Below are 259,027 nucleotides of genomic sequence, written 5' to 3'. Positions count from 1 at the left end.
CACGTGCAGACCGAGTAGGAAGATTTTGATAGTTTTAGAAACACTTCTTTGTTTCGTTGATAACTGAACTATAGATTCGACTTGTGTTTGAATTAAAACCATCTTTAAAATTTATAGTTAATATCAACGAATAATAGTTTGATTTTATGTAATTGTAGTTATTTAATAGTATATGTGTCGAGGAAGCAATCGTTCGATGGAATGATTACAACTAAGTAATAGTCATTCGAGTAAGCAGGCTTCATTACGTATTTACCAACCATTTTAATCAACTTTAAGCTGTCGCAAATTTTAATATTCAAACCTTTTAAGGGACGCTTGTTAGTAATTATAATTGAAAATTCACAATATCACTGTTCAGTAAAAGCTATATAAATATGTAACAAAATTTATTAATTAAACTTTTATTTTATTTTAATCTGCCCTTTTTGCATAATTTTTTAAAGTTTTTATATCAAATCATATGAAATGTATATAAAGTTAACGGTTTTTGCATTTTATTTTCTTTTATAGCTAACATTTTCGGTTATAATTTATTTTTAAAAACTGATTTTAATGGTATCCTAAAACCCACACTTAAACGTGTGACCTGGTAAGGAACGAAGATTTGATTTCTTAGAAATTAATGAGATTAAAATTAATTTAAAATTTAAAAGGTTTAATTGATAGATATAAATTCTTTACAAATTATAAAAAAAAATTCATTCTTAGATGTTGTGTTCAATCATTTAACCAAAAAATCGGTCAAGACAATTCTTTTCAATCGTTGCAGTAGATATTTTGCATTCTGCTTTTACAGATTATAAGTTAAACGGTGAGAGGTTCAGTACACATGGAACGCAGCATTCTAAAAAAAAGCGAAAGAAAAATTCAAAAGCAAATTAATAAAAAAGACGAAGAAACAAAATAATATATTTTATAAAAGGGACCTTAAGGTTCTAGATGACTTTCCCTGACCAGAGTATTTTAATAAGATGGGGTAAGGGTACCGAAAAAACTTGCTATAATTGCGGGAATAACTGCTAAGCATTTGCTGGTGGGTTGTATGGTACTTCTGGATAGCGATTAATACTCGAGTCGCTACGATAGGGTTTTAGAAATTATACTGAAGCAGTTAGTCTTTCGGTCGCCAGAGCTTAAAAAGAAATAGTGACAAACGATAACGATCCCATAAATCAATAGGTTTTGTGAGAGAAAGCACTAGGGCTATAAAATCAAACGTCAAGCCTTACTCTTCTTAAAGCGGCTATGGATTGGACCATAATGATGGATACATATGATAAACAATACACAATCCCAGGGGATATTTTTGCGTCGGTCTCCAGACCAGACATATTAATGTATTCCCGAATTTTAAAGCGCATTGTGTTAATAGAGCCTAGGATTCCTTAGGAAAACAAAGTCCCCAAAGATCTTGCCATCAAGGTCAATAACTATTACGAGCTCTCTAAGAAGAGGTTCGTCGTAAATTTGTACGCGGTAAAGGTGGAAGCGAGAGGTATAACAGCTAAATCCCTCTTCAGCCTACTAAGAGACACACGCCCAACGTGTCCAGAAATAACATCAATTCATTCTTATAACCTACTTCGAAGGCAGCCCTAGTAAGTTCGTTTCAAATTTGGTTACATAGAGAGAGGAGCTTGGGCAGTGGACATGAGCGTTTAATGCGCCTTAGATAGGGGCACCTTAAACATACACCTGGGTCGCAAGTCCCAGGCACTGTTGAAGTTCTTCACCCTGCGACGTGAAGGACCCGGCATTCGTACGGTGATCCATGGAATGCTGAGAGGTTTCGTCTAAACCTAATCAATATTGTTAATAAGGTATGAGAGCAGCATGCACAACACACAAACAACGGTAAACCAAACATACTCATACATCTTATTCCATGACTAGACTAGACACTCTTAAACAAAAAAACATGTAGTCTATAGTGGCAATATTAAAAGGTATTAGAAAGGTACTGCTAAAGAAACCTAAGTTACCAAAGTCAAGAAGAATAACTGGATATATCAGAATCTTCTCCTGAACTTATGTTTACGTCGGGATTATGTAGTTGTAAATTAATAAAAAAACGAGTACTAATATCCGAAAAATTTATATGAATACACGCGAAAATCTTAGATATCAATTAAGTAAAAGCCACTAAAATATCGACTACGTGATTTTCTTTAAAACAGTCACAATTTTAATATAATTGTTTTAATTGTATAAGTACGATAATATAAGTGGTGCACACACTAACTAAAGTAAGCGGCAGTGTGATGTCAACGTTGAAGAGACGCCAGACGGAAAATACAAATGGATTCAATCTGAGGAACGTCAGAGCATCTAAAATTTTATTACGTGAAAATTCACCTGTAAATAAAAAAATTAAAGTAAGTTATCACAGTATTACAATACACAAAATAATCTATTCAAAATAAGGCATACCAGAACACACGAGTAGCTGCTTCTTCAAATGTGTTTTTATTTTTGATATTTCAAATCTTATTAATTCTGCGAAGAACGACGGCACTAAAGGTAGGAGAAGTATGAATACAGCTTCAATGTAAAAAATGACTTTGATCTGTAAAAAACGTTTGTAATTATTACAAGCCATACAAATACAGTAATTTCTAGGAGTGTTATCAGGACAAAGGAATGACTGTTCTGCAGCATATGAGCAGCAGGATGGGAAGATAAACACATCTAACTTAGTGTATAGCACCTCTACTACTTTAACCGTCACAAGTTTAATTTTTCCATCCACATTGTTCCTGATGCACAAGAAAAAAATATCCGAAGATTGGTCAGAGAATACCAAAGTTAATAAATTTTTTTTTTAAATATACATATTAATTTACCAAATCTCATCTACCAAAAAATAATGGAACAAAAACGAAGTCTTGATTGTTATAAATACTTTATAAATCAAAGTAATTATTAAGATAGAAATGCATGACTGGTTAAATCTATAGATAACAGTGAAGCCGAACTCTTTTATCTGATTAATAAAAAATATATAATAATAAACACATGAAGGTAATATCGCTCTAATCCTTTTACCAAATAATTTATCCAGCCAAGGCTAAGATCAGCTTGATTTTATGTTGATTTTCCCCCAATAATGTGATGAAATTTATGAAAATAAATTTTGGAAATCGGTCACGTTCTGTACATAATATGGAGTTTGAAGACATGTCCATTATCCAGTAATGAAAAATAAGATACGGATTAATATTGTAGTAATCTTACTACCTATCTACCATCTACCATCTACCATCTGGAAGGCAGCGAAAATAATATTTTAATTTACTTATTGGGATATAATATATTTTTATCATCTTTATAATAAGTTTGCATTATGTAGTCCGATATTTTTTTAATTGAGACTGATCCTAACCTCGGCGTCCAAGAATTCATTTGTCCTCAATTATCTGTGTGGATCAAGGGAATGTCAACCCAACATTTTTTTCCCCCGTTCCACATCTTACATACTACAGGAGGTGACTAGCATTAGCGTTAGAACTGGAATTTAAAGTTTATACGTACCTCAACACTGTAAAAATCTGTCACAATATAGAAAAGATGAAACAAAAACGAGGGCCAAATTGTCAACATCTGGGAAATACAAAATCAATGTATTTAGTTTCAAAAAATTATATCAATAAAGTTTTCAAAGACTAATTCTTTTTCTGATGAATAGAAAAAAGTTTATATGAAAAAAGCCGCGAATGATTTAGAAGTAAAGATTAAATAGTAAGTAATGTATATAGAGTTATATCATTTTGGATTTATAAAACAAGACATGGTATTTACTATTAATTTTGATGATCCTCCTATATGTCGGGTATTTCTTAACAATTTATTATATATCAATAGATATTCTTGGACTTTGGAAATTACAAGCTTATGTTTCCTTTCGTCTTCATTAAAGGTGAAGTCCACATGATTCTCCATTGTCTGTCTCAATGTTCGCATACGATTCCATAACAATTCAAACATAATAGCTCGATTGAAAAACGTCAAACTTACACTCATTAATAAAAATGAGGAAAGAAGATGTTCTGTCATATTTGAATGGCCATAATGGGCGATTAACATGGAAAGTCTAATGGAGTGCCCAATTATAACTCCAATAAATAAATAAAAATAAATAATAGACACATACTTTTCTATTTTGAGATCTACTAATAGAATAGTTCCAATTTTATTCAAACTGTCATAATATTTATAAATATTTTCACCATTACTTAGGACCGATAGCAAACCGTAAGTAATGTATAGAATTATGTAACTTAGCCACATCTTACCGAAATGAAGGTCTCTTAATCTAATATAAAATATAATGTTACTAGAGGCCACAATGGAAATAGTACCAATACAGTATATTTTTGTTGCAATTGTTATCAGTTTATTATTACTGAATTTCCCATAAAAACCAAAAAACAACCGTGTCATCATTATTATACTAAAGGGCAAATTTGATTGATTTTTATGAACAATATTCATGGCAACGCTTTACACAATGTCAACTTATCGGCTTTATTTTATCTTCTGTTTAATATACGTTACAAATAATATTAGACAAAATGTTGAAATAACGTTTTATGCTTGATTAAAAATCGTACTTTTTTATATTTCATTATTAATGAAAGTACTTAATTTAATGACAAGATTGATTAGGACAGGATAAAGAATTGATGAGTAATCGACTACAGAACTTTTTAGAAATATTAAAAATTACTTATTTTAATTCCTATCCGGTTCATTCTTTCGACCTTGATTCTGATTTCAACAAAATATTCACATGCTTTTTGTCCCCTCTTTTTCAAAGACTTCATAACCTTCCACATTTTTCTTCCTGCACCTTTATTTTTTTTTACTTAATACTTAAATTGGGGAGGTATAGAAGTAATTATTTTCATCTAAAAATACATACCTTTTAATATTCTTAGAAAATCAGCGTCCCAGTACTCATAATTTGCACAGGATAATCTCATTGAAGTAGCATTCACCTGCTTAAAATAATTATGGATATTTTTAAAGGTCCTTAATAGTTGCTAATTTTAGTATGACATAATTTACTGACGTCTGGAAGCCTCTTCAGTGACCGTGGCCAGACGAGATGAAAGTGTCTTTCACTTTCAAAAATTGGTATAAGTGTTTATACTTGTTACGGTCAATTCTCATTTAACTGAACTTGTTCTTTAAAGCAGTTAATAATTACTACTATCTTATCTATTCAATTCAATAAGTCTCTTAAATCTATTCAATTATACCAGGAAACATGCCACAGTTAGAAAAATTTACTAATAAGGCTATCGTCGAAAACCCTGTTGAAGGTTTTCGAGACGTCAAGTCAAACTGCGAAGGTTTCACAATTGGTCTTAACAGCTTTTCCCTTACACCGGAAGATGTCCAGTTTACCGACTTCAATGTCGTTGCATTTTTCTTTGCGGTTGGTCTTCATGTCCCATCAGGTTGATTCGGTAGGAGTGCGAATAGACAGATTTATTTTATACCTGCAGACGTTTGAAAAGTGACTTTCGTACCATATACTTTAATAAGATAGAGACAAGCCTTCTCTTACGCCCTTTTATAGGACTTGGTAGCTTGGTTAAAATCTCTCTGTCTCAGTCAGTGAAGGGGTTAAATTATTCCTTGGCCTGACGTATCACGCTAGTCATGGTGTTCGTCCATCAAAACGGATCCCAAGTAGAAAACTAGACCTGGCGCCATGGATAGGATCCGAAAAATGTCTCATATCATCTCAATCTGTTGACTTGTACCGCCACATTCACCGTAAAGTTCTTGATCGGGCGGAGGATGCATTGGTACAGACTTAAGCAGATAATGATCACAGGTACCTAACGGACATAAGACTTATATGATGAATCTATTATCAGCAGATGGTCTAGGTAATTTTCTGTTTTGTCATCCACACTTGGTACTTTTGGTACTTTCTTTACCATCTGGGAATGACGTAGATTATACATAGAACAGGTGTGCTGAAGAATACCGAAGTTAAACTGGATAAGCAACTTCACGGAGACATTTGAGTAACCAAGTCGTCACCTGGCTACCATTATCCGCATAAAGAGCGTAGAAAATTTAAGATCTACAAAGAGGCTGATAAAACTGATAGCAGATGTCATTGCTGAAGGATACAGATATTTCAACGCTCTGGTGAAAGTTATACTCCACCGTGTAATCTGAGTATCTAAGGTTTGTAGGACATAGAAATTTCACCTCCGACGATTCGATAAAAGCGGCTTATTATGCTTGTTAGTCATAGACTGGCACGAGATGAAATTGCTTTCTTCTGATATTAACGACCAACGGGGTAAAATAGCAGGCAGCCTACTTTACGGTAGGTAGTCACTATCGTGATTGTAGCAAAGGAGGCCGCCGAGCAGGACAGGGAGTCGGCTTCATCTACAAAAAGTAGGAAGACGGAGGCGGAAGTACGCTCTCCGCTTTCTCTCCCAACTGTAGGTCTGATTTAAGGGTGGCCTCTGAGCCCTTTCACCCACTGAGACTTTTGATGTAAGGGAGTCTCGTTTCCCGGGTCGCCTCTTTAAGGGATTAATACCGCCTAATAATACCGCCTAAAAGTAATACCTAATGGTGAATGTTAAAGCGATCCCGTAATATCCCACTTTGGCGGTGAGGGTAACCGTTGGTTATTTTAGTGTGTAAATCAGCAAGTACGTGAAGAAGCATGCTTGCCGGGAGCCAAACATAGACACCCTAGTCATCAGGCCTGGATGGGGGGGTATACAGCAATGCATTTTTTCCAATGTTAAAAAAAATATAGTCAACTTCTCCCATGAATATATACAATATAAGGCATGTTGTGGATGCGTTGCCGACCTTGATTGTGGAAAAGGGAAAGGAAAGGATGGAGAACGGCAAATAGAAAGGGTCACTGGCTCTCTCATTCATTAGACGAAACGCAGACATTTGAGATTGCTCCACGGCGATCTTCTGTGATAGGATGATACTTCCCCGGTCGAGCCAGGCCATGTTCGACCTACTTTTTTATTATTTATGCTAGAACTGGTCATGTAATAGTAATATATTATGGACGAGTTTTTTCATAACCTTAAAATGACTTAGAGTTCCATTAGAAATCAATATTTTCCTTTCTTTACGCTACACGTATGATAGGACGAATTGTAAGTATATAATAATATGAAATTAGACGAAAAGTATTTTTATTTGTCTTAAAGACATTTAAATTCATTCACTTACATAAAATAAACGTATTTTTGTCGACATAGCAACAGATACATTTTTTGTTCGAAAAACAGTGGTACTCCATCTTAACTAGTTTCCCATAAAATTTTATAATTTTTATTGTGAATATTAGTTTTGGTCATATTTCCTGTTAATATAATTGTTTTAATTGTATAAGTACGATAACATAAGTGGTGCACACACTAATTAAAGTAAGCGGCAGTGTGATGTCAACGTTGAAGAGACGCCAGACGGAAAACACAAATGGATTTAATCTGAGGAACGTCAGAGCATCTAAAATTTTCTTGCGTGAAAAGTCATCTGTAAATATAAAAAAAAAAATATTTAAATTTCGTATTCATTAAAGAATTATTGAATTATATTCAGAAGTTTTACCAGAACAAACGAGAAGTTGCTTCTTTAAATGTGTTTCTATTTTTGTAATCTCAGCTCTTATCAATTCTGCAAAGAACGATGGTGCCAAGGGCAGGATAATATTTGATACAGTTTCAATTAAAAATATACCGAAGATCTAAAAATATTGGTTTTTATTACTAAGTAATAATTTCGATGCTAGTCGTCCATTAATTTCGAACAAGACATAGATTTTGTAGCAGTCATTATGTAAACAAGAGTTGCGACAAGGCACAGAAATGTGTATTGAATTAATATTTTTGTTTTTAGTATCTTTGTTTATACATACTTGTACGTTGAAAAAATCTATCACAATATAGTAAATCTGAAAGAAATAAAACGGCCAAATGGCGATCATCTGGGGAAAAAGAAATGAATGAATGTTGAGTGTTAAGTTTTCAATATTTCTTTCTTATTAAATATATTTAAATGTGAAAAGACGGATATGTTTCAAAAAATGTTAGTTATTGAGTGATTAATAAAAAACAAATGGTATTCACGATAAATTTGGATGCTGCTCCTATGATTCCGGTAACTTCCAATAATTCACTGTATATGAAAAGATATTCTTGAGCTTTTAAAATTGCCAGTTTATTTTTCTCTTCGCCTTTACACAAGCTAAAATCTATATTCTTTTGCATCGTATGTCTGAGTGTTCGCATACGGTTCCATAACAATTCAAACATAATAGCTCGATTGAAAAATGTCAAGCTTGTAGCGAATAATAAAACCGAACCCAGCAATATCTCATGTACATTCAAGAAACCAAACTCTGTTAACAAAATTACAAATCTGACAGCTTGCGTTATAACTACTCCAACAAATAAATAAAAATAAATAAAAGAAACGCATTTTTTCATGTTCACATCTACTAATAAGACGGATCCAATTTTATTCAAACTGGAATAATATTCAGAAATATTTTCGCCATCACTAATTAGTGATACGACACCGTAAGCAGTGTATAGAATTAAATTAATGAAAAGAATTTTATTGTAATGACTGTCGACGTATGTCAGGTACAATAAAATAATATAGTACATAACAGAGAGAATGGCACAAATGCAATAAAATTTTGCTGCAATTATGATTAATTTATTTTCACTGAATTTCGAGTAAAAACCACAAAACAATTGAGTTTTCATTATTATATTAATAGGCAAATTTAATTGTTTTTCATGTGTAATATTCATTGTAATGTTTTACAAAATGTCGACTTATAAGCTTTCTCTTACTTTATATTTTATAAATGTTGGAAACAATATGTAAATAGCCTTCTAATAAATAGCCTCCTTAATGTTATATTCCATTATGGACGAAATAGTTACTTTAGCTAATGTATAAAATTTTAAATCCGTTTTCCTAAATTAGTTTGGACATATTTTAATATTGATAACTGTAAAAAAAAATTAAATGAAATTGTTTTGAATTAATACATATTATAAAACAAAGTCAATCGCCGCGTCTGTCTGTCTGTCTGTTCGCGATAAACGGAAAAACTACTGCACCGATTATTACCAAACAGTTATCACCAATCGATAGAGTGTTTCTCGAGGAAGGTTTTAGTATATAATTTGTAAAATTTTTGTATTTACTTGTGTGCACATTAACGATATTTGTTGAAGATGTCGGAAAAACATGAGCCGTCTGAGAGCTTTTAACGAAAACGCTGCCTAAAGTCTTTGAGATATAACAAAATAATATATGGTGGAATTGTGTCTCTTTTATAGGTCTACAGAAAAGTCCGCGGTGGCATGTCCCCCTAAAGGATAACATACTATATATACTATACAATAACATACAATTAATTAACATGTAATATACGATTGGTATTTCTATAGCGTTTATTGGAAAGCTATTTACATAAATTCGGTATTAAGTCTTATCAAAATAAATAAATATAATAGGCTATTTAATATTTTTTGTAAAGAGCCCGTGCGGAGCCGGGGCTGGTATCTAGTTGTAATATAATATTATTATGTTATTGGGAGGTACTGTTTTGTTATTGTTATAGGCAATCAATCGAACAGCTGACGATCAAGTAATGAGAAGAAGAGGGGTGTAGAATAATACTAATAGAATAAATATGAGAGTTGAGTTTTAAAAAAAACTGAATTCTAGTAACTGACAATTGAATTTAAATTGTCAGATACTAGAATTGTAATTTCAATCATTTTGTACAGCTAATTTTCTACTTATATAAAATCCAGAAGTTGAAGTACCGCAGAACTACATACACCGTCTGAAATCATGTAACATCCCAAGAACAGTGACTCGGACACCGAAAGTCTAATCTATACCTAAATCTATACTTAAATAAGGGGTTCCCTAACTTTTTTTGCCTATGGTCCACTTTAAGAAAAAAATCTTTTTTGGCGGCCCCCTTTTTCATTTACTGAAATAGCACTTTAACTTATCCTGAATGAATGAAATTACAAATCAACCCTCTGGCCTCCACAACACAGCCCCTTATTTTTTTGGGTCTTTTACACACACGGAGGAGGGATCCTGTCAGTATCATATAAAATACTTGTATGCACTTTGACATTAAAGTCACCCATTGTAAATGGGTTTTGGTAGGAGACCCGGCTTTCATCATTTCTGCTTACATCGTTTTTATGTCTAAGGTGAGCAATTGGGGGGGGGGGGGTTACATTTCTATAATCTCTGGTACACTTATTCTGCCGACAAACTGCAAACCTCTAAGATATTATCTTTGTGCTATTTGTGTATAAAAAGCCATTTTAGGAGGATTAGTGCATCTCACAGAAGTAGAGTAAGTAGCCAGCAACTAGTTTTATTATATCTTCACTCAGTTTTCGGATTTCAGAAATGTCCCCTATCCAGTAGTGACTCAAATGTTTTTTTATTCAGTAAAAGTGTTTTCATTCAGCCCCAAAGAGATAGCACCTTATACACTGGGACATGTAATCTAAGTACATGTCCCAGTGTATAACTAGTTACAAAGAACGTATTGTTTCTTAGTTGTAGAGTGCTATTTAAAATCCAGGAGATTATAGTAGTTATATTTATTTAACATTAATGAATTGTATTTTTAACCAGATAACTCTATACTTCTACCTATACTCTATAGACCAATAACGCTATAAACCAGCACGTCTCTCCACATCTAGTCATACTCGTTTTTGATATATATGTGTGTAAGACCCGTTCTGAACATAGTTTTAACTGAACCGTCCAAATGGTTAAACCAAAATTTTAAACCAGAAAACGGACGATTGGCAACAAATTTTAGTTCTGTGATTGGATTTGTACTATGGCTGAAACTCAGACAGAGAATTGAATATAATAATATTATATTAATTCTTGTCTTCTGCTTCTCCTCTCTTCTATGTAGTCATGACCATATTTCATATATTTCAAATAAATATACTAATATATCTCCAATAAAGAGACTTTCAATCTTGATGGTTTTGAAGTTTGATAGAATGTGATAAAATAGAACATGTTATTATATTAATATATTACTAAAGTAAGTACCTGCGATTGGTTTACGTAAATAATAATATTAATGTAACTTTAACCTCGTGTTGCTTATGAAAATGTAACCCAGAAAGATAACGATTCGTCATTTAATGTCACAGTTTTGTTGATAGTAGTTCGATTACATGATGTTCTTAAATTAATGCCTTTCCAACAAATTTCAATATTGAGTAAAAAGTTTTAAGGTTTCAGATATGAATCCTGGAATAGGAATTCAAATATCAATGAGATATGAAAATTTCAAAATTTCAAAAATTTTCAAATTCATATTTATTACGTTTCTTACCATATTTATGTTGGATTTTGGTTACAAATTTAAAAATACAAATATTAATGTAGCGTTAAAATATGCCTATATTATTGTGTTTTCTCTCGGTGTTTTTTTCGTATTGGTTGCAGTGATTCTTGATATACATATGTTCCAATTTTCCTATTCTTACTTGTATATCATTCAATACACGCTAGCCATCTTTATTCTCTTGTGCTGTGATCAGGATAGATCATTATATTCTGTTTTAGAACATCTCTATTTCATTGATTATGAGTTATATTTTCAAAATACGTACAAAATAGAAATTGTAGTTTTCTGTTCAATGTTTTTGACATTAATAACAAACATTTGTCTGCGTGTTCTAGAGTGTAATTTTATTTCATGCCAAAATTTATTTGGTGAATATTTGTTAATTTCCATAATGACACTCGGTTTAAACTATTCCTTATTGTTTAACTTTTTATTATTTTATTCGGTTTATTTCCGTTTAAAAAAATTAAGATATCTAGTGGAAAATAATTGTAGTGAGATTGTTTCATATCAATTCTTGTATAAATTCCTAATTGATTCTACCGAGAAGGCAAAAGAAGTATTTGATTACTTCGTGAGTTCATTAAAGTTTAGTTACCTGATAGCTTGTTTTTTCATAATGATATCTGAACCTATCCCTAGTATACTTTTAATAAAACTTTGATTTTCGCAAATGCCTGTCAGTTAGTTTAGTTATTTTTTGTCACCTACAGCCAACTCTCTAGGCCATTCTGGATGCACGCAGATGCATTCATGTGTCTCCATCAATAATTTAATCATGACCTTATCTTTTTCAGCTCTTATTAACCATATGCATACAAATCCCAGAACTGATGTACCATTTTTATAAAATATTAATAGCTGAAGACAGGTTTACTTCAGTAAGACTTTTTATGTATTAAGTTAACTAAGGGCTGATGCTGTCTTCAAAATCGATGTATTATGCTTGTATTTTCCTCAAGAACTAATTATACTAGCATGGAGATATTATTGATATATTTATAATTAAAAGTCAATGTTATTTCAGTAATCAATTTACATTATAAATCATTTGAATCAAGTTTTAATTTCAGAAAAGAATCCTCCACGACACAGTATTCTGTCTATACACAGTACTATACATGACACTCATATTTCTGCCTGCTTTCTTTTCAAGCATGCTAGCTAAGGAAGCTTGTAAACTAAAGGTTATTCTTCTGGAAGTGCTTCTCAATGAAAGTGGTAAGGGGTTGGTGTTGATGGATAGTGTGGAATAAGCGATTTTTTTTCTGGAATGAAACATACGAGTATCATTCGTACAATAAAAAATATAACCAAAGTTGCGATTGTAAAAATCGTGCCTTGTACAGTTTCAGAATCTGTCCATATACGGGAAGTTCAAAGATTTGCTGAATACATCGACGCCAGACCGTTTCAGTTATATGTGTTGCATCTCATTCCTTTAGATTACAAATTTCCTTTTATTTTTATGAATATTTATGTGACCTATACTGTTGTTATAGCTCAATTTGCCCATAGAGCCTGATTATTTTAGTTTATTTGAGATGTTAATAAAAAAATATTTTTATTTTGAAAATCAACAATGTGCATACAACACTAGAGTTATTCTGTTTTAATGAAAATAAATACAAGTAATTCAAAAGAAAACAATGCTTCATGATTAGTTTGAAGTTTTATTTATTTGTTTCGACATACTTGAAAATCCAAAGATTTTTTGAGTTTTGCTGTGAAAATGATAACATGTTAATATCATTTCTTGTTATTTTAGTTTTACAATAATTACATAAAATAAATAACATAATATAGTAGGCTTATTATTTTTTTGGTAAATGCTCTGACACAAGCCATAGTATGATGTCCCTAACTTCAAAACAACTAAAATTAAATTTTATGAAAACGTAATATTTTTGTATGCATACATGTGTGCATATTTAAAAAAATAATAATACTAAATCAAAGTCAGTTTACTGCCTAGGGTATAGAACAGTACCTCGAAGGAAAGGTCAACTGTACTTGTGCAACCAAAAAGGAGCAGCATTTAAATAACGCGAGTGCAAAATACTGAGTAAATATTGTAAAATTTGAAAAAAAGCTAAAATGGAACAGCAAACCTTAAAGTATTCAACAGCATATCCAGTAAAAAAAAGTCGGGAGGCCTTACTGAGGTCTACTTATTGGTAAAATTAAAGGCTGCAAAATCAGAAGTAATAATTGTACAGAGAATAAAATGATATGGGGAGAAATACAAAAGCAGCAGATAAGAGATGGGACTGAAAAACTACAAACAGAAATGCAGAAGAAATAACAGGAGACACCAAAATAATTAATGTTTGAATGATTAATGCAGACGGCATCTGGGGGTATTATTGCCTCATCAGGTTCTTAGAAGAAAGCAATTGACCTAGCGAAATTTGAATACAAGGCGAATTTTCGAGACCTTCTTTCCGATTCCTACTAGAAAGTAAGATACATTACTGTAACCAAAACGCATTGGCAGCCTTATACTAAATTACATTATACCTATAAAGAAGAAGCACTAATTAAGAACAGATAACAAATAGGTGGCAGCAAACAATAGCGCTTATCAACATATCGAACAAAATTCTGGTATAATGCTCGAATTGCTGAATATTGAAATGTATTTCAATATATGAGATGTAACTTCTCAGCATTCTATGGATTCACCATGTGGATGCCGGATCCATCGCGTCGTAATGAACTTAAACAGAGCCTAGGACTTGCCAACCAGGTGTAGGTTTAAGGGGCCTATCTAAGTCGCGTTAACTTCCACTAACCAAGCTCCTCTCTCTACATACCTCACCAAATTTTTCACGAATCTACTAGGGCTGCCTTCGAAGAACGTTCTAAGAATGAATTAACTACGGAGAGATTTAGCTGATATACCTCTCGCTTCCACTTTTACCGCGTACAAATATAATAATTTTGTGTTTTGTTTTGATCGCAAAATAGCTGGATATGATCGTCATTTATTTATTTAAAAACTTTTTGTAACAGATTATAAATTTTTCATTACGGATATTATATAGAGATTAAAATTCATTCAAGAAAGAAAGATGTCATAAAAAGGTAAATATATTCTCAGCCTCGTCCAGGTCAGATGTAAGGGGTTAACCCTCTCGCGATTAAGTAAGCCCGCCAGGCGGGGGGATGCTCCTTGTCACGTGCAGTGAGCCCTCGGAGGAGGTGGCCGTTCGCGGCCTGCCGCCGGATCCTCGCGGATGCATGCCTTGAGCGATTCCCTCGTCGATCCACCAGGCGGTGAGGAGAGTGACCGCTGGTGTTTTAGTGGGTAGCATGAGCCCTTCTGGCCCGTGAATCCCACATAAGATCCTCCGTCTCGCCTAGACGGAGGGGTAGGTATAAAACCTTTCACCGCGTTAACAAAAAAAAAGGGTAACACATTTTAAGAAGAAGATTGTTTACTGCAATACATTTTTATATACGATGTTTTTCGTTTTCCTTCCTTGGCCAGAAAAGTAATTTTTCCCATGGGAATGCGTTGTTTTCCTTCTTAAGTCTCAAACTATATCCTTACCAAATTTCATTTAAATCTGTTCAGTAGTTTAGGCGTACAAGCGATCGGCCCACCTGATTTTTTCCATGGGAATGCGTCATTTTGCCGGGCTAAAAAGTAGCCTACATCCTTTCTCGGGTATCAAAATAACTCCATACCAAATTTCGTGCAAATGGGTTCAGTAGTTTAGGCGTAACAGACAGACGGACAGAGTTACTTTGGCATTTATAATATCAGTATGGATGTTAACTGTTAAAAAAAAAACAATTAATTTTGTGGATTAATTTATTAAATAACAACACGCAATAAAACATTCCATTTCATAATTAATTTGTAAGCGAGAACTGTGCAATAACTATAGTGTAAGTGACATATACATTTATAATAATCAGCGAATACTTGTAATCTAAAGGTATGAGATTACAAATACGCAATCTGAATGGTCTTGCGTCGACGTAGTCAATGAATCTTTTTATATCATGAGTGTGTACCGACCCTAAAATTAAATAAATAAATTATTACAAAGACATAAACAGCGAACACTGCAACAATATTTACTGTTAGGACAAAGCATAAGAAAACGAAGGGTTGAAATTCTACAATATACAGCTCATAGTCGATAAACATCGCGGTTGTTGAGTAATGTGGAAATTACTTTTATAAATTAATGTAATGCAATCGATTTGTATTTCAGACTGTCATTTATGTTCACAAACTAATGAGCCCGTTGCCATATAGTCTTTTATTTGTGAGTTCTGTACTTCTGTAGACTTGTTCGTACCTCTCTCATCGAGGAGCATGTCGTGTAGAACTATTTTCAGCTTATGAGCTTCATTTGTAAGCATCGTAGCGAACAAGGCAGGAAGGAATATTACTATCATATACTGTAAAGCGTATATACACACCAATATATCATATATATTCATAATATCCGCCTAAAATTAAATTGCTATATAGAATTACACACTTCATTTACAAACACTGATCATCATTTTATATGAAATTATATTAATATATCAAACTTTTTACCAATGTAAATTTGAGTTCTTTTACTATGTTATATAAAAGTTGCATCATTTCTGGCATTTGAACAATTAATATCATGATGAGCTGAAAATTATAAACAATAAGGTTAAATTGTTAAATAGCATTTGTGTGTTATTTTATTATATATATTTTTTATAAGAAATTACATAAAATTGTGTGTTGATTTGATGAAAAGAATTGAGAAGTATAATTGAAAAGGATCATTTATACCTTGTTTTTTTTTACAGCTGTTGTTTTGAATTGATTACCTAAAAATGTGAAAAGCAGAATAAACGAGAGAAACTTACCAAGTAGTTGAATATTTCCTGACATCTTTCCGTGGAATCAATGAGAAATTTATAGATGTATTGGAATGAGACGATGTTCGAATAATTGGAGTTAACATTTATTCTAAGCGTTTTCAAACGGCAATAGACGGAATAGACTAAGAAAAAATTAAGAAATAATGAAAACCACAATGAGAATGCAATTATAAAAAATACAATGGCCTCAACCATGGAATTAGCCCAAATGATGTTATCCAAAAATAAAAATGAAATCGTTGTAATTAATATATTAATAAGAAGTATGAAAACTACGTAAATTATTAACGTCAATTCTATTTTTTGAGTTTTCTGAAAATTTATATTACAGTCAATAAAAGAAAGACTTTCCATTGTGGCGTATAAAGTTTTCTTACGATCACATAATAACAGAATGAACACATTCAATAAGTATTGAATTAAATATATATAATAATAAAATGAAGTAAATTTATGAAGGCCAAAGATAATGACAATTAACAAAAGAAGGGCACAAAGAGAGGACACAAGTAGAATATAGCGTTTAAGCGCTTTATTAGTTTTGCTGGATTTAGTTTTGAAACCAAAGTCCAACATGAGACACACGAGTAATATAATAAAAAATATCTTAAGTGTTTTTGAAATTTTTGTTGATTCAGGTCTTGAATATTGAATTCGAATTCTAGACGTCATATTTAGAAAAGGAATTTAAACACAGAAACATGTAGCCACTGTGAGCATTACAGGAGTAATAAAAAGAAAATTTTACCTTCTATGAAGTACGTGTAAAGATAGTTTAAGTAATTGAATTGACTTCAATTAACGAGCTCTTATAAATATGTACTAAACATACGTACTATATTGGCATGCCTCATATTATATTCTTGCTTAAAATGTTAATGAAAACATTTGCTAGGAATTAATAATATCACTTTGATGAATTAAAAATAGTTTATAATGTGTATAGTTTATAACTACCATTAGACTAATTAATTAATCACACAAGCCGTATGTATAGAACTAATCAGTGATTTTGTTTCACAGAAATTATTTATCAATCTTTAAGGATTTAATTTTGACTGATTGAGGAATAAACACGGGACTGCTTGACTTCAAATAAAGGTCTATGAAGTCTCATCTCACATGTTATTAATCTCAGACAATATACAAAACATTTAATAAAATTTTTAAAAATTCATAAGTTGGAGACTAAAGTGCAAAAGTAACGTATGAAGATCCACAGACTTAAAACATGGAACGGAGTTATTGGTCTTTGTCAATGTTGATTGATGTTAGAAAAATAAATGTGACAAAAAAATATCTATTTATTAGCATAGATTAAAATAATAGATTTTTTTTGACATAAATGTGATCAGTTGCAATATCTTTTACATAAAATATTAGATTTTTTTTGTTATTTTTCTATTATTATGTTTTTCCTACAAAAGACATTGGTGTTTGAAAATGTAAAAAACTTTGTAAAGTTTTTAATTCTTTTTTTGTTTTTTTTTTTGTCATATAGATATGTCGGCTCGCGATTGGAGTATGGGCGAGCTATGTGGCTCTGAAGTCTCACGGTTGAGAGAATTATCCTCCATTTTATAGTACTTATTAAAATAAGTAGATGATTCAGGCGGATCCCTTGACCACAATTATGAGTTGTGAACAGGACGGCTGCCGAACCACCACTGGCTCATCGACGATTAGCCCTGCTTATATAGGAGCCGTCCCCTCCCTTCACAACTCACCTGATTCACTGATTGGTGGATGAAGTCTAAGTCGTTTTACTTCTAAATAAAACTCAAATTATTATTTACAATCAAAAGTTATTTAACGAAACCAACAAATCAATTGAGTAATAATTAGTATTATTTTAATTATTACATATTTATCATTAACGCCGACACGGCCATTCTGCACAAAGGTCGCCCTCGACCTATTAAAAAATCTATTCAACAAAATTTGGAGGTTCCTCTGCTCAACTGCTCAACTTTGCTTCTAAAATCTTGAAACCGGCTGTCCTCAGTAAAATTTATTTAAGTCATATTTTTGGAGGTCCCTGTCCTCAAAAAATCTATTGAACCCATAATTTTGGAGGCCCCTGTCCTCAACGAAATTTATACAACCCATGATTTAAATTTATACAACCCATGATTTTGGAGGCCCCTGTCCTCAACAAAATCTATACAAAACATTTATTTTGGAGGCCCCTGTCCTCAACGAAATTTATACAACCCATGATTTTGGAGGCCCCTGTCCTCAACAAAATTTATACAACCCATGATTTAAATTTATACAACCCATGATTTTGGAGGCCCCTGTCCTCAACAAAATCTATACAAAACATTATTTTGGAGGCCCCTGTCCTCAACAAAATCTATACTCAACAAAATCTATACAAAACATTATTTTGGAGGCCCCTGTCCTCAACAAAATCTATACAACCCATTATTTTGGAGGCCCCTGTCCTCAACAAAATCTATACAACTCATGATTTTGGAGGACCCTGTCCTCAACAAAATTTAAAAGCGTAAAACTGCAAACTTTTAATCTTTTGATGAATTGACAGAATTAGTATTTTGTGTGAAACTTTGATCACCAACTTCTACGCAACTTCTACTCGAGTTAAGCTTGATCCAACAACTGACAAACCTTCCAACGCCGACACGGAACCCTGTAATTATCGCACTTTCATCTGGTATTGGAGCTAACCGTAGTTGTTCGTGAGAAACCCCTTTTTTTTCCTATTCCAACTATCTCAATTTGATATCGATCGTTAGGCAATATATTTTTATTTTGATTTCATATGCATCAGGGTATTTAAGATCTAATCCAATTTCACCCTTTTCCAATCTTATAACTTTAACCTTTCCTTTACTTTAGCCTTTCCTTTGTCCAACCTTAATTTATCTTGAGTTCTCCTAACGTTAATTTTCTTCTTAATGTAATCATCGAGTTGACTTCAATTTGCTATCCTTTCATCTTCGTAAGTAGTTCTACAGGTACTGCGCACTGTCTTCCAGTTAAAGCTTTTATAGGACATACATTCGTAGTTTTGTGCTTAGTGCAATTAATTGCTAGTAATTGCTAGTTCGAGAGAATTCAAACCTTTCTTCCAATCCTTAGTTCCGTAGTTTCGTATAATCGTTAACCCATTTTTGATTACTGCCATTACACGATCAATTTGTCCATTATTGCGACTTACGCCAGGAGCTATGTAATGTTGATAAATACCATGAAATTTACAAAATTCAAATTCGACTTTAAAAGCTGTATCTTGATCACTAATTATTTGTCTAGGTGTCCCAAATAACGAAACCACGTGTTCCAGTGCACAAAGCAAAATGGTTGCTGTCTTATTAGTTGCATAAGTCAAGCATCGATTATTACGATCACATATTCATTATTATTATGTTTCTTAGTTAGGCGCCCCGTCGCATCTATGTGAATCGTATCAAATGGGATAGATTTCTTCTCAATAGGATACATTTGTATCTGTTTGGCTCCTGATCATCTTTGGTCGTTTTGCAAATGGCACAATTATCAATAAATCGCCTTACGGTTGTGGACATTTCAAGAAACCAATAAATTTCACGAATTTTTGGCAAGAGTTTTCTCCTACCCGAAGTGTTCCAGAGCAGTATGATAGCAATTAATAATGCTCCACTGATATTATTTGGGAACTACTTGCTTCCATCTTTTGGATCCTGGTTCTTCATTCTGGTATTTACGCTCCAAAACAAGGTCATGAAGATGTTAAGCGGTCATCGTGTCGCCACTTCGAAATTTTTTTAATTAACACGGCAAGATCAGCATCACGTCGCTGTTCGACCTTAAGCCATGGATCTATGTTTTGATTTAAGTTAATACACATAATACGATTTCTGCTGAAAAATCTTGTCAATATTCAATTTTGAAATTGTAATGTTTTAAAAATAACCACCACCTGTGAATTCTTCGTAAAAGTTCATGAGATAAAGATTTTATGGTATTACAGTCAGTGACTATACTAAAATATCTTCCATAAAGGTACTGTCTGAAGTGTTTTACGGCGTGTACTATTGCAAGAGCTTCTAATTCATAAGCATGGTAGTGACTTTCTGGAATCGTTATTCTCATACTCGTATATGCTATTTGATGTTGCTTACCCTCGTTTATTTGGGTAAGGATAGCGCCAAGACCTGTACTGCTTGCATCCTTATATAGTTCGTTTAGTCAATCTTCCTTAAAAATGGTTAGTATTGGTGCCGAGGTTAGACGTCGAACTACATCAAGTCTGGTATTTCCACATTTAGCTGTCATTTCGAATTTATCATCCTTCTTGGTCAAATTATAAAGTGGTAATACACGTTCGGAAAATGATGGTATAAAACGTATAAAGTAACCTGCTAATCCACAAAATTGACGTACTTACCTAACACGGGCTGGCACAGGAGACCTCTAGAGCGCTTCGACCCCTCTCGGACCCGGGCGCAGAGCACCATTTGATATCAGGTCACCGAGACAATTAATTGCTGTTCTAAAGAAGGAACACCTTCCCGCGTTTTTTTTTTTTTTTTTGAAAATCCAGCCTCTGTCAAAGCAGCCAAAACCCCTTCGAGAGCTTGCAAACCCTCTAACATTTTATCAAGACATCATCCATATAGACCAAAATATTATCCAGTAACAACCGCAGAGCAGTCATGACTGCCCGTTGGAACACTTCCGGAGCGCCAGTTAATCCAAAAGGCATTCGTAGAGTCCATCCGGGGCAATGAAAGCTTGATAGAAATAGTGTTTACATTAAGTTCACGGTTACCCGTGCACATCCTATCCTCGCCACTCCCCTTCTTAACGAGAACCACAGGACTTGCGAAATTAGAAGCACTTTCACGAATCACACCACTGGCAATTAAATCTTCAATAATAGTTTCAACCCTCCTTCGCTCCATTGGTGTCATCCTATAAGGTCGTCTTGAAACCACTCCAAGTGGGTCCCTGAGTTGTATGTGTAAACCTCCTGACCCCACTTTGGCTTTTGGTATTCCGGTAGCAAATGTAGCACAGTATTTGGCCAAAAGACCCTACAACTTCCTAATCTCCGCCTCGTTGGCCAAATCGGTGTCAATATCTGGAAAGGGTATTTCAAAAGTTAACACTGTATCAATAGTAGAATGTCTTACCACAGCAGCACCCTCCTCCGTAATGAGCACAGTCAGTCCTGTTCCTCCAACCAAATCTGCACCAACAAAACGTCACAAAGAGTTTCATGATCTTAAACAATTGCACAAAGTCTTGACCCGTTGACACGACAATATTGGAACGCTCCCCCTGCCCACCCCTTGAACATCAATAGACATTACTCTCGTTTTCATGGAAAGGAAGAGCCCAGCGACCGTCTTACCAAAAACCGGGAAGCACCGCTGTCGTAGAATGTCACGCAGTTAAAGTTGCCCACGCTTATATTCATTGGAGTCAACATTCCGCTATGTTCCCTCAATAAGTCGACCTTGTTTGAAACTTCACTAACCTTTTCCGAAACATGTAGATTCTACATACCCAATTTTGCCACGGTAACTGCACGTGGTTTTGGATCCTTCCGATCTGTCGAAACTAGAACTTGAACTCAACAATGGTTGAGAGTCACTCACAATATCGGTTATTTTGTTACAGTTTGTCTAAATATGCCCAGCTTTTTCACACTTGACAAAAGACGAAGCCGCAAGTATTCATTATCTACACAGCCAATTACCGCTTCGACAGCATCCTTCTCCTTATCGCTGTTTATTACACGTTTCCAGATCTGCCACGCCTTTGTTATGGGTTTAACTGGATGCTGGATGCGCTGTGTCCAACCTGAAATTCTAAGTTTTAATATGTCATTAGAGTATCTCGCTTCAGGTTCAAATGTTTGTATTAAAGCTTTTCGCGTGTCCTTCGACGCTGATGACTTGACAGGCCATGTATCCCCAATGGTTTTAGCTCAGCCTTCTAACAATCCAGCTATTTTGGTACAAATTTCAGAGTCACTTATATTCCAGTGATTTTTTGCAACATGGAGCACCAGTCCCTTATAGGCACGTTCCCGTCTGGTTTAAACGATGCGATATAGATGTCACTTAACCTTGGCCTTTCTTGAAATCAAATTGAAAAGTAAACCTGAAAGGAAATCGTCATTTGTTTGCATACTGGCCTGTTGTTGTTTAGATAATGTTTCCAGAAAGCTGATCAGTGCCCGAAGGGTATCCGAGTTCTTTGGCACATTTCCTCCTTTTGCGTGAGAGGATGGACCTGCTGGATCCATCCCACTTCTGATGTCGGCTCGCGATTGGAGTATGGGCGAGCTATGTGGCTCTGAAGTCTCACGGTTGAGAGAATTATCCTCCATTTTATAGTACTTATTAAAATAAGTAGATGATTCAGGCGGATCCCTTGACCACAATTATGAGTTGTGAACAGGACGGCTGCCGAACCACCACTGGCTCATCGACGATTAGCCCTGCTTATATAGGAGCCGTCCCCTCCCTTCACAACTCACCTGATTCACTGATTGGTGGATGAAGTCTAAGTCGTTTTACTTCTAAATAAAACTCAAATTATTATTTACAATCAAAAGTTATTTAACGAAACCAACAAATCAATTGAGTAATAATTAGTATTATTTTAATTATTACATATTTATCATTAACGCCGACAGATACTTATTCCATCATTTTGTGCTATTTTTGAATTCAAGGGAATGTGAAGGAAAAAATAAAATTCGATATAGTTTTCATTGCGTTGTCTTAGACAAAGGAGTTCAAAATAATACAGGTTACAAAATGCAGAAAATAGGACAGTTTTTAGCGATTTTATGGTGCAAAAGTGGTAATTACAAAATGATATAGCATTATGTGTTTACTTTACATTTTTCACGTGCAATGCATTTGGAACTTCGGTCTTTGTTCTTATGTACAAACCACCTTATTTTTACAAATGAATTTTACTTTAAGTATCCAAATCTGAATTATTATTAATTACGTTTGAAAATTGTGCTAGAATTGTTAAAAAATTTACATAAAAATTCACAATAACAAAAGGGAATTTATAGTCTATGGGAATAAGATGACAAACATATAACTTGAACGGTCTTGCATTTATGTATTTGATAAACCTTTTGATATCTTTATTGTGAGCACAATCTGTAAAAATTATTAATAAATTTCACTTATTACTTAATGCTTTCTAATTAGAGTTATTTATGTTTTCTATCAAATTAAATAAAAATTTAAATCCATGTTTGAACACACCATCAGAGCCATCCAACAGTCTGTCGTTTAGATGTTTGTTTATCTTACGGGCTTCAGAGGTAAGCATTGTCGCAAAAAATACGGGAAGAAATATTATGATGATAAATTTTAATGTGTAAACAATAGCCAAGATCTTATATATGAAATTCATCTGTAATTATGAATTATATGAACGTTAAAAAATATATTACGTTGTGTCCTTAAAACTATATTTGAATTAGAAAATCTTTGCAGACATAATATAATTCTTACCTCGGGTATCTTTAATAAATAAAATATTATTCGTAAAATGTCTGGTATGAACAAAACCAGAACAGAAATAGCTGAAAAGGTAAACTCATATTAACAAGGGTACAGAAGTAAAATAATACAATCAAAGTATGTATTATATGACAGCATACTAAATAATCAATTGCTTCTTTTGATTTCTCGATAAAATCAATGAGGAACTTATAAATGTGTTGGAATAAAACTATATTCGAATAATTATTTTCTACGAACTCTCTAAGTCTTTTTAAGCGACAGTAAACCGAACAAAGCAACAATAATAAAAAAAAGAAAGGAAAATGTGCTCCATATGATATATTAGATTTTATCAAAATTTCAAAAATGCCATATTTAGTATAATTGTATGCCATTATTGTGAGAATCAAGTTGACAGTAAATGAAAAGACTATAGAGAATAGGAAAATGTATTCTGTTTTGTAAATGTTTTCACAATTCAATTCGTAATCAATAATATATAAGTTTTCTAGCGACTGATATACACTTTTTTGATGACGAGAAACTAAAAGAATGAAGATAATTGCGAAGTAAAGTGCTAAATAAACATAACTATAAGTGTCGCTAAATCTATGAATGTTAAACACTATTGTAACCACTGACACAACAGCACAGAGGGAAGTCATAACTAAGACATAATATTTTAGAGCGTTGTCCACTTTCTTTGATTTGGATTTAAAACCAAAATCCAGAAGAAATGTTATCAGTAATATTAAAAAAAAATATTTTGAGTGGTTTTGGTACTTCAGCTCTTTTCTGTCGCATTGAAAATTGAATTTCTCGATATTGTCTAACCATTTTGTAAAGATATATTTTTAATTAAATTATGCTTGTGTTTATGTTTGTCAAGAAAAAAATAATGTCCGAAGTAATTTCTATTATGTGCAAAGGGAAATATAAAAAACTGTATGATTACGTTTCGTGTACAAAACATTACAATATGGGTGAATCTGAGTGATTGAGTTGTGTATAATATAATGAAGGGAAGATCCATTATAATTATTATTTAATTATTTGTTACTTTCACCTACTCTATAATCTATATAAACAATGTTTATTTTGGAATACAAGACTCTTTTGCGGAGAAACTTTTTTACTAAAAAATGTTGTCCATCAACATATATACATATAAGTATTAAAGATAATAAGCGAAAAGCAGAATCCTTTTGCATCTTTCTTTCAATAGAAAAGCAGACTATTAAAAGAAAGATTCAAAAAGTAGGAGTCGTTTTTTGTTGGTAATGAGTTGGTATTTTGTAAGATTCTGTAAACGGCTCGTGCCTGATTTCGTTTACTAAATTATTTCTATGTACAGACAGAAAATGTGGCTACTGTTTTATTTAACTTTATTGATTTAATTGATGATATTCATTTTATTCATTGTTTACTACAACATAGAAAGCAGTTATTACGATTATGACTAAGTAAGTAGTTCGAACATATTTCCAATAACACAAAGCTGTTTTCTTGTCATCCATTTAATCATTAGTAGTATTAAAAATATTTATTTTGATGATGTTTTACGGAATGCTTTTTGTTTTTATGATAAAAAAATATTGATACACTTTTCAGGTAGCCTAGTTGTATAATTTAACTAAAATTCAAATTGCTATTGTCAGAAAAAGTGCCAGTTAATACACCCAAAGTGTTCTGCATTCCTAAAGATGACTGAGGAAATCGGTCTGGTTTGGCTCTTGATCTTACCTGAACGGTTCTGTATATAGGGCATAAAGTTATAATGCATCTTTCAATTTCCGAAATCCTTGTTATAGCCAGAGACCGGATCGTATTTCCGCCATTTGACATAAGACATGTGCTCCTGACTTAACATTGCTTAAAGTGGTTAAGGACCATCCTACTAGCAAAAACTAGTAACACTAGTTCATTCAATTACAGGCCTATAGAAACTAATTCTTGGTTCTCGACGGTTATGGAGCATACGTATGTTTTGGTTTATCAAGAAGACAACCTTTTTATTTAAAACTGAGGGTATGGTTTTGTCAAGATGAAAGTACTGATGAACTAGAATTCCTCGTTTACTGATGGACTGAATCTGTTGAATATAAGGCGAAGATATGACATTTAATCAAGATACCGTAAAAGCTATTCCATCAGATCCGAAGTAGGGCATTTCTGTTGACACATCCCTTGTAGCTGGAGTGCCGCGATGTGTACTCATTGAATACCATATATACGCTTCGTACATATGCCTGATAGTTATACTTTTCTATACGTCAGACTGACAAAGAGGAGCATCGGTATAAGGGTAAAAGAACTAATTAGTTAAAAATAGGCTCGTGTTGAAGGCAGCAGCATGTAAACACACAATGGACAAACCAGGTAACTACATTAGGTTAGATAAACCATGTCCGTGACCACACTGCGAGGTTTCAAGACACATTAATCGCATTCTGCAAGCATCGAGAGCCGTATGCTAGGAATTTAAGAAATCGTTGGCAGTAGATAACAAATGACAAGACCAACTGTTATTTACATATTTTCTATCCGTAATAATTTTTGCTGAAAAAGTAACCGAAACGTAGGGAGTATGTAGTATTAAAATAATAAAAAAAAGTAGTATACCCAAAAATATTAGTTTTATTTTAATGAAAACTCGTGAAAGTCATAAGATATCATTATGATATACCTATCGAAGAACACCTTCTTATGGATGAAGTAGAAGGGGATTAAGAGGAAACTTATGTTTGAAATTAAAACTTCCTTTCATATGTCTCACAACAGAAAGTAGGATTCCTTTCATTGATGGCAACCCCAGCGGACAAACATTTTTCGCCTTTACACTAGAATTTCCAGATTAAGCTAGCTTCAAAATTTAGGATTTTCCCCTAAAAGTGAAAGGAGTTGATGGGACCTTGGGCTCAATAAATCGGGAGGGGTTTTATTTCGGAATGATTTGAAAATAAAACTGTATGTAAGACAGGACATCTATCTTACTTGTCTAAGGGCGGATTCGTCTCTACATGGGCTGGTATTATTATCAGTATTATTATTAAAATCAGGTACATCCACTTGACTCTGCAGAGCTCTTTACTATTCGAATTGTAAACAATCGGAATTTTACAGATTGAGTGCCCTTTTCTGACAGAATATAGAAAGTGTCTTTGCTTAATTTGGCATTACCTATCAGAGAGTAGGAACGCCTTTCAAGTCACCAGAGTTGTTATAAAAAAACAAATATAGATAAAAATAATAACATTTTATTTCCGACCAACAACACGACACTAAGCACACAATTTATAATTATACATGTCACTAAATTTATTTCAGCATTAGTAAATAACAATAAACTGCGAATAACAAAACAGATTATGGAATTTCACCAATATGAAACAGTAATCTAAATATTGGTATGTACCAATCTATAATAAATAGTATTTCAATTAGAAAAATAGATAAATAATGGAAAATTAAGAAAAGTAATCATATGAGAGAATCAGAAATATCGCAGCAAAGTAGACTTATATTTACCTTTACAACATAATTATATATAATATATGGTATGAATCGTTTAAAACATTAAAGGATCCGGTTTAGTATCAGGAGAAAGTACCAGGAAAAATGAAAAATCTAGTTGGACATACGACTGCAAGACACTTCCAAAGTCAAAGTCACCTCATTGCTTCTGTCGTGTTAGTAATCTTAGAGTTCATATCAGGAGTTGTTTGTCCCTCAGTTTTAGCAGTTTCACTCGTAATACGATATTTTATCTCAATTTTTATCTGTATTTGAAAACTGAGCAAGTGCTATTGCATACGAAACATAAATATTTATTAGAATAAGTGGAAATTTATAATCCAAAGGTATGAGTCTACAAACATACAACCGGAATGGCCTTGCGTCGATATATGCAACAAAACGCTTTATGTCCTCTCTAACTGACGAAACTGCAGTTTAAATATCGTTTAGGCAGAGTTAAATAAGTTATTTGTTATTTTATTTTATTTCAATAAACTTACCCCTTTCAATAAGTAATCTGTCGTGCAATAAAAGCTTCAAATTGTGAGCTTCGGTCGTCAGCATCGTAGCAAATATGGTAGGAATAGATACAACCATTAGATTTTGTATTATATATAACAATACTATGGCGTCATGAAAAATTTCCACCTGAAAAAGAAACAAAAATATGTTTATTTGAATCGCTAATTACATATTCATTATTTTTCCGTTTCAAAGAAAGTGTCAAGTGTGAATTAAGTTTATTCTGATTCTAATGATTTCTTATTTAAAATTCAACATATTTTTTATGAAACATCAACGATTTATTTTCAATATGGCCTAAAAGTTGTTAAGTCAGGTATGTGTGGGACAAAAGGAAACTAAAATGATAAATTATAAAACCATTTTTGTGCCAAAATACGAATGAGCAAATTTTATACAATTTTAGCAACAGTAACATTGATCTGATAACAGAATAGACTTATACGATTTTGTTAATTACCATTGTAAATGTCAGCGTTGTTATCGCATTGTAAGCTGTATGCACCATTTCAGGGACTTTTATTATCAAGGTCAACAGAAGCTAAAAGAAGAATTGATGTTATTACCACTTCTGACAAAATACAATGATTTTGCTGTCATAATATTGACATAAATCATATTTGTATGGGTAACCAAAGTAACGACCACTGAACATCAATATTACGATGTTAATAATTGATTCCAAGTCATCTGGTTTCACTCAACATCAACGTATAAATAACTTGTATGTAGACGTAATTATTTACCAAATAGTCCAAAGCTTCCGTAGATCTCTCGGTATAATCAATAAGAAATTTGTAAATAAATTGAATTGACACAATATTACGATTATTACTCACAAGTTTTTTAAGATATTTAAGACGAATGTAGACAGAATAAAGCAAGAAAAAGTAAAGTATTATTGATAAATGTAGAGCAAAGGATATCAAGAAAAGCATCACATGTTGTATAATGGAAGTTTGGCAAGTTACATCTACTTTTATACACGAGGCCAACCAAAGAAACATCTTAAGGATGAACAGAGACACCGTATATATAATAACAACCAATTCAATCTTATTTGATTTTTGTGATTTTATTTCGGAGTCGGTAATTGACATGTTTTCTAAGAACGCATATAACGTTTTTTTAGGATCGCAATACGATAAAATAAAAACACTGAAGAAGTATTGTATACAATAAGCGTAATAAAAAATATACGAAAATCTATATATATTAAATACTACTAAAATAAGTAAGATCAAAACGCTGATGGAACATCTTATAATAGTAAGAATTTTGAGTCTCCTGTAAGTCTTATTTGAACTACATCTATAACCGAAATCCAACATAAATATCACGTGCAGACCGAGTAGGAAGATTTTAATAGTTTTAGAAACACTTCTTTGTTTCGTTGATAACTGAACTATAGATTCGACTTGTGTTTGAATTAAAACCATCTTTAAAATGTATAGTTAATATTAACGAATAATAGTTTGATTTTATGTAATTGTAGTTATTTAATAGTATATGTGTCGAGGAAGCAATCGTTCGATGTAATGATTACAACTAAGTAATAGTCATTCGAGTAAGCAGGCTTCATTACGTATTTACCAACCATTTTAATCAACTTTAAGCTGTCGCAAATTTTAATATTCAAACCTTTTAAGGGACGCTTGTTAGTAATTATAATGTAAAATTCACAATACCACTATTCAGTAATAGCTATATAAATATGTAACAAAATTTATTAATTAAACTTTTATTTTATTTTTAATCTGCTCTTTTTGCATAATTTTTTAAAGGTTTTATATCAAATCATATGAAATGTATATAAAGTTAACGGTTTTTGCGTTTTATTTTCTTTTATAGCTAACAACTAACTAACTAACGAGAGGTATAACAGCAAAATCTCTCTTCAGTCTACTAAGAGACTTGTCCAGAATGAACATCAATTCATTCTTATAACCTACTTCGAAGGCAGCCCTAGTAAGTTCGTTTCAAATTTGGTTACATAGAGAGAGGAGCTTGGGCAGTGGACGTGAGCGTTTAATGCGCCTTAGATAGGGGCACCATAAACATATACCTGGGTCGCAAGTCCCAGGCACTGTTGAAGTTCTTCACCCTGCGACGTGAAGGACCCGGCATTATTCCATGATTAGACTAGACACTCTTAAACAAAAAAACATGTAGTCTATAGTGGCAATATTAAAAGGTATTAGAAAGGTACTGCTAAGAAAGCCTAAGGTACCAAAGTCAAGAAGAATAACTGGATATATCAGAATCTTCTCCTGAACTTATGTTTACGTCGGGGTTATGTAGTTATAAATTAATAAAAAAAACGAGTATTAATATCCGAAAAATTTATATGAATACACGCGAAAATCTTAGATATTAATTTAGTAAAAGCCACTAAAATATCGACTACGTGATTTTCTTTAAAACAGTCACAATTTTAATATAATTGTTTTAATTGTATAAGTACGATAATATAAGTGGTGCACACACTAACTAAAGTAAGCGGCAGTGTGATGTCAACGTTGAAGAGACGCCAGACGGAAAACACAAATGGATTTAATCTGAGGAACGTCAGAGCATCTAAAATTTTATTACGTGAAAATTCACCTGTAAATAAAAAAAATTAAGTAAGTTATCACAGTATTACAATACACAAAATAATCTATTCAAAATAAGGCATACCAGAACACACGAGTAGCTGCTTCTTCAAATGTGTTTTTATTTTTGATATTTCAAATCTTATTAATTCTGCGAAGAACGACGGCACTAAAGGTAGGAGAAGTATGAATACAGCTTCAATGTAAAAAATGACTTTGATCTGTAAAAAACGTTTGTAATTATTACAAGCCATACAAATACAGTAATTTCTAGGAGTGTTATCAGGACAAAGGAATGACTGTTCTGCAGCAAATAAGCAGAAGGATGGGAAGATAAACACATCTAACTTAGTGTATAGCACCTCTACTACCTTAACCGTCACAAGTTTAATTTTTCCAGCCACATTGTTCCTGATGCACAAGAAAATAATATCCGAAGATTGGTCAGACAATACCAAAGTTAATAAAAAAAAATATTTAAAATTTACATATTAATTTACCAAATCTCACCTACCAAAAAATAAGGGAACAAAAACGAAGTCTTGATTGTTATAAATACTTTATAAATGGAAGTAATTATTAAGATAGAAATGCATGACTGGTTTAATCAATAGATAACAGTGAAGCCGAACTCTTTTATCTGATTTATAAAAATTATAATAGTCATAAACACATGAAGGTAATATCGTTCTCGTCCTTTTACCAAATAATTTCCATAAATAATTTATCCAGCCAAGGCTAAGATCAGCTTGATTTTATGTTGATTTTCCCCCAATAATGTGATGAAATTTATGAAAATAAATCCTGGAAATCGGTCACGTTCTGTACATAATATGGAGTTTGAAGACATGTCCATTATCCAGTAATGAAAAATAAGATAAGGATTAATATTGTAGTAAGAGGGTAGGCAGCAAAAATAATATTTTAATTTACTTATTGGGATATAATATATTTTTATCATCTTTATAATAAGTTTGCATTATGTAGTCCGATATTTTTTTAATTGAGACGGATCCTAACCTCGGCGTCCAAGAATTCATTTGTCCTCAAATATCTCGTGTGGATCAAGGGAATGTCAACCCAACATTTTTCTCCCCCGTTTCACATCTTACATACTACAGGAGGTGACTAGCATTAGCGTTAGACCTGGAATTTAAAGTTTATACGTACCTCAACACTGTAAAAACCTGTCACAATATAGAAAAGATGAAACAAAAACGAGGGCCAAATTGTCAACATCTGGGAAATACAAAATCAATGTATTTAGTTTCAAAAAATTATATCAATAAAGTTTTCAAAGACTAATTCTTTTTCTGATGAATAGAAAAAAGTTAATATGAAAAAAGCCGCGAATGATTTAGAAGTAAAGATTAAATAGTAAGTAATGTATATAGAGTTATATCATTTTGGATTTATAAAACAAGACATGGTATTTACTATTAATTTTGATGATCCTCCTATATGTCGGGTATTTCTTAACAATTTATTATATATCAATAGATATTCTTGGACTTTGGAAATTACAAGCTTATGTTTCCTTTCGTCTTCATTAAAGGTGAAGTCCACATGATTCTCCATTGTCTGTCTCAATGTTCGCATACGATTCCATAACAATTCAAACATAATGGCTCGATTGAAAAACGTCAAACTTACACTCATTAATAAAAATGAGGAAAGAAGATGTTCTGTCATATTTGAATGGCCATAATGTGCGATTAACATGGAAAGTCTAATGGAGTGCCCAATTATAACTCCAATAAATAAATAAAAATAAATAATAGACACATACTTTTCTATTTTGAGATCTACTAATAGAATAGTTCCAATTTTATTCAAACTGTCATAATATTTATAAATATTTTCACCATTACTTAGGACCGATAGCAAACCGTAAGTAATGTATAGAATTATGTAACTTAGCCACATCTTACCGAAATGAAGGTCTCTAAATCTAATATAAAATATAATGTTACTAGAGGCCACAATGGAAATAGTACCAATACAGTATATTTTTGTTGCAATTGTTATCAGTTTATTATTACTGAATTTCCCATAAAAACCAAAAAACAACCGTGTCATCATTATTATACTAAAGGGCAAATTTGATTGATTTTTATGAACAATATTCATGGTAACGCTTTACACAATGTCAACTTATCGGCTTTATTTTATCTTCTGTTTAATATACATTACAAATAATATTAGACAAAATGTTGAAATAACGTTTTATGCTTGATTAAAAATCGTACTTTTTTATATTTCATTATTAATGAAAGTACTTAATTTAATGACAAGATTGATTAGGACAGGATAAAGAATTGATGAGTTATCGACTATAGAACTTTTTAGAAATATTAAAATTACAAATTTTAATTCCTATCCGGTTCATTCTTTCGACCTTGATTCTGATTTCAACAAAATATTCACATGCTTTTTGTCCCCTCTTCTTCAAAGACTTCATAACCTTCCACATTTTTCTTCCTGCACCTTTATTTTTTTTACTTAATACTTAAATTATGGAAGTATAGAAGTAATTATTTTCATCTAAAAATACATATCTTTTAATATTCTTAGAAAATCAGCGTCCCAGTACTCATAATTTGCACAGGATAATCTCATTGAAGTAGCATTCAGCTGCTTAAAATATTTATGGATATTTTTAAAGGTCCTTAATAGTTGCTAATTTTAGTATGACATATTTTAATGACGTCTGGAAGCCTCTTCAGTGACTTTCGTACCATATACTTTAATAAGATAGAGACAAGCCTTCTCTTACGCCCTTTTATAGGACTTGGTAGCTTGGTTAAAATCTGTGTCTCTGTCAGTGAAGGGGTTAAATTATTCCTTGGCCTGACGTATCACGCCAGTCATGGTGTTCGCCCATCCAAACGGATCCCAAGTAGAAAATTAGAAGTAAATTAGTAGTAAATTAGTCATAGACTGGCACGAGATGAAATTGCTTTCCTCTGATGTTAACGGGGTAAACAAGCAGGCGGCCTACTTAATGGTAGGTACTCACCATCGTGATTGTAGCAAAGGAGGCCGCGAAGCAGGACAGGGAGTCGGCTTCCAAAGTAGGAAGACGGAGGCGGAAGTACGCTTGTCGCTTCCTCTCCCAACTGTAGGTCTGATTTAAGGGTGGCCTCTGAGCCCATTCACCCACTGAGACTTAGGATGTAAGGGAGTCTCGTTTCCCGGGTCGCCTCTATAAGGTATTAATTCCGCCGATGCATCTTGGTGAATGTGAAAGCGATCCCGTTATATCCCACTTTGGCGGTGAGGGTAACCGTTGGTTATTTTAGTGTGTAAATCTGCAAGTATGTGAAGAAGCATACTTGCTGGGAGCCAAACATAGACACTCTAGTCATCAGGCCTATATGGGGTGTATATAGCAATGCATTTTTTCCAACGTTAAAAAAATATAGTCAACTTCTCCCATGAACATATACAACTTAAGGAATGTTGCGGATGCGTTGCCGACCTTGATTGTGGAAGAGGGAGAGGAAAGGATGGAGAAAGGCAAATAGAAAGGGCCACTGGCTCTCTCACTCATTAGACGAAACGCAGACCTTTGAGATTGCTCCACGGCGATCTTCTGTGATAGGATGATACTTCCCCGGTCGAGCCAGGCCACGTTCGGCCTACTTTTTTATTATTTATGCTAGAACTGGTCATGTAATAGTAATATATTATGGACGAGATTGGTTTGATTGGAATGGACGAGTTTTTTCATAACCTTAAAATGACTTAGAGTTCCATTAGAAATCAATATTTTCCTTTCTTTACGCTACACGTATGATAGGACGAATTGTAAGTATATAATAATATGAAATAAGACGAAAAGTATTTTTATTTGTTTTAAAGACATTCAATTACATGAAATAAACGTATTTTTGTCGACATAGCAACCGATACATTTTTTGTTCGAAAAACAGCGGGACTCCATCTTAACTAGTTTCCCATAAAATTTTATAATTTTTTCTTGTGAATATTAGTTTTGTTCATATTTCCTGTTAATATAATTGTTTTAATTGTATAAGTACGATAATATAAGTGGTGCACACACTAATTAAAGTAAGCGGCAGTGTGATGTCAACGTTGAAGAGACGCCAGACGGAAAACACAAATGGATTTAATCTGAGGAACGTCAGAGCATCTAAAATTTTCTTGCGTGAAAACTCATCTGTAAATATAAAAAAAAATATTTAAATTTCGTATTCATTAAAGAATTATTGAATTATATTCAGAAGTTTTACCAGAACAAACGAGAAGTTGTTTCTTTAAATGTGTTTCTATTTTTGTAATCTCAGCTCTTATCAATTCTGCAAAGAACGATGGTGCCAAGGGCAGGATAATGTTTGATACAGTTTCAATTAAAAATATACTGAAGATCTAAAAATATTGGTTTTTATTACTAAGTAATGATTTCGATACTAGTCGTCCATTAATTTCGAACAAGACATAGATTTTGTAGCAGTCATTATGTAAACAAGAGTTGCGACAAGGCTCAGAAATGTGTATTGAATTAATATTTTTGTTTTTAGTATCTTTGTTTATACATACTTGTACGTTGAAAAAGTCTATCACAATATAGTAAATTTGAAAGAAATAAAACGGCCAAATGGCGATCATCTGGGGAAAAAGAAATGAATGAATGTTGAGTGTTAAGTTTTCAATATTTCTTTCTTTTTAAATATATTTAAATGTGGAAAGACGGATATGATTCAAAAAATGTTAGTTATTGAGTGATTAATAAAAAACAAATGGTATTCACGATAAATTTGGATGCTGCTCCTATGATTCCGGTAACTTCCAATAATTCACTGTATATGAAAAGATATTCTTGAGCTTTTAAAATTGCCAGTTTATTTTTCTCTTCGCCTTTACACAAGCTAAAATCTATATTCTTTTGCATCGTATGTCTGAGTGTTCGCATACGATTCCATAACAATTCAAACATAATAGCTCGATTGAAAAATGTCAAGCTTGTAGCGAATAATAAAACCGAACTCAGCAATATCTCATGTACATTCAAGAAACCAAACTCTGTTAACAAAATTACAAATCTGACAGCTTGCGTCATAACTACTCCAACAAATAAATAAAAATAAATAAAAGAAACGCATTTTTTGCATGTTCACATCTACTAATAAGACGGATCCAATTTTATTCAAACTGGAATAATATTCAGAAATATTTTCGCCATCACTATTTAGTGATACGACACCGTAAGCAGTGTATAGAATTAAATTAATGAAAAGAATTTTATTGTAATGACTGTCGACGTATGTCAGGTACAATAAAATAATATAGTACATAACAGAGAAAATGGCACAAATGCAATAAAATTTTGCTGCAATTATGATTAATTTATTTTCACTGAATTTCGAGTAAAAACCACAAAACAATTGAGTTTTCATTATTATATTAATAGGCAAATTTAATTGTTTTTCATGTGTAATATTCATGGTAATGTTTTACACAATGTCGACTTATAAGCTTTCTCTTACTTTATATTTTATAAATGTTGGAAACAATATGTAAATAGCCTTCTAATAAATAGCCTCCTTAATGTTATATTCCATTATGGACGAAATAGTTACTTTAGCTAATGTATAAAATTTTAAATCGGTTTTCATAAATTAGTTTGGACATATTTTAATTTTGATAACTGTATAAAAAATTAAATGAAGTTGTTTTGAATTAATACATATTATAAAACAAAGTCAATCGCCGCGTCTGTCTGTCTGTCTGTTCGCGATGAACGGAAAAACTACTGCACGGATTATTACCAAACAGTTATCACCAATCGATAGCGTGTTTCTCGAGGAAGGTTTTAGTATATAATTTGTAAAATTTTTGTATTTACTTGTGTGCACATTAACGATATTTGTTGAAGACGTCGGAAAAACATGAGCCGTCTGAGAGCTTTTAACGAAAACGCTGCCTAAAGTCTTTGAGATATAACAAAATAATATATGGTGGAATTGTGTCTCTTTTATAGGTCTACAGAAAAGTCCGCGGTGGCATATGTCTCCCTTAAGGATAACATACTATATATACTATACAATAACATACAATTAATTAACATATAATATACGATTGGCAGTTCTATAGCGTTTATTGGAAAGCTATTTACATAAATTCGGTATTAAGTCTTATCAAAATAAATAAATTGAATAGGCTATTTTATATTTTTTGTAAAGAGCCCGTGCGGAGCCGGGGCTGGTAAATAGTTGTAATATAATATTATTATGTTATTGGGAGGTAGTGTTTTGTTATTGTTATAGGCAATCAATCGAACAGCTGACGATCAAGTAATGAGAAGAAGAGGGGTGTAGAATAATACTAATAGAATAAATATAATAGTTGAGTTTTAAAAAAAAACTGAATTCTAGTAACTGACAATTGAATTTAAATTGTCAGATACTAGAATTGTAATTTCAATCATTTTGTACAGCAAATTTTCTACTTATATAAAATCCAGAAGTTGAAGTACCGCAGAACTACATACACCGTCTGAAATCATGTAACATCCCAAGGACAGTGACTCGGACACCTAAAGTCTAATCTATACCTAAATGTATACTTAAATAAGGGGTTCCCTAACTTTTTTTGCCTATGGTCCACTTTAAGAAAAAAATCTTTTTTGGCGGCCCCCTTTTTCATTTACTGAAATAGCACTTTAACTTATCCTGAATGAATGAAATTACAAATCAACCCACTGACCTCCACAACACGCCCCCTTATTTTTTTGGGTCTTTTACACACACGGAGGAGCGGTCGTGTCAGTATTATATAAAATACTTGTATGCATTTTGACATCAAAGTCACCCATTGTAAATGAGTTTTGGTAGGAGACCCGGCTTTCATCATTTCTTCCTATATCGTTTTTATGTCTAAGGTGAGCAATTGGTGGGGGTGTACATTTCTATAATCTCTGGTACACTTATTCTGCTGACAAACTGCAAACCTCTAAGATATTATCTTTGTACGATTTGTGTATAAAAAGCCATTTTAGGAGGATTAGTGCATCTCACAGAAGTAGAGTAAGTAGCCAGCAACTAGTTTTATTATATCTTCACTCAGTTTTCGGATTTCAGAAATGTCCCCTATCCAGTAGTGACTCAAATGTTTTTTTTTTCAGCAAAAGTGTTTTCATTCAGCCCCAAAGAGATAGCACCTTATACACTGGGACATGTAATCTAAGTACAACTAAGAAACAATACGTTATTTGTATCTAGTTACAAAGAACGTAGTGTTTCTTAGTTGTACAGTGATATTTAAAGTCCAGGAGATTATTTTAGTTATATTTATTGAACATGAATGAATTGTATTTTAAAACAGATAACTATATACTTCTACCTATACGCTATAGACCAATAACGCTATAAACCAGCACGTCTCTCCACATATAGTCATACTCGTTTTTGATATATGTATATGTGTGTAAGACCCGTTCTGAACATAGTTTTAACTGAACCGTTCAAATGGTTAAACCAAAATTTTAAACCAGAAAACGGACAATTGGCAATAAATTTTAGTCTGTGATTGGATTTGTACTGTGGCTGAAACTCAGACAGAGAATTGAATGTAATAATATTATATTAATTCTTGTCTTCTGCTTCTCCTCTCTTCTATGTAGTCATATGACCATATTTCATACATTTCAAATAAATATACTAATATATCACCAATAAAGAGACTTTCAATCTTGATGGTTTTGAAGTTTGATAGAATATGATAAAATAGAACATGTTATTATATTAATATATTACTAAAGTAAGTACCTGCGATTGGTTTACGTAAATAATAATATTAATGTAACTTTAACCTCGTGTTGCTTATGAAAATGTTATAACCCAGAAAGATAACGATTCGTCATTTAATGTCACAGTTTTGTTGATAGTAGTTCGATTACATGATGTTCTTAAATTAATGCCTTTCCAACAAATTTCAATATTGAGTAAAAAGTTATAAGGTTTGAGATATGAATCCTGGAATAGGAATTCAAATATCAATGAGATATGAAAATTTCAAAATTTCAAAAAGTTTCAAATTCATATTTATTACGTTTCTTACCATATTTATGTTGGATTTTGGTTACAAATTTAAAAATACAAATATTAATGTAGCGTTAAAATATGCCTATATTATTGTGTTTTCTCTCGGTGTTTTTTTCATATTGGTTGCAGTGATTCTTGATATACATATGTTCCAATTTTCCTATTCTTACTTGTATATCATTCAATACTCGCTAGCCATCTTTATTCTCTTGTGTTGTGATCAGGATAGATCATTATATTCTGTTTTAGAACATCTCTATTTCATTGATTATGAGTTATATTTTCAAAATACGTACGAAATAGAAATTGTAGTTTTCTGTTCAATGTTTTTGACATTAATAACAAACATTTGTCTGCGTGTTCTAGCGTGTAATTTTATTTCATGCCAAAATTTATTTGGTGAATATTTATTAATTTCCATAATGACACTCGGTTTAAACTATTCCTTATTGTTTAACTTTTTATTATTTTATTCGGTTTATTTCCGTTTAAAGAAATTAAGATATCTAGTGGAAAATAATTGTAGTGAGATTGTTTCATATCAATTCTTGTATAAATTCCTAATTGATTCTACCGAGAAGGCAAAAGAAGTATTTGATTACTTCGTGAGTTCATTAAAGTTTAGTTACCTGATAACTTGTTTTTTCATAATGATATCTGAACCTATCCCTAGTATACTTTAATAAAACTTTGATTTTCGCAAATGTCTGTCAGTTAGTTTAGTTGTTTTTGTCACCTACAGCCAACTCTCTAGGCCATTTTGGATGCACGCAGATGCATTCATGTGTCTCCATCATTAATTTAATCATGACCTTATCTTTTTCAGCTCTTATTAACCATATGTATACAAATCCCAGAACTGATGTACCATTTTTATAAAATATTAATAGCTGAAGACAGGTTTACTTCAGTAAGACTTTTTATGTATTAAGCTAACTAAGGGCTGATGCTGTTTTCAAAATCGATGTATTATGCTTGTATTTTCCTCAATAACTAATTATACTAGCATGGAGATATTATTGATATATTTATAATTAAAAGTCAATGTTATTTAAGTAATCAATTTATATTATAAATCATTTGAATCAAGTTTTAATTTCAGAAAAGAATCCTCCACGATACAGTATTCTGTCTATACACAGTACTATACATGACACTCATATTTCTGCCTGCTTTCTTTTCAAGCATGCTAGCTAAGGAAGCTTGTAAACTAAAGGTTATTCTTCTGGAAGTGCTTCTTAATGAAAGTGGTAAGGGGTTGGTGTTGATGGATAGTGTGGAATAAGCGATTTTTTTTCTGGAATGAAACATACGAGTATCATTCGTACAATAAAAAATATAACCAAAGTTGCGATTGCAAAAATCGTGCCTTGTACAGTTTCAGATTCTGTTCATATACGGGAAGTTCAAAGATTTGCTGAATACATCGACGCCAGACCGTTTCAGTTATATGTGTTGCATCTCATTCCTTTAGATTACAAATTTCCCTTTATTTTTATGAATATTTATGTGACCTATACAGTTGTTATAGCTCAATTTGCCCATAGAGCCTGATTATTTTAGTTTACTTGAGATGTTAATAAAAAAATATTTTTATATTGAAAATCAACAATGTGCATACAACACTAGAGTTATTCTGTTTTAATGAAAATAAATACAAGTAATTCAAAAGAAAACAATGCTTCATGATTAGTTTGAAGTTTTATTTATTTGTTTCGACATACTTGAAAATCCAAAGATTTTTTGAGTTTTGCTCTGAAAATGATAACATGTTAATATCATTTCTTGATATTTTAGTTTTACAATAATTACATAAAATAAATAACATAATATAGTAGGCTTATTATTTATTTTGGTAAATTCTCTGACACAAGCCATAGTATGGTGTCCCTAAAATCAAAACAACTAAAATTAAATTTTATGAAAACGTAATATTTTTGTTTGTAGACATGTGTGTAGTATCGGATTAATGTTGGTATGAAAATAATAAGGTTTTATTATTATATAGATACTGTTGATTAAATGAAATCACAGGACAGGAACTAAGTTATAATAATATGAGCTGCATTTATTGAAAACAGAAAGAAAGAATTACATGGAAGAGAGTACCGACGTTGGTCAGCCCTCGTCAAAGACTAAAAACTAAGTACACCCTCAACGTACGCCTAAACTCATACCTGGGTTTATTACCCCGCTCGCACACTTACAATCTTTTTCTTATATTCTAGATGGCTACAGTAAATTGTAATTTCACCACTTACAACTACGTTGCCTAGATCTGGCGACCATCTGTCCGGCACATTTTGACAGTATTGCTTATCTTAATCCTTAAATTTATGACACTCAATAATAAAATAAAAATGAAATACAACATACTAAAACTAGTTCTAAAGACTATTTTTCCCGATCTCACATGTGTGCATATTTAAAAAAATAAAAATACTAAATCAAAGTCAGTTTACTGCCTAGGGGATAGAACAGTACCTCGAAGGAAAGGTTAAAAGTACTTGTGCAACCAAAAAGGAGCAGCATTTAAATAACGCGAGTGCAAAATACTGAGTCAATATTGTAAAATTTGAAAAAAAGCTAAAATGGATCAGCAAACCTCAAAGTATTCAACAGCATATCCAGTAAAAAAAAAGTCGGGAGGCCTTAGTGAGGTCTACTTATTGGTAAAATTAAAGGCTGCAAAATCAGAAGTAATAATTGTACAGAGAATAAAATGATATGGGGAGAAATACAAAAGCAGCAGATAAGAGATGGGACGGAAAACTACAAACAGAAATGCAGAAGAAATAACAGGAGACTAACAGGAGACACCAAAATAATTCATGTTTGAATGATTAATGAAGACGGCATCTGGGGGTATTATTGCCTCAACAGTTTCTTAGAAGAAAGCAATTGACCTAGCGAAATTTGAATACAAGGCGAATTTTTGAGACCTCCTTTCCGATTCCTACTAGAAAGTAAGATACATTACTGTAACCAAAACGCATTGGCAGCCTTATACTAAATTACATTATACCTATAAAGAAGAAGCAATAATTAAGAACAGATAACAAATAGGTGGCAGCAAACAATAGCGCTTATCAACATATCGAACAAAATTCTGGTTTATTGCTTGAATTGCTGAATATTGAAATGTATTTCAATATATGACATGTAACTTCTCAGCATTCTATGGATTCACCATGTGGATCCATCGCGTCGTAATGAACTTTAACAGAGCCTAGGACTTTCCAACCAGGTGTAGGTTTAAGGGGCCTATCTAAGTCGCGTTAACTTCCACTAACCAAGCTCCTCTCTCTATATACCTCACCAAATTTTTCACGAATCTACTAGGGCTGCCTTCGAAGAACGTTCTAAGAATGAATTAACTACAGAGAGATTTAGCTGGTATACCTCTCGCTTCCACTTTTACCGCGTACAAATATAATAATTTTGTGTTTTGTTTTGATCGCAAAATAGCTGGATTCGATATGTTCGTCATTTATTTATTTAAAAACTTTTTGTAACAGATTACAAATTTTTCATTACTGATATTATATAGAGATTAAAATTCATTCAAGAAAGAAAGATGTCATAAAAAGGTAAATATATTCTCAGCCTCGTCCAGGTCAGATGTAAATTCTTTTTATCTTATACTAGTTTTTGCCCGCGACTTCGTCCGCGTAAATTTCAGAATTAGTAATATATAGCTTTTGCCCGTGACTTCGTCCGCATAAGATAGTTTATTTGTATAGTAGTATAAAAAAACCTGAGCTGTACTTTTTTGTAGGTATGTTTGAATTGTGCCGAGATGGGATGAGGCCATTCTAAGTGTGATTGTCATAGGTTAGGTTAACACATTTTTTGGCGTCGGGAAGTGACGACCCCATCGCCTACCAGGTAGCCGGTGCAATCAGTTACGAGGGGGGTGTGGGGTTCGCCGCTGAATGCGGTGAACGGAAACTCGGGCCTCTTCGGAGGTCCGGGTCGCTTGATGGCCGGTCTCCACTCTGTCTGCCGTTGGACGCTTGCGCTCGGCGGTGGGCGGTTGGAGACTGGCCGCGTGGGCTTGGGTGGAAGGGGTAAGGGGCTAATCCTCTCGCGATTGAGCAAGCCCGCCAGGCGGGGGATGCCCCTTGTCACGTCGAGTGAGTCCTCGGAGGAGGTGGCCGTTCGCGGCCTGCCGCCGGATCCTCGCGGATGCATGCCTTGAGCGTTTCCCTCGTCGATCCACCAGGCGGTGAGGAGAGTGACCGCTGGTATTTTAGTGGGTAGCATGAGCCCTTCTGGCCCGTGAATCCCACATAAGATCCTCCGTCTCGCCTAGACGGAGGGGTAGGTATAAAACCTTTCACCGCGTTAACAAAAAAAAAAAAGGTTAACACATTTTAAGAAGAAGATGGGTTACTGCAATACATTTTTATATACGATGTTTTTTGTTTTTCCTTCCTTGGCCAGAAAAGTAATTTTTCCCATGGGAATGCGTTGTTTTCCTTCTTAAGTCTCAAACTATCTCCGTACCAAATTTCATTTAAATCTGTTCAGTAGTTTAGGCGTACAAGCGATCGGCCCACCTGAATTTTTCCATGGGAATGCGTCATTTTGCCGGGCTATAAAGTAGCCTACATCCTTTCTCGGGTATCAAAATATCTCCATACCAAATTTCGTGCAAATTGGTTCAGTAGTTTAGGCGTGATTGAGTAACAGACAGACAGACAGACAGACAGAGTTACTTTGGCATTTATAATATCAGTATGGATGTTAACTGTTAAAAAAAACAATTAATTTTGTGGATTAATTTATTAAATATCAACACGCAATAAAACATTCCATTTCATAATTAATTTGTAAGCGAGAACTGTGCAATAACTATAGTGTAAGTGACATATACATTTATAATAATCAGCGGATACTTGTAATCTAAAGGTATGAGATTACAAATACGCAATCTGAACGGTCTTGCATCGACGTAGTCAATGAATCTTTTTATATCATGAGTGTGTACCGATCCTAAAATTAAATAAATAAATTATTACAAAGACATAAACAGCGAACACTGCAACAATATTTACTGTTAGGACAAAGCAAAAGAAACCGAGGGGTTGAAATTCTACAATATACAGCTCATAGTCGATAAACATCGCGGTCGTTGAGTAATGTGAAAATTACTTTTATAAATTAATGTAATGCAATCGATTTATGTATTTTAGACTGTCATTTATGTTCACAAACTAATGAGCCTGTTGCAATACAGTCTTTTATTTGTGAGTTCTGTACTTCTGTAGACTTGTTCGTACCTCTCTCATCGAGGACCATGTCGTGTAGAACTATTTTCAGCTTATGAGCTTCATTTGTAAGCATCGTAGCGAACAAGGCAGGAAGGAATATTACTATCATATACTGTAAGGCATATATACACGCCAATATATCATATATATTCATAATATCCGCCTAAAATTAAATTGCTATATAGAATTACACACTTCATTTACAAACACTGATCATCATTTTATGTGAAATTATATTAATAAATCAAACATGTTACCAATGTAAATTTGAGTTCTTTTACTATGTTATATAAAAGTTGCATCATTTCTGGCATTTGAACAATTAATATCATGATGAGCTGAAAATTATAAACAATAAGGTTAAATTGTTGAATAACGTTTGTGTTTTATTTTATTATATATATTTTTTATAAGAAATTACATAAAATTGTGTGTTGATTTGATGAAAAGAATTGAGAAGTATAATTGAATAGGATCATTTATACCTTGTTTTTTTACAGATTTTGTTTTGAATTGATTACCTAAAAATGTGAAAAAGCAGAATAGACGAGAGAAACTTACCAAGTAGTTGAATATTTCCTGACATCTTTCCGTGGAATCAATGAGAAATTTATAGATGTATTGGAATGAGACGATGTTCGAATAATTGGAGTTAACATTTATTCTAAGCGTTTTCAAACGACAATAGACGGAATAGACTAAGAAAAAATTAAGAAATAATGAAAACCACAATGAGAATGCAATTATAAAAAATACAATGGCCTCAACCATGGAATTAGCCCAAATGATGTTATCCAAAAATAAAAATGAAATCGTTGTAATTAATATATTAATAAGAAGTATGAAAACTACGTATATTATTAAAGTCAATTCTATTTTATGAGTTTTCTGAAAATTTATATTACAGTCAATAAAAGAAAGACTTTCCATTGTGGCGTATAAAGTTTTCTTACGATCACATAATAACAGAATGAACACATTCAATAAGTATTGAATTAAATATATATAATAATAAAATAAAGTAAATTTATGAAGGCCATAGATAATGACAATTAACAAAAGAAGGGCACAAAGAGACGACACAAGTAGAATATAGCGTTTAAGCGCTTTATTAGTTTTGTTGGATTTAGTTTTGAAACCAAAGTCCAACATGAGACACACGAGTAATATAATAAAAAATATCTTAAGTGTTTTAGAAATTTTTGTTGATTCAGGTCTTGAATATTGAATTCGAATTCTAGACGTCATATTTAGAAAAGGAATTTAAACACAGAAACATGTAGCCACTGTGAGCATTACAGGAGTAATAAAAAGTAAATTTTACCTTCTATGAAGTACGTGTAAAGATAGTTTAAGTAATTGAATTGACTTCAATTAACGAGGTCTTATAAATATGTACTAAATGTACTAAACATACGTACTATATTGACATGCCTCATATTATATTCTTGCTTAAAATTTTAATGAAAACATTTGCTAAGAATTAATAATATTACTTTGATGTATTAAAAACAATGTATAATATGTATAGTTTATTACTATCATTAGACTAAGTCATTACTCACACAGGCCGTACATATATTTTTTTATTTTATTGTATAACATTACCCATTTAAATTTAGCACTGATCAGTGATCTTATTTCATAAAATTATTTCTCGAGCTTTAATGATTTAATTTTGATAATTATTAGAAATAAACACAGATTTAAAATATATCATCTTAAATTTCTTTAATCCAAGACAAAATACAACTTACAAAATGTTACAAAATTTTTAAAGATACAAAGGTTTGAGATAACACAGTTTATTAAGTTAAGAAGATCCATAGATTTAAAACACGTAACAGAGTTGTTTTTCGTCATTGTTGATTGATGTTAGAAAAACAAAAGTGAAATTTAACAGAAAGGTTATCTATTGCAAATTTTTTAAGACAGAGACGAAACCTCTTAGCATTCAATGGATTCACTGTGCGGATCCGGGTCCATAGTGTTGCAGGGAGAGAAGATTCAACAGGGCCTAGGACTTGCGACCCAGGTGTAGGTTTAAGGGGCCCCTATTTAACGCGCATTAAAGGCACACCTCCAGCGTTCAAGCTCCTTTCTCTACCTAACCAAATTTGAAAAAACCTACTAGGGCTGCCTTTGAAGTACGTTCCAAGAATGAATTGATATTAGTTCTGGACAGGCCCAAGTCTTTTAATAGAAAGATTTAGGAGTAATACCTCTTGCTCCTACTTCTACAGGGTACAAATCCACGTCGAACCTACATATTTCTAGTGAGTTTTTAGTGAACTCGTAATATTTATTGTCCTTGACGGTATGGGTTTTGGAAATGTTAGTTTCCCAAGTAACCGTAAGCTCTATTATCACAACGCGCTTTAAAATTCGCGAATACATAAATATGTCTGGTCTGGAGACCGACGCAAAAATATCCCCTGGGATTGTGTATTGTTTATCATATGTATCCATCATTATGGTCCAATCCATAGCTGCTTTAAGAAGAGTGAGGCTTGACGTTTGATTTTATAGCCCTAGTGCTTTCTCTCACATAACCTACTGTTCGCTCGTTTGTAGTTATTTCTCTTTGCGTTCTGACTACCGAAAGACTAACCGCTTCAGGTATGATTTCCAGAACTCTATCGTGCGGAGGCGAATATTGACCGCTATCCAGAAGTACCTTACATTCCACCAGCAAATGCTTAGCACTTCCAACTGCCTTCCCACACATAAAGCAAGTTTTTTCGGTACCTTTACCACATCTTACTAAATTACTCTACTCTGGGAGAATAATTTGGAACGCTTTGAGATAAAGTTTTAGCAATGCTGGCGACCAATCATGAATTAAGGTGCTCCATTTTAGTACTAATGGGATGCAAAAAAATTCTATGTCTAACCACTAGTTCCGCATGTCTAAACTCATTGCATTGATCTTATATTCAGCATTCTCGTCTTGCCGAATAAAAGACATCAATATATCCGTATTTTGGGCCCCCTTACTTGCTTCTAACCCTACTTTGTTACTTTGTAGTTCTATCATGCTTATATGCTGCTTATGGAATTGAAGTGTTGACTCTAGGTTTGCGGCATCTTTGTCTTTTGGGAGTGATGTAACGAAGTAATATATATATATATATATATATATAAATGCATATAAACAAATATTTACTAGTTCAATCAGTACCATTAAAGGTTTTTTGAAGTTTGATTGAACATGATAAAACAATACATTTTTGTTATTAACAATTTAAATAAGTGCCTATTATAAGTTGAAGTTAATGATTACATCAAATATAACGCGTACATTGTGTTACTCAGGTAGTAGTTATAAGATAAAAAGATAAGGGTTTGTCATTTAATATCAAAATTTTTTTGATCGTAGTGGATATAAACATTTTCCTAAGTAAATGAGTTTCCAGGAAAAGTACAATTATGACATAGAAAGAATTTATGCTGGATTTTGTTTGTTGTTTTCAGTTGCATTAATGTTTGATCTCTATATATTTAAAGAATTTTATTTTTACGTGTACACGGATCAACACATATTTACTAAAGCATTTATATCCTCGTGTATTGTAATGAAAAACTTACATGACATACCGTTTTAAAACATCTTAATATTTTTCATAATGACATTTATTATAAAAATTAAAAATCATACAAAAATATACAAAGTTTTATTGTGTACATTTTCACAAGTTTCTAGGATCTTATTCTCTTTGATTTTCTATTGATTGCTTTACTTTTAATTATTCTATGCGGTTTATTTTTGTTTGACGAATTTAAGTAAAGTTGTTGATAGTAGCCGTTCCGATATTGTTACATATTAAGATTTGTATAAATATCTCATTGATTCTACCGAGAACGCAAAAAGATTATTTGATTAATTCGTAATTTTTTTACAGCTACGACGTCTGTAACTCTATTTCTTTCATGAAATTAATAATTTATTTAATTTTTTCAGATCTTTTAAACAACATTTATTCAAAACCCAGAAATTTGCAGCATTTATAATTTATATGGAATATTATTGGATGAAAATAGTTTTTAAGATATTTTAATCTATTAATAAGGACGTTTCTGGTTCACTAAATGATTTGAAAGCGCGTGATTCTGGTGTCATTTTCGTCACGGACTGACTACATTGTATATATTATTTACATTTTTCTTAGTAGATTTTATTACTCTGGTTAAAAATACAATATATGCGTCGTGAATCAAAATGAATACAACTTTTTTTACATTTACAAGCCATTTATGTTAGCCATAAGTTTTAATTCCAGACTAGAATATTTCATCACACTAAAGAGTATTTTCTCAATATACTATCGGGTTATTATAGTTATACCATCTTTCTCTGCGACCATACTAAAGAAACTCGTATCTTGAAGCTTAGTCTTCTTGAAATTCTTAGTCGAGGCAAGAGACATCAATGCAAGATAAAGGTGCAAGGTTTTAAAGGCCTGGCTATAGTCTAGTTACTACAGCTCCAACATCGGCTGACTCCTATCTCGTACTAAATCGATAAATATTGCACTCGTCTTATTGGGGCTTCTGCTTTGAAGACCTTGAGTGAGACATGGCACCGAGTGAGATTTCATGTCGAGGACTAGTAGTTTCATCAATAACTTTAATAAAATTTTGATAATCCGTTTTTGTTACCTTTTAAAACATATTTCCCCCATTAAATTGATTCAATTTAAGAGAGAATATAAAAATAGGAAGACAGAAATGTCTGTAACATTTGTATGTGTAGGTATCTGAAAGAATAAAAAAGGATTATGTTTCTTTCAAATTGTTTTAAAACTGGGATCATACGCTTAAAAGCTTTTGGGTAGAACTGCCATAAATCTAATTACATATATTCATTACATTATATTGGTTAATAATAATAAGTGCCATTACCTTGTAATATCAAAACTTACTATTACGTTTTCATTTTTCAAATTAATTTTATAAAAAGCCGTGTATGTTTCAAAAACCACTGTTTAGAGAAAAAATAATTGTGACACAAGAACCTCAGACATATATATTTTTTTCTATCATGACTACCCGCTTTCAAGAAATAAATTTTCTATCAAAATATGAAAATTCCAGAGTTTCTAAGAATCTTAAAATATTTTTTCTGATACTTCGTACAGTATTTATGCTGGATTATGGTTACAAATTTGAATCAAACAATGTGAATATCGCAGTCAAATATTTTAGTCTGGTTGTGTCTTCTCTTTGCGCTTTCCTTTTGGTTTTCGCAAGAGTTTTTGAGCTTTACAGATTCAGCGAGCTTTATTGTTACCTCTATACGATAGAATATCTTTTAAATATTTATATTCTATTATTATGTGATCAAAAAAAATCATTCTACGCTTTCATAGAACAACTTTATATCATTGATTTTGAGTTGAATTTACAAAAATGTAACAAAACAGAGATCGCTTTGGCATGTTACGTAACTCTCATATTATTAATACATACTACTCTCAACGGTATCTATTACTATCTACAGCGTCCGAAAATGTTGGTTGAATTTGGTGTTGTTTGCGTACTCGCAGTTGGAATTTTTTTTTCTTTAGTCCTCAGCTTTTATATGTTTTATTTGGTTTATTGGCGCTTGAGGAAAATAAATGAAGTTGTTAAAAATAATTCTTCTAATATTGCTTTGTATCAACACTTATATAAATTTTTAATCGACTCTACTGAAAGTCTAAAGAAGTGTTCGATTACTTGGTAAGTTATTGATACATTTAAGATCTCGCATCCTGCATCTGTTTCATCAGACTGATGTTATATAAAATATTTCAGTTTCTATTAATTATATTTATTCAACTACCAGAAATGATGATCGAATTATATGGTACAATAATACAATCAAAAGATATTACAGCAGTAAGTACTTTTATTACTTTACTAAGTTGAAGAGCAATTTTAGAGAAGTTTATTTATAGTAATATCAGAAGTCTGAGACTAACAAAGTATATTGGTGCTACTATATGGCTTGTGTTTCTACGGTGTCTATTAGTAGTTATTGACGATATAATCTGGTTTTCACGAACTCTTGAAGGCTGTATTCTGATCTCGTAAAAGTTTTCATGCCATGGTTATATTAAAGTATGGTTTATAGTTTTTAAATATTTGATCATAATTAGATAATCGGTTTTAATTTCAGGTTACTATCTGGTACGATGTATATTTCTGTATATTCTTAGCAAGATATCTCGCACTTACACTTATTCCGGCTTTCTTTGCCAGTATGCTCACTTCAGAATCTTATAGGCTGAAGTTGACTCTTCTGGAAATTCTTCTTTGCGAAAGAGGTTTTAAAACCAATCGTTTAAATATAATTAATATTCACATTGGTTTCAAATCTCTCAGAAATTTCAGAATATATTTATTTAATTTTATAATTTCAGATTCTGGTAACACGAAGGAAATACAGAGATTTATTGAATACATCGAGGCAAGACCATTTCAGTTATATATTTTTAATATAATTCCTTTGGATTATAAATTTCCACTTATTGGTATTAATATTTATATAACATATACTATCGTTATTATTCAATTTTCACGCACGCATTTGTGATCTTATTGTAAATTAACTGATATTTTGTGTTACCCGAATTCACAAATCCTTAAAAATAACTTTATGATCTTAAGTCGATTTACCGTTATTTTAAGAGCACAATTATGCTATAATCAAGTATGTGATTAATAATTAAATAAACCTGTGTTCATTTCCGAATGGCCTTTCTATTTATCTGTAAGTGTAAGTCTTGTCATATACGCCCAAAACATCCTCAAAAGTGAAATTTATAATTTTAGCAAATATTCTAATTAAAACTGTCAAAATTAATTATAATTACAACGTCTTGATAGACTCCGTAACATTTGAAGATGGATAAGGATGTGAACGTATGTTTAGGAGAACTTCTATTGAAATTTTGGTCCTTACTTTAAACCATATATTTTCCCCCCTCGTCGGCGTCACCCAGGGACAGATTTCCGTGGTAGTCGTCGAGGAACTTGTAAGTGTCTTCTAAGCACTCCGCGGACTTGGAGCACCTGTTGCTCGTCACGTGCTGCACCATGGGCAGTATGCCCACTATGGACGACATGGGAACGTAGTCGCTCTCGCACTGAGCGTCTTTTTATCTAACTTTCAAGTCCGGGCCGCGCGGCATCAATCACCATCAGGCGCGGTATCAGCAGCAATACACAAATGTGCTTCATTACAAAGTTGCTGTACAAAAAAAAAAAACACATTTTATGTACGACAATTCGCATTCAGCCTCTCAGCATCCTTTCTTGTATAGTGTTGCAGAGCGTCCTATACAACGTTAACCTACATTTAGTTGACTCCCTAACATGTTTCGGTTCCAACGATTTTATGGGCGTCTGGAGACATCCACTTCAGTCTGGCATCTATAATCAGTAAAAGGTTCAATTTTATCTCGATATATTCATATTACTAAATTGATCATTAGTTTTGATTTCTTATCCTATTTAAATTTAATAGTAGATTGTTGAAATAAAGACTACAACCCTATTTATTAGCGCTGGTGTGACTGATAATTATTATTAGCACAATAGCAAATTCTCTCAATGTCCTCCAACCCTACACGAGCAGCTCCTAACAAATAACTCGTTGCAAATTCTGAATTAGAGGCAATGTTCGTTAACTGGATACTACGACTTTAATAGAATCTGTGGTCTTCTCCACAATATCTTAAGTTGTAAAAGGATTATAGGACTATAACCGCTCGTACCATCCCTGATGTGTATCCTATTAGAAACTTTCACGATTTTTTATACCGTATCTCTGACTGTAAGATTTTGAGTACATTCGATTTCATGGCGGTCTATAATCAAATACAAATAAAATTAAAAGTACCTTGACATCAATTTCTATACCTATTGCCATGTATAAATACATCCCACTATTCGACTTTCGGATTGGTGTATATGCACTGAGACGATTTTTTCATCTTTTCGGAAAGCGAAATCATTAATAAGATACAACACAACATCTTTTTCCTGGTTATAAATATTTCCAGGAGTTTGTTTGGGGCTTTCGAGTTAATCTTCTTGTGTTATTCTATTTCGCAGTTCAAAACAAAGACGTTGGGTAGCTTAGGAAACTTTTGGGCATGGCCAACATTCATAGGAGGATTTTAAATCATGCAGCACTTAATCTGCTATATAATTGCTACTTAACGCAATCTTTATAGTATTGGTATTAATATGTCACGGGACAAACGTCCCAATGCTTTGATAAGGTTTAAATTACCTGGAAGTCGAAATTCCTTGTATTGTGATACTGCACGCCAAATCCGAGGTGGTTTTCTCGTTGGACTTTCCCATTGCCTTGTCCGTATAAAGGTGCTCGTGGTTGACAATTTGAGTTGGCACTCCTGCAATATCTATTGAAAACCAAAGGGTGGCGACACAGACGAAAGTAGGTATATCAACTGGCATGTAATGAATACTTGACTGTTCTAACCACCATCTCATTTAACTTTGTTCTAACTTTTTACGCAACTATTTAAACTTCAAATCTTATTGTTACCATTCTCATTATTTTTACCGGACATCATTTGAAAGTCGGGCCTGATGTCTCCAATAGCGTAACTCGTAGGGCTCATAACTGAATCATTAGAACCCCTTTCTCTTTCTTTCTTTTCAACTTCATCAGCATATGATGTATTTCTTATGAACTCTTACTATTCAAATGTAAACCAGTATATTTTATTAAGAAAAGAGATCCATCAAGCAAATTTTTTCAATTCCAAAATTTGTGGATTATAAAAAGTATGTAGTTATGGATGTAAACCACGTCATCGCTTCTTTTCTTACAATTAGGTTCGTTACGTATTAATTTAACATTTTTCAAGAAGTCATCAGTATTAGCTCGGAATAGTGAGCAGGAAAGGAGTGTAATACCAATTTCGTGATTTTGAAAATGTTTAAATTTTTTGTTGTTTATTTTGGAAACAAAATCTTAAAATATTTCGGTGCGTCGCTCTAATTTTTATTTCAGTTTTATGAGTGATAAATCAGATCGAGTCGGTCCTTTCGAACAAATCGTTTGGATAAATTTCAGAGATCAATTAATTAATTTATTACTATTTTCATTATTCTGCTAATCCGTGTGTCATTTTGGTGGTTTATAACCTCATTCACAAAACTTTTAGAACATATACTATATTGGATAACTAATGTCCAAATATGTTGGGACTTTCATTGCACACTGACTTTATTACCTCCATAAAATTGATTTAACATATAACAGGTTAACTTAAGATGTCGCCAGTAGATGTATATTTTCATAGAATTATACATATAATTACTACTACATTAACATCTAGAAGAAGTTAATAAAACAGTACGTCTCGATTTCTACACTTGTATAAAAGTTGGAAGAAATCTTTAGATGACAATATTTTTTTCATGTTTTTGTTACATAAGGACAATACGATTAAATTTCCTTAATCCATTTCTGTAACAAATATTCTCAATTCAATTTAATCACACCATTTATTTAAACAGCTTAATTCGTAATGTAAAGTGGGCATTATGCTTTCTAATCAAGGTTGAAACGTTATTTGAAGGTCGATACTAATTTTTATAAAACATAATGTAAAAGAAAACCTATAAGCTAACAGTGTGGTGAGCCTCACCATGGATCTGCTATGTGAAAAACAAACTAATCTGCTCATTAATATAATAATGTTAACTCGATTATTTTTTGGTTTGTACACTAAATTCAGTAGTAACAAATTGATAACATCTGTATCAAAAATATTTTGTATCTGTACCATTTTAACTGTGGCGTATTATAATTTTAAATTTTATATTGGAATTCGAGAATATGATTTCAGTGCAATATTTTTGAGTGCCATAATTCTGTATATAATTTACGGTTTGGTATCGCTGCTCAGCGATGGTGAAAATGTTTATAAATACCTTTATAGATTAAATAAAATTGGATCTGTTTTAATTGTTGAACTTAAAATAGAGAAATGTGTGTCTTATTTCTACTTGTATTTATTTATTGGGGTTATAATAGGACACTCTGTTAAATTTATTATTTTTTTTATGTATAGTGATACTTTTAAAATATGTCATTATATTCTGACTTCGTTTTTATTCATCGCAAGAAGTTTGAGTTATTTCGAACGAGTTATAATGTTTGAAATGACATGGAATCGCATGCGATCACTCAGAGAGACAATTAGAAATAATGTGGATTTTAGTATCAGTGAAGACGAAGAGAGTAATGAAATAAAAAAAGTACAACAATATTTATTGATTTATAATAAATTATTAAATAATTATCGCTGCATAGGAAAAGCAACAAAATTAATGGTTAATATTACATAGTATTATTTTATGTTTTATTCTAATATTGAATCATTTAATCGTCACTAATTTTATCAGTCTATGTTTTTGGTTTACGATATATTTTAACATTAAAAGCCAAGATTAAACGTAATTAGTTATTAATAAAAATTATTCATATAGAAATTATAGAAATTAAATTTAATTGATATTTTTTCCCCAGACGTGTACAATTTGGCCTTCGTTTTTGCTTCATCTTTTTTATATTACGACAGATTTCAACAATTTAACAGTATGTATAAATGTAAATAGTTATCGCTTCTACTTTGGTGGTGTTTTTTGAGTGAATTGTAATTTAAGTACGCCTTAGATAGCTCAAATGATATATGATTTAAAAAAATCAATTGTTTATACAGGCGTATATTATTCATAAAGAAACATTCCAACAATACTCATACAGTCGATTTATATAATACATTTTTTACAGGTCAAAATTCTATTTTACATTGAAGCTGTATTCCATATTTTTTTGCCTTTAGTACCATCACTTTTCGCAGAATTAATAAGATTTGAAATATCAAAAATAAAAACACATTTGAAGAAGCAGCTACTCGTGTGTTCTGGTATGCCTTGTTTTGAATAGATTATTTTGTGTATTGTAATACTGTGATAACTTACTTTAATCTTTTTATTTACAGGTGACTTTTCACGTAATAAAATTTTAGATGCTCTGACGTTCCTCAGATTAAATCCATTTGTTTTTTCCGTCTGGCGTCTCTTCAACGTTGACATCACACTGCCGCTTGCTTTAATTAGTGTGTGCACCACTTACACTATTGTACTTATCCAACTGAAACAACTGTATTAATAAGAGTGTCCTTAATATAAAATTATATTTATTTGAGCGGAAATCACGGAGTCATTTTGCTTTTGAACTTCTGCTAGATTGTAGATAAGTTCATTATAATTACAATGAAATTATAACTTTAATTTATAAAGTTAATTTAGAAAATGTCATTATTCGTGTATGTCACATCGCAAGGACTGTTATGAAAATTTAGATCTTTGTGATTTGAAAAGGAAAGGCAAATGAGGATAGTTGTGAGAGAATTTCAACTTCTAGTTTTAAACAATACAAAGGTTAAATAGAAAAAACTTTTGACAATAACCTTTTCTCACCAAAGTATTTGAGATAAAAAATATATGAAATAAAAAAATATTCACAACATATGTTTTAAATTTTTATTTTCTTTTCCTTTTCGTGTCTTAAAATTTCAAAGAGAAACTATTTATTACTGTAATTTGTTTATATTCTAAGCTTTACATTAGTATAAAAATGAGGAACATAAAAATTATGAGTAATTTACACATGATTGTTCCTCTCTGTTTACTTATTACAGAGTTTTTTTTAAGGGTTGCTGGTTTAAAACCTGATTTGTATAGATTCCTTCTTTTATAATCAAAAGACCCTGCACTATATTTTAACGAACTGTGTGTGGAATTTTCTAAAGAGTGAAGCTTCTTACCATTAGTGTTGACATCCTGATTTAATGTTCTCCTTCCTCGTAGCTGACAAATCCAGTAAGAATCATTTTTCGAAGTTATATTATTAACTGTTAAACATATGAAATTAGGCATATAATTCAAAGCACTTTTTATTATGTATCCTTATGTTGTCAATTAAGCGACTCTGATGATAGAGTTACAGCCTGACAGTAGTTGATTACCTGAAATGGAACATGTGATCTAAATAAGACAAGGAAAAAAAACCTTTTTTACGGCAGAAAGCGACAGATATAACATGGACAAGTTTGAGCATGTTGATAGTTATTATTTAATCTACTGAGGTGCCATTTTGTTTTGGGCATATTTAAGTATTTTCGTGTTAAATAGCAAATAATGTCTTTAAGTTTTCGTTTCAATAATATGAACCTTGTAAGGTTTTGTTATTAATTCATAAACTACATTGCTTCTTATTTGTTTTTTTGGGGCACGAATTGATCTAGTTGTTAAATACAGGCGAATAATGTTTTCCACTCACTTCAAGTTTTTCTGTAAGTTTGTCTGTAAGGGATTGCTTATAGTAATAAGAGCGCCTTTTGCATATACTATGTATGTTTTTGGTTTTTGTATATTATTGTATTTCCTCTTTTTTTCAATACAGTATAAAGGAATAAATAAAGCGTTTCAATTAACAACACCAAGAACAGTAAAGAATTTAGAAAGAACTTACATCAAGAAAGTGTCGAAATAGAATTTAATTGGGTTTTATATTCTAGGAAATACATTTGTAATTTATAGAAAGAAAAAATATTTGAAATTTTTGAATATTTAAAACGTTTCTTCAATATCGTGGACCATAAAAAATTATCTAAAATTTATTGCGACTAAACACCTTACAAACCTGTGTTTTGACTAATCTAAACTATCTGTGGCGTTTTTTTAATTATATGTGCACTGAAAACCCTTGTGAATCGTATTTAAAAGGTTAGTGTACTATCACAAATATATTGACAATAGTAACCAAACAAAAATGTTTGTCTGAGAAGCATTAAAAAAAATCTTTGTCCATTGAGCACACCCATTCCGTTTAAACCTACCGCCCCCTCATCCCCCGCGACCGATCACCACTTAATATAAGTAACATTATAATTTTCGCGTTATCTTTTCTATGAAACGTCCGAATTGAACAACTAAAAAGTTCTCGAAAGGTATAGAATTCGTTTTGAATATGAAGTAATTCATTTTGATAAGGTACAAAATAAAGAGTTTTTGATGTGACGGCATTTTAATTATTTAAAAAATAAAAGAAAACACTTATTGTAAGATAACTACTATAGTTAAACATATGGTTACGCGACTATTTTTGTAGACAATAATATGTTCTGTAACACGGTAGTACATTGTTTTGTTCTATAATCTTTTAAAGCGCGCCCTGTAACAATTTTTCACAACTAGGCTTACATTATGGGACTTTGACTAAGGAACCCTAATTTTTTTAAAATCATTTTTCGAATTTCACCAGTGGTTCCGGAGATAAGCGTGTTCAAATAAACAATCAAACAAACTCTTCAGGTTTATAATATTAGTATAGGTGATTATTTCGGGTCCTTAGCGATGGTAGTGTTTAGCTGTGATTTAGTAACAAACAGTCGAACATGAGCTGGCTTGACCATAGAAATTTCACCCTTTCACAGAAGATTGGCGTGAAGTAGTCTTTGATGGCTGCGTTACGTCCGATCAGTGAGACAGGCGGTTCCCCTTTCCTTTTTCCCACCCTATCCTCTCCCAGGATATCGATGTGTCCAATGACCTTCTGTCCTGCATCAGCCTAAGTCTATTTTGAGGTGTTCAACGTGTTTGTTGTTTGTGTCATACCGAAATAAGATATTTGGAGATCATTAAAAAACCATAGTTGTGCTCTGTGTTGTATTTTTATTTGTAATAAAAAAGTATCACAATATAGGATATTTACCTAGTATTATACGTTAGAATTCACAGTACAAAAGGTCATTACTACTTAAGATAGGAAGTTACAACCAAACTAACAAAATAAAAGTGCATAGATACTATCCACAATACTTTTCTTTAGATTAACATTAATTACATTAAAAAAGCAATCACTCCAATGCAAAATTATATATTATTGATAAGAATATGATGTTTATTTAAAATACATTTAACCTTCACGTCACGTTATAATTCAGACATTTAATAACTTAAAAATAATTAGCCCTTGCGAGAGAACTGGGCAATGGTAATAGTGTAGGTCAAATAAATATTCATAACAAAAAAAGGAAATTTATAATCTAAAGGAATGAAATGTAAAACATATAACTGAAATGGTCTTGCTTTGATGTATTCGACAAAACGTTGTATATCCTTTTTGTACACAGAATCTGAAATAACACGTGTTTATTACAAATTTTAATGATATTTTCTTTTCTGGAAAACAAATTTCACTAATTAAAATGCTTTCATCATCGCACCTCTTTTGTTAACGAGGATTTCAAGAAGAATAAGCTTCAGCTTACGAGCTTCTTTACTTAGCATGGTTGAAAAGAATGCAGGAAGAAATATAAGTATCATGTATTGTAGTACGTAAAAACACAGTATCGCGTCGTACAAGATCTGTGTCTGGAATTAATACGTGTTTTTTTTATTAATTCCAATGTCAATAAATAAAAGACTAAAGAATAAATAGACTGAAGTGAAGTATGAATTTAGATTGATAATGTTGTACATTTTTTTTTAATCCAATCAATAAATATTTGAGATGGTATATGTATATTATAGGTAAGCAATATTTTTTATCCTAAATTAGTCAGTTCCCGAATGAAGCGAATATTGAATTAAGCGGAATAAATATCTTTTAAGAATATTCCGTTGAGCATCTTCAAAGTTTCTTATGTCAATACCAAAAAATATCTTACCGGTGTAAACCTATTTTTATCAAAGAATATTTCATAACATATAAACTGCATTATTTCCGGGATTTGAATAATTATAGTAAGGAATAGCTGAAAAAAATTGAAAATTAACTTAGCCGAGAAAAATTTGTTTAGAAGCTAACACAATCCAAAAAAAACTTACCAAGAAATCATATACTTTTTTGCCTTTTTCGGTAGAATCGATTAGAAATTTATAAAGAAATTGACATGAGACGATATTTAAACAGTTATTTTGAACTACATCTCGCAATTTCTTTAAACGACAATAAATTGAATAAAATAAAAAAAAATTAAGCAATAAAGGAAAATTTAAGCCTATTGCGAGTGTGGAAATCAATGAACATTCACCAACTGTCGTTTGGAATGAAAAATATTTACAGAATAAAACATTGACACTAATATTTGTTATAAAAGAGAAAAAAATTGCGGAGAATAAAGCTCTCTCTATTTTATATGCATTTTGAAAATATACCTGAAAATCGATGAAATAAAGATTTTCTAAAATATCATACAATGAATTTTTCTGGTCACAATACAAGAGAATATAAATGTTCAATAAGTATTGAGCCAAGTATAAATAAGAAAAAACATGATTAAATGTGTATAGATCAAGAATTGTTACAACTAATAGCATAAAAGCACCAAGAGAAGACACAACAAAAATAATATGTCTTATAGCGATGTTAATTTTTTTATATTTAAATTTGTAACCGAAATCCAACATAAAAAATGTAAGGAGCAGAATGAGAAAGTATTTGAGAGTTTTTGATATTTTCGCATTTTCATATCTATCGGACTCTTGAATTCCTCGAATTCTGTTACTCATATTAACGACCCGCATATTCAAAGTTTTTGCGAGGCTTTTAACTTATTGTATCACTTGTCTAGAAAGGACCATGATTTGAAAACATTTTTAAATCGACCACTATTAACAAAACTATGACATTGTATGTCAAACAAACAGTTATCTTTTTGGCTTATAACTACTACCTGAGTAACACAATGTACGAGTTATATTTGATGTAATCATAAACTTCAACTTATAATAGGCACTTATTTAAATTGTTAATAACAAAAATGTATTCTGTTTTATCATATTCTATCAAATAGTGAAAGATAGGTAGGTAGGATTAAATATCAGAACTCATTCATTATAGAAATATGTATTTGGAAAACCAGTCTAGACTATATAAATAAAATCTTTTTTGTGATTCAAATGTACCAACATACTTCAAATGTGCATACATACATATATAACATTTTTTGTTTCAGTAAATAGTAATTTTCATATTTTCAATTTTTAACCAACATTTCGATTACTTTGCTGGAACCGTGATCACGCACAGACAAAATCAATAGTTTTTTATGTTATGTCAGTAATTTGTTTTTTTCATCTAACGTCAATTGTTTCTTAGTTTACAAATTGGTAGAGCCTAGCTGTGGTCAAATAACTACAACACGAACATATCCTGGTTCGAACTGGGAATTACCGCCCTCCCATTGAACATCGGCATGAAGTAGTCTTTAATCGCTGCGTTTCGTTCGCTGAGTGAGAGAGCCGGTTGCCCTTTCCATCCTTTCCTGCCATCTCCTTATTCCCACTCCTCCCACTTCCTCAATAACCAACGTTATATCTATTATTAACCAAGGTAGTATCTCTTATGTTGCGGATATCTATGGTCACTACTGCCCATCAAGTAGTATATATGTATGCAAAATGTACTAACCTTGTTTGGCTGTCTGGTAGTGTGGTCACGAAGATGGGATTATGTGTATTTGGTGATTGGATACCAGGTGGTATATAATTGCCAAGTGACTTCTCAATTATAATGTCAATTGCGTCAAGCATTTGTCTGTTTTTAAGTTACTATGATATTGTAGCCAAATAAATGATGCTCTCCAAGAAGTTCTCGAAGGTTCCTCATGCCAATGGACGCAGAATGCGCTAACAGTATAATGAGTTCTTGCAGTGTGATCACGGCCATCAATTTTATATTTTTGTTAAGGGAATCCTAGGTGTTAGATAATTGCCAGCCCTCTTTTCTGTATTTCGATGGTTTGTTGTTTTTTATGCAGTACGCAAGACAATTAAGAAATTGTTGGCGGTAGATGACAAATAGCAAAACTAACTATAAACACTTTCATCTTGTCTGCTCGTAATCATGGTTGTTGTTAAGATGTCGAAATGTTGGAAAAATTTATAATTTACTATTAATCGGAGATGCATATCCGCATAACAAAGTTTAATTTTATATATGTACTCGCAAAAATTAATGAAAACAGTAATATACTCGTATATACAAGCGGTATATGTATGCAAGCTATATCACAATTGATAATATTAAATTAACCATATTTGTATGCAAAATGCAAATGAAGTCATCATTTCTGGACGTGGGTTCATTATACCGAACGGGTTGATATAGTTTGGACAGAGCTTTATGAGCATCTGAAAACTCTCATAGTTAAGTCTTGCTATTATTGTAAATTGGTAGCGTCTTCTACAACAATGTACTGATATAACTATAGTTTTGTTATGTTGACGTTTTGACTCTGATATCTGTAAGTTTAAATGATTTTTTGTATTATCTTAGCTGCATTTTTTTGGAAGAATATTCAATTTAACACTTTAAGACTTTATATATTAATATTCAATTTAAGAATTTAAGACTTCAAATAGTTCTATAAAGTAATTAGTACCTATTTATCAAAATATCTTATTTTGCTATAATTTTTTCCTAAAATATTTAAAACAATGTATAAATAAATAAATAATAATATTGTAGGGCACAGACTGCCAATAATTACGCAGTAAAACGTAGTCATTAATTGCACTATTTTGGAGAGTGAAGTATCTGAATAATCCCAGTGTGTTAATTGTTTATGATGATTTTAACAGGACCAAACGTTTTTCATGTACAGTTTTCTTTGGCAAACTATAGCATCTAATTAGCTTGACGTATTTTTTGTCACTTGTGTAAATATATTGATTTTAATCGTGAAAGTTACACTGAGTACTTCAGAATAAAGAAAAAAAAAACAAACGCAATGATTTATAGCTCCAAAAAGTGCCTAATATAAAAAAAGTAACGTTCCAAAATACATTAAGTGTGGGGTAACATAATAAAGAATTTATATGGATTATTAGTTACGTATAGGACGCTGAAATAGGAATTTCTTATCAACCACATACTAATAATGTTCATGCAAAATGTGTGGTTATTTAATAAGTAGGGAGACATTGAGGTAGTCTGATTGTTTTTCTTCAAACACTGGTACTTGTTAAAACATTTTTTAATTAACTTGTTTCTACCTACAATGAATTATTATTTCTCAACGATTGTAAGAGACAGATGCAAAGAAATAACAAAAGACTCTGCTATTGCTAAGGTTATCATCTTTTAAGTTTTTGACAATTTCATAAGCATCGCTTTAAATAAAAAGTCATTTAAAAAATTAAACCTGTATTTTCAGAAAGTGTATTCATTAATTTTTAAATCTAGAGACGAAACCTCTTAGCATTCAATGGATTCGCCGTGCGGGTGCTAGGGTTCATTGCGTTGCAGGGAGAGGACCTTCAACCGTGCCTGGGACTGGCGACCCAGGTGTAGGATTAAGGGGCCTCCTTCTAACGCGCGTTAAACTCTCACTTCCAAGCTCCTCTCTCTAGTTTTGTAATTTCAAAATTTGAAAAACCTGCTAAGGTTGCCTTCGAAGTACGTTCCAAGAATGAATTGATATTAGTTCTGGACAGGCCCAAGTCTCTTGGTAAGTTGTAGAGAGATTTAGCCTTTATACCTTTTGTTCCCACTTCTACCGCGTACAAATCCACGACGAACCTATATCGAGTTTGTTAGTGAGCTCGACCTTGATGACATGGTCTTTGGGTATGTTGGTTTTTCAAGGAACCGTAAGCTCTATCACAACGCGTATAAAAATTCGCGGTGACATAAATATCTCTGGTCTGGAGGCCAACGCACAAACATCCTCTGGGAATTTGTATTGTTTCTCCCATCATTATAGTCCAATCCGAAGCCGCTTTAAGGATAGAGTAAGGCTTGACGTTTGTTTTTATATCCCTAGTGCCTTCTCTCGCAAAACCTACTGATCAATCGTTCGTGGTTATTTCCCTTGCGCTCTGGCTACAGAAAGACTGACCACTTCACGTATGATATTAGCTCATGTAAACTAACGTAATAAATTACTGTCTTTATTTTTGACACAAGGAGTAGGTATATACGGTAACTTAGGACACGACTAGGTAAGATAAGTACATGAATATTTCAGTGAAGCGTGTCAGATCAAATTATTTGCAGATCACTTATGTCAATAGATTAGCATAATATCGTTACATGGAAACAGTCCCAGAATTATATTTAGGATATACATTTGCTTACATTCGACCTATATACATATATATTAAAGTAAGTTGTTTTCTTAACGTAAATACGTGACATTTCAAATAATTTGGTTTTCAGTATTACTATTATCTAACAGTAAGTACAGTTTTTTAGTAGTTGATTTATGTAACAGATTAACGTAATTATTATGGAATTTGCCTTAATATAAGCTAGAAAACCCTCGATATGAATACTTGAAACTCGTTAACAAATATCGAACATTAAGATTAGATTTACAGTTTAAATGCTAGAGTTTATTTAATAATACATAATTAATGTGATGAGTAAATTCAACGACATTAGGTTTATAGTATCAAAACTTTATAATATCTATACGTGGATAGAAATAGTAAAATTTTAAGGAGATATTCTCAAAAGTAGAGAAAAAAGGGAATTTTACGCACCTTCCACATTAAGATGAAATAGCTTAAGTAGAGTTAATTTTCTTTTGCACTACCGACTACAACTACGTATTAAAACTTACCTATCTGAAAAGTAATCCTTTGATTGAAAATAAAATCACTTACAATAGTTGATTAGGCATTCGACATATTTAAAGAGTACCTAGCAACATGTACTATCTACACATTACTAAACAGAACACCACACAACTGTTCTAAATACATAATTTTCACATCTGTATATTTATATGGAAAATTTTAATATACTGTCTCTTTTACAATCGGAAGTGACGGAACTCTTATACTTGAGACAAAACCGAGATGTCATTGACACAGTAACATAGAAATAATACTGCAAACAGAGGGTTCTGATGTAAAAGTGCATTGAACTTGGGGGTGCTATTGTACTAAGAGTTATTTTCCTCTGAATTTCTTTTTGTGCTCCCTCAAAAAGGATATAGTCAACTAGATGTGATATGATATTAAATATACTACAGTAAATACCCAAAATTTCATATCACCTCTGGGAATAAGTTGAATAATTATTTGTGTAAATAAAATAAGGTTTCTATGCATCACGTTTTCTTGAAATACGGTATATATTATACCACAAATACGAATAACTATTTGTTTTTAAACTTTAATAATACTTCAATGTTGGTTAACATTTTTTATTCTATTTAGTACATGTCTTCCTAACTAACACTGAGCACTCAAGATGGTAAACACTTCCATATTTTAAGGTACGTTACAAAACATGGAAAATGTTCATTGTCATAGATGAAATGTAACGTTTTAATTTTTACCGCACTGAAAGAGGCATTACATAATGTACAATCCATTTTATCTGTCTTTCCTTGATTTGTTGATGATATGTGAGCAGTGTTACATTTACTGATTATATTTTCTTGTTTCTGTGTACGTGTAAATGTGTTGGTATTTAAAACTAAGCAGGCGTTTTTCATATAAAAATATGTAAATAAAATACTCGAATTCTCAAGAAATGTTACAAACTAAATATGTATTTAAAAAATATTGAAATACATTGTTATTATAAGAGAGGATTATATAACACGAGCATCTAAACAAAAGAATGTTTGTCTTAGTGAGTCCTTTTGTTTGTTCGGCGTAATCTTAGGAATGGTTGAATTAAGTTCAATATAAGAATGTTTAAATAAAAATATTTTGTCCTTTGTTCTTTTTCATAATAAAAAATACATATAAATTTCCATTTACTTTAACAAATATTTGACTCCGTGTGGGAATTGTATTAATTTAAAACACATTTATTTTAATATATTACATGAAAATATTTACGTTCAATCAAATAAAGAATATTTTTTCGTTCAACCGCTCGTATATTCCATGCCGCCTCTAGGTTGAATAATAAGTTATTAAGTTTTTTTTAAAAACAAAAACCTTTTTCCTTTGGAATGCGTATGTATTATATGTGGTACATGTTAATATTAAGATTTTTGTCTGTTTTAGTTACAAAGATTCTTACAAAGATTCTTAACATAATATTGAGAATTTGTTTTTAAATTTACTTTTCGTTGTTCTAAATATGTTAATATTTTATATCCTTACAGTTTCATGAGAATTTTCTGCCAAATAACAAAAAAACTCATAAATCTATTTTTATATCATTTCCCTTTTATATTGTAAACGAATAAAAAGAAAAAATGTATACATTGTATTGATTAAATTTTATGTTTTAAAGGAATAGTGTTCAATTCTAATTAAAGCATGAAGTTTTAGGATGAGATGAATAATTAGCGAGGTCTGGTATCAGCTGAGAGATGCAATTAAGGTTTCAAAAGATGAGCTCTATGTTAACCATAAGGATGTTTTTAAACTCTTGAATTTCTGAAGAAGAACGCTTGTGAAGTAAATGTTTGCAAGCGGTTATTACTTCGTCTTAAATATTTATATTAAGATAATATTTATATTAAGATAATATTTGATTTTACTATTATTTTAACTACAAAGTAATGTTTATTGTAACAAACGAATGCGTATGATATATCCACTTCAATAAAATCTCTCTGATTGCAAATGTCCTCTTTCCATCTGTTTCGATGTATCTGAAAACAATGTTGTGCTTGAAATCCATTAACGCACCGCGCCAAAAGCTGTTCCCACTTTACAATCAACCAACATGCACTCAGCAATGCTGAAGAATTATACAAACAAAAATCATCTGTATCTCTTTTATAGAGGTGCTGCATTTGCCTGAACATATTAATGGTATGACGATGAATTGAATTTGCTAATTGTACGTCCATGTACAAATATGCTCTCGTGAATAGTCATTTCGCGGCAACAGACAATAGATATGCATATTGGCTTTTTAACCTGAAACAAAATGGGTAAGTTGTCAAATATAAACTATTTCATAGCATCCCTTAACCGTTTATTTCAATTTCAGTAATGTTCGTTAGTCCAATACATTATAAACGTCACAACATTGTATTGCTCGAATTTGAGATTGAAATAAATATCTTTCTGTCGGATTAAACTCGCGTTTTTGTTGTTTAAATTTTGATTCAAATCCGACGTTTTCCGACTCGATATAAGCAATGCAATAAAGCAGTCGAAAATTATTAAAATGATATGAAAACCACTCATTATTAAAATAAAAAATATATATACTGTTTGTGATATATTTGGAAGTGTTATGACATACATTTACTATGAGTTTGAGTACGAACCCTATTGATGTATTGATATGTTAAACAGTCTCTCATTCTGCAGCCACATTGAACGAGATATGCATCAATATTCTATGAATAACTGAACACTGTGAAGGTGAACGAAAATTTTATCTCGAATCAAATCTTTCTGGTATTATTATTATTATTCAAGTGTGATGTTGTTGTAGGTCATACTGTTGTTATTTTTTTTAATATGAAATAATTAATTTAATTATTTCGTGCTTTTTTATATAACTTCATTTCAATTTCTATAGAGCTTAAATAAAAAAACAGAGGAAGAAACAAATCAGCAGCATATAAATTTGAGATTTCGATTTATATTTTATATATTTGTAATGCTCGTGTGCTCTAAAGAAGTAGTGGGAAATAATAATTAAATCAGAATATAAATAAAGTATGTCGATTTCAACTTGAATTCAGTTAGATTTAATTAATTTAATTCTTAAAAAATGTCTCAAGTATTAAATTTACTTGGATATTTTTATTTTATTGCTTCTACCGATTTGAAAAAAAAAAACAAGTGTCTTTTACATATTTTTGACTTGTATATTACGTGCCTTGACCGTACATCACTTCCAAATGTTTGAAGTTATTTTCTAAATTATATTTTAACCTAAGGCTTCATTTTGTTTTATAATATCGATGATTATGTGAAAGCCTGAAAGCAATGTAACGTTTGTCTACTCAAACTCGTATTATCAATGAATCGTTTGCTATTTAGTCAAGATAAAAACATTAATGCTAAATTTAAAAATCATTACTATCAATAAGTTCATTTTATTTATAATTTAACAAATCAAAATTTTAATACATAATTCAATCACTATATAACATACAGTTTTCTTTAAAACATAATGGAAAAAACATAATATATATTGAATTGAAATTTAATTTTTTTGTCAGAACTGTGTTTTAAATGGGAATTCGGAGAGTTGTTAATTACAAAGGAGTCATGTAAATGATGTTACAGTTGTTATCCCGCCTATAACGCTCCTCTGACAAACCGATAGACAATACGCTTTTGTAACCGAGACATCAAAAGTTCTAGAGCTGACCATATTTAATTATCATATAAAAAAATATTAAATTCATTCAGAAATACTTATCCAACTCTACGGGTTTCTTGGGACAGAAATATATTGTATTGGTTGGTTTAAAAACTATATAAAAGTAGATCATAATTAAACCAATTACACGTTGGTTATTGTTAAAATATTTTTAAATTATAGAAAGTATAATGGTTTAACTGATTAGATTGATAAAATTTATTTGATGTGGCTGTTCTAAAAGTTTTTAGCACAATACCCTTTATACCCAAAACGGGCATCAATCAAACGCGTAGATTGCTTCTCTCGTCACGACAGTTTTAAAACGCAATCCCTTTATAGCTCTATATCATATCGTGATTGACTTTTGGATAAATTTAAAACGTTAGTTAAAACGAATATTCTGTTAACGACAATACTTTATTATGTTTTGAGTTTAAAACACGTAATACAGAGACAATTCTAAAATAAACGTGAAATTGAAATTATTTATTTTGGAAAATCACAATACTAATTACCGCTATTTCTGCAAACAGGCACTCAGTAAAGGTACATGTTAAATGAACACGAATTTAATATCAAAGCCTGGATATTCTGTTTCACGCACGCCCAATTAACTTATCGCAAAGCATCAGCGATCACAAACCTTTCGATTAAAATTTTCAATGCACCAAAGGTTGAGGATCAAAGGGATGACAGGTTATTCATTTGAATGGAAAATGTTTCATAGACTTTAAAATCCGGATGTAAATTTATATGAAAAGATATTTGTTTGTTAATATATTTTAAAATGTCATAAAATACATATTAATGTATTTTTTTAAATACTTATTTTACCGTAATTGTCAACAAACTTATCTTAAGCAAAGTATTTAATCTAGACATATCTAGATAAATTATATCTGTGTATTCGTTTGATTGAGTGTTTATTGAATTAGGCTTCCGCTGTGTTGTTTTAATGTCATGTGGCTTTGAGGCTTTTAAGTCCTCGGGTTAAAATAAAAAAATAATACTGTACATTGGATATTATTTGCAACATTGTAAGCACTGCTTATTATATTCTTTATATGAATTATGAATGTAAATAAAAAGATATCTTTGTATTCAACTAACATTTGTTGTGTATAGACTACACGTGTTGATGTAGTAAGTTCTCTCGATGAGAACGCTCCTATTTTAAAAATAATTCTCTGATACATACCAGATAAGACAAATAATTATTTTATTTTCGGTCATAGGATAAAATGAAATATCGCAAGAAATCAAAATATAAAAATAAATCCAAACAATTGTATGGCTAAAAGTATTTCAAAACAGTATAAAAGTTAATGGGATTATAGTGAAATTGTTTCTTGTATACTTTATTGACAAGACACTATAATTGAAAACTGATATTACCGTATATGTCAAACAATCAATGTGGGATTGTAAATATGACACCATTCAATATCGACATAGCGGAGGGAAACTTGATTATGCAGATAGGATAGTATATAAATATGTACTGAAAGCATCTGTACATAAAGACATCGTACATAGCACGTGAAGTGATAAAAGCGTGATTTTCATACTTTAGCCACCCCTCATAGTTTCAGAGGGTACAGTCAGGTGAGCCGTATTCTCAATTGTTGACACAACATAAACTATGAAGTCTTTTCATGTTGCTGGTGTTTTATTCCAAATATGTGGTATGTTTAGTGGTTTAATATATATATATTTTGTTGCATATTTATTGTATGCTCACTTAAAGCTATGTTACGTGTATATCCGAAGATGGACATAGTGTAAAATGTTTTTGTAAATAGGAAGTTACGCATTTTAAGTCATATTGAAAAGACATTAAAGTAAAAACCATCTATGGGCAATACGTATTGTAACAAATAGAAATTGTCAATATAATCTAAAACTAGTTATAATTTTCAAAGTTCTTTAATGGTAATTAACTGGGAGAACAATAGTAAATATTTTTCTTAGGTAAGGCACAGGTAGCCCTCATACTAGCGATTATAGTATGTTGCATTTTTAACGTCATATTTCCTGTGGTTGTACTCGTGGGTCCCAGAGGGAGCATACAAAGCAGCAGTGAGTAATTACAGAAAAATAGGGTATAACTGGGTCACTGTGGCTGTGTGCGTGGATGGTTTTACTAGTACAGCAAGTATTAAGGAACGGCAACCAGTGATAATACATACAATTATAATGATTAACCGCCATCTTTATTTTTTTCCTAACCCTTTTAAATTTATCATAATAAAACGGAAATTTTGTTCTTTAATGAGTCATAGTTTATAATTATCAGTATGCTAAGTCAATAAACAAACGATGAAATCACATATAAATATGAAATAATATATTTTTTTAAGTATTTATAAGACATGAACTAAATAAATGAATGCGACGATTTTTATCAAATTTCGAATGGTACATGATTATCAGTGGAGTTGAAGAATATATATATTTTTTGTATCATTTTAAAAATAAGATATTTTATTCATATAATTATCATATGATAGCAATGTTATCAGTGGATGCCGGAATTATGAGTTCAATGACTTTCAAGTGTCGTGATGACGTGATGATTCAGTGCGTTTAACGCTATTATAAACATGTACAGTTATATATAAGAACTGTTTGTAAACATTTATTAATAAAAATCGTTAGAGTTGGTGATTTTTCACTCAAAGCTTTAATGCTGAACATGATTAAATGAAGCTTATATTGCATCGAAATTTCTGTGACTGAAATAAAATCCATTTTTTTTGAAATTAAAAACACACATAACATGTAATGATGAAATTTGGTGAGTCAAAATTGTACATATTTGAATACGAGCCACTAAAATGTCTCCAACTAACGAATTATAAATAATAAAAATTATTATAATTTTTGCGAGTATCATTGTGTTAGTTATATTAAATTAAGGCGTAAAGCCGACAAGCAAAGACATCTCTATACTTTTTAGATTTTATTAAAAAGAAACCTTAAAATTTAAAGTAAATGTACCAACAACTGGATGAGAACTTGTCCAATAAAATAGTTAGTTAAATTGTAATATTGAATTTATAAAATTCATAAGTTGCGACTTCACATTCCAGATAAATGAACATGATTGGTAATTTTGATGGAATTGTACATTGCAAGAAAAAAGTTCATTCCTCGGTGTTCACATATCATTCTTGATAAATGTGCATTAATATATGTTCCGAGGGAATTTGACATTAACTTACACTGCTTCTTTTGACGGAAATCTCTATAAGTATGTTTATATACGCGTTTATGTATCTGGTACATAAACAATAATGGCGTACGAGAAAATTCCGTAAAAAACGTTTTGGTCGATTACAATTATGTACGACTCTATATAAGTTGCAATTAAATATAATTAATAAAGGGTTATAGAGGACAAAGAACACATAAATTTGAGGTATTGAGCTAAAGAAGGGAAGTGTTTATTTAGAAAATTAATTTCTATAAGGAAGAGAGTTTAATAATAAATAACTGACACTTAAGTTTTGCTCGCTTCTCTAAGTTTAATAACACTTTATACTTGTGACGTCATCGTCATGACGTCATAATCTCTCAATCCAGACTAAATGTCTGAAGCGCAATTAACTTAAATTAAACTTTGGCTACCTTCGTGGAACTAACGGGGTTCACGACCTCTGATCTGACGAATAAAGTTGAAACTACTAACCTTTCGTGTTCGTGATTGTTATAACTTATCTTGATCGTTAAGGACAAATTAGCATACGTTATTAAAAATAACGTCTGATCCTTCAATTAGCAGACATTCAGAGTCAACGAACTTTACAGGTTTAACATAGTAATAAATTAAAAAGTTCATATACATATAATACATACATTCAAAAATATTCTGGTACCACGTCATGATTGATAAAAGATTAGTAAAATTAAGACCACTGATTATTAAACATTGGATTGCAAACCTAATTTGTCTGTTAATATGGAATAGGTTTAAGAAAAAAGGATCAATGGGAATTTATATTCATTGTGTTTTAGATGGAGAAGCATATAGACACTGGCACCATCATTGCACAATACGGCAGAGCAATTTCACCTACAAATGTAATATACTAACCCTGTTGTAGTAGAATTAATAATAAACGTCAAAATTTTTGTTTTATTAGAACAATACAGCGTGATAAGCATCCTATGTTTTTTAAAATGAATATGCACTCTAAGATTAATAAATATTCGGTGGAAAAAACCAGAAGAAATAAAACTTGAATAAGTTATAAATTTAAGCTACATAAAACAGGAGTTTTAAAGTGTAATAAACGTTAACTGATTTTGTAAATGATACAGACATTTCATAAATTACCCGATCGCTATAATATTTGATATGCCTGCAACACAAAACAGTATAGACAACCTGCCCTTCGCCACCCTGTCATTGCGATGCGGAATGACGTCATTGAATGCCGAGATGGATTTGGCCCATAATTCCTGAACAAAAGCTTTTACCACAAATATAATGTAATATTACTCAATACACTCTGAGTAATACATTGCTTGTTTTAGCGCTGATAGATGTTTCTAGTTCGTTTTATGCCAGCAATGGATGCGATATGTTATATTTTGTCGACTTGTAGAAACGTAATTGAAGTGACGTGTGTCATTTAAGGCTCTGATAGGCGGACATTAGGGCGTCTGTGTTGTGGGCCAGTTCCATTTGTAAGGGCACCGTGTAATTTTGCAAATGTACGCAGCTAACGGGTTAGAGAAAAAAAAATGAAATATTTCAATCGACAAAGGGTGTTTTTAATTTGAGCATTTTGCGTTGGAATTTGAAATTTATCAAATTAAAATGAGACGATGAACAATGATCGCATGAAATGCATTATATTTTTCATCGAGTATTGTAAGTTATAAAACGGAAACAAAAAGAGCCATTAAGTAAAATGATGTTGTATATAATCTTTATTGGAACATTCGGAATGAATGAAGACTCGATATTTTACATGGAAAATCTTTGTAGCATAGCTTCAATAAAGAGAAGTCCTTGAGAGCAAGGTTATTTAAATACGTGCTATAATAATTCCTTTCCTTTCTCATTTCTACATAAATTCTCAATCTTTACTTGAGATATAAACCTTGAACTGTTTCCTTTGAGTGCTTTCGACGTAGGAGGTAACCTTGGCCTTCACCATTCTATAGTCTTGTCGCTACTCAACCACAGTAAATATATACCCTTTTAAAGATATTTTTAAAAAGTCCGTTAAGTATTATTCAATACTCAATAATTCATTTTAGACTATTTATATGTCTTTAAAATTATATTCTACTTTATAATGTTTTTGCATATATTTATGACAAAAAATACGTAAAAAAATATATTACTGAATTAAATAGATTATTTTCTTTAAATACATAGAGTTTTTTAGATACAAAAGATATCAAGAGTAGTAATATATATTATAAGTTACTCGTAATTTTAAAGGCAGCACTTTCAACATTTCGAATGCTTTTTTTTCACCACATTTTTTTTACCATTTTTTTAGTCTTTCAATTTATTTCATTTACAAAGTATATATATAACAGGTGTATTATTTATTTGATTATTATAATTAAGGGTTAAAATTAAAATTGAAGTCTAAATTGCTTTCAAGGTTTTAATGTCTAAGTCTTAAGTGCTTTTCACCGTTTGGTGAAGTGCAAAGTTTTTTTCTGTAAAACCTATTTTACTTTTACCTTTTTTTGAGGTGAGTAGGGAACAGTGTTGTAAAACCCTGACATTCAAGCAAGGTTGCAATAACTGAGACACAAGGACGTGTAAATATGCAATTTTACGAGAAGAGAACTTAGAATTCTTTGCAAAGACTATTTTCTTCTCGACACATTTAACCAACTCGTCCTTTTTGATATAACTTTCATAATTAAGATCCAAAGTTATGTCCTCTATCTAATGAATAATGTATGAAAAAGTTTGAAAAACTTTTTATATGAAATAATTTTGTAATTTCCAGCCCTGTATCATAAAAATTATACACATTATTTGACCTTGAAATACATCAGTCATTTATATATTCGTTCAAAACTCAATTCTAACACAAATCTGTTTTTATAACTAACAAACATTTAATGACTTTCTTACAATTATAATTCACACATAGCAATATAAGTAAAGCAAAATAAAACCTCTTTTTGTGTAATTAAAATAACTTAATATTCGAACACACATGTAGATACGAATGCAGTATGTACTTGAAGCATTAGTTTTATCCTGAAAACAATCATACGAGACGCGTGTTCTCATATAACACGAACCCACATTCTCTTGTTAAAAACGGCTTGAATAATTGAAAGAGTTCTGAAGAGTATATAGGTCAGTAGTGCACTACATAAGGGTCCTAAGAGGTAGGGCGTTAAAGATGTAACACTTGGTTATCTGAAGTGAAAGGGTTCGTACTAATGCTCGGTCATCTTGAGTCACAGAAATACTCCCCACACTTTAGGATTAGTGGATGTCTGTTAGTCCCTTTTTGCTACTGATAAAAAGTTAAAAATATTGCAACATCAAAGCATCTTAGTTACTTTTATAAAAATTAAATATTAAAATTAATGTAAAACGACTAAATTAAACTCACTTTTTAAGCGATATGCATAATCAGCTGGAGGGTATTATGTAAAATAGAAAAACAAAAGACAATATTTATATCCCATACGTACCATTGAACATCAGAAATGAGACCTCAAATAAATGCAAATTACGGGATGAAAAAAATACATTTGCATAAATGCTCAATATTAAATGATGGTACGCATATTAAAAAGAATAGGGTATAATAGGTAGCGTATATTGTGATGTTAGAATTATTAATATAGCTATTATTTTGTATGCATAACTATTTTGGAAAATGTTAACCAAATAGATCCAAGTTAAATCGAAAAATTATGTTTAATTTTATACTACTCCTCAAAATATACTTAATAAATTAATTATAAAATTTATTTAATAAGTATATTCACTTTTCCTAATGTAATTAATTTAATGTTACAAAAATTTCTTGATAATAAATGTTTTTGCGGGTTATATTTTTATAACGGCGGTCTTATAATGACTATAATTTAAGTTTCACTATACATTTAATCCTAAATTTCTATTGCTTTAGTAACAGTCACAGCAACACGGGATGAAAGTGTCCGCTAAAGATTCATTTATCAGTTATGAATTTCATTAATAAGAAGGAAAAACATTTCTCCAAAAACAATTAATTGGAGTGGATGTTAGAAATCCTTGTTGAGCCTATTACCGAGCAAGACGTCTTCAACGTTCAGGAGTGGGGTCCAAGATACAAAAATGTTTATCATTTGAAATGAATATATAATAGAAATTATTTTTATAATTGATTGTATTATTGTTGTAGTTATTTTATTTTATTTGTTTTCTGTATTATGAAAGTAAGATAGAGGTATCTGCTGTTAGGAAAACGATAAGATGCTCAAAAGGAATTTCATTATTGTTCGATTATCTTACTCGTCTGTTTAAACAATTCAGGAATAAAGTTTTCATTAATATAATAAACATAATATACATAATAATATAACAAACACCAGAAATTTGAGATAATAAGCAAAATATTATTGACATTAAAGTAACTCTGTTAAAATTATAGCGATTATGTTAACTCGCTTAAGTCTATAAATTCGAGTATTAGAACCCGGGACAATTCATCAATGTCCCGACTCTGTCTTCCGACCATCCGATTACCGCGTGACATCTTCATCTCCCTTACAATCACTTGTAACTCGCTTTTTGACTTATTATTAATCTGTAACATCATTAATTACAATCAAATCGGCTTATCCATTAACGTTTTGTTTCCGTGAAATTACTTTCTGAAACAACTTTCCGAGATAATTAAATCAGTTTTCTTAATTATTTTTTGAATGTTTAGCGTTTAACAAAAGATATTCAAACAAAAGGTAAATGTTATTTTTTGGGTTAAAAAGATAAAAATAAAATTTTGTTTCAAGATAAATAATATTTTATTATTACAATGGTCACATGTCTCTTCAATGAGGAAAAAGTTTTATACATAAAGAGATATTAATATTAAAATGGATATTTTTTTTTTATATTTATAAGCAAATTTTGTTAATAAAGAAATTTATTGTACTTCGTATCAATGTGCTATGTATTTAGAAACCAGTAGATGATAATACAAGCGTTGTACTCTTGAAGGTTAAAGAACCGGTATCACTACGAGGAGTATGATTGGTTTGAGTTTTACAAGGAATACCCTTCTATATTATTTGTGCTAGAGTCCATTTACTTAATTTGCATCTGCACGTAGATAGCATATTCCATAGAACAGGTGTACTGCATTTGCATTATCTAGAAAACTCAGGATCCTTTCACCACCTGTGCTAATATTACTATGAAATTTTATTAAAAACTCAACTTCGACCGAAAAAGAACAAGGACTGAAAACTATGCTGTGAGTAATTTTGATGTAGTCATTTTTAACCAAATACAAAATAGGGGATATTCTTATATTATCTGATCATTTTGTTATGATTTCAGCCCGACTAGTATCGAATGAATTTTGGCCACAAAGTACGTGACAAAACTTAAAAAATTAAAAAAATAAAATAGTAGTAAAAAATATTTTTTTTACGTTAATATTTATAAATACTACGACATAAGTATTTAATTAATATAATATTTTTTTATTCATTCTTAATAATAACTTCTTTAGATTAATCTGTTCAATGATTTTGATTACTTTGTACGTCATCAATTATTTGCTTTAGTTAAATAAAGCGTGGTTAAGTCTCAAGTTTTATTTCAGTTTTGATACGATCAAAACGGACGTTCGCTAACCATTACAATAGAATTGACTGAAACGTATCGACAGTTTTTATTGACCATCCTCCTCTGAAAGGTTTATTTGAGTGCAATGCTATGTACAGCGAATGGTTTGGAATAATAAATAAATTTTATGTTAGGGATTTATTTATATATTATAAATAATCTTTATATGTGAACAAAGACAATATGTTTACAGGACTTCCAATCGTGTTAAAAATTAATAATTAAACAGCTCAATACGTTCCGAAGGCTATAATATAATTAAAACAAACAAAATGTCTTTTAAATATAATATATTTATTTTTTTATTGAACGAAAAAACACATGCTCACATATAATTTAAGAGAGATTCCGTACATAGGTTGTCAGTATTAATTAACATTTTAATAAGTAATTTATATCACTAACAAATCAAGAAGTCGGCTATCATGTTGCAAGTAATGAACCGAACTAAATTAATATAGATGTCACATAGAATGTCAGACACTAATGTCCATAAATTATAGGTTTGATCAAATTGTAAACACATGCACGGGAACCAATCAAATTCGTATTAATGGTTTGACGTAGCAATTTTATTGGTATGATTTATTAGTAATTAGTGTAAGGGGACATTTTATATAGCAACATATTAGTGTCGTGTGTATCCCAATAGCGCTGCGTTAAATTTGTAATACATTGACCGCGTACATAATTGCTTTAGCACTATGCATTCGACAGGTCTTAATGAGTTCAGGTTTATGTTTAATTTAATATGAACTTGTAACAAGACGCTAGCCTTAAGACGTATTCGGGCTCGTGCACACTAGACATGAACGGCATTTCGTTTTTATTTTTAATTTAACGTCCTAATTCAGTCTTACTTCTGATAAAACTTAATATTTTTTTCTTAAACACTACCGTGTTACCGCTTTGCTTATGATAATAATTACACTATAATTAAATATGTATAATAAATGAAAAAGATTACTATATTGTAAATGATACATAGTTCTATAATATTTTATATGGGTACTTGAATTATCATTATAACCCGTTTTATGACTTTAAAGTCGCAATTGTGAACTATGAACACAATATCACTGAGCCCTTAATGTAAGACGCTGCATTTGAAGTGTGGCATTTGAGTTAACAATACAAAGTTACACAATCTAAATGGATTTTATGAATAATTTTATAATGTAATAGAAATATACGTAAAGAAAATATCAACTCACAATTCATATATTAACTACTCGTTCTAAAAAAAGAAATTACAACCCCTTCTGACTAATAACATTACAGGGTTTAATGACAAAGCATTCTGGTAGATCCCAGTAAGGTTCGATGTTAATTAAATTACATTTAATTCGGTTATATCTTTACAGCCAGTCATTGACGGGTTAACCCATCAACGCAGATGCTTCTCATTTGACGGTGAAATTTAATTTGTGGACTTTAGTTACTGTAGATTTTAATTACCAGAAAGTAATTTCGATTGAAAGGACTTTTATAACACTTATTTTACATCTTAAATTAAAAATAACGTATTTGAAGTAAGTAAATTAAAAAATTAAAAAGTGTCAGTTATTATTTAAATAAATAGAGATTTGATAAAGGACGACACTCACTCAGAAATATCACATCGCATTAACCGCCGCTTGCTTTGAATTTTTCACCAACCAATATACATTATCCGTTCAGATACAAAAAAATATACGGGAAATGCCTTTGTATTTGTCAACGTCAGGTCCCCGGTATTATGATAAAAAGAATTCAGTACATTTTTTTTCGCAAATGAACCGCGGAGGTTCGGCTTCGGCAGTCGGCTCTCATTAGATTAACAGGTCGATTTGCAATTCTGTGTGTTCATACATGTTTATTTTACGGAAATGAATACCGATTCCGTGAGGGTCTTTATTGTTGACTCAGTCTAATATTTTGTATTTAAATGTTGATTAGGACTTATGTTACTGTTTATTTTGTTTGATTTAGAAGAAAAAACACAGTCACAATGAAAAAAACATCTATCTAATATGACAATTGTATTGAAGTATACTAAAGATCAATAATAAGTAGCTAAACGTGTCGAAATGTCCACAGCGGGACAAGTCACGTGCACATTTGATTAGTTCGCTGATTCATTGTATTGTAAATATTTACAAATACTATCTAACAATTCTAAGCTTTGGGATCTTAGTGATAAAGTTCATAACTAAGATAACCAAACAATTATATATTCATGCAATAATTTATATTTTAGAATTTTCATCCTTGTGTTTAATATCATAGAGCTGATTTCTGCATGACATAAACATAAGACGCCGCATTTCGATTCAGAATTCGCAAACGAATTAGTTGACCGCCCGCTGTTTTTGCTACTCAACACAATAGGTTCTTTGAAATGGAGTGTGCTCCGAAAATTACCCGTTGCATTCTTTTAAAATAAGTTTACCCATTTCCTGTGCTGCTCGTTTTTATACATTTTGTTTTTATATTTTTATCAAACTATTGTGTTTACTTTGCACAGATATATCATTCAGCAAAACAAACGACAACTACTAAATGAAATTTCAATGTAAATGTATATACGTATTTATTGATAAACTTATAAAAATAATTTCAAAAACAAATGTGATATTAAAGTATTGATTAAATAATATTGAAAAATTAATTGAATTTACAATATAACCCCTACACTGTATGCCGTAGGCTCAGCGTGCATTTTATGTGACATTTAGCAATATCTGTCTGAACCTAACACGATGAAATGTGGACTGATGCTGCGTTTTGACGACTTCAGTTAGTAAGCAATGTATACCACTTAAAGCTACAACTACGTTAAATATTTTCATAGAAATTTTTATCTTTCAGTTATTCAGTAAAAAACATAAATAGTTATTAAATTCGCTAATGATACGTTAAATATCTTTTTTTGTTTTTCTATATTTATTCCAATAATATCATGGAATCGCATCGCTTTAGGTGTAATCCTTTCTTATTATGTCTAAAAAGACCCCATCTGCTTTGAAGGGTTAAACTGTTATGTGGCTATTGCGAATAATGAGAAGCATTCAAAGAAATTTACAGACCCCAGGGCGTTCTGGTGTCGTCAATGGAGGGTTAGGTCGATTTGTCTTGTGGCAAACGAGATGAATATTTAAAAATATTCGCGAGCCTATTTAAAAGGGCACTTGCGAAGAGGTCGCTTGGTACTGCCTCGCTTTATTGTTTCTAATCATGTTATTAACTGTTTTGAGTTAATATAATTGTGGCATAGTTATTGTTCTAGTATAGTTATGTTTATCTAAGTCGTTAATTTTATATAAACAAGATGAGCCGACCACTTAACCAATTATGCCCGGGAGGCGTCTTAGCTGTTTGCAGAAACTCGAACCAACGATCAACATTATCCATTCTATATGTGATTACGGAACGTAATTTTGACTAACGGAAATTCGCTTAGCCATAAACTGAATAATATATCTTAATATATAAGTTAGGAAAATTATTCCATGACGTGAGCTATGAGCATCTACAAGAATATTGAGTTAAATGATTACGATTTGACTGAACGTATAAAAGTATTACAACATTATTGTCGTAATTTACAAACAGGCCGTACTTAAGTATATTTAACTTAATGTGTTGAATTTATATTAATACAAACTTATTATGTTTGATCTGATATGAACAATCATATGTAATTAATATATAATTGAATCACTATCAAACAGCGATCTTTGCATATAAAACCACCTCAAACAGATACATCAAAGAGAAAGTTCCTCATATCCAAATTAATGAAATCAAAAATACGTTATAAGATTAATCCCTTTGCTATTTTAATAAGGTTTATATTATCAATGTTGAGGGGTCGACGTAAACTGGTCAGATGTATTTCTGATTTAACATACCATGTATGGTATATTCAAAACAAACATGCCTTTTGAATGGTAAATTTGGACTGCAAATACGATTTGCGGTGAGATTAATCAGACGTTGAATTATGACTTAATGATATCGCAGTAATACGATCTAGTGTATTAAGAGATGATATTGATAACGCCCCATACATACTGGTAAGTAATGTATCTAAACCTAACATTTAATCCTTAACATCTACCATCGGATATGACGTGTTAAGTAAACATTAAGCTGTTCAAACATTCAATCAATGACAACAATAATAGCTATAAGAATAAACGCAAAATACGGTAGTGCCTTTTATGTGGATGAAAGCGGACATAGCCACGTTTAAAGTTTAGTGAGAAATAAAATTCTATAGTTATCAAAACGACGGTTAACTACTATTATGTCTTTAAAAAGTTATCTAAAAAAGCGATCACGTGTCATCGTTAAAATTTTAACCATAAACGGTTAGAGGCAATAACGCGGTACAGTTAGGAACAGTTTTACGGTCAATAACTATTTAACACGTAGACGTAACATTACGTATACACCAATAAATTTAATCGTTTTGTGACGTTAAAAGTTTGAACATTCATGCGGTTGGATGATTTTAATACTGAAAACCGTCGTGGCAACATTAGTTTTTATAAAGGAATTAAAGTCCAAAATTTATTTTATTGCCAGGGTTATAATAATACTATTAGAAAAATGTTGTTTGATAGTATATCAACGATAGATTCCTATTTACTGACTAATAAACCTGTGTGCTGGTTATGTTTCATATATATAGTTTTTTTTCTTAGTTTTATAGAGCAAAATATGAACTAACATATTAAAAGTTTTTTATCTAACAAGATACCGCATATAGTAGCCAAACCCTTAGCCAAAACTAATTCTGCATGTAGTAGGTAATATTTAATTTTAATCATATGTAGATACAACTATATTTAGGTGACAGTAACTCAGATCTTGTTTCTTACCTATATTTCGCAGTAATCACCACATCATACAAAAATATTCAGCCTAAACAAATTACTTCAGCCAAAACTTAATACGTGGAATTTCTTCAATCATATAAATTTTAGTTGAAAAGAAATCATGATAAAATATTCTTAGTATCCAAATAGCAATGCCTTCGCCATTAAGGTATTATATGGTAATACCAAGCAGACATGTCAACCTGCGATATAAATCATGCATTTTGCATACGAAACATTCGCTGAGTTCATCGAAATGCTACTTCGATTTTAGATGTACTTTACAAAGACTGAGCTACGAACTTTTTTTATATATTTACATTATGTATACTAAGTACTGTATAAAAATAAAATTATATTTAATTGTCGTGACTGTGTAATTTAATATATAAAACGTATACGTAAAGAATAAAATATAATATATTTATAGCCACAACATAAGTGGGGATTAATGTGATAAGTATTTAAGCCATAAAATATAAGATTTCAATAACCACAGCATCGAATCAATAAGGTAGGGCTAAATGAATATACATATATATGTAATAAAAAAGTTTTTTTTTTGCCACCTCCATTTTTTCGCAGCTCACATATGGAAATGCACGTCGGGTTCCTTACGTCGAATGAGACTTACGACGCTAATATTCTTGGACTTCCTTCTCTGAGAACTTTCATAATTTAATATTGTTTGTGACACGTTTGTTTTACATTCATTATGTAGTCGGAGTTTTATTATGGTAATTAAAAATATATTCGCGTTTTCATGAGTCTAGGATTTCAGTTATTAAATTTCTTTATACGTTTTGTTCCTTAACTTTAACTTCAGGACGTGGCGTTACTCAAACAAATTGTTTAATAATGAAAAGTATTGGTTTAAATTTATTAACATAATTGCTATGAAGTGTAATTTTTATTATTATAGATAAGTAATATAGGTAGATTAGACGTGTATGGATTTAGTAAGTGTTATTGTGTATAAGGAAACTTAACAACGTCTGCATAAAGTAAATGCTAGTTATATGGAGGCAGAATTAACTTAGCATTCATTATGTATTGCTAACACAATTACATCTGAGACGCGTTCTTAGAAGATACATCATACAATTAACATACATTACATGAATTTCTACATTAATATGGTCTCGAAGAAATTTTTTCATTGTTAAGCCTTTTATACAGAAAGTTACACAAATTAGGTTTGGGATAGTATATAGGATTGAAAAAAAAATACTAGAATATAGGTAAAAAATTACAATGCAAGAAAATAGGTGTCGTTATCATTTTAAAAAACGTGTTATAAGAAAGTGTTCAATCATCTGTCACTGGTTTTTTAATATCATTATGCCTTTGCAGCGAATCTTAGGCTTAACAAGCCTTATAACTTAAGGAGGCTTTGTGATTGCTGAGTTGTTCTGGTTTTTGGTATTAGAAATCCAACTTGTATGTATTACCTTGATGTCGAACCTTGAATAAATATGAACATTTCAAAACAGTTAGTCAAAACTCATTACATTGACACACAAAATAATAAAAATATTACATAAAGGCAAAATATAATATATAACAGAATATGATCTGAGGAAATTTACGTTGAACAGTCTTTGAGTGCATAATGTAACATGGCACGAATGAAGGCCACAATTAAAGAATTTTTTGTTTGTATGTGTAATGGAGGAATGTTATTGAGCGCTATCGAGATGTTTATTTTCAGTCCGGCCTAGGGCGCTTGGTTTAGGTCACTGGAATGGATAACAGAATATGATCTGAGGAAATTTACGTTGAACAGTCTTTGAGTGCATAATGTAACATGGCACGAATGAAGGCCACAATTAAAGAATTTTTTGTTTGTATGTGTAATGGAGGAATGTTATTGAGCGCTATCGAGATGTTTATTTTCAGTCCGGCCTAGGGCGCTTGGTTTAGGTCACTGGAATGGATAACGGTCTAACAAATGATTGTTTTTTATTTGCTTTACCGGGCTTGAATTACTTTGTGTAAAGGCTTGCGATTGTATGAAACGGGAGTTTTTTTGGTGACTTTGAATTTTTCCTCTGTGATTAATCCGTCTGCGAATGAAATTCATCCGGCTATTAAAATTTATAAAGGAAACCTTTTGTATTATAGAGAAAAACTCACTAAGCAAATATTTTCTTACTGACTATGGACGAAATATGGCTCTACTAAAACATTACTATTGTTTTTATTGCAAAAACCCTTGCCTCATACGATTTCTCTTACAATCGTAAATTTATCTCCGAGGCTATTAGTTCGATAAAATTCAACTAAAACGATAAATATACTCGACTTTGACGAATCACCGGTTTCCCTCGAAAAGAATACCGATACCAGAATAAAAATAGCTCCCCATAAACGAATTGCGAAAATATTACAACTTTGTTTCTATTGATTTAAAGTTGAAACTAGCTTGAACTGGAATTATCGTAAGTAAATATACGTTTGTAATTTTTTGTATCTATGTCACTTGGGAGCATTTTGTCCGAAACTTATTTAGTGGCGCCCATTGAATAATGTATTAGTATCAGAAACATGTACAATTGAGAATTGTATATTATTGTAACAATATTAATGGTTATATGATTATAGTTACAATTTATATTTTAAATATTATTAAACGATACTCTTTTAATACTTATGAAATATTAGTTATTGAGGACGGGGAGAAAACTAGGTGTTTATTTCAGATACAAAGCTCACTGAAAACAAAACTTCCTTAAAATTTGTTATCTTGTATAAAAATAAAGAATGTATTACATATTTACGTAGTTTCAGTGAATACATTAATAACAATATATTCAGAAATTCTCACATTTATGTATGTATATTGTAACATAAATATGTTACGTGTATGGATTATGTATCTCCATTATGTATCTGATGTATTACGTTATGTCTAGCATGTTTTAAAGCTATTAGAGGCTTCAACAAAAAGACGAAGCTCACAACAAATAACGTAACATTAGCATAGTTTCCGTTAAAATAGTCTAACCATTGTGCTTTTATCGTTGAAGTGATCACCAGACTGTGAAATGTCCTAGTATTTGTCACTCAAAGCATTTTATTCAAGGAATACAGGAATAGAAATGACTGAAAATTTTGAGCAGTTTTTGTCAAAGAAAGAGCGCACAGACTAATAACCATAGACTAAAGCATCATCCAGATGAAATACAATGTATGTAAAGTCTATCTTAATTTTACTTTTCTTTTATTTTAAAGTATCATTAATATATTAGTCTATAAAATAATCACAAAAATGAACGGTACATAACGTTAACAAATTGTTAAAATTTGTAACATTCTTATATTAGTTTAGTTTTTTTGTCTTTATGTAACATAAATGATTTACATATATCTTTTAATAAATATGAAACAGCAGCAATACATCTTATCAAATACAGGACACGGAATAGAACAAGAAACAATAAAATCTAAGGCGTGAAGCAATAAGAAGAACAATATTAATTACTATTAACAACAGTTTAGATCATCCTTAAATCAAGCTTTAAGTCGATAGAATAGAGTTCAAAATAAACAATGTATCAGTGATCTTTTGATAGCAAAGACATCTCCCATAGGGCAAGGGACGGAAGAATGCCAAATATATGGTGTTTTAGGTAATTAAATGTCACATACATCTGAGATTAATGATGTGTTACGACAACTAAGATGTAGGGCGTTCCGTTCCAAACAATATATTGGTTGGATTGACGAAATTATATATATTTTCTATTTAGATACATGGATATTTCATTTATTTTCATAATGACAATTAAGATTTTCGCGAGTATTCATTGAAATAAAACTAATATTTCGATTTTAACTACACACTGTCGACGTTTCGGTTACTTTGCAGAAACGTGATCACGGGCAGACAAGATGAGAATGAGATTTCATTTATTTTTATTTAAAAGAAAAAGATTTAAAATATATTAAGTATATTTACTAAGCATATCATCGGTATAAGTCATGTTGTTAGTATACCTATTCGTTGTAAGCTACATTTGACTAAGCAATACAAATACATTCTAAAATTACTTTTAACTTATATTACTTAATCTATTGTTAAGTTTTATCAATACTTTAGTGCTTTATTTTACGGAACATCGAAAAAGATGTGTACAAAATATAATATTTTGTATCGTTATTAAATATAAACTAAAAATTAAAGAATTTAATACTATGGTTAATTCAGTAGTAGTATTGTTATATTAGTATTGTATTATTAAAATATGTCTTAAACTATAATGACACTAGTTAAAATTTTTATTCACACTGACTTATTATCTATAGGATATAAGTAATATTTACAGAAATTGCAAATTAGGCATGATGCAAATTATTCGCCTTCTAAGACGAACAAAACTTATGATACACCGTAAAGGTTCCTCATCTGTTAATAATCTCAGGATACGATCAGCCATTGCTCCCCGGAAGTGCCGCCATTGCCGGAAGGCGCCGGAAGTAGGCGTAATAATTATTAATTGTCATTCTAAGATTCTCTTCTTATGACATGATAGCAGCGGGGTTACCGGGTCAAATTATATATAAAATGATAATTTATTTTCGGTACACAGGTTTAATTTCATCTAAAAAAATGTGATTGAAATTTAATTTTAATTTATTGTATTGCTTGCAGAGATCTACTCTTGTTTTTCTGTAGTACAATACATTTATGTTATATATCTGTGGGACCACAAAAGACCCTCCGAATCCTTAATTTATTCTTTCATTGCGTCTTATTATTTGCAAATGGTCTATTTGTCGCGACTTAACCCTTGCAACGCAGATGGGGTCCTATAGGCCGAGGATTACCGAAGCCTACTCCAAACCGTCAAACGACGTCATTTGCTATAAACGCTCAAAATTTATTGATAAGGACATTGACAGATATTGCCCCAGATCTCGTAAAATGCAGCGGCAGATTAAGGGTTGGTAGGCAAATGGGTCGGATTCACAGGTTCGAACTCATTATCAACGGTTTTGTGTCGAATTGTACGGAAATTTAAGGCTATTGTTGTGGAAATCTAAGTCAAGTGAACTATCTACCTTAATATGATGTGGTTAACAGATTTACGGAAACATTTTCGAAATAAGTCACATATTTTTTACTTCGAACTATTCTATTATATATATATATATCTCTCTTTCTAAGGATTTGTATGGATTAAAAGAGATTTTATTCCTCAGGTCAATGTATAATTAGTAGATAAATTGATATTATAATCGCCAGTATTCGTTTCAATTATCTATAACATTAAGATAGATTAATAAAAACAGGAGCAAATAATTAATAACATTAATCTTAGAATAAAAGCATGCCTTTTCATATAATTTCAAAAAATAATTTCAGTGTAATTTATACATATAAAATTGGACTAATGCATTTTGCTGAAAAAGAAACATTGTAAAATATTCTTAATGGCGTCTTAATGAGAAACGAAGTTGTGAAGCGTACACGTATTAATTATCGTGTACTTTAAAGCCTGTCACTGAAATGATTAATGTACGAAAGATCTTCTTGTCGGTTATGTACGATAACTTTATCTGTAATGAAATCTTTTATATATCATTTAAAGTACCAGTCTAATAAATCGTGTCTATTAATAAAATCAAATAAAATCGAAAGCAAATTATGCAATTATAAATGTATGTACTAAACAATTTTGTTTTATAAAATTACTTTCGACAGTCCTAACATATTTTTAGCTTTTTAAATGTAAATGTTGTTTACGTAAAATAATTTCTTTAAAAATTTAATAATATTTCGCGCACCGCCGCATACAGGATCAAGATAAGTTCTAGCTACTTTTAGTTTGCTAAGGAATAAAATAAAATTTTAGAGTTTACACCAGAGCGGAGGATGTTTCCTCTCGCAGATTTAGTTTTAGAGTTTATTTTCTTGATGTCTTAATCCACTTTGTGATTCAACCATTCTCTCAACAAATAAATTTCGAACGAGGTTTATTTTTTCATACCAGGCTAATGGAGCTTAAACAGCAATTTATTGATATTACACCCGCACACAATAAATAATAAAAGACCAAAAGGGTAAATCGCCTTTTTTTCTATAATAGCATGTATAAAGAACAGCGGACGAAGGGGTCAGACGCCCCTTGTAATGGAAAAATGCTAAATTTACCGTTAGAACTGGTCATTCAAGGACTCGGTCGAGGACATCGTGGTGTTATGGCTGTTTCCTTTGAACTGATTTACTTACATTCTTGATGTTGAAGTTTTAATGTAAGCTTTAAAGGAATTTTTGAGTTATATATATAATTTATAGAGAAGTAATAGTGAAGAGTGCTTCATATTTGGCCTCATATTCATGTTCTGGTGTCTGCATTGTTAAATATCTTTTTTTTTTAAAGATAACACAATATAAGATTCAAAGTTTTGTGCAACAAAATTGTCACGTACAAGACCTAAAAGATAACTAAAATGTTTTAATTCCATACAACATTTTTGTCATTTATGTTTTTTAAAGGGACCAAGAAACCTATGTGAAAAATTTAAAGAAATCTGTGATGTTAAGTAATTATGAATATAATGTTCATAAACTGCTTTAATATAATAAAAAACGAACTCCTGTAGATAAAATAGACAACTAACAAGTACTCAACGTAATAAACAAACTTCAATTATCCAAATTTATTTAGCGCCCTCCTAAATTATTCATTCACTCGCTCCCATTCGGACCTTTCACTGACCGACAATGGACCGAGATGTCCATTACAAAAAGACTATCAACTTAACATTATATATGCAGATTGAATTGATACTGAAGTTAATGGATTGACTATTGTGTCCAGTTAATTGTTTCACGTAATTTGATCTAATGGATTAAGTTAAGCCTTATGATCAAAACTGGATAAGATCAATTTAATTTACATGTCTTCTGACTAACGTAGGAACGTTAATTTAACTTAGGGATTATTGTGTTTAGTTTTAAAACAGATTTAAGAGGTAATTTGAAAAAATATTCACGAAAATATCTTTATTAATGTCTAATATTATTTTATAACAAACACTAAGTTTAGAATATATTAAAATAGGAAAGTTAAGTGTGCTTTTCTCGTTTTTGCTGATATGCTGCGCAGTTATTTAAACATTTAAAACCATTTATTATATTAAGATAATTGTTTCATTTACTCATTAGTAACTTTAAAGAATGAGAGAAAGCATAAGACTTTAAATTAAAAATTCATCTGACATTTGAGCTTTGAGAAGTTTAAGATTTATTTAATAATGATATTACACCAAAATAGAGCCATCCAAGCGTGAAATATCCCTATAATTATTTGTTTACATGCTTCTAAGTAAACTTGTTTACATGCTTTTAAGTAAACATGAGATGTATTAATCACACGTATTACATACTGTTGGGTTATTGAGGTTAATTATATGTGGATCATTAAACTTGTAATAACATAATTGTTACAATATTCATTAAATAATTAATATACTTGGAATTAGTGTCGTATATCACAGTGATCGGTTACATATTGATTCAAAACTTCCTTCTCGTATATAGCTCATTGTATGTTTATTTCATGATTATTTTCTTCGACGAATGAAATCTGATACGTTTCCACAATTATAGTGATCCTTTCATAATATTATGAATTGTAATATATTATAGCTTTATATAAATTGAAGATTTTTCCTTCAATAATTCTGATTCTATATTTAATAAGCACTCAAAGAAATCAGGTTCCATATAATTTACATGGTATCATTATGCATTTTGATAAATGATGTCACAGCAGTTCAATTTGAACCAAATTTCGTTTGACTTATTTGATACGTTAGGGTAACGTCGAGATTATTTGAAGTACGGATATTAAATATATAATATAAATAAAACGATACTTTTTACAATTTATAGTCCAATTAAACGAATAGCACAAACTAATATTTATAAAAAAATATTACTAGGTGAACTACTTTTAATAGTAATAAAAAATTACCTTAAATAATTTTTCGATTATTTCTTTTATATTTAGTTTATTTGCGATTTTATCTTATTATTTAATTTATTCCAGCTATTTCCTATGGGTGCCATTTTCAACTTTATATAACGATTCAGTATCTGATTATGATTTTTGAACTAGAACACGATACTTATTGTCCCCTTATAGAGAACAAAAAATAATACAATATTTATCCATTATAACGATTGCTCGCCGAACAATAAATCACAGCGAGTAGTGACATCCGAGTTTTTGACAAATGGCCACAGAAACAAGAGACGTGCGAATAAATGACGTGTGAAGCTCGGATTTCTTATTTATATCCGTAACAAAAATGATAACATGGTTACATTATAGTGATGGCTTAAAAAATACACGATGTCGTTTAAAGATACAAAGTTTAATATTCGTATTAGTCTATTTTGATAATAAAATTTCTTACTTATAATATCAGCAATGTAATTTTGTTGGAGATATTTTTTATATAGAACATTTAAGGACTATGAATTTTGTTTATTGTTAAGTGTTTTTCTTTTTACAGAAAAAAAAGATACAATGTTTTGTTCTAACGCAAACGTTAACCGTTGTTTAAGTTTACTCCGCTTAGTTCTTATAAGCTATAAGCACGCATTTTCCACATTCAACTCGATTAGGGTCTCGAAACCCAGCGGGGACCTGTAATATGGTTCTGTGGAGAACAACTTGATACAGTTACAATAATTTAGGTCCGAGTTCAAAAAGCAGTTATCTTTTATTAGTGAAGACATCGTGTTGACGTCACATGACAGTTTATATTTATGAGTTGTATGATTATATGAAAAAAATCTGAATGTCTTCATAAAAAGAAATTAAAATGACGCTTTGTTAAACATACACTGAAGATCAAAGCAACGAGACTCAGACGTCTATTAAAACTTCGTATATTTGATGATAAACGTAAGTATTGCCATATCATATATGGAGAATAAATTTCATGAAGTAATTATGTCAGTCATTATATATTAATTCATTGACTAATTGTGATTGTTATTAACAATTATTTAGCATTAAATTCTTCTTTCTTCATATATCTTCTAGCATAAAGCTTTACTTACACTTTAACTGTAGAAAATACGGTAATAATCTTAAGTAAAATAAATAAATAAACTAAAATTACAGTATAAAAGAGTATATGATATTGCAATTTAATACATTAGTTTAATGTTAGTTCAACAATTAATCAACACCGGTTCAATCTCATATCCGGCGTACCGTTACTTAGGTTTCAGGTTAGGTTATATTTGAAGCCTAGAGTCTAGCTCGTGATTAATGACGTGCTGGCGATGACAGCACCGGGAGGTTGGCTATCCATTTATAAATACAGGAGGTATATTATTGTATATGAAATAATTAAATTCTAATCACGTATTAACATTTAATTCACAATATATTTAATCATTTAGAATTTCTATGACATATTCATTATCATGGCATTAGTTTACACAGCATACACAGCATCCAAATAATTATAAGCTCGTAATTCTTTACGTATTATTTACTTCTCATTTTCTATTGTGCTTGTAATTAATTGTTTTCACTTTGTTCTTTAACATCTTCATATGTCCAGTTTTATTCAATAAATATTATAATGTAGCTATTATTTGAACACCTGTATAACTGTACCTATATCTTAGATGAGTCGGCATGTCTCGGTGCAGTCGCCACTTGAACTGTCAATTATTTGTTATTGACTATATGATTGACGACTTTGCATCGGCTTAAGCTGCATGAGTAACATCCTATACAGCCTGATAATATTTACATAATATATTACATTATACTAAGCAAACCTGCTATTGAATAAATACAATATTTTAGATATCTTTTCGGAGTTTGACAGCGTTGCTTATAACTTTTAATATTGTTTTTACAAAAGTACATCTATATACGAATGCTTAATACGTAAGCGTATACTTCGTATTAAGCAACTCTTCAGAATTTACTTACACACTGATTCTACATATTATTCTTTTCTTTCATTTAATATTTTGGCATATATTTTTTTCAGTGGATATTTCGACACAACATATAAACACAATATATATTTTTATAGTTTAGTGTCACGAATATATATCAGTCCTAATAGACATGTCATATAGTAATTTATGAGAAATGTCAGTGAAATTAAAAAAAAAACATCAAAACCGATTAGGACAAAGAAATTAACCCTTTGAAATCGTCATTTAAATTGAAAAAGCGGCAAAAACTGTCAGGCATCGCGAACATCAAAGCTAATAAACAACATTTCTCAAAGATTTTTCACAAAAGAAAACAATAAGTTTTAAAGACTTAGGAGTGCATGAAAATGGCTTTCGGCAATTTTTTGCCCTCAAGAGGGTTAAGGACTTAACCCTTTGGCGTCGACAGTAATTAATGGCAGATTTCTTTGAAAAATCCTCTCGATAAAAAGTGTGAATGTAATTGTTATTTAAATAACGGTCTCTTGAAAAGTATTGACGGAGAGATCAAAGATTATTTGAAATTGTTTTAAAGGGTAGAGTTCAATCAGAGATATGGGAAAAATAAAAAATTGTAAAAATAATAAAAAAATCTAACAACTAGAGACATAAAGGGATTTAAAATTATATATTTTAATATTCTTTAAGCGATTGTGATATCGTTTGTACCACGAAAAAAAAGTTAATACTATGGTCTTCAAAGAGAATTTGAAAAGCTTTATATAAATGCAAAAAACGAATGCAAAACCTATTAGTGAACATGACTAAAACATTTTTACTTTTAATAACCTAGGTTCTGACTAAATATAGCATATGTTGTTAACATAAGCATTATCGGTAAACCAACTCGGTTTATGATTAAACGCCTTTGCGACCATAAAGCGATGCAATACTCATTTCCGTTCGTTAAGGATGACACATCTATTAAATTTCACGTAAGATTAAATTAACAAAAAGTATATTCAACATTTTTAATGTATGAATCTTTATCATGCTTCTTAAACATATATGAAAATATTAACAAAACTTTTAAATGTAAGTAACGTAGAATATAATCAAATGTAACTTATTAATACTATACATAGATAAAATTATCTTTCATCTCTTTATTAATGAATAAGGAGAAGTGTTTGATAAAGTCAATTAGTATTTCTTCTTTAAAGTGTGCCAACCCTGAACTGGTCGATTAACCGTCGATCTGTTAATCATCTGTTTGCTTTATTACAGTGTTGGTTGTGTGTTTGCGTGCAATTGTTATTTATTGCTTTATTGTCGATTTGGGGTTCGAATCCGCGAAATGACACTTAGTCTGATAAACAGCTTTTTCAATTTATAGCACTTGTAATTGGTTAATCTTCTAACCAGCTACACGTACCGGATGGATGTGACCATATTAATTATACTCGGGTAATCTTTGATATGTGCAAGAAACTTCAGCTGAAGTTAAAATTACCGTCTAAAAACTATAAAGAATTAATTTAAATAAGTAAGATAAGTATTGTTCGTTGTGAAACCATTGGTCTGTCTAGATTCCCAAGCGGCGTGCTCTTGACAGAGACCACTTCTTTGTCCTCGCCTCGTTCTATTTCGAATAAAAATCCAACTTTCGGTCCAAATTCAATTCAATTCAATTTTAGTTTAAATGAAACACGCTCCAACGCTCTACAGACAGCCAAAATTTATCCTCATTTTGTATACATCGACAAGAAATTGCATCTGAATTATACACTTATAATATTATTAAAAGAGAAATATCCGAGAAGCTCCTTAAGATAAGAAATCTTAAAATTCCAATATACTTTTATATTCAGCATAAAAGGTAGTTGCAGTTAAGTTACATGACTACGCTACCTTTATATTTTAAACTAAATATTTGTACCAGCGTCTCGGAAAATGGAGAATGCTCGAGCGCATCTAGTTACGTGAGGCAAATTTATACGGATCTTAATAAGTTTAATTTAAACTAAGAAATTCTTGGACAATGTATTTGTATTCGCTATGCATTTTTAGAAGAGCATTTAAAAACAAGCGAGTAAGCTGATTTACGGCTTGCCTGCATCGCCTTAATTATTATTCTGAAGTTTGTTGGCGTCATGAATATTCTTAAAGTTATCAAATAAATCTTTAATTTCGACATTACTATATTTCATCTTAACAAAATAATATAACACATTTATGATATATTTTTTTAGGCATATCATAACAAAAGCTAAAAAGGGTTTATACTTATGGCTCGATAACAATAACTCAAAGCCTTATTTTAACTAAATTAAAATATTTCAAAGAAATCCCTCCATATTTGTTCCCTATTTTGTATAGAAAAGGGACATCACGTATCAAATCAAAGGGCTACTTTGGCATGTTGACAAATAAACGTATGAAAATAATATTTCTACAAAAACATTACTTATAAATGTATGTCTTATCTTCTGATAATAGAGTCGAAAATATTTTACATCAGATTTAACGTAAAGGTTTTATATTATCAGGGGATTTGAGCCGATTTATTACTAAAGAAGTGGTTGGTTTTCATTTTAAGAGACCTTTTTATATTTATGCGAAAGAGGAGCTTAGGTAAGCCGCTTACTATACACGGTGAGAGGCATTAGATGTATTAAAAATATTTTTATCACTAATTAACAAGAAAATATTTCAAACATTAAGGTAATATATTGATTATTAATTCGCACGTAAAACCACTGATCAGACGCTATTCAATATTTATATGAGGTATTTGATATAAATAATATTCTGAACTTTCCCTAGTCAAAATTCAAAAAGTAATAACATTTTCATCTAACATTCAAAACAATCACTAAATAAAGTACACAAACCTAATGTTTAAAACATAACGCCGGTGTTACCACAAAAATGGATAAAATATACCGAGAATTTTCGTCAGTTTTACCCTGTGTTGCACAATAAAATACCGTGAGCGGTTTTTTGACGGATGACTGAATAGGGTGATGTACGACTCCGACCTTTATGTATAATGGATTGATTATTCTAATATATTACGATACTTATGAATGTTTACGTTATGTGTAGCGATTTTATTTAAAAACTAAATTATATTCAACATAAAAAACGTGCGCTTTTTAATCAACATTCTCAGTTGGATACCGTATCGAGTAAAAATTGACTTAGGAAAAGGGAATTGAATTGAGTGCTGCAATTTTTGTGTTTTTTGCCTCTGTTTCTGTAAACAGTATGTAAACGACGCGACTACAATGCAGTCGTCTGTCTGTTTGTTTTTGGCAGCACATTTAGTGTACTCACGGTATGTTATTCTGCAAAGCTTGTTGGCAGTAGCTTAAATCATATGTAATATCGTTGCACTGAAAATTTATCGTATGCTTTGACATGTTTGAAAGTAAACGAGCGATCTGTAGTCATTATTTTTTAGATGTAAACTTAAATTTTGTAAGTTCAATGCATTACTCCGCCATATTTTTTCAATAATAGATTCATCTGTATTCAGGCGCGTTTTTTCAATACTTCCTTTATTCCGTATCGGTATAAAATCGTTTGCAACATTCAATTGTTTTGCATTGACTTGATTTCGGATTTCATTACTGTTGTTTGCTTGCTTTGAACTTAATTTTTGCTTTGTAAACAAGCAATCTAATTTAAAAGGTTTTTGTAATCAAGGTGAAATGGTGTAATTGCATTAGTTTTAAAGTCAAGATGTTCACTAAGTTTTCATAATTGAAGTCAGCAACCGAGTGAAGTTGAAAGTTTTTGATAAAATGAACTTTTAAAAGCAAAAAAAATAAAGATATTTTATTATATCTTACTCGACTTTCTCTAATTTCATAAGGTTTTAAAATGCCAATACTTTACTGATTATTATATAAATATTAAAAGCATAAGATTATTGAAAGGATTTAGTTATGATATTATGTATTCAATAACATCTAGGTTGCAGGATTTCTAGAGTCTAGACTGATAGACCAGATGCTATTAATCATTGCTTTTTGTTCACTTAGCATAATTACTTCGTACAAGGAGCGTTTTCTAAGACGGGATCCATATTTTATATAAGTATTATACATACATACCAATTTTAAAACGAGTATAATTAATAGAATATCTCTCTGTGTAGTAACTTTTTGTACTACCGTTTTATTATAGCTCATTATTATAAAAAAGCAAGTAAGTTAAAACAAAAGAAATATTCGAGAATAAAGTAAATTTTATGGGTAATTTTATTTTTAAGATAGAGTTATTTCATATAACTTCTTTTACATTTTAAAATTTTAAATTATAAAATTATAGAAGCTTCATCCTAAGCTTTTTATGGATCTTGTTTATTTCATACAGTTTTCTTAAATTCGTCGTGAAAATATATTGATATGAAGATACCCTTTTCATCTAAAATACTACAATTTAGTTCATCAATACATATTATAAAACAAAGTCCCTCAACGCGTCTGTCTGCCTGTCTGTTCACGATAAACGGAACTATTGCACTGATTATCAAACAGTTATCACCACTCGAAAGCGTAATTCTCGAGGAAGGTTTTAGTATATAATTTGTTAAGTTTTTGTATTTACCTGTGTGTACATTGACGATATTTGTTGAAGATGTCGGGAAACATGAGCCGTTTGAGAGCTTTTAATGAAAACGCTGCCCAAAGTCTTTGGGATATAACAGAATAATATATGGTGGAATTATGTATCTTATATAGATCTACAAAAAATTCCACGGTGGCATACGTTTATACCTTAAGGATAATATACTATATCCATTTTACAACTTTTAAAAATTGGCATCCCTAAGCGTTTATTGGAAATATACATAAATACGGTATTAAGTCTTATCAAAATAAATTGCTTCTTTTTTAAGCCAACATCAGTATCTGTAAATTACTTTTTACATCAATTAAATCGTACCATTATAAGTTAATCATAGTATAAGTTTAATAATTCTCAAAATTAAATAGGCTATTTGTAAAGAGTCCCGTGCGAAGCCGCGGCCGGTACATAGTTCTTCTTTATAAAAAATACCGAATTTCAATATTTAGATATGCTCTTGAAAAATATTAATTAACATAAAATTTTTTCTTTGTACCTATATTCTTTCTTCATACTAAGTTTCTAAGGAAGTCTTGGTGGTCTGGAGGTTAAAGGCCCGCCTCTCAGACGTGAGGGCGCGGTTTCGAAACCTGGCAAGTACCAATGTGATCTTTTCCGAGTCATATGTACTTTCTAAGAGTATTTAGATACCACTGATGGACGGTGAAGGAAACCATCGTGAAAAACCTGGTCTTATAATTTCAAATTATAAAACTGAAATCGCCAACCTATCTTGAGCAAGCGTGGTGATTAATGCTCAAACCTTCTCCATGCGAGAAGAGGCCTTTGCTCAACAGTGGGCTTCCGATAGGCTGATGATGATGATGATGATGAGGTTTATACTATCATATTAGAAGAATATATAAAATTAAAATTAATTAAATATAACAATAAAATTATATAGCATAATGAGAATTCACATACAACAAGTTACATTACAAAATATCTGTGACGTTATATAATAATCACAAACAAAACTAAGAAATGGAAGAGAAAAACAATTGAATGAAAATGAACCATTCCTTGGATTTTTATCTAAATGCACAATATTAAGGATTCTCCAGTTCCAGCTAGTTATAACCGGATTTTTATGTTTCATCATATATACTGTTATATTGTTCAGATGTTTGTTCGTTAAAATATATCCTTGATTCGATTTACCTTTTAGTTTTAATAAAAATCGTAACAGTAAAATTACGTAATATTTTTTTTATATGAAGAGTAATATGAAATAAAGAGCGCTCTTTACATTGGTGTTTGTCGAAAGCAGACAAAGTCACGGTGGAAACTTAGTTGAAATTATTGTCTCAGTTATCTCGACACTTTCTTTTCATTGTCTCAATATAGTTTTTATTTGGAGCTCTCGAACGTCAGAATGGTTTTTATAATGCTCTTTGTTGCTGTGTTCCTGCTAAATTAGTTTTTCTTCGACGTTATAATGCATTGTATTATTTACATAATTCATTCGAATATTTAATATTGTATTACAGTCAAAGTATAAAAATATAAATTGTAATTTTAATAATTTATCGTCATAATAAACCGACCTCGTGTGAAATTTGACGTTAGTAGATTTCTTAAAAATTCTGTAAACCGAAATACATTAATTATGAATTAATTCCGAGATCTTATAACATAATATATGGAACAATAACAATTTGCATATTAGACAACAACTCTCAATACAATTCCGCAGCACTTCGATTCAAGGCAATCCAATCCATTTGCGAAGAGAAGTTGAGTTTGTAGGGTTAATTGTTCCACTACAATCGCTTATTTACCGCTCAATTAGAAATCACATGCAAATATGAATCTTATTCAATACTAATAGAGTTTCAATGTATTTTGAGGTATGTATCATATCATTGTCAGGCAGTGTCGGGCTGCAAAATACGTGTATTGTTCATCTAGTGATTGAATTGATTTGAAAGGGTTTAGACAGTTGCTTCTCTTCAGTTGTAAACAAAGGACGTCATATATATTGCGAACATGTCGAGCTTATTCTCACGTCATCTGACTTATACTGAAATTAGTATAAATAAACAATAATCAAAATACTAAGTCATTAAATGTAAGATATGTTTTTTAACTGTTCATTGAGTCACATTAAATAGCTCACAAACTTTTTTGTGTTCATTTTCTACTCTTTTACTGAAAAACTACTACCAGTTTTTATTTCTGTTTATGTGTTACCGAAAACATACGAGTCTATTTTTATTTTAATTATAGGTATTTTATGTTTACAATGCTAAAATTTCTATACTAAGACGGCCGTTCAGATATTCCTTTTCGTCGATCACATAAATAATATTGCAGTTTGTTTATCCCGAACATTTTCAAAATTTACGGAATTCCATCCACGTCTAAGGTTTCCTTATTACGACCAATAATACGTAATAAGGGAAAAGGAAACACGATATTTTAAAAAGGAAAATAAAAATGGACAAACCTTAAAACTAGGGGGAGTCAATTTAATTTTCGTCGGACAGTATATTGAGTGAAATCCTAAACATATTGAAGATATGACCGCTTTGATGTAATTCAATCCCCAATGTTTTGAACAGAAATTGGCTTCATTTCTATTTGACAAATTCTAGCCGCGATTTCCCCGGTTGAATAAATAAACACACGCAAAAGGTTTCTCCTCCATATCATGCAATGTTACATGTCATAAATATTGTAATAAATAATGTTACAGTTAATAAAGAATAATCTGCAATCGATTTAATTTATTTACAATATCTTTGGTACTTAATAAGAATTAAGTTATAAGGTATATCAGTTAAAAACATTGAATAATTTATAAGGAAATCATATCTATAGCTATGTCTGAATAGTACTAATTAATGACGTAATCTTTTGGCTGAGATATCAAAGCATCATTACAAATTGCTATCATTTGACAAAGAGGATCGGAATTATTAAATTCAAAAGCACGTAGGCGTCGGGGCGTGACCGGGTCAAAGGAATGCTGCCTTTGACCTGTCAAAATGGATATTTTTGAATTCCGCTTGTTAAAACCCTAATGTGTTAATTGTTGGCTTCTTTTTTATATTTTATATTTACCGAGTATTGTCTATTTTTTTTTCATATTCGAACAGAAACAATATTATTGCATAAATAAAGACGCTAACTTTATTGGTATCGCTGTTTTTACGTTTTTATGTAATGAACGAATATATATTTCAGTGACAATAAAAATGTTTATTACCTCTGAATCTTATATCAAACATTATAGTATATAATAGTTATCCACCAACATGGATCTCATTAGCACTAACGTTTGTAACGTAATAAAGTTCACTCGTTATCTGAGGCGCGTGTTAAACTCGTTAAATGCGTTAAGCGCGTTAATCGCGCTTTAACGTTATCAACGCAACGCGGTGTCATTAGAAATAAAATGCTCGTAAGAATATGTTTGCGTTTCATTTTACATAAATATACGTTGAAGTACTTCAAAGTTGAAGTATCTGGGGATAAATATGTAGATAAAAAAAATGCCAATATACATGAGGTTCAATATTATAAATTAAATAAATAAATCTGTATAGAGTATTACTATTAATATAATTCTCAGACACTCCCAGGACATGCAAGTAACGATACTTTAAGCTGGTTTAGGAGATAAATCACGATTCTCAAGGAAACCATTTGTCAGTGGGACGTGTGAAGCATGCGCTTGTTATTACATGTGCATGAATCACGGTGCATGGGTTACAGTGAATAGATGCTTTTTATTATCAACATCTAAGAAATCCACAGCACGGAGTTTAAGAGAAGAAAATGTAATAAGGCAAGTTGCAATGATTAATTTAAAAGTTTGAAACACTAAGCAGGGGACTTTAAAGAATCTACTTATAATTTCGTTTATATTTTAGTCTTTAGTACATTGCATGATGTCAGTTGTAGAAGTTTTTTTGACTTAACTTTAATTTCCCGGTCTCAAGTGAAGCTGCTGAATGAGGCTATTTTTTCTCAGTTAAACGTGTATCACTTAATCATGAACGACTCAACACTTTTATACTCTATAGTAACATGCACTAACAAAAGTAATAACCGTGACAGGATTTATTTCCGCGTACACTCTCGCCATCACAAAACCCCGTAACGAGATACATCACAATATAAACCCCATTCCTCAATCACCATTAAAACTTGCTTGTTTTGACGACAAGATAAAACGCAGCATTAAGAAACGCCGTAACTCGAGAATGAGATGAATCTGCTAATGAGTTGAGATCAGCCCATCGTTTTAGAGTTTGGTAGGAATATTTCATGTTCACTTGATGTACATTTAAGACTATTTTAATAGCTGTAAGGGTTCAAAATATTGTATATATATATATGGTCTTGGACGCTGGTATTTATTTATGCAGCTGAACAGAAGATATCGGATTACTTATAACTTTTTGTGTATGATAACCGCAAAAGGAGTATGCGGTATACCTGTAACCATTCTAGAGTCTGTAGAAATATGATATAAATTTTTTATAGTCATATCAAAAACCAATTTATACATGAAATATATTACGTCTAAATTATCATATTATATTATCAAATATTTATTATAATGAACATATATTAAAAGGTAGGTTTTCATTAAACACTAAACTAAAGCAAATTCCGATTCCCAGTCATAAAGCCATGGAGGCTTCAGCGTAAAACGTAAAATCATTCGGGCTTCAACCCCGACGATATATAATGGACGTAAACCTCCCAATTTACTATTTTGTTTTACTACTGCGACCTTAATTGGAGAAACTACCGAATTATATGTTTAAGTAAATAATGATACGGGCTTTGTAGCTTCATTTTAACGGTAGATTATAAATTATAGTTACGTGTAGATTTAGTCAGCATTAGTATTTCGTCTTAACTGTATGTAATTTCTTAAGCAAAAAATAAAAACATAATTTACATGTAAAAAGATCTATAAAAATATTTATTTTTTTTTTTAAAGGCTTTTAATAAATTCGCAGAAATATTAAGCATCAATTATTATTAATCTTTCAAAATAATATGCAAAATATGATTGAAAGTGTATTTTTATTTTGAGTACATAGGGGAACTATTTAACTTGCCTAATATATAATATGTTCCTACATACACACGCTAAGTGTGTTTTGATTACATATGTAAGTAGAATATAAGATGTCTCTCGTCAGATTTCTTCATCCATTATTGGTAATCCGATATTATTGGGGCACAAATTAAATTGTCATACATACGCTCGTATTTTAATGGTGTCCACCCTTAACAATGTGGGGAAGAAACGGGGATTTATCTTATTATTTGTAGAACGTTGATATTTCTCTTGTAGATTTTCCGTGTGAATTTGTACTGAGTTTATTTTTTCTATCTGTCTGAGTGTTTAAGTAAAAACTGAATTTTATTTTATTAGCATTGGTCAAGGGTCTTATTAATAGTTAGTTTTATAATTAAATAAAATAAAAATGATTATTATAACAATAAAATTGTTATTATAAATATTCATTAATGTATTTATATTTTATTAAACAATATCACTGTTCAATACTAACTAAAATAATTATGGAACTTATTCTATATTCAAATATATACACAAATAGACAAAGGAATATAGAATGTTCATTGTATATTGAAACTGCCAATTGGATTTTGTTGCATTCATCTCGCAACTCTTACACAGTTGTCATGAGCATGCTTTTAGAAATATTGCAGTGTTCTTTGTTCAGTATTGAACAGAACTCAAACAGTGGCATGTGAACGCTTTAAATTATTGCTATATTATATTGAAGCTACTACCATTTGTTATTTTGTTGGGATTTTTTAAATATAGTCGACTTTTCAAAAAAAAAAAAAACGTATTTTTCTATATTTATTATATGCTATGACTTTTGTTGTGTATAATATGATTGCAATTGCACTAGGATATTTTTTATTTGATATACATTTATTTTTGAACTGAATATAATAATTGTATAGTATAGTATCGAGTCGTTCCAATAGTAGTGTCATTCAGATATGCAACCTCTTTCGAACTTCTCAATATTTCAAGCAACTTTACCTGCATTAAGTGATTAGTCCCATTTGCAAATAACACAGCTTGACGGAATCGACACAGAAGTAAGCGAACGGCAAGTTTATTCATTGTTTAAAGTTTTGATGTTGATTAATTATGAACTCTTACTAACTTGCCTGTGTATTACATCTATGTTTAAATAATATTTCGCTTCTGTTTCATAGCGGATATAAATCTCTTTTTTTAGGTTAAAGGCAAAATTTCGCTGCGATAATTATTTTAAATACTTGGCGGATTACAAAACCTTTTTTTTGTAAGTCCCGACTTCAGTCCCAATTTGGGCGCCACTTTAATGACTGGAACTAAACTGCCTCACCTTATGAGAGTAATTATATATATATGCATAAGCGATGATAACGCGAAATGGGAATGTCATAGCTTAAGCAATAACGAATTTTATGATGACCATAACATCATAGATATCACCTGGGTTTATGCAGCCTTCATAACTTTGATAGTTGGACGCGGTGAAAATCGTAATGCTTAATAGTTGAATAATAAAATCGGTATTAAACTGGAACATTGTACATATGTTTAATGTGATACGAAATTTACGACGAAGCCAAATCAAATAATAAATTAATACATGATAATGAATTTGCATCAGTTGGATGTGTGGTATGAAGATAAGTTTTTCGATTGGTATAACATAAATTTTTTGAGGGCTTTTTTTTAAATTTAATTTTTTAATATGAAACCGACAAATAGTAAAGAATTTTCTTTAATATAAAAGAAACGTCCTTAACATTATATTTTTTCGAAATAAGAAACACAAATAATTTTTAAAACTTCAAGAGGGTAAACGTTGATGATAAATACAGGGCACGCTTCGACCTATATAAAATGAAGTAAGAAGTAAACCCCTTCAACATCAAAGAAGCAGCAAAAGTCATTTGACATGAGCGTCAACATTAGTTCCCGCGCTATCGCTCCCCCCATATGACAGACCGACACGCAAGACTAATGATTGTTTAAGAAACACAAAGCGTGTTTGTTTCTAAACGCTGATGATGTTGGTAAGATTTATAAGTATAAACATGAGAATATCCTTCTTTATAAATACTTTTCCATTTTATTCTATAAAACTAGTATTGTATAATTATTATAATAAAAAACATGATTTTATTTGAATGTAAATTCAAATCTTTTTACAAAACTTTATATATTTTATACGGCAGAATAAGAGCCCCGAAGCACAAAAGCAAATTATTGTCATCGTAAAGTCCCTACGTTGAAATTACGAGTTGTTTACCGACTCTCCTAATATACTCTATATCAATTTGGTAAATGGGAAAGTAATAATTTTAAAATTATTTTCAAGTCTTCATGTTATATTTCAGAGAGAATTTTAAATTCGTTTGAATTTGTCTAACGAATCTATTGTTTTGGAATATCACTAAGAATTTCAAGAGTGGCTCGCAAGTTATTATTTATTTTGACTTCAGTCTGTAATGTTTTTGACTAAGTACAGTGTACTGTAATGGGAATCATATAATAGTTGTCAGTTGTAATAATGTTGTCGCAAAATATATCGGAGTCAAAATAACTAAAATCACAGATGCAAACAAACTTTATTAGACCGATAGCTATGTTAAGGTGAAAGAAATTTAATAACATATTATAAAACAAATCGTTAATCGTATAAATGTGTAAAATTTATAACAACTATGACTGATGACACACAAATATTAGCAATTTCAATCGGCAGCGAAATATTCAGTGGTATACATCTCCATATCTTGAATTGATATTTCCTGACATCAGTGTATTGTATAAACAATTGCAGATCATCACGTAATTTGGGATCTGAAAATGCATTTTACATTACATTAAATTTCACATAATCCTTTTGTTTCCTGTCACATTAAAATTTATTACGTTTTAACTGTCGACGATATTTTTTGTTTTCCTTAAATAAAAATCATTTAATATTCGACATCTCAAAGAAATCGTATGATTCTTTTTGATTCTTTTTGACCACAATTATTTTATACTTTTGTTTGCTTTTAAGCCATTAATAGAATTTTAATTTCATTCGAAACAAACTTACATTCGCATAAAAATTTATTTTACAAACTTCTCTCCCCACATTCCATATTTAGAAGAGTATATTGAAATCAACCGTCAGTAAACTGAGCGAAATAAATCTTAAACTATTTTATTAACCCCATTAAAGTCGTTATAATAAGATAATATTTTAGTTTACATCTATTGAAAAAAATATTTGTTTATTAAAACTTAAAATAAAATGCACTTACCATCTTCTATAAGTAGCTGGTTAACTAATATTAAGCGGATTCTGTCCACTTCCAGACATTGCAACTCCACAACAACACAGGGAGAGAAAAGTAGAAAGCACGTGTGACACATGTGGATTAAAACAAATCCTATCGACTGTATCGGCTCCTGAGATATAGAAACAATGTTAATGATATAAGTAACAAAAATATATATTAGAAGAAACTAAAAGGAATAAGTACTCACATGATTCTCAAACACCAATAAAATGTGGTACACGTTACTTATTAGTTTCGGTAAAGAACATATAATGCTCACAAACATCTGAAAAATATAATCAGAAACAAATTATTTGTGACGAGATAATTTTAGTAATAAAACAGATTAATACGTACCGACGCTGATAGTTCCGGAGATATTATATCGATCACGTCCAAAACACTTTTGTATAACTTATTGCATAGTTTGATTTTATTCTTTTTAAAATGTATCTGCTCACTAATAGAAATTTTTGGATTGTTTTCTATCATTTCATTAATTTTTTGGCGAAGCAAAAGAAATCGGTAGCGCACGATCTCGAGGAGTAAAAATCTCCATATTCTATTAACGTCCAAAGCGAGCAGAGAAAGCACACTTAACACGAAAAAAATAACGTTACTGAAACAACTGTATAGAAAACAGAAGATAATCATGAAACTCAGCCTGACTAACCACAGCGTTAATATAAGTAAGAACACTCCTATTTTACCCCTACTATAGTATTTTAGATCAGTTTTCAAAAACGAATCAATTCGTGACAATTCGAAAGCGAATTTTGTCAGTTTACTGTCATAGAAAACAAGGATAGTAGCTGATAATATATACTCAATCAAAGGCCAGATCACCATCGTGTTGCTCGTTATCTCGCAACAATAAAGCGTTGAAATACCAGTTATAATAATAAGTATCGCGCAATAGATGTTTAAGATGAATTTACATTTTGGAGACATGCGAAACACTTTATAATTAAAACCACAAACAAGTAAAAGAACCAACACGGACTTGTAGCGAACCAATATGTTTTTGAAAGCATTTTGCTGGAAGCTTTTTTGAAAATTCGTTTGATCATCTTTTTTTAACATATCCAAGTATTTTTGATATATTGCTTGTTATAAACCGTTATTTATTCACAAAGGCACGGCGACTGTGTTTGAGGACGTACTGTCAATGGCAATTCGGATTTCAGAGTTTATAATTCTCGTAAAGGCATATGCATTTAATCTAACTTATTGAGAAACTACAACTAATTTTAAGAAAGAAATAATTAAAAAAAACTTAAATTATAAATTCATAATGCTTAAAACACTGCGACACTCAAATATGATTCCTTGAAAATTATTCAAAATTATAACAAAACAAATACCTACATCAAGTACAAATTTAATGAGGATATGGTCGAATACGGATACATTGTATGGAATAACAATATCAGCTTTACCAAAATGACGTGAACTAACCACAGTTTACACAAAGCCTTTTTGCCTGTTACAATTGGAAGCCTGATAGGTTGACAGTTCAACAGTATAGTTTTTTTATTTATGTGAATTTAATTATACATACCAATAGATTTTATCGGTCGCATTTGTTACGTTGTGACATCAGACATTAATTATTAATTCAACGATAAAAATCTTACAAATGGCAGCGAGTTTATATTTGGCATTTGAAAATAAAGTAACAAGAAAACAAGAAAATTACATACCATCCAGACAGCAATAAGGAAATTCCTTGTTATGTAGAATTCCTAACAACAATCAAAGGAAAAACATTGACATAAAAGTGCGCTAAATTGTTTAAGAGTCGCCATTAGGCGGCTCAGTCGACAACATGCTCTTACACTATTAAGTTGTTATTGCTACGTGAATCAGGTATCGAGATTTAGTTAAACTTTGGATGCGGCACTTTATGGCACATGTCCTTATATATTTTTGTTTAATGATTGTCGTCGCAAGAGCATCTGTTTCTTATAAATGGCCACCCAACGTTGTTAAAACTTTGCTCTAGCTGTTTCAACTCTCTGACTTACAAATAGACATACGAATGGAACATAAAATATATTTGATCTATCTTCGATATATTTTTAAAAGGCATCTTCATTGTGGAATAATTAAAAAAGAAAATAGAAATTGTACGTTTTAGTAATGTATAAATTGCCATATCCGTTTTATTTCGGCTATAGTTTCAAGTGATGACTCCCTCTTCACGACTATCGTTAAGTTGAATGATTGAGAACTTACGCTTTCGACTTCATTGCTTTCAATTTGTCCAACATACAGGCTGTTCCTCATCACCACTGAACCCATCATCGTGTAGCTCAGTTATGAAATGGAATCTCTTAATTTATGTTTTATATACGCTTCAATAAACATACCCTCATCTTTCCCGGTAAAAAAAAATATTAATAAAAAAATACATTATATATAATAATACTCCAAGTTGTAAAAACGTATATTAAGATAAGATAATGTCTAGACAATAAAAAAGGGTTTACAAATATGGTTTAAGTTGTAATAAATTTTGTTACAGTCCTGTATATGGAGGAGCTGGCGCGGATAGTTCAATGTTCAATGTTCAATGGAGTGGGCATCCACGCTCGTGGCTGTAAATAATAACGACCTCGGCCACGCATTACATAATTCACCTTAAAATTACATTTTAATTTAAGGAAAAGTTCATCGTCTTTTATGTTTAAAATAAAATAATTATTAAAACCTATTCAAAAATTATGAAATTAAATCCAAACGAAAGCTCTTAATCGGTGTTTGTGTCGATTCCTTATATATTTTGGAAACTGATCTATAAAATTTATACATACAAAGCAGGTGTTTGAACTCTTCAAAACGTATATTAATAACAATAAATTAAATAAACAACATTTTAATTACAACAATAGGTATAGAAGATTAAATTCTTGAGATTAAACTTTAAGACTAGATGGTGCGTCCCAAAAGTTTTAAATCCAAACGCCAAAGACAAACCCCTCAAAGGAATTATAAAAATGGCCGCGACAACGGGATTACTGCTCTGGGTTTTTTGTTTATTATCAGACGCTTTGTAAAGTTTAAGAGAACGTTTCATGAGGTTTTACAATTATCAAGGATGCCAGTTTTTCAATGAGAATGGATACGGCAAATAATTTTTATCCAATGTTATTAAAGACTTTTATAAGCACCTAAAAATAGATGGAGGAAATTAAAAATTATTTCTTTATTTAAACATTTTACTAATTTAAGTATTATGCCATGATCTCAACACAATTTTTAAATCTAGATATCCGAATGATATTAAAGCATATCAAAATTGTATCACATCTGTGACAATGATACAGCTCTTTCATGGAGTAGAAAATTGTTCAACCAACTTCTTTGTTCGTTGACCACTCGGTTTTTTACTATTAAATTCAGTTGCAGTTTCAAGTGGCCGGTATTATGATGCAATTATCCTATAGTAGCCGGATAACATACCATTGTATATGAGAATGGAAACTTTGGTCGGAGTTTTCACGTACACCCTTCTACCTTATTTGGTTATATCTGGTTGTATATTGAACAAGTTTTATTCAAGAAGAAATATTAAATTCCTGCTTTTACCTTTTAAACTTCTTGCTAGACAAAAAGATACTAAGATGAATGTAACAAAAATTTTCCTTATATTTTTTGGAGCATTGCTATATTTTTGCATAGAAATAACAGTTTTGTAAAATATATAAAGGATCCGTAATTTTCTGTGTCAGTCTTAATTTTCTTCAGTTTGTAATAATGAAAAAATCCAAAACTGAAATAAATAAAGTTATAATATAATTTCTCTAAATTTTAAGTATTGTCAAATTATGAATTTATTTACGAAAATAAGAGGTCAGAATAGTATAATATGGACAAAAAATCTTGTATCTATCACCATGGCATCCCAATTAGGGACGGACGTACAACAGATAGACGTAATGATTCTTATTATCCTCTCAAGCCGCATTGTGTTTCAATACTTCAGTCAAGTGTCCATTGTATCAGATAAGTCGACTGACCATACGCTTTACCCTACGTGATGTTACAAAATAAGTAACTACTACTACTTTGAGTATTATGTACATTTTAAGTGCATCTCCCATATAATTTATCCCTGTATCGTTTGTTATGAAATGTTTGATCCCATTTAGGTAATTCTATAAGAAAAATGTTAGACTTATGTCTATAATTTTTGACTGTAGAGAAAGAAAGACTAGTTTAAGCTAAGTCTTATACACAGGTTAGATTGTGATATAACAAGTAATTATTCTTAAACTAGTTGTATCATTTGGTACTTAGTTTAGTGCGAACATATGTTCGTATACTGACTTCATTCGTCAACATATAGATTTTGTGTTCATACACAAACAAATCTTAACAAAAACACTTTAACACCACATTATAGATAACAGCCGTCATTAAGGAACACGCCTATTCAGTCTATTCATCGCTAGTGAAAAATGAATCTGTTAAGGGCCGATCCAACACCATTTCCTTTTCCGGTACAGAATCCATCTTAGTCCATGTTGACACCCTTTTAATTTATCGCTTGATACCTTCTAATAGAAACATTAATATTTAACAAAAGGCCTACATGTTACTTATCAGATGTTATTTTATTCACTTATGTAAACACATAATCCAAATGTTAGCAGGGATCAATGTTTTTGATGAAAATACGTAAATGTGTTATAAGTCCATGGTTTTGATTGATATTATAAAAATTTTGTATCATTGGAATGGCAAAATAAAAGTGGGGAGGATTAACTTCCGGAACTCTTAAGTCATCGTACGAAACACTTTAGTATCTAATAATAATACATTCAGGTCTCTATTAATATAATAAGAAATATATAGGATACACAGACAATAGATGGACATTAGAAACCACAACATAGATAGGACCTGCGGGAAAAAGAAAAAGAGGTCATCCAAGAAACAGGTGGATCGACGAAATAATTGAAGTAGCTGAAGAAAATTGGAGAGTAAAAGCAAAAAATAGAAAATTGTGGAGCAAGCTAGAGGAGGCCTTTAACCAGCGTGGTGTTCCAATAATATTATAGTTATAGTTAGAAAATGTTATTTGAGGTTGTTCGAAATAAATTGCCTTATTATAATAATAATTAATATATAGAAAAAACTACTACAGTGTAAAAGATAGTAAATAATATTAACAACACAATTCAATAATCACTATGGTCAGCACTGCACGCTACATTTCCTCTTCGGACCATTAACCCCGTCGAAGCGAGATCGCCAATTTACTTTTAAATGTATATCAAATTATTAGCCAAATAATATACTTGTTAAAAAATAGTACTATATATATATATCCACCTTTGTATATCTAAATATTAATAAGTAATTTGGAAGAAACGGACTAAAAAAGACTATGACATATATTTATATGTAAATTTGTGATAAAGTTGAGACGTTTGCTATTAGAACAAAGTCAGACGAATCACACCCCAAATAATTATATTTTAATCCAGTGCCATAAATCAAGCTACTTAGCACACGATTAGCATCGAACAAGAAGCTGTAAATCATTGCGACCCTCCTTCTTGTAACTGTGTCGAGAGCAATGCTCTGATCCACGGATGTTTGGAACTTATGAAAGAAAAAGTTATTTGAATCAAAATACTATAAGCATTACAAATAGATTTCGAAAAGAGATGAAAAGTGAATTTGAAGGGTTATTATGGAATGAAGTTACTATCAGCAATGTGTAGCTGGGTTAAAGTTTTTCCATGTACAAAATAATCTTTTAATAAGCCCTGCTTTCCTTACAATGTTCTTTGGCTTACTTGCTATTAGTACAAAATAGCATCTTTTTCTGTTCAAATTACGTCTGGATGCAGTTTTTTTTTTTAATTTAAAAAGAAAATTAAAATTGTACACAATGTTTTCTAAGCAACTAAATCTTAGTTACCTGACTAGTTTATTGCTCTAGTTCCGAGTTGGTTTGTCGCTTCCACGCCATTACACAGAACACGACTGTTTACTGACTGCTTTTACGAGCTTAGCAAAAATCTGATACGGACAGCGTCCAACTCATCACGTTATTCCTGTTACGGTCTTCTCATTGGACACTATTCCTACACGTCCTTGAATTTATAAGTTTATTTCATACTGAGGTCATGATTAATTAATTACTGTCAATGAAATATTCGGTCAATCGTGCGTCTTTGCGGAGGTCGATTTTTGGACCTGAAATTTCTTTGTAAATGTGGTTGTTGCGTTTCTCTTATAAATGTAATGAGATTGTCATATTTTTAGAAATGCTCTCATGAATAAATGCTTAAAAATAAAGTTTGTAAAATTAAACAGCTACCGACTAAATACTTTAGTTGATAAAATAATTGAAGGTTCCAATATCTTCGTAACTACTGTAAAATATTATTTGTTGTTGTTTAAGAATATAAATGAGATATATTTTTTATAAAACGTGCACTCCACAGCCCGTTCCACATTACATTTCGATGTTATTTTTCTATAATATAACCAAAAACTCTATTTTTTCATTTGTTTCTGGCATTCAAACAAATAGTACTACGCGGAGTATGCGATGGTTGTCTCTTGCTGGCGATTTAAGAAGACAAAGGACAGTAAAATGGTTGATTGCTGGCAACACTGCCGCAAGCGTGGTGCCGTACGTCTTACTACATAATACACATATTAAATTTATCGTAACATAAATACATAATGTACAAATATAAAATAATGATGTGGAGAAATACGTTTAAATGATTTGACATCAATAAGTAATTTGAAAATAGAATAAAAATCAGCCCTTCATTTCATAGAATCCGATTAAACAGATATTCCCTAAGATTGGATAGGCTCTTATCTTTTATTTATTTATAATACTTTTAATGCATTTTATTTTAAAATATATTTATTATATCTCACACCATATAAACTTTGACTGTGTTGCATTCCATGTTTATCGTTTCGCGCAATTTTCTTAAAAGGTGCGCGAAATTTGCTTCAAGAACTAATATTATAATTTATAACATTGATTTTTAAATGAAAATTAGAAAATACTTAGAAATGTTAGGTTATTATTTATGTTTATGGTTCTCATAATGATATCCAAGTTTTTCGGAGACTACGCGTTTTTTATTATATTATACGTATCTACAGGATTCCGACGTTTTGGTTCCTTTACAGCAACCGTGATCACAAAGACGAGATGAAAGTTTATAGTGTTTTATATCATACTAGTTATCACAGACATTTTTGTTTATTTTTTTTTTTTGATTTTCAACAAGTTTATTTTCCTTTTCCTAATATGATTTGTTTAATTTAGTTTTTTTTTAATTAAACGTATATAATTGGAATACATAATCAGAAGGTAATATAAGGTTTTTTTAAGTGAGAAAAACTAAATTTCCCCAATATATTTAGGAGGACAGTTAAAATATAATGAATTAAAGTCATAAAATACAACTAGAAGATTGTATTTCAACAAATCGGAATATGACCTTATTTAAGATACTTTACAATAGTATCAATGTGGTCCTTGGTCCGTGGAAATAATTACATTTCTTCCACTAGCACCACAATAACTTTTTTGCCATTAATTAATTAAAAAAATTTCTCAGTTTACGATTTTTGTTAAATACTACACGTTTATATGGCTATAATTGTTATTTAAATTTATTTTTCGTCATTTTAATCAATTTTTCATTTATTTTTCCTCAACTCCGAATATTCTGTCATTTTTTTAATTGGGAAAATTTTCCTGAAGATATATCCGTACAATTAATTTCTTCCGGCTTCTCTATTTGTATGTTATGTTATTTGTATGGGTTCTTTATTGATTTTTTTTTGGGTTTTATCATCATTATATCTTTCAATACAATACGAAATTTATTTCATACAACAGTTTTTTTCTTGCATTATGTAATAAAAAAAAAATATTTATTATTATTTCAAGCGTCATCTCTATTATTAAAATTATAAACAATAGATACCTTTTTATAATAAATCCAACGTTATAACATTTGTATGTATGTATCGTTTTAATCAAAACCACTGTCTCATTCAATCTGCGAGTACACAACTAAATTAGTTTGCGCGCCGCCTATCAGCGAGACAATTATTTTCAACTCGACCGTGTATAGGGAGCCTTACGTCCGTTCGCATCATTGTTTCGGATTGACGAGTATATGTAGTTTATGACAGTTTATTATAAAAAAAATATCATTTATTTTTATTATAATTAAATTTACAATAATTAAAAATATTATTAATTTTTGTTACGAACGTAATCACTACAATTAAATATTAAAACTATAAACCAATGTCTCCGTTATAAGATTACGAAATATTTATAACAAAACTTATACATATATTTCTAATCTTCATAAAAAGAAGCATTTTAATTTATAGGCTTATTTCTAAATATGTTTTTGCAGAAGTGTTAACAGAAGATGCTTTTTATAAATGACATTCTGTTGCATTGACAGCATCCATTGTTATCTCGTAAGATAGATCCTTTGCATAACATCGTCCTGGTCCAGCTAAATGCAAATCACTGATAATCCATTAGCGCGTATTGTAACTATGTTCGCAGTGTTGCTATACTAATGACCTCGCTGTATTAAACGAAATTAAATTACTGAATATTAATGGAAATTAAAACTATACGCGAATGTTTTTCATCGACGACAACCTTGTATAATATTATACTTTTTACGTTTATCGGTTTTCTGATACCCTTATATGGACATAATAATTTTAACTTATGAACAAAAATTATAACTATCATTTGTATATGTTTAATTAAACGTATTCACTATAAGAATTAATTAAACTATCCATCGCTGTGGTCCTAAATATCTAAAATGTAAACGTTTACCATAATTTTTCTAACTTTTCTTTATATAAAACATTGCTGGTTTCATCTATTGCTTTACTTTATATAAACCATACAACTTTTTCTCGATTTATTTATTATACTCAACTCTCATATCATTAGATTTAAACTAGTAAAAGGGGTATCAAAATTAGCAATCGCTAGACCATCTCAAAAACTATTAAAGAGCACCCGATTCAAGCTCAACTTTCATACTAAAGGGATTATTACCGGCACTTTGCTAGTCATCAAGCAATCATCGCCTGATGACGAACTAACCAGATTACACTTCCATTATTGTTCCCCTTCTTAATTAGAAATAGTGCGGCCTTGATGACGGCGTCACCGAGACGGGGAGTCAGCATATATTTTTGACGTTTATAAATATAAAGTAAATACTTAGAATAACAAAATAGAAAAAAAAATACAAGAAGTGAAGTATATCAAAATTATCTAGCAACACATGCATTAGATTTTGTAGTGTTAATAACTTTAAATTAATATTCTTTAAAAAGGTGATTCGATTGTACCTCTGACCTCTTTAGTTTGGTTAACCTCTTTGGTTGTACTGACTTGACGTTTGTCGTTTTAAATTTAAAAATAGAATTGTAGAATATTAGCGTGTATAATAGCTTGCACAGTAAAATCTTATCCTCTCTCAGTTTGCACCCCACAGGGATTACTATCTATATGAATTTTTAGCACGTCAGCATCCACAATCTAATTAATGCCGCTTTACGCACGTCGGCTTTAATTAATCCGAATAGTTTGAATCAATCGCCGTCATAGGTTTGCGGAGGATTACATTTTCTGTTAAATGTTGCCATCGCATTTTTCAAATTCAAATTGGTTATGATTTTTTAATGGCAATTTTTATGTAAAACATTTTTTTTTTAAATAAAGTACAGTAAAGCATAAGTAAATATGTTATAATGACTAATAACATGTAGATTTAAAAGACAATTTTAAAGATAACTAAATTATAGATGTAATTTCAGGTATAAGTGTAAGGTAATAAAGCTACTTAAATAATAACTCATTCAATTATGTGGTTCATTACAAAGTTTTTAAGCACGGAACAAAGTCATTATACCAACAATGTTCTATTATTACTGAACTCTATTCTAAAGGCATAAAGCTTAATCTACACTGTTTTAAAAATTTTATAGGAAACTGATAGTTATTTGGAAAATATAGGTTTAGTTTAAGTGAAAGTAATTGGAAAAGAAATTCTATCTGATAGTCTGTTATTATTTAGTCATTTGTGTCACGGATAATAAAGATTCGTAAGTTTTTTTCGGATTTTGTGTGCAAAGCATAATAAATGCAATTCAACACACATACTATTTTTATTTTTATATAGCCCATACAAACATTCCTCAACTACACACGAATTAAAAGTAAAACTAGAAGTAAATAAATAATGTGATAAAAATGTTGTATAAATTTAATTGATTTTATTACTAAATAATGAGTGTGTTAGTTTTGAGTTTCATCATAAGCGTTGTGTGAGCTTAAAATTATGCATTCTTAGTAGAAAGTATAATTACAGTAGAAAAGATAATTACAGTGAGTGACAACTACCCGCATCCCACGTAAAATATGTTGACTTCGAGTACTAACCAACTTATTATTAATAATAGTACCTATATTATATATGTAATATTTTCGAAAGTACATATTTAAATAATGATCGAGGAAGGACGAGACCAAAGTGTATAAACGTAAAATAAAATTTTAAATCACAATTAGTAAAGAACAGTTCAACTTTATGAAATGTTTAAATGGCAGCTTAAAATTAGTAATTTTTCTTCAATATCTGTTTTAATTAAATTCTATTTATTAGATTGAACAATAAATAAGAATGATATTTTATATCAACTTTTACCGCAACAAATAAACTGTAATTTGCAAGGGCAATCAGTTTACACGATTAGTGAAATAAGTCGATATTAAAAATAGGTTTCTGTATTGTTTCTTCTTTTACATGAACATATTCATATAAATGTGGAGCAAACACCAATATTAATGAATGTCACGAAATAATAATATAAAACGTAAAATATCGTAAATGTAAATAAAGATTTAAAACGGGACACCTGTAAAATATTTTAAAATTCCTCATCCAAGATGTTAGTCAAAATAAACTTTTGTTTCATTTAAACATTAATTCTCATATTATTTTATATAATAATACATATAATGTAATTATTCTGTTCTTATAACACAAGTGAACGTGATCGAAGTCACTATAAATCGTACCCTAAGTGCGGTGAAGAGGCCGCATTATTGAAGCAAATTGTAAGCACCCTGTGGGCTTCCTGTACCTTATACAAGGATGTATGAAAAATGGATGTACTTTTTATGATTTTTATACATATCTTGTTTTATAAAACCAATGATCTAATTAAAAAAATATTTATGAATATAATCATTAATTAATGTTGCATTTAATTGAAATTAAATAAGAATTTTATTTAATTATATTTTGAATCTTCTGTTAGTTGTTTTGTCAAACTTGATATTATCATTTTCTAAAGAAACATAATAACTGCATTTTTTAACCAAAATTTTTCAGATATTAAACATGTATAAATAAAAAAATATTTTCTATCTGACTTGAGTACCTAAATCATTAGTATATTGTACGCAACTTATATTCTAAGTACACTTATATTCTAACTACTAAGTTCATTAGATATGACTAATTTAATCTAAATATAAAGTTTTGCCGCCTCTAGTGTGTCAATTTCTTTTTGTGCGCCAGTAAACGGCTCATGAGGCCGGCTATAATCTCTGGAATGTGACCCCCATTGTGTAATATAGTTGCCACCCCCGGGATTTGGGTTTGAGAAAAAAGAAGGAAGAATATTTCTGACAAAATTTGAATTTTCCAAACTTTTAACGCGTATTACAACAATTTTAAATCGAGGCTATCCAAGAATTTAATATTCCAATTGTTGTTGAACGCTAATATATTTATTATTACAGGAAAAAAAATTAAAAAAGGTTACATTATTATTTCTAAAAATCAAACCACAAAACTATTTTTTTATGTTGTAAATAAATGAATAACAGTTTCATATTTAAATGAAATCAAATTTTACATGAGCAAAATTTAGGATAAATTTGCAGTTACGTACTTCAAATATAATAATATATAAATTTTCACGAACATCCTTATTCTTACTCTTAGAAAGCTAAGCAAGGAATTCATTAGGTCGTTCCATCCCACTCCACGTCACTTGGACTTTTGATTGAGGAAATAAAAAGCCAGAAGACATTGGCTAATTCAAGAGGTGGCTATACGGTAAATTGTCTGAATTGTCTCGAGTGGAATTTGGATGTTTTCTATATATTTATTTTGGTACTTATTTATCATACTATAAGTTTAACCACAATATTTTTTCTTTATAATAATGTTAATGATGAGAAAGAACACTGTAGTTGTAACTATTAACTTAATCCTTTGTTTGAAATATTAATTATAAGGTGATTTCCTAAATAAATTTAATTTCAACTTACTAGTAAATGTTGTACATATATTCAAAATCAATAAAAGCTATAAATCAGCACTAAAATAACTATTTCATAATTTTAATACATCACGTGTTAAACGTCGAACGTTCTATTATGATCTGGTGACGTAAATCTAGCGTCTCAGTACGTGGAACGTGAGAATAGTTGGGAAGTGTCCTAAAACCAGCATAAAGGAGCAGAGGCAATAGCCGTTAAGGTTTTATTGTTCTATCCAGTGTCGCATTCATCGTAAATTTATCCATTCTGATGGATTACGCGACGATGCATATTGATGGCTTAAATCATCCCCATATAAAACATATACGTTCGATATATCTTTATGCTAATAACGTTCACGTTTGTACTATATATAAATATGGCTGGAAAATACAATTTTTAGAAATTAAAATTATTTTTATATAAAAGCAACGTACAATTCGTTAAAGATTTTAATTACGTTAATAAGACTGAACTTTAAATTAAAGACTTTTCTATTGGTAGAAACGAAAATCTTTATGTAATAGAAATAAAGATTGTATGCACATAGGACCAAAGTTATGATGATATTGTATATATGTAATTTTTTATTTAAATTCATTCTGATATCTAACGAGAGAATACTTCAATTTAGGTCGTCTTTCTATCATTATTTACTTATACATGCTAAGTATACAACTAAACAATTAACAAATAAGTAAAAACACTTGAAAAATAATTCAAATAACATATCACACGTATTACATCTGCAAAACAACTAAATTATAAATAAAATCCAGATCTAAGCACTCTTTCAAACACTCATTGGTCCATTGGAATTCATCGACACACCGTCGTAAATTCTAAATCACTTCAAAACCAAAAACTTTTCTCGACCCTTATCGCTTTTGTATAAAGAGTTCTCAACTCCATATAAATAGTGTTAAAGTCAGAATTCATTCACTTGCTTAGAATAATCTGTCTCTGTGCGAATTCATGCAATAATGTACTCTATTACAAAGAAAATTAAGTCAAAATCCAATTTTATACCTGTTTAGAAGAGTTACCGTAAAACATATCGAAATATCAAAATTACTGTCTAGAAATAAGTTTTTTTTTACTGTTTATCAAAAAGCACGACATTATTCTCCTACTTATTCATTTCAGATATAAGACTTAAAATCGTTTAAGTTGTATACAGCGTCAAATAAAATAGGAAAAACTTACCAAGAAAGCAATAAATATTGACCATTGCAAGGGTTTGCCACAGTGCGGCTTAAAGGGTCATTGGTTTGATCGGCTCAACGGCCGCATGTGTGGGACGTTTACATATTTTATTTCAACCAATAAAAACCACGTCGGAAATTTGGCTTATTAAATGTAAAGAATCATGGCATATATGAAAACAGAAAAATAGAATTTGTTTTCTCAAAACTTGGTCCTGCATAGGAAAAGTAATGTGTATAAGTCACTCTATTGAATTTATACATCAAAACACGAATCAATTTATAACATAGCAGTAAATGACTACCATAAAAAACACCTCCAATTTGCCTCTTAATCTGATCAAATGATATAAAAACACAGCCCGTAGTATGGTACATTTGTCCGTCTGTCAGTCCAATAAATAAGAAAAGAAAAACTGTGGCCGACCCCGTCTGTGCCTTATCTGGCCTCATCAGAGAGTATCGGTGAAGACGTTTGAGAAATATATATATCGAGTGAACAATACTCTTGTTTTTCGATTTGAAAATCTAAAATATAAATAATAATTTGATATATTTATTGCAACTATAAATTCAGTTACAGTTACTGGTGTTATTACGTATTTTATTTATTAATAAAATACATTTAATGTTGTTGCAACAGCTCCATACTTATATTCGATATAAAACATTCATCGAAAAGGTTCGGGGTCATTACCCCCTGCCCTCATTGTTTCTATTTTATTTTATTTATTAACAGAATTTACTTTTTCGTGATACATTTGGTACTATAAACTTTTTAGGTAATTTATTAAAAATAATTCAAATCTATCACCACATCAATATATAAAAACACATTCGGTGTCTCGACATAAGTCGATATACTTCTAAATGTAAATGTACATGTAAATGTACATATACTTTAGAAGACCCTCATTATTCTGAAAGGTGAAAATCGTTTAAATCCAGTTGATTCATATTTTAATAAATAACCAATCATGTGAACTTAATTTTTTATCAGATATTTTTGAAGACATGTAATAATCATTCCTATTCATATTTCCCTAGTAAAGTGTATCAAACAATTGACTTCAGTCCTATTGCTGTTTTCATACAAAAAATAATTCAAATCGAATGTCTACTTTTTTTTTGGTGACTAATAAACAAACATATTAACTTACAATACAAATAACATAACATTTTTTTTTTAAATCAGTTTCATATCATAACAGTACATAGTCATATTAAAAAAAAGATGTTAACGTTGTAAACATCATAACAAATGATGTATAAGATGAATAAGAAATGCCAAATAAAAGTGATAATAATATTCGCACAATGAAAATATTATGCAAACACAACATTAAAACATTCACAAAGGACAAGTTTTTTTTACGATTTCATAAAGCAAAAACCAGTTTTTCATTTACAGGGTTTAGTGGCGATAAAATATAATTAAAATATTTTATACCGGTTCTATCTCTGCTTTACGGTTAATGTGGCTCGTTTTTAGGAGTGCCTTTAAGCTTTGGATGCAATGATGAGACAATAATATGTGACAATAAAAAAAATTAAGTAAAATATTTTTGTATGCTACTAAATAATATTTAGTCTATTGTTTTGTACCCATTCGTTAAGACATTTTTTATTATCAATACATGTTGAAATATTATCCACCCTGAATTAATTCTTTACATATCATACGATTTTTATCACAGTGATAGTATGTGAAGAAAGGTACTGAAAAGCTATAAAAGTTGTATAAGCTCTCAAAATTCATTAAAAAATCGGGTTCCTAAATAGATTCTTTTCCGGAATTGCTCTAGTCTTCCCTAACTTTAAGCTGCGTTTTCTCAATTAATGACTTTGGCAAAAAAATAATTGCTGTCTTTATAATATTAATCTCGAGAAGGGAAGAATGCGTTAAATTCGACCCTTGTGCAAAAAAGTCGCACTAGAATTACCGCATCTTTTTACAAGTTTTTCAAAAAAAAATTCATCTAACTCGAACGGTTCCTATTAAGAGATGTACGGTATTTCCTTTAATCTTGAATTGCTTAGCAAAGCTTACTTCACTTTAAAAATTTATTTTACATAAATAATCAAACAATTTCTTTACTCGTCACTTTAGCTTAAACTTAACATGTTAATTTCCATATTTATTGTAATTTTCCTTGCATTTGTTCCTCTAGTTATTTTGGCGGATGGTTATGTTTGTAAATGTTTTGTGTATGCTTGCAGTAACTTTATTCTTCTTTTTACTTTCATAATACACCTTTAACATATCTCAAAATAGGATCTCTATTGTCCTCACTCTTCCAATCTTTAAAAGGCCTTATCTTTTAGGGCCTTTTGTCTCACCAAAAACATACTTCATCTTTTCTCTCAAAGAGAAAGTCATTTCATCTTTAATATTTTTTTCATTTCTTGCTTGTGATTATTATTAATTGTTGTGTAAAAAATATCATACCCTACTAATGACATTTTCATATCTTATTCTCTTTAATTCTTATTCTAAATGGTAAATATATATTTGACGGTCGTTATTTTGTTCATATAGGAAACATAAAAAATCATCATAAGATTAAGACCATGTTTAAACATTTCTAAAAAATATCTATTTCGAAAATAACAATTATGTGAAATTCTGTAATCAATTTCAATCAAGACCAGATAGCCTTTTTTCCAAAATATAAGTAAGTAAGTAAGTAAGTAAGTAAGTAAGTAAGTAAGTAAGTAAGTAAGTAAGTAAGTAAGTAAGTAAGTTATAACATTACATTATAACTTTTGAGCTACTACATCATTGCGTTCTTCTTCATTGTCAATTACAAGTACTTAAAAATTTGACTATTTTCTTATACACTGAACTCACTGTATCCCAAACCCAAACACTAAACATAATCAAAACGTTCAGTTTCACGGAATTAACAATTCTCAAAGCGCATTTTATTTTTGGAGCGCGTGCAATAAACTTGTTCAAACTAGATTCGCCAGTTTTTATGCCATTGCTTTGCCGGTTTTTTTTATTCTAGGAGTGCTTTTTACACGCTTAATGAATCGACAATGCACCTTTTACGCGAATTAGATTTTATATTACACAGGTCTCTCTTGTACATATGATGATAATTTACGTAAGTTTGCACCAATGAGAGATAGATGGTCTTAAAAAAAAGGTAGTGAATATTACTGTATCGATTTTCCAAGCAATATAGAAGAGATGAACAGAGGTTTTAGTAAAATATTTTCGTAATATCAACTGCTGATTATCAAGTCAAAAAATTCAGTAAGGTTCATATCACCAAATTTATTTAATATCATCTTGTTCACTGTCATTATCTTACTAAAATATTATTTCGCATACCTACGACGAAGTAATGACCTAGTTCCCAAGACGGTGATCCGTCATTCGCGACGGGACGGAATTACTTCATCCTGTTTCCAATTTAAAGTTTAGAGTCAGATGATGTTACATTGTTTTTGGAGAGTTTGAAGACATTGAGGTTATAAATGAAAAATGTTTTTCTTGGTTTAAATTAATGAATTTATCCTTATGACAAATTCATTAAATTGTATTTATGCACATTTACATTTATTTAGCCTTGTCCCACCTAGGTACCGTCAGGTTTAATCCTCGAACATAATTTATCGGTCAAACTATTTCATATTTAATAAAAACTCCAACGTAGAGTGGGTCGGTATAAGACAATATTAGAACTAGCTATTATACACGATTTTTATTGGTTAGAAGTTGATTGTTTCTTAAGAATAATTAGGTTCGGAAACTTTTGGCGTACCTCATGTTATAACCAGTAAATGTTGAAGCCAGAAATTTTTGAGTATAATCTTGTAACTTTGTTTATATTTTTTATTTTTTTGTTATAGGTTAAAGGATAAAGTTACAGGAAACAAGAATATAACTGAGGTTTTCCTATTAATATATATTTCTCTAGCTCTTACATCTCATGTAGGTAGTGACAAATTAACTTCTAGATATTATTGCATTTAGTGTGGAACTAAAAGGATTGTCTCCTTCAATAAAAATTTGTTTATCGTCCCAGCGATGACGTCAGACGTGTAAGCTTCGTGTACGTCACAAAATCTGAAGTAGTTAATACCTTCACACTTAAATTACTTTTATGGAAATATATTTTTGTACTTAATTATTTATTCCATTTTGCGCGAAGTTTATTCGTGATAATCTCGGAAGAAGCTCATCTATTAACCATAACTATTAAAACCCCTTTTTCCGAATCTTGAATCAATTAACGAACACTCGTAACTAACCAACCGCTCGCACCTTCAAAGGTACCACTAATCTCAATTTCCTCACAAAAGGGACCAATTAATTGGATAATCACATCCGACAAACGCAGACACTTTCATTTCACACCTGACTTCGTCGGGGTGCACTTAAGGATTGAATTTTTAATGTTAAATTTCTGAAGACATTCCTGTTTATTACCTCCTTCCAAAATGCTATTAATTAGTTTCCCCTCCGTAATAATGTTTTAAATACATTTTTTAGAATCATTCCCTTCTATACTCGCAAGGATATAAATTTGTCTAATAAACACAAAAAGCCTTGTATGAAACAAAAAAAAACTGGTTCATATTTTCATATTAAACTGTTATAGTTTCTATAAAGGTGTACTTATATGATTAACTATAATACATTATTCCAATACATCTAACATTATCACAAAAATCATACAACATAACGTCCTTGTCTACTATTTCGTTGCAAACATAACGTGTCGTCAATCTTCTTAAATGAAAAATTGGTCTGAGGATGTATCGCTGCACACGCTCGCCACAGCACTGTGTAAGGCTGTTTGAACAAGAACGACTGAAGTGACTTAAAATTGTTAAACCGTATAAAAACCAAAGAAACTGTTATATATGTCAGATGTACTAAAGAGTAAACATCCTATTTTTGAACCTTCGATTTATCAATGTTCATGAATGTGGTTTTTGTTCAGGTTAATTTATATTCTTCGAATAATTGCTGATGAAAAATAATTATCACATAAGGAAGTATTATTCAATAAAAAGGAGAGCTCTAATCCCTTCAGGATGAGTCATTCACTGCAAGCAGTAAAGCTCATGCGGAGTATCATATATTTACAGCCGGCCTTAATCCGTGACATGCAAAATGAAATATTAAAACTGCACACACGTTTAATAAACTGGGTGTGAACGTAATGCACCTATCAGTTCAACGTCATTGCTTCGCGCCATTTGCATTTTGGGTGCGGCGAGTTCCTGTACTAAATCGTGACATTTACAAATTAAACTTCATGTGTTATCTTTTTCATTTCTTTAAAACCTGGATTCAATATCGAATGATTATATAGATATGAATTTAATCTAGGATATTTGCTTCTTAATAATTGCTTTTTAATTTTAACTTCTAATGTTATAAGGCAGGTATGATCTGATCGGGATGTTGTTTTAAATAATGTTTAATTTATCTTAAATGAATAATCACCTATATTCATAAATTCCTACTAATTATAGTGTATTAAATAAATATATGTGAACATAGTTATTTATATTTCTTCGACACAAAGCTACTTATGTAGTACGCATATCTGATTAGCATAAAATGAATTTAACACACACATATATATACATTAAATAATAATAATAATAATAATAAAAAAAGATTTCTTATTTAATGATAACCGCAGAATTTCATCCATTTAGATAATACGCATTCGCTATGAAGTCATAAGGATACACTTTTGTATGTGACATTTAATTTATGTAATATAGTAAGGAAAAATGTCGTCAGTCTGTCATTTAACGGCTGTACGTCTGAAATGCAATCACATATCGGATGTCGTTTATTGAAATCTCAGCCCTTATAGTATAGAATAGCTGATGACAGAGGATATCACGAACATTATATTTGTTAACATATAATATATTTATTTACATTTTCAGTTACAGTATTTTATTTTTATTTATGCACATGGATCGTAGTATAAGTAGTGTTTGAAAATAGTCAACAACATTTGATTTAAAATATATAGGTATCCTCTTAACATGCTCGAGCAATTTAGCCTAAAAATTAGTTTTTTAAATAAATTAAAATACTACTTGATAGATATAATTATAGAGCTGTAAACATTAAAATAAGTCAACATATTTTATTTCTTAAAAACACTAAATAATCCTCACTTTTTTTGTTGCCGTAATACCTTAATTGATCTTGAAATCCAAACTATTATAATAACTTAAATGTTATAAAAGGTCTGTAAATTTCTAGTCTGTGTCATAAGATGATTGTCACAGATAGGTTGAGAGGGCGAAAGTTCGTAAAGTTTTACGATCTCACTCTACACGGAGCTCTGTAATACATTCCATAAGGGAACTAACCTTGTTACTGCGGCCTATCAAACTATTGCAACTGATTGAATCCGAACGATGCGATTACGATATAAATTTATGCTCATATCGTACGTATGATGACCTCTATCTCATGTAATAACTTAAGATCTGTCAATTTAAATTCATATACTCACTTAATTGTTATATAATTTATAAAAACCTTTTAAAAACTTAGGATAATTAACGAAAACAAGCAAAAACATCAGTCAAAAATGACATGCTTTGATATTTAATGAAATTATAAAAGGGTTTGGACGATCTTTATGAAAACTTTCAGTTAATGAGCCAGAAATCGAGTGTTTTATTTATAGAGCTAACGGCTCGTGAAAGGGTAAGATTAATTACTGGATTTTTATGTATAAATACGTAAAAGTAATAAGGGAAAGTTGTTTATAATGATTTATGGTTAAATATAAAATGGTGAGTTGGGAAATTTGTTAAGTTGAAGTGTTTGTAATTATCAAAAATAATTTAAAAAATAATATAATGTATATACTCTATTGCAAACTATTCGTAGAAAGATAGGAAAAATTATGGTTTAATGGTAATTCTTGATGGACGTAGGGAAAGATTATGTCGCAATTAAATTATCATCAGCGAAATTAAAAAACTGAAAAAACTATCTTAAAAACATATTCCAAGAAATTATTATCGAATTGTTTTTCACATTTCGAATAATATTTCCAACTTTCTCGGTTTTGTTTGTAAGTGAAAGAATTGGGAACTTATTTTAATTTATTACCGTTTCATTCAACGCTAATAAAGTCCCGATTCGGATTTCATATTAAAATTCAAAGGGAGATCTCTGAATGAAGATTTTCATAGGATACATTAAAATCTGTTCTACTGTTCCGTTGTTTGGAATTGGCTTAAAATAAAAGATCCAGCGAGTTGTTATCTTTTTTAAGATTTAAAAAAATATATAAAATTAATTATCTTATACGTTTTTGTATGATAAACTTTGATAAAGATATACATTATATGTGAATAAATTAAATAAAACCGTACAATAACGTATGCATAGAAGTAACTGCAGTTTATCTTTGAATTTACAACTTGGACCACACAGCATGTCCATTGGGACGGCAATAACAAGACCATAAACCGTTTTTACTGCCTTTGTTCAAGTAAATGTATGTAGGATTCGACTTTTTAAACAATGACCGTATTTTCGCTAAGAAAGAATATCTCTAAGGATGCTGGAGAAGCTGAAGGATAATGGCGAAATTTAAACATTCGGAATATATTTAAAACTGTGAGACCTTCATAATAACAAATATAAAATGAAATATGATGTAATATAAAATAATGGTCTCACGAATGGTGTTTGTAACGGCCATCGTGAATTTTTAGCTGGATAACCTCCGTAAAATCAATATGAGGAGATAAAACGTTCTGTTCTGAAACTATTTTGATGTTTTTCTGTTTCGTGTTGAATTATAAGGAAGTTAATCTTGAGAATGATACGAAGCTAGATTCACCTTTCATCTCTAACTGAAACGGAAGTTCCGTCTTAAATCTATATTAAAATATATATAGTTATTTTCCATACATATATTTTGATTTTCTTTGATAAATTTGAAAAGGCTAGACTTTTAAGTAATCATAATCAGAAGGAAGTTTTTTCATTAAAGCTATGGAATAGTGTAAATTTTAATATCATTTTGTGTACTGTGTAGAGAAAACACAAAAGAGCAGGACTAATGGAAAAAATACTTTATTTTGAACTCCAGTCATATCTTTATCACAGATTTATTATATTTATTTATCCTAGATGAACAGAAAAAATACATAAATAGATATATAATGATCTAAACAACATAGATAGGTAGTGTATATTTTTAGAGATAATAAAGATGTTTTAAAATATTAGACGCAATGAATTTACACTCAAGCCAGATTAAACTACTATAAACCGAACTTAAAAGTACTCCACATTTTAAGGTTAAGCAAATTTTAGTGGTGTTTATTTTATTACGTGACATCTGACGTCAATATTTACAATGGACACTAAGTACGTTTCGCCGCTGCAATACAATTATTCTATTCTCTAAACTACATGACACTTTAGCACACCACTATCACTGGTTTATGAAAATATAGAACGGACAAGTTTACAAAAATAATTATTTTAGAATACGATATTATTTTCAAAATTACATTGTTGTCAAAAGCAGACATTTTACTTAAACGATTATTTAAAATCAAACAAAAAAAATACAGTTGATGTAAAACTAATAGCATAATTATTTTTAAACTACGATATAATTACAATTAGTATGTGTATATGCAAGTGAAAATCTTTATACAAAACAATCATTAACATTTTCTTTATTGTCACTTCTACAACTTTTAAACTCAATTCTCGCTTCACATTATTTATAGCCCTCTCCTGTTCACTTCTTTAAGAGAAGTCTTCACACGATGACTCCTCTATTTGTAGTTCTATACATTATATATGTCACAAGTACTATGACGCAGGGTGAAAAAAATATCAATTACTGCGACAATCACCAGGGTAACTATGACATGAAATCTATTCTCGGAACGTGGCACGTGGTAGCTTTGGTACCAGCTACAGGCTTCCCTCGGATGAGACAGATCCTTTGCTACCAAATGGACATTAGTGAGACAGATGAGGTAAGACTTGAATAAAATTATGTAATACATTTATAACCTCCATTGTATTTTATATAAATCATTATAATTTGAAAATTTATACAATATCTATTAAGTGCAACTCAAATATTTGTATAGGCCGGTCTCAGATGGCTTGTTGGTAGAAACTTCAATAATCCAAGTCAAGAATTTATCGATAAAATAAAAGGAACCATTATAAGACAGAGATATCACTCGGAAAAACCTTTTGACATTTGGTCTAAAGCCATAAGGAGTGTAAATGGATGTTTCAGACAATTGCTGTCATTGGAAACTAACAATACCAAAATAGGTAAGTTATTGCACTCAGTATATTAGTTTTATATAAACATTTATTCAAGACTAAATCGCCGTGAAAACATAAATCCCAATCAGCCCCAACTAGTGATATTTTATTACAAACACTGTTTTAATTATCTTAATTCGGATACTCGAATTTGTTTTGTCTAACCCAAACTATGAATAGCACATCATTAGTGTTTATTTTTGCCACAAAATAGAATCACATATAGATTATAAATTCTAATAAATTCTAATGATAATATTCACATTATGAATGACATTCAGTGAAATAAATGAGGGGTTTTATCGTTATTAAACAGTTAAATTCAATAGTTTATATATTTACAAAGCTGACGCTGAAAACCTGGACACTATGATGCAATTACATTTGATGGAGTTTAATGAAGAGTATGGTCCAATTTTGGTACAAATTCTATGGGGAAGGCTTATATCTGCAGTAATTTACAGAAGATCGCCTGTAAGTCATACAATTTTTATTGTTGTGTGTTTAATCAGAAATTCATTATGAATAATCAAGACGTAATAATTTATATCTATGTACAAACAAGTATATTTTACAACAATTCGTACTCTTTATATTTCTGTATCTCCTTGCAGGGTATATCAATGGATCGTCTCCTTCCAGTTCACAAGTTCCTTACAAAATTGCGCGGTTTCCAACGAGAGCCTAGGATTTGTGACATCCCCACAAAAGCCATCGTGCCTCCTGCTTTCCAAAGACCCTGATAGTTATAAACACTAAAATATAAAATGATAACAAATTTATATATATGTTATATATTTTCAAATACGAATTAAATTGTTTTTTATTCACATTATAAAATAACGAAAGCTATATTTTCTAATCTTCCATTAAAATTTAAATTGGTTACAGTTTAGCCTTATAAATTTAAAGAGCAATTTTTCTAAATATAAACACAATGGTAGTTCACGTCCAGTGTGGAACAAAGTATATTTTCTCACGCCACCATGAGCACGAAACCGAATATACGAACCAATAAAACAATAAGAACAAATTATATACAAGACTAATAAATAAAGACCTTAAAGTTTAAATTTTATATTAGCTATTTATTGTTTTAACAAGTAATATAACTATTAAAATTTCGAAGTATATAAGAACAACTATAGTTAGTCAGGAATAGATTATACTTAATTTTATAAATACTATACATACAATTTTATGTAAAAAATGACTATTTTAAACAATTTATCAACTAAAGTGTAATTTAACTAACACATGTAATTCGGCTTTAAATCAGCCTCAGGTGTCACTCGCAGATGTGATTGATTTGGACACGAGTAGGATGCAGCGGTATAAAATGTATCATTATACAGGCTGATAAAATTACTACTCATGTTTTTTTTATATGGAGATAAGATATATTTTTTCCTTACTGTATTATCAAAAAATTTTGCACAGTCTCTATAACATTAAAGATATAGTTTTCAATAAAGTATCAAAAAGACTATTCTGTTTGAATATAATATATAAAACAATATAATACATTATTGTGATGTATAGTTTTGAAATGTTATTATAATTATAGCAACCTGTATAAATATCAGGCAGTGCGCTGAGTCGGCGGCTTAAGGGGTGTTCCGCTCGGATCGTTTTATATCTATTGTTTATACGAGATTTTGATGGAATACCCCTTTTATTGTTCCATTGATCTGTTGCAAGGGAAAACGACGTTCATCAATGATACTCTATAATAAACTAGTTTCGAACCACATCTGTATTATTTCAGTGCATGAAAGCTATAATTTTAGAAGATACTGACTCTAAAATAGAAGGTAAGTTACAATAATATATGTGTAATATTGGGATAACTAGTACCTATTTTCAACTTAGTTGTTTCTTGTGAGTGCTCTTTTATTATTTTCCTTTATATCTAATATACATGTAAATATGAATGCAAAATAAGATAGAGTATGTTTTTTCAAACCATCCTTTGAGTGAAAAAGGAAGTATTGGCATACATCTTAGTAAAGAAAAATTTTATATTGAAAACAGCAAAACCAATACATTGAAAGACTATCAACGGCTTTGAAAATAAAAACATACAATTGACTGATTTGATTACATTAAATATGTAGACAATTTTATATTTTTACAACTTTGGATGATCTTAATTTCATCAGTCGTTAAAATTGAAATTAAATTTCGGCTGCTACTGACCAGAAATGGTTAACCGCTTTAAAACTTTTAATAGCTCTTTAACTCAAATCTCATCTTAGCCTTAACCCGTGACGAAATTACGTAAGTCTTTTAGCAGTAAAATTGCTCATAAAGACTATTTTATAATAGGATCGTAAAAGTGACTTCAATTGGATAAGGGCGGATACCCTAGAGGCACTTTTTCTAATTTTACGATTTGCTCTCCAGGGTCGCTACTTAGCATTTATATGTTTGGGCACCTGGAATTCCTTTTAATGTATTGAAAACGACATTATCTGTTTCAGTTGTGTGATTCGTCAGTCAAAGGTATTAAACATAATTTGATCAAAGTTATTTAGCTGTCAAAGGTTGTGAAATCAGATCGTATCGTAAGTGGAAGGTTAGGACTAGGAAAGGTAAATAGTTCAGATTCACACTCTCTTTCGTCGAACGAAACTCACCTTTTGCAACTTTTTCATTTTAAATAAAACTTTATTTCCTTGATTTACTCTTAGACACTTTCACGTCTTCTTTCTACGATCATTGTTAATGAAAACGTATTTAAAATGTCTTGTGTAATGTAACATAACGAAAAAATATAGTTTCTTTTAAACGTGTACAATAAATCTTAGACATCGTTATATTTTAAGTTCGTTTTTATTCCACTGTCTTTATCGATTAACTTATCCTCTCTAAGACACACAATGCAACACACAAAAGGTGATCTTCATTTAATAAACATAATAAAATTCTATATCATCTTACGAACACTTTGAAGAGCTCGCAGAACTTTCAATAACTTCGAACGCAGAGTTGAGGTTCAAATTTGTATATTTTCTTTTCTATTTGTTTTGTATCGAACGTACTGCGAAGGTTAAATCATAGGTCTTTATTAAGACATGAAAATTTTTACTATATTAGACCAAATAGAATTAAATATATGAATTGTTCTCATAAATTAAAATGGACGACATTCAATAATTTAATACATGCTTAGCTATATTCAATACTATCCACCAAATCGGTATCCAGCACTGACTTTGATTAACAGCTACCAGATAGTTTATACATATTATACCAGGTACATAAATATATGATTGAGTACCCTGCTTTTTCCACAATACATGATTTGTACGGTCAACCAAGCACTTTATGCGTCAAGGATGAGTTTCCGGGCGATTTTTAATCAACCGACTGCCGGCCGATTGAATTCTACTCATGCGTTTAATTAGTCGCCGTGAGCAAGGGTGCCTTTGATTACAATGATAATTGTTTTTTAACAGATACACATTGATGTCACCGAAATAACCTTAAGGGGTAAATCTAATGAGCATGTATGTGAAGTAAATATATACAGAAATTTTTAATTATTTTCCTACTATGTACGGTAAAGATTTTCTCTGTATTTTAAAACAGTTAGCATTAAATAAAACATAGCCAGTAATAAACTAGCAAGTTCAATTATTTTATTATGAGTATATTTTTGAATGTATCTATTGTCCATCCAGCCTTTAAAAATTAATAATATTTTTTTTTAGTAGCAAAAATAATATGAATATTTAACAGTTGCTTAGGATCTTTGCGCTGACCAATTTACTGCAACGGTCCAATGAAGGAGAATCGTTAAATTTAATGCACACTAACTTGATGCTATAAAAGCAAGTTAATCTCAATACACCGATAGCTCTTATTATGTTTAGTGATGTATCGATCATTACATGTTTATGTCGACAAATATTTTTGGTAATTTTAAACTATTTACCATAATTATGAATAATTCAAGGCTAATCATAATTCTTTAAAAATATACATTGTAAAACTCAGTCCAACCAAGTCTAACGAATTAGACTAAAGTGAAATAGATTGATCATGATGGAAGCAAAACAAGGCAGCCATAATTTCAAGGAGACTTTGGGCGCTTGGTTATTTCATCGATACCAAAATCAATTTCTCATCACTATCCGGAAATAAAAATAGTAAATGAAGCTATTCGTGCTCGGAAGCGGTCTCTAAATACGATTAACTACTTTTCGGGGCAACCGTCGTTTACTGTCCTTTTATTTCAGGTGGAAATGTTATTTATTCAATGTACACGTTAAGGGTCAATGACATTACATACTATTGAGGGTTTTATGGAGTTACGCATATGTTTGAAGCTAAGTTTATCACAAATTACACTAGGCTTGTTAAATGATATAATTTTATTGAGCATACTTATAAAATAAACGAAAAGGCTAAAAAATATACTATAAACCTCTATAATTGTTGAAGGTTTTTTCTTAATTTTCCCTTCAAGAATATTCCAAAACATAAATCCAACCACCAGGGACTCAATCTCCGTTAATAAAATATTTTTTATCAACAACTTTATCATAAAGTGTATTTTAAACGTTATCATAAAGTGTATTTTAAACCAAATATATTAGAATAACAGTTATATAAAAACAATTTATTCACCGGTCAACAAACTTATCTCGGTGGACCCTTGGTCGGGACCATGTTTCTTCAATTTCCTTTGAACACCTCTTGTTATTGAATTTATTACCGATTCCTCGCAACTCGACAAATAGGGGACGATTGGGTTTGCGGCTTATTTATGTTCGTATGTTATTTTATTTTTGTTATATTTTGTTAATTTTGAATAAAACGATTTACTATTACTATATTTTAATAATTTATTATTTTCTTAGTAAGCCTTTGTTTAACTTTATTAGAGATAAGAATTCATGTTCATTCTACGACCGTAGAAGTTATGTCTACGGAGCTACGAGATTTCTACGTAGCTACGAAATTTATATGATGAAGTTTTGTAGAAATATTCATTGCATTAAATTGACAAATTAAACGATTATTTCGCATATTTCCAAATTAAAAAGCATTGATCTTACACTATATGATGAAAATAGGATTTCACATTTGGAAAATCGTTTTATAATTCTGTATTGGAGAGTTGTTTTTGATGATATCAGGGAATATTTTTATTCTAATTCATGACAACAGAAAAATGATCAAAGCCGACGAAATGAACAAGAACAAAAAGCCAGCCATCTCATTAATACGTCAAACTTGAGGATGATCAGCGACAAAAGATTCCCTCGGGAAAGAAAAGCTTTCGTTTCATATAATTGTTTATGAGACGCATCTAGCTGTAGGGTCACCATTAATAACTGTTTATGCTGAAAACAAATCAAATCAAATATAAGTAGTCTTTTCGATTCAAACTCATGATATAATTACTAAAATTAAGGATACGTTACAATAGCTTTATCAATTAATTAATAATAAAAGCGGTACTAAAAATACTGTACTAAAAAGAGATATGATTTAATAAAGTAGTAATTAAAATATGCTCAAAAGCATATGTTTGAAATTAATTGAAATTGATGGAATTTTTACGTAATATTGCCAATTGTTTATTCTGAATGCATATCTAATTAATTATGGTCACCTTACATTTCCTCCATTGATGTCACCGTCAAAGAGATGCCGCTCGGTGAAAGGTATCCGGCGGCGACTGCTTCCCGCACGCACCTTTAATGAACAACACACTGATAATATAAATACAACACTAAAACACATTTTAAATTTAAATTAATATAAATTTAAATTAGATTTTAACTAAATGTTTAAAAATAATTTATTGATACATTTTTTCATTACAGTATTAGAGAGAATTTAATGTATAGTTCTAAATAAAAACATGGCTATCATATTTAAAGTTATAGCTTAAAACAGAAATAAATCTTACGAAGAATTTCATTAGGAGAGGCTTGCAAGGACCATTAAGGTTTCTAGTGGCGAATAATGTCAACTATTTCAAATAAAATCTGTTTTAAGCCAGATGCCGTGTTGGCACTAATTGGCTATATCACAATTAATTGTTTAACGGTGTATTGAACCTGCACGTATTGGAATTATTTCTGCCATTCAATATAGAACCTTTTCCTAGTTCATAACGTAAAAAACCTACAAATAACCAACATGTTTACATTTAAGTATATCATTGTAAACAACTTTACAAAATGTAAACATGTCAATAACTTGTTACGATTGAAAAGTACTAATTAATGTTCCATTGAATTTATCAACTGGAAAATTTTTTTTTTTTCGTTGTTTAAAAGGAAATAAAATCGGTATAACGATGAATTTCGCTGATTTTTTAATGGTTTCCACGCTCTTTTGCGAACTGGTTTTAAGTAACCTGCGACCAATTTGGTTTTTACGTGAACGCTCCAGCGGACCTGTGATTGAGCTTAGGGAAAATTGCAATAAGTGACTTACCGTTATATTTTATAGCAAATTTATACTCTATTACATCACGGTAAGATCCATTTTCGGTGTAAGTTATTTAATGCTTACTCAATTACTTTGTAAAATGTTTGTGTATCGTATTTTTTTCCTATTTATTTCACACAATAACACGATAACACAAAGAGATTATCTCACTCGTTAATATGTATAAAATATATATCGTTATCTTTAAAATAATTTAAATATTATAAACTTAAAATATATTTCTGTTTATAAAAAAATATATCACAAAAACGTCAACTGCTTTCCAAGAAAAAAGTTATTCAATTCAAAATAATGTACAATATCAAAAATTAGTGTATTTCATTAAGAGTAGTATGTTTATTGCTAAGGAAACTTATTTTAAAACTAAGGACTTTTGACGTACCCTAGAGTATTAAGTTTACCGATCGCCAGTTGAAGTCACCTGTTACTATTTATGTAAATTTCTTGGAGCTCAAATAGCACTAATAATATGATATAACTATCACTACATCCCATATTTTCTGGCAATTAGAATAGTTGTTTAGCAGTTTTTATACTGTAGATTCCTGAATATTTGTCTGTATTTGTCCAAAATTTGATATATTTAATTTTGTTAATATTTGAACTAGAATATTTAATTCGAATAAAATAGTATGTTTAAGTTTCGTGTTGAATATTTTACAAAACTTAAATGAAGGACATTTTTTAGCCAGGTTAGTCTGTCAAAGTGTGCAACAGACCATGTTCATAACTTAATAAAACATAAATAAATCTTGAAACCTCTCTTCCTTCCTTTTTTTTCTTTTGGTGTGTTCAAACAAAATGATTTCTTTTCCTTAGATGACAGATGACGTTGAAATTAATCGTGCACAAGATATATACAAAAATATATGTTTTGTATAAAAAAACTTTGAGAACAACTACGACTCGCATTCAGATCCTCGTGAAGAATATTCAGAATAGAATCATGATTTGAACAATGGCGTCAGAAATAGACTGATGCAGGAATGTTTTTGGGAAGTAACTAATCAAGTTTTTATTTTGAGATGGTGAATGAAATATTAGTTTTTCAAATGTCGGATTAAAGATAACGGATTATTTCGTTTAGTAAAGTAAAGTGAAGCTGTCTTCAATATTTTAAGGGATTGTTTTGAAAGTTGAAAAATGTTAAAAAAATCATTTAAAATATCTTATTTGTACTAGCCACTTACAAACAATCTGAATATACAATCATTTTTATTTTTTTAAGATCCTCTGTCATGGATTAACACATCATTAGCCATGGGGTGAAAATCGAACCTTTTTCCATGTTAATTAAAGGGATTATACATCCGCATGACCTATTTTTACCCCAGGGCGTATTATTTTACCCCATACGGGACAAGTCCTATGGATGATTTAGAATAATGGTAATTAATTAACGATTTTTAATTGGACATTCCATACATTTTCCTGTTATAAAAACAATTATATTGACTATATCATGTTGTTTTTTTACATCATTCATACTTCTTTGTTCATTTACATGAATAAACGCAAACAAAACATTTGTTGGCAAATTTACATAATAAAAATATTCTTACATTTACGTTCGCATGTTAATCTGACTTATTTTTATTCAGTTTCTTATCTATAAAGAATCATAGGCTTGAGTTATCAATTTTATTTACCCCAGCGAGAAATCGCGGAGCGTAACAATAACAAATTTGAAAATCGCAGAAAGGGTAATCTCCATCTCGGTTGAGCGGTCGCATGACAAATTGCCTGTCTCGTTTCAAACCGTAATCTTACCAGGTAATGTATGATTTATGAAACCACAATAGAATTCTTTATATGATTGTTAGGGATTTTAAACTTGAGTTTACGATAAACTACATAATGTATGTAGGATTTTCATGTACCAGAAACCGTCTCATCTTCAATTCGAATATAGAGACATATAAGAGTCATTTGAGAGTTACAAATAACAGCTTACACAAAATCTTTTACCGTAACCAGTAAATATATTTCTGTAACTTATTTTTCTCTTTTTATATACATATTACACCACCCAGATTCACTTAGAGACAATAAAATGTGAATCAGCAGAACATTACCGCAAAAAACTTAAGTGGATCATATTCAATTACTCCCCCAAAGCGGTTGATTCGATTAAATCTCTCTTTTACTTCAATTTACTAGAAATAGTTGCATTTACCCGGTTTAGGGAAAAGTGCGGATTACTGTGGGGTGAATAAAATTTCGGTTAATTTAATTATATATTATACGTATATAATGTAATTATGATGAAGTATACTTGGAACGCTTAAATAATGTGCTCGTAATTTAAATCTATTATATATATATATATATATACCTATATATATATATATATATATATATATATATATATATATATACCTTTATACGTCTATATATTTTACATGACCGTGGAACTTATGTTTGGAAAATATATTTATGTAGTCTAAAATTCCGATTATTTTACGATTTAATTCTAATTAAAGTATTAACTTAATATATTTTTGTAAAAAAGAAATTTTTATGAATATTTTTATTTCATTTTAAACAATAATACTATAATGTTTAAAGCACTTAATCATGTGGTTATGGCCAGTATTCTTTATCAAACCAATCAAGGAAACACCGTCAGGAAACTGGCTTACAAATAAAAAAAAACTGAATCGAAATATTTCAGAGCTATGATGCCACAGACAAACACAGAGACGGACATCAAAATTAACTTATTATACTCCTCTTAATAAGTTGTCAGGGATAAAAAGTACATTTATTGGACTCCAAAAAAACTATGAGACAAAATTCTAATTAAATTTACAAAAATAGTAATAATAAAAATACAACATGTCTGAAAATAACAGTAAATGAGTACCGGTCGTCGGTATCATACTTCCCAGCGTTTCCTCAATACCGACTGCCCCTAATAATTCTTGTTAGGCCCCAATAGCTACAAAGATAATTTCGACCGCAAGACATTTGTGGGAAATCCACTTATTCAGTTATACAGGGTGATACACATCCCTAACACCTTTGTCACCTAAAAATTAAGATGATATAATTCAAAATCACGTTTAAATTCTACGAATGAAATGAAAACTAAAATATTGTTATTGATGAATACGATTGTTTCGAAATACTATAAAAGTTAATCAATTAAAGCATCCTGTATATCAATATACTATGAATGTTGCATGACGCTCCACGCGTTGATATTATTTACCGCCCCCCCCTTTATAAACCTGTCGCGAATGAAGACAAACTGTTTCGGACATCTTGTGTTGATGCTCTGTTTTTTGCTTGACCCTCGTATCACTTTACAAATGGCCGAATATTGTAATATAAAAGATTATTATTGTAATATAAAAGATTAGTCATCGGAAAATAATTAATAAAATTATATATAATATTAGGAAATACATAAAAAGGTTTTACAGTAAAAGCGTTGTACACAGAAATTATCTGGGTGTAAATTGATTAATCAAAGAAATAATTACTGTATTACTTACTATGTTTATTTTGTTGATAAGTTACTGAAGTGTAAATTCGTTTGATTTTAGTTATAAAGTACATCAAAGAGTTATTGTTTTAAAGCTAAGAAGATTGAGATATTCCTGAATACATTCAGCTTACAAAACTTTCTATAGAGTTAAAATATATGTAAATACATATTTTTACATAAGAAGAATACAAAACTAAATTTAACACAATAACCATATTTTAATGGTTTTTTAATATTAATAAAAAATGTAAGAAAATAAATGCCATAACATAATAAATCTCTTAAACAACTAACGCAAACAGACTTACTTTCAACACGTGACGAATGAGAATTCCATAACGCAATAGCCAATCAAGATAAAGTAGAATCTGCTATATTGAAAATTAATGTAATCCCCGTGAACCGGCAACAGTCACGTGTCAAACTTGTATGCAAATTCCGAATTTGCATATGACTCGCGACGTTATGAGTTTTGCGGATTAATTTAGGTGACAGACATTGGACACTGTTGATTTTTTGTTAAAAGAATTTTACTTAGTATTATTTTAATTTTTATATGACGCTGCAATACTAAACGTGCATATAAGTCTTTTATTTTAATATAAAAATATACTGTGTACTTTAAATTAAAAATCCTTTAACAAAATATTTTTTTTAACTAAAATTATAGGAATGTTGAAAACATGAAATCCGCCAAGTTCACTCAAGAGCACATTTACAATATAAAAGCAACACGATAACCCTGAAGTCCCTTTGTTTATCCAAGAGGAAATAATTAGAGCAGATTCAAACGTAACTACGGAAGGAAATAAAGTAAAAAACAATAATAATTCATCAGGTAAAAGCCGAGATAATCCAGAAATTTTAACAACGCTGAAAAAAAAGGGAATACGATACGAAGGGAAAAGCAAATTAGCAATTAAATTATAAAAAATTCACTCGAGTGCCTCGTTTTAAGCGGTGTCCTATGACAGTATTTTGAAAGAAAAAATATGAGTGTACTTTACATGTGTTTATTCACCGTGATTATTTTATGAAGTACTATCTCACATACACGTCACAATTAAATATATTTTAAATTTATGACACGATTCTATAAATTTATCATATTATATACAAAGTCATATTACGAATCTATCAAGTAATGTCTATAGATACCTTTGATGGTTTTCAAATAATACTTTTTTTTATATTGAAGCAAAATTTTTTTGGTGCATCTATCAGCCGGCTACGCAATTGGGATAATGTAACGTAGCTCGAAAGAACCCAGAAGCTGGTGGTGACAATTGCTCGCGTCAGCTGGTGACGCAGCAGTACTCCTCTTACCCACATAGAAGCACAGAAGATATAACTTTTTTCAATGTTTTAAATAAATATCGTAGTTTGTTTTTAACAAACGGCTAATAAATACATTATTTTATTTATTACAAATATACAGGTACTTAATTGGTTAATTTGTCTTATATTGAATTGTAAATATTCTCTCAATTGTATAATGTTCAGATTAAAAAATACACTGTGTGAAACACCACATTCACAGTTTTTTCAAAAAGCCACAAAACACCTTTTTGTTATCAATGGATAATTTTCATTTGTTAATGGTTTAAATAGAAAATCTTGTTAATATTAATAATAGTTAGAGAATGCCGACAGATTGTTATAATCCTATTAGCCGACTAAGCTAAAGATGAGTTACCATTATTAATACATATGTATAAACTCACAGGTCTGAAGACAGATGGCGCTACAAGCCCCATCAATAGAGGGTTGGGTGGTATGAAAACAAGTGTCACATCGCTAACATATTATTTTCACAACGAATTTACTTTTGAAAATACTACAAGTTTTTATATTTGGAAGCAATTTTCTATGTGTATATCTAAGTTTAAAGAATTAATTATATGTATTAAGATACTTAAAAAATAGTAAATAAAATCTAAAGTCAGAGTTTATGTAAATAAAGTTATATACTGACCCAAGTAAATAACTCACCTCAAAGTAATACGTCATACCGATTGCGAATTCGAACGGAAATTATTTCATGAAATGTCTTTGAGTTTGAAAGACGTCCTACGACAAAATGACTTAACAATCCAACCTGTAATTTTGTACTACGAAATACAATCAACTAATCATTTCTCAACTTGACGTATACATTGCGCATAATTTATAAAACAAAAACTAAGCTTGCTCCAAACTTAGTAGTGACTCATCGATGTATACCAATAGTAATATTACCATCAAAATATGCGGTTTGAAGAGAATGTATTATAGATGCTGGCCATCAAAGAACTAAAGACGTAGGGTTTGTTGTTGACTTCAAGATAATGTATTCTGTATTGTTTGCAGCAGACAGGAATCTGAATGTACAGATATATCAGATTGTTACTTAGAGATGTGTGTTGTAATCAATATTCATTTGATATACTAAATATTATAAGATATTTTTTGAGCTCACCTAACATACATATATTTGTGGCCAGTTATAATATCTATATAAGTGTAATCATCAAGTAATAGAAGGCGATATACAACGCTCCAATCGCCGTTAATGCTGCCAAATGCTGAACAAAACTTAAACTGCCATCCATTAAAGTCTGCAACGGATTTGGGTCTCATGAATAAATCTATCGATAACTTGCCTCTTAGCAGATTGCACAACACTAGCGATATGGTCAAAGTAACAAAACGCTACCGTAAATAATTAATTTGACTAATAGCATAGTTTGTTAGAAACGTTTTGATATTTGTCACAGCGGAATTGATTGTGCTCTTTGCTTTGATGTCGTCTGGAAGTCGGATGGTTGGTAATTCTAGTAATGTCCTGTAATAAGTATTATTTAGATGAGATTATTAGGTCTCTTTTACTTTGTGGTCTGTTTGATAAACCATAAATGTATACAAATAGTAATAATATCACCTTCATTTTTATAACATTCACAAATCAATTTTTAAAATTTTTCTTTACTCTCAATTTCACAATGGTTTTTACGCTAGCCCTTATTTACAATTTATTGTACGTTTCTATATTACTCTTATTAATGTTCAACAAAATTTTATTCAGAAACAACTAAATGAGGATCTTAACCGTCTGGTAACATCTTCACGCCCCATTTTAAGCGTAAATTTCAATAAATCCACTCAACACTTATCGACATTCAAACTGCCTGTTTAGAATTTCGTAAACATTTACAATAAACACCCGAAGCTCTTAGATATGCTTGGTTTATTTCGGACACACGGTCTTCAAGTTTGGAAAGAATTTCGCAATAATATATATGTAAACGTATTGATAATGTGACATGATTAAAGTATTTTTATCTTTCATAGACTCACAAGTAACTCTAAACTTTACCTTTTTCGAGGATAAAGACTGGCTTCTCTCCTACGTCCCTTTTCAAACTACATTTAAATCACTATTTAATACGAAAGTAATCTCAATATTGATTTTAAACATTAATACAGTATATTATTCTGCTTTTCAAACTAAAGACCAGTGTTTCCCAACTCCAAACATCTTACGGCCTTAAAGACAAGATGCCATAACAATAAACTTTCAAAACAGCCTTTATACATATATATTGGTAGTTTAAAACTGTTTGACATTTCAAATCCATTGTTTGAAGACTTGAGTTTGAGGTATAAGACTTTTGGACATGCTAATGAATTATTGAAGCAGTTCAAAACTGAGCTTATAAGTGGAATGTGTTAGTTGACACTATTAATATACTATACAGGGATATATACTATTATATTCTAACGTAGATTGGTATATAAAATATATACAACAATCTCAAGCTGCCTAAGTCTATTAAGAAAATTCAACTTATGTTTCAAATATATATTTTTAATATGCAATGAAGAATCTTTATATACCCCTTAGCAGTAAAGTGACAATAGCATTGTGAGATTTGATTCAATTACAAGTTTATAAGACAAATTGCAGACACAAGCGAATGGCATATGGTTTTTATTTTAAAATAAAAACAGACTAAAATTGGCTATAAATATTTCAGTGTAATTCGAAAACAGAAATCAACAGTAACATTTTCTTTCTTCAATTCTTTAAATTTAATTACTAATACTTGAAATAACAAAACACTATAATTTAGCATACTTAAATTAAATCAAAATCTTTAATAATTATATAACATATTTTATAACATAATTATTCTATATTAATTTTATTTTTAGATAAACGTCCCAGATCAATCGTTCACCATCAATCAAAACTGAATCTACAAATGACAATTTCTTACCGAGTCCGAGTACAAATTGTGTATCTTTAAATCGATTTTATATTCATCGAGTAATCATCGAGTAATCATTCATATATGTCATCGGAAACGCGTGTTCTCAATCGATCACCATTTCTTTATACACTTTATTACATTTGCTATTGAATTAAGTTCATCGGATATTATGTGCTCATGGCGATCTATTACAAGAATTTTTTTTAAGGAAGTGCAGGCAGAGAAATAAATAAGTTGATTAAATGGTATGTATACACGTCATTTATTTATAAAATTCTTACTAAATTTTAGAATCTGGTTGAGAAAAAAATTCAACTTCTATTCACTCCCAGCATTACATAAATTAATTATTTAATTCAAACATAAACATTTATATAATGAATTACATTTAAGTTATCTAAATAGTGAACCTAATATGAAAAGACTTAGTGGCTGTATCTTCAATATTTCATTTCAGTAGAAAAATAGTATATATTAGGAACTATTTATAATTCATATAACTGGAGTCTAAAGCAACGATAAAAATTTAATAACAAAAACAGAATTCCTCCAACTAATTATAATGTCTGTAACAAAACAAATCCGCCTAGATATCGTGACCGTCTAGTTTGTTGGTACTTAATTTAATTATAAGTTAGTTTTTGTTATCGGAAATACAATCTAAATCATCTTGTTTGTAAATTTAAAGCTGAAACCAACTTCCAATTTAATTTTGATACACGCGAATACGCCACAATTACAAATGCAAAACATTGAAATAAAATTACAAAAAGTGTTAATTAATATACGTATATAACAAAACATTAAGCATATTTATTAATTACATAACACTGTTCTGAGCGTAGATGATTGATTAATATAATAACTAATAAATGATTATTAAATTTTTAATTGATTTAGAACATCTAGTTATCAAGCATCTGTGTCGTGTCGGATTTCCCTGTCGCAAAGCTAAAACGGATCAAGTGAGCTTTGTACGGACGGCGACGCGCGAAACATTGCACTAATTGCGATCCGATGCGACGCGATACGTCGAACGGATTTGAAACGCCATTATTCCAATTTGGTATTAGGATAATTCGAGTGCACGGTTATTTATTTGCTTTTGTTTCGAACATGGATTTGCCGATACTTTCTGACTAATGACTCAAATAGAGAAAACATTTGCCATTCATGTTTTCGTTCAAATTTAATCGATTAATTATTAAACTTGTAAAGTATGCTGTAATTAATGATACATCAGCAAACTATTTCTCAGCCCTCAAATGCGGAAATCGGTCTATTAGACTGGCCAGTTGGTCCGGCATCGATCAATGTCACAAGTAATTCCTGGACGCGGACACGATAAAGTTAAACGCTGGCTACGTGACGCCGAGCGAATTGGTTGTTTTTCTCTACAGGAATTATTTAGGATTGGACAAATAGTTTTCGAGTGGACGTGAGAGGGTTTGAGATAAAGCGGCTAATAGCAAAAAGAATTAGGTCCGATCAGATTGTGAAGTAAATTGGTTGTGATATTGGATTAACAAATAATGACCGTAGATTGGGAAAGGATATACGTTTAAAATTTACAATTATTAAAGCTTCACGAGCGATAAAATAATTCTCCATGAGACAGCACTGCGATGTGTTAAATTATCTAGAAATTCGCACTCAGCACTGTTCAAAACTCATTACATTTTAAAGCACGGACACGAGTTCCCATATTTCTCATGTTTTGTTATAATTTATGGGCACTTTTCTTTTATATATGTGTTCCCATGCACATTCAATTGAGTGTTAGAGAAACCATTAAACATAGCTAAATACAAGTCAACACGCCCTACAGTTTACATTTAATTTTTATTTAAATAACATCGGAACATTCAATATTAACCTCTACAGCCATTCACACACGGTTGATATTTCAACAAATAATCAAGATTATTTTCTATTACCAAATTTATAAACACGCGTCTTCACACTTGAGTAGATTTCGCGTCATTTGTCATATTTAAAAGTATAATCACAATGCAATCATTCAGATACAATACGAGCGTGAGAAGATTTTTTTTTTATTGAAATGTAATCGTCGAATATAATTTATGATAAAAGAAAGAAAAGATAAGATGTTACGGAAACAGAAACAAAGATAACAACAATTGTATTAAATTCCTTTATTTGTATTGATATATTAACACTTACTGATTCTGAATGTTCTCCAAGTCTTCAATAGACAAATACAACATTTGAAACGGACATACCAAAGACTTTATACATCAAAGGAATACATACCGACAGTACACTAATTGGATTATTCAACTGCAATATTAGTTCAATATCCTGACGTTGTCGTGCACTGACCCCACCATGGCACCTTGGACAATCGATGGGACCCCTCGCTTGAGGCGTATGTAGCTGTGGGGCAACCATGGCATTGATGTAAGGGTTGGGGCGGCTTATGTATTTATAAAAACATTTAGTATTTTGTCAGATATTGATAATAGAAACTGTGATTGTGCTCAAAATCGCAAAACAAAATATTAAAATATCGAGCGACTCGCCAAATAGTTTCGCTGAATCTGATATATCAACGTGACGCAAAACTTTACACAGATACGTGGAAAAAGTATATCACAAACAAATTAATGATAGAGCGAGTGTACTGTTTTACCATTAGCAGTAGGAAATCAAGGGGCATTTACAAAAACTTTGGCCATTACGGTAACATCGGTGTATCGTTGTTCATTAATCTTACCAGATGTATGTAAATTTCGCTCCAATACACGCTCGGTCAAGCGCCATCCCATCCATTATTTCGGCGAGCGGGTCATCATTCATTTGCGAGCAAACTTTGTACTTTGGTCGCCTGTATTTTTATTCTTGTCAATGTTTTAATGTCAATTTTGACAGTTTGATCAGTTTGCATGTCACATGAGATTTTTTTAGGTTTAAAATACTTAAACTAATGAATGTAAGCTTTCCTGTTTATTTCTTGTTTTTTGGAAGAAATACCCTCTTTTAGAAATATTTATATGGAAGTAATCATAGTAAGACTTCTTTTTTTTCTTAGGCGTTTGAAAATGAATGTTTGTTTAAATGTTGTTATAAAGTAATCGTAACATCAGGAAAGAATAAAATAAAACCATAACACCTCTTAGTACCTTAAAAAACATAGTTCATTTTGTATATGAAGTCGTTTAGGGAGGTAGTTTATAAATAAAATTATTAAAACCTTTTTTCTGTAGGTTAAATCTCTTTGATGCTCAAGAATAGTTTCAGCCAATATTTACACGTATAAGTAAAATCGTTTTAAATCGCTCTTTAGCTTTCATATGTTCGTAAATCGCTTTGATATAAAACCTTCCGACCACCGTCCAATTCGCTATTCCAGAAAATGCTTGTCCATCTTGATGGATGCCCACACATTGAAATCATAAGTACATTGCAAAACCGATCTTATCATTGTCTAATACAGTTCATTTTCGTTGTTAGATATACGTGAAGAAAAATCAGATAAAGTCGTTAAAAAACGAGTGCAATTACGTTAGACTTATCTTCAGGATTTTCAGTCTTGAGTCACGATCGGATCCTTGTTTGAATTGCTAAAAAACAAAGCGTCAGATGTCAGAATAATCTGCCAATTAAAATGGAATCTCAAACCGGTGAGGCTCATTTAAATCCTAATAGCGTGTTTCAAAAGTTACCAAATAATTTAGTATATAAAGTTATTATAACAGAGGCGTCTTCTTTATAGGAATAATCTTATGTTACATATATTTCATGGTTTGTATAGTTTATTCTACATCCATATATTTAGTTAGATAGAATGAATCGTGAATTTTTAATGAGACAAGCAAACCATGTAGGACTTATTACACATAACAACTCATCCATGCCAAATATGTAACTGCATAATGGTTTATAAATTATGTATGTTAACACTTTGAAAGCAATTACCAGATTTCCATTACATAACTCATCGATATCTCACTTAAGGTGGGCTACATGGGTATGGATGAAGCTTGGTAAAGTTAAAAAACATATTATCATTTCAGTCTTGGAAACTTTTATAGATATTGAGTTTTATTTAAAACTTTTTGGCGTTGAACATATTAAGTGAGAGGATTGTATACTACTATTGGCTTTGAAGGAGTTTTTGAAATTTACGAGGGTAGTCCTACATTGAAGATATTCATAATACAAAAGATTGCTCATACAACATATAATTGAAAATTTTGAATATAAAAATAACTAGGACATCAGCGATCGTAGTAGGAACAAAATAGCATATTCATCAAACTTCCAAATATCCAGAGGTGACGATTAATAATGTCCATCTCCATAACATCTAACATCTAAGTGTTGAAAGCCGTGTCCACTGCTCTAATAGCGGTCTACTGAATAATAATCAAAGTCTCATAAAATTTCAATAATGGCCTCGCAAACAGCCTTCAGATGCAAATGAGTTACCAACTAACATTGTTTTAATTGTTGTCGGGGTGATCAATTTTAACACTTCATTTATTCCACATCTCGACCCTATATGACTCCTGCATTAAAATGAGCTCGAAAATAAACTTATATGCCTAAATTTCGTAATATTTGTTTTTTTTTTAATTAACATCATGTTAAAAATATACAATTACTAACAATATCAAAGCCCGCTCTCCGTAAATTATGCGAACCACGTAAATGGCTTAATTTAACAACAGTAAATCTGAAATGTAACATTTAGTGTTAACTGTGGCAAATAAGGCCATAATTCTAGCTCTAATCAGGCGCTCGCTGCAATTCTCATCGAAAACGTTCTATCCCGCTCAGTGACAACATTCAGCCTGATTTACTTGTGTATTCAGGAGAAACGTCTACACTTCGGAAATTAGAAATGCAATTTTCTCTTTCGAAGGCTTTTACCTTCGAAAACATCTCCGAAATTCTCCATACAAAGACGCTTATAATTTTGACCACGTTTTAATCAAATACACTACAAAACAAAGAGATTCCTTCCAAGCTATAGCATAATCCTTCATATCTATATTAAGCTTTCTGTCGGTTCAAAACAAAGACGGCCTTTCAGATTTCTGCCTGGCCATTGTCCACTTTGCTGGAGGCGAGATCGCCCTAACCAGTTCCTCCTGACCTCTCCTATTCAATTTATTGCCTTCAATAACGTTACGCCCGCTCGGTAAAGTTAGGATTGCTTGATACCAACATAAACTGGTTTGATCCGGTTTAAACCAGATGTAAGGGGAATGAACCGGTATATTATGGAATAGAAGCAGAATGCGGTTTCCGTATATGAGACGATGACATTTGATGCGAAAGGTGTATTGGCATATTAGCTATGTTCGTATTAAATGTTGTTGTAATACAATTAGTTCTATGAAATATTTTTTTTTTCTCTCCATATTACTAATTTATATCATATCTTCGGTGTAACATATAATTTTAAACAATATTTTAAATTTTTAAGTATCGTGAGTTAATATTTCACAGTCGTTATAGTTATACTTTATAGGCTACACGAGATCGTAGGCATGCCTTTCCAATTCAAGGCTCATTAGGAATTAGGACATATATGAGCAGTGTGACATTTAATTAGTGATTCGCAGTAAGCTATACTTACTTCTGTTAATCCAACAGTGACAATTATACCTAACATTACACACAAGAGCAACTCTCCTGGATGATATTCTTATACGAATTACTGACCACAGTGTAAATAATAACCTAAGCAATATCTTTAACTTTCCATGATTTCTAAAATATATTTATATTCTATGCCATAAAATTGTATAACATTAATGACACATACACAACTATTGCATTATTAATACAAACGTAATATCCCAGTAATCCGGACTTAAATCACTCGTAAGAAGATAGCACTTTGTCTCACGATGACAGTTTTATGAGATCGGTCAAAGGCCGGGCGGTGTGAACACATAAAATATTAATACACAATTTGTCCGAGTGGCCGTCTGTTAATCCACTTTTATAGAGCTCGGATTAATTATGTTACATCGGATTTTTGGGTGCAATATTTTTACTTATGCCGTCATTTATTGTCCGTCCATTCATCTATTTTAATGTTGTTACATTATTGATTATACAACGAGAACACATTTTAATTGGATACAAATAGTTCTGTTCTGTATCATTATAATATAATTATGTATTAATTAATAATTATATTGTATAATATTTACATAATATGTAAATTGATCATGAATCTCTGAATCATCATTAGCTATAATGTAACACGTGTCCAAATCGTAAGGGAATATTATTATTGCACTATTCTGACATATGTAGGTATCTAAACAGGATACAAGACAAATATGCGATCCTACAGATTAAATTGATTTTATATATATTGTTGGAAACTGTAATATAAAGACTTATAATTATGTATTTCTTTTTATTTAAACGAACTCAGATTTTAAAAAGTCTTTTGTCACAATGTATGTACATAGTTAAAGATTGGCTGGTCAGTCTTTTTTTAAAATTCGGCCTTGCAATGATTACATATAACCGCTTAATCGGAATTCGTTTGTATTTAAATATCAAGGTATTCAGTTTCTATATCAGCTGTAAACTTTTCTACTATTGTAGTTCTTATGTAGTAATATCTGATTATATCTATTAAGATTATCTATTACCCAATGTAAATGTAAACAGCGTACTAATTAAATAGATTAGAGCCACCGATCACAGAGCAATTTAATCGGAATGTAGCGCGTCACACGCACGTAATTAGTGCTGACATCTGGTGAGTGCATGCGCCAACGATCTGGAAGCTATATGAAGTGATCCTCTTAGAAATACACATTAGAATTATCTAATACACGCATTTACCTTACACGGAAAATAGACTACATTTTGAAAATATATGCATATAATATTATAAAGTATTTTTTTATTTAAAACAAAATCCAGGTGTAAAATGTTAACTAAATGTAATCCGGAACGTAATTGGCAATGCAAATAAACTAATTCGCATCTAAATTATTATTGATGAGTGTAGAAATTTGCGGGACCTAACAAATTTGCATATTTACCGATAGCCGGTTATTCGATTTGGGCGTTTTAGGTGATAAATACATTGTCACTTAGCGTGATTAAAATCGATGAAACGTAGGCCGCTTGTTGCCAAATATATTTTAACTGCATCCCATAAACTCGAATTACAACCGTGTCATACATTTTTATTAAGATACGTTCCAATTTACGAATGCGCCGCTTTTGTCATAACAATTTATTACGTTTTAACGTGATAGATATTATTTTGTATGGCAAAATATTTATTTATATATTTTAATCTTACTTACACGTGTATCCGTTTAAAGAGATACAATAATAAGAATAAATATTTATACGCAATAAATGTATTTATTTGTGTCATCTTGTACATTTGTATGTGGACTATGTTTTTGAATTTAATTTATAACCAACGAGCAATCAAAGGTCGTTTCAGGCTCTACTTCATATAAAACTTGTGTGTGCATTCACATTAACTTCCAACAGTCGACTACAGCGGTTAGTTAGTTATATAAACGCCATGAAGTCACTAAAATATATATAAATGAAAGTACAACTTAAACCATACTTACTATGTTGAAATTATTGATACTGTTGTTGAAAGAATTGAGAGCAGTATTAAGCAAGTAATAACTTAAGTTACAGAGTTAATTTAAGCGTCTGACATTATTTTGGAGATTTCTTCGACCGCCTACTTCAAATGGAATTGAATATGCGAATGTTACTTTTGGGACCACTTTCGGATTTAAAATGTTCTCAAATACACAACATTTGTATGAAATTTACAATGCTTTTAGTCTCACTCCACTGGCCGAATCGCACGTTTGCAAGCGATCTGTTTTATGAAGCAATAATGTAATAAATTCGGATATGGTATAAATAAAAAGTAAATAAAATACTTATTGAAGTATTTTATTTACTTTACTTTACTGAGTAATTGTACTCATGTCACAAGTTTCAATAATTTCAAAAAGCTATATAAAATGTTATTTATATATATTTAAATGGTTTTTCTTGTTTTATGTTTTATAAACCTAAAAGCTACCTGAGGTTGTATAAAATCTGATTAATAACTAACGTGACAAAAGAATACGTTAATTTTATTAAATGTCAACTTATCCAAAACATTGTACATCTATGTTTATCGTCAGCAGAAGCAAAGGGGAAGACGTAGATTTTCTTACGCCATTAACATGTATATTAACTTTAATTTATAGCGAAAACCTTTTTGATACGACAAACGTTTCAACAATCGTTACATTCACAACATACGCCATTGATTCTTTAATGGATTTTAATATCTGTCGGTAACAGTTCACGTCTTCGCGTGTTTGCACGCTTTGTATTGATCATGTAAAAATCTGTGTCATAGGTAGACCATTATAAAAGAAACTTTATATATAGGATTTTTGATTTTAATTCAAAGGTTCCAAACGAGCAGATAGCCTACTTAATGGAAGGTAGACACTGTCGCCCCTGGACAACTGCAACGTAATTGATGTTGCGGATGCGTTGCCGACCTTGTTTGTGAAAAAAGGATTTCAATGTAACAGAACAATGTAATTATTATTTGAATTTATTTAAACTAATATGACACATATGGGAGGTGATTTTTTTAAGACGTCGTTATAGAATTTCCTTTATATTATCAAACCGTTTCATCATTCATTCCTAATTGAAAACGTAGACTAAAGAAAACTCTCATAAATCACCATTAGTCCTTATTTCTTGTACTGTTTCATATTCCTCTGAATTATTTCTATTATTACTTTTCATTTTAAATAATGAACTCAATATTCAACTCTATGGTGGTCGGCTTAAGATTCATTCAGGACCCGGAGTCATTAAGACGCTAGCTCTCTTCAATCAGTTCTCATTTAGCACAATATTACCTTAAATTTGAGAATGGCGCCGGGAAGCAATCAGTACGGTATAAACCATTGAGAAATTTACCGTCCAATCCAACTTGACCCGTTACTACTTGCAGTGAATCCGTTAAATGTATACATCGTCGGTGAGCTATTCTGTAACCGGGTTCAGGATATAACGGTGGGGTTTTTACATAAAATAAGGAAAACGCTCGCAGCATATTTCGAAATCTCGAATATCACTTAGCTGTTGGAGTTGTAACAATAAATTCGCGATAACATTTACATACGGACGTTTTGATCGTGAAGGGTGATTTTGTGACGGGTCGCTTAACACGCTAATGCCGGCTCTTGTAAGGTTTTCCTGTTTTTCTATACAATTTATCCACTGAAAATATGTATTGCTATATAGTTAAGATGTTATATATACCATAAGCAATTATTAAGGCCAGATCGATTTCTGTTCAGTTGACTAAATAAAATAAATTTTAAACTTTTTTGATTTAACAAGTTGTTTTACGAAACATTTTCAATTTATCAAATACAAGTTTCGTTGAAGATATACATTTTATGCAACTAACAAAGCAGATACACGACATGCCAATGACAATAATATAATTCAAGAATTAAAAATACAATTAATATAATTCAAGAATTTAGTGACGTGATTAAGAAAATAAAATATTGAATGGAAAGACCAGGTTTGCCTCATCGATTCTGCATAAGATCGTGACGCAACAGATCTAAGACAAATAAAGACATCATTGAAATATTTTCACAATTAATAAATAATAATATTTATGAATTATATTTTGCTAAAACTATATCACATTTTGGCTTTCGTGACTTGGAATAAACTACCGAGTTTCTTGTGCTTGAGATTTCTAAGACAAACAGAAGTCTGTTATTTTTGCCAGCTCTTTATCAGACGACTTAAACTAACTATATAAAAAAATTACGAATACAATATAAGTGGAAATATATATACTCTATATAGGTTACTGGTGAGTAGAATCACTTGTATCTGAAGTTATAAGTCGTGTACAAAACTCGAATGAATATAAATGATATGAACATCCGAACCGCAGTCGGAAATGACCGAGTATTTGTCAATGTCAAATTTGAATACAACGGATGTGAGAAAAACGAATGTCATTTGAACAGACTGGTCTGTGGCAAGATTATGTTGTTTCTGTTTTTGTGTTGCCATGAGTTATATGGCGTCTGTGGCGTTAAAGGAGCTTTCATATAAATCTGCATTAAAACTTTATGGAATAAATATAGATCGTATATTATAGAAGTTTAGATGAATGAATATATTTAAAACTAAATTTTCATCAACTTCCTAGTTTGGCCTCGTTTTTGAAGTCTCGAGTGAATTATTGTCACATTAAAAATAGACATTTATCTCTCCATTGTATTTCGAAATACATTTATAAAAGCATTCAGTATTTCGAATGAAAATGAATTATGGACGTCTTTATAATTCCTGTAGGATTTTTACGCGAGACTCATCCATTATTTAACGGAGGCTTAATACTAGATTTACAGCTTCCGTTTGCCAGCATGTCGACTTCGAGTATTTGTCATTTCGGAGTTATCGTGGCTGGTTAATATGCACCTGTGTCTTTTACTTACATGGATAAAATATATTGAATATAAGCAAAATATTTAGAAATTATATATTCATCTTAAGTTAATTATCAAATACAAAATATATATAATGAAATATTCATTGAAACGAGCGGAACTGCACCCGCAATCTACGGAATATTACGTTTGAAGAAATCGGAACGTAACACGAAAGGTTACAGGATTACTACTTGAATATGAATACAAATATTAGCCCAAAATTACATTAAAAAATATAATACTTATAGTAATATATACATCCAGCATTAATATGACCCTTTGTGTTATAAGTCAACCTATTCAGTAGAGTCCACTATTATCTGGTGTTACAATTTCGTATAATTTATCAAATATACACTAAATAAACCGTATAACACACCGTATCACGTACACGCATTAATCATGAGTTGAATTTTATGTAAATTTCACTAAGTGTCTTTGATTAATGGTCAGGCTTACACTGTTACTGAGAGTAAACGATAAACTCGGGATAAATAATCTATATAAGCACAATTTTACATATTTTGCACCAAATTATTATTTAACAGCTTCATAGAATTTATAGAAATCAAACGTTAAATGTTGGTTTTGTGTCATTCTACCAAAAATTTAATATTCTAGAAGAGAAAACTTATTATCAGCATGTACAACATTTAATGTCTAAAAATAAAAAATTTATTTGCAGTTTAGTGCTTTTCTTATTTTACGTGCTTTTTTCGATGCTATAGTTTAATTATATTCGATTTTTATTTTTTATTTTTAGGATCCGAGTTCGCCAAGTCCACACTTTCAGCGGTCACCCACGGCTAGTGTCCACAAGATTTAATTTTTCACTGTAACGTTTTGTTGTGTCTAACTGACAAGGGTTTGTATTGAGGAAGAGTGTTTTTGTGCCCTTTTCAATCAGCTCCATTGGACCCGACCGGTTCATATCATTAACACGTTCCGTGAGGGTTTCGTTTGTAAATAAATCTGTGCGAAGATTTACATATATATATTTTTTATTTCACATGCCATATAAATAACATTCGGTTGATTGATTATGAAGGATACTTGTAGAGCAATCCTGATCATTTTGCATTTCAGCAGACATAATTATTTTTTTAAAAGAATCGTAGAAGGGCATAATGAAGGTTTTAAAATACAATTACGAGATGTTTAGGAAACTTATTTATAAACAAAACATTAAATAGTCATGAATTTAAATCTTTTATTAAAAAAATCTAAATATTATATAATGAAAGTTAATTCATTATGACAAATTGAAACAGGAAAATCAAAGCATAATATAACAATGTATGTTTGTTTGCAACATCGCTGTACATCATCTTAATATAGCTCATAAACCGAAACTTTGTCATACTGATATCCCACTTCATCATCGAGAGATGCTGTCCGGCTACAATTGCTGGTATTTGTCTTTCAACTCAATCGGTCTCATAACCCTTATTACTATAGACACAAGGGTTATAATGCATTAGATTAGTATACTCAGGTATGTCTCATTGATTCATCCATTTTGATCCTTACAACGGGCGTATTGTCCAAACATATTCGTCTTGTTAAACATAAATTCAAGCAAGAGTGCCGTCGGACAAAAATGAAGTTATAATTTCATGTTAAAATCACTTAATTTAAAATGTCTTACACTAAATATTTCGTACTTAAAGCATTATTTTATGTTAAACTTATTAATATAATATTTAATACTATAGTGTAATTGATCTGTATAAAAATATTTAGAGGTCTGCAGTTGTGAATGCGTCCTTACAAAACTATTGTACAAATATATAATGATTAGTTTAAACTACATACTCCCGACGTTTCGCTTACTTCGCAGCAATCGTGATCACGGGCAAACAAGATGAAAAAAAACATAAAATACGCGTAGTAATCCGAAAATATTAGTTTTATTTACTGTAAATGTATGTATATACGTACATTATGTATATAACAAAGAGTTATGAATGTAAAAATGTTTTTATTTAGTACGACGATGCCAAGTTAGAGTAAATATACTGGCTAGACTAAAACAAATTTATCAAAATTATATGTCATAGAAACTTGGACCGTTGTCTAAAAGAATATTTGGATATCTTCATTTAATATAGCTATAAAAAAGCTCATCGAAAAATTTTATTCAACCTTTACCAAACAATACGTAATGTTGCCAGAAAATGAATTACATTCATAAATATTATTAAATCCAACACCTCATTTTGTTATTCATTTTGTCCCTTTAATATTATGACATATTTTAATTACGGGTTGCCATTTTAATTTTTAAAATAATCCGCTTACGACTACGATGACTCTTTGCATTATCTTGTAGTGACGTTCAAATTATTATTGATATCGATAAAAAATATTATCGAATAGAATTTCGAACTTAGGAACAACTTTTATGAAATCATACACAGTAGTCGTTTTGTTATTGATAAATATTTTTACTATTACAAAAATAATGTTATAAGTTTATTACACTTATGCCTAGAATTATCTTAAATAACCTTACTTATATTTCTTAAACCATACAATACTGGCCCCAAAGCCTAATATTAGTATTAAAAAGGTATTTTCGTATAAAAACTTCGTAATTTAATATTATTACACAACGAATGCTAGAAAAGACATCACTGGGCTGGTGTAAACTGCAATTAACACTAGCTAATCCCACCACGACGGGTTTCTTATTAACACCATTTGTCAGGACTCGGGATTATAAGTTATCAACACATCTCTATTTGCTAGAGGGGACCGCGAATTTATAATCTGTTCCATTATGAATAATAAATTACATTTTTAATTAACAAACACATTATTATATTATATATTATATGCTACCTAAAATAGTATATATATATATATATGTATATATATTTTAAAAATAAATATAAGATAAGGTGTTAGATTTTATATGCTGTAATCTCAGAAAGGGTTAACACTATTGTTATTACGAGGTGCCATTATATGTAATTATAATGTCAGTGCTTTGAAAATCATATGACGTGGCAAAATCATGTACTCTAAATAAAGACGAGTTCCAATAAATAATAACGAAGAACTCCCATGCAATATATATATATTTAATTGCAGTTTTAATTAATTTTAATGTATGTATTTATAAAAAATTTGCTCAGTTCAAATCAAATAGCTACTCAAGTAAGCAATGGTCGTAAGATCGCAATAATTTGACATCGTATTCATGACACTGTATTACGTCCCTTTATTCTCGATTATGTTATAAAATATGCCGCCAATTTATCAAAAATTCACATCAAAAGAAACTTGTTATTTCGTCTATTAACTCCTGGACAGTATCTTAACTCGGTTGATATCATTCAGAGTACAATAACGTATCATTTTGATCCTTATTCCTGTAGACTTAAGCATGTTTTAGTGAAAACGATGACAGTCAAAATGAGATAATACAATGAGTTATAAATATCCATCATTAATATCTGTTGGTGGCGGCGTTATATTCGACATTGCAACTGGATTTCCTCGTATTGTTTGAAACAGTACAATACATTGAATACAGTACAAGACATCATAACAACAGATAAAATACGCCTACGAAGCTAAAAATAAAATTAAGTTTTTAAAATGTTATTCCAAAAAAATAATATGAATCTTATTTTTTATAAATGATTTGTAAAAAAATTTAAAAGTTAAACATATTTCCTTATATTATAGTTTATACTGTTCGATGAAAAGGACCCCTGCTTAAAACAAATAGCAAAGTTACAAGTTTAATACTTAACTATTTCTTAAGAGAATACTACTTTTTTCATATAAAAATAAACATATCTAAATATAAATGTTGTACTAATCAAAATTTTCATGTTAGCTATTATCGTGGCACTATCAATTCCTGCCGAAGTTTCATTAACTCAATCACACACATCTACAGTTCTAACCCTTGTTAATGCAGCAGATATTAAGATAGAGCTAATCTTCACATAACTTAGGATCAGGGCCGTTACGACCACTGACCATTGTCCTGTTTAATTTAAACCGGGAGTATCTTTGCAATTGATTGTACTCTAAACATAAATGGGAAGTGATGATTAAGGTTGGAAAATATGCATTGCTAGCTACATAAGAATGTAATAGATCAAATTTGATATAAAACCAGCAATGTATATAGATTATTGTAAAACTGTACCGAGCCAGAGATTTGGTATTGTGTTTAGTTGGTTCTAAAGCCACGCTGTAATGATTTTAGTAAGCTCCGACAAAGCTTATTTTACACTATAAACTTCATACATTCCGCTTTAACTGTTTGTGATAAGGGTCGTGTTGGCATAGCAGTTACTTGTGAGCGGAATTTTTAAATTGTTGGATATCCTCGTAAGATTTTATGTTTGACGGTCTTTATGCAAAGCGGTCCTTTGGGTAGTGTATTCGGTTTTTGGCATCTATTGAAACTTGACCCCGTCAATTTAGTTATTTCCTTAATATTCCATAACGGAATATTATGTTTGTTTGTGCCTGTTTTAATTGGAATTGTTATTGTAATATCATCATTATAGCCTAAGAGCGGTCAGGACTAAATCTTTTATTACTATTATTTTAATTAATTATACAAAATGTATATTCTTTAAATATTTAATATAGATTTTATTCCATATAATAAAAAATATCTATTCATTGAACAAAAAAGCCAACACATCACGCGGTGTTCCCAGGCGGTCACCCATCCAAGTACTGACCGCGCCCGACGTTGCTTAACTTCGGTGATCGGACGAGAACCGGTGTATTCAACGTGGTATGGACGTTGGCATTTCAAATGTGTAATATATAGAAGACAAAATTGTTAAAAGACATAGATTTTCATTTATTTTATATTTTTGATTAATTATCACAAATTATTCATTATAAAATCAAGTATACTATAGAAGAAGAATTCACAAAAAAAAAAACAATTATAATGATTGCAATCGAAAAACAAAAAAAAAACAACAAAAATACGACAAGATCTTACAACATTCAGCCAGTATAGTTCCATCAACATTAATAATCCCATGACAGTGTCAATTCTCAGTTCATAAGATAAGGTTGCTTAATTAGAGACAATTAACCGATATCCGCGATCTAATTAGTGATAACATCAGCTGATTAACAATTGTACATATGAGTATTTGTTGACGGTTAATTATTATCGCATTGTGAATTATGTAAATAGGTTACACTGATACCGGTTATGTTGTGTTAGTATATAATACCGATGTGTTGATAGCTTCCGGACGGGGTGCACGGGAGAGTTCTTGCTCTCTCCCTGGTGCACCTCGGGGAAGCCCTCAGGGAGCTGTTCGACCTCTGTCTGAGGTCCGGGCAGTTTCCGAGGGCCTGGAAGGAAGGCCGGCTTTGCCTACTCCCAAAAGGCAGCCGGCCTCTGGACTCGGCTTCGGCGGTGCGACCGGTGGTTGTGCTGAACGAGGCGGGGAAGGCCCTGGAGAAGATTATGGCCACCCGTCTCGTTCGGCACCTGGAGGAAGGCTCGGGCCCGGGACTGTCAGAGTCCCAATTTGGGTTCCGAGCCCGTCGGTCGACCGTCGATGCCCTCAAACGCCTGAGGGCGGTGACGGAAGAGGCGGGACGCAGAGGAGAGGTAGTGTTGGCAGTGTCGTTGGACATCGCCAACGCCTTCAACAGCCTCCCACACAGCGCGATACAGGTGGCACTCGAGTACTTCGGAGTGCCCCTGTATCTGAGGAGGCTGATAGGCGACTACCTCTCCCAGAGGAGGGTGGCAGTCGAGAACCGGAGGGGGTCCATAGAGTGGTGGACAGTCGAAAACGGCGTTCCACAGGGTTCGGTCTTGGGACCTGTCCTGTGGAATGTCGGGTATGACTGGGTCCTGCGGAGTCGCCTCCTCCCCGGGATGGGTGTCATTTGCTATGCAGATGACACCCTCGTCTTATCCCGGGGACGGAGCTACAAGGAGGCGGCGCGGCTGGCCGAGGTCGGTACTGATCTCGTGGTCAGCCGCATAGAGAGGTTGGGGCTTCGGGTCAGAATCGACAAGACCGAAGCCCTCCTCTTCCGCGGGACTGGGCGGAAAGGACCCCCGCCGGGTGCCACCCTTCTCATAGGAGGAGGGAGGGTCAGGGTAAGCCCGACCATGAAATATCTGGGGCTCACCCTTGACGGAGGGTGGACCTTCGTGCCCCATTTCAGGGAGTTGGGGCCGAAGGTCATGAGGACGGCAGGTGCGCTGGGGAAATTCCTCCCGAACCTCGGAGGACCCAGCGCAGCTTGCAGGCGGCTATACTCTGGGGTCTGTCGGAGTATAGCCACGTACGGTGCTCCCGTTTGGGCTGATCGACCGATGAGCCGCGGGGTCAAGGCCCTACTGCGCTCGGCGCAAAGGGCACCCGCGGTGAGGGTGATTAGGGGGTACCGTACGGTCTCCTGGGCCGCAGCGACGGCTCTTGCTGGCGATCCGCCCTGGGATCTGGTGGCGTCGGTTCTCGCCGAGGTGTTCTCTTACGTCTCGGGTAGGAGGGCTCTCGGAGAGAACCCTTCGTCAGAGGAGATCCAGGCGGTTCGCCGGCAGGGGGAGTCGCGCCTTATGCGGGAGTGGGGGGAGGACCTGGCGGGCCAGCCGTACGGTAAACGTACAACGGCTGCGCTCCGTCCGGTCCTAGAGCGTTGGATGAGGCGGAAACGCAAACCCCTTACTTTCCGCCTGACGCAGGTTTTCACCGGGCACGGCTGTTTCGGTGACTACTTGTGTCGGGTGGCCAGGAGAGAGCCGGGAGGAGGCTGCCATGAGTGCGGCGCTGCGGTGGACTCAGCCCAGCACACCCTCGAGGTGTGCCCGAGATGGGCTGCGCAGCGCCAAGACCTTGTGGCGGCGCTCGGCGGAGTGGGCTTGTCGCTTTCGAGTGTCGCGGAGAAGATGCTTGAGAGTGACAGGTCCTGGATGGCGGTGTCCTCCTTCTGTGAGACGGTTATGTCCACGAAGGAGGCATCTGAGCGGGAACGGGAGGTTGCGGCTGATGCACCCTCCCTCCGCAGACGACGGACGGGGGCGCGCCGGGGGCGATATCAACGCCTCCTCCAATAGCGCCCCTGCGCCCCGGGCTGGGGTCGGGCTGGTAACCCGGCTCCTGTGAAAGCCCGGCGTCGTCGGGGCGATCCTAATTGCCGGGATCGCCCCCTTTCTCCGAGGGAGTAAGTCCGGTCTTTGCCAGGACCGGCCAGTCGCTGGTGTGCCCTGTCGCTGACAGATCCGGGGTGCACCAACATAGCGGCCGATGGCTTTCGCAGTGGTTTTAGTGAGTAGGGACCTGCCCAGGTCGAGTCTCACACATCCTCTCCGGCCCCACCAAGGCCGGTGAGACGGCTCGTAAAAAGAGTTTCCCTGCGTCATCAAAAAAAAAAAAAAAAATGTGTTGATAGCTTCGCCTTATTAATAAATAAACAGATATCTGATAGATATTTATTAATAGCTGAACTTAAATATTGAATCTATTAATGAATAATAACTATGGATTGATGGCTATTATTTTTATATATCTTTGTGATTTTATTGAAGTTATTTTCAATGTTAATTTAGGTGAAAAATTATTGAATATTCTTTTTAGTTTTTACGTTTAAATCTACTGTGATCAATAAATTGAACACTTCATGACATATTTATACATGCTTAAGTTATTAAATATAAAAGGATTTTATGCCACGTTTAACTTCAATACGTTATACAGGAAGTATTTGTCATCTCTCATTCAACAATCTACGCTAATACGTATATATATTATGTGGAAAAAGTATGAATGAATAACTTTGAACGGTCCGTATGAAGTATAACAAATTTAACTCGGGTTAAACAACACAAAAACCAATAAAATATTATTTGCCTTTTTTTAAATATATTTCTATGTATTAAATATTTCAATGTATAGGAATGTGAGTTTTCACTTTTTCAGGGTCAACTGTAATAGGTACTGGCAATGTTTCTTAGTTTCTTTCAAACAATGTTTTAAATTTTTTTATCTGTTTAAGTTTTGTTTGGAATTATGTTGTGGTCATACTCATGAACTGAATCTAAATCAGTTAAATACATTGAAATCTATACTATAGAACATTTAGTATAGATATTTAAAACGTGATAACTAATTACTTCGATAGATTAAGTATAAATAATTTGAGAAGTACTTATTTAAATCCAGTACCTATCTAAACTAACCATAAAAAATATAAAATCTTAATTAAAATATATCACAGCAATAAAAGCCAAAACAAGCTTTCTTATTTATATTAATTTATAATTCAAAACAGTTTTACATTCAAGTTGTCCATTAAATCAGAAACTGTAACCCCAAAATGTGTCAAATTGTTTATAATACATCTAATTGGAAATAATCACAATCCATACCGAAGCTTTATTCGATTTTCGAATGCGATATTAGGTTTGACAATTTTCAAATTGGAATCCGTAATATATTCACCCCTGACAGCTTCGTGTTTGGTCACAGAGTACGGATATTTATACTGGTCTTTATCTGTGCATACATACCTATTCAAGCTTATATTTTAATTTCGATACTTATTCTTTTATTGTTAAGGTTGTTTTTACATTAGTCATATGCTAAGAAATATTGGAGACCTAATAACATGACCTTATTTTTAAAGTAAGAATTCGTACTTTGATGTGATTGGTCGAATTAATCTTTTCGCTATTATTCATGTTTGCCACTAAAAAGGTTATTATGATTTTAAAAAATAAGAATTTTACTCGAGAATTCAGACATTTACTTTAATTAGCACAACGTTTTAATTGAAAATCTTTAGCATTAAAATCAGGTATTATTTCTGGAGCAAATTATAAGTTGATCTATCAAAAGGACCGGTTTCTATAAATATCAAATCACCCTTTGGCCTATTTACATTCAAAACTCAACATATGGCATTGTTTATAGCCGACAGATTTCTGATAAAAGCATTACCTCAAATTTCAAACGGGGAATAGAAAAAAGATACCAATTTGAACCACTTATTACTGTTGTAGGTTGGATTAGGTTTCTAATTCGATTACGTTCCAAACCAACAAGGGTTCGAACTCAGATCAAAATATTGTGATGACATTTAAAGCTTTTTATCTTCCTAGAACTATTAAATTATGTTTGCTAAATATGTAATTACTTTCCTTTAAAAGGAAGTCAGGGTATATTCTACCCGGAGCCGACTTCCAACCCTTTGAAGCAGTGGCTATTTCTCAAATATAATTCCTATATTAATTATCTGGATTGTTAACGCGTTTCTGACTGCGACGCGCCGAATGTATTCACCCTTTAGTTAGTCGACTGAATATTAATAATACGAGGGTAATCTTTGACGATTAATGTATTGTGTCATACATGAAGCAGTGGGACCTGCTTTTGAGAAATTTACTATCATTGCTAATTTTAAATACTTATAATGTCATGAGACTTCGCGTGCTGATTTCTCTTCTTTGGACAATCTCTAATCAAACGAAATCCTCTTTAATATATTATGATAAACTATTTTTAATATATTTTCTTATACTTTCTCATTCATATGATAAATTTTATGTCCCACAAACTATACTTTATAGCCTCCATTAAGTTGCTCTTTTGTGTTGGACCTGAATAAGAGCGTAATCAAATGAAATATCGGATATACATCTTCAATATTCATAAAGACATCCAGGAGTTATTTGGAAGAGTACTGGAGCAATATTTTTCTCAATCACCATTAGTACCTATCTGGCTTGCTACCGACCTTTACACAGCCATCGCTGTTCTGACACTGTCACCCCAAAATCTTTCATCGATATCTACAAATGTTCTGCGAAATCAGACTTTATTTTATAAGCAGTACGTCAGTTAACTGCGTCTCGATATACGATCAGTTTGGTCAATCATACTTCTAGTAATTTCGCAGTAGAATGCGGAATATGTCGACACTTCACTTTTATTGTATCAAATAATAGGGGTGTTCTTATAGCCGTTATCACGTGTTTGATCTAAAATGATACTTGCTCCGTTCACTTTGAGGGGTGTGTTTTGTATAGGACACGGCTACGAAATTCAACCGATATCAAAAATTGAATCGCTCAAATAAATACGGCTGTTAATCCATGGCTGTGGATTGTTCATTGTTAGTGTCGTCACAATACCAGAGGAATGATTTTGTATTAAAAAATTGGGGAGACTTTCTAGATATAGCGACACTCTGAATGTTGATTTCAAATTTCTTATCTTTTCTTATATTTATCAAAAAGTTTAGTTGTTATAAAATCTATATGTCATTTTTGTCCTCTTTGATAGATCTTACTATAAAACTATAATGTACCCATATTATAGTCATAGTCTAGAACACTATAACTGCTTCATAAAACCTTGAACAATATTCTTACAGAATAAATCCATCCAAAGTATTTCAAACGTCTCCATAACCCTTAGATTTCACGCTCCAACGACCTCTCGAAGACAATAAAGCATAACGTAGCGATAACAGTCATTTGGACATTTCAAACTTGGCTTCAAATCTCAAGACATAACAATTTCCTCATCTCGTATCGTTCAGAACTAGTCTGCAGTGACGTACCATCAAAATACAATACGTTATAAATGAGTCGCATTATACTAGATCACACACATAAACACCATCACTATAATCAGTGGCATTGAATTTTAACCTTTATTCTTGTATCTTAAGAGTTAGTTGATTTATTTTCATCAGAAAATACAACGTGGTGCCTGTCGCGCCTTCCCAACTTTGGGCCATAACCATCCCGCTGTGAAAGGTAAAGAGGAGCAATGGTTTTCGATAAATTTTCTTGTATTATTTATAACAGTAGTTTTGAGAGACAATTTGACGTGTGTAATAAAATATAAGGCGGAAATTTTGTTTATATTTTTAGTACTAACTGTGTTCGCATTCAAAGTACTCGTACATTCAAACGCCTAGCGTAAGTCATAGTAAAATAATTTATGCTCATCATTTAATTAAGCTAGTGGTTCTAGCTTAAAATTAGCCAGAAGGTTAACAGCCTTGTGTTTATTATAAAAGACCTCCAATCATTAAAATGTTCAGTCTACATAAAGAATAAGTATCCTTACATGATTTGGGATAAAAAGATATAATTATAAAACATTACATCAATTAAAAGATGGAAACGATGCTTTTAAGTTTAATTATTGTTTTATATAAATAGAAAGAAGAACATTTACCTATAAACAAAAATATATCTACTATTTATTTATTTTTTAAACGGCAACACTCATTAATGACAAATTCGTTCGTCACAAATGTATGACTCATTAAGTAATAAAAATATCAAATACAAATTCTTTTCAAAATGAGACAATTAGGTATTTATAAAAATCTATTTATAAATTAAAACAGAAGTTCTTCAAAACAAATATACAACGTATGAAAGTAGAGAAATCTTTTTATTTTCTTTGTAATGTCACGTGTCACAAATTGCTTTGTAATTTCGGACATCATTATACTGGCCCGACGGATCTTACGCCGAAATAGTCCTTCTGTTTAAAACAATAATGGATAATTTTCTTTGTCATGTGTGTTTATTTAGATAGGGACAAAGTCAAACAAAAATAATTTGTTCGTTGATTCAGATAATTGCTTGTTTTGAACGATTACTGGGTTTTTGTTTATGTTCTACATTCTATTTGATTTGTAATTAAGACGGACAAAAAAAAAAAACGTAATGTTAATGTCACTCATATAAAATATGTATCTATAAATTAAAATTTATTTTAAAAGTAAATCTTTTAATATGAACAAATTTCGTACTCAAGTAAAATATAAATTTTGTCCCTACAAATTATCTTCGCTGTAAAAAAGTATGTTTTCGTTTTTGTAATTTAATTAAAAATTTTAATTTAAAAATAATATACATACATATTATAGATAATAATTAAACTATATTTTTATCTTGTAAGATTGAATATCTTCAGAACTCGATGCTAAGTATAAAAATATAATGAGCTTGATATTTTTCATTACGTAAAAAAACACAGCAATTTCTCTAATATATATTGGACAATGCTTTAATATGTAAAACAATTTTTTAATAAAATATTTTTAAACAAGTACTCTGTAATACCAGACTGCTTATTTCACTTTCGTTGACATCGCTCCGATAGCCGTGATCGTCTAGTGGTTAGGACCCTACGTTGTGGCCGTAGTAACCCAGGTTCGAATCCTGGTCACGGCAGTGATAACACTGTCACGGCGGAGCTCTCGTTTTGAAGTTTTTTTAACTTTTTTCAATTAATTTACAGTTTTCGATATCATATATTTTTTATTGTTTTTATAAAGAATCCATAAATTTTTACAAATTTAATTTTTTTGACATATAGTTATCCTTAAAATAAATAGTTATTGAGCAATATCTAAATCATTTAAAGTATTAATGTTTAATAAAATAAATAAAATTGAATAAAAACAAGATTAATTGATAATTAATTAACATTATTCTGCTAAAAAACAAATATTATGACTTGCGTTGTCGCTGTAAAGTATAAGAACGAATATATATTTCCAAGACTAACTCGGCATGTTCAAAATGGAAAAAATCATATTTTTATCGGTATTCCATCTATGTAAGAACCGAGACGAACGTTGCTTAGCTTCGTTGACCGTCGAACACCTCTGCGAACGGTTAGCTTCAAATTTCATACCAATGTTTTAATTATTCTTCCAATAACAATTATATATTACAAATAATTCTTATCTTGCACATTAAGGGCCGTTAAATGTTAATACAGTATTGAAAAGTTTTACATTATTGTTTTTATAATATATAACCTCTTTTGAAGTCTTTAATGATTGTAATAATAATTAAAAAGATGAATTGTCCGAGGTATTATATCATTTGTAAGTACACACGAAATGGTCATAACACAAACTGACAAGTGACAGTTTAACGAGCGAATATTGTTGTATCTAAAGATGCGGGCATATTGACGACAATTCTGCTTATCTGCATATAAATTTCCTCTTAATAAAGTGATATTTGAGGAGCAAGTACACTTATTTGCGATTGAGAAAATAGAGGCAAAGATTTTATAAATTAAAATTACTTCTAAACTCCATTCGTATGTTGTCGTTTATAATAAGAAAATAAGGTTCAGGATTTTTCAGGAGTTTTTTTTAATTAATTTTAGGCTTTTTATTTTTGTAATAATTAATACATAATATTATAAATAACGAACTAAATAATAAATAACTCTATATATTGAATCTACAATTATAGATACAATAAAGAGGAAATTATTTTATGTTATTAACTATTTGTTTGCAAATTTTTATACTTATGTATTCAAGGATCTAATAAAGATTTTTTAACCGAAGATTATTTAGCATGCGGGCAATTACCATTAATAAAGGATTCAATTACCGCTAATAAGAGATCAAGTGATTTTGAAAATCAGCCTAATCAGTAGGTACTGAAGGTCTGAAGAGGTGAAATGAACGTGAGAAAGATATAGATATTGAAATAGTTTATAGAAAGAGAAAATACAGTTGGTATGAAAATCATATAATAATTATTTTTTAACCTTACAAATGAAAACAACATTATATAAGGAATCTTTTAAAAAGGTTTAATATAATTAATACTATACAACTTATACGAGTATGTTACATATATAAAACATTGCTATAAAAAAATCCCAGGCGATCATTTAATATACAATCGGAATTTTAAAAATAAATGTGTATGGTATCAAATTACAGAAATAATCCCTTCTTTTAACGAAGTGATGCGTGATCCCCTTAATTAATGGTGACTTAAACCTTCACTGCTAAATAAATCACAACGCTGAATGTTCCCAAACTTTTGATGTACGTCATTCATTAAAAAAATAAGAAATTAGTCATAATATAAATGTTAAAATTAATTGAGATTATTTTATTATATAAAAAGAATATTATTTTATTTAACGTATAAACAAGCCTTTAATTTCATGCTTCTTGCATGCTACGTGAGATAAATAGAATGGTTTATAGGTGTGATCAACCGTATTTAACTTTGAGGATCTCTGAATCAACCCCATCACGATCTATCTTATCCGTCACCGCTGACGGATCAAGATATTAATACCGACCGTGGCCAATCGGACCATAACCCTTTGCATATTTATTGTACTTTGACTGATGGCTGGCGTTCTCATAAAAGTAATTAAGACTATGAATAGATCGCGTGTCCTTAATGTGTACAGATTCAGAGTTAAATGTTACATTATATATGTATTTAGGATAGGAAAGGATAATGCAAGATGAAATGAAGACGGAAAACCTTAAGAAGATTAAACTTATCAGTAAGTAAGTACTGTGAAAACTTAAATCGTAATAAAAATATATTAATTAACTGATATATAAACGCACATTAGAGATATACCAATATATTAGACACCACCCACATGAATTAATGACAACCATGACTTGACAGACAACAATGGGATCAGATTTTTTATCCCTTTCCGATTTAGCAATTAAAATGTTCCACAAAGCATTCAAAGGGTTAACTTCATTTGCGAATAATTGGTCTTTCGATGGGAATATTACTTTTAAATTCGGAATTATGTACGGCTGAATGAAATATACACTTATGCCCAATACTTATGACAAATAATAAATATATTTTTTTATAAATCTAGTTTAAGTCATTTTCACTAGTTCATTTGTTTTTTTTTTTAAGGAAAACCTGACTATTAAATATTTAAAAACGAGCAATGTCAAGATTCAAAGATACAATTAAAACGTTGCTATTGTTTAATGTCAGGCTAATGATTAATTCTTTTAATTTCAAAATAGTCTTCTATTGTATTTCTTAAAGTATATAAATTAAATAACAATGACAAACAAATTAGTATCCCAAATAGAAATATTATGTTCTTCCCTTAATTACGAGAAACGCCATTGAAGTTTAGTAAATATATTTTTTATTTCCAAATTAATTCGTATCCAAGACTTGCAACACAATAGACTGTCCCTGTAATTGATTCAACACGCTCCTAAGAGTCACAAATGACATTTGGGGGTTAAGAAACTCTTTGTATCGAGTTGAATTCAATTTGGGATAATTTGTCTGCAGCATTTTGAAAGAAATAATTAGATTATTTCGTTCAGTGCGGGATTTTAATTAACTTATTTATCGTTAATAAAAAAAAGATTGTAATTATAAAGGATTCCTTTAAAGGTAGAGCATGTAATTAAAAAGCTTAAAATTACTAAACGTAAAAGAAAAATGATAAAAGATTCCTTCGAGCCGGATTTGAACCAGCGACCTATGGATAACAGTTAACCAGCTACAGTCCACCGCTCTACCAACTGAGCTATCGAAGGCATACATGAGGAGTCGAAATTATAAAACAGTTCTTTCAAAATCAAAGTAACCTCTACATTACACAGAATATTTATTATTAATAAAAATTTATAACAAAATATAATTTTAACAAAGTCCAAAATAAAATAAATAAAACATTGAATATGAAATGTCATAATTAGTGTTTTTTTATGTATTCTTAGTTGATTATAGATATGGATTACTAAAAGATATTAAAGAAATAACGTTAAAATAAAAATTATACAAAAATTGTATACAAAAATGAGAATCGTTATAAATAATTCTAACAGTATTACAAAATCAGTAGACCATTAGTGAAAATCCAAATGAATGAACCAGGTCGAAACAAAATGGCGACTATCAAGATAACAACATCAGGCCGCAATCAGAATCAACAGATTCAAATATTTCATCGCGGGAGAAACACTAAATTATCTAAATGGAGATCGCTCCCCAATCAACTTCACGGTACTTAATCTAGAAGAGATCCACATTTTTAAGAACATTATATATTTTTATTTATTAAATAATCAATTATCATTTCTTACTTTTCATACCAATTTAAATATTGTAATCTCACTATTCTTTTATGTCGTTTTAACACTAAAAATCCATCAGATGTCTGACACATCCAGTAATTGTTACACAATAGGCTGAATGCGTTATGCTCAACAAAGATGGCCGACGGAAATACGTCGCGCCATGGCCGGAAGTCCTCTTGCCATTTGATAAATAGTTGTTCTTCAACAGTTTTTCTCATGCAAATGAGGGGTAGGATGACGGATGGCGTTTGTCACAATTTTCTGGGATGGATTTAATTTGGGATTGCATTGGGGCGACTAATCTAGAGAGCTGATTGCGTTGTGCTTTGCATTTTTGCGGGATCAAGTGGGGTGGAATTGTATCTAGATGTTTCGTAAATTTGACAATTTACATTTAAAACAATAAATATTAAATAAGCAGTTGGAAATAGAAATAAGATTTTTATATTAATATCTATATATTAGCATTGATTAATGATAAATTTACAGTTACAATTGTAAATTTAATGTACACTTTCACACAAACTACCTTTATAGTTTATGTATATTAATGAATAATCAAGTTACAATAACCTCTGTGGGTGATCCCGCATAACTGGACATCTGCTGGCTCGCGATTATTAACTAATTGTTAGACAGAACATGGAAAAAACAGACAAAGCATCAAAAACTTGCTGTCATATATAACGAAGTATTCATAGTACTACAAAAATTTTATAAATATCTGATCTTTCCGTATACTATGAATCGACAGTACAATTTCTTTAATAAATTGCCCACATTTCTTTGCAGAAAGGTGCTGTACAAGCCAAAGGTCAAGCAGATGTTTGTACACACAACCGTAACGCACGAGCGATTTATGGTTTCCTAGTTTTTGTTTTTGCATTTGTAACGTACAATATCTGGACGTTAATTTGCTAATGAGAAAGTTATTATGATAAAATAAAATAATGATAATATCAATCTTTAGGGCTTGACCTTGGATCGATTTAATTTATGTCCGCAATCTGAATTATTATTAAAGAATTTTTGTGGCTACATATTATTGTTTTTCTTTGATTGATAGTGAGAAATTGATTCATAGAGAGAAAAACATTAATTACCTTGGATTTACATACAAATACCCAATAAAAAATACTTGCCGTTGATAATTGTTCTAATGATATTCATTCAAATAATCTAGAATGACAAGAATTAAAAAAAAACTATGTACAATATTAATACTTAACGTTCTGTAAAGATACGTTCTTCACACCTGTCAACTTTCTTTAGTATTAATTTTCTGAATTAAATCTTAATATAACTCCATAGAATTGAAATTAGAATGAATTTATAATACATTAATAAACGTATTTTAAATAAAACTTTAAAATGTTGGATTAAGAGAGAAATTAGAGTGAATAGAGTAGTAGTGCCCAGGTGCATTCACGCTTGGAGAGGCGCGAAAGGGTGCATTATTATGACTCATGTCTTAAGGTCAAGCTAACACGTGGCCAGCTTTTTTGCTAGCCACTACTCATTGTACCGTATAAGAATTAAAAAATAACTAATAGTGTTGTGACGTCCTATGAATTGAATACCGATTTTATTTATTCTGTACGATTGGATATAGATTACAGGTTCATATGAAGTATTTTTTAGTGATTTTTCCGTATTTGAATTTAATACGAAGTACTTTTGTTCTATGAATCTCGTGTCCATTTATTTTACCTCTATATCGAAATAGGATGTTCCCTTTCTAAAGTTTACATATACTTGTATATAAACAGTCAGTTTTGATTACAATGAATGCATATTTATCAAAGTACCATAGATATTTAAATTACAAAAACTTAATAGTCCATTAAGATAAAAATAATTGCGAAACATTTTGAGTCTTAACACTACATTAATAAGGGTTATAAATAAAATAAAAGTCGCGTGAAGTCAATACGTTAATCTACATAATAAAGGGAATGTTCCTAATACGCGTGCGTTGTCCTTAATTGCTCTCGGACGGCTATCAATTGCGAAATAGGAAAAAACTGTCCACTACATTAGAGAGCTTCAATGACTTTTAGGAATTTTTGATTTTGAAAAAACTGTTGAGCTGTTTTGAATGCTATATTTTTATAAAAAATACTGCTATCAGTGTTATTTTCAGATGAATGTATTTTAAATTAAAATCAAAACATAACAATACCTCTTGTGTTTTCTGGGTTAATATACTTATTTTATACTAACCTTCCGGATAATCCTCGAGACTTATGTCGAGAAAAAAGAAATTTTTGATTTAAATTAAAAAAAAAATTATGTGTTCGTGCCACTCCATACATTTCAAAGATCTCAATAAAGGGGTCGTCCTTTGTATTAAATGACCCCAAATAATAATCATCTATTCACTGGCCGCTCCATTTTCCCATAGCGAAGATACGGGCAGTTTGATTTGCGACCAGATTTGAATGAGACACTGAATTACACTTAATTGATCGAGGACGGACCGTGTTTGTGGACTTGTTCACTAATTTGAAGCTACCTATTGATTTTACTTGATTTAAGCTTATATTATGGCACTATGAATGCTGCTTTGATTGATGTGCTGTTTAGTTCTGGTTTTCCACCAACTGGGTGCAACGTCCGCGTAATTAGAGGAAATTGACCAATCGGGGAGCTCCATTATTGATATTATAATTCGTTATTATTCGTTCTAATTTCTTTCTTAACTACTTCTTTGATGGTGTCAAAACCGCTTTAAACTAACACGAGATTAAAATGGAATTGCATTGTACATAATTTTTTTTAATATATGTCTTATAAAAATATTATCTTAGTATTCATGAAAGAGTATATAGTTTTTTATTACTGCGGCTGAACTGTCAACGCTGGCATTTATTTGGCTGAATAAAAAGTATTGAATAGGAAGTACACATTTTTTTTTGTTCAATAATATAAAAAAAACATATTTTTTATTAAAATTTCTTTGACGACGAATCTTACGAAAATAGAATCTCTTAGTTATACGACATAAAAAAATTAATCAATTAGTAAGTTCTACGAGAGTTCTCGACACATGCTCAGAAGGGTCTGAATTCAGGATATCATAGTACCATATTTGATCACAACACAATATCGCTTACCGATGATCAACAATCAATCAAATTATAAACAATCAATCAGATGGTATCCATCAATTTGATCAAGATACGCTTCGTGGGTTATTCCAGGCTTCTCTTAGTACCTACTGACAACTTCTATAAGGTTTTGTGTTCCTATAATTATGTTTATAAATAAAAGGAAAGATACAAATATAACTGGATTTATGTTTTCGAAGTGAAGTATATACAATCTTAGCACTATTAATGAAAAACGGGGAACTTTTCCTAATTGGTGTGACGATGCAATCTAGTGGTCAGCCGTGGCCATGAATTTCATATTTTGCATTTTAAATTTAATAACTTATTAAATCTTATCTTTTATAAATGAAAGCTATAAAATATCTTAAACTATTTTGACTCACCTAACTTAACGAAGCTTCTTTGTAACTAAGCTAACTTAAATTGAAAGTAAATTAATAACTTAAAATTCATTAAAACAAAACAATTATCGTCCAAAATATTTCGTAGTATTTTATTATATTATGGTACGGTTTAATAAAGCCTGTATACGGAAACGTTGCTCATAAACGCTTTACGATCGCACGGCGCTTCCGTAAAAATATTTCGGTAGCCCTGTGACGATATTATCCTGACGTTTATTGGACGTCTCCCGAGCGGCGTTTCACGTTTTTATCGATAGTCGTAATTCACGCTACATTGATATATTCAGATATATCATGGAATACTATAAAATCGGAAATACGTTGACAATTGCTCTTCATATTATCATTTGGTATATACTATAGGTATGCCTGTTTTAGACCACGACTTGGTCCGCGTTGATTCCGGATTTGGCCTTAAAGATAAAATAAATAAGGTATGGAGTTTCGAGAAAAATTATAGGCCATGTGTGAAGACAAAGTTACTCACTGTAAATTTGCACAAGCTCTGCTTATATTATAGGAAGGAAATACACTTTTTTTAATTAAACCATTATTTTAAATTATAATTAAGAGGACGATTGAATCCGGAGTAATGTCACCATAATTTCGTTTCAAATAGCATAGTTGTATATGAAATATATTTGATCAAAATAACCCCAGCGATTTGCGTCATAACGTATCCAGTATCCAGTAATAAACGTCAAGCGAACGTTTGTCGGACTCAGTTTATGATAATGACATGATGCTGATGGAATGGTCACGGTCACCCCAGTTCGTAATTATCATTGTGATTACAATGAATGTAATCTCTTGTAATATTTTGGATATTGTAATTTGAATGCTACCGGTGATTATGGTTATGGCTATTGTAACTGTTCGGAATTCAATAAAATTGAATCTCCTTAAGATAAAGTGGGAAGAGTTGATTCGTTTGAAATTCCTCTTTGAAATAACAGACTTGTTAACAAAAATATAAAATGGATATTTTTGTGAAATGCTTCTGTTTGTAGACGATGTGTCCAATTTCTTAGCGTCATTTTGTTTTCACATGGAAATTTATTCCACTAAGAAATACAACTATTGCTTAAACAAATGTGCTAAAAAGACAAACGTTTTCTTAGTTCTCCCAGCGACATATGATAATAGCATTGGATAATGCCACTACTATGGGTCTAAGGATTTTGAACCTGTTTAATTTGTAGTCTTATTAGAATGCTTCTAATTTATCTCTGATATTCTAGATATTATGACACCTGTCATTTGATTGTCAATTAGGATCCCAATGCGGACTGCTTATCCAATAAGCATTACGTATGAATATCAACAAAAATTCATTTTACTATATTAATAGAATAATTAAATTTTGTCATAAATTAGTAAATTGAAATAAAACTAATATGTGATATTTTTGAAATAATATCTTATATAAAAATATACCGAATAAAATATATAAAAAAGCTTAAAATAACAGTTTGAATGTGGAAATTTTGATGATAATTATTAATGTTTATTAACGACAACATTTTATTTCCAATAGTAGGGGACAATCTACCTTGCATTCACAGATACTGTCTCTGGAGTGTATTTAGAGAATAAACTTTATGTTTCTAGTTTATGCTGCAAGGAATCCAGGAAACTCGCATTCTAAGATATTAAGCAAAACTTCTGAGTGACAATTACAGCTAAGTTTAAGATAGCTATTAGTTTGTGCCTCTGTACACATGGTATTAAGATCAGAAACTGCATGCTTAGCACGAGTTTCCATCGTCACTATAAACGAAGGTTTCGCAGATCTTGTGTCTCGAATATTCGCACATTATGGTATTTACGCAGGTTATTCAATCAGTAACGGGAAACGCACCGTATGAAGTGTGTCGACGAAAGACGGAAACTGGGTAGAAACTAGAAGTAAGTTATATGTTATTTTTAAGAGTTTGTTTAAATATATACAAAAAGAGGTAATCATTCAAATAAATATAAAAAAGTAGTATTAAATTTCTCCAAAAACATTAATATAATTTTATATTCTTATGAAAGGTATGTTTGGTAAAATAAATTTCCCAATGAAAAATTTATTATTTACTTTATAACTATGTATTCATACTTAAACGAATCAAATATAAACCTGCAGGTAATCCTTTGTTAGTTGTCAGTTTTTAAATGTTAAATATGTATGTTTGTATGCGTCTAAGCTTTTGACAATTACCTGTAAAACATTATTATTACATACATTTACATATAAGGTGGAAAGTAAGGCCTGAGGGTGAAGTTAGTTTATTAATTGGAACAAAATTAATAGTCAATTAGATAGAATTTGTCTGCAAATCCTCTTAAACCGTGATGTAATTAATTCTTGATTATTATACCGAGTTGGCACTAAGTCGACGTTACGAAAGGGTTGGCCTTCCGTATTTATACAAAATATAATGTGAATTTATTTCTTTAAGTAATAAAATAAGAGGAATTTATTTTTATTTATGGGAAAAATACGCTATTTAGCGTTAATATCCTATAAATTATTTAAATTAAACTAATATATTTTCGTATATACTACGCGGATTTTATTAATTCTTAAACTACTACTTTTTCAGCAACCGTGATCACGGTTGCTGAAAAGTAACCGAGACGTCGGGATTATGTAGTTTTAAGAATAATAAAATCCGCGTAGTATATCCGAAAATATATTAGTTTCATTTAAATGCATAATACTCGCGAAAGTCCTAAATCTCATTATCCCATAAATTAACTTTAAAATGTCGGAACAGATTTATCGTATATATAGTTCGAATACAAGTCATTTCAGTATTATAATTTACCAGAATAAAGTCAATGATTGTTAATTGAAGGGTTCCGTATAAGCTATCTTTGTAATTATTGTGATAGAATTCGGACCCCATAGAGTTATGGGGAGTGAGGCATGCGTGTTTTAATTAGTATGGGATTATTGGTATAGTAGATTAATTGTAAGAGTTTTAGCCACCTGATGTTTTCGCATATACGAACTATTTGGCAGAATTGTGATGGGCTTTAAATTGAAGCAAAGTTTATTTTTTGAAATAAATAATGTTTAAGCAAAATAGAAAAAGGTTTAAGTTAAAAATAATGGTTTTGTGGTTATAGAATACTGTTATAATGTTGTTTTTCTTATATTATAAGAAACTAACCATAACTATAACATCATTCGTTTAATAGTATAATGAGAGGGTAGTTTAATTTTCTTTGGTTATGTCAAAGGGTAAATTCGATTATACACGAAACAGCTGCTGAAGTCGGCTCTACTGACTTACTGTTCCTTGATCTACGACATTTTTCTTCAGACTTTTTTTGTTCTTCCAGCTTTGTATAAAGAAATCCGGTTGCTATATTTCAATTTTTCTATACAACAATATTTCTCTTATTTTCCAATATGGCGTTGAAACTTTTGCAATGTTATAAGCAAATGTCAGGTAACAATTCAGGACTGTGACGTTTCAATTTGAAATTTTTCTGGATATGAATCGAAAGGGTAGTTGTTCTAGATTTATTTAGCTTGTATGAAAACACTTCGAGAATAGTATATTTTATTCAAAGTTTTACAAAATATACACAGTTCATAAATATACATAGATATTTGTCCATATTTCCTTGTAGTTTGATGAAGTTTTCCATTTTAATAACAGTGATTAAACGTAATATGACACTACTGAAATATGTACAAAATAGATTTCGACAATATTCAGTTCTTTGGTTGGAATCAAATTTCTTAATTTAGTTTATTGAATGGGACGAACAGTTTAAATTATTCAAGTGTTAAACCCACGTCAGTTAACCTATGTCCGATACAATCCACACTCCACAATGACGTCATTGAAAAGGCAAACCTACGGGATCATAAGTGAGATTGGTTTTGACGCTCCGACGCCCTTTGACACTCCAAAATTTCAATCTGTATGTGAAAAGGCAGCCAAAGGGACTGTGCTCCACTGTGACATCATAAAGAGAAACTTGATATAACCATACCAAATTGTTCTTCATCCATTGCTTCCCACGTTTTATCTATTGAAAATCAGTCATGAAAAAATAGAGCAATGTAAATCGAGTAACTACATATGTTGTGTATGTAATTTATGTAAATTGTTTTAGGGTGTATCGAAGATGTATGCCAGTTCGGTTCTTGTCGAGGCCTTTGTGAATACATAACATGCATTTAAGTTACACGTTCTTAAGTAACAAGTTAAACCTGTAGGAAGTTACAAATGTAGTTTAATCCATTCTGCATAATACACTCACTGTTAGTTCTGTAGACTCTTCAGACGTGTCTTACAATTACGAGTTGATTATCAATGTATTTTATCTTGTTTTATCTTGCGTTAAAATGTGTCTTATTCAAATTAAGTTAAATTCATATATTGTGAGTTGCAGATCAATTTGGTTTATCATTTAAGTTAATGTCTATATTCTATAATAACATAAAAAACTACTATGGATATTACAACGACGTGTAACAGCAATAATTCGTCAATTGGTAAAATACGGGTTGGCTGTAAGGAATTATATATTTCTAATATATTGTACAACATAAAGTTACTATAAAGGATAAAGTTAACGCTTAACATCTATCAACAACATGCAAATTGCGTTACAAAAGCTCCTAAAGGCGGTCATAGATCGCCCGCATACTCTAAGCTCTTGATGTCAAGTATAAAACATAAAATGTCTGAGCCTCGCAAACTTATTGAGTGCTCTTAAAGAATATTATTCGAACGTCTCGTGAATACTTAACCTTATTTTTTATTATGTAAATCTAAGCTGGTACTACACTGATGGTTTGTTTTGATTGAGAAATAAAATGCATGGAGTTATTATAAACAGATCTTTAGAATAAAGATATGAAAAATTTACAAAATTTACAAGCATAAGAGTTAGTAATCTGATTTGTATGAATGAATTTATTTTACTACGTATTACATTTCTTATTTAAATAATCTAATAATAAAATATGCGTCTTTGTAAATATTCATAGCTTTAATTTTAATTACTCGTTTCGTCTGATATCTCTGCACTTAAAATATACAGAATCTGGCATCCAGAAATATTTTTATGGGAAAGATTCACTTAAATACATTATCAGGTAATTTCATCAAATAGACTGAGAATATCTTCATAAAATTCAGTGAGATTTTTTTATTTCATACACAAGATTAAGTTTTGTATCATATCATATAAACTCTGAAGTATTTAAATTGTTAAGCGCTTACAATATTTATATCAAGGAATAATTGCTGTAGTACAGACTAGCAAAAGTATTTAATACAATAAGCAATACCTGATAGCACTTGTACATTAATTAATGGAACATAATAACAGGGAATATTTGTCTATTTTCTTTTCATTTTCCATATGTACTTCAACGTACGTATGAAAGTGCCTTCATATTTTCGTAGCAAATTGATTCCCTCACTCAGCACGTATCCGCAATACCTTATTGTTGTTTATTTACAATATCCCGATATATTCAGTAAGAGACGTATTTTGCTTTTATTTAACGTAACATTTTACGCGATACCAGCAATAAAATCTGTTTGCGAACTAAAATAAAGTTTTGTGATATATTATTTTAAGATTTATTATCGGACTGACATTAAAAGTAAAAGACATTAAAAACATTTCATAAAACTTTATTCTGTTAAAGTCGACGTCAATATTCATAGCACAAAACAGACAGAAGGCGATTTTAAAATCGAAGTAACAAATTTGTAGGGGGCATTAGTATTGTGCGGATTCAATATAGAATAACATAATAGATGCCATGAAATTTTTAAAGGGTTGGTTGGTACAACACCGATTTCCACGACCCTATCGACATATTGACGATAAAACTTACAAAAGATTTTACACTAATATGACATACCATTAAAAATATTACTTTCAAAATCACCAAATCACTCTCGCGGAAGATCCGACATCAATTCGTGCCAATATTAAAGTATATAATATAATATTTATTATATATTCTTATTAAAGGATTTACATATGCATATGCGTTGATTGATCGATGTCGTAAAATTTAAACGGTTGAGGTGATACAAATGCGCTTGCATATTTTTTTACGACGATGACACGCTTGTTAATAGAAATATATGCTAATGAATGTAAACATTAATTTGTAACGGCTGATTTGTTAATATACGACGTCCATTTGCATAATCATGCAGATTTCGAATCTTTTTGATAATCAAAGCGATGACATTTACTAGTTTCATGATGTATCGATAGTAAAATGTTATTGCCCGCTATTAATGCTTAATGACTCTATTTGAGCGCATCTGCGGTTCGCATAGCGATAATAGATGCAATTAAAAAATATAAAACTTCATCCAACAATAACAATTGAAAGTTTTGTTTCATGTATTCTCACGAAGGGCTGATTCAAAGGGTTTTAAAAATGACAGTTTTAAAGTGACGCCATTTTGTCACGGTTGGTACTGAGTTACGTCAGTGACAGTTGAAGAGTATGGTGAATTGCAGCTCGTGCGAAAATTTTATATTGACATTGATTTGAATCATAGCACTGGTGTGACGAATTATTTCCGATTTAAGGACAGCAATTAAAAACTATGGGATAAATTTAAGATAGCACAGATTAAAAATATTAGGTTCGTTTTACGACATTTAATCAGCCTTAATAAGTTGTTTCAACACATTTTGTTTAAAAGAATTTTGTCAAGATTTTGTATAAAACCTTATAGAATTTTTGGAAAATTTATTACTTAATATTCTCAGTAACAGTTATAATTACTAAATGATTTTACACAATAGTACAATTCTCCAGAAATCGCATAGCTTAATGGAACATGTGAATTAATCCATGTATTATCAGTTTAATTTTCATCACAGACAATGGGGGCCCATAAAAAAACAATAACCATCGCAGGTTAATTTGGAAACCATTGCAATTAGGACGATATAAAGCTGGATCGTAAAAAAGCACTAAGTTCTTTGTAAGGAATCCTCGCGGGAGATAACGATATGAAAGGGTTTTATTGTTTAACAGAATAATTGTAATTAGTTAATTGTTTTTACAGATAATACAATATTTTACTACTTTTTATTCATATAAAAGACTTCTAAGTTACGAGAACTATTATCGCTAAAGCATTCTATGGTTATTAATTGACAGAAAGTTGTAGGAATAATTGCATTAGAATATTATTTAATTCAATTTAAACAAAATAACACTGTCTGTTAATTTGATGGTCCTGACATTTTCATTAAGAAAAATAACGTAACGTAAATACGTATTACGTCGGCCAGATGTTGTCACTGTTGGGTCGTAACTCCTTTTTACTCTGTTTTATTGCAAACGAACCGAATGTTAGCCAGCTCTGGTTTTTCATTAAGCTTCCAGTACATTTAACTGTTAGAGTTGTTGACAGCCGAAATAATGATCGACTTTTTTTTATATCACTTTTTTATTCCTGTATTATTGAAACAAGTCAATATATCTGTAAATTGAATTGTATAGATTAAAAAAACATTAATTATAAATCCGACATAAATCGCAATAATTTTTATAACATGACACTGAATTTAAAAATGTAAAATACGATTCTTCTCTGTTACGTTGGATCATTATTGATACTATTCCGGTTGTATAACTTAAATAGATTTTCTCCTACTTGAAAGTTTTAATGGAATCCTGAATTGAAACTAGTATTATTCGGATTTACTACGCGGATTTTATTATTTAAAAACTAGTAAATCCGAATAATACTAGTATCATTTAAATGAATACTCGCGAAAATCTTAGATCTCACTATGGAATCCTGAATTATTTATTATATTTTATCAGCCTATGCGGAGGAATAACATATTTTCTATCGGTACGGCAAGCCCATATAAGGTGGTAGAAGTTCATGTTGTTGTTATAAGGTGATTAATTGAATCACAAGGCGATGTCTTTCAATATTAATATATTTTTCAATATCAAACCGTGAACAAAGTTAAATGAAACTAGTATTATTCGGATTTACTCCGCGTAGTAAATCCGAATAATACTACATAGTTTCATTTAAATGAATACTCGCGAAAATCTTAGATCTCATTACGTAAACAAAGTTGTTGTCATTGATATAAGATTACAATCTGTAATTTATTAATAATTTTGGTTGATTGGTCTACGGTTGACAAAAACTTTCAACGCTAAAAGTGAACGACGAAATTAAGTTTTGGCAGAGTTAAACGAAATCTTTTACAAAACAAGAAAAAAAAAATGTTTACTGTAGTATCTATAAACTTCAAAAAAACGTAAAAGAGCACGAAAAAAAATCACAAACTGTTTTTGTGTATAGTTTTTTATAACATAATGTAAGGCATGACAGAAATCAGGGCCACTAATAGCCTGAAATTGGTTATAATATGGATAAAAATACCAAAATTAATTACAATTTGTTGTTTTGACACGTCTCTGATCATAGATATCAAAGGGCCCTATAACAGAACACGGACAGTCGTTATCATTTCCTATTATATTTGAACATATTGATATTAAAAATATATACTTTTTCATCTTTATTAAATAATATTATTATGGTTATAAATGAGCATCTACTTTATTTTATACTTATAATATTGAAGGTATATTAATGATGTTTACTAATAATGTTCTGTGATGTGGCCACACAGCCCTATAATTGGGTAAAACCGTTATCTGACCAAGGATCTTAAAAAGGAAATTGTAATTACAGCAATTTCCTTTCCGTGTCTGTATTTTTCGACAGTCTTTTTTTAGTGTATTTTTCAAAGTAAACCTTTGACATCGCTAAAGATGAGTATTAATTTCGTTTGAAAGTTATTTGTACAATGTATAAGAAAATAAGACATTCAAAATGGTCTAACAAATTATGCGTTATTGTTACATTGTCATCATCATCATCATCAGCCTATCGGAGCTCATTGCTGAGCAAAGGCCTCTTCTCACGTGGAGAAGGTTAGAGCGTTAATCGCCACGCTTGTTCTGGGCGGATTGGCGATATCAAACTTCTAACTTAAAATTAGAAGTCTAGGTTTATTGTTATATAATATACTCAAAATGTAGCATAAATTTATTAATCAAAAACTTAAAACTGCCAGTTTTTAGTTTGACAAATAAAATTCGTAGCTTATTTTTTTATTTGATATAATGTTACATTTATTAACATAGATTATTAAAGACTTGCAATTTTTGTTATACTAACTTAAGTATGTAAATTTAAGAACGGTTTGGAACAAAACTTAAATATTTATTTTATTCTAAGACGTCACACGAAAATATTTTAAATTATATTTTTTTCCTACACCGCATTCGGAAAGGGTGGTAGATTCCTGAATTACTGACAATAAAAATAGATATGACTTTCCGGAACCTTTCATAGCTCGTTTGTCAAATATTTTTAATACGAAAATTACGTGACAAAACTGTATTAAGTAATTGTGTTATAGTAACCATATGTTGTAACAGAATGAAATCATTATATACCCTTGGAAAGCATGTATTTTGTACGGTCATTATTATAGAAAATAATAAATCGTAATAAAATAGAACATCAATGTCAGCGGTTGAGAGACATGTTATCGTAAAATTTTACGAGCCACGAACACTGTTTCCGGTAGCTATACTTGCGGCATCAATAGTCCTTGCAATAAGTGACCATTTTTGTGTAGTGGAACTATATTGTTTCATAGACTCGTATAGATTGTAGTATCGCTCAAAAATATAAACAATAATATAATTATATTTGTTATTTAATTAAATTTATTTTTGTTATCTACTGTAGGAAATGAAAGGAATAAATTTAGTTAAAATAAGTAATTTTCTATAAATGATGTATTTTTTCATTTCATAATATATATATTTTAATAACGCAATATTATAGGAAAGATGTCTGAACTAACAAACCGATAAACCCGTAATAAAATATATCTGTGAATAAAATGTTATCAAAAGCCCTTTATTTGTACAAAAAACCCGACGCAATCTGCGAAAAAAAAAATGTGTTAACAAACAAAAAAGATTTATTTTCAAGTGGCCGATAAGTTCTTTTAGAGTTCCGTAAGAATCCGGCACGTTAAATAAATATAGTGGAAAATCCAATAAAAGTGTATGGCCTAATCTCTATCCAATATTTTCTCAGAATTCCGATGAAAGTTTTCCGTTTACGGCGTTCATACTATGGATGCGGCTTACACGTACATTTTCCTCATGTTTTATTTCGAAATAAATGTAAATAAAAAAGGTTACTGTGTAATAAATAATAAGCAATAGTAAATAGTCTCAGAATCGCCATTTGGCTGGCTGTGTATTTATAATTGTGTAGGCCTATTTGAATGTTTGTCGTAACATAAAATTGAATGGACAAGTACGAGCAAATTTTAATAGTAATTGTTTCATTATTAAATTTACAGTTGTATGCGTAAAATGATTATGAAAGGTAGTCGGTAATATCCACATTATTCTGTATATTTTCCAGGGAGCGTGCTTTTATCGTACTGCTATTGTTAGTGATATCCCGCACTTATCTCTCTTATTTAGGAGACGTTATGTTCGCAATGAAATAAACACTCTTCTATATGTGACGGATATGATGATTCTGCTTCATCATTTATAGATGAATATAAAGTTGTACTATACATATACGTATAACAATATGACTCATAAATATAAGCAATATTTTGACAAAAGCGTTGATTAAATTATCTTTCATATGTATTGTATAAATTGTACATATGTATTGTAAATTGTATACATTTATACTTCCTGGTTTCAGTACTATAATTCGTTTCTTATAACTCTCTTACTGTTTTATACTTTATTTAAATTTTACAGACCACGCTGTATTTCATCGCCATGGAAATTACTCATCCAAATACACCCAAACTGTCTTATATTAATGCGTTTGTTAATATCACAAAATGAGATTGTTTACCGGACCAATGGTCAGTTTACCCTAGAGGGTTGTAAATCGCGTTAACACGTCGCGGAATAGTTATAAAGTGACGTGAGAATTCATGAAGCATTGTTGTGATGCGTTGTATCCCTGGTGCCTGGTTTACTTTTAAACTTGTCATGTTAAACAGAAATGCTCTATTTGAATTATGAATCATATCATTATTGGTTTAAGCTGTAAATATTTTATTTATGAAAATTCAGTTCTCGCACGCGAGCTGGTGACATCTTTGTCATTTGGATCCTGGATAAAATGGTATATAATTCAAACTTCTTCGTAAAATACAAAATTCAATGATACAGGACTATACTCTCAGAAATGCAATGGGATTTATGATATTCTTGCACCTTGCACCACAACAACGGAAAGCTTTTGCGCTAATTTGCTGATATTCACGTAGGTCGTAGAACGATGATTTATTAATACCAATCAGAAAAACTGACCGTTTGGTTGATGGAATTCAAAATAAAATGCTGCATTTGATCTTTCCTGATTGGTTCATAAAGTATGGACATTTTTGTTCCATATAATCTGTGATAATCATTATTCAAATTATTAAGAGTTTTATCCCAGTAGTACGGGTTTCTGAGATTATAAAGTGATAAACAGTGTGATTAGTTTGACGTCGTGTTCACCAAAAGAAGAGTCTAAAGTGCAGTCAAAAAATTACTTAGGTCAATATAATTGCAATGTCAAGAAGACGAAATAAATATTTGCCATGTGTATATGACCTTACAAACCAATCTTAATCTTATTGTGGTATCTGCCATGGATGTCAGTATCCACTATAAAACCATCAAGCCGGGTATGAATAAGTGGACATTGGTCAAATGGTTAGTAATCCAATTTTCGCGGCAGTCAGTCCAGCCAACGATTTAGCTGATAATGAAGTTAGTTCTGTGAACACAGTGTGCGGTTCGTTCTCATGATAGGTATTATTGACTTACCAGTATCGAGGTAGATATTCACGAATGCGGATTGGGAATTGAAATAAAAATCGTAAATTTTCATAAAGCGATCAAATCCTTTTTAACTGTATTACGTCTACGTTAATATACATAACGTTCATAGATTACCGTTAAGATATTAGAAAATTGTTTTGTTTTCAGCTAATATTTTTGGGGCAGAAACAGTGAATTTCCTCGAAACCAAAGAAGAACACTAACAGAAACGTTGGTTTAAATTATAATACTTATTTAATTAAAACTGTCACGTTTTTTCAAGAAATGATTCTTCAAATACCCTTTAAAAGGAAAGCTGAAATTCTAGTAAAATATAAATTGTCCACTATACATGGACTTGATTAACTAAGTATATTTCCATAATATAATCAATTGTTTCTATTGTGGGTATAACCTGAAGTTATCATTTCCTACAGATATATGTTTTTTAATAAAGTAGGTTTAATCCCTGGAGTCGTAAATGTTTACGAGCAACACTCGTCGCCGTGACAACTAGCGATAAAGATGGTGGTTTAGAGAGATTAGCAAAGATATATATTTAGTTGTTACTGATTATGCAAAAGGAGTAAGTTTTTACTATTGATATTTTTTAATTATTAACAAAAGCACTGTCGAAATGCATTAATTAAACGAGACTTCCATCGTCGTATATAAATTTTTGGCAGAGCATTTCATTGCTTAATGTTAATTTAATCAGAAGTATGTTTTATTATTTAATATTTTAAAACACCTCTATCTTTCAATAAAGTCTTAGACTTTCGCAACTATATAAATAAAACCGTATTCTTCAGATTTTATAAAACTTGGCAATGGTCAATACAAGATCAATTGAAACGTAGGAAAAAAACGAATAATATACGCCAAGCATATCCGAAGGACATAGTTTTATTTATATCCACATTTTTCTACCTCACTGTGTCTACAGCCTTACACCGTTAGTAGACAGCTCGTCTTCAATATCGCCACTTATTGTATTTTGTATTATTTACCCACATTTACGATCAGTAACTTCAATATTTTTGAGTGAGTCCAAAGTACTTAAACTTTTACGGCCCTATTTTCCGCGCAAATAATGTCCGGATTTTATTGTATGCCGTAATATATTACTTTTTGTATATATAAATAAATAAATTATATATATCGTTATTAACATATATAAAAGTGCTGATTAAGTATATGTGTAATTGGTAATATTGCATCCAGGAAGATTAATGTCAATTATTTTCTACATGGGTATTTAAATTAAAAATTTACTGATAAAAACCATGATTTTTAAAATATATTATCGACTTTTTAATAGCGGAACTGTATGGAAAACTAATATAATTGAAAATTGTTGAAATTTGGAACAAATATATAATATATTGGTTGTTTTAAAAGATTGCCTTTTTTGTTTAAACTTAGTAATAAATCCTTATAATTTTTATTTAACTATTTTGAAGATAAACTTTCGTATCTTGCAGTCGTTTAGAAACATGTATAATCAACATATAAAATAAATATAATTTTTATATTTCAATAGATATTTACAAATTCCTTTTTCAATATTTCAACAACCATATAATGGTTTTATCTCAACCAATTATTATTAATTTCTCTTCAATTAATAGCTGTAACATTTCCCTCAAATCTACAAAAACTTTCAAGCGATGAAATTCCTGAGAAATGTCAAACTACTTTCATCACACCATTTATCAAGTGCAGTAACAAAACGCTATCATTAGATTATATGTTTTGACAAACCATTAAGCTCGTTTCTATACATTTAATACAGAGATCTGACAGTTTACAATCGAATATTGAGTGCTATTGACAGTTGCATTTTACAGTTGATGTAATCGTTACAAAGCTTAATGGTTTTTAATAGAGTTTAATGATATTTGAAGTGTCGTGTTTGTGTCTAATGGCATCGTTTTGGTCCTGCATTGTTCAATTTTAGGATGGTGATGGTAAAATTTAATTCTGCAGAACAGTTTTGGTGTAAATTTTGTGAATTAAATATTTTAAATGAATGTTCGCGATATAATAATATCTCATAAAAATGATGACCCACACAAAGTTAATATGTCATGTTAAGATAAAAGATAAAAATGCATTTCAATTAATTATACTAATTAATTGGTCTTTATATAACCCTTTACTTACACAGGGTGTTTTACACACGCAATCTTTTTAATATCCCTTTATGATGTGACAATTTTGATGATCCCGATTAGAGAAAATGCATTAAGAATTTTCGTTTCGAGAGCTTTAGTAACACGCATACAACATAATATTTTTATTAAATCTTAAATACATGCTTAGAGACGAATTAAAATCGTTACAAGTAAATTGATTGCAGTTAACCTAGATAATATCTTATGCTATTTATTTGATATACTATTTCTATCTGCTAAGCAGAAACCATGTAACATGCTACAGTTAATTTTGGAAATCAATTCAACACAATGGAGCACTTGCAATCCCTTTGGATTCGGAATCCTGACACAAATTGCTATATTGTCCATAACGTTACAATGTCTCTTGGTCAATATTGGCACAATAACCGTCTTAAAACCGTGACTGCATCCATTAGCAAATGGACAGTTAAATTTTAATATCTCGTCGGAATCAAAACACAATGTTGTTTACGACTGGTATATGTTATTAACTCTGTGAAACTAAGCCAATATTTGATGTTGTTCAACAGAAATAATGGTTTTTAGTATAGCAGTGGTTTGTGTATAAATTAATTAGATAAAAGCAAAAATCACTTCATACGTTTTACTTATTGCTAATTGCTTAAGGCTTTGCAAAAAAATAAAAATTCTACGTTCATATTTTATAAATATCTTGTTATACGACAGTCATATATTCAGTGTCATTGTTAACGTTAAAATTAGGTGTGACCGGTACAAATGACCCTAGAATTCACGGGCCATGTATTTTAAGGACATTTTTGTCCGGTTCAAGTGTAAACGCGATAAAATTAGTTCCACTGTACGGAAGGGTCAATTTTACAATTGTATATTGAAAAGTTGTCCGCAAACTAGGATTAAAACGAAAGAGATGAGATAGATTTATACAACTGCGATAATTTTATCAACCATTAATCATTAATATAAAAGGTGTGGCTGGATAAATGTAAAATATATTTTTACAATCGAACCACACCAAATAAAAACCGCACAATTCTTTGAGAAGACGATCAATCACGGATAAAAATTAAGAAACCTAATAAATATAGAATGTGACAATTGGAAAAAGATAAATGGGAATTCTATGTTATTATTGAAATAGTATAGGGTTAAGCCAGTGGCAATGACGCTAATGCTTTCTTCGCTCGAACGATTACGCAAGGGGAGAGAAAGAACACAATTTTTTTTACGTAAATCGAATTTTGACGCGAGGATATTAGTGGAATTGAAGTGACCGAAGGGAAACAATATTATTGAGCAGAAACCGTTAAAACTGTTTATCGGATTACAATAAAATGCTTTATACAGACCCAAAAATAAACCCATTCAAGTGTTGAGCGTTGCAATCATATTAGAAGATTTAATTAATTGAAAACTTAAAATATAGTAGAACTAACCTTCAAACTCTAGGCCGGTAAATTTGAATGGTATAAAATTCTACGACAATTGTTGAAAGTGATGTTTTTAAATCAATTAGATACTTTAAAAAGTCAAGGGGGGATTTGAAATCGGAGAGCTAACAATTCACCGAATTTAAACCTCGTAATGTTAAATGGAGTGAGATCAGGACCCAGAACATGTGTACTTGCTTACAACAACTAATGGATTTAAAATTTATTGGATCGCCACCCACTTTATTCAAAACCATCATAAATTGAACCCTTGGAGTAACTTATGCGGAAAATAGAAAGATCTCTTTGGTTAAAACCTTTTTGTAAGACTGGTAGAAGGTATATTTTATGAGCTCTTTTAATGTAGTTATAGTAAATTGTACACTTTTGTCAATACTTTAATCCAAACTATACTAATTTAATATTTGAATGATAGTTTCTTTTTATAAAAGATAAAAGTCGTTTTCTGCTATTTTAATATTATAAACAAATGCAAATATTTGATGTATAATAATAAAAGAAATAGTGTGCGTCCGAAACACGGGAACCCTTTTCTTTCTCTCGGAAGGCAATCGGTGTTATCGTAAAAGTTTACGACAGACTTCCGACAAATTAACGTCAAGTCTGTTGGCGACATATTGCTATGGAGTATTAATGTCGAGTTCGTTTCTCTACTAGATCTGATGTAAATTATTAATTTTCAAGTTAACGTCCGTGATGCTCGCCCATCATTGCTAGTAAAGCAGTTATGATGGACGGAATTAAAATCTTGTATATAATATTAAGGTTTATTCGTATTTATTTAGCGTTTTTATTATGCTATATTTTTCTGTACACGTATTGTTCGAATGTTTTGCAGAAATCGTTTTCTCAGGCGAACGACACGAAAGACTTGTTAAAATTTAAGTTATTAGTCAGAAAAGATTTAATTACAATACCTATATATTTTGATTAATACAATGTTGAGCTAAATGCTAATGCTTAAATAATAATTTAAATGAGAAAATATGCTATGAAAAATTCATCTACACGAGCGGGACTCGAACCCGCAACCTCCGGATTATTCCTTTCCAGTTGTTTTGCAAAATAAGGCTATTATAAAAAAAATCCTGAATGCTCTGTTTAAAAATGGATGCAAATATATTATTATGAAGTTTAAAACTAAAAATTTTTAGCACTTTTTATATACTTTGTACCTAAAGTAAGTCAACCCCTACTTTGAACGTGGGGACATTTAATACCGTAGTATAAAACTACTGTTGATTCTAGCGTTCGTTAACAGCGTTAGTCGCATTTATCGGTGCTGTTAAAAGAGCTTAAACTGTTTAGACGATAAGTTAAAGAGAATCTCAAAGTACATATTTGGTACATTGCTCGGTCTTTGTTCAGTGGTAAGACTTTTCCTATTAAATTTAATTGTACAAAGCTTGTGTCTAAATGATTTGTTTTAAATTGAAATAAATTCTTTTTTTTTTGGTAAATTATGAATAGGTATAACAGCTAAAATTAGGATAGATATTGGTCACTTTAAAATATTTTTTATTATGATACATTGACGATCACGATTTTATTATTATTATTTCAATATTTATAAAAAAATATAATTCATTAGTATCTTTTGTGTATAGTATACATATAGAACCTTTACCTAGCCTATATAAATAATATACCAAACTCTTTATAACTGTTTAGAAATATAATAATTCAGTAATAAGATGTATAGTATGATATAAATTATATATATTTTGGGAAGCTCAGTTGAATTTGTCACAATATGCAGCATCCACATCAACATGACAATAGCCGCAGACGGTGGCGGAAGCAAAGTTGTAAATTTTTACAACTCCCGGTGATGTAACCAGGAAGGGTTGGATCGAAAGCATTGGTTTGTACCACCCTAGCTGGTGATAGCATTGGCGGGGATTTTTTTAACAGATATACGATGGATTTATTTTTTCATTCCTTTCGCAAGAAGTTGCTAGGAAGACGTCCCAAGAATAACGTGTTTTAGTAAATAAAATTATGAAATGTTCAATGTTTGAGAATGTTACGTTTAGTGACGTTCCATTTAATTTCATATTGGCTGCATGTTTAACATGTCCGTTATTAAGATATATCCTGGGTGAACCCCGGAGCGGCGTCGTCCGTCCTACGACGATCCCGCATGACGCGTTTATGCAAATAAGAAAGATTTAGTTCCCTGGATAAGCAAAACATCTCATCTCTCATATATTACACACTTGCGAAATAGTTCAGTGTTTGAATCATTAAGTTTATCTCCCGTAATATTTTGGTCATTTACTTTCTGACAACGATTATAAAGTAATCAATTTAATACGGTCATCGTTTTCATCGGTAAAAGGAACTCAGTTTAAATATTACACCACAGTAGTACGATATAGTCTGCTCTATTTTTACGTATACACGGCTATATACAGTGTTACAAATATATTACATATTAATAATGCTATTCCAATCACGTGAACCAACTGCAATACGAAGGCATTTCCAGATATTAAACCGAAAGGATAACTAAGTCAGAGTCAATTTCCGAACATAAGCCCAGGTCAATTTCTGGGCGAAGTAATCTCTAATATCATCGGCTTATCCGTTTCACGGTGTGTTCTGTCTGTGTGTTCAAGTGGAATAGTTTCTAGAACAGATTATATTCGCATATTAAATACCTAATACGGTTTAGCCTCTATTGTCTTATCTTATTCATATAACCATCATATAAATGGAGGAATTGTGGGTTATTTACTATTTCTAAGTCATGATTTGTGGGAATTTTTCTTTAACGAACTAATATAATGTAAGGTAAAAGATAGAATTCTTTGGAGTTAATTATATATAAGATTTTTACAAGTACACGTTCATATTGCTATGGTTTTCGGACTTACTGTACGTTAACTATACTATATTTTACCTGAAGTTTTGTTTACTTTATAGTAACTTAACTGGCAGGCAACATAAAAGTGTCTGCCAGTTTGTCTTGATTTTGTCATCTACTTCAAGGATTTACGCTAACTTTATCTTGTCATAGTATATTTAGAGCATTCTGAGACTAAGTCTACTCGTGGATACTGTCACACACATATTTTAATATATCAAATATTCATTTAGACACTTATAATAAATTATCGTATTTCGTGAGCTATTCCCACGTTATTAGACACGTGTTTAGTCAATGGAGACGTAAGAGGGAAAGGCGTGTCCTCAACAAATATTGTCTTTGAGGACACACTCAAACTTGACTGTTTAAGGGTTGAGTGTTGTGACAATGACTGTTCGATTGCTACGGTGTACTGAAATTGTGTTATCAAAGGGCAAGTTTTGGGGTTAAGATAATAGAAGAGAATTGTATTTAGATATGTTTGGAGATGTCTTTGAGATGCTGTTCGTTATCAAAACCTCATCTACCTATATCTGTTGATATTGGTGGTCTCAATTTTGATAATAATTAATAAATAACAATCTCCAGTAGTTCTATATTAATGAATTATATTTATTCCAGATTTTTTTATAAAATTTACATTACGAAAAAACGATTTAAGCTCTCAGATTCTTGGAGTACTTTTGAGCCTTAGGCTATAGATCGTTCGGAAACACAATACATTTTATTCGAAAGTACAATACAATACAATACCAATAATCCGCAATTAATTATAATTGACATATTTTGTACTTCAACATCAATTTGTCTGGTTCTGTGAATGGCCGCGTGTCGCTGTTTGTTTTGATGTCCAGGGGCTTGCGGAGAAAGATCATTAGAGGGTCATGATGGGTGCTATGGGTCAGATTAGAGTGGGTTTTATATACACAGTTTTAATATTACATAGAAATATTGAAGTTTGATCGAGTAGGAATCATATTAGGAAACTATTTTTCGTTGTTTCTGTATGCTTCAAGTAGGTACGTATATTTTGAATGCTAACTTTACCAGAACTGAGTTTGTCATTCGTAACTATGGCTTGAATTTAGTATTACGGAAATTATATGATACCATTTAAAGTAACAATACAAAGAGCTCATCAGACATTTAAATTGTTCTAAAACATATGATTTATTTATTTATTTAATCGATACACCACGAAATATAGCACTTAAAATAAGAATACGATAAAATGACAGATACAATTTCAAACACTTAATAGGTATATACAGCATTAATAGTTATTATATATTTTTTTAACAATACTCTATTTAATAAATACTACAGACTGCAATATAATACGCTTATTAATTATTTAACATTCAAACAGTTAGCAAAAAAAATTAATGAAGTAAAAAAAAATAACTAACAATAATTACAAACAATGACAATATAAGATTTTTTGAGATAATACCATAATTTACAAAGTTCTAATATTAAGTAGAATATAACAAACTAAATATAACAGTAAAGATATCACAATCACAATAAAGCTCCCAGCGTTAATTTTTTGCGAAAAAGAGGTAGTGAGTCGTGAAAAATGTCAATGCCATCACTGTTGACTTTATTATATAAGTTTATGAGGTGGTTGAGTGGAGAGTATTTACCTATATTTGTTTTGGAAGTTCGAGAGGAGAAATTTTTTTTTAGAGGTTGCCTAGGTGCAGTACGTGGCACTGCTATGTTAATATCTTGTAGTAGGTCTGTTGCATCCAAGTGGTTATTCAATAATTTATAGAGAGTAATTAGAGAGGCAATTTCGCGGCGTTTTTCTAGAGTGCTCAGTCCAAAATATTTTATACGTGATTCATAGTCGGCCTTATAAGGGCAACTGTTACTTCTACTAGCTTGTAATTTTGTAAATTTGTGTTGTATGCGTTCCAACCTTTCAATGTAAATCTTATAATGCGGATTCCATACTACAACCGCATATTCCAAAGCGCTACGTATAAACAAATTGTACAAAGTTATGATAGTTGCCGGTCTCTTAAAATCATTGCAGTTACGTCTGACAAAACCGAAGTTTTTCCAGGCCTTCATATGATGTATATCAATCAAACTACGCCTTACTCAACAATATGAAGTGAAGTTTACCAAAAAAAAAACATATGCTATATTACCTAAGCCACTATTAAGAGAGCGTGACCACATTAGCACAGGGGGCAACGTGAAATAAATGAATTTGAACAATATTAAAAAGAATGGAAAAAACAAATACCTTAATACTATAGAATATTTATAAAAAAAGGAAGAGACTTAAGGTAAGGATTTATTAAAATACCTGCATTGTTGATCTATGGTTTCTGTTTGTCGCAAAAATACTTCAAAATATTTTTATAGTGAAAAGAATATACTTAACAATAAAGATATACTTTAAATGAAAGTGTAATATGTAGCGATAAGTACAGACTGGCAATAGTTACTAAAGCATATCTCGTTTTCTGTGTATTCTAAATAAAAATGTATATATTTGCCTCATGGAGCAACATCATGACACACTACTTCCTGTTACAGATTTGGAATGTAATCGAAAATGTAACCCCTTAAAGTTATTTCGTGTCGGATTCCATGCAAGCCTTTAGAATGAAAAATTTATGATGTTATTCAAGCCAATTTTATAAATACAACTTTCGATGAATATTAAGTCAGTATATATTTTTTATTTGTTACAATTGAACCCTTAAAGCGTGTTAATTTACAAATATTAGCAAGTAATTCGTTAAACGCGGTCACGTGGTCGCCGCGGGCGCAGCAAGCTTCGGCGATTTGTGTATTAATGTAACAATAATTATAATTTTAGGGTTCAATAAATAGTTATTAGGTTACCGGTTTTTTGAACAACTTTTAATATATTTTTTTTTATTATCAAAACAGAATATTTGACAATTCGTGTAGCTTGTAAGATTTCCGAAAGAATTGGAAGACTACGAAATAATTTTATCGACGAAAGAAATGAGGAACATGAATATAATGTTGTCATACAGAACCAATACAAGCGTATTGTCAAATTGTTATCATAAGTATAACAAATTATTTATGGGAGAGTTGTGTGGGACGAGATTCGTGGGTTCAAGCTGAACGCTCCAGGCCAAACGTGACAAAGTTTGTGGAAGTTAATTCAATTGTTATTTTTCAATAAAACATACAAATACTTTTATTGATAAATTCATTGTCATCTAATATATTTATTATGAGCTATACAAATAAATAAATTACTAATATAAGAGTTATATAAATATACATATATATTTGAAGATCTAAGATTTTCGCGAGTATTCATTTAAATGAAACTAGTATTATTCAGATTTACTACGCGGATTTTATTATTTAAAAACTACATAATCCCGTCGTTTCGGTTACTTTGCAGCAACCGTGATCACGGGCAGACGAGGTGTGAGGTGGCACATAATACTAGTTTCATTTATATATATTTTGTTTGATATTTTTATCTTCTTGTTATTTTACACATTTCTATCGGATTTATTTATACGTTAAGCCTTACATTTTCTAGTTAACGATATACAATTGTATTATAATCAATCTACCTATTATAAAAATGTTTCTTTGACTTACTTAATACTAATTTTATGGAAAATTTATGTGATGTATTTGAAGTTTGTTAAGAGAATCCCGATTGTTATACTGATACTGAGACTATTATTGAGTAATTCCCCCTGGGGTACCAGGGAGGGGCTAGAGGCGAGTAATTGTAGCTTTTGTAACAACAAAAACCAATGTTAAATAAATTAACAGTCCTATTACTTGTATTACAACCCAAGTCTAACAAAAGATCCATTTTTAAAAGTCAGTGATATTTATTTTAATTTTAAAATTATAATTATAATATGGTGGATCAAGATTTAGGTCGTTAAAGGTTTATTTACCAATGTAAAGATTCGAAGGTTACGTAGAATTTTCTACTTAACGATTGAAATAAATATAAATGAATTGAAATAAAAAATTTAAAACAAATGAAATATAAATTAGGTAAATTAAATCCAAAAATGTATAATCTATAATGATCGTATGATCAGCATTTAACATCGATTATCTTGAACATCATATATAAAAAAAAATATAAATGTTAACCAATCCAGTGTATACATATATTAAACACAAGCCGTACACTGAGTAAGAACAATGGCGGCGGCGCACGCGCAGGTCACGTGACCGCCACGTGGTCAGATGGGCTCCTCACAATTGATGGAAGATGTAGACATGAATGGAGACGCTAACGCTAAAAGATTTCCTAATATAATCATTTAAATTGTAAAACATTTTACGCCTTAAAGATATATCAGCACTCTTCGTAGTGTGTCTTTGGATTAAAGCATATGTAAATTTTTACTAAAACAAGAAAAACTTAATAGGGAAAATAAAAATATATATATTTATAATAAATTGTCTCCATGGTTTTTAGGTCGCACTTCTAAGCATTCCATTTAGTGAATTTCGTCAAAGCGTTAAAACAGCCTCGTGCGATTGTTTTTATACAATTTGCTCGACTCTTTATGACGTCACTCGGGTGTGCGCTAAGCTTTATTTGGTTTGATTTGATTTGCGAGTGACAGTGTCATGTTATTTTTACTGTTTTTATTTGTTGTTATTCTGTTGTTATCTATTTTTTTGATTTCCAAAGACGCGTGCCGTATTTTGATAGACTGTCAAATTTACATCACAAAGTAATGTTTGGGTGACTATTTTCTTTAATAAAAATTTGATTGTTTATGTTTAACAGAAGTACATATATATAAATCTATTTTTTTATATTAATACAGAGGTTAAAATTCACATTAATTTAATCTGTGAATGTCTTTATATAAATTCAAGTGAGGTTGACTTCGTTCAGAAACAAAAATAAATTTTATAAAAATTCGAACAGTATAAATATGTAGATACCTTTAATAAAATCTAAATGGACACGCATTCAGTTATTTTGCACGCATCAATTACTCATGTACCAATAATTACATAGGTTTTAACTGATATCCACCCTTAGATATTTGAATATGGTTTTATTCCGATTGACTTGCCCATTATAGCCCAGACTTTATTGTAATCCCGATACATTTAAATATCGACTCTAAAAATATAGTAATACAGTATATATTACTTTGTAAATAACCCAAATACAAGGGCGAATTTTTTCAGTGCAAATATAATGATTTTCTAATTTTGAATCTTAGCAATGTGCAATAGAAGTTACATTCGATTGTGTTATGTAATTGTATTTTTGAATTAATGGATGAATTCTTTTAAAAATTGTAACTTTATTTGTAGTGTGTCACCGCCACTTACTGGGACACATGTCGCCTAGAGGGCTTTTGATTTGATTGTTCTATATTTAAAAGCATGTTGCGTTCTAAAATTTGATAATTAACTATTATTTAGTTAATATTAACACAAAAAAAAACTTTTTTTTTCTTTTCTAAGTTTCCATTGATAGTTTCACAATTCTTCTATATATTATATGAGTAACTTATTGGCAATCACTGAAAAATATATTTTTATTAATTAATGTTTTCTTTATCCTTTCTTAATTTTGCATGTCCATATATTTTGTAGTCGTGATTGGTACAGACATTTAAAAAATTTTAAAGTATAAAATTAATGTAAGTATTTGAATTATACAAACTATGTTCCAAGAACAAATTATTTGTAATAAATATACCAGGTCCTTTAACGCAAATGATTCATTTAAACCTCCTTGTCCGAAACCTTCAAATTAAATTAAAATCTAAATCAAATGAAAGTCGTTTTAAAACTTGAATTTGTTCGGTTTAATGGGCACAAACCGCGAAATGGACATGGAACCAAACTTAAAATAATTGCTCCGTAGCACGTTCGCAATCACTGTGTTTACGAGGATTGATTTATTTGATACTTTACTATTAAAAAAAAAATACTATTTAATTTCTTAAATACCTCGCGCCGGTAGTCAGCTATTACAGAACATGTGTCAGGTTGTCAGGTAAGGTGTTAATAGCTGTGACACGCCTGAAAATTTATACACGATAATTTAATGGGACAGCGGTAGGGAAATAGAATTTTATGGACAATAAACTAATTATAAACATCCAGATGTTAGGTCCAGTTCCAACAAATGTTTTCAATTTAAAAACAATCTATGAATAATAATTTTGATTGTAACGTAAATATCGAGGACAAAAATAATATCAAATAGCGCTGTTCCGAGTAAAGGGGATAGAAAGAGTTACAGTACTTGGATAAGTCATTAACTAATGCAAATATTGGATTCCAAATAAAAAATACTTGACCCGTACACAACTGTGATATAGAATGTTTACTTAGCAGTTTTATTGACTTTAAAACATTGAAAAATATCTATTGATACACGTGACATGTATTCAGTATTACAAAACATGAAAATCTGAAATGAAATGTAATAAAATCCTTATTTTCAGTTTGAACACAATCTCAAAGCCGATGCATTAAATCTCTAAAACAAACATTTACTCTAAAAACACACGTCAGTTTTCATAATTCCATGCACTTAGTTTAAAACAACGCGGCTAAAATATTTTGCTATATTCCGAAAGTAATTTCTAGAACAAAACGAACTAAAATTTCAGTCTAGTTAATTAAACGCCAGTCTGTTGTACGATTTCACGTATTAAATAATTGGATTATGTTACTGAGACAAAGCCTTCGTGTAAACATGTGAAAACTGAAAATACAATTGTATTTTCATTGTTATCTACTGTTTAATTAAACTTTCTTTTCGTTATGAGGAACGAACATTAACTCAATATTAATTTACTAACATATTTTTGTCATCTGTCAATTCTGATATGACATGTCATGATTGCTAAGATTGTCACATGTGACATTTGACATTTTCATCTCGTCATCCCGTGGCACTGATCAGTACAAAAACTCTACGATTCCGGTTTGAATGAACCCATAGCTTAAATTAAAGAATAATAATAATAGTCGAATCGTCATATATGGGCATTAAAAGTATTGACTTCAGTACAAACATTTCTCTTTAAAAATACTTCTTTAAACGTCATGTCATCGGATTGACGGAAAAAAAAATTGTACTTCGGTAAGAATTAGATCGGATTTCTATATAAATAATTTTAAATAAGTAATCACTACATCAGCACAAACAACTCATCCTGCGCTGGCCCAGGCCAAGTTCGCCGCAATCTAATTACACTAAGTGTTTTCGCTCTTCTATTATGCTATAAACATTATCACTGCCTCTAACTCATGAGAGATTTGCTAATCAGACTGCACTTGAAAATTAATTTAGTTGTATCGATATATTATTAAGTTACAGAAAGTTTTAAATTACATACCTTAAAAGATTAAGACAGGTTGAGGGTAGTTTAAACTTTAGTTGAAATTTAACGGTTCACTATAGTTCTCAAGTTACTTCCACGGGCCTGTGTTGTCGAATTTAAAACATATAGTTTGCAGTTTTTATTCATATCTACATAGATATACGAAGACTTATGAAAAAAAATACAGGAAACTCTCAGTTCAGCTTGAAGATGTCGACTCATAATAAAGGTATTGATATATCATATCCTCACTTATCATTTATGTAAGCGATATAAATATAACGAACAACACAAAGTACAATTACTCCGATTATTTTTAGTAAGATAATCATTTCATTTCCGCCAGCTTTCTGTGATATGTACCGAGGAGAAACAGTTTAACGAGAGCCAACGATGCTTTGAGGTCATATAATTTGCACCCACTTTAGGTATGTGAAGGGAAGATTAACTACATTTTCTTAAATATGTCTCACTAGTCACTACGTTATGTAATAAGCTAATTAGTTACGCTTCATCTGTCACTCCATATAGATAAATCTCTGTTGTGAATAATATGAAGTCCGATATAGAATTATTTAAGTTAGTACATTGCAAAGTTTCTTCAAAACCGTTCATAAGTTTTAAATGGTTTAATCACGAAAATATAAGTCCTTAGTCCATACTTCATAAAGTTACTGCGTTCCTTTTTAATTTTATTTTGTTAATATTCAGTATCAGAGTAAGTATATTTATAAGGTTGAAATCTTAGTCGATGAGTTTTAGAACACTGTTTTAGAATTACTCTACCGGTGACGCTGTCAAATCTAATTGGTCTAATAGCTAAACTAAAAAAAGTCTACGTAAAGTCATGTTAAACTAAAAAAGAATACTCCTATAAATGACTAAAGCAAACAATAAATAATTTACAAATTGGAGCATTATAATTCAATTAATAATTACTTTATGAATTGTCTAACATCATTAGTTGTAGGTTCGTGAGACAAAGTCAATAATTTTACAATCAATACAGGAGACCATCATTAAACATCTGCTTCGGATGATGTGGAGGCAAATTAATTTGTCCCTCCGTATCATCATCACAATACGTATCATTGTTGTCACGCTATGCGGTATTTTAATTATATTTCGCAACTGTAATGGATCGATGTAATGACAAGTTTTGGTTACTGAGCGTATGCTTACTATTAGTTGGCACATCACTACATACGGAGATACAACAGTTTTTCATTCACGAGTCTTCGCTTGTATATTATCAGGTAGGTTATAAAGTGGGAAACGCTCCGTATCTGGTGCCAACTTGGATTATGCGTACAGAACCACATGAACGTAACCAATACGTTTGATTATATTATTTTTAGAGAAAATCTATATTATTAGATAACAGATATAGGATTGCTATATGTATAAACGAACGAAGGAAACGAACGTAACGAAAGTATATTTATTTAACGTATATGTATAAATAAAATCAAAGAGGTTTGTTATTTTAAGTGTACCACGGTAGAGTTGTTATGCCATGAATTTTTATTTAAATTTTCATTTCGTAGACACTCGTCCGTTATCCGAAAGAAATATCACATAAAAGTTTTAGGAAACCATGATTATTATAACCACCAAGATTCCAGTAATGTGTTTTCTTGCACGTAAAAAAAATTGTTAGTATTATGAATTATGAATAGATAATCTATGAAAGGTGCATTAAAAAAATAAAATGTCTTTATAGTCCTAAACGATATTAATAATTTTCAATATTAAATATTGACAAATATTAGTATGAACATCTGATGACATGTGTCACGTGACAGCAATAATGGCAGCACTTACAGTATTTGTGCTGCAATTACTGAATTAAAAACATATTCGTCCGAATACATATTAATGGAAAATAAATTGGCTTTGTTTTAAGTATTTAATTTACTGTAGATCATTTTCAATTGGCTTATTATTAATAAATAGGAAAATTGGAGTTATTTCGCTACTTAAGTTATTTGTATGTCTACTGAGTACATATGTATGGAATCTCGTTAAATCTACCATCAATTCCAATTTCAGACTTGGACGAAGAATAAACACAATTAGGTAACGTCACGTTGTCGGTCTGTTTGTTGAGCAAACTGCGATCTTTGTCCCAAAATGAGTTGACTGAAGAAATATTATCATAGCTAAGTATTTGAGAAGTTTTTTTTAATATATCCATTTGGCACCCAATCTTATTTAGACTTTATTCGTCTAAAATAAGAAGCTTATCACAAAACTTAATAAATAATAATAAAATACACTCAACTAAACGGTATCGTTAACAAAGAAGTGCGTCCGCACATTTCTGTTTCAAAATATTCACAATAGTTTCATTTAAAACTTGCACAGATGGTCGTATTACGAGAAAATTAATCCGAAACATCCAATCCGTTTGAACGATCACTTGTCACCAGAAACCACTCATGCGCACAAAGTGTGATATACCACTTTATTTTATAGCGCTTCAATCGCTGGATTTGTAGCGAAAATTTCGACCTATTTGATATTGGAGACGTAAAGTAAATTTTGTTTATTATTTTGAATTCTTTAGAGATAAAGCATTCTGTGTTGGAACTTTTGTGTTTGTGATGTATAGATTTCGTGGATCTCATTTATGTAATTTCAAACTATCAAGCGCTTTAAGCATTTACTGTCGGGAGTAACCAAAATTGTAACAAAAGCTTTACGCGCTCCAAAACACTTTAACAAAGCGGTATTTGATTGACACTCGTGATTGTGGCAAGTGTTAAAATTGTCGACTAATTCAAGTACAATATTAATAGATTAGTCATTTGTAAAAATTGGCATTATTTTTAACTGGAAGAATATCATAGAAACACATAGATATTAACATATATAAACTGCGCGTAGTATATATGAAAAACAAAAGAATGTCATAGATACATGATCTTATATTAACATATATAAAAATACGCGTAGTATATCTGAAAAAACATATCTTCGAGGTCTTTCACTGGGACATTATTTTTCTCTTTGTCTAAGTAATTAATAAATGTTTTCATTTTGACATATTGAAAGCGCGTTCAAATCATCAATACATGTTACATGTAAGTTCTGAGTTCTGCAAAATATGTAGTTAACCCTTTAATATTTTTTAATATCTTACATATGATAACATTTATCCAATATTTCGGATACATTTTCTAATGCCCTTGAAAAAAAAGAATTATTAAACGTCACATAAGAGCTCTGAAAAATAAAAAAATTCACAGTTCTTCATCGCCAAAGATAAAAAAATAAATCTGTACCATGGAAAGTTTTATGAATAATCACAAGTTTCCAGAAGCATATTCTGTGTCATCAAAGTCATAATAAATTAAAAACTACTCATAATTTATACCAACATATAAATTAAAAGTAAATCGATCGATTAATATCTTTCGAGCAATTAACTCGATTATGTTCTGTGGTTCAAGTGAAGAGGTATTAACTTTTAAGTTTCACGACAAAAAAAGTGTCTGTTATATTAAATATTCAATAAAGATCCAGCGTATTGCTATAAGGATCAATGTTTATATTATACTATAAGTAATGTGATTAGATCCCATCACAATTGTTTGGGTTATTTTGACTGCCTGATAAACACGCGACCTCTGTTATCGCATTACAGTTTTTAAATTATTGCAGAATTAAGCCATTTAGTGAATTTCATTGGTGACAATATGCTTATTTGTTTATTAAAAAAAATGTACGCGACTGTAACATACATAAAATTGTAATAATTCTATTTATATATACTTAAGGAAGTCAGTTATTTCTTTACAAGTCGATATTTTAAAACTTATCCCGTACATTGCAAGCGTAAGTCAAGACGACCGCACACTTAACTGGGTCTCGGACCTTATGATTCAACTGGGCGACGTATGTATGGCTTGAGACATCAAAGATTTGAACTAACAGATATCCCTGTGAACTTTTTACTAACATATACTTAATGTATGGAATAAATATGTAGTTAAGATAAACAAGTCTGACTTCAAAGAATCACTTACTTAATTTTCCAGATTTTCACATTGTTTTAGGATAGATTAAATATGTCGTTGACGTTTTAATGTTTTTTTCTTTAAATAAAAATCGATATTTACTTCAATAATAACAAGAAATTACACTATCAAAAATATATTTACACCACTTCAATACTATAGAGAATAAAAAATAATCGAAACGATTTATATCATAATGAGTGATTCAAAGGCTTCTGACATTTTATTCTATGGTATAAGGAGTTAAACTTATAATTGAATTTCTGTTAACAGCACCCAGCTGACTGAGACCTGGTCGTAACCGTATCATCTCGAAGCTCTTTGTTCATACAATGTATCATAACAACTTCATCTTATTAAACACACCTTACAAATTAAACATTCATATAATAAGGCAAATTTTAAAGACACTATCGGTAGTTTCACGTTTGGAACAAAAGTAATATGAGTATCAATTTGACAGATTTCTGATAGTCACAACTAAATGCTACAAGGATTTCAATCTCTTAAAGATATTACTGTATTTTTGCTTTACAGAAAATTATGTGGAAATATTTTTTATATTTTACGGGAAAATTCAAATTAATTTATAATTCCTTAATTTAATTTCATGTTTAAATACTTTAGTGCGGGTAACATAGCGTGCGACTAATTTCTATCTATTAATAAATATGAGTTGTTTTCTGTCACAATGTTCTTGTAATTGCTTCTAATGAGTTATTCTTTTCGTATGTTAGCGCAATAGAAAATAATAAAAAATAAATATATTTTAAATTATTTCTAAGGCGGTGAGCTTCGATAAATCGGATTACGATAAAGTTGTATAAAATAATTATATTTTTCCTACGTCCTAATTCTATATAAATGTTATAACAATATAAATCTGTCTTCAATACAGTTTACACGACGTATCGTCCGAATGAAACCGAAGTTGCGCTATTCATCAGAGTTAAAGACAATAAATCAAGCGGATTATCTCAATAAAAAATATTGCGGTGCCTTACAGAATACGAAAGCAATGCTTATCGGGACTGGACTTCATATTTTTTGTTTTGTTATTTATTACATAAGCATATTTCATGCATACTTTTTTTTTGTTAACTCGCAAAGGTAGTTTTAGAAATTATGGGAATTTAAGGTTTTTTTATTTTTCATATTGTACGATATAAAAACTATTTTAAATTAAATGTTTTAGTAAAAAATGTAGAATGAAAAATTGACACGAAAAAGTTCGAACCTGCCACCTTTAGAATATCGCGTCCCATTTGCTTTGCTAACTAAGCTATCGTGACCTGATACGAGTCCGTGAATTAATTTTATATATTAAACCGCCATATCTTGTCCGATTTAGTATTACCTTAACATTGCTTTAGCGTTAAAAATCGTCGTTGCATGTATATACTTTTAATATGTATATATATATGTGTATATATATATATATATAAATATTAATATGAAACTATTTGAAATGGTAAACAATTTTATATATATTTTTCGTTTTTGGATTACCTGGTGTAATTATCTGGTCTATTTGTCTGGTCTATATTTTTTTAATCATATCATTTATAAGATTTTCTTTCAAAAACAACGTCAGTTTTAATATTTGTAAAAATAATATGATTAAAAAAACTCAAATTTCTTAAGCTTATTCAGGGTTGTGAAAGTTATTTTTTTAAGTTTCATATTTATTGCCATAGAAGTTCACGCACATAACATATATGCCATTATCTAAAATAATATGAAATATTAAACAATAATATAAATAGATTTAATAAAACTACTGATATTTTTCGTAAACTACTCCACTAATCATTATTTTAAATTCATAATTTTAATATAACTATGTACAGTTATTACAGAGATCGATCATCTATATCCTATTCTTTTATCTAAACTACATTACTTTAAAGTTTCATAAAAAACCGTTCAGTAGTTTTTGCTCGAAAGAACAACAAACATCAATACATCCCCCAAACTTTCGCATTTATAATACTAAAGAAACCGCTTAGTATATCCGGAAATCATAGTTTCAGTAATTAATTTATAAGAAATAAATTTTAATTCTATATTATTTTCTTCTCTTCGTAAAATAAAGTATATTAGATTGAAAGAATACAAAATCTTATAGAATGATACGGTAGAGTACAGATGCTTGCTCAAGTCTCAAGTGACACATGCTTATGAATTTACCCCGTTCAAAAAGCTGCTTAGTATGTTTATCATTAAATTTTAACACAAAGGAAAGGAAATGCAATAATGTAGTATCTGACTGTGTAAGCTTGCAATGACTGGAGTACGTGTATTCTGACAAGAAGCTATTTCAATTAGAAACAGCTCGTCTCGGACACACGAGTTTAATTAAATGGAAGACACGTACCCAAACAGTCGATACACATCGGTGTGTAAGGTTCATTATAATCATAACTAATATTATGTAATTCTGGAAATTGTACTCTAATTATTGAGTTATACATGAAATAGAATTGTATTATACATAGGAATAAGCTCTAATAGCTGTTATATCGTTAGTCATACATTTCCGTTAAATATGTGACTATTAACATAACGTCATATATACCTTGAAAAAATTGAATTCAATCCTTATGACGTCCAACAAAGCATAGTACTCCGTACATACCATAGTCTGACTCATCACCGCATTAGTGATGTGAAGACGCTCTCTACATTTATCGATATATAAAAACATCGATATAAAATTAAACATATGAGACTGGAAGAATATTTTTATCATTATGTCTTCATGCAAATTAATATAGTTGAAAATTGTAACTAATTCAAGTTTAAAATAATAATATTACAATCATTAGAATTTTTCCGTGTAAAAATGATTTATTTGCAACTAAGTCTTATTAGCAAAACGTAATGGAAAAACCAACGAGGGTTGCTTTTAAAGTTGAATTCTTTATTTGAATGTTGACATAAGACAATTGGGAGCTTCTTTAAATGGTCTTATTTTCCAATAACGTAATATTTTACTTCATTGATAACCTGTTATTGTTAAATTACAGACACGATACTTGTTACTCGTTTTTATATTTTTTCTATAGTGACAAATTGGCACCCTTGCGAGCGATGTCTCATATTTGATGAGGTTTCCACTGTAGGCTTTCTTGTACTGTTTAAAATTACTGACAGTTCATATAAAGTAGAATGAAATTGTGGGCTGTGTTTGAATTAGATACAACATGGTATTACGCCATTAAAGACATCGGAAAACTTTTAAAGTTAATAATATACATTTTTCTCTGTTACTTTATACCATTTTAACTTTGTTACAAAAACAAACAGACCGTGAAGTTTATTTTATTTTCCGAGAAATTCTATCTCAAAGAGAATATGTAAAATCAAATATTTTCAATGATTTTATCCTCTTGGCAATCTCATAAATTATTATTTTGAAGTCGGTATAAGTGGAACTTAATAACGACATTCGTTCGCATATTACATATTCCAGACAAATATATAAAAACCGCTGTGTCAGATCTGCTAAAGTTTTCGAGATAGTGTTGTTTAAATAATGCATAATATTATCGATATCGATGTCAATAGTGATGTCTAAAAGGTGACCGACGTCGTGTCGCCGCGGTAACAAGGGGCGGTACCACGGTAGGGTTGGCGAGTAACAAGTTTATTTGTATTTAGTTTGTTTGAAATTAAAAACTAGTTGGTATAAAATCTATTTGCTGTTAAGTCCACATAAAATCTGAACAGATATAAAAAGATTAACTACAACAATAGATAAATTCTTAATCTAAGGACTAAATCTAGTATTTCATAATAAGGTGGTTATAGTCAATAAAAATAACTTTGAAGAAAGTTAAAATGTATTATATTAAAGTTTGCAACCCTAAAGCTTATAAGGATCGGGGGGAGATTCCGACTTCAATAGAACACTTCCACTTACACCTTCTAACGAAAATATTTATATGAAAATAGCTCTTATTCCATTGGTTATTTGACTTAAAATCCCTTGAGTTTCTTCGACAGATGACACAGTATTAAATGTGGCTGACCTTAGTTACGGAATAGGGTAGTATTGTGTGTGGGATTCTATAGTGACGTAACACGAAATAAATTATAAGAAAGTGAACTTTAATTCATTGCCATAGAGTTCGAATTCTCTGACATGTAATCTAGTAACGTTGCACGATTTTGTTTGATAAATATGGTGTATGAGCATCTTGGCCGGTCTTATTGGAGATCATTTGGGAAGTTTGTGTAAGAAACTGATGGTGTGATTATTGAGATATATAGAGACGTCATCGATCTGTCAACTACTGGATAATTTGGGATTGTCTTGTAAGATTCTTTTAACAAAAATTGAGTATGAGTTTTATTTGAATAGATATATTCGGTTGCCTTTTATTGGAATTCATATATCGTTGAATATTTTTAACGTCGTGTGATTAAAAGATTGAATATCCTGTTATTGGTAACGATCCTTTCTTTATTTTGTTTTATTATGAAATATATTTTATAAAATTTATGTTTTCGGGTATGTCCATTTATATATATATATATAGTTAAATATTGCAGTAGTTATCGTTATTGTTGCCTATTTTCTTAATATCTTTTTTCAATTAATACAAAAGTTTTGACTTAAAATTCATTATTAGATAGATTTTTTCACCAGTTTGTAAAATAAGCAGTTTTGTAACGAATTACTAACCGATCTCAAAATATTTCTAATCGTAAGTAAATAACTGGTAAAATTTTGAACAAATTTGGTATTTTTAGCTTTTTTTATTCTTGTTATATCAGATATCATCCAAAAAATTATGAAATAAACAACAGTCCGATGTAATAAATTAACTTTCGTTTTTCGGACATTTATTTAAAAAGACCATGTAAATTATAAACAATTAATTCTCCTGTAAATAAAAATAAAGAGCAATAACTGCAGATAAGAGATCGCAAGTCAAAGTTCAATTTAGGGTCTCTATGACCGGATGGAGGGAAAAGTGCCTGATTTCAATTAACTATAACATTCGTTTAATGAGTTTTCTTTTGTTTTCTATTGTCTTAATTTATTACAGGATACGACTCTTTTATAGACGAAATAATGATCTCACTGTAAAAATTCAAATGCTTTTGTTAAAACAAAATTAGGATACATTTTATTATAGTGAAAGATGTTGTGTATTTAAAATATCGTATGTACGACAAAGGTAAGTATATTAAGATAATTTATAACATTGAATACAACTGATGTAAGCTAATTTTGAAGTCAATCTGCGTTAATAATGTCCGTACATATATTAGACTCCTTATAATGGGGTTCATGGACACGACTGTCATTGTGTATGGACATTTAAGTTTCACTTATATTTTTTTCAATGTAAATAATCACCAAGGAAACAATATCGTGTTATTTATAACGTGCGAGCAAATTGCTGAAGAATCATAGACAAAAAAACAAGTTCCGCTGACCCCTTTAGTTCTTTAGTTTAAATAAACATGTGTTATATTATTTATGGTCAATTATGTTCCCGGCGGTAGAATGTATGGGGTATTAGAATTTTGTATGCCTTATAAATGTTTATTTAGAATTTAGTTGTCTTCTTACAAAGCGCAATGGAGTCGTTCAGTTTTTAAAATTTTCTCTAAAAATATATGTATAAAAAAAGACGCTGACTCCTTACCAATAAACGCTGCTAACGAAATATTATTTTGACGTTAAATTTTTTCTGCTATTAATAAACGGTATCATTTTTAGTCATTTCTCATATAATGTGGTTTTTATTTTTATGTTATATATGGAATAAAACGTAACATAATAAAAAAAGAAGTCCCAATTAACTGAACAACATTTCCAGTCGAGGTGATAACAAAATTTGTCCAATAACTTAGCAACATTGAAAAGGAGAGGTGCCCATTATGTCCGGAGAAAACCATGTCGCATTTTATAGGACCGCTAGATCATAAATTGTTCAATTTATGATCTAGAATGAATCCCGGCTCATTAAAGGTTATTCTTCGCATGTATTTGTATATGGGTCAAGAAAGAATTATTGTGAGAATACGTAGGGTGATACGAAAGGGTGACTTTTTAAACAATATTCTGAGACAATGATCTAACATGGAACGCTTTTAACAAAAAAGGTTTTAATTTAAAATATTAATAAGGTTGTATTCAATGAAAATAAAGTTGGTATTATTCATAATAACTTTGTTCTCGAAAATGGAATTACAGAAAATACTTATAAATTTAAAACTACGAGTAAAGATCAAGTTTTAGACATTAAATCGAATTATCGCAGGAAGCAATCGGTGTAACAGACCGAGATAATAGCACAAAGACAATTCCATTCTAAAATAACGCTGTCGTAAAAGAATAAAATCAAGTTCATTATAAAATATAACGAAAATAAAATCAAAGTACTCGAAATTAAACTTGTTTTATAAACATTGCAACATTGTTTGCGAAAACCGGTTGCTGATAATTAAATGACACTCGCAGCCCTTCAGGGCATAGTGACAAATGTTCAAAGCGATGCCAACAATGAATGACGTATTTTAATGATCTTGTCTTTAATAGCATCAAATGTTTTATTAAAAGTTTAACGCCAAAAGTTTCGATGGGAATTCTCAAATCGTTATATCTATAAACATATTTTACAGCTTGTATTCTTAAATTGGGTGATGTTACGAGTTTTGGTGTATTACAGGAGTTTTAACGGTCAATAAATTGATAACAGTTATGGTCCTTTCTTAAATTTGTTCCTTTACTGAACTGGTTATATGTTGTTATATACCTTGGGACATTAACTTCTTTTATTTATCTATACATATATATTAAAAATCAAAATGTAAGTAAAGGATAAGATTTATATATTAATTTGACATGCTGTAACGATTAAAAAAAAACTATATTCTAAAGTAGCAAAACGTAATATATAGTTATATATAAATACTATGTGAGACCAATAAAAAATTGTTTACAAACATCATTAAACATTCTATTGATATTAACAAAATTGTAACAAAAAGTATATCGCATTTAAAACCGGGCATCTCGGCTCAGATTCAAAACAAAATATGAGTAACAAAAGGCCAACCGTTTGAACCATTAAGTATCTTATTTCACACCTCTGAACGTTTAACTATATTTAGTATAAGAACAATGACAACACATCATTAGATCCAAAACGGTCAAATAATGACCATGAATAAATAATAAAGTGAGATAAGGGTACAGAATGGGGTCGCATCTAAATTGTAACAATGGGACCCTAAAGGTGTACCTCAAGGAAATATCTAGGACCGCTTTTATATTAATTATACGTGACTGAGTTGTGTTAAAATATGTCAGCAGATTAATGAACTCTAAATTGATTTATAATGATGTCATCCCTAAACTATTGATGTGAAATGCTTTGAATAATATAATAATTATAAAAATAAATCTGAAATATTTTTAGGCTTTGTTGTCAATGTCATGGTATTGTCCGAAAACAAAATTATTGATGTCAAGTTCATTTAGTCATTCGTAGTAATAATGAATACGAGGGAGTTCTTTATGTCAAAGAATTCGAGCTACAAATATTTGACAAGCACAATCCAGATGAGTCACTTAAACGAACCTAATCCGAGGTGTATGAACTTGAGAGGTTTTTTAAACAACAAAGGGAGCATGCCACTGGTTCACAGGTCATATAGAAATATGCATTGTATTTATTAAAGGGAGTTAAACAATGAATTGGTGGTCCGGATCTTTAAATTTAATTTGAAGGACAAAAAAATCTACAATGATTTCGGTTGTCCTGACAATGGCGAGTGAGAAGTGTGAGTTTGATGCGCATCATTAATCCCGTGATTAGATCTGTAGAGATTTTGATGAACTTTTTTCTTATGTTTTGTTTTCCGTGAGAACATGCTCTTGGTCGGAGGTGACATGTTTAAATGCTTATTCAAATTCGATAGTGGTAATTTATATCGAGTGGCTGCAACTGTACTGGTGGAAAAGATGTCTTTCTCAACGGCAAAATTATTTTGATTATGCTGCAGTGGAGAAAAATATTCTTGTATATCTTTTTTGGTATAATAGAGAAGGTATCATGAAATATCTAGAATCCTTGAGCTCACCCACTGCTTGTAATTCTCATGATTAACAAACCGTAGCGGACAATCACACATTGTAACAATAAATTCATGTACAGCAGCTAAATGGCATTTTACAAGTTGTAAAATTGTACACGCAAAAATAAACGCTATCTAGTATACAGGAGCATCAAAACCGTTTGCTCCAATTTATCTACATCAAACCAGAGCTGCTTCAAGGATTCTTTGCGTATTTGTTTCTTCTCATACAAGGAAAGCAATAAGCTCGCTGAAAAGAATATTATTTACGAGCGAGACAAGAAAGGTAATATTTAGCAAAATAAAAATCTCCTACGTGCAAGCAATGTCGACATAAATTTCCTCCAACGAATACAAGCTAATGGCAAGTAGTTTGACAAAGGATGCTTTTAGAGATTTTTGTAGCAATGTCTGTCTCTCAGATTTATTACTATCGGTTGTATTTTCAAAATTAAAAGCAATTTATATAAACTTAATATATGTTTCATTTATTAATAGTTACATTTAAAACATTCTCATCCAATGTTACTTCATCTGATAAGGACATTCTGAAAATTCTTAATAAAAAAACATGTTATAAATAAAGGTTTTCACGAATGAAATGCTTAACAATTTGAATTAAATGTCACATGATGGAGATACAGTGTTACCAAACTACACCCGAGTGAAATAACTTAAAAGTAAAAGATGTTTTATCTAAAGCTTTACAAAAGTCTACCTACATATAATTTCTAGAAGATTGCTTGAAAGAAAAACAAAAATGAAGACATTGTTTAAAAGAAACAACGTTACTAATTTAAGGAATTTACAGAAATATGTCAGCAATTTAAGCTAAACTTATCTTATTTGAATATTTTTATAAGTTGTGCGTCTGTTATGTGTCTGCTGTATTTCCCGCACTGCGCTGCTGTAAAGCGCGACTTGCTTAATAAGTTCGATGCACTGTCAGATTTAGTTTAATGTTGCCGATTTAAAACATATATTTTTTCTAAATTTAAAGCTTCAAAAAGTTATTAGTAAACCGATTGTATAAACATTTATGGAAAATAGTTTATTATTTCCATTTGAGATGTCTGATGTTATCTTTGAAAGAAGATATTATATATAACAAAATTATGAGCTACGAATACATTAATTTTCTTATTTTTGATGAATTATTACAATATTTCTTTCTTATTCTTAACCCTTAAACACCGCATATATTTTGAGACAAGCTTCATATGACATGCTTATATTGTGATTTTAATGTATTGTTAAAACATCCCTAGTTATTCGTTTGTTGTTTACAAGCATTTAAAGAAACAATAACATTAGTACACATTTACATAAAGTTAAATAATTCCTCTATTGAGATGTTAAAGACCAAGCACTTTTAAATTAATTTGATACAAAAATGTTATGAAACAATTCATTGTAAATGTTTTTGAACTTTTTATATAAAAAATTTACATAGCTAATGATACGTTCGATAGCGTAATTAATTATTCAAAACATTGTATTACTCAATACTCTGATAGTATAATAATTACAGTGAGTAGTAAACATGAATTACCTTAATAATTTCATTACCTGTTATATTATTACGACAGGTAATAATCCTTGTCACGTAGGAAGGTAATAACGGGAATGTTTTCATTACCACCATCGTGACAGCCTTTCAAATAATGTATACCCTGACTGTGGTTGTAACTTTTTAATATGAAAAAGGTTCTCGTGATTCAAGTCTTATATAGTATTGCTATTATTTATATAAAGATTTTCATTTAATATATATATTATAAAATAACTTGTAATATTCCTTCTAACACTAGCACATTTGACTTTACGACACTACTTTTACTACTACTACTTTTTATACAGAACCTAGCTTAAAATGGCGCAGTACACGTCAGAGAAAGGTTCGAGTGTTATTTCACTACCAACATACACACATCATTTTATCCAGTTGGGCTCATTTCTTCCGAAGTGATGATATAAAAATAAACGTACATATATTTAGTTCTCATTTAAATTCTATAGCGGTACTATTTTTTAATAGAACAAAATTGAATCAAGTGAATTAATATTAATTTTATTTTTATTCAGGTTATTTGTATAAGAGGTTGCTAAATATTCTTAAATAAAAATCTGTAATGTTCCGAGGCCTTTACTTTACATTTTAAATATATACATGTGTATGTGTGTATATTTGTTTGTTTGTTCAGGTGGTATCGTGAGGCATATATCACGGATGTTTTAAAGTAAATTAAGGCTCTAAAGTCAGCAATAAAAATCACCTAATGGCTTCTTAAGTTTGCTTAATACGCGAATAGCGTGGCAGTTTTTATTGGTTTTACTGTCCGTCGTTAGTGAGCCACGCCCAAATATATTGCCATGGAACAGCTCATCAGTAGGTATTGATGATAGTGTGCCAAACGTTTGTACAAACATTGGTGAGCGTATTCATATTTTATTTACCGATATTTTGTTACAACAAAACTGTTTTATATACAATTTTCTAGGTCAAGTAGAAATTGAATTTATTTTAATATAATATACGAAACTTCGTTTTATTCCGAACCGATTGTTGGGCCAATGCTTGGTTAGATTTCAGCAAACCACTAACCAAATCAAGGAAGTGCGTATCACTAGTTTTTATCATATCGGCCGATGTAGCATAAATTGCTTCCACTAACATGTTATGTTTTGTCATTATGACCACTAAAAGCCTGAGATAATGCGATTATTACATGTTTTGAGGAGGTACTATTTCAATAAATATAATGTTGTTGGAATTGTACATGATAAATAAAAAAAAGGAATAAAATAGTTTTGAAATAACTGAATTTAATTTTATAAAGGATTTTTTTTTTATAGAACAACGTTTGTATTACGAACCATGAAGCTAAAATTGACACATGAGTGAAAAAATTATATAAAACAAACTTAAGTATCGTCTTGTGATAAATGTTAAATAAATATTTCAGTTATTACTTAGTTTGAATATCGCTTTAATTAAGAATAAACAATAAACCAGATAGATTTAAGTAAACATATTTCGAGATTTTATTGGCTAGCAGAGCTATTATAATACGCTGTAAGTAATTTTTCGCTCTTCGTATATATAAAGCTTTTCCATTATGAACAATAATAATCAAATAAAAGAAAGCCTTATTTAAAAATTTCCCGTTGTATGATAACTGACTAACGAATAGTAACTTAAGGGTTCAAATTTCTTTATAACTATAATAATATAAGTACGCAGCTTAAAAAGTCAATTAATTTTAAATTAACTTGCTAACAATATTAAGCTAAGATTTCATGTCTTATAATCTTAACATTCTGAATTCTGAACATTGTTATACATTAATACGAGTACATATAGAATAATAACTATAGGAAACAATGTCAAACATTTAATTACAAAAAAGAAAATACAATTATTTTGTTTATAATGTTTAAACTTAGCAACTTCATAAACCTTATAAAATTATTTTTATATTACAAAAACGGGGTTTGTAGAATTTACAATCACATAGATTGTAACATGAAAGCTAGCATTCTGAAGTCTAGTAAATAATTAAGAATTCATAAACTATGTTTCATACACACTGAGTCATTCGTGAGTGAGTCAGTCTCACTGATGACGGACGATGACCTCGATTCACGGCTGATGAAACTTTCCTACATATTAAGTTACCTGTACAGAGTTTCGGTGTGTGTAATACACACTGCTTGTTGCCTATTTCGATCGTGGTTTATAACAGTCCTATCTGTGTTTGATGTGCAAACAAAATATCTAATATACAAGTTCTGTTTGAGAAATTGAGAAAAACAAAAGACTGCTATTAAAAATGTGACTTTATTTATGCAAAAAAAGAAGTAAAAGAATTATGTTATCCATTGAACGTACGGACGATGTTGTGCCAGGCGCGTATTAATATATCATGGTGTTTTTCTGAAATAAAGAGTAATATTATAAATATTTTATGTTTGCACTAATTAAAATGTCTCTACATCATATAATTTTCATTTATTTTCCCTGAAATAAATATTATTTTCTGGTATTGACGTGACATGTTCGTTGTTAGGTATAGCTGCTTAGAGATCTAAACTCTCATATACTTCTTAACTTAGGATCATTAAAAAAAATGTGGAAAGAGGTATTATATAATTTTATCTTATAAAATATATTACATTTTTTATGAAGATAAAGGGACAATCATTAAAACTCTTCTGTATCAATAATACTGGTATATAAATAAGATTTAAAAAACCATCCTTCGAACTGGAAAATTATTTTAGGTATTATCGAACTTTTATATAGATGTTCTAGTTTAAAATATAAATATACTAGTCGTTATTTACAAAAAAACAAATTGTAACTTTCATAAAAAAAATAAATGTTTCAATTAAAACCATAAATGCCATAACGCCTAATTGAAACAATATCGTTTGCCGGACACACTTCAAACGAAACCAGATACACAAATAATGGCCATCCGAATATGTAATTGACATTTTCAACTTGTAAAAGAAGCCGTACATGGGATCATTACAGAGTTCCGGCTCTATGAGTCCCTTACAAAAACGAACCTAAATAAAACGTTGGAAATGAAATAAGTGACGATTTACCGAATCACCATTATAAATTTACGGCCGCTCATCTAAATATAAAACCTTATTACCAACCAATTAAGGTTGTTGTTGAGTAAAATGATTTTAAAGCGAAACGACACACTCTGGGTGGCGATGCCGATAAAGGCGGTACGTTTGCAAACACCCAAGCGTTTTCGTACAATAAAAGAAAGAAGGCGGTACCACAAACAAAGACTTTTAAACTAAACTTTGAATAGCCGATGCAAGTGACCTTTATATTATACAAAGCTTTAAAGCGGGGAAATATCCCGCAGAGCGTTAGAAAGGGCGAGTAACGTCTTCAACGCTGACCAAGAAGGTACAATATTGTTAGGGCTGTCTGAATATTTCAAATCCTTTGTCGATGCCACGATTTATAATTGTAGCGAGTTTCGAAATGACTATTATGTTTAATGAATTATACAGGATGGTGTGATAATTAACCATGAGTATTGTTAGTTATACTTACATTTCTTTTCAACAGGAGTGTCGGGCAGATGGATATTTATATTACAGTATTTATTTTAATATTATTTCCTTGCTAACTAATACACTTATTTCGTTGGTATACATTGGAACCTTTTCATACTATCATTCAAACACAAATTTTCGTTTGAAGTAAAAGTCGGTTGGTATCGCTTGATATACTATCATATATACATACATATACATATATACATTATACATGTATTACACTGCAACACTACGTGCCACCCCTATTTACCAAATACAATAGTGTATATTTATTCCATCTCATTTGTAAAACACAATACACCTTTCAATTCTACCGAACGTCGTATAATTTACAGCTCTTACAATGTGGGCTACCATTTTCAGTTCAAAACAACCTTTTTAGTAGCGACTTATCTATTTTTACGATTGTAATTAGTTGTTACTCTTTTGTCTGTCTGAATTGTCGCCGCGTTGTCGCTTACATGTCGTCGAAGTGTGTACAGTAAATAAGTAATGACCGTTGAGGAAACTATTATTACCTTGGTAGGGAGGAAGTAAGGTGCTGTTTGCAAAATATTAAATACAATAAGATGTTACAAAAGATTCGTCGCTGTGGATAAGATTGAACTGAATAGCGAAAGAAGCCTGTTGATTTGTATTGCCTTCATACACCTATAGTAAGTAAGTAAGTGTCACCACACTTACTTTATAACACACACTTTAGGATCCGTAGCAAGTAGGAAGTTGTTCAAGCTGTTCTCACAGTTACTGTAAGCTATTCCGAAGCCCAATCCCCCACCGATGTACATTGGCCACTTCTTGTAGCCGCGAAGAAAGAATCCACCCAACAAACTGCCAATCAGGAGACCGGTGCCTGACACAAAAATATTATTAATCTATACGTCCCATATAATAAAATACCCAAAAATATTTGTTACTCATATTTCTAGATCGTTGAGATAAATTGTACATTTTGAAGAATTTATCTATAGAATTACAACCTATACAACCTAATAATCACACAACACTTATGTTTACGACTAGTACTTAGAAGTATACATAATTTTAGATAATTTTTTATTCGTGTGGTATTAAGCAAAGTGAGATTGTTATAATAGCAAGTATTAACGGACTAGGATAGCGCTTCGTTCAGATCAATTTTTTTTTCTCTTAACCATGAAACAATGTGTCATATATGACTTACATATTTTCATCCCAAAATCAACGAAGCATGCTGTGTATCTGTCTTCGAAGTCTCTACCATCCTCATGTGTACTCATTTCTCTTGGATGTCACACAGACAGACAGAAACAAACATGATCTATCAAGAATTATTAAAAGTATTAAAACATTCTACATAGCATAGAAATAGATTTATCAGCAAAAAAGATGACACATGACATTTTGTTTTAAAAAAATAGATCACTATCGCTCGAAAAAGTTTTTATATTGCCAACAAAAATATAAAAAAAAACAAATCCTTTCTTTGGGAAAATAAATAATAAATCAAAACCTGAAAATATCGGGACATTAAATATTTTGAGAATTAATTGAAGCATTTTAATTAAACATTATTGTAATATAAATATACATATTTGATATAATATTCCTGACACGACATGTCCATTCCAATTACAATTAGCTAACTGGCTACACGGGAGTTAACAATAAAAGCAGTCAATTGAATTTAGACACTGTTTAGCCTAGCTGTGTAAGAGGCTTATCTGTCCTTGACATTAATTAATAACATAATTAATACAGATAATTAATAATTCTAATCAATCGGTAAGCTGAATCTCATTATCTCAGAATTGATTGGATAATAATCTATGCAATTGTGATGTACGAATGATTAAAATATATTAAAATTATTTTCTATAAAAACTTTATTTAAAATATTAAGTAATTTAAAGATTAATTTTCTATTTTATTTTTATTTTTATGCTCGATATCACTCGATATTTATATGAATATAGTTAACGCCTTTATCATAATTTTGAGTGCACCTTCTGCATTTACTCTTGCTGCAAGTATATCGTAAGGCGTCGTTTGAAGACTTTTTCTACTAATCCTATTTATAACAATTTTATATAAAGTTAATATAATAAAATACATCAAGTTTTTTAATTCTCTTTAATGATTTATTTAATGAAAATTTTCATACTTTTTTACATTATTTCCCACTGTCCTTTTAGTATTTATTATATTAATAAGTAGATAATAATTTTCAGTACTAATGTTATTCTAATAAATCAACAATATACACGTTGAATTTCATAAACAAATCGATAAGTATTTTAGCTTAAGAATCTAACTGTTCCATTTAAAGTTATTTATTGTTAACAAGGAACATTATAGATCTCTTAGAAATAATATTTTTTAAAGTAAATTCTAGGTGCACATTAAACTCAAAATATTTATCTACACACATAAGTATCCTAAGATATAACGCTCTTCACACAATATCTTAATATTCAGATTACCATTCAGACCGATCGTTCAGACCGCTATAATAATAACCCTTACTGAAACTGAAATCTAATTTCCACAACTAAATTCAAACAGACGTACCAATTTCAGAAACAACCAATCATTAATGACTAATTTGCTACTAACAAGGTTAATGCTACTAAGCAGAGCAATTCCAGGCAAATCGATCTAGACTAAGCTAGTAATGGACAAAGGATTACAAACTGTGGGCCTAGCGCGGCATCATAATTCCATCTGCATGTCTTATCAAAGCGGCTTGTAGACTGTGATTTGAATCTGTTCTGTGCATTAATTGGGCCCGTCATAGTTATCTTCGTTATATTATTGTATTAATAAAGGATTTGCTGCAGGCTGGTATGCTGCTTTACGTGACAGTAGTAAGTATTGATACTTCTATATTATAGTCAGTCATTATACCGACTTCGTAGCTTTAGCTTGATTTTATGACAGTAGTTTTGGTTGGAAAAAATCATTTGTATGCAACAATTGTGACATAATATTTGCTTTGATGTATTCATAACGACCTTTCTTCCTCAACTCGACATGGAATTTTTAATTTAGTTTAATACGATTTGACGAAATAACGTAATTTAATAGATAATGGATACAACAAACTGCTCAGCAAACTCCTTGCTCGTACCAGTAGGTGTATTGTCTTAAAAATTAAATTGTACCGACTGAGATTGAAAAATACAAAAATAAGATATCATAAAAAAATATTCATAATTAAAGCACTTAGAGGAATAAAGAACAAAATAAGTTATATCAAAAAAGAACGATATTAATTTTGTATAAATATATATGTATGTATGTATGTGTGTGTTTAATATGTACACACGTAACCTACGAAACTGGTGGTTTTCATCTTTACAACTCGCCCCAGAGCCTCTTGATTACAGTCACTACACGTGTGGTTTTACCCTTTTCGAAGGAGGAATTTTTCATTTACACTCCATATAAAAGGGATAAACAAGGCCACATTTTAATTATATGCGTGCTTTCAATACAATTTTATAATTGAATTTATTTTCACAAAGGACATATTAAATATTCACTTGGAAAGGTCACCTTTAATTATGAGATTCTAAATTCAAATAATTCAGTTATTAGAAAATTAAAGTCGTATCATGCTACTATTAGTAATTAATTTCTATAAATTAATTACTTATTTTGATTGTGATTGTTAAATAACGTAAAGTTCTGAAACGACGATATACATTTTTGATAAGACGAACACACAAATATATAGGTTAAGTACCTTTGCCCTTTCAATAATTTTGAAAACAATTACCTTCGATGAATAGTATATATAAAAAAAAAATGACAAATATAAAGGAACTCATTTATATACATAACATGATTACATTTAAAAAATAAAATTATAATCCCACGTGCATTATGTACCCAATCAGAAAATTGCAATCCAATATCTATTTTAGGTTTTCAGTAGCAATACATATTAGTTATTTTTTTTTATTTTTTATTTACTAGTTAGCGGATTTTCATAAAGCCTGTAGACTTAAATTTAAAGAGCCCCTTTATAATTTAATAATGTATAATTGTACTCAAATAAAGGATAAACCTCTCAAAATATTGTCTTTAAGTGTTATGCAAATTAAATTCTTTCAAGTACTCCTCTAATTGCACATATCGCTGACAGCTATTTGGGTCTTAAACCATAACAAATATTTCCTATTCATTTTAATCGCTTTATGCCGCTGGCTTAATCATCAAAGGCGCTTTAAAGAAAATTAATTCAGTCTAATTTAACATAATCCGATGTTGACTCAGAATATTAAATGATACCTCAGCAGATAAGACACATATTATGATAATTTTCTTAAAGTATTCTTAATAAATAAGCAAGTAGGTGTATGGACGATGGACGACTAATTGTTTTGTTATTGGTATATTTTGTAGTTTGTTTAACTTAAGTGTTCTTTTGAATTTTATTAAACAATTTTCTTGGTGATGCTAACATTGCTTCTATTTAATTATTTTATTTTTTTTAAATAAAATAAAATACGTAACTCTCCAATATATTTTCACATATCATACCACGCTTAATAAGTCTGTTTTATTTGAAAACCACGTTACCGTCGGATTTATAATTAGTTGAACTCTAATATTTACAACTATGTTGATGACTTAGGGAAGTCGTTTATTTCATACCAATAATTAGTCTTGTCACCACACCTAACTCATTCAACATAGATTAATAATTCTACAGATCTTTTACCTATCTTTTTATTTCACAATAAAATGTTTGTCACAAAATGATGTCTATCATTTATGTGAAATGGATCTTAAAAATTATTGATGGAGAATAAGATTATTCTCTAAATTATTTTTAATCACTAAATCATAGAAGAATTGCGTTATCCGTATTTTTAAAAATATTAAATAATTTTCGAAGATCCTGATTAATTCTCTTCACTTCTCTAGAACGCATTAGTCTATGAAAAAACGCCTAAAATTAACTTATATTGTCACGTGTTTACAATCATACGCCCCATTTAATATTACGGTTTTGAAAAGGAAAATTTAACAAAGACTTCTAAAATACTTTAAATTACAGATACAATTCTCATAACTCCACGAAGAATATAATTATTTTAATTTAGTAGTAATTCATATTATAATTAATTAAAAACTTGTTTGTAAATTGACAGTAATAAAGAAGATTTTCTTTGCTTTCATATTCATCGCGATCATTTAATATAAATATATTTTTGAGTTACACAACTTGCAATTTCAACCCAAGCTCAAAGATTGTTTTAAAAATGTCAACTCTTACAATTACTAAGGGTCCTTAAGGCCTATTACCGCTCTACTAAATAAATAGGTCACGTCACAAAGTATAGAATATACTAAAGATTCTTGACCTTAATTAATGTATATATAAAAGTATGTCAAGCTATACGAACATAAAAATATGAAAATAAAATGAGAATTACTAAGAATGGACTAGAAACGTGAAACGATAGGCACTGGAATTCAGCGTAAAACGTCGATCACCGATCATGATTCCATCAGCTTTTAAACCCTGTAAATAGGCTGCAAATTTTTGGATTACCAGATTTTATGGTCATAATGTTAACAAAGTTACAAATCGCAAGATTTATCGGATTGTCTCATCCCGTAGGATTACAAATGCCCTCATCAGGTTTACGACAGGATTTGGGCACGTTTTATAGTTGCCTTAATTTTACGACGACTGATTAGTTCGTGTATTGTCTTTGTTACTAACTGTTTTAGTTTTTGATTCTGGCTTTTTATATATATAAAACTAAATTTACAACTAAATATTTGTTCCCATACCTTATACCGAACGTAATTAATAAAAATATTGATAATATAAAAAAAAATAAAAATTATATTCAACAAGTTTTTTCCGAGTTCCTAGACAATAGCACAGGTAATTCTGACTTTTTCACATAGATTAATTGCGACTGAAGTAATGAGTCATCCTTGAAAATAATGTCCTATCTGTACAAAAAGTATTTCAAAAATATCCCCCATTGTGAACGAGAACAGTAAAATTAAACCCTCTCCAGATCTGACGATTCATCAGGGAGACAATAACGCGTTTCAGATTTTACAGCGGAAATTTGCATGAAATTCATCTAGGGTTTTACGAGTGGTGTAATTTGAAGTCTGCATATGCAAATTCTAAGTGAGCTAAAATATAATGCATATAGAAAAAGTGCTCTGCATGACGCATTTTAGATTTTTTTTTGTTCTTGCTTAGATTAAAAAAAGTTATGAAACCTTTAATTTTTAATAAATAACTTGTACGTACCAGTTCTTGATGCCAATTATTCTGAAAAATACATTTTTCTATTAAGAAAAATTAATATTATATATTAGTATATAGCCATCTAGGGTCTGTAAGAATAATAAAAGTTTAGATCAGATAATATTAATAGAGCGAATGTGTAATAACAATTTAAGGTAATGTAAGCAATATTCACTAACAAAAACAAGTAAACAATTCATAAAACTAATTCTCTTAGATTTACTGTTAATTGTAAACTTCCACAAAATACTTCAGTTTGTTTAGACCTTATTTTTTTAACGTCAAAGTTTATTTTCATGTGATTATTTTATAAGGAGGGTGCACACTGTGTCAAGATTTGAGGATTAGGGTACAAAATGCATTCAGTAGTAAACTTTACGAGTATGCAAATACCCGAATCGGATGGCAAAATGTAAGCTTTGACGTATGACTGGCGAGTTGTTAAATTAATGCTGGTGTACAGAGTTGTTTAAAAGATGGAGTCTTATAACGGGAAAGATTTGTTTTGAAAAAATGTTCACTCATTAAATCGAATTAAATTTATATTGGTTTATCAGTTTCTTGTATGATTTCTTACATTAAATTCTATATAAATTATATTTTTGATAATCTAGTATAATTTTGGTTTATAGGTATTTGCTTAAATATTCGCCGTTTATTAATTATTTTTTATGAAAACATATAAAACAATGTTTGGTCAAACGGACTCTATCGTACATTATTTAAAACACACGTGCGTCCTTTTTATATTGAATGTTTAATCAATAAACCTTAACTGTCAATTATGTGTTAAAATCAAATACACTTAACTCAGAAATTGTTTTCAAACAATGTGACTGGTAATTAGGCTTTAGAACTACAAACGGATTTCACTGTCAACGCTTAATTATAATGAATTACATGACCACATCAAAAATTTTGGTAACGACCTTAACGACTAAACAATAAAGTATAAAATTCATTGTCATTATTTAGCTATATGCAAAACATACAATAGAGTATTAAAAACGTCCTATTATAACTTGCTACAGATGACAAACTCGTTCTTTCCTAAAACATGAGTAATAAGATTGATAATCCAGTGTATATTATTAAAAAAAAGGTCTTAACATTCTGGTCGTGGACAATAAAAGTGTGAGCTCAGGTGCGTAACAAACTAATTATTTCGAATGCCCGCATTTGATTACACAAATCAAATTGTTATTGTCGGGGGTGAAATGAGAAATCGCTAAGAAATTTCGTTTGTCACGTTCCGAGCTTACTTCCGGTTTGTATTGTGTCATTCACTCGAGACATGAAATGCTGAGAGGAGGTAATATATTTTTTTAAATATAACTGAACTTTATCTTACTTTTTCTAGTGAATCAAATTTTTGTGAAGATTCTATTTTAATATATAAACAGTAAGTTTAAAATGATCGTAACATGATTTCTATTAGCAAAAGCTCATAAACTAGTGACATATGAGTTCCAATAGATAATATTATATTTTTAGTGAACAGCCAATCTATGGAGATATAACTCTGTGGTGTATTCCACGTTCCCCGAACAGGTGTACTTGATTCACACGCTCGTATCGCCTTTATGATATCTCGTTTATTTTGTCCGGTAATAATTAGATGTGCGCCCACTGTGCGGTCAGAATTGTACGTTATTAAAAACTATTAATGGCAATAAGCGTTACGAAAACATTGAATAATATCATAAGATATAGTATATTTATATTTTGTTTGACAAATTGCTTTGATTATTTTTATTATTTACAAGGACTTTTTAACAATATTAAATTCTGCTCTTAAACTATTTTCAAATTAATGCGACTTAAGTGTACATGTTATTGAGACAAGTCACAATCGGATGATATCTTGAGATGCTGTTCTGAATACTTTACTATTATTAAGCTTCTTTAAGCTTATATGAGGGTGTATATACAAGAAAAAATAACCAAAAAATTTTATTGTTAATGAGTCCGATTTTTAGTATAACCTATATAAATAAATAATGTTAGTCTCCAAACTGGGGTCAGACGAACATTTATTCCCATTTATTATAGATAATGATTCATCATTTCGTCGTTTTACGCCAATTACAATAATTATGGGAAAAATTTACGATAATTGGGTGAAAAACGGTTGTGGTTAGTTTTTGCTTAAATATTTTCCAACGAGGACCTTTAATACACATAGATATAATTTAACATAATTGTTTCAGTTTCATTTGTGCCTGTTTGATGCCTTTAATAATTAATTTGTCGAAAGAAAAAAACTAATCTCGTACTTGTAATAGTGCTATTAAATATATTTTATCTTATCATAAACTAAAATATGAATAACTAAAAACTTTAAGGCTGGACTGGAAATTTTAGAGTTATCCTGTTTTTAATCCTAAGCTATACAATAAGAAATGATATGATTGACACGTAATCCTATTTTTTTATTTTTACTATTTTATTTATAAAATACAGTGTTTTTTATTGAGATGCTAAAAACTAGTTAGATCTTTTAATATTAAGTTGGTTATAGTTTTTAATAATTTTTATTCATTTTTCTAAAATAATATCATCTATAATATATGTTATAAATGACGCAATTCATCATCATCATCATCATCAGCCTATAGGAGCCCACTGCTGAGCAAAGGCCTCTTCTCACACGGAGAAGGTTAGAGCAATAATCACCACGCTTGCTCAAGACGGGTTGGCGATTTCAATCTTATAATGCGAAATTATAAGACCAGGTTTCCTCACGATGTTTTCCTAATGACGCAATGACGTAATGACGCAATTACATACTATTAATAATTATTTAATTACTTCCCAACATTGAACACTGTAACCTGTCACAAATAAAAATGACTACATCAAAAACAGCCCCACTGTGATACGGTTTAATTAAATTAATTGTAAGCAGTTGCGATATTAATGACGACCTACGAAATTGATGAAAAAAAAGTAGATTTGTAAAGATAAAAGCAATAATAAAACACTTCCCCTAAACAGGTACGGTCTCGTTGGGTCGATTATTATGTGACCGTTTCTTCTTTTTTATAAAATTTAGCGAACATTGATACAAAGATTATTTATAATGAGATCTAAGACTTTCGCGGGTATTATTCATTTAAATGAAACTAATATATTTTAAAACTACAGAATCTCGTCTGCCCGTGATCACGGTTGCTGAAAAGTAACCGAAACGTCGGGATTATGTAGTTTTAAAATAATAAAATCCGCGTAGTATATCCGAAAATATATTAGTTTCATTTAAAAAGATTATTTATTTTAAACTCAGATTAACTATTTAAACTCTTAATAGTTTTAGTTAAATTATAAATGGAATTGCAAATATTTATAATCAATGACAGCGAATACGTAATAAATTTATCAAGGCACTGTTTTGTTGTTTAACTAATAAAATAATAATCACGGCCGTTATAAAATACTATTTTATTACCTCTTAAGATAAACTAAAAAATATATTTTAAAATAATAGAAGCCCTCGTATTGATTTATACTTATTTACAATAAATATTGATTGCTGATTTTAAATGATTGTTCATATATTATTTAGTAGTATCAGTAAAACGGTGCCAACGAGGCCGCACTCAGCCCGCATTGCTGTCCATCAGCGGACAAAGCACGTGTAGATGACAATCACGACTTACCGGTGTTATGTTCTCATATTTATTAGCCTGATTGAACTACAGTTATAGCCGGGGCATTGTTATTATATTTAAAAGAGTAAGACAAAATGAACATTTACAAGAAATATTTTGCGTCTTCTAAGACCTTTGAATGGGATTAGCTGAAAATATTCAATATCTAAAACCCTAATAATAATAGCCCTACTAATAGGTTTTATTTTTATGTTTACATTAAGCTTAAAGACGTATACTTAAATATGTTAATTATTCCTTTTAAGAAAATTCATGTCAGTAGACACGACATTAGCAACAGAGGAATATCAGTGTTGCCACCCCTTAAATAAATAATAGCGTCTGTCAATTATAGCACATCAACATGTTATATTTATAAGATCATCTTGAACTTTTATTTAGTAAAGATAAGGTCGATTTTTGGTATATTTACTGTGAAGGAACAGCTTGTCTATTTCACAATATGTGGGAAATTGTCATTTGCATTAATCTACGTCATTTTGACGGATCTGTTGTTAAAAATAATGTATGAGGACTTGAAAATTTAAGTCACATTTAAGTAATGAATAGTTTGACATGTAATGTCAATTGTCAAAGCTAATATTTGACATTTGTTTAAAAATAATTCCCTTAAATCCTCCTTTCTTTTCATTGGCTGTTAAATAGGTGGCTATTGACGTGCACTGAATTGCATTTGATTTTTTTTTTAATTTCACAGTAATCGTATACATTCAATGTTATATCGTTAGTCATAAAATGAAATTCGTATAACATAAAAATGACTATGCGTTTGCTATGCAATCTGTTTTGTTAAATTCTTTTGATAAATCAACCTTAAGTCATTGTGTTAGGATGTATTTTAGAGTATATATCAGTTCATGGTTGGGTGAACATAAAGGTCAGGTACTGACAAAAGATGACACATTAGGTATTACAATATTGTTATTAACCTACTTCCAGGCTCGTATATTATGCAGAGTACACGATAATATCTCTTATCAATTGCGTTTTAAACTGGCTTTATTTCTTGGTGGGCAAAAATGAGAAACAACAAATTATTAAACTTGTATTTGGATAACATTATAAAATGTTTTTATGAGTTAAATAAATATATAGCACGAAATCTTTATATACTTTTGTAGAATGCACATTGACTAACCATATGTTCTTGTCAGAGAAAACACCCATTGTAATTATTAAGAAAGAATCCAGCTAACACTATATTAGACACCGAAATTAAACAACTAAATCATTTAATTAATGATGGTTGTCAACAAAACGAATGTACGTTACGCTAACAAGCTCAAGATTTTCTGTAAATTTTGACAAATATATTGCCATTAGAATGCGCAGGCGCCATATGGTTTCAGAGGCGTAGCGGGCGAAATTCAGTGTTACTAGAAATATATTGGTGGAAATTAAATCCAAAATAAATATAATAGAAAACAGTCAAAACAAAATATACAATGATATAACTTTAATTTATTTTTGAACTGTTTTCAATATTATTTTTGAATTTGATCCCGTTTATTTACAAATTTGCTTCATACACATTTTACAACAGTGCGTCAGATTCAAGAAAAATTCCCGTCCATATGAGTAAATTATACTTCAAATGTTGTTTGGTATTTTTTACCAGAAATGTTTTCGGATTCATTTTTCACATGTAATATAGATCTTCCGTGTTTGAAGAAATTTAAACAAAATTTTCTTAGCTGAAAGTTGATTACTTTATTTAATCATAGTTATTATTGTTTCTTAAGTATTTACAATGTTTCAATCGATAAATTTCAAATTGTTTGATTATTTTTATGTCTGCTCTTCATTTGTTTGTTAATTCCTAGAGTTTCTTACAATAATTCCCCACAAACCGCTGGTTCAAATATCATAACCACAGAGCTCCGTGCCGGCTCGACCACGAGAGTAGGAGTAAAGCTCTTATACGCCTAATAAAATTATATATATACTCTATATATAAATGTAGGTACAAGGATTAAGCAAAATATATATACTCAACATTTTTAATTTCATTATATTCCTTACACGAAGATTTATGTCTTAAAAAAAGACTTTAAATTTCACACATATTAGAACTAATTTTGTATTTATAATTTTTAGAATTATAAATGTTTATAGTAATTTTTTTTTCATCACAGTGATAATGTATTGTCATAAAAGAAGAAAGGTCAAATTTAACTAACATACTCATTCATATAAGGAGAAATTAAACACAGTATATTTGGGCATCCGTTCAGAAACCGTTCAAAATATATATTTTTTATTTTATAAACGATACTTTTAAAATAAATAATATTATTTTAAATGTATCGTTTAAAATGTTTCTAAAATATTTTCAGTTAACATATATATTTATATCTATATGTGAATATAGCTTTTTTTAGTATACGTAAAGTTTTTCAACATGTCGAGATTTTAATTAAACTGGGCTCTATCAAAACACATAGGGAAAAATAGCACTTGTGCGGTTAAATCTGATTTGCATAATGTGGAATTTATTTATTTTATCGTCAGAACATATGGCAAGTCTCATGACAACTATAATTTATTTCTAATACGAAGAATTTAAACAAGATTAATTAATGTTAGGCTGGTTAATAATTAAAAAGGTTTCATATGAAGAAAGTAAAATATCGACATATTATTTTACGTACATTTCGATCGTTATATATAAAAATAACTTGCCAACGATATCAAAATCATGATTTATATGTTTATATTTTTAAATAAAAATATATGTACAATGAATTTTTTGGTATTTACTAAGCTATCAGATGAATGTCAATTTTCTGTCACTTATTAAATATTCTGTAGATAATGCAAAGTGCATGCTTCGGACGAAATTTTACTTAGGCGTTAGAATTAATAATAATGTTCCTTCGTAAAGTGGTAACAAAATAAGAGCTTTTTATATTTCCCTATACACATTGAGTTGATTCATTCAACTTGGTAACTTGGTACAGGTGCACTTGAAACAATAATGTATTCACCGACTTAAATATGTTTATGTATCGGGAGCACGCATCTAACTACAATTGGAGAAACAAATGTTAGGACACACAGGGGTTTTATCCAGATAGTATTTATTATTTTACAAAATATGGTGTAATTAAAACGACGTTGTTACTTATACGGTACATGAAACCTTTTTTGGTGTGTTTTCTAATCTTATATTTATTTTAATTAAATTCAAGTTAACTGTTCCAGTTCTTGTTTGTAGTTTTTCAGGTGTCAAGTATGTATCTATGTTTGGATTCCGATGTGTTTATTCATGAGATATATTTTAAATATCGTAAAAGACATATAATATACATATATAATTATTGACAAATTTATCATTAATATATGTCATAAAAACTCTCTGTCTGCTATAGATTAGACGCCACAAAATAATATTTATATACAAAAAAAAACGACATTTTGAAAAAATAATGAGTATACTGAAGTAGGTGTATTTGTTACAGCTGCAATTACGCCTTGTTAAAATTTCTACGCTATTTATTAATAATTATATTTAACATATACAGATACATCGTCCTTGTTGTTTACTTCTGCTATAACCCAAACATTTTCCGCCTCAATCTTCAGATAGAGATGTAAAGCAAAATAAATAAATATATCAAATATGCCGCGGACTGCAGAACTTACGGACAACAATGTACCACAGTAAATATTGAAATTTATGTCCCGCCATTGTGATTTTTACTGTAAATTTTACAACTTTATTGGTCTTTGACAAGCACCGATTTTTGCGTAAATTTTGCTTTGTAAGGACCAATTACAGTACGTGTGGTCTAAAGGCCGTTGCTAATCGAGGGTAGTAATTTATTTGCGGGTGGCCTATTGTTTGTTTTGATGTTATATTTTAAAGAAACTAAATTTATTCAATATTTTTTGAAGGTTTTCATTGGTATAAAAGGTATTATAAAACTGTACGAGATTAAATAACATCATTTGTGTGTATTTAAATTAAAATGTGGAGAGAAAGTTAGTAAACTAAACTAGGGCTTAAAGTTAGAAGAATAACAAAAACACACGGGCGTCACGTTTGATCCCCGGTTAAAGAGATCGTATTATTTTATTGAACATCTATTTATTTAGCAACCCTTAAAGTTACACTTAACAAAAGTATTAACATTACTCTAATCCGTCAAAAAATAACAAGAAGAAGCATGTGCTCTATTTGAATTAACCCTAAAACGCTTTAAAAGGGTATTTTTTAAATCCGCATATCGATAACCCTCCATATTTCACCCTTCAGTGGTTTAGCGTTGAGTTTGATAAAAGGTTTGAACTTTGTAAATTTAGATTTATCATAATACGAGTCAATAAAGTTGTGATACAGAACGCATTTTTTCATATTTACTTTTTCTTTTGATTTCATTCAAGCATTTGAAATCGGTTACATAATGTTACATGAATTTTTCTTTGTATATCTACGTCGGTAATTTAATTACCCTATTTATGATGAACACAGCCGCAGTAGTAAGTGTTTGTTCCCAGTGTGCCACCGCCGTATGTATCACAGGCCGAGTATCTTAATACCCGTAGATGGGTACCAAATGTTAGTCACGATGACTTGAGGTTTTGGGGAGGCTGGGGAATATTGACGTCGATAAGAATCTCGCTTTATACATGTGACTTATACGAAATTACTGTTACTCTGTCTATTTGACATTCCATTGTAACATAAGACATAGATATTACAATATAACAATATTTTCTATTACTTTATTTTAACTCGTAATAGAACGAATGAATTATATGGAAATATTTATTTACCCTCAAGTTTAAGTAGCATATATGTTAACAGGTGAGCTTATTAAGAATTACTCACGCTAATTTGCGATAAAGCGCCATCTGTTGAATGGATTAGGATCTCATTCATGAGTCATTCGTTCAGTTTTGCGTATGATATTATCTTATCATTCGGCTCGTTGATTTACTATAGCAAGGTATTGTTTGTAATTATTTATAAATCCTGGTTTTTCGCATTTGTTACGTAATACTAGGGGTAAACGAAATTGTATGAAATGTTGCTTGTTTAAAGTGTACTGTCCAATATAAATATAAGTTTGTTTATTTAGTGATTTACTTAGCCAAAAATAGCCAGAATATTTTAGGATATACTTTAGGGATGGCAATTTCAAACATATTAATATCATTACAAATATTTTTATATAACTATAATAAAATAGAAAACTCTTAAGCAATAAATAAAGAAAAGTTCATGTCACGCCCATCTTCTCCAATAATTTCATCACAGCGAGGTTTTCCGATTCCTTAATTTCCTCTTATGCGATTATATCAAAGCATCACAAGTATCGCAAAGTCAGCGTTGCGATCATTTTTCTTTTAGTCTCATGAACCCCTTGGATTCACTTACGCAGAATTAGTCTGCATAAGCCGTAGCTAATGCATCATGGTTATGAATAAAATCAATTATATGAGGCAATGTAATTAATATATACAATTTTTAGTACATAACCAACCATATAAAATATTCAAAAATTACAGCTTTGATATAATTATCATATAATTTCAACCTTTCAATGTTGACACCATACCTTCCGTCATTACACACTTCCGTGAAAATCACATTAAAACAGAAAAAAAAGAACAAACAGAAAATTACAAACCATTTGACATCTGACACCGCGAATATTCAAATTAATGCATTATCGATACGAGCAAAGGTGCACTTGACTGGAACAAGGGAAATTTTATGACGCCCAAGTATCGTACACACTTCGCCTACACTTCCCCAAAATGTGACATAGTGTAAATGAAATTGAACATAGAAAAAACAAAACAAGCAGTGCTCTTATAGTGTTATATGAGAATTGTTTAAACTGTGTCGTTAAAAAAATGGAGGTTAGGGATAAATGTACGTTCAGGTTATGACACGTAATTTACGCGTAAATCAAATTTGACCGGTGGGTGTGTTTGGTTGTCTGGCACATATGGCGATATTTCTAAACGCAATGATTGTTACATTTCTGAGTGCTTTCGTGTGTTCTGTGACGCTCCAGTGTTCGTGATGAATAGAAATAAAGCTTGTGTTTTAGAGCCACTTAGGGACACGCATTGTATCGTTTTGTTATATTAAAACGTGTCTGTATAGATATTTTGGGGATAATTTTTTATGTTACATTAAATACATAATTTTATTGCTTCCAATATGAGAAACTATTCCTAATGATGATTGTTCTCATTTTGAATTTTTTTGTGTCCTTAATACTATTGGTTGTTCTAAATTATTAGTTTTAGTTTATTTTATTGATATAAGCGGGTTTTTGTACATCAAAAATGATTGATGGCTTTAATACAAAAAAATTTAACGCTGTAGTTAGAAAATATGATTTACAGGTTTAAAATTTTATCAACCATCACACAGTATTAAGATGAACTTCAATAAATTTAAATATAAAAATATCGAATCTTCTACAAATATAACAAATGCTCAAATGTATTGCATAATATTATTTTTATCCAGGCTATTCGAAAATCCAAAAGGATTATATAGCGCTGTACTAATAACAAAATAGTCACTTATTAATGTCAGTTCACATTTTACGCTATCCACGAAACTAAGCCACCCTCGGTCAAGTCAAACTGTTTGGAACACCTGCGCGTTTCACATACAACTCGTACACGATGGGCCGCCACTTGTTTTGTGATGCACCTCCTAAACTGAGATGCGTAAAAATCAAATAGGAATGAATTTTTGTTACATTCTGTACTACACCGATTAATTGCTACCTTAGAAATCTTAATGTTCTTGTGGGATCTTTTGACAGTTGACATTTATAATTGTCAAAAATATCTTTACATTCTATATTTTTAATTAAACCCAAAAAAAAAAAATTTGATTTATTCATCCCAAGCGACTGGTAAAATACCATTAAATGCAATTAAAATTAAGTTATAAAAAATATCCTTATTAAACTATATTTTAATGGTTGTAACGCACATTATTTTAGCGAACGCGTATCACACAGCTCCCACCCCCTGCGGTACTTCTAACTAAGAATTATTGTTTTTAACGTCACCAGTACTGGAGATGTCTAAGTCTCTTCATCCTTAACTAAACACGTTTACACTTGCGACTGTTTTTGTTGTTGTTTTTTTGCACTCGGTTCGAACGACAATGGTATTTAAATTTTAAAGCATAATATTGTCACGAATTACAAATTGTAGAGGCAGCGAAGGTTCTATTTTGATTGTTATATAAAAAAAATATCATAAAATATTGTACCTACTTTGTATGTGTATATTTAAAATAACTATACTTGTCGAGTCAAAATAACATTTAATGTTATAATTTCTAAAAATTTTCGGAATTGTACATGGTATAAGTATGGTGGGCAACATTACTTACAATGACTTGTGAATACTTGCCCCTCCTATAGTGGGCTGACAAATAAATCATTGCTAATACGATTTTGCTTCAACATATTTTTGCCCTAACCTCCCCTTTCAAAGATGACTACACTAACCTTTCAATATTTAACATTATCTGTTATAATAGAGAATGTCTTTACGTGATATATTTAATAATAAATTGTTGTATATTTTTTATACCTCAAAACTAATATGCTTATAATATTTATTATTCTTGACTGAATTGTTTTCTAAATAGATCGATGTATGGTACCACAAAACACAATTTATTAGAAATTTAAATATTTTTTTTATTCATAAGATGAAAGAAGAATTATTACATAATGGTAACAAATGTGCTATTGATATATCTATGATTCAAGGCTCAAACTTCTTGTTTACTCTGCCCGCGGCTAGATGGCGTGCATTAGTTGAATCAACAGACAGAGTCAGCTAATCCTGAAGCGCCCCCATGATGAAAGCAAATCATGACCGTCACGGCGTCACATAACAAGAGATCTTTGTACATATACTATATAAAACTTCATTGATTATTCAAAAAAAAAAAAAAACAGGATAAATAAGTATAAAGAGAAATTGTCAGTATACTAAGACATATTGTAAGGTTAATCAGTCAGTCTTTTGTCTATTTCTGTTCTATGAATGGGTGCAATGCTTAGATATTACTATACTTAATACACCGTCTATATAAAGTCTAGATGGTAAGTGGAGTCTCATCTGAAATACGGTTAGAGACAAACATATCGAGGCTTCAATCGAGCGTACTACGTTTATAAGTGCCTTGACTATTTCGTCGGTATCGTGTAAATGAAAAGTCATTTTTAGAACTTTATATTCTCTTTTTAACGACGAAAACATTGTGAAATCTAACTTGAAGTGTAATTTAATTTTTTTATGTTTTTCGTAATAAAAATAAATAGCTTTAAACTAAGTCTTTCATTCCAACGAAATATAAAAAAGGAAAATGTACTAATGTCTCTTGAAAGGTTTATATTTTCAGAGATTAGATAAAAGTTAAATATCTTTCATTGTTTTATCTTCAACGGTTATTAAATTCTTTAAAGGAATCATGTAGCATCCATTACTGACCACATGTTCAGATATAAACCATAAGGAAAACAGTTATTTATATATAATAAAACAAATAAGAATAATTTTCCATTGCGTTTGTTTCCTTCGACTGTACCTAAAGCCTGCTTAATATCCGTTTGCTTACTTTGATATTTGTGTGGAAGCTTAGCATGGCTGTATTTGCGTGTTGGTATTCCGGCTTCAGTCAAAGGGTTGATTTGAGGCGAGCGGATCTATCGGTCAATTAAGGGGTTTATTGTATTGAATATTGTATAATTGATATCCTTCATACCCTTATATATATGTGTCTACACAAACAGCAAATTTTACTTGCAATCATTCACTTTATATAAAGCCTTACTTTTAATACTCACTATACAGCTAGTCAATAGCTTGAATTATTATATTATATGATAAGGTCAATGACCTCAACATAATTGTTTCGGTTAATGCGTAACATAATCGATGCGGAGTGCGTATGTAGAGACGTAATCTGTAGACCGGTCGCGAAGTCACGCCTATTAGTGTATAGGATGATTTTTAACCTACAACTTTTTCCTAAAATCAAAATCGATTTTCTAAATTAATCAAATGCTCGAACTTTAGTGTTAGATCCAGAAATAAAGACGAAGGAATAAGACGTGTGTTGTGACTTACATGTTTCTAACTTAGTTTTAACTAAACGTATATTTACAAGCAATTAGATGTGATCAGAGTTTTAGAAATCAGACCTTCATTGCGTTATATTAGTTTTATTTCTGAGCTCTGATTGGCCTCTAGATGCAATGCAGTTTGTCCTATAGAAAATGTCATTGAAGGCTTTATGTCAATTCAAAGAAATAGCAAACCTTACCGATATCTCAACACCCTGTACACTAGTTAAATCAAGAGCGTAGTACCGTCATTTATCATCAGACGGATTAACTGCATGTGTGCACTTGTTCCATTTAAAACTCATAAACTCTCTCTTTGTGTAGTTTTTACTAATGTGATTTATTTAAATACTCCCAGTGTATTGCTATTTTAATTGATGTGAGATTGCACTCTGTAGTTCCTTGTATTGTAAGGAATAAAATTGTTAACATTGTAAATTATTATTGATAGACATATAAATAAATGAAAAAATAATACGATTTTCAAAATATTATTTTTTATTAAATCCCATACAATATTATTAGATGTGTGACAGCGGAGTAACAGTAGTCCACTAAAGAGCTTGCTATATTTTCTTACCCGTTTTTTCCTTCATAACTATATCCCTCGGCTGTCTTCCGTAATTGTATTATTATTATAAACGCTTGAATACACAATAAAAATTTGTTAATTTATAACCTGTTGCATTAATTTATTTAATAGACACTTGGTGAGTCAGAAGTTACAATCATTTTGTCATAATAAATAAGACACGGTCTGTCGCTTTCAACTTTTATTTCGGGTTTAAAGTCCGGTGGGTCTGACCCATTTGAGTGTAAAATGATGTTAACAAAACATTGAGAAGGCAATAATTATATTCATTTTAAACTTAATTTTTATTGAATGTTTTTTTTCGTTGTTATAATCAGTTCGTATTTATTTTTCTTGAAGCTTTTATAAGTTTTCTATTGGTTAGTATATTTGAATTCAGTTCCAAGTAAATTTCAAAACATTTCATTCAATTTGGCTCAGCAGTTTTTTTGCGTCATTAAGTGAATCAACACCAATACAAAGTTTTCAATTATAATATCAGTAAAATTATCATAAGTAATAATGTTTTTTAAATAAGAGATTTATTACTCTATTGGATTGTTATATTTTATCATGTTTTAGGGAAAACTTTTTTTAAACGAGGGGTTATTTTGATCGTCGGATGTCAAATGTTGTGTTTTATTGGTTAAATTTTAAAATGGCGTGAGAAATATGTTTTATTGGCAATAATGATGACATTTACTTTTATTGTATTGCCATATAGCTTTCCGTTATTTTGTCAATCCTTTAGGGACTTTACTCGTAGTTAAACATTAAAATTTTTTTTTTTTATATACTGTATACAATAAAAGGAAATCTCCTTAAATGTAGGGTATTATTACTAAGTATTATTCTCAATATGTTGCGTACCTACAGCAATCAGCTTGATGTCAGGATAATCACGCAATTATAAGCTATCTAAAGTTAAAGGAACAATATGGCTAATGGTAGGCATTCAGTGCACAATTACCGCTTTAATAGAATAAATAGAGTAATCAGGCCACTTCAGGGAGAGTGGGTTCGTGCCAGAGACACGACAATATGTGTTGCCATAGTTTTGTCACAAATGACCTTTTGACAGTTCGTTTAAGAACAATTGTGAATATTAACTTTCGTCATCTAATTCTGGAATGCTATACAGATAATAATATAACTTAATTCTTGTTTTTTTACTAATAATTACATATTACAAGTACGTATCAGCGATTATTATATATACATATATATATGTGACATAAATATTCACAAACATAATTTTGCAAGAATACAGAAAAAAAACGTAAAAAACAAGTAACAATTTCAGAACGAGTAGGACGAACTTATTTATATAAATATTTGTTAGATTATAATTATATTAATTTTATATGGCATTATACTTTCTAGATGAATTTAATTTAATTGTTCCATATAATATTATAACCGCACCTATATCAGTCGTTCTTATAATAACACATCGACACGAAAACACAGACTAAGTCAATTCTGCAGCGACCTCAGCTTTTGTTCCCTTTATTTGGATGCTAATGTGTTAATTATCAGTTTTGCATCCAATTCGCGGATGTTATGAATATTGGATCCCTGTTCAAATTCGGTTGTTGATTGAAATTTATTTGGTATCTCTATTAATTTTACCTCCGGCCGGTCAATTAGTTCGTTGTCATAAGTGATATATTTATATTTAAAATATGATAATCACACATAATCTTTAATCGTTTATAGCACTATGTTTAAATTTTTTTTCTATTATATAGCAATCAATAAAAACGTTGATTAAACTTTGAACCGAAATGAAAGCGTGAAGTCAACAATGTTGTGATCAAACTCTTTAGATTGGTAACGGTAACATTATGACCTTAATATTTTTAAAATTCAAAACAACTTTGTCATGGACTCGCAAAAAATACCTTTGTGCAACAATCCGCGGAGGGGCCAAGTTCAAATATAGAATGACAAACTATTATTTAGCACCCCATACGTCAGCCATAGACAAAAACCATAGATAATAAAGAACACAATGTTCCGTTTACAAATTTTTATGCGGCATTAAAACTTTATTATTTAATACACTTCGGAGATTTAAACGGACCTCTTTTATTCATTAGGGGCAATAAAAAGGTAATGTCGTATTGTAATCGATTGATGAATCTTAAAGATGATTTTGAGTTTTTACGATCGATTCTCGAGAGTTTTACGATATTTTTAGCGGTTTTTTGGCGTGAGAAATGAAATAATGCCAGGTGAAGACGACATGACGGTAACAAAGCGCTTCCTCGGAGTCTGATTAAGCAATTTTCTATATGATAAATCGTAAATATAATACAATATACGGTTTACATGAAAATATTCTAGTCGTGAGTAGGTACATAAACAATAATACCCGCACACATAATTTGGGCTAATCTGTTACTTTAAGTGTGAGGCGCGCATCACAACATTAGCTTCATGTATTCAATATCCCGATTTGCTTTTTAACTAATTTATGATGTTTAAGCATGATATGTAACGCCCAAACTCTGATCTAAAAACACTGGAAATGACACTCGAAATTTTTTTGACTTTATTTAATTTTTACATTTGTAATACAAACCTATTGTATGAAGTGCTAAAATTTAAAATGATAGGGAAATCAATTAATACACATTACCTATTGACAAGAAGTATTTAGTAAAATGGCATTATTACAGCAAAAAAAAATTAATTTCTTTTGCTTATTTAAAACTCATATTATTCTATACATGTTTTTATAAAAAAAACTATATAAGAAATATTCTAGAACGTTGTAGCGTTATATGGCCACATCTAGTTAAAAAAACTTGAAATAGATCGGAAGTAATGAGATTTTAACAACGAGTGGTGCAAGTAAATTAATTAATAGCAGCCTCCTCGGCCATAAACAGTTTAGAAAACTCATTGTTAAATGCTTGTTAACATTCATTATGATGTATGGAGAGAGCGGTATCAATTTATACGGAACACGTTTCATACATAATAGTTTACATTACATTTTTGTTACTGTAAACTTCGATGCATAGAAATATCTAAATATCTGAGATTTTAGCGTTTATCCATTTAAACAATACCAAGTATTTCGGGTAATAATCGTTTTTTTTTATTATTTATATCTACATATCCCGACGCTTTAATTACGTTGCAGCAATCTCATCACGGACAGACGAGATGAGAATGTCTGTCAATTAGTCTTTTTATTTGTCATCTGCCGCCGTCGATTTCTTAATTTTTTTTTTGTACTGATCTGAATGCACGCAGAATTCGCTTATTGTGCCCCATAGTTGCTGCAAAGGAATCGTAACGTCGGGCGTAGTTATCATATAATAACAAAACGCTTAGTATCCCAAAACCTTAGCTTCATTAATACGATGTATAATATTTAATTTTGATACTTGTATAATATAATTATGTCCATACTAGATTTTGCTTCCGTTTTCACTCGCATTTGAGGTTATTCTTATCAAATTTCATGATGATCACGATCCCTGCAGTTTGATTCATTTGTTATTGTCAAAAGAGGTGAAACGTCGTAGAATAATAGATTTTTCTGTGTAAAATTAATTTCAGCTTAAAAATTCCTGAAGGATTTTTCATAAAGACAGACGTGAAATATTAAACCCTGAATATCTTATACATATTTACATATTAATTAACCACAGCAACTTATTTTCAATATAAAATAAAATAGAATAATATAAAGTATTTATAAAGGTTAGGATAAAATATTAAAATATTTGAATAATCTGTTGTGTCCTGTCTGGCTAGAGTTTATATATATTTTAAAGTTAACAGACGGACTGCCATTAATTGAGCTTGTAAGCAGTAATTATACGTGGTTAAGAAGAAGAAGAATTTATTTAATATAGAATTAATATAAAAAAATAATGCCAAACATTTCTGACAATAACAATCTCCTGTTAGTTTTAAGTAAATGTATGTAATTTTTCCTAAACAATAATATATACCGTAATTATTGCATTGGTAGACGTACACAAACATACACACATATAATAAGTGACTTATATAATATATCCTAACAATAAAAAATAGTATAAAATTAAAAAAAATAACTCCTACTTAATACAAAAGCATCGCTCTCAGCACACCGAGTATTAACTCATTGAGGAATCTTTTGTATTTTGAGCTATAATGACAGAAAATTGATTGTGAGATTCTCATACAAATATTCCAATCATTGACGCTATTAAAGAACTCCTAACGATTTAAGATTTATGTATCCAACGTATTAAAACAGTTTGTAAATTAAAAAATAACAGGCATTTAAAACTAGAAGAACAAGATAGCAAATAATATTAAATCGATTTTTTTAATTTAAATAACAGGAGAGGCTATTTTAAATGTATATATTTAAAATCAATACGTTATTCGTATCACTTGTATGCGGATTGATATTGTTTCTGCGATAGAGCACTAAACTGCAGATAATCCTTGGGGAATTAAAAATATTGCTGCATTTTATTTCTCAGAATGTACACTATAGAGACTAATTGTACCCTACAGATATTTGACGTATAAAAACGATAGTTTTATTTTACTATCCAGATAATTAAGATGCTTGTGAAATAATATTTCTTACAAAGAAAATAATATTGAAGGAAATGTTTTTATAAATATTTATGTAAGTCAATCGTTTTGTTTGTTTTTAAATTTCTTATCATTCTTTATGTCATTCATTATTTTATATTTTCTCTATTTACATAGTAATTAAGTTTTTTTATTATAAGAAAGAGATCATAAATAATATAGTATAGAATTTTAAGCTCCTTGTGTTTGATTAATGAACTAATCTTTTTGTAATTTTGATTTTCATTATTATTAATATATATATATATATAATATATATATAATATATATATAATATATATATATATATATATATATATATTATACACTTCCAGTTATTACTTCTATTAAAACGGCCCAGGCTGTGATACTTTTTATCGTACAAAACTAAATAGATAAGAGATCTTCGTAGTATATAAAATACAACATTAAAACTATTAAAATTTTACTATATATATTTAATATTAGTTCCATATTTTAAGTCATATAATAATGTTTATTCTGTTATTCAAAAGCTAACTAAATAGCACATTGTAATTTAGCGCGTACATTGAATAACAGGAACCGTAAAAAGTAATAACCACGTATGCCAAGTGTCTGACAAATGAAATGTGCGCTTTCAGGAAATTAAACCATAAACTGAGAATACTAACTGCCATTATCGTGTGATGATGCCCGCTTTTACGTGATTACTTGTGTTTCACATTGCACATATCTATAATATTAACAAAGTATAGTTTTAACGGAACGTGTGTGGAAAGTTGAAAAGTTGTCGGGAACAAATCTGGGTTCATTTGCTTAGACAAAAATATTAATAAACTACGGTTTATATTAAAGTTAACCTCTCAACTCTTCGTGTCTAAACTGTTCTGTGTAAACATCTGCAATTATCCTAATAAAATTTAAGGATATAATATAAAAAACGATTGGAAGTTACCCTGATTTTCAGTTTAATATACGTAAAGAAGAAATAAAAAGTATTACTTAAATACTAGTTATATTACAAATCTCATTGATATATGTTATCCAAAAAGTACTATATTTCGAATAGCTGAGAGGCGATATTCCGGAAACGTATTTAATATAACCAATTTTAATATCGAATAAAATATATTAATGAGCACAAAACTAACGTTCATTCTCAATATAACTATATATATGTACATACAATAATTCATATATTTTCACGTCGCCACAAATGTGAACATTTGATGGAAATGGCCACGAATCCGCTTATCTTAATCCTCGCTGTCTGTGGCCATTAAAATATATGAATAAAGATTTTTATATCTTTATGAATGTTTGCAGAAAACTGATCAGAGCTTCCATAATAGGAAGTCATTAAGTTAACGTCGTTTGAAGACATCTATATAATTTTATAGTTGATACGTTTAAATGTAAATGTAATTACAACGGAGCAGGGAAAAGGTTTTTCTTAAATTGAAGTATTTAAGGAAGAACTGCATAAGGTTTTCGTTTATTTTTATAGCACCACCAGCGTAAAGGAACCGTTTAATCTAACTTAAATATCGGAACTAGAATCAGCCTTATGCTAGTGATCTATCACCTCGTATCGATTTTTTAGTATTTATTTATCAAAAAAAAAAAAAGAAACAAAAATAACTTTATTTTACTAGTGGTATCTAATTGTTATTTTTTAATTGACTCATATGATTTCCTATATTACAATTACGCTTTCTAACTAACGTAAACTGAATATAAAATAAAGTTTAACTTCTATTAGTTTAGTTTGATATACAAAGCGTAGATAGAACCTTAGTTATATGACATAGTATAGTTACAACTACATTAACAACGATTGATAACCGCTGGTTTCGTGAACGCACGATATCTTCTTCATTATTTAAATGCTGCTTTTAATGTGTGAAGGAAATTAATGAAGCAGAAAAGTTAGCGACAGAGCAGCTCCGAGTTACATCCACATAGGGTATTATGAATTTGAATTAGTAAAGTATTAAAATGTCTACATACAGAGTTTTTATATAGTGCAGATGCTTCCAAAATTATCGAATGTCTTATAATATTTTTATTATTTTATACAAAATTTTAGTAGACAATCAAAAAGTCGTAAAGCTCGTAAAATATTAAAACAATTTTAACGTTTTACGACTTCCTAATACAATATTTTATAATAATTTTATTATGTTTTGTTGTTCACAATTAAGTATAAATTAATTCTCAATAATATAGTTACGGAAGCATTGTATTGTTAGCTATACAAGATTAATCTTAGTTTAAATTCACTAAATATTTCGTATACTTTTCATTATAAAAAAATGATTACTTCGTTTTTGAGTGAAGGATACAAATTAGAGATATAAAACTTTCTCTAAAGAATTTACCTAAAATCTTATTAAACAAATTTAACAACTTGACATTATAATTATGTATATATATATCTCAATACTGTAAAACTCAATATTCATATGTTATACATATTTAAAATGACTTATAGTTGTTATAAAGATTTTTTCAGTTTCCGAACAGTCATTTCCTCGGTAGAAACTGTTTTTCCGTAAAGCCAGACGCCATTGTGCTAATACGTTGACCGCGGTGACTCATCCTTTCCACCTTTAATGCATTTTCTTTACGAAATACAATAGAATAAGGCTACTTATATTCAGGCTATACCTAGTATAGCTTTTTTCCATTAATTACATAATACTATTTTGGTCCAATAAAGACTGAGCATACTTACAAAAAGTATAGCATACAAATAGATAATACAGTCTGGAAAAATTATAACAGTTCTAACACTCGTTTTGTTCAGGTGAATGTGGTTATTGATCATTTGGCTTTTTTGTATCTTTATTTTAAGTATTAAGAAAAATCATAATAATACAAAAAATCTATAACAATATACTATACTCGTAATAGACAATTAAATAAAAGTAATTTTTACTAATACTGTTATGTATTTACAAATTAAAAGTGGTGAATAAATAATTTTTTACACCTTTAATCTGAATATAAATTTTATTTCTCAGTTAAATACACTGAAGGCCATAAAATAAAGTTTAATATAATAAAAATCATTTTATATATATACATATATATATATATATATATTATATATACATGTAAATAATGTTGACGCTAAACATATATAACAAATCTAATTGCTACAAATTATACTTCCGTAACAGAACGATAATTGAGAAGCAATGTTAAACACCTGCACTACAGACGTCTGCAATAACACTTGCAATGCTTGTTCAACTGATAATTTTGTATTTTAAACGGTTGGAAATTTTTAGTCTGTGATTAAATATGAAATAGTAATTTAATGCTAGAGTCAGTAGCTCAAGAGAAATGCCTTGTCTTTCACTTAAAACCTAGTTTTGGTCTTTCTAGGATTAAATTAAAGTAATAATAGATTGTTTGTTAATTCCTCTTTCTTTCCTCAACTATTTCTCCTTATCTTTGCTCTCTTTTTGGTCTCTATTTCTCTCCTTTTAATAAATCAAAAATCCAAAAATTTATTTTTTTTCAAAACGACTCACATTTTCAGACATTGAGTTACTTTAAACAAACTACCATTAGTTTTAAAACAATATAAATATGACTTTAACTTGCCATTGAGATGAAATTAGTCTACATAAATATATTAGTTAAAATCCCCTCCACTTTATCTCGATAATAATAATAAATTTTGGACATTTAATGGATGTATTTGTACCAGGAAGACTGTAAACCTCAATTAGAAGTTGAACTCACAGACGCCCCGCAATTGTTTATGTTTATTGCTTGCTCATTGTTTGCTAGTCACCGACTTGTTGTAATAGGGCTGACTATTATGAATATAGCGTAAAAACTAAATATTTCAAATAACCAAAAATATATATGTATCATCTTAAGATAAACCAAGCTCTAAGAATTAATGCAAATAAAATTATATATCCTTAAACAGGGACTTACAATGAAACAAATAACAAAATTTGAGGGTAGTTTCGGATAATGTTTTGTGTTTTAAAAATCATATGAATTCGGAAACCTTGAATTACCAATAAAGAGAAAATATCAAGCGTTTAAAGGTATGGCAACCCTATATAGTTTTAGGGTAATTTGCTGTAAACAAACTGATAACACTTGAGATGCTGGGAGACAATTCTGTAACATGTCCTTGCCAGTTGAAAGTTTAATTTAATTGGGATCATTAAGACATTGGAAAATGGGGTAGTAATGACGTTATCTTATTGGTTTTAATAAAATATATGAACGATATATGTATTTGTTTTGTTCATATACTCGTATTGATGATAGATAATATTTTTTTATGAATAATACTATGATGCTTAAATATTTCATATATTTTTTTTAAATCGAACGAAAATTAATTCCAAAAATTATGCATCACCACAATTCCAGTTTTGGTTTCTTTTCCAACCGTTCTTAGTATCGTTTTAGGATCGATATTGGAAAACAATCGTTAGCATGACGAATGGCACAGAGTAATTTAGTACACAGATTTTTATTATTGTGTACGTAAAATCGAATTCAATACAACATTTGAAACGTTCCACATAGAAAACGAATACGATGATTTATTTTCAACGTTAGATATGCAACAATAAGAATTATAACTATACATCTTTCTGGCTATACTCCTTGAATAACGAAACAAAATATACATACGCATATAGTATATGCTGTATTTATTACTCTGCGGATGGCAGGCATTATTATTTTCGAATTAAGGTCGACCTGTCTGTTTGTAGTCAGATTACGGGAACCGATTAAAACAATATAAAACATTGTCTGATACAGAGATCGTAATAAATTTAACATAGATATAATTTCTGTATGCACTTACGTATAACACATACATTATTATGGTCAAGGTTACTATATCTTTGTGAACTTTGTTCCAATAGATGCTCTAAATCATCAAAGTCTGAAATGATTTCGATAATTAAATTTTCTATGTATTTATATAATTAAGATGTTACGACAAAACTATGGATGTGACGAAAAATGTATATTTGTTTCAAGATACTTATTGAGAGAAAATTTAAATATAGTAACATGGCTTATATAAGGAATTAAACTTTCAAAATAACAAAACTTATTTACTATAAAATAATACAATACGGTACTGTTAGTCATTCCGGCTTTTGTTTCGTCCGTGATAGTAGAATATTTCAGTTACCTATCGTAAGTTTCATTATATTAATGTTGTATAAAAACAACGTAATGATTATTATTGTTTATATTGAGGTTATGTGTACAACCGCAATGAATTATAATTTATTGACATTTAATATAATAAAAGACAACAAAACTATACAGAAACTTATATGTGCACTGCCTCAGGTACAGTTGAGTAGACTGTATACTTAGTACTCCGTGTAAACGTCATACACTAATGCTAGTATTCATTTGCTCTGATTGATGACAATGACTCCTCACATTTGATGCGGACGCGAGCCAACTTTTTGCTTTTCCCGTTTTAGGGATCAATCTTTATTTTTTGGCGATAAAACTATGCGGTTAATGACTTGCATCTATCGGGGTTTGAAAACATTTTTAACTACCTATATCTATTTAAATTGAAAGAAACTACAATCTATCAAAACGAATATAGAGACGATTTGTAATTTTGTTTCTTTGTTTTGAATCTTGATGTAATCACCGACTCTTCGACAGGAGGAATAGAAGGAAATAGACGAGCTTAAAACAAATCGCATCAAATTGTTATTTGGTGTCTTTTAACCTCCGGTTTTCACAAGTTAACTAACTAGTCATCGAACTCAATATAATTTAATATTAAAATTAAATTAGTATAATATTTATAGATTAAAATTTAAACTACGTACGTATGATTATGGCTATAATGCGGAACCAGGAATTTAATATGAAAGTATCATTAGAACAACCCTTTATATTTTTTCACACAAATCGCTATACACCGAGACGGGTATCAAACTTGAACTCTTTTGTTTGGAGGACACCTGATCCATTGAGCTTTGGGTGCTTTTTACTAGCCAACAGACTTTGAAATGTTTTATATGCTAATAAATTATCATTGCATTACCATCTTTATTGTATAACAATAAAGTGCATATTGTATTGGTTGTGTTTTCACGCCGTCAGCGATAGGACGTGTGATGTTTTATTGTTTTAATCAGAGTTTTTACCGGTTGGTGAATCATTTAGATGATTTATTAATTTCGGTCAAGAATACAGGTCGTTTGGTAATTAAAACAACAGTGCTATATACTTGTATACATACTGATTTGTGTAAGTGTAGAGTAACGGCTTGCCCTTCTTATATTTGTGAATAATATGATCGGAACTATTATATTCATGAAATGTATGAGTATTTTTTTTATTTTATCTTGTTCTTGGATAAACATAAACTTGTTTTTGGTTTGATTAATCATATTTTATTGTTGTAATTTCTATTTTAGGATCGTAAGTATATTTTTGTATGTTAGAAACTTTTTAATTTAATAGAAATAAAGAGATATAATTTTTAACCAATGCCTGCCCGAATCAAAAACTTACTCACCGTGTAGGAATTTTAGCAGTTTCCGTTCTATGCGTCTGACAGTGTTTTTTAAGCCGAACTCGTTTATAATTTAAACACTGTTTATATTAACGCATACAAAAAGAATGACGAACGAATGTGTTATTGATGAAAAAAAAACACATCCAAAAAAATGTCTTAGAGCAGTTGACGGTAATATTTTATACACTAATTGGTCTAACAGAATGAATTCCCACATTAGCATACATCAATCAAAAGCTAATATTTGTATTCTCATACTATAATCCTTATTTGAATTAAAAATCCATAAAGCGATGTCACATTGTGGTGTATCAAATTGACCGTATGTAAATGTTCACAATGTGATAAGTCGTACGCTAAATTATCTGCTAACGCTGTGCATTAATTTAAATATTTTGATAAAAAAAAAATTATATGGAAGTCGAAATTTGTAAACTGTTAATAATTTGTTTGTTTTGGACTAACTTTGTACGTATTTATTTTTGATATTTATATATTATTTTTGCTTATTTTAGTGTCTATATTAATATGTATTTCAAACAAATCGGTACATAAATTCAGACAAGATATTTTTTTTAATTATTTAGATTAATGTTGTTATAGGTATTGCCAGTTATATATATTTATTATGCATAGAGCAATACTTTCTATTAATTATAAAATCGTGGTAACATTAATTTGAAATTATAGACATTCATCCGTTTAGTATTTGGACCCTAAAATTTACATTAAAAATATATTCCCACAGAATCCCGCGAACATTTCGAGATAGGACAAAGCGAGAATCCCAGCACTTGCATTTTTGTATAAATTTCTCATTTAGACACTGATCAACTGAGATTGGCGAATCATATTTGCATATACCTCGCATCCGAATTGTGCGGAATTTAAATAAGTTTGGGACGAATGTATTGAAATATTTACCTGCTTGAAGCTAATTGTTTGAAAGAATATTACATCTTTCTATTCCCTTCTACGACTTATTGACATATTCAAATTCGCTAGATTACCATATGATCAGACAAGTGTGTGAATTCAGTAAGCTAACTTTTCCCAAAGAGTTTATTGTATGGTAATGATCAAATAAAACAGGTGTATCTCTAATTTTGTTATAAAGGAAATAAATAACGTGTATTTCTATTTTCCGAGGACTCGGAGCCTTAGTAATAACAGCGGGTCTGTTAATAAATCTTTAACATTTTCGAATCTTTACAAAATGTGCTTAACTTTTATCTCTTAGTTACATTTTATTAACTGCTTTCGCCAATAGCGTCCTCAGCTGTGACGTTTTGGATGTAGGAAGTAATGTTTCTATATATCTTGCCGTATATTATTCCATCATGAAATATATTCAGTGTAAGTTTAATAAACAATACAGAAAGTAAAATAAATTACTTTTCCGATTGTTAATAAATCAAATACAATTACATCCATCCATCAAGCCCTCATATTTTGTCGTGGATAGTAATAGGTATAATATATTTCTGTTGGCAGTACTATGGAATGACTAACTAGTAAAAAGCTTCACGTAATAAGGGCGTCCACCAAACGTATACTTCTTATATATCCACAGAATAAACCAAAGTTAACACAAAAATAAACAAATACGTATCGAATTTCAACAATTCACAATAATGAGTCCCGCAAACAACATCCGAAAGGCGGGACGGTAACGTATTTATTTAATTAAAGCCACAGTTTCAGTTTTTCGCGGTACAATCGAAAATTACTGGCTTCATAGATGCCATTAATCATTGGCTATACTGACAGCCTGAACAAAGGCTGTTAGAACTAGTCTAGGGTTGCCTTATAGCCTAGGTAAAGGTTTATTTATTTATTTATATAAAATAAATAAATTTCACTTTTAACAGATGTAAAGGTGAATATTGTAATAAATATTTTTTATTTACTAGTATATTTAAGATGACTAGAGTATGTTTATAAATACTTAATAATATGTCAGTACATAAATAAATAAATATGGTAAGTTTTTTTTATGCCATAGCATACTTAGAAAAGGGTTTATCCATTGATTACGTCTGAAATAAAATTTTAGTCAGAATTGCTACTAACACCTATTTTCTACTTGCTGGTAATTATATTATCTTCTTCTACCAGATGCCTTAAAAATAATCTACCTCTTTAAAAAAACACCTCCAAACAGCTGGGGCAACAACACCCTGGATTTTTTTCATATAGAGCATGTAGTTCTTTAAATGGTTACTTTTCATTATTCTTATAACCTGATTACCTGATGCAAAACTTTTGTCAACCGTGTTGGGCCGGAGTGACAGCCCTTCGAGCTCTTTTTTCATTTTCAGCGTTACCGATAAGATCTCAAATCTCGAAGAATCCAAAGTACTAAAACTTTTTAGATTTTTATACTGTTCATTCGATTGATGAAACGAATTTGTCAATTTGATTCTTTGGCACCCGTACCAAAGGTCAAAAAGGAATTCTTATGTCTCATGATAAGTTACATCATAGGTATGCCAAACAAATGTTCATAATCATAATAGTACCATACAGGCATGTTGTTGCTCTTTGTCTGAATTTTCCACTTCTATCATTTTTAGTCGTTCACAGACAAAAAAAACGAAGTGTACCACTACTGTTTTGTAAAGTAATTAAGTCTGTATAAATCCAAAATCTCACTCTACCGCCTTCATCTAATTATGCTCAATTAAGGACCAGCTTTAAAACAATCTATAAAATTTCAGTGTCGACAAAGACTAAAGTAATTCTGCTAGCGTTGATCACAGATCTTACCTAAAAGTGCCCTGAAAGTATTCATTGTAGGAAAAGATTCGACGGCAGGTTTCTGTGAAGAAATGCTAATAACTCTAAGTGTGACATATTACCTACAAGTTCACCTCCCATTTCTCCTCTCACTTTATGCAGTTGAAGTCACATGTTGTTCTGCGTGATAACACGATTTCTTTAGTGCCATTTAACTCTAAAGAAACTTTTGTTAACTCCACAATTTGTGTTATAATATTGAATGAAAGAGTAATTAACAAAAAGCAGTTACTATGAAAAACTTTGAACATAAGGAAGAGTTACTCTAAGGTCAAGCAAAAAAGAATTCCCTGAAAAAAGCCACCTATATTCTTACTATATGAGTGTGCCGTCCATATTGATTTCTAGTTAACCCGGTCAACATTGTAACCTAGAATGGCATTGCCACTGCCACATATTTATTTTGCAGGTTTACCTGCAAAACTAGTATTTTAGGACAGGAAACAAAATTACTTGAAAATGGATGGATTACCATTAAAATTTCATCTTCTTTTCCTAAAAGAGGGGGTACATTTGGAGGTCTATATATAGCATAATACGTATATATTTAATAATATTTTAAAAGCCTTTATTTAATATTATTATCACCGGGTTATATTAAATTTAAAATTGACATTAGTAAACATAGTATTCGTGTTTCACGGTCGGAGCTTTCTCTGTTAGTCATAATTTAGCATACCAGTATTGATGTAAGAATTTATGAGGCCAATGATGTCAAGATCAGTATGAATCATAGAAATATTCTTTTTTCAATAACCATATAAGGATTCACATACAAATTTAGTTCGACTACAATGTATCAAAAACTCGGAAGAAAGTATTTTATTGTAATATATTTTAATGGATACATTTTTGACATCCCTATTTAATGAAACATTAAACAAAGCTAAGTACAATAGCTTGCATCAACTTGCAGCAGGGTTGGCACGAATTAATAGCGAGCCTTAATGAATATTGCAGCCAAATGCAAGGTGACTGATAGTTTGCAGTGTATTACAATTATATGGCTGCTGGAATATATTGTTGTTACACGTTTTGATATGGCTTTAAATAATTCAAAGCGCTGGATAAACCTGTCTATAGATGCAAACCTATACTGATACTAGAACGGTATTAGTATTCTAATTTTTATTATACGTGTAAATTTTATATTTAAAAAAGTGTTATTGATTACACACAGTTTTGGTGACGAAATTCTTATGTTATTTTTCTGTTCCTAATGTATAATTTGTATTATTATCTATTCAACTGTTTTTATATATTCCATAGAGATTTTGTTTAACATTCAAACTTCCTCAAATATAACGAAATGAGCATTGTCTTCCCGACTGTGCGATTGTCACTATATCATACAAAGCAAAATATAATAATAATTAAATGCTAAGCTCTTTCTTCGTGACTGTACAGGCGTGAGACACTATTGTTCCTGAATTTGCATGTCAGTGACTCTCTGAAATATAGCGCCGCTTATGAAACAAAAGATGATTCAATTATAAACATCGCCATAAATTAAATATACAAGAAAATAAATTATATCTCAAAATATAAGTTAGCGAAGAAATAAGATCGATAATTTGGACATTTACAGAGCTTTCTAGAAAGATAAAGATGTCAATCCTTGGCGCATATTTCATTGATTTTTTAAAATCATATCTCTAATAAAACTAACGAACAGAAGATTTTCGGGGATTTTAGCGTATCCTCATAAAAATATTAAGACATAAATTACCCTTATAAAAACCTTATTACTGTTTTTGTCTATGGTATGGCGTGTTATAGTCAATTGACTTTATACAAATTACATCAAACTCAAATTTACAAACAAAATTAACAAATTATCATATTATATTGTACGAGTATTTTAGACACAGAATAATTTACAACAACAACAAAATCAGCTAAACTTGGTTAAATGACAATAGCTTCTTCTCACAATGGCTCAAGCAGCGTGTACATCGACAAAAAAATCAAAAAAAGCCCAATCACTTGCACACCTGCGATTGATTTCAATACACCCTTCATTGATCGATTAATGTGTTTACTAAGGTTGAAACCTTTTTGAATCTTACATCGTTATAATAAAGTTCAGTTTTGTGTGACATCGTCTATTTGAATATGAAGCAGGATTCAGGCTGTAGCGAAAGGATTATAATGCAAAAAATGAATGGCTTGATTAACTTGATGCATCCAATTTGTGGGTGTCGTTGTATTTTTATGTGAACATTGTAACAGTTATTATAACAACGGATTTCATTATTACACGCAGTTGTAATGTTGGTAACGGTTTGCGTTCATATTGATATGTTTTTTTTTTTATAATTAAAGCAATATCGAGTTTATACTTGAATAAAAAATTCAAAGAGAAAGTATACGATGAATAATCTATCGATAGTCGCGGGATTCGTGTGGTATATCCGGTTACAGTTGCTTAAGGATTTACTCTTGCGCTCTGGAAAGTTATATTCCAGAGGTCAAGGGTTCGAAATAAACATTTGAATTATTGGAATAACATTGAACAATGAAAACGTTAGTCGTATGATAAATGTTCAACTGGATGTTACATATTAATATTTTACTCGTTTTCCACTGAGTGACACCCGCATGCGCTACTATCACGTGATCAGTTGACCTTCATTGTAATACAACGGATGCAATATTATATCCAAGGATGCCTTCATCGGAACACTGTGTACTTAGTATTTCTATGATTTTTCTATGATTTTTTTTCCTCGAGTTCACGTGTTTGACTCTATACAATGCTATACACGAAAAATTAAATATAGAAATTGCAAATACTGCATAAGTTTATTTAAAATACGTTAAAAATGAAAAGGTTTTGTCTTACAATAACTTATCTACATTTAGAGAAATATTTTTACGAACAAATTTAAGAGTATCAATATTGCTTTTAACATCACAAAGATACGTTATAAATAGTAAAAATAAAACGACCAAAAAAACTGATATTAAGTAATTTATACAAATTAATTACTACTTGGCTTAATTATGGTAGAATTAATGTTATATACATTACATAATAACACGTTTTTCCATATCACCGAAATATATATACCAGCCATACTGCGTCCATAATTTAACCGCACCTTGCTCTATTATCTCGCTGTGAACTCATTCAGCTAATGGTGTTATAATGTATGCTAATTGTTAAAACCAAAGACAATGCCGTTATGAATCATGAATACTTTAAACGTATCTATTAGAATATTTAATGAGCTCGTTTATAATAATATTAATAGTACGTATTGGACGTGTAATGAAAATATTAATATTGCGATTGCCATTTTTTATTTTATTTATATGTGCTCTAATTTTTTTTTTTAATTTTATGATTTTCATAATACAGGCTATATTCAAATTAAAATTAATAATTCCGGTAAAATTATTTGACAAGACATAAACTAAAATTATAAGTTCGAAAGTACTATTAAAGTTCGGAAGTACTGTTAAAGAGATTTTATAAACAGCTATAGGAAAAATGTAATATTCACCCGGTATAAAGACAATTTTTTTGAGATGAATATGTTAGCAAACTAATTATTTTTAATACTATTTTTTCTTATAAAATTTATCTCGTCCCGTTCATGCTGTTTGGGTCTCGCTGTTCTTAGCCTGTGGTTGTTGGTCTACGCCAATTCCTTTTTCGTCTTAAAGATATTTTTCATACATATCAAAGATTCTTAAAATTAATAATTGTTTGTAAATGACAAAGATAAACACAAATTAAAATAAAACTTTACGACTGGAATGAAGAAAACAACAACAAAAACAACTACTCTTTTGCTTAAAAAACATTAACTTCTATGTCATATAGATGCAAAAGGATAGGTTGCTAGTAATAAATATATAGTGATCCCGATTCCACTAAAACCCATTAGTGATTCAAAGTATTTTCCAGGTAGTGTCAACAAACTTTATAAAACAAAGAGTTTGTTATCGAAATATTTCTACATAACGATTGCCTGACCATAAACTAATAACATACAAAGAAGTTTTAATAAAATTTGACGGCCTGCGCTGCTTATCTACAATAGGTCGTGGTCTAAGTCAAAATGTAATGATATTAAGGTCGCTATATTTAGTACGAGACAACATAAGCGGAAACAGAACAGAATCCCAGTGTAAATAAAGCCATAGCAAAAAAAATCAGACATAGCTTTCAAACTTTAAACCACAATGTTTGTTTTACGTAAATTGCATCAAGGATATAAAGTTAGCATAACGTAATATCTCCAAATTGATGTCTACACATGAGAACTCATCAAAATATCGTACAGAACATAGTTCCCTTATTAAATTGATATCAATATAAAATGACTCTGAAAGGATTTAAATAACATAGCTTATAAGGAACCGTTTCAAACGCCAGTCGTTTACTTTTGGACTTCACTCAAAGGTTTTATCTTCAGCAAACAGTTGGTTTATTTCAACTCATTTGAACACTCTCGTCTTTCGTCATACATTACCGATAACATCTTTTGTTTTTATGCATTACAATTATAGGACTTAATCGGTCGATGTCACTATAATGAATTGTGAACGTATTGACAAAGTTTTTTTTATATACATGGTGTTTTGTGAAGAATGTGGATGTCCCATTGTTAAGGGACCAACACTTTCAAGTGCCTATTTCAAGAGGCCAAATAAAAATCACGTTATTGATATATACATACACTCGTACATATATTGAAAAATTAGAAGGACTTACGAACTTTTGTGTCCTATAATCAATATACATAGGTATGAGACAGTACAAATGTTATGTCTGTACATTAAATATTTTTCCAAAAAAACTGATAGGAGGCAATTAAAGAAGAGTCATATAAACCAAAAAAACTATTTTTGGAATTTTTGTCTGTCTGTCTGTCTGTCTGGTAGGTTATAACTTAAAAACTACTCAAAAGATTTGAATGCAGTTTTCACAGTTTACATATAATTAGGAGCATTGTTAAAACTTTGTTTCATCAAAATCGGTTAAGGGAAAAAGAAGTTATGGTCAATTTTAAGTTTGATATATATGTTTGTGGTTATGCGAAAAGCGACTAACACGCGGACGGAGCCGCGGGCAACAGTTAGTAATTAATATTCGTAGAAGATAAATTCTTTTAATACCAAATATGTTCACCGTGGTATAATTGTTTCTTTGTTTGTCGTTATAATTGTGGAAATGAGACAGAATCATTAGGACTAGTAGTTATACTAAAATGTTCAGGTTCTTGATAGATACTGATTAACTTTAACTCTACATCATTTGACGATCAGGATTGTTATAAACTGACTGTTTGTCACAAAAATTTCATATTTTCTAGTAAAGCGCTGAAGTACAGTGAGTACATTCAACATTCAAAGCTTATACATTGAGAGCCAGATAAAATAACTAACAATGTCACAGAAACATAAAAATTCTATTTTTTGATTTATTATACGACTATAAAAATATATTAAATTTTTTATGTGCACTTCAAACAATGAATCATTATCTTCGACAGGATTATAATGTTTACTAGCATCTGTTAACTTTGTTATGTAGTATATACGAGTACATATAATATCCAATTCCTTTATTTTTAACCTACCATTATTTAAATATATTTTATTTATTAAACTTATAAAAAAGGATACGAAAAATGTATTATTTGAATAAAATATTTGGAATCATATCTTTTTCCTATGTTAGATAGAATGTCACATAGATTACAGTCTATATAATTCTGATGATAATTTAGTGATAAAAATAGGAACTAAGTATACATTTATAGGTAAATGTTATGACTTAATCAAATACTATCAAATTTGTGTAGCATTCTAAAGGAAAAGTTGGTTAAAATTTTTAATTTTGATCAAAAAGGAATATATTGTTATTACACTTTAAGTATCTTTTCATCTTTTCCATTAAAATCATGTCATTGTAGTCTTCAACAATATTTTAACATAAAAAATGTTGTCCTATCAAAAGGCCAAGAATAAAATACGAGTCCAACAAAATTTATTACGATTTTGATTTAAGGGTAATAAACTTGCAACACTATTATGCGTTGACACTTGGTTTCTTTAAATGGGGCAACACTTTCAACCTCACGTTCCTTTGACCGTTATTTGAAATAAAACCGTGCAATGATCAATTAGGTCGTTATTTTTAAACGTTTTCTTCTACAATGTAAGCAAAAATACGTTTGATTTAACGATTTCTTTTTCTATTCGTATCTTGTTAGACTTACGAATGAATCATAGGACGTAAAAAAAACAATAATTCTATTGAATTTATTATGTCCGAAATTTTATTTTTATTTTATATTTAAATGGTTAAAAAAATATCATATCAAAAAATATATAAACTTTTTAATTCAAATTTCATAACAGTTCGGTTAACTTATATAATCAAAGAGTATAATATAAAAAAAGTAACTAATACTGTACTTGAGGTGTCCGATTTAATTCTTAATGGGAATTTTGAATCAAAAGACAAAAAGCAAAACAAGTGTAAACAGAAATTTGCATACAAAAATTACGTATTTCTAAAAAAATATTATATTCAAATATTTTGTCGTCATCAATATGATTAATTTAATTATAAAATTCATCATAGACGCAACAAAATTTGAAATATAAAAGCAAAAGTTGAACAGTGAGTTAACCTCAACAAGAGGTTATAATTAAATATTTGGGACAAAATTAATTTTCATACGACCGACCACATTAGGGTAAGTTTTAATTTTACGGGAAACCATTTAATTGAAACATTTACAAATTGGACATTATTACGCGAATTAATTGATTCTTTAATAACAAAAAGATTTCTGTACCATGTAGGTAGTTTAGAAAGAAATATTTATACCAATTATAAATTTCACCTTAGCATGAAATGAGGTAGTTATTATATTTTTAATTATTTCTAATTCAAAATCTATTTTTCGCATTTTTGTAGATGTCCTAGTTCTAAATTTTTTTTGTACATTTTTTTTAATTAACAACGTTTAATTAAATTTACCCAATTGCTATGGTATTAACGGGCGATAACAGAGTTATTAACTTATTATAATATAACAAGAAACTATGGTTATTATTTCCAAGGATATATTCGATGGTCAATAAAATTGAGTATAAAAACAAGTGAACATACGGTTAAACTAAAACCAACCAATCAGCAAAGTTTCCTGATTAAATTTGTACTTCACTAATGGAACTGTCTCTGCGATATCGTAACGTGCGAGTTCAGAATACTACTGAAGTTTAGTTTTGAATGGTGCAATTTGGATAACGTTTATATTATCAAAGTTTATAGCGTGATTATATATAGAGTTCGTATGAATAAAATATATAGATATGTAATACTAACTTAAAATAAACTAATTACAAACTCGTGGCTTTCTAAAAACTAAGTTAATCTCAAGAGACCAGACGAGACTATACTTCGGATATAACAGCGTCAAATCAAGCTAAATAAAATTAAATTCATCAAAATTAAAGTCTTATTTTTATGTGCAGAGAGTACAAACTAAATTAAAGTCTTATTTCTATATGCAGAGAGTACAAAATATTGATAAATAAGATCAATGTGGTATATGCCCTAATTATAATCTGAACCGTTTATGAGTTAAATATTTTTTGGCGTCCAATAGAAAAAAAATATGTATGTGTTTGAAGACATCGTCTTGTGTTTGATCAAGAGGCTGGAAGAACAAAAACATAGTGGAGACGAATTTTAATAAATAATGTATGAAAAATACTTTAATACATCTTTATAAAATATAGAGACATTACATTTATTTAATGAAACAGATCTCATTACGTATTGTTTTGTGATATATTCATAATAAATAGCTTCTATGGTGACATAAATTTAGTTAATTAACGTGATCTTTATTATAGAATATCAAAATCCTCTCCATACATTTCTTTATGAGTCACCCTAGAACGGTACTCGGCACGTCTATACACCGTACGTTGAAAAAAATGAACATTGTGTACTCACCTTATCTGTTGCATCAGATTATATACAGGATGCTGCGATGACTCAGTTGCTAGGGTAATGACTCGGATTTGAAATGCGTTTGAAGATGAGGAAGCTTTGGGCGCATAGAAATGAAAGGATTTAATTGGTGTAGGGTGGATTTATGAATTTTCAACGACATTTGCGCTATGACGTCATAGATGATTTTCTCTGTAGTTTTGAGAATTTTTTTCATTGAAATTGCATATTTGCGGTCAAGCTTTAAAATATGTTGTGGAGCCAGTACAAGTGTACACGACGTCTAGACATGTCAGTATGTTTGTGTAAACTTGGAGTGAATACATCGTAAACTAGAATACAAGTTAATTAAAATTTTGTACGTGGCACAGCCTTGATAAAACTTTATACCGAAAGCTGTAGAATATTTTTAAGTTAATTCAAGTGTAATTTAATTGAAGCAATAACAAAATTACGCCAATCTTTAATAATAGTTTCATATAATATTAGTTCCCATCTTTTCATTAATATATACAGGACCTTTTACATTAATTATTAATGTGTTTATAGAATATATCTTCAAATATGACTTTAAAACGTATAGTTCTTAATCAATAATGGTATGCTTTCTAAACGTCCTGTAAAGTCGCGCACGCGCATGACTCACTCGATCGTCAAACACTCTCACGACAGAGTAAAATTAAAAAAATTGTTTTAGTAAAAGACGATTTTTGTGACCGTTTTAATAAATTATGACTGTCATGTGTTTATAAAATATGTTATTGTTAGTCAAGTTTGTTCCAGTTATAGTTGTTATATATAATACAAGATTTATTCCTCGATAAAATTGACAAACATACAAGGGACTTAAACTTGGGAACCAGAAATGAAATCTTCGGATTTTTCAAAGAAAGAAATGTAAAATAATGTACTTCCGCTAATAGAAGTGAGAAATTTTGGTATACTAATTATGAATCAATAACAATGTACAATGTTATTTATTTTTTATATACGTGGAATCTTAAGGACAGTCTTTGTGTGGAGAGATAAAAGATTCAGACATTAAATACAATAAAATAAATTATATCCATCTAAAATAAGTGTTTATATTTTTTTGACGTTATTTCATAGAGACACATATATGTATGTTATCTAAATATACAGAATTAATTAAATAGCCAAGTACTAATTGAGGTGGACATGTGTCGTCGACACTTGTTCAAACACGGCTCCATTTGTATGTCATGATATATTTATATAGGAAACTGATAGCATGGACCGACAATTTTAAGTTTAAAGTCAATACACAAACTATACAAAAGCTCAGATACTTTTTGTTTCAAATTAGAAGACATTAAGAAATCAGTTTAGATGAAAAATGAACTCGACTATAGCCACATTATAATTTAACACACGCGAGACTGCAAAGATAACCAAAATAAAATTAAAAGTTAATATTTTTCAAAATAACGATATTAAACTTAATAAAAAATAAAAATTAAATTAAATTCCTCATTGAAAACTATGAAATAATTTAGCGTTGTTTAGATTTTTAACTTCTTAATGGAGTTATTATAGTTTCCCATTGAATTGCGTTAACTTGGACAAAGATGAACGTTAGGTAATTAATAAATATTACAATATATTAATCCGAAATAAAATACAACAGCTTCAATATTAAAAAAATACATAAATACCTATGAATTATTATAAAACGTAAGTCAATCTATTATGGTGCTAAATATTATATATCCTAATGCCTTTGTTGCTAGGAGGTCGAAAATATATTAGGTATAAAAGACAAACACGACTTCACTCTTCCTCTCGGATTGTTCGTACGTAGTCGGTGAATCACACAGGCTTATGCAATTGTGTGTTTGCTTGTTGCTCATAAACTAACTATAACTATTGAGGATACGTGATAAAAATATATAATCGTTGGCAATGAAACAATTATATATTTTCTAAGTAACTATTTGAATTGAAAGAAAAAGAAAAGAAATAATTCAAGGTTTGATACGGTTTTATTAATTTTAAGCATTTTCTGAAATTCAATTTTTTATTCTTCTTTATTTATTAATTTAATATTAAATGCACAAAGTATTTGTATCAATAAAAATAATAATATAAATAGTATGTTAGTTTTTTTATTAATTCATAAACATATAAATGAATTTAAATAAACTAAAAGACAACGTTTCGTACAAACAATATAAAATGCACAGATAATCACTCAAAGACACGAGTAAAATTTTTCGCAGTTTAATAATAAGGAAAGGATCCCAAAAAATATTCCAAGGTTCCGTGTAAGGCTTTAACGCTCAAAACAGAGAACTTGCTCTGTTAATATTCAAGGCGTTTATACACATTACATTTACAAATATAAAAAAAATACCTCCTAAAAAGAGAAATTAATTTTTAGATCAACATGACTCTTTAACGTAACAATGTAATCTTAAATATAATTAATAACTCATTTGTTCTGAAGCTCGTATTGACTATGAATACTCGGTATGTTGTAATAGGAATGTGTTTATATGAATGGAGACGTAAATATCCTAGTTTTATCAGTAATAACATACGTTATCATATTCAATAGATAAGAGTATAATAACGCCGTTGTGTATGCAAATTTGAATAAATTTCATAGCAGGCTCGGTTCATTAGATAATTAATGATAGCGTATATAAAATTAGTGATAATTAAAAATATTATATTCCTGTTGCTCTTTTTAACAATGCTGTGTAATTTATTATTATTATTTAGTTCTGTAATCTAATAAGGTCATCCCAATAAATCTTCAGAATTTTAACACTTGGTAACGGACCTTTTGGTGAAGCTGCGTCTCTCAAATTAGTTGGCATTTGTACTATCTGCTTTGCCGCAGTATCTCTGATTATTCGATTCAGTAATCTCCAAAAAGGCAAGGAATAGATAAAAGGTTTTATTAAAGTGATCTTCCTGTCCGAGCAACGTTCCGCTCGCTTGGTTACTTTTCTGTCGCCATAATCGTCCTACAACGATGACTATTCGCAAAGTGGTGGATCAATCAATATCAGTAACGGCAACCTGTAACTTATAACTCAAGATATACCCAAAAACAAGACGTACGATCTCGGCCCGTTAGACTTTTATTGTGGTATTCTTTTTTGAGACAGGTGAATGCGAATAAGCCACAAACCACATCGGTTCTTAAAGCCGAAACCATGCATTGTTCAAATCGAGTCTGAATTATACACCACAGTAGTGGAGAATTACACATATCTAATTTGATTTACTGAGAAAAGCCGGATTAAATTATAAATCACCTCATACTATAACACCGTAAATCCCTGAATTTTCAGTCCGAGAATAAAAAAATATTACTTTGTAATGACATCGAAATTTTCTGTTTAAATACTTAGGAGTCGTTTAATAACAATAGTTCTACGATACTTGATCACATAGTTATATCTTGAAAATACATTAAAAAAAATGTACTCGAACGATGTAAGCAGATCGTGGCTTGTTATTAATGTGTAGTCGGTCTTCCTGAGCTATTAAATTATCATCAAAGACTACTGGAGCTGTAATTGCATGCTCTGGATCACTTCCAGTAAACGTTGGTGTGTGATTTGAATTCTGGTTGATTTTATTCCTTGTTATCAATACATCTTCTGAGATGACATGATATTATGACAGCATTTTAAATTAATGGCTAAGAAATAAACAATATGGAGCATGAAAATATTATATTAGTTAAGGTTGATATATCACA

General features: G+C 30.4%; 5 protein-coding genes, 2 long non-coding RNA genes and 3 other non-coding genes across 11 annotated transcripts; 3 read left to right on the top strand and 7 right to left on the bottom strand.

Moving 5' to 3' along the window:
• Window positions 1-15,246: 15,246 nt before the first annotated feature.
• On the bottom strand, window positions 15,247-16,522 carry LOC133319450 (uncharacterized). Its single transcript, XM_061523919.1, has 4 exons — window positions 16,313-16,522; window positions 16,008-16,088; window positions 15,760-15,913; window positions 15,247-15,474 (listed from the first exon to the last, which is right to left on the bottom strand). The coding sequence occupies exons 1-4, from the start codon at window positions 16,520-16,522 to the stop codon at window positions 15,305-15,307; spliced, it is 615 nt and encodes a 204-aa protein (XP_061379903.1). The 3' UTR covers window positions 15,247-15,304.
• Window positions 16,523-30,604: 14,082 nt separating this feature from the next.
• On the bottom strand, window positions 30,605-132,306 carry LOC133319416 (uncharacterized). Its single transcript, XR_009753032.1, has 3 exons — window positions 132,274-132,306; window positions 31,620-31,688; window positions 30,605-30,670 (listed from the first exon to the last, which is right to left on the bottom strand). It is a non-coding gene; the product is annotated as an uncharacterized LOC133319416 (long non-coding RNA).
• On the bottom strand, window positions 57,613-72,306 carry LOC133319449 (uncharacterized). The gene is made up of 5 exons (XM_061523917.1): window positions 72,237-72,306; window positions 58,717-58,889; window positions 58,557-58,643; window positions 58,113-58,260; window positions 57,613-58,022 (listed from the first exon to the last, which is right to left on the bottom strand). Exons 1-5 carry the CDS (start codon window positions 72,304-72,306, stop codon window positions 57,853-57,855), a joined length of 648 nt encoding a protein of 215 aa, XP_061379901.1. The 3' UTR covers window positions 57,613-57,852.
• Window positions 75,429-86,950, top strand: LOC133319432 (uncharacterized). The gene is made up of 3 exons (XR_009753043.1): window positions 75,429-75,597; window positions 75,684-75,716; window positions 86,932-86,950. It is a non-coding gene; the product is annotated as an uncharacterized LOC133319432 (long non-coding RNA).
• LOC116774168 (uncharacterized) lies at window positions 103,097-105,019 on the bottom strand. The gene is made up of 4 exons (XM_061523840.1): window positions 104,097-105,019; window positions 103,948-104,025; window positions 103,722-103,869; window positions 103,097-103,269 (listed from the first exon to the last, which is right to left on the bottom strand). Exons 1-4 carry the CDS (start codon window positions 104,820-104,822, stop codon window positions 103,097-103,099), a joined length of 1,125 nt encoding a protein of 374 aa, XP_061379824.1. The 5' UTR covers window positions 104,823-105,019.
• LOC116773841 (uncharacterized) lies at window positions 126,107-128,395 on the top strand. 2 transcript variants are annotated; one of them, XM_032666364.2, is made up of 4 exons: window positions 126,107-126,338; window positions 126,456-126,648; window positions 126,989-127,116; window positions 127,257-128,395. In XM_032666364.2, exons 1-4 carry the CDS (start codon window positions 126,123-126,125, stop codon window positions 127,383-127,385), a joined length of 666 nt encoding a protein of 221 aa, XP_032522255.2. In that variant the 5' UTR covers window positions 126,107-126,122; the 3' UTR covers window positions 127,386-128,395. The 2 variants fall into 2 exon arrangements, with proteins under 2 accessions (XP_032522255.2, XP_061379877.1); XM_061523893.1 differs by having other exon boundaries at window positions 126,959-127,116.
• Window positions 132,307-156,049: 23,743 nt separating the features above from the next.
• On the bottom strand, window positions 156,050-156,170 carry LOC116774205 (5S ribosomal RNA). The gene has a single exon (XR_004353751.2). It is a non-coding gene; the product is annotated as a 5S ribosomal RNA (ribosomal RNA).
• Window positions 156,171-163,530: 7,360 nt separating this feature from the next.
• Trnah-gug (transfer RNA histidin (anticodon GUG)) lies at window positions 163,531-163,602 on the top strand. The gene has a single exon. It is a non-coding gene; the product is annotated as a tRNA-His (tRNA).
• Window positions 163,603-166,650: 3,048 nt separating this feature from the next.
• On the bottom strand, window positions 166,651-166,736 carry Trnay-gua (transfer RNA tyrosine (anticodon GUA)). Its single transcript is given in 2 exon segments — window positions 166,651-166,686; window positions 166,700-166,736. It is a non-coding gene; the product is annotated as a tRNA-Tyr (tRNA).
• A 45,740-nt stretch (window positions 166,737-212,476) lies between these two features.
• Window positions 212,477-215,144, bottom strand: LOC116774005 (MICOS complex subunit Mic10-like). The gene is made up of 3 exons (XM_032666612.2): window positions 214,929-215,144; window positions 214,430-214,598; window positions 212,477-212,591 (listed from the first exon to the last, which is right to left on the bottom strand). The coding sequence occupies exons 1-3, from the start codon at window positions 215,002-215,004 to the stop codon at window positions 212,579-212,581; spliced, it is 258 nt and encodes an 85-aa protein (XP_032522503.1). The 5' UTR covers window positions 215,005-215,144; the 3' UTR covers window positions 212,477-212,578.
• Between the last annotated feature and the right edge of the window lie 43,883 nt (window positions 215,145-259,027).

The sequence above is a fragment of the Danaus plexippus genome, chromosome 20 (genome assembly GCF_018135715.1).
Source record: "Danaus plexippus chromosome 20, MEX_DaPlex, whole genome shotgun sequence".
NCBI lineage: Eukaryota > Metazoa > Arthropoda > Insecta > Lepidoptera > Nymphalidae > Danaus > Danaus plexippus.
The sequence above is the reverse complement of the archived record's forward strand: the minus strand, read 5'-3'. Positions and strand labels throughout refer to the sequence as shown.

What these genes read in the sequence shown, in the direction of transcription:
- LOC133319450 (XM_061523919.1), bottom strand. Translation starts at nt 16,522, where the DNA reads ATGGTTGAGGCCATTGTATTTTTTATAATTGCATTCTCATTGTGGTTT. An exon ending in AGGAAATATTCAACTACTTG is followed by an intron (nt 16,089 to 16,312) that starts GTAAGTTTCTCT and finishes TATAATTTTCAG; the next exon opens with CTCATCATGATATTAATTGT. An exon ending in AAGAACTCAAATTTACATTG is followed by an intron (nt 15,914 to 16,007) that starts GTAAAAAGTTTG and finishes ATTTAATTTTAG; the next exon opens with GCGGATATTATGAATATATA.
- LOC133319449 (XM_061523917.1), bottom strand. Translation starts at nt 72,306, where the DNA reads ATGGTGAAGGCCAAGGTTACCTCCTACGTCGAAAGCACTCAAAGGAAA. An exon ending in GTTCAAGGTTTATATCTCAA is followed by an intron (nt 58,890 to 72,236) that starts GTAAAGATTGAG and finishes CACTCGCAATAG; the next exon opens with GCTTAAATTTTCCTTTATTG. An exon ending in AAAAAGTATATGATTTCTTG is followed by an intron (nt 58,644 to 58,716) that starts GTAAGTTTTTTT and finishes AATTTTTTTCAG; the next exon opens with CTATTCCTTACTATAATTAT.
- LOC116774168 (XM_061523840.1), bottom strand. Translation starts at nt 104,822, where the DNA reads ATGTTAAAAAAAGATGATCAAACGAATTTTCAAAAAAGCTTCCAGCAA. An exon ending in CTCCGGAACTATCAGCGTCG is followed by an intron (nt 104,026 to 104,096) that starts GTACGTATTAAT and finishes TATATTTTTCAG; the next exon opens with ATGTTTGTGAGCATTATATG. An exon ending in TATTGGTGTTTGAGAATCAT is followed by an intron (nt 103,870 to 103,947) that starts GTGAGTACTTAT and finishes TCTATATCTCAG; the next exon opens with GAGCCGATACAGTCGATAGG.
- LOC116773841 (XM_061523893.1), top strand. Translation starts at nt 126,123, where the DNA reads ATGACTCCTCTATTTGTAGTTCTATACATTATATATGTCACAAGTACT. An exon ending in AACTAACAATACCAAAATAG is followed by an intron (nt 126,649 to 126,958) that starts GTAAGTTATTGC and finishes GTTATTAAACAG; the next exon opens with TTAAATTCAATAGTTTATAT. An exon ending in TAATTTACAGAAGATCGCCT is followed by an intron (nt 127,117 to 127,256) that starts GTAAGTCATACA and finishes ATCTCCTTGCAG; the next exon opens with GGTATATCAATGGATCGTCT.
- LOC116774005 (XM_032666612.2), bottom strand. Translation starts at nt 215,004, where the DNA reads ATGAGTACACATGAGGATGGTAGAGACTTCGAAGACAGATACACAGCA. An exon ending in TGATTTTGGGATGAAAATAT is followed by an intron (nt 214,599 to 214,928) that starts GTAAGTCATATA and finishes TTTTTGTGTCAG; the next exon opens with GCACCGGTCTCCTGATTGGC.